Genomic DNA, 287,191 nt, shown 5'->3' on the forward strand with positions numbered 1-287,191 from the left:
TGGAGAATGAATATTAATATTTCCCTAAAAAGGAGAAGTGGTTTGGATGGTTCAACTGCTTAATGAGAGCTGCTTCTTACAATGCTTTTCAAAGAATTGAAACAAAAACTTATCTTCTGCACCAAACTTCAAACTGATGAGCCCGGAAGTGAGCAAGAACTCTAGATAATACAAGTTAATAGGGATAATGTGATTAGCATACTCCTGAGGCTGGACACATGACCCACCTTTCTAATAACAGTCCCATGTAGGTAACAATTTTTTAAAATGTATTTTGAGCCAGATGTGGTAGCTATAATCCCAGTTACTCTAGAGGCTGAGGCAGGAGGACTGCAAGTTCCAGGACAGTCTGGGCAATTTAGCAAGACCATATCTTAAAAAAAGGCCTGAGGATGTAGCTCATTGGTAGAATGTCCCTGAGTTCTATCCCCAGTATCACATTAAAACAAAACATTCTGTGTATTTTCATGGGTCATTTAAAGAAAAACAAAACAGGATATGCAGTTAGACCTCTACTTCATAACAACAGCTGGTAGTTATCCTCCTGGACCACTAATTTCTGGGATCCATCAGTGTCTGTCGGGGGCCACGGTCTTACCTTTCAGAGAATACCTGCCTCCCCAAACCCTACCACAAGCAGCTGGCAGTGATATAGAAGTATTCAGCTGGGAGGAAATACTCAGCCATGGGGCTAAGACCATGTGTTCAACTGGTGCTAAAAAAATCCCACACCTCATTGAGACAAAATGTGTCCTACTTCCAAATATGTCTCCCACTTCCAAAACTGACTTTTCACCAAGTTCTTTTCCATTTTAGACCACCCAAGATGTTTATTTTAACCAGATGGATACATTGGGATTTAGCCAGATTCTCCACTTCCTAAGATAAGGAAAGCTTTGGGTGAAAACAGAAAGGGAACAATTCTGAGTCCCATAAATACCTTTTAGGCAAGGGCTTCCATGCTGGCTGCCAGCTAGGCTTTGTCTACTCCTAGAAAGCTAAGCAGAGAAACAGCTCAGGTTTCAGATGTCTATTTAACCTCTAACTTGCTGTGTGACCTTGTACTGCACTGCAGGATCTAAGTAAGGATCCTTCATACTATAAATTTGTAACTTCCCATGTAAATAAATTTTTTTTTTGTAGTTGTGGATGAACAGAATGCCTTTATTTTATTTGATTATTTTTATGTGGTGCTGAGGATCAAACCCAGTACCTCAGGTATGCCAGGCAAGTGCTCTGCCACTGAACTACAGCCCAAGCCCATAAATAAAAATTTAATTTAAAAATCAATCTCAGTGGGGCTGGGGTTGTGGCTCAGCAGTAGAGCGCTCTCCTCAAACGTGCGAGACCCTGGGTTGGATCCTCAGCACCACACAAAAATAAACAAGTGAAATAAAGGTGTTGTGTCCAACTACAACTAAAAAAATAAATAAATAAAAAGCAATCTCAGAGGTTAAAGTCAGACTTAACAATATAGCATTAAAAAGACAGAATAAATATCACACAAAAAGAATGTGTTTTGTTTTGTTTTTCCTGTATAAATTCTCTATTTTCAAAGATGATGTGATCTTACATGTAGAAAACTCTAAAGATTCCACCTAACAACTGTTGGAACTAATAAATAAATTCAGCAAAGTTGCAGAATAGAGTGAACACACAAAAATTGGTTGTGTTTCCCTGGGTATGGTGGTGCACACCTGTAATCCCAGCAATTTGGGAGGCTAAGGTAGGAGGATTACAAATCCAAAACCAGCTTCAGCAATTTAGTGATGCCCTAAGCAATTTAGCAAGTCCCTGTCTCAAAATAAAAAATAAAAAGGACTGGGGATGTGACTTAGTGGTAAAGCACTTCTGGGTTCAATCTCCAAAACCTCACCTCAAAAAAGTTGTTTCTAGACATTAACAATGAATAATCTGAAAAGCAAATTAAGAAAATAATTTCATTTACAATAGCATAGAAAATAATAAAACATTTAGAAATTAATCAAGTTGCCAACTGGAAACTAAAATAAAAATAATTGAAAGAAATTAAAGATGATCAAATAAATGGAAAGATATCCTGAGTTTATGGATTAAAATATTTCTAATACTGAGAGACGGAGACACACCATACTTATCTGAGGTAAAATCTGGTTGTCAAAGGTGCCAAAAATATACATTGGAGAAAAGATAGCCTCTTCAACAAATGGTGCTGGGGAAACTGGAAATCCATATGCAACAAAATGAAATTAAACCCCTGTCTCTCACCATGCACAAAATTCAACTTAAAGTGGATCAAGGACCTAGGAATTAAACCAGAGACACTGCGCCTATTAAAAGAAAAAGTAGGCCCAAATCTTCATCATATTGGATTAGGCACCAACTTCCTTAATAAGACTCCTATAGTGCAAGAATTAAAAACAAGAATCCATAAATTGGATGAATTCAAACTAAAAAGCTTCTTCTCAGCAAAAAAAACCAATCAGATGAATAGAGAGCCTGCAGAATGGGAGCAAATTTTTACCACACACATATCAGATAGAGCATTAATCTCTACTATATATAAAGAACTCAAATATATATATATATATATTTTTTTTTGTAACGGGGATTAAACTCAGGGGTACTCAGTCACTGAGCCACATCCCCAGCCCTTTTTTGTATTCCTTTTAGAGACAGGGTCTCACTGAGTTGCTTAGTGCCTCACCGTTGTTGAGGCTGGCTTTGAATTCATGATTCTCTTGTCTCAGCCTCTTGAGCTGCTGGGATTATAGGTGTACACCACCATACCCGCTCAAGAATTCAAAAATGTTAACACCAAAAAAAACCCAAATAACCTAATCAATAAATGGGCCAAGGAACTGAAAAGACACTTCTTAGCAGATGATATACAGTCAATCAAAAAATATATGAAAAAATACTCATCATCTCTAGCAATTACAGAAATGCAAATCAAAACTACTCTAAGATTTCATCTCACTCCAGTCAGAATAGCAGCTATGAAGAATACAAACAACAATAAGTGTTGGTGAGGATGTGAGGGAAAAGGCACACTCATACATTGCTGGGGGAACTGCAAATTGGTGCAGCCAATATATAAAGCAGTATGGAGAATCCTTGGAAAACTGGGAATGGAACCACCATTTAACCCAGCTATCCCATTCCTCAGTCTATATCCAAAGGACTTAAAAACAGCATAATATAGGGACACAGCCACATCAATGTTTATAACCACACAATTCACAATAGCTAAATTGTGGAACCAACCTAGATGTTCTTCAGTAGATGAATGGGTAAAAAAAATGTGGTATATATACACAATGGAATAATTACTCAGCATTAAAGGAGAATAAAATCATGGCATTTGCAGGTAAATGGATGGAGTTGGAGATTATAATGCTAAGTGAAATTAGCCAATCCCCCCAAACCAAATGTTGAATGTTTTCTCTGATATAAAGAGACTGATTTGGGGCTGGGGATGTGGCTCAAGCGGTAGCGCGCTCGCCTGGAATGCGTCAGGCCTGGGTTCGATCCTCAGCACCATATACAAAGAAAGATGTGTTCGCCGAAAACTAAAAAATAAATATTAAAAATAAATAAATAAAGAGACTAATTCATAGTAGGGTTGGGAGGCGGAGCATGGGAGGATTAGATGAACTCTAGATAGGGCAAAGGGGTGAGGGGGGGAAAGGAGTGGATACCAGGGAAGGAAAGACTGGGGAATAAGATGAATATCATTACCCTACGTAGGTATGAAGACACGAATGGTGTGACTCTATTTTGTGTACAACCAGAGATATGAAAAAGTATGCTCTATATGTGTAATGTGAATTGTAATGCATTCTGCTGTCATATATAACAAATTAAAAATTTAAAAATCTGGTTGTCAAATTCATAGAAAGCAGAATGATGACAGTTAAGGGCTAGAGAAAGGAGAGTCATTGTTTAATGAATATGAAGTGTTGGTTTCACAAGATGAGAAAGTTCTGAAATGAATGGTGGTGATGGCTGCACAACAAAGAAATGTACTTCTATTATTTATTTATTGACATTGAGAATTGAACCCAGGGGTGCTTTACCATTGAGATCTATCCTCAGCCCTTTAAACTGTTTTTGAAATTTTATTTTGAGATAGGATCTTCCTAAATTGCTTACAGCCTCACTAAGTTTCTGAGACTGTAATCCTCAAACTTGTAATTCTCCTGCCTCAGCCTCCTGAGTGGCTGAGACTATAGGTGTGCACCACCATGACTGTCTTTTTTTTTTTTTTCGGTACTGGGGTCAACTCAGGGGCACTCTTTTTATTTTTATTTTGAAACAGAGTTTCACTGTGTTGCTGAAGCAGGTCTTGAATTTGAGATACTCCTGCCTCAGCTGCCCCAGTACCTGGGAACACGGGTGTGGTGTACCACAACACCCAACTGAAATAAATGTACTCAATGTCATTGAAATGTACATTTAAAAATTGTTAAAATTATATATATATATATATATATATATATATATATATAGTTATGTATATTTCATACAATTTAAATTTTTTAAATTTATAAGTTTTTTTTTTCCTTCAGTACGGGGGAATCAAACCCTCAGGCATGCTGTATAAGCCGCTGAGCTACATTTTCCTCAGCTCCAAAGAACTATTTCTTTTTTCAAGTACTGAGGATTGAACCGAGGGTATTGCAAATGCTAGGCAAGTGCTCTACCACTGAGCTATACTACCAGTCCTTTTTATTCTATTTTGCGATAGGGCATCATGAAGTTGCCCAGGCTGATTTCAAACTTGTGGTGCTCCTGCCTCAGCCTCCTGAGTAGCTGGCATTACAGCCATCTCACCTGGCTTTTTTTTGCAGATCTGGGGATTGAAGCCAGGAGCTTGGTATGCTAGGCAAATGCCGAACCACTTAAGTACTTGTGCCTGGTCCTCCACCCTTTTTTTAAACAGAGTCTCATAAGTTGCTGAGGCTGACCTGGAACTCTTGGTCCTCTTGTCTCAGCCTCCCAAGTAGCTGGAATTACAGGTATGGGCTACCACACGCAGCAAAAAAAATCCTTTTTAGTACAATTTTGTCCATCTTCAGGGTCCTAGAAACTCTCACCTAATGATTTTAATTGCCTCTTAAAGGAGTCTCCCACTCTGATCCAGTCCCTCAAATAGCAGCCAGATGATCTTTTTCTTTTTTTGCTTTACTTGGGAACGAACCCTGGGCTTTACACATGCTAGGAAAGCACTCTTACACTGAGCTACATACTCAGACCCACAGTGATCTTTCTACATTGCAAACCTGATCACTTCCCCTGTTCAAATCCTTTCTTTGGCTTCCTCAACCCTTGGGATAAAACCAAATTCTTCTACATGAGTCTTCCTGCTCTTTTTCCTACTTGTGGTTTCATTCCTTACCATTAGCCTACATGGTTTCATCTCCCTGAGTGTACTCCTCCCTCTTGCTTCACAGCTGTCTTCCCTAATCTCCCACAGATCGGATTCCACATTACATATCTTCACTTTTAGACTAAATAGGGTGAAAACTTACCTTCTGGTCATGGGCTAGGTTTTCTTTCAACTTTCTATGATAGAGTAATCAGTTTGTTGCCAGAACTACATGCTACCAGGGAGTCTGTAAAAAGAGGTTTATACCAATGATACTCTTCCAAACTAGAGCAAGTTGGTTAGGCTATACTTTGCATATGAGAGGGGAATTGATTCAGAAAAGGAAGGGCTGTAAAGAACAAGATTCATGTGAAAACTAGTACTAAGTTTGTACATTCATATCAAGGTAAGGCCCTTCCATCCGTTCTAGACAGTAAAGATTGTTAGTGTGTATCACCTTTGGGGGCCAGCCTCACTCAATCTTGGGAGTAGGACTGGAATGGAAAATATCAAATAAGGTATTGGGAAAAGCTCTGTAGGAGATTCTGTTGTTCACCTAAAGTGAAGACCTAACTACAGATGAATGTTGACAGGTATGCAAAGGCTTTTTTTTTTTTTTTTTTGGTACTGGGAATTGAACCTAGGGGTGCTTGAACACTGCCACATCCCCAATCCTTTTTTTGTATTTTATTTAGAGACAGGGTCTCCCTGAGTTGTTAGGGCCTCTCTAAATTGTTGAGGCTGGCTTTGAACTTGTGATCCTCCTACCTCAGCCTCCTGAGCCACTGGTATTACAGGTGTCTGCCACTGTACTGGGCAGCAAAGGCAAAGGCTTTTCTGACCTTATTCATTTTAAGTCTTTTTTTTTTTTTAGTACCAGGAATTGAACTAGGGGGCACTCAACCACTGAGCCCCATCTCCAGCCCTATTTTGTGTTTTATTTAGAGTCAGGGTCTGAGTTGCTTAGTGCCTCGCCTTTGCTGAGACTGGCTTTGAACTCATGATCCTCCTGTCTCAGCCTCCTGAGCCATTGGGATTACAGGCGTGGGCCACCTTAACTCTTTAAGAGTTGAGGAGGGTTGCGGCTATACCTTGGTGGTAGAGCGCTTGCCTAGCAAGTGTGAGGCCTTGAGTTCAATCCTCAGTACCACATAAAAAATAAATTAATTAAATAAAGGCACTGTGTCCAACTACACCTAAAAAAACTTTTAAAAAATAAATAGATAAATAGAGCTATTGTGTCCACCTATCAAAAAAAAAAAAAAAAAAAAGAGTTATAAGGAGCTGGACACCTCACCTGTAATCCCAGCCACTCAGGAGGCTGAGGCAGGAAGATTGCAAATTCAAATCCAGCCTCAGCAATGTAGCAAGGCCCTAAGCAACTTAGCGAGACCTTGTCTCTAATAAAATATAGAAAAGGGGTCTGGAGTTGTAGCTCAGTGGTAGAGGGCTTGCCTAGCACTTGTGAGGCACTGGTTCAATTCTCAGCACAGTATATAAACAAAAATAAAGGTCCATCGACAACTTAAAAAAAAAAATTTTTTTTAATAAACCTTCCCTTCTCTTTTTTTTTTTTAATATTTATTTTTTTTTTTTAGTTTTAGGCAGACACAACATCTTTGTTTGAATGTGGTGCTGAGGATCGAACCCAGGCCGTACGCATGCCAGGCGAGCGCGCTACCGCTTGAGCCACATCCCCAGCCCCTAAAAAAAAAATTTAAAAATTTTTAAAAAAATATAAAAAAGGGCTGGAGTTAAGCGCCCTGGGTTCAATCCCTGGTACAAAAAAAAAAAAAAAAAAAGAGTTAAGAGGGCAGATTTTAATCAGATCCAACGACTAAGAGAGATTCCAGGCAAGTTACTTGGCCTCTATAAACCCACTGCACAGAAGTGATGTGTCTTGATCTCTCAATTCACTTCATCGCACACTGTGCGTGGCACCACCTGCAGGGCTTGTTAAAACACCGATACTTTTGATAAGGGACCCATTCCCAGAATTTCTGATTGAGTAGGTCTAGGGTGAGCAGACGCAGCTGCTGCTGGTCAGAAATACACTTTGTGAAGTAGCACGTAGAGAGGGCACAATAGATGAACAGTCAGATATCCTGATACCTAATAAAGTGTCTTCTCCGTCCTATATCCCCGAAGAGATCTCAGCTTGTTCCAATTTGCCTTAGAAATTATTTCCTCTCTTGGGGTCTGAGGGTTCACATTTGCCAACAGAAGGTGCCGGGCAAGTTAAGACGCTAAGCTGTCACAAATAAGAGTTAACATCTTGAACAAGGTCCTGCAGAACTTGCAGGTTCAGGGAAGAATGATCCCGAGGGCAGCGTGGGACTCCCAGGGGGGTAAGATCTCGGTTCTGCAGGCGGGAGGGTGGCAAGGCCGCCTCAAGAAAGACAGGGCCGTTCCAGCCGGTGGCTCAAGAGACTAGCTGTAACTGACAGGGCGACGCTCATGTCCAACATATGCTCTCTCCTCTGTTGCGGTTCCTCAATCTCCACAGCGAGTCCGCGCGCTCGTGACGCCTCCCCGCAAGTGTTGTCCCTTCCCTCTCACCCTATCGCGCGTCGGACGGAAGCTTACCGTCACTTCCGCCTCGCGCAGTGCGCCTGCGCCGAGGCGATGGCCGTTCTTTCGCTCGGACAACTGCGTGCTTCCCGATTGGCTGCGTGGGCACGTCGACGGGAGCGCATGAAGCGCGGCGCTGCCCCTCCCTCCGCGGCGCCTGCTCGGTGGAGCTAGCAAAGCCCGGCAGCTTGGCTAAGTGAGAGGACTCGCAGCGAGCTGTGGGACCGGACCGCTGGGCTGCCGCCGCCGCACCGCGCGCCGTGACTCGCGACATCAGACTCCGACTACCTTTGGCTCGGCCCGCGCGCCCCAGGCCCGACCCGGGCGGCGCGACTGGAGGATGAGCGGCGGGCGGCGGAAGGAGGAGCCGCCTCAGCCGCAGCTGGCCAACGGGGCCCTCAAAGTCTCGGTCTGGAGCAAAGTGCTGCGGAGCGACGCGGCCTGGGAGGACAAGGTGCGGGGGGGGGGGGTGCTGGCGAAGGCGCAGGTTCGAGGAGTCGGCTGGGGCTGAGGGGACGGCATGGTGGGCCTGGGCCTGTCCCCGCCCAGGCGCGATAGAGTGGGATGGTAGGGCCGGTGCCCCAAGGCTGCCGGGGCGAACTTGGCGGGCATGGGCTTGACAGCAGGGCTCGCTTCTGGATGAAGCCGCCTGGTCACATGGGAGTTGTGAAATGGGGGCAGAAGAATTGTCATCTGCCGGCAGGGCAAGTGCCCGCTTGGCGTGAGTGAGCTTCGATTAAGCCTCCGCCTTTTACTCCCAGTTCAGTCTTGAGAAAGTTAGGACAGACAGTAACGGTACCAGACTAGTCCTCAATACTACCTGTGCCAGGTACTCTCCATGCATAATCCCCCAGTACTCAATCAGTCACTGAAGTGGGTCGTGCCACGATGCATCAAAGTTTAGAACGTACTGAGGCGCGCTTAATGGTGAGCTGCTATGGCTTAGTTGTTGAGTGAGAAATACTGAATACCTTAATGAGTATGAGTCTGCGATCACTTTTTGGGGTTAGTGTGTAAGAGGAAAGTAGAGCGCTTGCCTAGCAAGCCTGAGCACTGGGTTCGGTCACCAAGACATAAATAGATAGTATTGTGTCCATTTACAATTATATATATATATATATATATTGGGGGCTGGGATTGTGGCTCAGCGGTAGAGCTCTCGCCTAGCATGGGTGGGACCCGGGTTCGATCCTCAGCACCACATAGAAATAAAGGCATTGGGTCGTGTCCATCTACACCTAAAAAACAAATGTTTAAAAAAATTATTTTTTTTAAAAAAGGAATTAATACCAGATATGTGTAATAAATGGTTAGGGCTTCAGGATGTTCTTCCTGGTCACATACAGAGAAGCTGAATGGATGTTTCCTAACTCTGCTCCATGATATATCTGGAGGGGCTATCACAAACAACTTGATTCCAGGTAGTCTGAAAAAAATGTTATATTTGCAGTCTTTTCATTGTTTTTTTCTGGACTGTTGAAGTTAGGTTTTCCTTCCTTGAGTTCCGGTAAGGGGGGATGGTAGGCACTTCCCGAAGGTGCCCTTGTCCTGCCCCCAGCCCTGCCCAGCTTTTGCAAAATCTGCTGTCTCTTGATGATCTGCTGTGTCATTTCTGTCTTTCTTGGTATAAGGACTGGTTTTTGAAATCTAGGGCAATTCAGAAACCTGAGTCTTTTGTTTCCTTCTGTGGAATTTAGACATACTGTCACCTGCCTCCAACAATTTTATTTCCGATCTTTTCTTCTGTGACTTACTCAAAAATCCCATGTATAAAAAGGTGGTACTTACTAGGTTAATAGCTCTTCTACCCAAGGACTATGTAGGTCTTCCCAGTCAGCTAAGAGTTACATGTGGCCAGTAGCACAATTATTATTAAAGCCATGTCGTTACAAGTTATTTTATTTATACAGCTTTAAAAAAAAAAAAAGGAAAAAAAAAAAGCAAATGACCTTTAGAATTTTAATGTAGAGCACAGGCTCTGGAAGTAATCACTTAAGATGTCTATATTGTTTCCTGCCACATTTTAGTGTACATAAGAGGTGATGCAGGAATTACATACCATTCCCTGAAAGATGTGTTTAGCAGAAAGTTGGTTTTTGTTTGTTTGTTTGTTTCCCCACTTATAGCTATGGCACCACTTCAGATAATGGATGCATTATTTGTTTTTTCTACAGGATGAATTTTTAGATGTGATCTATTGGTTCCGACAGATCATCGCTGTGGTGCTGGGTGTCATTTGGGGAGTTTTACCATTGAGAGGTTTCTTGGGAATCGCAGGGTAAGTCTTACATTTTTAAAAAATATTTAATTTTTAGGTGTATTTGGACACAATACCTTTAAAAAATTTATTTTTATGTGGTGCTGAGGATTGAACCAGAGCCTTGCATGTGCTAGGTCAGCGCACTACCTCTGAGCCACAACCCCAGCCCAAGTCTTGCATTTTTATGGTTTGTTCCCCACCACCACCCTCTTTCATACTGGGGATTAAACCCAGGAGCACTTTACCACTGAACCAACTGCATTCCTAGCAGCACCAGCAGCAGCACAGCTCTTCCCCACACTTTTTTATTTTTTTAAGACAGGGTCTTCCTGAGTTCCAAGGTTAGCCTTACACTTGCAGTCCTCTTGCCCCAGCCTCCTCTGAGTAGCCAGGATTACAAGTGTATGCCATCCAGCTTGGTTACATTTCCTTATTTATTTATTTATTTATTGGTATTGGAGATTGAACTTAGGGGACGTCTCTTACCTTTGAGCTACATCCCCAGTCCTTTTTATTTTTTTATTTTGAACTTGTGATCCTTCTGCATCAACCTCTTGCATAACTGGTTGTACAGGTGTGCACCACTGCACCCTACACCTTACAGGTTTTGTGCTCCTCTGGCCAGTGGCAGCACACTTGACATACTTGCTAAGTTGTCACAGCTGGCCTGGCACTTGAAGTCCTCCTGCATCAACCTCCTGAGGTCCTGGGATTAAAGGTATATGCTACTGTGCCTGGCTATATTTCTATTTAAATAGAGGTTTTGTTTCCTTTTATAGAAAGGGCCATTGCTACTTGGGAATGTGTGTGTGTGTGTGTGTGTGTGTGTTACTTCAGATCAAACCCAGGACCTTGCTCTTCTGAGGCAAGCATCTATCACTGGAGCTATATCCCCAACCTTTTTTATTTTTTTTATTTTGAGACAGGGTTTCGATAAGTTGTCCAGGCTGGCCTTGAACTTTGATCCTTCTGCATCAACCTCTTGCATAACTGGTTGTACAGGTGTGCACCATTGCACCCTGCACCTTACAGGTTTTGTGCTCCTCTGGCCAGTGGCAGCACACTTGACACCGGCCCCTTGTCATGGCTCGGTTTGTTAACAAGCTAATAAAAGTAAGTCTATGTGCTCAGATTGAATTAAAAAGTAGTTGTCTTAAGATATGAATCATAGGGGGTTCAGGGATGTAGCACAGAGATAGAACACTTTCCAGCATAAGCAAGGCCCTAAATTTGATCCCAAGCACCTTAAAAAAAAGAAAGAAAGAGAGAGAGAGGAAGGAAGGAAGGGAGGGAGGGAGGGAAGGAGGGAAGGAAGGAAGGAAGGACCAGTATGAATCCTGGGAATTCTATTGTTGAAATGGAGGATCTTACCTTTTTTTCTTTTCATACAGGCAATGTAAGTGTCCTGTTCCCATGGAAAACCACATTGGTTGTTTCAGGGTAGTCCTATTTCTTATGATTCCTTTTCTTTGGGGTATAAGGGATGAAATACATTTCAAACATTCAAATAGAAATATAGGGCTGGGGATGTGGCTCAAGCTGTAGCGCACTCGCCTGGCATGCGTGCGGCCCAGGTTCGATCCTCAGCACCACATACAAACAAAGATGTTGTGTCTGCCGAAAACTGAAAAATAAATACTGAAATTCTCTCTCTCTCTCTCTAAAAAAAAAAAAAAAAAACTTGCAGCTGAGTGGCACCTGATCCCCCAGTCTAAAGGTTCAGCTGCAAGTTTCTTTTTTTTTTAATATTTATTTATTTTTTTTAGTTTTCGGCGGACACAACATCTTTGTTTGAATGTGGTGCTGAAGATCGAACCCGGGCCGCACGCATGCCAGGCGAGCGCACTGCCGCTTGAGCCACATCCCCAGCCCTGCAAGTTTCTTTAAAAAAAAAATAGAAATATAGCCAGGCACAGTGGCATATGCCTTTAATCCCATTTCTGTTTTCTCAGAAAATAACCCCAAAGAGCCAGGCGTGTTGGTGCATGCTGTAATCTCAGCAGTTTGGGAGGTTGAGGCTGGAGGATCACAAGTTCAAAGCCAGCCTCAGCAACTTAGCAAGGCCCTGAGCAACTCTGTGAGACCCTGTCTCTAAATAAAATACAAAAAAGGACTGAGGATATGGCTCAGTGGTTAAGTTCCCTGGGTTCAGTTCCTGGTACTGAAAAAGATAATCCAAAAGAAATGTACAATAGTCCCCCTTATCCAGATGGGATATATTTCAAGACCTCCAGTAGATGCCTGAAACTATGAAAAGCACTGAATGCTATGTATATTGTTTTTTCCTATACTTATATATTTATGATGATGTTTATAAATTAGGCAGAATGAGAAATTAACAACTAAAAATAAAACAACAAATTATAACAATATGTTGTATTAAAAGTTATGTGAATGTGGTCTCTTCCTCTCTCTTTCAAAATATCTTATTGTAATATATTCATTATCTTCCAGTGATAATGTTAGATTATGTTTAAAGAAAGCACTTTATGGCTTCTCTTTGGCATGTCCAAATTGCCAGCATCACTGTTTCTTCATTTTGGGGGCCATTAGTAAGTAAAATTATGGTTACTTGAATACAAGCACTGCCATACTGCCACAGTCAATCTGATAACCAAGATGCCTACTGAGTGAGTGCCTGAGTGTGATAGGTAGCATATACTGTGTGGATATGGTAAACAAAGGGATGTTTCGTGTCCTAGACAGGATGGATTAGGACAACATGAGATTCCATCACACTATCTGGAGCAGCATGTAGTTTAAGGCTTACAAATTGTTCTAAGTTCTAGGTCTGCCGCTTTCATAATACATAATCCTCTTCAGTAAAAGGAAGGCAATAAGAGAGATAAATAATAAATAAATGAGATTATGCAAGTGAATTGCTAAATGTCATGTTTGGGTACATCACAGGCACTCCATGACTATTTCAGTGCCACTGGTACATGACTAGCTTCAAGAAGAGTGGTAAAACATGACCTGAATCGGCTATAGTGTTACACGCCTGAAATCCCAGCAGGTCAGAAGGCTGAGGCAGGAGGGTCATGAGTTCAAAGCAAGCCTTAGCAGCTCAGCAAGGCCCTAAACAACCTGGGGAGACCTTGGTATTTAAAAAAAAGAAAGAAGAGAGAGAGAAAGGAAGGAGGGAAGGAAGAAAAGAAACATCTGTTGAGAGAACAGGAAACAAGATGCATGGGAGTGGCTCACCATAGTGCATGGTGCCACTCTTCCAGGACTGCCTGTTTTCTGGGATTCAGTCCCACTCTGTTTACCCAGAGCCAGTTTCTCTCACCCCAGACAAATCTCTTCCCTCTTTTTGGTTGACAACTTTCCCCCTGCTCATTGAAAGAGCCAAGTACTTTGATTTTTTTTTTTCTCTATTTGTTTGACCCAGCTGCTTTGGTTTAGGGCAGGATGGCCCTGTTGCTCATTTCTGGTGACCTTCTCCCCTTCCTGCTTAACTGCCCTCTGTCCAGACCCCAGCTTGCTGCTCTTCATTTTATTCTGTTGTAGCCTCCAGTTAGAGCCAGTTAATATAAAACCATTTCCTTGGTCTCCTTATTTATAATTTGCCTGAGAGGTAACAGTTTTGCTTTGCCTGCTGAGGTTTTGCATTATCAGAGAGAAATAGTGCCCATTGCCTCCTACCTCTGGGTCTCTCTTAGAGCTTGGCATATGAGAATAGATGCTCAGTGAATGCTTCTTCAAAAAAAATTCTTTTCCCTCCTACTACTGGGATTCAAACCCAGGGGTCCTCTATCACTGAGCTACATCATCAGCCCTTTTTATTGTTTACAGTGTCATACTAAGTTGCTGAGGCTGGCCTTGAACTTGTGATCCTCCTTCCTCTGCCTCCTTAGTAGCTGGAGTTATAGGAATTCCATTGACTCTTTTTTTTTTTTTTTTTTTTTGGTACTGGGGATTGAACTCAGGGGCACTGAACCACATCCTCAGCCCTATTTTGTATTATATTTAGAGATAGGGTCTCACTGAGTTGCCTAGCGTCTCGCCTTTGCTGAGGCTGGCTTTGAACTCACAATCCTCCTGCCTCAGCCCCCCTCCCCCCTCCCCAGCTTCTGGGATTATAGGTGTGCGACACACTGTGCCCAGCCAAGGGTAGACTTTTAATCTTACTTTTTACATTTGTTTTCACACTGTTGGGAATCCAATTTAGGGCTTCACACAAGCTAGGCAAGCGCTCTGCCATGGAGCTACACCCCCAGCCCTAGGATAGAATTTTTTTTTTAAATGTGAAAGTTTTTTTCATGTTCTTTTTTCAGCCCCTATCTGATACATTAATTTCTTTGTCTTCACAGTTGTTTTGCAACTCTCCTTCATTTATAAAACAAATTATACTCATCCTTAAAGCTTAGTATGGGTCCTTTTAGTCCTTTTTCTTTTGGTACTGGGGATTGAACTCAGGAGCTCTATATCCCGGCCCTTTTTGATTAATTAATTAATTAATTAATTAATTACTTTGTGGTGCTGGGTATTGAATCGGGGCCTTGTGCATGCAAGGCAAGCACTTTACCCACTGAGCTATATCCCTAGTCCTTTTTATTTTGTGGCAGAGTCTCATTAAGTTACCCAGACAGGCCTTAAACTTTTGACCTTTCTTACTCTTCTCCCTTGACCACCAAATATTGGATTTAAGTGTCTTTATTTCTGTGACTTCAATTTCTATTTAGTATGTAATCCCAGGAGGGCAGGGCCTGTCAGCCTTTTTCTCTCTCTCGCTATCCTTGCTCCTTGGCTCCACAGTTCTTCTCCAGACCAGCTTTTGTCTGAACCTGAACTTCTATCTGTAGTCTCCAACTAGAACCACTTAGTCAGTCTGTCCAAAATGAAGCTATCAAAGGAAAGTAAACAGATTTGGCTGGGTCTCAAGATTTCTGGCAGGTGATAAGTATGTGTCCACAACATGGCCAAGGCAACAACTATATTTTGAAGTCCAAGAAAAACCTCTGTTCCTCCTGACTCCCTGGTGATGTTATTGAAACCATTGTACTCCCCAGGCCTTTAGGCTTAAAGCCTTTGGCCCTTTTTACCTCCTCATTCAGCTAACTGCACAGACCCTGTCCTCAAACTGTATTTGCCCTCCTGTCCTGAAATCTGAGTACATGCCTACACCAGTCTTTCCCACCCCTGTTCCTTTCACTCAGGAAAAAGCCCATATTCTCACTATTCAAACTAGACTCTTGAATCTGCACACCCTACCTACCCATCGTTGCTCAGCCTCAGGGTCTCCTCACCCTTCATTAGCCAGTTTACACTTGTCAGGCACCATTGTACTGCCTTATACCAGTGCACACTTCATCCCTTGGGAGGAACCAGTTCTCTCTGCTTGCTTTTTTTTTTTTTTTTTTTGTACCTGGGATTGAACTCAGGGCCTCTTGACCACTGGGCCACATCCCCAGCCCTATTTTGTATTTTACTTAGAGACAGGGCTTCACTGAGTTGCTGAGGCTGGCTTTGAACTTGCAGTTCTTTCTCAGCCTCTTGAGCTGTTGGGATTACAGGCATATGTGCACCACAGAACCTGGCTTCTGCTTTTTTCTTTTGGCTCTGGGGATGGAACCTGGGGCCTTGCACATGCTAAATACTTGTTTTACCACTGAGCTACACCCCAACCATTGCATTTTTTATCTCTGTCTTCAGAAGGGATGTGACTTGAGGCACATGATCCCCCATTAAATTCGATTAAGTAACTTAAAGATCACAAGAAAGGTAGAACAACTTTGTGAAAACAAGAGATGAAGCCAGGCACGATGGAACCGCCTGCCATCCCAGGCCAGCCTGGGCATCTTAGACTCTGTCTCATATAAAAGATAAAAAGGGTTGAGAATGTAGCTCAGTGGTAGAGTACTCCTGGGTTCAATCCCCGGTACTGGGTTGGGAGAAGAAAACAAGAGATAAGAACGGTCATATTTTTTCTGCTCACTTCATTCTAATTCCTGTATTGGTGAAATATATTTTGTGGGTCAGAGACTTTCTTGGGGTTGTTAACAAACCACTGGTTTCAGCTCCACTCTAGTTGCTGTTCTTAGGCCCCTAATAGAGCAAGAGCTGCTGTAATCACCTGTGCATCAAAACCAGCAGCAGATGGTAGACATCCCAAATATCTGCCCTAGGGAACAGTGCAGGGGACATGTGCTGCTCCTTGTGCAGTGAGGACATGAAGCAGCAGCTTACCATTTATCCCATAGCCACCCCTCATCTGGAGTCATGTGAAGGCCCACATCTGGTATAAGTCATTATGTTTTGCTTTGGGAGGAGGAGGAGGCTTGGAAAACTTCTGTATACTTTGAATTTTTGTTGTTTTGCAGTGTCGGGGATCAAACGCAAGGCTTCATGCCTACTAGATAAGTACTCTACCACTTAGCTACATTCCCAACCCCTACTTTAAATTTTTTAAATTTTTGTGTTTTCTGGGCAACTAAAAATAGTCTTTTTTTACATCTCTAGCCCAGTCAGGTGGGCAGCTCTACTGAGGGTCTAGGCATTTTAAAGTAGTATTTTTTCCCTGCCACATACTTTTCAGCATCCCCATTTTACAGATATTAAGAGCCTTACACAGCTCTCATAACAATGAAGGAAAACGTGTTGAACTGGTTTTCCTGAGCCCAAAACTTGTTTCTGTCCAGGTCATCCCTGCCTGGTGGTAAGAGACACAAACACGAGCTGTGGAACACAGTGAGTGCTCTAGCAGCTGAACATTGCTGGTGGGAGCTTTGAGTCTTCTAAGCTTAAGCTTGTGTTTGGTGCCTGTCTTCCCTCATTCCAGATTCTGCCTGATCAATGCAGGAGTCCTGTACCTCTACTTCAGCAACTATCTACAGATCGATGAAGAAGAATATGGTGGCACCTGGGAGCTAACAAAAGAAGGATTTATGACATCTTTTGCCTTGTTCATGGTATGTAGCTGGAAGTTTTAGAGCAGGTTCTATTCATTTCCTGAGATACCATTCTTATAGAGCCAGCCAGTTAAGTTGTACTACGGTTGGGGGGCCATCTTTTTTTTTCCCCTGAAGTACTAGGGCACTCTACCACTGGCTACATCCCCAGTTCCCCAGCCTTTTTTTTTTTTTAAGAGAGAGGGAGAGAACTTTTTTAATATTTATTTTTCAGTTTTCAGTGGACACAACATCTTTATTTTTTTATTTTATGTGGTGCTGAGGATCGAACCCAGCACCCTGCGCATGCCAGGCGAGCGCATTACCGCTTGAGCCACATCCCCAGCCCCCCCAACCTTTTTTATTTTTCTTTTGAGACAGGACATCACTATATTGCCAAAATTAGCCTTGAACTTATAATCCTGTCTCAGCCTCCCAAGAACAAGCATTATAGGTGTATGCCACTGTGCGCAACTAAGGTGCCATTTTTCAAGATTCCTGAAGTTGGAGGACATGTTTGAGCCAGGTTGTCCCTGTGATGTGATGTGGATGCTGTACAGTCTCCCGGAAAGTGTAAATCTAGGACCCATTGTCTACTTCTGCATCTGATTCTCAACCTTGGCTACATATGAGAAACTGGGAAACATTTAAAAATATATATGACATTATTATTTAGAACATTCATAACAGCTAAAACATGCAGAATGTTAATTCGACCATGAAATGGAAATAAGTCCTGATGTGTACTACACATCATGGATGAGTCTTAAAAACAAAGCTAAGTGGAAGAATCCGGACAGAAGACCATATTTATTGTATGATACCATTTATGTGACTTGTCCAAAATAGGCAAGTCCATAGAGACAGAAAATAGATTAGTGGTTGCCAGAGGCTGAGGTGAGCGAGAAATAGGAAGTAATAACTAATCATGGGAACAGGCTCTTTTTGGAGAGTTATTTTTGGATCAGTTAGTGAGGATGTCTGCACAACTTCATGAATATACTAAAAACCTCTGAACTATATGCTTTAAAAAAAAAAAAAAAAAGAGTAAACTTCCTGGAATGTGAATTATATATTCAAAGGTTTTTTTTGTTTTGTTTTGGTTTTTTTTTAAATACACCTATCCTGTGTCCAGACCCTGGTCCAAACCAATAAAATCTCTTGGGGGCTGGGGATGTGGCTCAAGTGGTAGCGCGCTCGCCTAGCATACGTGAGGCACTGGATTCGATTCTCAGCACCACATAAAAACAAAATAAAGATATTGTGTCCACCTGGAACTAAAAAATAAACATTAAAAAAAAAAATCTCTTAGGAGGTGGCATCAGGAAATCCTGTTTTTCTTAAAGGTTCCGAGAGATTGAAAGGGTAGCTAGGTTTAAGAACCTCTGCTTTGGGCTGTGGTGGGGGCTCAGTGGCAGAGCACTTGCCTAGCATGTGGCACTGGGTTTGATCCTCAGCACCACATAAAAATAAATAAAGGTATCGTGTCCATCTACAAAACGTAAAATAAAATATAATAATCTCTGTTTTGATGGAAAGCTAAAAGTATGAAGGCTATTTTTACACTTGTTAGTAAATTGAGCACCTGCTAGCAGTCCAGCTCTACTTGTATCAATTCCACCTGTATACCCCACAGTACTCTCTGGGGCTCAGGGCGCTGTTTGGTGAGGGGAGGGGGGTATTCAGAGGGTCCCTTTTGGAGCATAAGGGAGCGGTCCTGTGATCTGAGACAGCCGATTTTGATGAAATAACTTAGGTCTCCTGCAGGTTATGCATTGGGTAGCCCCTGGGGAGTGCCCTGTGCACATTCTTATCTGACATTGTTATTTTGTGGACTTATAGGCCTCTGTAGATCCAGGTGCCACATCAACATTGTTTGTCTTCCCTGTAGGTCATTTGGATCATCTTTTACACTGCCATTCACTATGACTGAAGATGTACAGTTCCCACCTGCTCCCTGTCCAGTCCAAAGGACCCTCTTAATTACAGCAGAAACATCATCATTGGGACACCCCAGCCACATGGAACCTGGAAGACCCGCGTTTCCTGGACTGAGAATCAGTGTGTTGGGCGTCAGTGTTTTCTGCAAGGGTCATGACCTGAAACTTTTTAAAGAATCATCTGCCTTTGGGGGAAGCATTTCTGAATTTGTCCATCACCAACTTTCTTCTTGGATACCATCATGTAACAGCTGTTTGCTGAGTGGAGCTGTCATTTAATTTGATGCACCTCTGGATCGGGATGAAACATTAAATTGTCTTCCTTGGTTCTCCATCAGGTGTACAGTTTTTAACTATCAGTGGCATTTCAAGTCTTCTGAAAACAGTATGGCAGTATGTATGCGGTCATTAGCACAGTACAAGCAGCATCTGATAACAGTTTGCATTGTAGAATGTTTTCAGATACTTGAATAAATAAATCTTTAACTGAGAACCTGTCGATGATACCTGGTAAAGCCTTTCCTACCCACCTGTAGCCTCTGAACCAAGTAGAAGTACCAGAGGTGCCGCCTCCGCCTGTCCCCCCTTCCCCGGTCTGCTAGCTTCAGCCAAGTGTCTTTCTCTTTAGGGAACAGGCATGGCCTTGGTCTTGGGGTTGTGGAAAGAGTGATTACCACTTCTGATGCCCCTGCCCAGCACTGAGAAAGGGCCTGGCCCACAGTGTGTTATGCCCCAAAATGTCATTTTGTATTTGATCACAAGATGGCAAGATCGGGGTGGTTGGGAAAGCTTGGCTAGGTTTGAATGATAAGCTACAAAACTAAGGAGAGCTGAGGCTGTGCAAAGAAGTGCTGGCAGGGGTGGTGGGGGCAAGGAGGGTGCTTCATGACCTGGATTATCAGCAGTCCTTCTCTTTGCTCTGGGAGTCAAATGGAGGCTAGACGACCCAGGATCTGCTGCTGTGGTAAGCCGTCAGCCCCTCTGCTCTCCTTTCCCTCATGAGCCACTGTCCCTCCCCAAGGTGTCGCAGTATTCTGATCAAGACTTGTACGGTTCTTTATTTTATTTATTTATTTATTTGGTAGTTGGACACAATACCTTTGCTTGATTTATTTGTTTTTATATGATGCTGAGGATCGAACACAACACCTTGAGCGCCTTACCGCTGAGCCACAACCCCAGACCTTTTATTTGTTCTTGTACAGTTTCTTTAAATGATTTGCTTCTCCTTGGTGCTAGTAGTGGTTTCTACCTTGTAGGTGAGGCTGGTTAGCAGGGAGGTAGAGTGACTTGGTAGGCAGTAGATTGGGTGGTACTGGAAATCCCAAATTTGGGAACTGACTGGGTGTTTGCTTTGTGTGTGTGCAGTACTGGGGACTGAACCCAGGACCTTGCATATGGTTAAGCACCACGTGTGCTCTGCTGCTGAGCTACATCCATGGCCCTTTTTGAAATGTTTTATTTTGGGACAGTGTCTCACTCAGTTGCTCAGGCTGGCCTTGAACTCTAGATCCTCCTGCTTCAGGGCCCCAAGTAGCTGGGATTACAGGCATGTGCCACTGCACCTGGCTGTTTACTTTCTTTGGAGCTCTGGCTCTGTTCTCAACTGCCCTCCACTTGAACTAGAGGTCATAGATAGAGTCATTGCCTGAGAGGAAGTAAATGACTTCTTGGAGCCAAGTGAGGGAGGAGCAAAGGCTCAAGGTGGAGCTGGATGCTTTGCCCCCCGGGATGCCCATGATGAGCTGAGTTGGGGTTCTAAGTGCCACAGACTTGGTTTCCTTTTCGACCTTTGCTTTTAATCTTGCCGTTGTCCAAAGAGGTGTCCTCAGTCAGGCTGATGTAGGAGCTGAGGGATTCCCGGAGCCCTTCACTAAAAAGAGATGCTTCCCCTGTGGCAGGTGCTTCCGAAAACAAGAGGGAGCTGTGGATGGGGAAAGCCAGGTGAGGGAGCTGCCTCCTCCCTGCACTCACCACATGGTCCACTGCTCTCAGAATAGCTCCATGTCACTCTTACTGACAAACTCAAGTACCTGCTCCCTATCAAACCCCATCTGAACCTCTGCAGTCAGAACTCTGCTCCCTCACCTCCTCCTACTTTCCTTCCACCCTAAATGCCTTGAGGTCCATGCTGGCTTTCTCCTTCCTAACAATCTTCACCCCAACATACCCGCCAAGCCTGGAGGTAGAGCTCTCTGACTCCCAGGTGTCCCTGAGCATGACAGACCCATTCTGGGTTATGGGTTCCTAAGAGTGAGTCCTTCTAATGCTTCTCTGTTCTGCTTTCATGTTTCCAGTGGTCTCCTCACCTGTCCAGCTCTTTCCAATTGATTGATGTCCTCTGCACAGTCACTGGTAGGGGGATATCCTTGCCAGGAATTGGGCCAGGCCTCTGTAGTGCACAGGGCTCCTTGAGGAGGCAGCAGATGTCCTCTGCTAGCTCTGAGGAAGAGACCCACACCCTTGACATTGCTGACACCAGCCCTACTTACCCCACCACCACCTGCCCTAACTTGGGAGGGGATATGGTTACCAAAGAGCAGTAGGACCTGAGCCCCAAGCTGTTGGTCTCATGGAGACTTGAGGTGCAGTTACAAGTTATTGTGGGCTGTTTTGGGAGACTTAACTTAATCCACTGAAATTTTGGGTAAATTAATAGACTTCTTTGGGCCCTAACTAATAGTTAGGATCATGTTTTAGGAAGAACAAGCCAAGGGGTGCTCATTTCTATTTACAGCACTGACAGTATCTATTGTGTGGAACTATCCTGCTTAGAAAACTGCTGATCGGTGTTACTAAGATCATCTTCCCTTCTGCCCTGACTCTGACCTGGTTTCTTATTTTCCAGTGCTTTTTGTAAGACAGGCACCAGAAAATGCTGAGAGTCAGAACTGCATTGCACACAAGAACAGCTCAGCCTACTTCCTTTGAGGGGAGCCCTGTCTGCTGTGGGGGGCTTTGGCTGAGGTACCAGCCAAGCTCATATTTGACCTGTAGCTTCTTTATCAGCTTGGGATAAAGACAGTATCTCTGCAGCTACTGGCAGGAAGATGGGGAGGCTCCTCTTGTGTCTGGATATTCTCCAGCTATGAAGTGTCCACAGGCAAACACTCTACCCCCTAGACCCTTATCCAGTGTATTAGGAAAGAAAACAGAAAAGCCATACCAGAGTAATGGTCCACCAGGGCCTGCAGTGAGGGGAAGGTGAGGCGTGGTGAGATGTACAGCCAGCCGTTGTCAAGGCGCTGGATCCTATAGTGTCTGATCCGGTCCCAAGATGCAGGGCGACTGAGTCGGACAGACAGGGAATAACAGCCTGCAGAGAAAGGGGTTCAGGGGTGTTACTGAGGCCCTGCTGGGACCCTGCCTAGCTTGGAAGAAGAAAGAAGCTATGGCCACAGGGCCCAGGCTTTAGGGAATTGTGTAGGGCAGAGACAGGCCACAGACTTGCTTTCTTGGTCATAAGTGACATGTGTATAATAGATGGGGTCTTGTGAGGAAGAGTTGCATCATGCACAGAGCCCCGACCGTACAGGGTCAGTACTGTGTAAAGGAACATATTAAATGTTGGCAGAAGTGTTGTAAGGTGAATATGTGTCCAGTAGATGTCAGCAAGGAAGCAGAGAAACTCCCTTACCTGCTGGTGAAAAGAGAAACTAGTACAAACCACTCTGGAAACAGTTTGGCATTAAGCAGTTGAATTATACGTTCACATACCTTAAAACCCAGCAGTTTCATCCTAGGCATGTTACCTTAGAAATACATGAATATTCATAGCAGCATCATTTGTGAAAACAACCAAAACTGCTAACAGTTCATATGTGCTCAATAGTAGAAAAAGGGGTGGGGTAGAGTGCTTGCCTAGCACTGGGTTCGATTCTCAGCACCACATATAAACAAATAAATGAATAAAGGTTCATCAACAACTAATAAAAAATTAAAAAAAAAAAAAAGGCTGGGGATGGGGCTGGGTTTGTGGCTCAGTGATAGAGCGCTTGCCTAGCATGGGTGAGGCACTGGGTTCAATTCTCAGCACCACATATAAATAAGTAAAATAAAGTCCATTGACAACTAAAAAGAACAGCTGGGGATGTGGTTCAGTGGTTAAGCGCCCCTGGGTTTAATCCCTAGTATGAGAAAAAAAAAAAAAAGGAAAAATAGAGAAAAAAAATGATATGTACACGCATATAATACATAGGATCCCAACAGCAGTTTTTAACAAATTAGGACATAAATGAAAGTACTTTATGAACTTAAGGTAGAACCATTTTTTTTTCTTTTTTTTTTCCTTTTGAATTGCTGCAGATCAACCCCAGAGCCTCACATATGATAAGCACCTTATTTGACCACTAAGCTACTTCCTCAGCCCAGATTCATTTCTTATACCTTTATTTTTGTTGTTACTAGAGATTGAACCCAGGTCTTTGCACATGCTAAGCAAGTGCTCTACCACCAAAGCCACATCCTCAGCCCTTTTTAAGTTTTATTTTGAGACAGGGTCTTGCTAAGTGGCCCAGGCTGGCCTCCAACTTGCCTGCCTCACTCTCTCGAGTTGCTGGGAGTATAGGCATGTGCCAGTACACCCTGGCCCAGATTCATTATCTTAAGTCAAATGGGAGGACAGTACTGAGTGAAATAATAGCAAGAAATTATCAAACTCTATAAAGAGGAAACAACTAATGATAAATACACTTCAAATATTAAAGGGCTAGTCAGGTGCAGTGGCACCCATTTGTAGTCCCAGTGATTTAGGATACTGAGGCAGAAGGATCACGTTTGAGACCAACCTGAATAGTTTGGCAAGACCATGTCTCAAAAAACAAAAAGGGTTGGGAATGCAGCTCAGGGTAGAGCACCCTCGAATTCAATCCCCAGTATTAGGGGGAAAAAAAGACATTTTTTCAAAAAGACAGGTTTATGGGGCTGGGGTTGTGGTTCAGTGGTAGAACGCATGCCTATCATATATGAGGCACTGGGTTTGATCCTCAGCACCACATAAAAATAAATAAAATAAAAAATATTGTGTCTGGGGCTGGGGATGTGGCTCAAGCGGTAGCGCGCTCTCCTGGCATGCATGCAGCACGGGTTCGATTCTCAGTACCACATACAAACAAAGATGTTGTGTCCGCCGAAAACTAAAAAATAAATATTAAAAAAAAATTGTGTCTGTCTACAACTAAAAAAAAAAAAGACAGGTTTAGAGTAAAAAGACTTACCACAAAATAGGAAAGTTGGAGGGGCTACATTAATATTAGACAGACAAGGGCTGGGGTTGTGGCTTAGTGGCAGAGCGCTCGCCTAGCATGCATGAGGACTGGGCTCGATCCTCAGCACCACATAGAAATAAATAAAGATATTGTTGCCACCTAAAATTAAAAAATAAATATAAAAAAATATATTAGACAAAATTCAAGACAGAATTCAAGACCAAGAATATTATCAAAGATAAAGAGAGACACATCAAGAAGGCAAAAATCAAGCCAGTCCTGGTGGTGCATGCCTGTAATCCCAGCGGCTCAGGAAGCTGAAGCTGGAGGATTGTGAATTCAAAGCCAGCCTCAGCAACTTGGCAAGATCCTAAGTAACTTAGCAAGATCTTGTCTCAAAATAAAAACCAAAAAGGGCTGTGGGGCTGGGGTTGTGGCTCAATGGTAGAGCACTCGTCTGGCATGTGTGAGGCACTGGATTCGATCCTCAGCACTATAAAAATAAATAAAATAAAGGTATTGTGTTCATCTACAATTTAAAAAGTTTTTTTTTTCTTTTAAAAAGGGCTGGGGATGTGGCTCCATGATTAAGCACCCCTGGGTTCAATCCCTGATACAAAAAAAGACAAAAATTGGCCAGGTGCAGTGGCTTGGGAGGCTGAGGCCAAAGGACCATAAATTCCAGGCCAGCCTCAGCAACCTAGTGAAATTCTGTCTCAAAAAAAAAAAAAAAAAGTGGGGCTGGGAATATAGTCTAGTGCTTGCCTGATTGCCTGATATTTGTGAGTTCGAAGCTTTTGGTTCCAGTACTTAAAAAAATGAAAAAAATATTTTTTGTTTTGTGAAACAGGGTCTTACTAAGTTGCTGAGGGCCTCACTAAATTGCTGAGGCTTTCCTCGAACTTGGAATCCTCACACCTCAGCCTCCCAAGTTTCCAAAATTACAGGTATGCACCACTGCACCCAGCAGAAAGAAAAATCTTAAATCTGTATGCATGCAATTACAGATACTCAAATACATAAGAAACAAAACTAGCTGGGTGTGGTGGCACATACCTGTAATCCCAACGACTCAGGAGGCTGAGGCAGGAGGATCCCGAGTTCAAAGCCAGCCTCAGCAATGGTGAGGGGCTTAGCAACTCAGTGAGACCCTGTCTCTAAATAAAATACAAAATAGGGCTGGGAATATGGCTCAATGATTGCGTGCCCCTGCATTCAATCCCTGGTATCAAAAAAAAAAAAAAAAACTAACACAATTGACCGGAGAAATCATAATTTGAGATCATAATTATAATTAAGGATTTTAACACTCATCTCATAGTAATTGATAGGAAACAAAATCAGTCAGGATATAGAAGACTTGAACAATATGGTACAATCAACCAATTTGACAATTGAAAGCCTACACCCAATAACAAAACATTTTCTTTCAAATACACTTGGAATATTCAAAATAACCATTAGTCTGGGTCATCAAAACAAAAACTTAAAAGGATTTAAATCATTAAAAGTATGTTCTTTGTGTGGACAAGCTGGTGCATGCCTGTAATCCCAGCAACTCGGGAAGCTGAGGAAGGAGGATCAAAGTTTTAGGCCATATTGGGATGTGTAGCTCAATGGTAGAGCACTTGCCTTGCACAGGGACCTGAGTTCAATCCTCAGCACTGAAAAAAAAAAAAAAAAAAGTTACAATAAAAAGTATGTTCTCTAACCTAACAAAAAAATTAGAAATTAATAATAAAAAAGATACTTGGTCCATTGGGGGTGTGGCCTCAGCCGTAAGACGGTATGTTTATCATGTGCAAAGCCTTGGGTTCCAGTGCCAGTGCCACAAAATAAAAGCCAGGATATGGTGACACATGCCTGTAATCCTAGTGACTCAGGAGGCTGAGGCAAGAGAACTGCATTCAAGGTGAGCTTTGGCAGCTCATCGAGGCTTAAGCAATTTATGAGAATCTGTCTCAAAATTTTAAAAAGGGTTAATTGAAAGAAGGGGCGGGGGCTGAGGTTGTAGTTCAGTGGTGGAGTGCTTGCCTAGCATGTGTGAGGGGTTCTATTCTCAGCACTGCATATAAATAAAAATAAAGGTCCTCCAATTACTGACAAAATATTTAAAAAATAAAAGGGGGTGGGCCAGGCATGGTGGCACTCACCGGTGATCCCAGTATCTTGAAGGCTGAGGCAGGAGGATCCCAAGTTCAAGGCCAGCCTTAGCAATTTAGTGAGACCCTGTCTCAAAAAAACAAAAAGGGCTGGGGATGTAGCTCAGTCGTAAAGCATCTCTGGGTTCAAACTCCAGTACCAAAAAATTAAAAGCCAGGTGTAGTGGCGCCCACCTGTAAGCCTGTATCCCAGCTACATGGGAGGCTAAGTGAAAATTTTTAAAAGGGCTGAGGAAGCCAGGTGTGGTGTCATACACCTGTAATTCCAGCAGCTTGGGAGGCTGAAGCAGGAGGATCAAAATTTCCAGGTTACCCTGGGCATTTCAGTGAGACCCTGTCTCAAAATAAAAAATAATGTAACATTCAGTGGTAGAGTGCCCCTGGGTTCAATTCCTGACACACACACACATATACACACACTTTTGCAGGCTGCAGCAGAATCAGTACTTAAAGGGACACTAGCTTTAAATACTTACTTTAGAAGAAAAATATAAAACTATTTAAGCTTCCATCTTAAGCTAGAAATAGAAGAATAAATTTATGTAGGAAGAAATGAAAAAAATAAATGATACAGAAAATAGAAAAGAATCAATGAAACCAAATATTGATTCTTTGAAAAGGTACATCAAATTGATAAAGCTCCAGCTAGGCTGAGCAAAATAGAAAAAAGAACACAATTTACCTATATCAGGAATGAAGAGGGATGTCATTAAATCTCAAAGACATTCAAAGAGTAATAAGAGTATATTATGAACAATTTTATGCCCGTAAATTCCACCAAGTGGACAAATGGACAAATTCCTTAAAGGATACAAATTGCAAACACTGAATAGGAAATAGAAAATCTGAATATTCTATATATATTGCAGAAATTGAATTCATAATTTTAAAACCTCCCACAAAGAAAACTCTGGCACTAGAACTGGGCACAGTAATCCCAAACACAAGAGAGGCTGAGGCAGGAGGATAGCAAGTTCAAGACCAGCCTGGGCACATGTCTCAAATTTTAAAAAAATGGTTGGGGAGATGTAGTTCAGAAATAGAGCACTCTGGGTTCAATACCCAATGTGAAAGCAAGGAATGGAAGAAGGGAAGGACAGGAAAGGGAAGGAAAGAAGGAAGGAAGGGAGGGAGGGAGGGAGGGAGGGAGGGAGGGAATAAATAAGTTAGTTCTATTAAACATTTGAAGATGAAGCAGGGGGCTGGGGATGTGGCTCAAGAGGTAGCGCGCTCGCCTGGCATGCGTGCGGCCCGGGTCTGATCCTCAGTACCACATACAAACAAAGATGTTGTGTCTGCCAAAAACTGAAAAATAAGTATTAAAAATTAAAAAAAAGAAGAAGCAGGTTGTGGTGGTGATGTCTGCCTTGTAATACCAGCTACTCAGGAGGCTGGGACAGGAGGATCTCAAGTTCAAGGCCAGCTTCTGCAATTTAGTGAGACTTTACCTCAGAATAAAAAATAAAAGGGGCTCAATAAAGCTGAGTGGTAAAGAAGCACTCCAGGGGGCCTTGGAGTTGTGGCTCAGTGGTAGAGCACTTGCTTAGCATGTGTGAGGCACTGGGTTTAATTCTCAGCACCACATATAAATAAATGAATAAAATAAAGGTTCATCAACATATAAAAAGAAGAAGAAGAAGGAGGAAGAAGAGAAGAAGAAGAAGAAAAAGAAGAACTACTACTCTAGGTTAAATCCTAAGTACAAAAAAATAATAATAAAGAAAGAATTAATAGCAGTTCTACGTAAACTCTAAGAGGAGGGACCACTTGCCAACTCGTAAAGCTACCATTGCCTTGATATTAAAACCAAGCAAAAACATCACAAGGAAACTATAGGCTAATATCCCTCATATATACTTGACAAAAATTCTTAAAGTGTTAGCAAATTGAATCAGCAACATATGATCCTCCTGAGTAGCTGGGACTATAGGTACATGGCATCACACCCAGCTCCCAAACTGACTATATCCCAGGAATGCAAGGTTGATCTAAAAATTGAACATAGCTGGACACAGTGGTGCATGCTTGTAATACCAGCAATTTAGGAGGATAAGAGAGGAGGATCACAAGATCCAGACCAGTGAAGTACCTGAACATAGGCTCCGAAGGCTAATTAACCCACCTGAATTAGTCACTAAGACCTCACACCCTTGGGCAACTGGTTGAGACCCTGTCTCAAAACAGAAAATAAAAAGGGTTGGGGATGTGACTTGGGAGTAGAATGCCTCTGGATTCAATTCCCAGTTACACACACAAAAAAAATTGAACATAAATGTAATTACGAGGTTGATTCAATAAAAGAGAAAAAAGATGATCACCTGAAAGAATGCAGAAAAAATGTTTTAATAGAATTAAATAACCAGCATGAACAAAAACTGAATATAAAGTATATTATTTTGGCTGGGTATGATGGCACATGCCTATAATTCCAGCAGCTTGGGCGGCTGAGACAGGAGGATCATGAGTTCAAAGCCAGCCTCAGCAACAGTGAGATGCTAAGCAACTCAATGAGACCCTGTCTCAAAAAAAAAAAAGTTCAATCCTCAGTACCAAAAAAATAAAATAAAATAATAAAGCATATTAGTTGGGCTACTCAGGAGCCTGAGACTGGAGGACCTCAAGTTTGAGGCCAGCCTCAGCAATATACTGAGACCCTAAAAGAGTTAGGGATGGACTGAGGTTGTGGCTCAGTAGTAGAACACTTGCCTGGCACGTGTGAGGCACTGGGTTGAATCCTCAGCACCACATAAAAATAACTAAAAGTCATTGTGTCCATCTACAACTAAAAAAAAAAGAAAGAGGGATGTAATTCAGTGATAAAGCACCCATGGATGGGTTCAATCTCCAGTACCAAGGATAAAGAAAAAAGGGAAGAAAATGTATCAGTGGTGGTGTGGCTCACGGGTAGAGTACTTGTCTAGTATATGTGAGGCCCTGGGTTTCTTTCTCAGCATTAAAAAAAAGTATTAGTATATAAGTTTCCTATTGCTGCTGTAACGTACTACCATAAATCTGGGCATGGTGATACATGCCTGTTATCCCAGTGACTTGGGAGGCTGAGGCAGGAAGATCTCAATTTTGAGGCCAGTCTCAACAATTTCCTGAAACAACTTATTGAGACCCTGTCTCAAGATAATAAATAATGCCAAGTGTGGCAGCACATGCCTGTAATCCCAGCATCTTAGGAGGCTGCAGCAGAAAGATCACAATTTCAAAGCCATCCTTAGCATCTTAGAGAGGCCCTAAGCAACTTGGCAAGACCCTGTCTCAAAAAGTGGGGGGCGGTGGCTGAGGATGTTGCTTAGTGGTTAAACATCCCTGGGTTCAATCCCTGGTCTTAATTAATTAATTAATTAATTAAATTAAGGTGTCAGCATGAGTTATGATCCTTCTGCATGCTCTAGAGGAGAACTCATTCCCTTGCCTTTTCCAGTTTTTAGAAGCCACCTGCATTCCTTCATTCAGAGCCTCTTCTTCCATCTTCCAAGCCAGTGACACCTTCCAATCTCTAATTCTGACTCTCCTGCCTTTCTCTTGTAAGGATCCTTGTGATTACATTGGGTACATCTGGATAATCCAAGACCATCTTCCCACCTCAAAATCCTTAACTTGGTACTGGGGATGTAGCTCAGAGGTAGGACACTTGCCAAGCATGTGCAAGGTCCTGGGCTTGATCCCCAGAACCTAGGGGTGGGGGTGGTTCATAAAACAATAATTTTAACTTAATCACATGTGCAAAGGCTGGCTGGGGATGTAGCTCAGTGGTAGAGTGCTTGCCAAGCAGGTGTGAGGCTCTAGGTTCAATCCCCAGTGTCATAAAACAATTGCATAAACTATCTTTTGCAAATAAAGTAACATGTTCACAGGTTCTTGGGATTAAGACTTGGACATTTCGGTGTGTGGGGGGGACCATGGACATTTCTGATACTTCCTCTCAACCTTATACAGAACATCTGAGAAAAACCTACGTCATACTGAATGAGAAAGACTAAAATTTTCCTTTTGAGATTGGAAACAAAGCAATAATGTTCTCATCACTTCTAAATAATATTGTTAGAGATCCTAGCAAGTGCAACTAGGCAAGAAAATAAAAGACATATGGAAAAGAATTTCCTTTTCTTTTTTTAGCACTGGGAATTGAACGCAGGAGTGCTCTACCACTGTGCTGCAAAACCAAGTTTTTTTTTTTTTTTTTTTTTTTTTTGAGACAGGATCTTGGTAAAGTGCTAAGATTGGCCTCATACTTGTGATCCTCCTGCCTCAGCCTCCCAAATCCTTTGGATTATAGGTATGCAACACCACTCTTGGCTTGGAAAATAAATAGTAAAAATGTTTTTGCTTCCAGATAAGACGATCCTATATAGAAGAAAATTCTAAGGAATCTACCAAAAAAAAAAAAAAAAAAAAAAAAAAGCTATTAGAACTGCAAAGTGAATTTAAAAGGTGAACAAAGCTGGACACAGTGGGCACATCTGTAATCTCAGTGACTCAGGAGACTGAGGCAGGAGGATCACAAGTTCCAAGCCAGACTGGGCTAACTTAGTGAGACCCTGTCTCAACAACAACAACAAAAAAGGGTGTTGGAGATGTAGCTTAGTGGTAGAGAGTCCCTGAGTTCAATCCCCAGTACCACAAAATAAGAATAAATGATGACCTGAAGTCAATATACTTTAAGAAGTATGTATTAAGGGGTCTCCTTTTCTTAGTGAATTCTCTTTGACTCTGGGAGTGCCTGGAACTCTGTACCTTTAAGAAGAGTCTCTTCTGGGCTGGGGTTGTGGCAAGGCCCTGGGTTCGATCCTCAGCACCACATAAAAATAAAGGTATTGTGTAGAACTACAACTAAAAAATAAATATTTTTTTAAAAAGAAGAAGAGGAGTCTCTTCTGGAGCTATGCTGTGACCCTGGAAAAGCTGTGCAATTGAGAAAGGGCGAAGTACCTGAACATGGGCCCCGAAGGCTAACTAATCCACCCGAATTAGTCACCAAGACCTCACACCCTTGGCATGGTTCTTCAGCCATGACTCTGATCAGAGTCACCACAGTTAATAGAACCAGAATGGGGCAGGAGAGGTGGCGCTTGCCTACAATCCCAGTTACTCAGATACTGAGGCAGGAGGATCACATTGGAGGCCAGTCTGGGCAAATTAGTGACACACTGTTTCAACAACAACAAATTTAAAAATTAAAAGGGCTAGGATGTGGGGCTCAGTCCCCAGTGCTGGTGGCGTGAGCAGAAAGGGTGATAGATACACTGCAGATCTGGCTGGTGGGCTCAGGATAAAAGGCCAGCTCTGCCCAACCCTCTGTGGGAACAGCTTACCTATCAAGGCTATTTGTGACTGGCCCTGCCACCCCACCTGCCTGGTATCCCACTGTCCTTCCTGTGTGATGCATGCTCCCAGCCAGTGCCAAATACCTGCTTCTCTCTTCCAGCCCCAGGACATCTGCTTTATAACCCAGACCCCCTGGACTCAAATTCACGTATTGTAATACCCCTGCTGGGGCTGGGGGTGTAGCCCAATGGCACAGTGCTTACCCAGCATGCATGAGGCCGTGTGTTTGAGACCTAGCACTGGGGGAAAATATATAACTATATATATGAACTGTGCTGCCCATGCTCACTACTGTGTCTCCAAGGCATACCATCCTTTCAGATATTTTTTTGGTATGGGGAAGTGAACCCAGGGGCACTTACTCACTGAGCCACATCCTCAGCCCTAATTTGTATTTTATTTAGAGGCAGGGTCTCACTGAGTTGCTTAGCACCTCGCTGTTGCTGAGGCTGGCTTTGAACTCAGGATCCTCCTGCCTCAGCCTCTGGAGCTGCTGGGATTTTAGGTGTACACCACTGTGTCTGATGGGATCTTGCTTTTTATACTGCTGAATCCCTGCCCTTTGGAATAGCGCCTGGCAGAGAGTCAATGTGCAATATCTGCTTGTTGAATGAATGTTTCTCCATTAATCACACAGACAGAGCCATGGCTACAAGTAGTTTTAAGGACCCCTTGTCACCATTTACACTCCTATTGCTATTTATAAGCACAGATGGTATTGGGAATGATTTTTTTAAATTAATTAATTTATTTATTTATATTGCAATACTGGGAATAGAACTCAGAGCCTTGCCCATGTTAGGCAAATGCTCTATTACTGAACTATATTTATAGCCTTTTTAAAATTTGGATCCAGGCATTTACAACTGTAATCCCAGTGGCTCGGGAGGCTGGGGCAGGGGAATCGCGAGTTCAAAGCCAGCATCAGAAACTTAGCGAGGACCTAAGCAACACTGTGGGACCCTGTCTCTAAATAAAATGCAGAATAGGGCCAGGAATGTGGCTCAGTGTTTGAGTGCCTGAGTTCAATCCCTGGTAATCCCCCCAATTTAGTAAGACAGGGTCTTACTAAATTGCCCAGGTTGGCCTAGATCATCCTGCCTCAGTCTCTCGAGTTGCTGAGATTGTAGGTGTGCACCCTCTTGCACAGATGGGACTGGTCCTTGAAGGCTTATTATCATTTCATTGTTTGGAGCAAAAACACATGGTGCATTTCCTGGATCTGCTAGCCCTGGGTACAGAAGGCCTCTTGGGACCAGACCCTACTGAGACAGCATACTGGGAACACACAGGCCCACGTGCTGGGTGTGCTGGGGGGCAACTGTGGTTTTGTCCTTGGCAGTCTGATGCTTTAAACGACCTGGACCTTCCCAGTTGGGGTGCAGTCTACCCCAGCTCTCCATCCTGTCTGCATATATAGGTATGCTCACCTACTGACTCATTTATTCAGTAAACATCTTTTGAGCACTTACTATATGCTGGACACTGCACCAGGCCCAGACACAGGTATGATGAAATCATCATCCTCTGGGGAAATAAGAGCTGTCTTGCCAGCATATCCCACATCCAGGGTTTTCTTTAACGGTCCTCATTTCTTTCTTGTATTTATTTATTTATTTATTTTCAGTACTGGGGATTAAACCTAGGGGCACTCTACCTCTGAGCTGTATGCCCAGCCCTTTTTATTTATTTTGAGACAGGGTCTCACTAAGTTGCTAAGGCTAGTCTCAAACTTGTGATCCTCCTTCCTGAGTACCCCGAGTCACCGGGATTGCAGGTGTGTGCCATCTCACTCCACTAGTAGTCCTTGCTTTGGATATTTAGTTCCTGTGTCTTTCTCATCAGATAATATACTCAGATTTTAAGAAATAAATTTACTATAGCTACAGAAGAGGTCTTTGTAGGATGCTACGGGAGAGCAAAGTGTGACAAACAGCATCTGGAGGTGACTTGGAATGTGTTATGAAGGACAAGTGTGTGTTTGCAAGGGAAGCAATGGAGGAGAGGCTTTTCAGGCTGGGAGAGGACACTGTGTCAGGAGGAAGCAGAGGAAAGAACCAGTACTCACAGCACACCCGGTGGGCAGAGGGCACCGTGGAAGCCATGCGGGGCCTAGAAAGGGACCCACCAGGAAAAAAGGGAACGTGTAAGGTCCCAGATTCCGGAAAGCTTTGGGGGCTTAGGCAAAGTCATATCCAGGACCTCTGGGATCAGCTGTTCCAGTGACGCTGGGAGGAGGTGTGAAGGATCAGATCAGGAGCCGTGTGTAACAAGTAGGTCTATCACCTGCCTGAACTTTCCCTGCTGAGATGTCCAAGAAGCTGATGGTCTCAAGGATACTGACCTTCAGACCTCCCTGTCTGCTGCCTGAGGACCTGAGTCCTGACTTAGCAAGCCTAATGCAGAGGAGAGGCTCAGGAAGTGCTTCCCACCTCACCTTCCTGATGTCCCTGCCTGTTCTACGTCTATAAAGGAGACTGATGAGCCCCCCAGGGGGCAGAAACCATCAGTCTCCCTTAAAGTACCCAACACAGAACAGGCATAAGGACAGCAGGAAGGCGAAGTGAGGGGTGCTGTTGGGACCTGTCCCTAACCCCGGCACTGACCTCTGGCACAGTCCTGAGATCTCCACAAAGTTGCTTAATAACCGAGGTCTTGGGCCCTACTTGAGCCTAGAATAAGGCTCTCCATAGGCCTAGAGCAAGACTAGGTGAGTCCGAGGACTCTGGGGAGATGCAGGACCTCTCCTCGTCCTCAGGCCTGATTGCTGCTCCTGGGAGCTCAGGGTCCCAGACCCTCCACCTTGGTCTACATAGACTACAGCCCCTGCAGAGTACCCTTCCAGTCTTTGGACTTTGGCCCCAGGAAAGCTAATTCTGCTGTCACTGACTCAGTCAACAGTTAATTCTCATTGTATAAACACAAGATGCATAAGGTGAGAGTAAAAGACATTGTCTAAGCCTAGCAGGAGCTTTCACAGAGCCACGCCCCCAGCCTGACGTTGTCTCCTTATTTCCTTCTGAATTCCCTAGATTAGAACTATTTTTTCATACTTAAGAGAACAGCAGAACCATCCAGAGAGCTTAAAAAGGAAGCATATTTCTGGCCTCTGTCCCCAGCAGCCTGAATCAGTAGGTGGGTGGCAAGGCCCAAGAACTGATGTTGCTGACCAGTTCCCTGATGTCTCCTATACGCTGGGATCTGAGAACCACCATCTCATGATGTTGCCTGGGCCCCTAGAACTTTGCTTTCAAAAACTTTTTTTTTTTTTTTTAAACCACAAACCACTGAATAACATTTTACACTGTGACCCAGGACACATTTACTTATAAATAAATACCTCAAACAAAAGTTGCCTGCAGCGGTGTTTGCAGCGGGTTTGCCCAGCCTGGCCTGCACTGCCAGTTTCTAAATCCTGCCCTGCTCTCTCTCACTGATGCTGGCTGTACCTCAGAGTCCCCTAGGGGTGGGGGCACACTTTCATTTTCCAAAGCCCAGGATGAATTCCTGAGTAATTTAAATCAGAAATTAAACAGATGGCTTGCAGGCATCCAGAGTTTCTAAATCTTCCCCTGGTGATTCCACCCTGCAGCCAAGGTCCCCTCTGGGTGAGGGGACCCAGCTGTTATTATTTTATCATTATTATGTATCTATCTAGATAGATATCTATAGATATATATAGGTGGAGGTTCTGGGGATTGAACCCAGGGCCTTGTGCATTCGAGGCAAGCACTCTACCAACTGAGCCATATCCACAGCCCCTATATGTCTCCCTTTTTGATGAGAGCTGCACACTGAGGCATCCCCTTTTGCAGTTGCCTACGGGGACCTTAATCCCAGCAATTATGTGGATCCTTGAAGATCTTTATGGATTCCTGTGGGCTTTCTCCTTTACAGTTGACCATTTTTCTCTTGTATATGTGTCTTCTTTGGAAAGGGCAGAGTGACCACAAGGGCCAGTCACCTGATTCTTGGGGCTGAACCAGGCCAGAGAAAGGGTAGGGTAACTGAGCACAGAGCACTTCCTGTGGCTTCTCCAGCTGGCTCACCCTGTTGGTCTGCAGGGCCGGTCCCCATCAGCACCACTGCTGTGGTTTCCTGTTCCCAGCGGCTGCACAGGGGCCATCCTCCTGCCCCAGCCAGCTTATGGGGGCGGGGGTGGGGTTGCTGTTGTGGCCAAGATATTAGCAGGAGGGGCTGGAAGAGGTCAACCTAGGGAGCTCCCTAGGGAAGGAGAAAAGAGGCAAAGATATATTGGATGGGGCTCCACGGGGAGACTGAGGTAGAGGACTAAGAACCCTGTGACCCTGTCACAGTCAGTTCAAATAAGGGCAGGCCCTGGTCTACCCTCATTCCTGAGTGACTCTTTCCTAGGCTGTTTCTACACAGGAGGGCTGGGGCCTTTCACCCACCTCTCCTGCTCTGACTCTCCCGGATGAGGAAGGCCCCTCCAGGGTTCCCAGGCAACAACAGCAGTTCCTCCGCCTTCTCCCGGCTCAGGCCCTCATACAGCCACCTGGAGGAGGAAGGGCAAGGAGACTGGGGATGGGCCATGAAGATCTTACTGGAACCCTCCACTGCTCTGTGTGACCTTGGTGCAGCCCCCTCTCTCCCTTGCACTCTGGGTCTCACAGTTCTCTCTGCACCATGAAGAACAGGCCTCAGGGACTCAGATCCCCTCCAGTTTGTCCTAGCTATAGGGGCGCAGGAGAACAACCAAGGGGTCAGTTGGTGTTTTTTGCTGCAGGCCTCATTCCCTCTAGGGTGATCCCAGCCTCTCTCCCACCATGGCCCAGTCCCCCAGCACCCCGTATCTCTCCTCTTACCTTTCCAAGTCCTCATCTTCTTAAGAACTGTCCCCATTTTTTTTGCCTCAAGACATTTACAGACTGTGCCCACCTCTCACATATGCCTCTCACACTCTCCACCACTAGATCCTGGATGCTCTCCAGAGCCCCTGACCAGGACACCTCCTCTGGGGGGCCTTCCCCAGCCACCTCCCCAGGCTCCTGTCTCAGGGCCAGTGGTGCTGGGATCTGCTGCTCTCTGCTCCTGCCGAGCAGAGCCTGGGCCTGCTTCTCACTCCCCAGCTTCACTCAGTGTCCGGCTGGGGGTGGCCATGGGGGAGCAGGCTTGTGGGAAGGAGATCCCCGAAGGCAGGCAGGGGTGAGAGTGTGTTCACCTGTGGGAGACCTTGGCCACGTGCATGCTGGGGACACTGTACTCTCTCCCTGAGACTTCTGACAGCACTGTCCACCAGTCTCCATCCCTGAAAGAGAAAGCAGAGAGGGCACCTCTTTCAGAAGGGTCAAGACCCTGGGACTGCTTACTTGGGGTTCACACGGATCCTCTCAGCTGACTCCTGCAGCCACCTGTTTCCACCAGCCAGTCCCGACCCCTCCTGGACAGGGTGGCTAGCAGATGGCATGAGCCAAAACTCCCTGTTCCAAGGCCCCAGCCCCTCTGTCTCTCCCTGCAGGTAGTCAAGCTGCTTAAAACCCCAGACAGGGCCATGATCACCTGCGAGGTTTTCAGAAAAGGCCTCAGGCTTTTTCTGAAGCACCTCTCCCCTTTTAGTGCATCTCCAGGTGCCCAGAGCCCACAGACTTACTCAGACAGGATGGTCAATGGCTCTCCTAGTCTCAGAGATGGCTCAGTCTGGCCGCCTGCCGGGAAACTGCCCAGAGCCACAGCTGTGGCCTTGCTCTTCTCTGGATGGAGAGATAGACAGTCACTCTCCTGGTCAGCATTCCTTCCAGACATCAGGTCTAGTGACATCTGGTCTGGGTCTGGCTCCCTCTTTCACCCTCTCACGGGCATCCTGCAGGAAGGCCACCTGGAGTCTGAAGTTCTTCCAGGGGGCTCTGTTGAGCTTGGGGGTGCCCAGGTAGTTCTTGGGGTCCTCATGGGGGCTTCAAGCTCATGTACCAAGAAGAAGGTTTTGAGTTTCTGAGTTCAAAGAGGAATGGGGCTCCTGGTTATGACTCCTTTTTAAATTTTTTTTTGTAGTTGTTGATAGACCTTTATTTTATGTATTTATATGTGGTGCTGAAAATCAAACCCAGGGCCTCACACGTCCTAGGCAAGGCCTTCACACATGCTGAGCCACAACCCCAGCCCCTATGACTCCTTTTTATATACAACTCTTCACAGAGATTTTTTTAATATACAAGGGATTGAACCAAACAGCACTTAACCACTGAGCCACATCCCTTACCCTTTTTTTTTAATATTTATTTTTTAGTTGTAGTTGGGCACAATACCTTTATTTCACTTTTTTATTTTTTTTATGTGGTGCTGAGGATCAAACCCAGGGTCTTGCATGTGTGAGGCGAACGCTCTACCACTGAGCCACAACCCCAGCCCTCCCCTACCCTTTTTTATTTTGAGACAGGGTCTCACTAAGTTGCTTAGGGCCTCACTAAGTTGTTGAGCCTGGCTTTGAATGTGATCCTCCTGCCTCAGTCTCCCGAGCCACTGGGATTATGGGTAAGGGATGTGGCTCAGTGGTTAAGTGCTGTTTGGTTCAATCCCTTGTATATTAAAATCCCTTGTATATTCACCGTGCCACGCTCTTCACAGAGATTTTGATGAAGTAATTCTGCTGCTCAGAAACTCAAAACCTACGACCCTAGACTGCGGATGCAGCTCAGTGTTAGGGCGCTTGTCTGGCATATAGAGCCCTGGATTTGATCCCCAGCACAAACAAAACAAAAAACAAAAACAAAACTCCTAGAAACCCTAAGCAAGTATGAGTGTGGTCTTAGCTTCTGATGATGCAACAGGTACTATGAGTGCGCATGACCTCTGAAAACTGGGGAAGGAAACTCAGGCCAGGCTAGCAGCTGAGCCTGGGTCCCTGGAGCCCTGGGGCAGGCATGGCCGAGCACCAGCCCTGAGCACTCACTCTTGGGAGACAGGAGAAAAGGACTGGAAAGTGAAAGCCACCTTCCCTTCCACTGTGGGACCCCACTGCTCCCCTCATTCCTGGTCCTGTTGACTTGTTCAGGCTTGTGGAGGGGCCTGTGAGCTGACAGATATGAATAGGCTCTGTAACTCTAGGGTGCTGTGCTGCCCAGGGCAGTAGGAGGAGGTCTATGCTGCCCCCTGAGAGGCCGTTCCAGACCCCTGTTCCAGGCCTAACCCAGAGCAGGTGCCACACTGGAGTTGGGGGCTGCCAAAGTTCTAGGCCTCCTCCCCACTGTCACTCTCTGAGCACCTGTATGTCCAGCCCAGTGAGGGCTTTCAGTCAGCCCTCCTGGATGGTCCTCTCTACTCAACCCCATTGTGCAGGGAGGTCTGGGGCCCTGACAGGCACTCAGAGGAGAAGTGAGAACACAGACTCTACACCACGCCACCCTGGCAGGAGGAGAAGGGCTTGGGTAGAAATGTATCTCTCAGGAGGGGCTCCATCTCCTTAGGAGGCTGAGATCTACACAGGGGAGTTACTGGCCTGGGAATGGTCCTGAGGATGTGGTAGCCAGGAGGCCCAACTTTGAGGCTGAGCCTCAAGCAGCAAGTAGCTCTCTTAGCACATGACTAACATCCCCCACCCACCTCAGGGATCAGCCAATCCAGTCTAACAAGACCCCACTATGTATGCAGGGACTTCTAGGTCTGAAAAACTTGCCTTTAGTGGTTTCTGGAAACTTCTTCATTTGCATCCTACCCTGCTGATCCTTTCTAGGGATGGTCCCTGAAAGACTTGTTAGCACCTAAATGCATTAAGCTATTAAAAGCACAAGGTCAGCAAGAAAAATTCATTGGTCTCCTAGATGTTCCTGGAGGAGTTAAGGTCTGAGGACTCTGAGATGCCTTTGAGATGGAGTTGGTCTAGACAGGGAGAGGCAGACACAGATGGACAGACAAGGACCCAGAGGTTGGGAGGTGGCTGAAGGGTCTCTGCCATGGGTGGCCAAGGGAAGAGTGAGACTGATTTCAGAATGAACATTTTCCCACATGTCCTCAAAGACACCCCCTGAGATAGATCCCTTCGGGGGGGTGGGGGGGGCGCTCCTTAGGAACCAGGTCTCTCTGTCTCTGAGTGCTCTTTGTAGCACAAGCCTAGCCAGCCCATGGTGCAGGGAAATGCCTGCTGCTTGAGTAAACAACACAAGTCTTACAGAGGTCACTCGGCAAGAATGGAACAAAGAGGCCTGGAAGGGCCCCTCCTGTTTCTGGAAGGCCTGACCCTCTTACAATTGTCCCCACTCAGACTGGCTGACTTGCTTTCACCCTTCACCTCCTCAGAAAGCCAGCCCTGACTTGGCCCTCTGCGCACAATCTCAGAGTCTCTCTGAGCATGCAGTTGCCAAATTGAACACAACTGTCATTATTGGTTCACGGTTTGTTTCTGGGGCTCAACTGTCCCTAAAGACAGAGACTATGCCTGCCTGTTCATTGCTGTGACTTCAGGTTTTGGCACAGGACTGGTTTGCAGTTGAGCTTCAGTACGCTTAAGAGGGAGGCTAAGTTGATGGACAGATAGCTCCTGGAGGGAGTGACCCCAAACTCACACTCCGGCTGGGACAGGGGCAGATCTACTGAGAGGTCTTCCTTTCCTTCCTCCCTCCTTCCCTGGAGATACTATGCCAGGGAGAGCTTGGCTCACCTAGGGCCCCACAGGCAAGGAGGGCCCTGTACAACAGGAGTGGTCACCACCCTCAGTAGCCCTGGGCATGTCTCAGAGCAGCCTCAGGACGCTGCCTGTGGCTAGGCTTGGAGGAAGCCAAGGTGGAGGTTTGTGGTTTGCAGGTCTCTTTCTGCAGGGCCTCTCAGTGCAGATGGTAGCTACAAGGAGGCAACTGTTTTCCTGACCCAACAGGAAACCTCTGGGACCTAGGGTGCCAAGGCCTGTGGGCCTGGGAGAGGCAACCATTAGGGAAATAAGGGATTCAGGCAGAGGAGAGGGAAGGAAGCCCTGCACCATAGGGGAATTTTGGGGTTGGAGACAGCTCCTACCCAAACCTTGATACCCAGACATCTTAGCTTTGCAGTCTCTAGTCCAGCTTAATTGCCCACGTCCTTCTAGAAGCACGGCTTGGCTTGGAGTGATCTTGTTATCTGTGAGGTTAATTCTATGGGTCATTGTGGCTTGGCCACAGTACCCAGATAATATTTGGCCAAACACCAGTTTAGATGTTGCTGTGAAGATACTCTTAAAAAAAAATTAAATTGGTAGACTGAGTAAAGTGGATTATCATGGGTGAGCCTCATTCAATCAAGGGCCTTATGAGAGACGCGCAAGGTCCTTTGAGGACATGGATTAGTTCTGCCTGTGGATTGCCATTGGACTCAGGACCATAGCACCGATTCCCCTCGGGTCTGTAGCCTGCTTGGCAGACTTCAGACTTGACAATCCCATACTCACGTGAGCTGATTCCTAACAATGGATATCTCTCCCCCACCATCCTATTGGTTCTCTTTCCTTAATTATTATTATTATTATTTTTTCATGGTACTGGGGATCAAACCCAGGGCCTCATGCTAGGCAGGCGCTCTACCACTGAGCTACAGCCCCTGCCCCTAATACTTTATCCAAACTCCAAATCAGGATGTGATTTGAGAAAGGATTTATGGGATGTTTCAAAGAACAAGAAATAGACCAGAGGCCATGGTTTTGATGTAAAAATACTAAAATTTCTAGGATATTTAAATTGCCCAACTGTTTTAAAAGCTGGTATTTTTAGTCAGAATTGTCTTAGAGAATCATGGTAATAGGCTCAGGATACATACTGCAGGTGCTATTTTATTTTTCCCACCAGTAAGGGAGCCCTGATTTTGCATCAAGTATTTCACAGTTCTTCTGAGGTCCAGGAGAATTTTCTGCAGTGTTGGAAATGTCTTATATTCTGTGCTTTCCAATAAGGTCCATTAGCTCTATGTGGCTACCAAATCCTTGAAATGTGGCTCATGTGACTGAGGAACTGAGTTACTTTTTTTCCAGTGCTGAGGATCTAACCCAGGGCCTTGTGCATGCTAGGCTTGAGCTCTGTCACTGAGCTACGCCCCAGCCCCTCATGTTTTCTCCTTTATCTGGCGGTTCAATGTTTCTACCTCAAAGTAATCTCCATAGGAGCAGGGCCCCCACCTTCATGGCTCACTAAGAAGAACAGTAGGTGCTGGGTCTATACCTAGTGATGTGCAGGTGTTGCCTGTCATGAAGGCACAGAGGTAGTGGAGTGTGGGACTGTGCAGCCTCATGCTGCCTGCCTAGGCCCCACAGCCTACCTGCTTGCATGAGCTCAGGTCCTTGGCCTGGGACAGGAGGGCTGGAACTTGGGCTTGGCAGGGTTTTCCTTCGGCTGGGCAGGCTTCCCATCCTTCCTCAGCAGAACTGTTAGAAGCACACCACCCAGGGAGACCTGAAAGAGAAGCTGCCATGGGGACAGAGCATATGGCTCCTGCTCTGGTCTCAGATACCCATACCCATCTCTCTCCTACTGGGCCCTGCTGATCTCCTGGAGAGCTTAGGGGAATGGCCTTTCCCCAGGACCAGACTCCAGCCTCCTCCTGTAGACCCAAGGCTGCCTGCAAATTGCGAAGCTGCTTTCTCTGCATTCCCTCTCCTTTAGGCTGCAGCCATGCTCAGTTCTTTGCTCCTGGGCCTTCCATGACTGGCCTGCCCTCTCCTCCCCTTTCAGACCTATCTGTATCCTGCCCTTTCCTAGCCAGCTCTTCCTGAATCCTCAGACTTTGCTGATCCTCCCTTGAATTCCCGTGGCCCACTTGGAACCACTTCTCAGACGTGGGCTCGTGTTCTACTACTGTATGGGAAGGGAAAGGGGCCTGACAGTGAGCTCACTCCAGGCACACCAGGAGCCACAGCTAGGGTCAGGGTGGCAAGTGGAGTCAGAGGGTTTGGGGATTAGTGTCAAAACAATCAGAGCTGACATTGGACATGTTGTTGTTGGTGTTACAGGGCAGAGTAAGATGCCAGGGAGGCTGTATGGCAGTGACTTGCAAGGCTCTGGGCAACGGGCTGTCAGACTACTTCCTCTCTTGGTGCCTCCTTTTCCGCATCTGAAAAATGGGGATTACAACACCCAGCATATGGCTCCTAGAGATAATTCCCTGAAAAACCTACCCAGGCCCTACATTTCCTTTCTCTTGTCCTGAATGTCACTTCTCAGAAGCCTCTAACTTCCTGTTGTGTTCCTTACAAAGTTATTTTATTTTTTGTGGTGTTGGGGATCAAACTGCAGCCTCACACATGCCAGGCAAGCTCTCCACCACTGAGCCACATCCCCAGCCTCACACTCAAGTGCTTGATCTGCCATTATCCTACAGTTCCATGCTCCTTTCCCCAGCATCCAGTGAGACCCCCACAGAAGGCACTGGATACCCGTTAACTAAACGAACAGAAATGATTATTTCTTTGGACAGGTGTCTTGTCCTTAGAATAATTCACATTCCCAGGTTCTAGAGTGATGCTGATCTTTCCAAACATTGTGTCAAAATGTTGGGGGCTGGGCTGAGTTCTGTATTTTTTCTTGGATGGTTTTATGCTTTTCAGTAGATTATGCCAGTCTGTTTTCCTTTAGCTGGCGTTCAGAGTTTTTGCTCTTTAGCAAGGGTGGGGAGTTAGAGAGGGGAACTCACAAAATGGTGTGGTGACATGGTGGTCACCTTCCTTGCTTTTGAACCCCACATTGCCTGGATGAAAACCATGCCCATCACGTCTGTGGCCTCCTGGGCCAGTCTTCTCTGAGGAGTAAAGATCCTGCCTTTGAGGATGGAATACTTGTGCCAGGTCCCTGCCCTCTGTTCTCCAGTCCCATGTCATCAATGGGAATCATAATACTTGTCTGCTGCTGCTTCTCCATGCAGAGCTCAGTGTTCAGAGACAGGAGCAAGATGGGCCATCACTTGGCACATTTTCTACTCAGTCTTTTTGGATCTGGCAGCGTTGGAGTGAGATGGTGCTGGGTCCCTAAGCGCTAGGGCACCATTTCAGTTTGGTTCCTCAGAGTCCCTGCTGCCCCAGCCCGTCCTTACCCCTTGGGTATGAGGTACAGGACAAATGCTTCACTTTCCATCTGACCTGGGTAGCATGGGTGACTTATTCAGACTTGCCTGGTCTGAGCTGTGTGTCCTTAGACAAAGCAGGGATCCTAATATTGACTCCACAGGGTTGTGAGGAGAAGGGGAGGAGCTTGGCATGGAGCAGGTGTCAGTAAGGCTTAGTTTCCTTTCCCCTCCTTCAGCAAGACCACAATCATCAACTGCAATCAACTCAGAGAGGACTTCTTTGCAGGTGGGGCTGGGGGATGGGCGCCAGGGCAATAAGGGAGCTGCATGCATGCTGGGTCTGCAGCTTTCTCCACCTGATCTGGTTCAGGCCAGGAAGCCCCTGAGGCAATATGAAGACCAGGTGGCAGCAGGGCAGGCCCAGGAGAAGGAGGTGTGGGCTGCAATATTTATAAGAGGAAATCGAATCATTAACCACACATACTTCAGCAACTTACTGTGTGCTAGGCACTTTCTAGGGGACCTGTGTGAGTGGGTGGCAGGAAAGAGTAAAAGGCAGCTGAGATCAGCACACTGCCCGGCTTTGTTCTGATCATCCCACTTGAGTCTCATTTCAGATGCAAGGACCAGGGCCCCAGAGGATGACCTCGTGCTTGGGCAGCTGGTTAGTGCAGAGCTGGACTACTATCCACTCTTCGGTGCCTGTGAAGATCATTTTTCAGCAGTGGGGGTAAGAATGAGGAATTTGGATTAAGCCAAAGGGGGGCCTCTTGCTCTTTTTCTTTTTGGAGTTGAGAACAGCATCCAGGGCCCCACTGAGGTACACTCCCAAACCCTTTCCTGCTTTTTCAACTGAGAATCTCACTCTTTTGAAAGATCTGGCAGCTGGGGGTGTTTTCAGAGAGGATAATCCACAGCCCTCTTACTCAACTGAATTTGAAAGACTGTGGCCCAGAGAGGGGCCAAAAGTCACACAACAAGTAACTAACCAAGAGGGGTCTAGAACAGGCAATGTACAAAAACAAGCTGGAGAATAAAATAAATCTCTAGGAGGTGGTCAAAGTGGGAGAGGGGATCTTAGTTCCTTCAGGGTCCCAGAAACCACCTCTTACAGTCCCAGTAGAACCACCTCCCCTCCTCCTGGAACATTTGCTTCCTAACTGTAAATAAAGCCCACTCCCAGCCTTGGAGGGCATCACTCTTCCTCATCTATGCTGAGCCCACCAGGAAACAGAAGCAAGTATACTTACTAGTTTCTTGTCATCAGAGACTTGGGCAGGACATCAGCTAAAACCATGCTTTGGCTGGTCAGCTTAGGGCTTTGGGGGTCCCTTCTGGAAATCTGCCAATGTCCTTGGTCCTAGGCCACCCAGAACTCAGACTCAGAGGAACTTCAGAAGGACTCTTGATATCAGAGTGGGTTAGTTCAGCATCTATCTTGTGATCAGCAGTTTGTACTCCAGGATAGGACAGGGACCCAGGCTCCTTAGGGACCCCAGATTGGGCAATCCTCACCAGCACAGCAGGACAAGGCAGGTGGCCTAGGGATCTGTGACTGTCACAGACACAGGCATGCCTCCTCTGAGCTCTGGCTCCTGTCTGCAGATTGTGGTTCTCACAACCACTCGCTTCCTCTGACGGCATCAGAGACCATCGAGGAGCCACCTTGCCCAAGTTCCTGTTTCTAGGGTAGCAGTGGCTGCCTCTGCATGATCCCAGAGCAGGAGATTCTTCTCTGGCTTTGTGGCTTGGTCCGGGTCTGAGAGAAATGAGCAGGGGTTTCCCATGCTGGCCTGACCATAGTAATCACTGAAGCAACTTAATTTTAGTACTACTGTTTCTGGGATCCTTTCATGCCTTCTGAATTTAGGTTGTCAGAGGAGAAGCCTAGGAATTAAACTTTAAATATTCCAAGAGAATCCTTTGGTAAGTTTGGGAAGCACTGCCTTCCCACACTTTACTTTTTTGTGGTGCTGGGGATGGAACCCAGGACTTCATGCATGCTAGGCAAGCGCTCTACCACTGAGCTGCATCCCCAGCCCTAAACTATAGATTCTGCCTTAGTTGGTCTGAAGTGGGGCTCAAATTTTGGCATTTTTCTTTCTTTTTGTGGTACTGAGTATAGAACTCAGGAATATTCTACCACTAAGTTACATCCCAAGTCCTTTTTATTTTTTGAGGCAGGGCTTCACCAAGTTGCCCAAGCTAGGCTTGAAATTTATATCCTGGTGCTTCAGCTTTCTGAGTAGCTAGGATTGCAGGTGTACAACACTGTGGGCAGCAAGATTTTGCATTTCTTTCTCCCTCCTTCCTTTTTTCTTCTCTCCCCCTTTATCTTCTTTTGTTCTCCATCTCTCTTTCTGCATCTCTTTTCTCTTTATAAGTAATTTAGATGGGCACGGTGGCGCACACCTGTGATCCCAGCGGCTCGGGAGGCTGAGGCAGGAGGATCACAGGTTCAAAGCCAGCCTCAGCAATATTGAGGCACTAAGCAACTCAGTGAGACTCTGTCTCTAAGTAAAATATAACAAAAGGGCTGGAGATGTGGCTCAGTGGTCGAGTGCCCAAGTTCAATTCCCGGTACAAGAAAAAAAAATATTTTTTATTTGGCAGTACTGAGGATTGAACCCAGGGGTGCTCTACCACTGAGCTACACCCCCTGCTCTTTGATCCTTTTTAGTTTTTTGAGACAGGGTCTCACTAATTGGTCCGGGTTGACTCTGAACTTGCAATCCTCCTGCACCAGTCTCCGGAGTACCTGGGATCATAGGATAGGACAGGGATCCATGCTCCTTAGGGAGCCACTGTGCTCACTTGAGATATTGCATTTCTAGCAGGCTTCCAAGACGATATCCATTGTGCTGGTCTGGGAATTACACTTTAAAGAGCAAGATCTGGGAGCTGACGCTATACCTCAGTGGTAGTTCTACCACCAAAGTACTTAACATATTTAAAGTCCTGGGTTTATTCTCCAGCGGGAAAATTCCCCTGGGTTCAATCCCCAGTATTGGGTGGAAATCTCAACAGTATTTCTCAAAGTATGGTATCAGATCAGCAGCCTCAGCATCACCTGGGAATTTGTTAGACATGCAAATCCTCAGTTCCCATCAGATCTACTGAATCAGAAATGCTGAGGTCAGGGCCCAGGAATGTTGCTTTTTTTAAAAAAAATATTTTCATTTGTAGATGGACACAATACCTTTATTTTTATGTGGTACTGAGGATTGAACCCAGTGCCTCACATATGCAAGAGAAGCCTCTTCCACTGAGCCACAACACCACCCTCCCCCTAAGGTTTTCAAAAGTACTTTAGGTGATTCTGATGCATGTCTTAGCTTGAGGATCTGTGGTGTAGGATAAAGGATCTGACAGAACTACACTGCCCACAGCTCATTAAAATTTAATGCAGCCACCTGCTGCCTCCCCCTCAAGGGGCCTGATACTTCTGGAGACAGATGCTCTTTAACACAAAAACTTGCATTGTACTGAAATGCTCTTAATCTAGTTCAGACTCTGCAGCCTTATCTGGTTCCTTGCCAGTAAGAGCTCACTTCTGCTGATCCCTTGCTCCCAGGGAAGGCTGGTTTGATATGTATCTCTGCAGGGACTTGGTAACAGAGCTGAAAGAGTCAGAGGAGAGGAGCATTCTTTGTTTTTGGTAATGGGGACTGAATCCAGTGGTGTTTAACCACTGAACCACATCCCTAGCCCTCTTTATTTTTTTAGACAAGGTCTCAGTAAGTTTCTGAGGCTGGCTTTGAACTCATGAGCCCCCACGCCCCCCACCAAGTCACTAGGATTACAGGTGTGTGCCACCATGCCTGGCTTATCCTTTTTAATAAACTAGTAAACACCTTTCCTGAGTTCTGTGAGCCATCAAAACACATGGCCAAGCCTGAGGAGACAGCTGTGTGAATCAGATTTGTACCCTAGTTGTACAGAAGTGAGAGTAACATGGGATTTACTACTTCCAACTGGCATGTGAAGTGGGGGGTGCTTGTGGGACTAAAGGGTCTGCACTAACTCTAGATAGTGTTCTAATTGAATTGTAAGATACCTAGTTGGTGTCCAAACTGTTGAGAATTAGTTGGTATAGGGAAAAACCCCTCAAATTTGTCACAGAAGTGTTGAATGGAGTAAAGGGAACTTTCCCATATAGTCAATTATTAGTTTCTTGACCATTTGTAAACTAACTCTGGGCCTGTTTCTGTATCCATTTCATTGGGTCAACAGAAGGCAACTTATTGGAAGGTGCTAAGGGCCTTGCCTATTAAAGGTGCTCAATGAAAGGCTGAAGAAAACATAAAAATGCATTGATTCTGGAAGAAGTAGAAACTACTTTTTCAAGCTAGGTGACTTTGGTCAAATCACTCAACTTTTCTGAATTGTTCCTTGTCTGTAAAACAGATGCTCCCACTTTGCAGGGCTGCCATGAGAACTTGATGAAGTATGTGAGCCTTTCTTTCCTTTGTTTGGTGCTGGGTTCAAACACAGGGCCTCACAAATGCTAAGAATGCACTTTACCACAGCACTACACCCCCCAGATCCCCCTTTTCCATCATTCATTCAATTCATTTATTCAGAGACAGGGTCTTGCTAAGTTGCCCAGACTGGTCTTGAACTCGTGATCTTCCTTCCTTCACCCTTCTGAGGAGCGTGACTACATGCAGGCATGCACCACTGAACCTGGCTTGAAATTATTCTTGATGGGTGCAAATTCAGCCATTTATGGAGGGACACAGCCTAGTCTCTTAAAGAACCCCAGAAAAGTGGTTGCAGATTATTACCTGATGGGTGGGATCCAGCAATTCCACACACATGGCAGAGCCAAGATGTGGAATGTCTTTCCCAGACCTCAGCTTCTCCTCCATCAACAACAGCATTGTCAGGTGGACTTGGATTTAGTCTAGGCTGCGCTTACTAGCTGTATGACCTTGGACAAATTATCCTGAAGCTTCATTTCTTCCCTATAAATGGACAGTGTTACTGGGTAGGATAAGTGATCACAAATGTGAAAATGTAGAGCACAGAACCAGCACACAGTATTCAGCCACTCCCTGAGCCCCAGTGAGTGGCTTGAGAAAAATAACACCAGCAATCAGGTAACAATGAGACATATACAGCTTTATTTAATAATTTGTAAAAAGTTGTACTCTGGCAGAGTGATGCATTCCTTATCTTGGCAGAAAGCAAACAATGTGTCTGAAAAGTCTCTTCTCAAGATTCGGAACTGTGTAACCCTGAGCTTGCATCTCCTGCTTCTGAGAGCTGGGATCCTGTTTATGGCATGGATTTCCACAGTTATCTCACCCTCCTCCCAGCAGTGACCCCCTTGCTGACAGCAGATGGAGGCTACAATTTTACCTGGATGTGACTGCCCTTACAGACTGGCCCCTCCCCCCTCTATAAAAAGGGAGTTCATAGGATTAAGAATCTTTCTCAGAAGTGGGTTCTATATCCATTTAGTTTGGCTTCCATGAGTCTGCTTAAATCATGGCTACAGTTACTCAACATGAAATTGTGTTAATGGCCATTGCTCTTGCCCCTTTCATGTCCTCACCATATTTTTCGGCCATACCTCTCCCTTTTTTGGGACTGAGGAATGGAGAACCACTCTCCACCACAGACTTGGGAGGCACTTCTTGTAGATGTGTAGATGTCTGATAAATGGTAACAGATGCTCAGCGACAGCAGAGCGGAGGCCTGGCATTTTGTTTTCCACCTTTCTGTGCTAAGATCTAGTAATTAAGCCACTGCTTTGGAGTAAACTCCCTGTTGTATTAGAACCTCATTGTTCATGGGCTCCTAGTAGGATATATCCCTCCCTTTTCTTTATAGGATGCATATGTGAATCCACTTGGACAAAGGGAGGTGGCTGGCCCCTTTGCCTACCTCTCTATGTGACAGGCAACACTTCTACCATTGGTCACAATCAATCACTGGTACAAACAGTAATTATGCTTTTCCACATTCCTCAGAGCTGCTCTCTTCAGAAATCACTCTGCAAATCTTGTTGACCAATTTGGAACCAGATGAGAATCTAGTGGCTTTCCCCACTTAAATATCTGTTCTGCACGTTTTCCTCAAAAACACCATTGGGAATGCAAAAAAAAAAGTCCCTTTTTCTTTTTTTGCAGAAGCGCCACAAGGAAGCATGTCTAAAATCACAGAACTATGCACACACAAACACAGACATACGTGCTCGCACACACATGGAGTTGGGATAGAAGAATCTTATCAGATACATCGTTAGGGGAACATAGGAAAAAGCTGGCAAGAGAAGATGTGGAGATCAGATCAGCTAAAGATGCTGGAATGTTACAGTAATGGCATGAATGTGGTTCTTGGAAGATACAAAAAAAGGGTAGGTGGGCAGAGAATGATAAATCCAGATTACTAGGAGAGGTTCAGTGGCCATGCATGAGTTAAAGATAGAGGAGGCCAGTTTACGGGATGAAATGTTATATTATGGAGTGTCGTCTGAAGAAGGGTAGACTTGCATGGTCCGGGGAGGAGCAACTGCTTAGCAGGACACCTCCATGGTCTGGTGTCTGTCCAGGGCATCAGGGGACTCACAGGATTCTTGAGTTCCATCTGACTGATTGCTGGTGACAGACCGGCTGAAGGGACTTTCTCCAGAGCCAATGCTACTCGAGGTTGAGTGGGTTCGGGATCGGGCAAGCCGGGTCATGCTGGCAGATGGTACTGTAACAAAGAACCAAGAGGACTAGAAGATGCAGCCCTAGTTAAGCTCAGCTAATTTACATGTTTCACCAAAGGCTTTATGTTTAGCTTTCCCAACCCACTTACAATGACACCCAGGACAAGATATAGCCATCCCCACTCTCTAGTATTGCTCTAGATTAGTGACTGAATGCAAGGCTGCTTTAATTCTCTGGGTTTGGCTGGAATAGCTCTTCTAGTCAGCAGAAGAAAGGGAAGCCCTAAGACCAGAGTAGAGATTCTTAGCTGTGCCCACACAGTTCAGTGATTAGGAGGGAGGCTTTGGGAAAGCCAAAACCTGCAGTACATGCAAGACTAAATCAAAAGAAAAGAAAGACAGACCACACATATATGAAGGTGTTTCACAAACACAGTGCAAGCCCGATACAACGAGACTACCATCCGTGTCCACAGGCTACCCTGGCTGTCTAGAGTGTGTAGAAGGCATGGTGGAGGCCAGGATAGGTGGGGCAGGAACTGATCTCTATACAGATTGCCTCAGAGGAAAGCGCTCTGGGGATGTTTAATTCAGACTCCTGTTCTGCCCTTGCTTTGACCTGAATATTCTTTTATATATATATATATTTGTTTTTTAGTTGTAGTTGGACACAATACCTTTATTTCACTTATTTATTTTTATGTGGTGCTGAGGATTGAACCCAGGATCTCGAACGTGCAAGGTGAGCACTCTACCGCTGAGCCCCAGCTCCAGCCCTGACCTGAATGTTCTTCTATTTTGGCCTGGGACAGGACCTTCCCTGCCTCTCAACCTCAGGCACCAGCCTCCACCCGGCTGTCATTTCAATACTGGAGTCAAAAGATGCCATTACCTGTGCAGTTCTCTTGGCATAGGTACTAACATTTCTACCTAGAGTCAAGGCTACCCCTTCAATTCCCATGTCTGGAGGTTACCTCAAAGATTAGTAGTAGGTGGCGGAAGAGGGGCCCTGCCTATCAAGTTTCAGTTGCTGCTGTGACCCTGGATTTAGAAAGATGAGAGGAGGCCTAGGCATTATAACTGGATCCTTTCTTCCTCCTGGAGCACCAGGACAGGATTAGTAGGCTAAACTCTTGGAGCACAATGAGCCACGTTCTATCAGGCTCTCACTGCACAGAAAAATTGCGGACATGCTGCAGGCAGCCAATGCAGCCAGGAGAGCATGGCGGGGAGCGGGTAGGGCCAGCACAGAGGAAGGTACCTGACTCGGTGCTGAGGTGACTGAGCTGCACATACGGGACTGGAAGCAGGATGGACACAGGAAGAGGAAGGTTAGTGATCTAGAGTGCGAAGTAGCAACCCTGGCTGCCTAGTAGACAGAATACTCTGAGCAAGGGATCAGTTTATTTTATGGTCCCAGAGAAGAGGAGAGGTTGAGTGTCACTTTAGTATCATCTTGGATGTCATTTCTCTCAATTAGACAAACTATTCTCCCCTCCATTCTACATAGTCACCCTACTTTGGATCAGAAATGAGCTACAAGATCAGCTGTTTCTTAGGAATGGATAAGAATGGGTTACTAAGTTAGCCCTCCCAGTGAGCTAGAGGGCCATGGATGTGGGCTCGGTTGGTAGCGACTCACAGATGGGACGACACAGCAACTCTAGACAAGACACACACGGTCTGCCTGGCGGGTACAGGGCTCTACCCAGGTCTAGTTGATCAGAGCAGCTGCCCAGGCAGCTCACGAATGGCCATTTCCACAGATACCAAAGATGGGGGGAAAAAATCACCTGATTGGGTAAAGAGCTCTATATCTGGGTGAAAGGGTTTTATTCTTATGACTCCAAGAAAGGAGCAAGAGTGGATTTTTTTGCAACAAGGCTCAGGTGTCTCATAATACATGAGACCAGGACAGCAGCATATGATATGGACACATCCTTCACTTGCTCTAAGATACTCTGCAAGTTCATCTCTTGTGGTGGAACAGATTTCATTGAGGACACTACCCCTACACCCTTTTCTTCTGGAGTCTCACTTCTGTTTCTCTAGGCCAGTTATTAACCAGCTAAGTTCAAATGCAAATTGTAACTTCTGATTAATGTCTGGGACAGGCTAAGCTTCGGTGGTTAAAAGTGTGGGCTCTGCAGTAAGACTGCCAAGGTCTGAACCATGGCTCTGCAGCTGCACTGTTATGCTGGGAATGTGCTTAGCTTCTTTGATCCTCAGTTTCCTCTTCTATAAAATGGGACTAATAACAGAACTTACCTCTTAGGTTAAGCATATATACTGCCTGACAAATGTACTTAATAAGTGCATTATTATATATGTGCATATATGTATATATATATGCACAAATGAATGTTCCACAAACGTTTCAGTTTCTACTTTAGTCAATGCTGGCTAGCCCAGAGGATGTACCCTAAGAATTATGGCCTCCCAGATGTCAAACTGACCCATCTTACATAAATCTTCACTAGACAGAAAGTTGTGTACTACTCACTGTAGCCCATTCCCTGCAAAAAGTACTTGAAGGCCTCGGTGAGCTTCCCGGGCTGGGGGATAAAACAAAAACACATTATTTTTTTTCATAGGCAAAGAGGTAGAACAGAATGGGTGCTTTTTTTTCTTAAAAAACAAAATTTCTTACCTGAACTACTTGGGGCAGTCCCCCACAGTCTGCCATCTAGAAGAGGAAAAATCTGTAAGTCAGCTGGGACTTACATTTGAGGGAAATGCTCTAAACATCCCAGTCCGTTCAAACAGGACAATATTGAATTTTGGATTCTTCAACTGTTTATAGGTTTACATCTCCTCAATGTACTTTTTTAAAAACATTTTTTAGTTGTCAATGTCTTTAATTTAATTAATTTATTTATATGTGGTGCTAAGAATCAAAAACCCAGGGCCTCACACATTCCAGGCAAGAGCTCTACTGCTGAGCCCCAACCCCAACCTTCAATGTACTCTTTATAAAGATGGAAATGCTAGATAGAAATTGGAAAGAATTACTCAGTCCTTAATTATCCCAAGAAGCTGTATCTGGCTTTCTGGCTCATGGCAGGGTGACAGAATAAGCTACTAAACTTTCAACCCTGTTCTCTCTCTACCTGAAGAATGTTACTTAGGGAGTACTCAAACAGGGTGACCTTGACTTCTCAGTGCTTTGTGATTTTGAAGTCCCCGTTCAACTCTATATACTGTTTTCAGGGGAGTTCCTGATCAAAAGCAGAAGCTGAATCCCACCAATTCATTTGGTGCCACTGTTCTCTCTAGCAGGATATGGTGTGGTTGCTTTTTACTTTATAAGCCTTAACACCAGTTATTCTTATAGGCTGGCTAGTATACATCAGAACTACTTGTTGATTCTTGGGCTGGGGTTGTGGCTCAGCAGTACAGCGCTTGCCTAGCACGTGTGGGGCCCTGGGTTCGATCCTCAGCATCACGTAAAAATAAATAAATAAAGGTATTGTGTCCAACTACAACTAAAAAATAAATATTAAAAAAGCAAATAAACTCTGATTCTTGGGGTTAGGGTATAGCTTAGTAGTAGAATACTTCTTTGCATGTGCATGATCCTGGGTTCAAATCCCAGCACCACTTAAAACAAAAATAAAAGCCCTCAGATTCTTGGGTTTCTACCTTAGAGATTCTGACTGAATAGATCTGGGTAAGGTTCAAGAACCAGCATTTCTAATAAGCTCTTGGAGATGCACAGGGCATAATGGCTACATAGGAGCTTAGGCCTTTCTCTTCCAGTTGTTGTACACTTTCAGACACTGTAGGACATAGGCTGACTGGCCTTTTTTTTTTTTTTTTTTTGGTGGTGTTGGGGATTGAACTCAGGGCCTTGTACATGCGAGGCAAGCACTCTACCAACTGATCTATATCCCCAGCCAACCTTTTTGTTTTTTAAAAGGGACATGAACCCCAGGGTTTAAATGACACATTAAAACTTTCTTAACAAGAAACAAGTCTCCTCAAAATTCCAGGCATAAGATGAGAAACAAACATTCAATTTGACAAATAAATATAAAATAGACCACCAAACTGGCATAAACTAAATTTTCATGAAGTTTTTTTTTTTTTTAAAGAGAGAGAGATGAGAGAGAGAGAGAGAGAGAGAGAGAGAGAGAGAGAGAGAGAAAGAGATTTTTTAAAAGTATTTATTTTTTAGTTCTCGGTGGTCATAACATCTTTGTTTGTATGTGGTGCTGAGGATCAAACCCGGGCCGCACACATGCCAGGCGAGCGAGCGCGCTACTGCTTGAGCCACATCCCCAGCCCCAATTTTCATGAAGTTTAAAAGCTGAAAACTGAACAGAACCATAAAACAGTTCCTATATGCAAGGAGAAGATACTGGATGTAACTATTTCTAAGAGTGATACCCATATCAAACTGCTTGAGAATCAGAGTTCAGTCAGCCATAGGAGCTATCCACTCTGCCCCATGCTGTAGCAGATGGGCATATTTGCCCAGAAATAATCTTATCTTTGGCTATTTCAGAGTTAATTTGGTGCTGTTAAATATTGATTCTAATTTGAAACCACAAACTTTTCATTCATATTTTAGACAAGCCCATCAAGATCTGGAACCAAGAACAGTCTGAGTTTGGTCACTTCAGAGCATTAACCTCATGGTCTGTTTCTAGAAACTATGGGCTACTTCTGGTGACAATGCTTCCCTTTTAAGCACATTTCAAAGACAAACAGAAGAAGGTAAAGATCTTTCAGACTGAAAAATCAGTAAGCAAAGAAGATCAGCATTTAACTCTCCAGTAGTCCAGGTAGGAGGTTAGCTACCTATTAACAGAGGCTTGGGGAAAACTGGTTGAGATAATGCTAGGCTGGAACTCTTAACTGAGATACATTTGAAATGTGGAGAAACTTGATATTGTCCTTAGAAATTTAGTAAGAGTCACTTTCTACTTGTTCTAAGAGAAAGAAAATGCATCCACTCTCACTACTATAAAAATTGTAATTGGAAGCTTCCTTACCTATTCAGCAAGCTTTAGCATGTGTAGAATATTTCCATCTATTACCTTAATTCTCATAACACAATAACGTTTATGAAATTTTTAAGGCATGGGAAAACGTTTATGTCATAAATGTGAAGAAAACAGATATAGGACAACAAACATCCTCTTATTTAAATTTTTTTTTTTTTGTGTGTGTGTGTGCATGGTATAAGGGACTATATCCAGAAGTCCTCTATCACTGAGCCACACCACCAGTCCTTTCTTTTGACACAGGGCCTCACTAAGTTGCCCAGGCTGGCTTTGAACTTGTGATCCTCCTGCTTCAGCCTGGAGTTGCTGGGATTATAGGTGTGTGCATTGTGCCTGGCTCCCCCTGCATCCCCGCCATCAGTATGGGAATGGAACCAGAAGTACTCTGACACCAAGTTATAAACCCAGCTTCCTCCTCTTTCTTGTTTATTTATTTATTTATTTATATTTATTTTTGAGGTCCTTTTGAACTCAGGGGCACCTGACCACTGAACCGCATCCCTAGCCCTATTTTGTATTTTATTTAGAGATAGGGTCTCACTGAGTTGTTTAGCACCTTGCTTTTTGCTGAGGCGGGCTTTTAACTTGCAATCCTCCTGCCTTAGCCTCCTGAATTGCTGGGATTACAGGTTTTTCTTGTTTATTTTGAGACAGGTTCTCACTAAGTTACTAAGGTTGGCCTTAACTTGTGATCCTCCAGCCTCAGCTTCAGAGTAGCTGGGATTATAGGCATGTGCCATTGTGCCTGCTAAATATACTCTGATCTTAATGATAAAAAACATATAGCAAAGAGATACCAATATTTTACCAGAGGCAGTTCCCTGTGGGCAGCAGACTTATGAAAAATTAAAAAAAAAAAATTAGTACTGGGGATTGAACTCAGGGGTACTCTACCACTGAGCTATATATATCCAGTCCTTTTTATTTTGAGACAGAGTCTCATTAAGTCTGGGCTGGTCTTGAATTTGCAATCCTCCTACCTCAGATTCCTGAGTTGCTGGAATTACAGTATGCACCATTGTGCCCAGCTATTTTTTAATTTTCTGCAATGAGAATGTGTATACATGTATATATGTAAGTGTATACAAATATAATTTTTTGAACCCAGGGCCTCATATATGCTAAGCACACAATTTACTACTGAGCTACACTACACCCCGAGCCCCACAACTAGAATATATATTGAGGGAAAAAAAAAAAAAGAAAGAAGAGAGCATCAGAAACTAATAGAAAAAGAAGTTTTACCTCTTTTGGGGCAATGGTTCTAACAAACATACTAAAATTTGAAGCATGTATAATCTACTCACAAGTGGTTGGCAGTGAAGGAAGAAGATATATTACCTTTAGCAAAGTTGTATTTATAGGGTTGAGACGAGAATTGCATTCAACCTAAAAAAAAAGGCAGAGGGGGAGAAAACAATTTTATGAATGGCTTTAAAAAAGAAATAGCTTGGCATGAGAATGATCTTGCAAGACCAATCACTCAGTTTGGCGACTGGAAGATATAAATGATAAATTTCATTTTTTAGATTTTGCAGTGCTGGTTATTGAACCCAGGACCTTGTATGTACTAGGCAAGTGCTCTACCACTGAAATAACATCCTTGGCCCATATGATGTATTTTATGTGATAAATTTTATATCTGAACAGATCTAAAACTCTGGCTAATTTCATTTTCTGAATCTGATACAAGTAGAAACAACTATATACTGAATCTAAAGATTTTTTTTATTGGCTACACAGCCTGAGGGCAGGGTATCTTACTTATTTGTGAACTGGCTCTCTCCTCCTGGGATCTCTTTGATGCCTTCCCAGCAAAACTGGCCATAATGACTGAGCCCTGTGCACCTCCCCTGGTTCTGCTTTTCACTCCTCTGTGGGGCCCTGGTATAGTGGGTCTGCCATTCCTTATAATCTGACTATGGTTCTCTAGTCCAAAGCTCAACTCCTCTGTGATCTTTCTCTTATAGCATTCATTACAATGTAGTATTAAAGCCTGGTATATTTACATGTTTGGCATCTTGTACCCTTATATCCATGAAGCCAAGAACCTAAAAAAAGAAAATGTTTTGGGGAGGAGAGTGTCTCTGGGTTCAGTGATTCTTTTTTTGGTGGGGGAGGGGCGGTTTAGGATTGAACCCAGTGGCTTTGTGTGTGCTAAGCTCAAGCTCCATCATTTAGCTACACATCTCCAGCCCCACAGGTTCAGCAGTGTTTTTCTGGGGGTGTGGCATGTGGGGGTTTTGGGGATCCAACCCAGGGTCCAGCACACGCTAGGCAAGAGCTCTACCACTGAGCTATATACCAGCCCTCAGAAGTGTTTTATGGCTAATTTGATCAACTGAATCTCTCCTTTACATGTCTGCAAAGAATACACACATAAAATCTGTGCTAAGAGTTTAGAATTCAGTGGGGTGAAAAAATACAGTACAAAGCAAAATGAAATCACTTTAAAAAATTTTATAACTTAGTTGAGTGGACAGTGAAAGACAATAAGAATTTCTACAGATAAATAAATAGCAGAAGTTGGTGTCTGAAGGCTTCCACAGTTCCAGAAAGCGTGAATGTACAGAGCCCAAGTGGGTCACAGAGGCAAGTGTGAAGGGAGGATGCCCACTGAAGCAAGGCTGGGAGCAGGCTGGAGCTCTGAAGAAAGCAAGAAGCCACAGGTTTCGAAGGTGACAGGATGTGAGTTGTTTCAAGAGAGTAGCTGTCTATATAACAGACTACAGAGGCAGTTAGCCAGTTAGGGAATTAAAATCACCTAGGCAAGAACCAGTAACTGGATTCAGCTGAACTTTTGATCTGGGGACTGCTGATGGGAAGGTATACAAAACTCTTCTAAAATCAGGGAATGATCTAAATGCCAGGACCACTGAGTCAGAGTTTGCACAAGTTTACTATGAATATGTATTAACTTAGAAGTTAATATTTAGAAACTGAATTCCTAACAGGCACAGTGCTAAGAATATAGTGGATACGCTATAAATATTTTCTGGAAAAATTAACAAGTCTGATTTTAATCTAATAAACCATGTTTTCCTTGGCTCACTAGTTGTAATTTCTATAATATTATAAGATGTCTTAGTATCTGGTAGGTCACTGATCATCTTTTTGTGTGCATGCTAGGGACCGAGCCCATGGCCTCACTCAGGCAAGTGTGGTACTACGAGGCTACAACTCAGCCTCTAATTGTTGGTTGCTGACATGTTTACTCTTCCAACTCCCCAAATACAGAGATTCCACCTTATTGCCTCCATAGCATTGAGCAAATAGGAGGTGCTCAAAAATGATACTGAATGAATAAATGAGCTGGCAAATCCTGCCTAGGTTTTGCAGAGTTTCTCATTGCTTCTTCGTTGGAAATCCCACTACCTGTGGGCTAAAATGCTGTGGCAGGGGAGACAGGTTTAAGTGAATAGAAAAGTTATCTAAGCTGTGCTACAGCAGTGACTCCTGAAGTTCTTCTCTATAGACGCTGGGAAGTGGAAAATCAGAAAGAAGAGATCTTATTTATGTGGCTACTTTATAATCTTGAAAAACAATTGAAAATATTGCAGTTAAGTCCAACTTTTTTTTTTTTGAGACAGGTCTTGCTATGTTACCCAGCCTGACTTTGAACTCTCAATCCTTCTGTTTTGGCCTTCTGAGTAGTAGGAATTACAGGTATGCACTAATGCGTCTGGCTCCACACAATTTTCGAAAGACAAATAACTTCAGATCTAAGATTCATGGAAATACTCCCTCAATACTGATTCTGGGTATTTTCTTTTTCATGGCATGCATCATCATCACCTTTATAGACAGAAAAGCCTGACCTTTACAGAACTACTTTTTGATGAACTGGAATCATTATCATATGTCTGGGGAACTTTTTAGGGGAAAGGTTGGGAGTTGAGGGTTATTGCCTCTATGCACAAGCTATTTTATACCAGACACAGAAAGTTTTGCAGAGAAGTTGAGAGAAGGAAACATATTGTATTTTCATATCTATCTAACCCTACAAACACTACCCTACCCCCAAACCTTCTCTCCATGTCTATACTTTTTTCCTGTGGGGGATGGGAGGGGTGGTACTGGGTATTGAACACAGGGGCACTTAACCACTGAGCCACATCCCCAGCCCATTTTATTTTTTTATTTTGAGACAGGGTCTCACTGAGTTGCTTAGAGCCTCGCTAAGTTGCTAAGGCTGGCTGTGAACTTCCGATCTTCCTGCCTCAGCCTCCCGAGCCTATAGGATTACAAACATGCACCACCATGCCTGGCTCTTGTGCTACTAATCATCAGACTCCATTTCCAAAGAGCCTTACTCTTTAACACTTTGTCCTAGATACAGAAGAAGTGAAGAATGCCAAAGAAAATCAACTAATTTCACATAGGTACTTGGTTAAGTTAAACAAGGAAAAGATATAATGGTTATAAAAAACTGTCAACTTTATTTGTAAATAAACAAACGCAAATTAAACAGTGAGATGTCATTTTTAAAAAATATTTATTTTTTAGTGTTGTACACAATACCTTTATTTTGTTTATTTATTTTCATGTGGTGCTTAGGATGGAACCCAGGGCCTCGCACGTGCTAGGCGAGTGCTCTACCACTGAGCCACAACCCCAGCCAAGAGATGCCATTTTTAACCGATCAAATCAACAACATATATATATATAAAAATCAGTGGTGGGCAGTGTAGTGAAACAGGCTGGTGGCAATAAATTGGAGCAATTCTTTTTTGGAAAGGAATCTGACAAAATATATTTAAAAACTTATAAATGTTTATAATTTTTTTAATATTTATTTTTTAGTTGTAGATGGACACAATATCTTTATTTTATTTTACTTATTTCTTATTTGGTGCTGAGGATCAAACCCAGGGCCTTGCACGTGCTAGGCGAGTACTCTACCGCTGAGCCACAACCTCAGCCCAAATGTTTATAATTTTTGACACATTAATTCCACTTCTGAAAATCTATCCCAAGGAAATAACCAAAGATTCAAAGATTTTATAAGCAACATTTCAACTGCAACATTAACTGTGATGTAAAGTCAGAAATAATCAATAGGAGAATAAAGTTAAATAAATAATGTACTTTAACAAGACAGAATGTTATACAAACATACTGACTTTATAATATGGAAAAATGTTACCAACAGTGTTAAGTAGCCAGGCATGGTGGTACACTCCTCTAGTGCCAGCTACTCAGGAGGCTGAGTCAGGAGGAATCCAAGTTTGAGGCTAGTCTGGGCAACTTACCAAAACCCTGTCTCAAAATAAAATAAAAAGGGCTGTGGGGTAGCTCAGTGGTAGAGCACTTGCCTAGTAAGCACAAGGCCCTGGATTCAATCTGTAGTACCTCAAAAAAGAAAAAAAAAGTTGTCAAGTAGTTAGGTTCTAAATCTCATATATTGAATATAGTTCGGGTCTATGTTAAAGACAAAGATAACCATTTGTGTAATGGGATCATGATTTTCCCCATTCTATTTAAAAATTTTTAAATATTTTCTATAATAAGTATATATCACTATTATCAGTATACTATGTGCTCGACAGAAGGTAGAAAAAAAGCACACAGGCTCTTGGCAGCCTTCCAGCCTGTTGGATTTTTGGTGGTAATCTATTGCAGATGCAAAGCTGAGGTTGCCAGAAATCTGACAACAAATAAATGGTGTTTCATTGTACTATTTGCCACAAGGTGAAATGCACCACACAAAGCAATCGAGGGCAACAATGATCCCATCTGATGAAACCTAGTGAGTGATGAGGAATTACTTTTCCAAAATGTCTAACAAAGAGCAAACCCTGATATGTGCAACCAGAAAATAACATAAGCTAATCGTTATCAATTTTTCTGGTATGCAATAAACATTTTATTACATTTGAATATCATCTTCCTCACAACATCAAGACACACTTACCACAGCCTCAACAGCAGGTGAATTGTCTCCTACCACCAATAAAGTAGAACACCTAGGTACAGAAGGAGAGAGCAAATAAGCACATACACTGCACTGAACACTGAATTAAACATAATAGGCAAAGATGCTAAGCAATTCAATGGGGAAACTGAGGGACTTACTTTAATGTTTTTAATCTGTTATCATTTTGGCCCAGTATGGGTCTTTCAATCTCTAGGTCTCTGCGTCTAGAAAAACAAAACAGGATCAGTGCATTTTTGAGGTAAAAATCATGACAACTCAGGTTATTTTGTAGTCATGAAAATCAAAGCATTATCAAGGACTGTGAAAACTCTTTCCTTCACACCTGAGCAGCAGTGGTATCCTGAGTGGCAGCATGAGGAACTTGGTGGGATGCTAAACAGTGACCAAGTCGTAAGTGTTTAATTTTCCAATTAGTTTATAGGAATAAATTTCTTAAGAGAAGGGAATGACTTACACTTTTGTGTGTGGGGGGGATTCTTCTTGTAACACTTTAGCACAGGCCTTTATCTTTCTGATTTCAACTAAAAACAGGGATGTTTTAGATACCAGGTTTAAGACCTGGCTTTGCTCCCTACTGGTTGTGTAACTCTGGGAAAAGCTTTTTCCAGGTTTCCAGAAAGCTAGGAGTTAACACTCACTTTGGAGAAGCTGTTCCCAAGATAAGAACTAGTGCTTTCCCCTCACCCGCCTGTGACCGGGGGAGATGGGACAGTGGATTTTGAAATACACAAACAAGAGAACTGAGTAGCATCTATATGTTACTCCTAATTTACGACAAGACATCAGCCAAGACCAACTAAAAGGTCCAAGTCTTCTCTCCTTTTTCTTCCCTACATGTATTTTCCCGTGCTACTTCACAACATTTGTGTGCTTCTGTCTGTGTACTAACTTAGGTTCCATATACCTCAAAACATCTTGAAACTACAACTGGTATTTGAACATGTCCCAAATGTCTTCCAGTTTAACTCAATGTTCCTCAAAGCTTTTTTCACATCTACCTGAAAGCACTTCCTTTTCTACTGAAACAGCATGGAGTCGACCCCATCACAAAATTATGGGAGAAGTCATTTATTTTTCCTTCCCCCTCTCTTAAAAGTCCATTATCCCTTTAGACCTGTTCTATGATTAAGTGAAGGAATGGGACAACAACTGTACCCATTATAGGAACCCAGGAAGAGCTGTAGGTTTTCTTGGTTGATATCTTGGGCAATATGTAGTCTGTATGTTTGAATCAAGTCCAGGTTGGCCTGCAATTCTTCCTAGAACAAGTGAAAGAAGACACAAGTAACTTTCTGAGCTACAGAACAAGCCCATTTATTTGGTTTGCATTTTCAATAGCAAAAGCCAGCTCTCACTGTGCATAATGAGAATTGGGGTGAGGCCTGGGAACTACTAATACACTGCTAGGACGAATGGCTAAAATCTTTTCATTTGCCTCAGTGTAGTGTGGTGTCATATTCTCTGTCAGAAGGGGGCACCAAAGAACCTATTATGGATTCAAGTGCTAGCTGGGAAACTAGGTCACCTAATCATTCCGAACCCTAATTTCCTTATTTGTGTGTTTATGTTCTGTTGTTTCTCATAAAAAGAAAGCTGGGTACAGTGATGCATGCCAGTAATCCCAGCTACTCAACAGGCTGAGGCAATAAGATGCAAGTTCAAGGTTCATCCAGGCAACTCAGTGAGACCCTGTTTCAAAATTAATAAAAATGGCTGGGAGCCAGGCACAGTGGTGCACACCTATAATTCCAGAGACTCGGAGGCTGAGGCAGGAGGATGGCAAGTTCAGGACCAACCTCAGCAACTTCATGAGACCTGTCTCAAAATAAAAAATAAAAAAGACTGGGGATATGGCAACCCCTGGGTTCAATCCCTAGTACCAAAAAAGTGATGGTGATGTAGCTTGGCTTGCTTAGCCATGTGGGAAACTCTGAGTTTGAACCTGGTACTGCAAAATAAAATAAAACAAAACAAAACATTTATCTAAGTGCTTAGAAATATAAATAATTAGTGAAGGAATGGGACAACAACTGTACCCATTATAGGAACCCAGGAAGAGCTGTAGGTAAAATAAGAAAATGCTTATTTTCTCCCCATCTACCACTTTCTTTCAGATGCATTTAGAATTAGCTATACAGACTGCAATTTAGAGCACATCACCCCTGGTTTTATTGTTCTCTCTCCACTCCAGGCACCTCACAGCTCTATTTTGTTTTTGCTCATTTAGTTCATGACCCCTTCATGGGTCACCTCACTTTTCCCTTTGAAAAGAGGTCTGGGGTCTCCCACTAGCCAGTGACCTCTCTCCCTAACCCAACAATTATGCGCATGATGCTACTTCCTCTGTAGACTTCAGATTCTTCATCATTTCATGGGACTAAACAAAATAATTTCTAAGGTTCTTAGGTTCTTGTAGCAATAATAGTTCATGATTTCTTTCTTTTTGGAAACTTGTGTTTCTATGAAGCCTTTCCCAGACCCTCTCTGCTGGCTCTAAAGATGTTTGGTAAAGCACAGATGTTGTCAAACATTAACAGATGGCATGCTACTTATAGGGGACAGGTGGAGGGAGACACTGTTTTTTCTCATCTCTCCAAATGCTAAGAACCATATTGGTACTGAATTAATGCGTCCCCATAAGACTGGCCTTTGTAGGGCTACATGCATCTCAGACTACCCTGTGTTATCAGCAAGGATAACTTTTAAGGTATCTCTTCTTTCCTGACACATAATTAGGCTTCACATGCAAGCCAATGAACCCAGTTCTGACTGCATAGGCACTTACCTGCCCAAAGTGATGAGCCAAAATAATATCCACAACATTGGTTGTCAAACCTGAGAGCTAAAAAGATTAAAAACTCTGTTAAGGGAATAAGCACATGTAAAAGTTTACCAAGCTGTCCACTTAGGGTTAGTGTATTTTACTGTACATATGTTCATATGTTATCCTCCCTCAATGACAATTCAGTGCATACATTTTAATAAGATGGTGGTTTCAAAGAAACACAAGAAAAAGAAATGAGATAAAAAAAAAAAAAAAAAAACAAACCCAGAAAAAGACCCCCCCCAAAACAACAATAACAACAACAAAAAACAACCTAAGTTTCCCTTCCAGGGTAATAATAGAGCTTGCTTTGAAATGGAGCTGGGGCTGGGTTTGTTGGAGCTAATACCTATTGTTCCAGCTACTTGGGATGCTGAGACAGGTCGATCACTGAGCCAAGGAGTTAAGAGAACAGCCCAGGCAACATAGCCAGACCTCAACTCAAAAGAAAAAGAAATGCAAGAAGGCTGGAAGAAACACTAGCTAGTCCTTCTCTGAAAACTTGAGATCTGGAACTCATGGGTATTTGCTACTTCATTCCTGCCTGAAGTTCTGCATTTACATTGGATTGGTAAAGGACAAGAATCAACTTACAACTACTCCCAAACTATCCAAGAGACAAAAGCGAATTTTTTTCTTCCCTCCAGTTTAGCTATCTTTATTTCAGGGAGTGGGAGGAAATGGGCTAAATTTACAAAATGTTCCTGCATTTTTGAACATTTTCTCCCAATTCTCTCCATTTCAAAATGATGCACCTCATGGCCTAACAAACACAGCAATCTGTGTAAACCTTTAGACTGTTAGTCTATTTTCAGAGAAACTTCCAACTCAAATTATGTTGCTGATTCCCCTTTTCAGCCTTTTTCTTGTTTTTTTTTTTTTTTTTTGGTGAAATTTCTACTATAGTCTTAGATCATCAGTAAACTGATTTGGGGATAGGTGGTAAGGGAGACAGACTAGACAGGTGAACAGGATCACATAGTCCCAGAAAGATTAATAAGTAAGTTCTGAAATCTTCATGTGGGTAATCAGCAATCCACAGATTATAAATTAAAGATAATCAGAATTAGTAACCAATCTTTCTAATTCGTAAGTATTCATAAAAATTAATAAATCTGCAGAGTTTTAACAGGAATTTTGCACTTGTGATTTTCTTTTTTTTAACAGGAATTTTAACAGGTTGACATTGAGAATGTTCAGGTAAGTGCTGATATACCTATATACTTGATAGGAACTATAACAAATTTTTACATAAATCAGGCTGTGAGAAAGAATTTCTCAGCATCATTAATATATTTCATCCAAATCTAGGAAATGCATTGCTTCTCCAGAACTAAAATGTAGGAAGGGATGGTCTGCTGGGAGGTAGAATATTTTTAAATAATTATAAAAGTAATATAGCTTATTATAGAAAATTAGGAAAATAGAGAATATGAAAGAAAATTTATAATATTAACAGCCAAAGATATAAGCACTAGTAACATATTTTCCCTCTTATGCATATATGCATTTAACAAAATTGGAATATTATATGGTTTTATGTCCATTTTTTCATTTAACATGAGAAATTTTCTTAAAAAGCTGAATAACAACATTATTATTATTGTTATTATTATTATTATTATAGGGATTGTACCTAGGGGTGCTTTACCACTACATTCCCAATCCTTTTTATTTTTTGAGTTTATTTTTTAGTTTGAGTTATATTCTGGGGATGTGGCTCAGTGGTTAACCACCACTGGTACCAAAAAAAAAGGACAAGGAAGTGCTCTAGGGAGCTGGTAATCATCTGTATACATTGATTGGTGGCGATTACATATGTAAACTTTAACAAAGTATATACTTTAAATTTCTTGTCTTTAATTGTGTATCTAGCTCAATGAAAAAAAAATTAAGCTGTTTTTAGAAGGTTCCAAGAGATGAGCAGATGGCACTTACTTTGGAAGCTGCCCAGTCAATCCAGCCTTTAGCACATGGGTCAACGTTAATGAGCACAAGGCCTTCTACTAACTCAGGATGATTGAGCTGAAGGGTGACACAAACACAAGAGTATGAAACTTCCACTTTTAAAACATCTGAGACAAAGTTAGCTAATACATTTTTTCTTTTTCTACAGTGGTGGGAACTGAATCCAGGGTTTTGTACAAGATAGGCAAGCGCTCTGCCACTAAGCTATAAATCCAGCTATAGCTGATTTAAATCATGCTATAATGCCTTGTATTTGAAAGTATCACTACAGAGAGGTACTCAGGAAAATACATGGAAAGTAGCTCTTGAAATCTGACTTAGCATCTGGAAACCAGTTTCTAAAAATGCTACTGAATGATCTTTGCCACAATTTATAAGGAACACAGGTGTTCTGTTTTTACAGCAGAGGACAGCACAATGTAGTTATTCAACTCATGGTAGGTTTTCCTTGCTGGGCAAATGCCCTTGAAACTACTTGGTACAGGCTTGGATGGGTTGTTTCATCTAAAATGTGATGAGTTGTTTCCAATAGGGGCTTCTGAAGTTCTTTATGAAATCCCCAGAATAGGTCATGCCATCTCCAAAGACTCCAATGACCAGGAGCCATTTCAGAAAAGTTCCTTAAAAAGGAATACTTCCCTACAAACTCAAAACTCCCCAGCTTACTTTTTCCTTCTGAGTAGGCTCATTGTAGAGTCTGACGAACAAAGAAATTATAAAAAGCAGAAAACAAAATCTTGTATTATTTGCCATACATCAACGCCTGTTAATATTTTGGTAATTTCCTTCCAGTCCTTTCCTCAACTTATGATAAATTTTATGAAACTTTTTTTTTTTTTTGGGGGGTGTGTGTGTGTGTGTGTGTGGTGGTGGTGGTGGTGGTGTGGTGCTAGGGATTAGAACCCAGGGCCTTGTGCATGCAAAGCAAGCACTCTACCAACTGAGCTATATCCCCAGTCCATGTAACTTGTATTCTAACTTTTCTGTAACATTATAGCATATGAAAATCACAGGGTTGGGGATGCTGCTCAGTGGCAGAGCACTTGCCTAGCATGTGTGAGGCACTGTGTTTCACTCCTAGCACCACATAAAAACAAAACAAAACAAAACAAAATAAAGGCATTCTGTCCATCTACAACTACAAAAAAATAAAAAGAAAAAAAGAAAATCACATGTCATTATAAGCTCTTCTTAAACTTGATTTTAATGGCTATAAAAATTTTATCATAAGCTGCTTCTAGGACTTTTTACAGATGAGATACTGCTCTCATTTAGGTTTTTTGATGTTCTACAAGTACAAAGCAAGGCTTTATTCAAAACTGGACTTGGAGATATCATTTACAGAAAAACTAACACAAGACCCAGAACACTGCCTGGTCATTTAACACAGCAGTAATAGCTGTGATCCAGGCATTGTCTCAAGGGCATTGAGACTAATCCTCCATGTACTTACTGCAAATCTGCTGAGGACGTAGGCTCCAGCTCCAACTCCAATCCCAATGATGCTTTTCAGACTGTGAATGGAACAGACGGACAAATGACAAACGGACAGTCAACTTCATTAGCAGGTAGCATTGTGTATGGAAAGAATAATTCTGGATTCATATTTGGGTTCTGATACTGACTATCTGTGAGAATTTGGGCAAAAATTTTCAACTTTTTGAGCCTTAGTTTCCTTTTTAACTTGCGATCCTCTTGCCACAGCTTCCCAAATTGCTGGGATCACAGGTGTGCACCACTGCATCAGGCTCGAGGCTTTTTTTTTTTAGTTTAATAATTATACACAGTTGTTGGATTCCTCCCAACAAACTCATTCATGCATGGAAACTGACTTTAATTCATCATCCCCCACCTTTCCCTCCTCTTTTCCCTGGTCTCCTCCCTCCCCTCTCCCATTCTCCTTTCTCTGCTCTACTAGACTTCCTTTTGCTCATCTATTAATTTATATTTGATTGGTTCCTTAGGTCATCCTTTCTTTTTTTAAAATATTTATTTTTTAGTTGTAGGTGGACACAATATCTTTATTTTACATTTATGTGGTGCTGAGGATCGAACCCAGTGCCTCATGCATGGTAGGAGAGCAGTCTACCACTGAGCCACAACCCCAGCTGCCCCCCACCCCTTTTTAAATATTTGTCAATGGACCTTTTATTTTTATTTATTTATATGTGAGAATCGAACCCACTACCTCACACATGCTAGGCAAGCACTCTAACACTGAGCCACAACCCTAGTCCCCCGATCCCTACCTTTCCTTTATTTTAATCTAGCTTCTGCAGATGAGAGAAAACATTCTAACTTTGAGTGTCTGAGTTTGGTTTATTTTATTTAGCATGATATTCTCCATTTCTATCCATTTATCAGCAAATGCTATAATTTTATTCTTTTTTCTGACTGAGTAAAACTCCATTGTATATATCAACACAATTTCTTAATCCGTTCATTTGCTGTCGGGCAGCTGGCTACTGTGAATTGTACTGCTATAAACATTGAGGTGGTTGTATTGCTGTAGCATGCTGGTTTTAGATCTTCTGGGAAAACAAAAAGTGGGATACGTGGTTCCATCCCTAGTTTTCTGAGGAATCTCCATACTGCTTTCCAGAGTGGTTGTACTAGTCTGCAGTCCCATCAACAATGTACAAAGTGCACCTTTTCTCCACAACCTTGCCGGCATTTATTGTCATTCATATTTCAAGGAAGTTTTTAATGGTTAAGTGAGATATGACTGAACCTTGCACGATATCCTCACTGTCCTATCACCTCAATATCTAACCCATCAGCAAATCCTATGAAGTGCATCCCAAGAATATTTCCATTTATTACTGTCCATTTCAGTCTATCCTCCAACAGCAATTAGTACCAAGCTATCATTCTCTCTTGGCAGAACTACTGTTATAGTCCAAACTATTACAGCAAGAGTAATTGTTTGAAACATTTTTTAAACAGCTTTAATGATGTATATACAATTCACATATCAGGGTGATTACTTTAAAACAGTAAATTGTATATCACTCCTCTGATTAAAATCCTTCAGTTTCTTTGCTTTACACTTAAGAATAAAATTACAAATCCTTACCTGATCTGTTAGACCTATGTAATCTGGCCTTTATCTATTTCTGGAATTTCACTGTATCTTTCTTCCACTTGCTCTTATAATTCTTCTTCTTGTCTGGAATCCTCTTGCTCTGGCACACCATCTAGATAGCTTCTTTTTACTTCTTGGGTTTCAGCTTACATGACTTTTCTTAGATAGGCATTCCCTAACTGGCCTTGTTTATGAGGATCCTACCCTTCTCTTTATCACAATACCTCCACTAGTTTCTATTTGCTGTTGTTTAGGTGCTAGGGATTAAACCCAGGCAGGGCCTTGGGACAGGGTAAGCAAGTGCTCTACCACTGAGCTATAAAAGCTCTATTCATTCCATTTTTATGACACTTTATTAGAATTATCTATTTACATGTTAACTACCCCCCCCACAACTAATCTCCATGAAGATAGGGGGTATTCTGTTTGCTCATCATTGTATTAGCTGAAATAGAAACAAAGTAGAAAGTAAAGACATACAAAAAGAATGTGAAGGGGCTAGGTGTATTGCTCAATGTAGAGCACTTGTCTAACATGCATGAGGGCCTGGGTTCCATCCTTGGCACCACAAAATGAATGAATAAATGGATGAATGAATAGATAAATAAATAAATAGTTAAAGGCTGTATGATGAACCTACCTTAAGTGGGTAAGAACAGGAAGCAGCATTTCAGCCAGCTCATCCATTGTGGGATACTGGTACCTGAAATCCAGAAGGATAACTCCTGAATTAGAAAGCACCCACACAGTTCCCAGTTACTAGAAAAGCAAACATAATGCAGTAGTCTTAGAGAAACACATTTCAAAGGAGGTGAGGTGCCTGGAAATGACTGCAGCATATTGTATAATTCTCTATGACTGCCATGCTAAGAAAAAAATAAAAGAATCCACATGTTAACAGGGCATGGTGGCACACACTTGTAATCCCAGTGACTTGAGAAGCTTATGCAGGAGGATCACAAGTTTGAGGCCAGTATCAGCTACTTATGAGGCCCTATCTCAAAACAAAAATGGGGATATAACTCAGTGTTAGAGTGCCCCAAGTTTCAATCCCTAGTACCAAAAAAAGAATCCACATGTTTCTGGCACTAGAGGAAGCCACATGTAAACAACTGGCAATATAGCCGGGTGTGGTAGCTCATGCCTGTAATCCCAGCAGCTTGGGAAACTGAGACAGGAGGACCACAAGTTCAAAGCCAGCCTCAGCAAAAGTGAGGTGCTAAGCAACTCAGTGATACTCTGTCTCTAAATAAATACAAAGTAGGGCTGGGGGTGTGGCTCTGTGGCCAAGTGCCCCTGAGTGCAATCCCCGATACCAAAGGGAAAAAAACAAAAACAAAAAACCTGGCAATATGGTCTTCTCTTATGATATTATTTTCAAATTCCTAATAATCATTCAATGGGATCTAAGCTCAGTTAACTTCCAGCAGTAAGAGTCAATTCAGGAAGTAGCTCTGAATTTAAGTAGTCATAAAGTGCTGCTTATATTCAGGTCATTAAATGCAAAGGTAAACAAAACTTTTCTGGGTCTAGGCATACAGTTATAAATCTTGGGCTCCTTAGTTATGAGTGTTTGTTTCACTTAGGCATAGAATAACATTAATTGCTTTTCATGATATGAACCATCTGGTCTTAAAATGGTCAGGCAAGTCCAGGAACAGACCCAGAGCAGGTCTCCAAGAAAATTAAGGAGCAAGATACAGAGATGAAAGAGATCTTAAGATAATTTCCAATATGAGATGGGATCTGCTCTTCTGCCTCTGCTTGAATACTCTAAGGGATGATATGTTCTAAAACCATTTGTGCACAAAACAAAAAAAGAGGACTGGATCCAAACCACTGGGTGTCAACAAGATCACTAGCTGGTTTGCATTTGAGATACAAAAGTACTTGGAAACAGTCAATACAGATTCTGGAGCCAGATGGACTGGGTTCAAGTCCTAGCCATGCTAACTCATTTGTTATGCAACCTTAGCCAAGTTACTAATTTTTCTGGGCCCCAGTTTCCTCACCTGTAAAATGGGAATAAAAGTAAAACTATTCCAGAGGGTTGGGAGGATCAAGTGAGTTAATAAACATAAATTATCCAAAGCAGCGTATGGAACACTGGGTTCTACACAAGTGCTAGCGATCAGTTGTTTGCAATGTCTACTTCATGGCAGTCAATGGCCAAAGGCAGTGCTGGAGATGCAGAGAGGGGAAGAATAAGCACTTCACAGTGTGTACTCCCACTCCCTTTCCCAAGGTCCTCCAACTGGGCACGCTGTCAGGGAACACTGTGACCCCACCATACAAAGCAGGCACCTCCATCTGTCAAGGCAGCTCTAAGAGTAACTGGCTACATGGATATCCAATTTCTACCACTAGACAAGGAGCTAAGACTGGGCAAGTGCTCCCAGGGAAGCTCAGAGGGATCTGAGGTTGTACCTGGATAGTTGGGAGTTTCAGGGACAGACACAAAAATGACAAATTTAAAACAGATGAGGAAGGGGACAGATAAACAGTGATAAGTGAGTTTTTCAGACTCTTATGCCTTATGATTATAGGTAAGCAGGTTCCTGCCATGGAGAATTATTCCTGAACATGAGAAAACATGCAGTTTCCCTCAAGAGACTATAAATACAGTTCTTTTAGATCAATGTGAAAAAAACATGAAGACAGTGGGTTAGGAGTATAACCTTAGGCTGTCATAAAATCAATGGGAAAGAAGCATACATTCTGCTCCCACTAGAACTCAGTCATTTGCTTTTCTGAGTGTATGTCTTGCCTATGGCCTTACCCTGTTGGAAAAGAGGGTGCACCTTCCTGCTGGCCTGGGGCATCCACATGACAGACAGCAAAGTGCTGGGTGATCTCTTGCATATCTTCAAAGTTAAAGAACGTGTTGAAACAAGATTTATCTACGAGATAAAAATCCCTGTGAATCACATACTCTTCATTTCTCTCCAATTTTTCTCTCCTCAGTCAATGCTGTATCAGTGTTCTTTTTCATTTTCTTTTAATCACATTCCACTAAAGTGAGGTGTCTGAACAAACCATCTAATTCAAGCTGCCCTAAAGGGTGAACAGGAGACATCTCGATGATTTGAGAACAAGTAATTCTGAAGCCCACACAATATCTACAAAAAGGAGATGTGGAGAGATGCTGGTTTCATGGTGTTGCACCCAATAATCTCATATACACAGTGCTGTTGTTTTTCATGCACCTTATTCCCCTATCTGATAAAGAGACACTGACTATACCCCAAGAGCCTGGCTAAAGTGAGTATCTTGAGCTGCTTACATTTACCATATGGGAGGAGTTAGCTTCTTGCCAAAACTGCTAGGGTGCTAGGGGATGAGTGTTCTGCTGCTTCGATTTCTACCCTCTTAGTATAACAGCTTAAATTATTTCTCATGCTGGTGGCTACAAAAGCCCTACCAGTGGAAGAAGAATGGAAAAAAACCACATTTATATAGATTGTACCTGTGACTAGAGCTGAATCTTATATTACTGGTTGACTATTCCTTATCTAAAATGCTTGGGACCAGAAGTGTTTCAGATTTTAGAATATTTTCACATAAATGTAATAATCTTGGGAGTAGGACCCAAGTATAAACATGAAATTCATTTGTCACTAATAACAAGCTGTAGAAAGAACACATTTATTAATTTGCTGAAATGCCTACAACCAAGTTAAGTTCAGTCTAGATTTTCTAACCTGAAACATGAAAAACATCAAAGTACAGACTTAAAAAATAAATGTTCTTCTTTCATTGCACTCTCTTCAATCCTTAAGCAGCTAGGACACAAAAGCATATATAAAGTATTCTCCAAAAAACATCCCTCTGCACACTTCACAGGAACCTGAACCTCCCATTGATGAATATAACAATACAGAGGGAAGGTTAAGACAGAGGGGGAAAAAAAATCTCTGCTCTATTAGAATATTTTTGTTTATACAATGGTGAAGTATTATGATGAAGAGGAAAGGTATAAAATAAATACATACGGTTCAGCCCAATGTCATGATAGGTCAGGATGACTGGTCTGTTTCCCTTTGGTAAACCTCTTATAGTGACATGGACCATACCATGAGTTGTTTCTATGTCATGTTCCTGTAACAAAAGAACATAAATATAAGGTCTCAGGAAAGGTAAAATGAACTTTCCAGTTTGCACACGTTTCACAATACCTGCTTCCCTGCCATTTCCTATTAGCTGGGGCAGGACACATTAATGAACTATAAGCATACCAGAAAGATACTGTATTATACATGGTATTTGTATTTTCTAATCCTCCAAACAGATAAGCAAACAAATAAGTAGAATACATTTACATTTGCAATTGGTTATGGGAAAGAGATCAGCAAGTTGGAGAAGGAGCCAAGTAAGACTTGGTGGAAGAAAAGTTAAGGAAACACTGATATGAAGAAACTGGTGGATTAAAAAGTCAGAGGCTTCAAAGCTTCTGAACACATGTTCAGCTATGGGTAACTTCAGTAGAGACCTATGGGTGTATCTACCTAGAATCTCTGTCCTTTCTTGGGTGCTGTCCTTCTGTGTCCTCTGCATGTTGAAGGAAGGTTCTTAGATGCCAAGTTTGTAGAACACAACCTTTGGCCATAATTTCTCCTCCCATAGAAATTTGTAATTAGGATTAAGAAATTTCATCCTCAGCTTGGTTCTTTTCTTGAAAAGATAAGTAAATGTGGGAGCTTTTAGAAGGCATTTCCACCATGCTAAATCCTGGTTCTTGCTTCTGTATGTGCTCTGCAATATTGAGGCATCCCTGGATTGCCTCTGGTTTAAGCCAGATTGGATGTTTCCTAGATCCCACAGGATCCTAATCAAGGCAATGAGTAAAGTTTAAGATGTAGCCAGAGCAGAGCTCCAGAACTGAAATAAGCTGGAAAGGGAAGTAATCAGTGCTGCTGGGAAAGGGCGCAGCACTAAGAATAATGGGATAGAGTAGAGCATGGTGGCTCACACCTGTAATCCCGACGACTGACTCATAAGGCTGAGGCAGGGGAATCACAGGTTTGAAGCCAGCCTCAGCAACTTATTGGGATTCTGTCTCAAAATAAAAAGGGCTAGGGATATAGGGCAGTGGTGGAGCAACCCTGGGTTCAATCTCCCATGCTGCTGGGATGGGGGGAGGGGAAGAATGATGGGATGGAAAAGAAAAAGACTATTGAAAAGTTAAGTCATATTTATTCTAGTCTTCTCCAACTTTTATTTCTCAAAAAAAAAAAATAAAATAATAATGCCATGCCTAACCCAGTGAACTTCCACTGATAAAGTCTGCATCTATCTCAGAAAGTTTTATATTAGATAAGATTAACTCTGTCAATAAGAATACCAACAAACGCAAATGGCTTCCAGCTTAATTTCCTATCTAATAATGAACCTCATCAGAGCTTTGGCTTCTTCTCTGATGTGGGAAATGGAAGACAATTTCAGGCTAAGTGGATATCAGGATATCTCAAATCACTGGCCTCAAGCTCAAATAGAAAATAACTCTATCAAATCAAGCCATGTGTGACTTAATATGTCTGTTACTCTGTTACTGATCCCTCCTATTCAAGGCTTGAGTAAGGGAAAAAAATGAAGGACAGAATCATGTACAGTGAACTGGCTAAGCAATAAAGCCTAGGGTTTGGATAGGAGGAATATAAAGACACAAATCCTTGTTTACTGTATGAGTGTCTCTCTTATAGTAATACTAGAGCTATTGAGGGAACCGCTCCAGGTTTATTCATTACTTATTTACTAAACTCCTACTATATGAAAGAACCTGGACTGAGCTCTGAGAATAAAACAGCAAACCAAAGATGTGTGATTCCCGCTTCTACAGAGATTAGGAGGCAGGCAATGAATACACAAATCACCAATCCATAATAATGTCTTGTGATAAGTGCTATGAAAAAAATTTAGACAATTAAGAAAGACATTAAACTTCACTAAGCAGCCAGGAAAGTACAAATTAAATTCAATGAGATGTTGTCAAATACACATACATTCTACACAGAATGTAGAAAAATAACAACTCACATATACATATACATATTGGTAGGTATATACATATTGGTAGGTATGTACACTGGAACAATTACCCTGGAGAACATATCTGGTAATTTCTAATGAAGGTAAGAAGTGCCTACCCTACAGCAATTTTACCTTCAGGTATAAACTAAAGAAATTCTCAAACATGGTCACATACAAAAAGTCATATACAGAGATGTACTTTGCAATCTTGCTTATGTAAAAAAAAATTTGAAAAACAGGTGGGCATGGTGGTACATGCCTATAACCCCATACACTCTTTCTGGGAGGGGGAGGAGGAGGATTGCAATTTTGAGGTCAAGTTGTGCAATTTAGCAAGATCTTGGCTCAGAATAAAAAAATATAAAGGGGGGCTAGGTTTGTGCCTCAGCAATAGAACGCTCCCCTAGCACATGCAAGGCACTGGGTTCGATCCTCAGCACCACATAAATAAATAAAAAATTTTAAAAATAAACAAAGGACTGAGGATGTAGCTGAGTAGTAGAGTGTCCCTGGATTCAATCCTCAGTGACACGGTTGGTGGAGAAGAAAACAGCCCACATATCCATCAACAGGGAAATTGATAAATGAATTATGATATATTTACATAATGAAGTATAAATAAAAATGAATGAACTAATAGTATAAGCATTAACACACAGAAAATCTTTTTTTTTTAAAATATTTTTATTTTTACATTTACGTGGTGCTGAGAATCGAACCCAGTACCTCATGCATGCTAGGCGAGCACTCTACCACTGAGCCACAACCCCAGCCCCAGAAAATCTTGAAAACACATGCCAAGTAAGAGCAAGAGGCAGAGGATGTATATGTATTATATACCAGTTATGCAGGTATTCTGAAAAGCAGAACTATAGATTATATATGTTCACAGACATATAAAGTATAAAATCTTGGAGAAAGAATGGACACTAACTTTAGGACTTCATTTCTTTCTGGAAGGTGATGAATTCTGAAAGTGAACTCAAGACAACTTCTCCGTTTTGTTTCTGAAGGTTTATGCCCAAACCTTCAGTAGAGTCCTGCTTGAATAATTCAGATTGGCCTCAGCTGTGCTACTAACAATTGAGAGAAACACTAATTTATATTTTGGTTTTAAGCAGAGGACCTCCCCAAGGCAAGGGAATTGGTGACAGTGTGTCTCTGTGTGTGGAGTGAAAGGTGAGGTGCCAAAGAAGGCCAGGAAAAGGATGAGGAAAAAGGAGATAAAACAGGTGGGATAAAAGTGAACACTTAAAAAAAAATAGATGAGGGAATAGGGCAAGGTAACTACTTTTCATCATTCATAATTTGGATGAAATTCAGAGTTAAAACTAGCTCCTTAGAAAATCAACCTTCTAGGGAGATCTCAGTCCCTACCTCCACATAATATGGCTTCAAATTATTAAACAACCCAAGTATCAAAGAGCCAAGAAGCTGGGTGTGGTGGCGCACGCTTGTAATCCCAGCGGCTCCTGAGGCTGAGACAGGAGGTTCATGAGTTCAAAGTCAGCCTCAGCAAAAGTGAGGCACTAAGCAACTCCCTCTCTATATATAAAATACAATATAGGGCTGGGGATGTGGCTCAGTGGTAGAGTGCTCGAGTTTAATCCCTGGTGCCCCTGTCGCTGCACCCCCCCCACCAAAAAAAAAAAAAAAGAGCCAAGAGTCCTAAGATCTGCTGTTGCTCTTTCTGGAGCAGTCCTTCATTGCTTCATTGCCAAAGTCTCATAATGTTCCTCTTCATTTTCAAAAGTATGGAAATTAAATGTTCTGAGAAGAATAAAGAATGAAGATAAAGGAGGCACTCACCTCCCCGGGGATTTTTACACTCGTCCTTCTCAAACCTGTTCGTGAACAGCCTGTACAAGATGCCATCTAGAGATGAGGTGCAGAGACCTGGGCTATGAGGCTGATTCAATGGTCGGGCCACTGCAGGGAGTGAGTTGTCGCCACCTTTCTGCTTTAGTCAACTATCATCTGTCTTACAGGCTTTTTCTAGTTACATCATCTCCTGCCCCAGGATTCTAGAGTGTGACCCCCACAATGAGCCTGTACTCAAAGGGCGTAGCCCAAGGTAGCACCTTGCAGGCTCTAGTTACCTTCTCCAAGGCTGTGTGCTTTGTGAATATGATCCCTTTATTCTCCAGGCTAATAAACAACCTGAAATCATATGGGCCCATGACATACATCTCTCTCCTCACTGAAAGATGTAGTCTTTTTTTTCCAGTTGTAGATGGACATAATACCTTTATTTTTTAATTTATTTTATGTGGTGCTGAGGATCAAACCCAGAGCCTCACATGTGGTAGGCAAGCACTCCATCCTTGAGCCACAATCCCTGCCCAGAAAAATGTAATCTTAATCAGTATCCTAAGAATTTAGGAGTTTAGAATTTGGGTGGATATTGCCATTATTTGAGAATATCTAACTTTTCACTTTTTTCTTGAGTTCTCTTCCTTCAGCTAAATGTACTGTTATCAGCATGATACATTTTGACCCGTCATATACCTCAACACTTGGTTAAATGATGATCACTTCATGTCTGTTACAACTTCTTTTCCTGAGCCAGTCTGAAATAATTCAGATAAACTTGTAAGATTTTATCAGTATAAAGTTTTATTCTGTTTCCAATAAGTAGGATCTACAGTTTGAGTCTTAGGTATAGTTTTCATTATTATATGATTTTTTTTTTTTTTTTGGTGTTGGAGATCAAACCCTGGACCTCAATGAATTACAACACTTGCCTGATATATCAATATGAAGGACTTTTTTGATACAATACCCCCACTCCTTTACTCCTGTGTGCAGGTATAAAGTTCATCTGCACAATCTCTTTTAATCTCATGGTAAAATAATCTGCCAATTAACTCAGCCTTCTGCCTATCAGTAGAACACATTTTCCTTTTTCAAGTTTTATAATTCATTCTCCCTGACTCTAGCCTCAACTTTTCTGCCCCTGACTTCTTATACCTTTCAGCCTAGTTCAATCAACACTTTTAGACATCTACTTTTACTTTACAACCACCTACAACTCTCAGGCTTCTCATATATCACACTCTTCATTTGAAAACCTCTTTTGTAATATGTCAATCTAAAATCTGCCTTTTTCTCCATTAAAACCAACTCCTGGTTGGGTATGCGGCTTAGTGATAGAGTATGCCTGGCATATGTAAAACCCTGTTTGATCCCCAGCACCACAAAAACAAAAAGGATAAAACCAAAATAACTCCAAGTCCAGCACAGCAGTGCACTCCTGTAATGCTAACTACTTGGGTGCCCAAGGCAAGAAAATTGAAAGTTTGAGGCCAGCCTCAGCAACTTATTGAGAATCCTGTTCCTCCTGTCTCAGCTACCCAAGCTGTTAGGAATACAAGTATGTGCCACCTATCACACCCAGCCCTCAGGTGCCTTTAAAAGGGATGCCAAGAGACCCTCTGCACTCTTGCCCCTCCCATACTCTCCTTGGGAGTTTTTACTTTCTGAATCTTAACCTCCTCTTTAATCAATTTCTGCTTGCTTATCTTGGTGTTTGCAGTGTTCATTCTTCAACTCCTTGGAACATGGACCCAAACCTGATTCCTACTGGTAACATCTATAGGTAGCAGGGTTATAAGCAACTTTTATTTTCATGCTTTTCTGAATTTTTTAAATTTGTGTTTGATTGTTCTCAAGGTTTTTTTGTTTTGTTTTGTTTTTTTAAGCAATATATCATATTCACAAAGAAGCTACAGCATCAAGGACATACTTAAATGGACAGTGAACAGCCTGTTGATTCACTGTGTCATTCGGCAATAGGCTCTTCTTTCTCATCAATTCTAAGTATGTCACTTTGAGCCATTCTCCTTCCCTCACTACTCATGTCCATATTATAACTAATTTTTTTTTTATCAGAGGAGCTATATAACAACAATACCACTAGGACAATCAAAAAACCAAGAAAAAGGCACACTTTTAATTAAATTATTATTGAAAAAAATTAATGTAGTTGATTAGTAAAGAAAAAAACAGAGGGAGAGACTGGGGATGTAGCTCAGACATAGGTGCTTGCCTAGAATGCACAAGGCCTTGGATTCAATCCTCAGTACCAAACACACACACAGATACACTCACACAAAAACCAGAGGGAAAAAAGGCAGTTTAAATTCAAGTTGTGAGCTTAGTGGTTAACTTCCTATGATAATTTCCTGGGGCCATCATCAAAGATTCCTTAAAAATTTTCCTTAGGCAAGACAAAGACACCAAGTAAGCCCTGGTTAGGATGGCTTCAGTTCACCCAATGACACAGCTGTGCTAGTGGACAACACCAATACCAGGGAAATGTTTTTCCGTTTGGTGATAATGGTGGTTTTATATTTGTTCTGCTTTGTCTCCAAGAATGCCCAAGGATGTCTAGGAAACTCCAGGCAAACTGGGCCATTCTAAACTAGACTTCTCACATCACAGTTCCTATGTCCTTGTTCTTCTATCAGCCTGTTGCTAAACTCTGACCCAACTGCCCCTTGTCTCCAGGACATCCCATAAGCCTTTAACAAGGAGATGGACAAGAACGGCAACAAAAGAACACTCATGAGCACCAGAAGGAGAAAAAGAGAACAGTCTATGGCTTATTTCTTCTTCTTTTTGTACTGGGGTGCTTTGCCACTGAGATACATCTAGTCCTTTTCATTATTTATTTTGAGAGAGGGTCTTGCTAAGTTGTTGAACCTGGCCTCAAACTTGCAATCCTCCTACCTCAGCCTCCTGAATTGGAATTACAGGCACCACCATGCCTGGCTTCTTCTTTATAACCTAAAGAATCTATACATTCATAACTAGTGACAAGACGGTGACAAACACTTGCCATCATTCTATCTGAATAGAAGAACTGAACTAAAAGGTATAATTCACAGAAAGAATTTTTGTCAGGCTATTTTTAGTCCTTAATAGTCAACTCTATTTTACTTATATTTATAATTATGTGTGGAAAAAAAATCTCAAAGGATATAATCAAAATATTATTACATTAACATTTTCTTATTTATTTTGCAGTGAACATATATGATTTTTTTATATTCTTTATTTTTGGAGGAGAGATACTGAATTTAATGAAAAGCAATGCTTCCACACTTTCAGATAGGATTACACATATGTTATTTCTGGATTACCTCATCCTGAATCTTATTGTCATCCTCTCTCAAATGATCTCCTTATAGACAAATTCTATCAAATATCAAACACAATTGATTCAACCTAGGAGTCAACCATAACTGAATTAAAAATTACTAAACCCAAAAACTACTAAACCCAAACCTATTTTTTTTTTTTTTTAGTAAAGAAGCCATTATCTATAAATAATCGCCTAACAGCACTAGACTGATTATGTTATATATACAAAGTCTCAAGTAGTTACACCAAGGGTGTTTGGAACTGGGATTCTGAAATCTACAACAATATTATGAGTATGCCCCTTCCACAATGAATCTCATCTGTCCTACCAAGGAAGCCTAGCTTTAAAGACAATTTAACTCTTAATAACATCTCAGCTAGGGACACACACAGGTGAGAAAGAAAGCTATTGGGTTCAGGAAGAATGATATTTTTCAATTCCAACCACTCAATGGCAAATTATGAACCCTGATTCTCAATTTCCTTACCTTGAAAACAAGGATAATAAAAACTACCTCACAGGGCTGGGGTTGTGGCTCAGTGGTAGAGCTCTTGCCTAGCATGCATGAGGCACTGGGTTCAGCACCACATAAAAATAAAATAATGATACTGTATCCACCTAAAACTAAAAAACAAATATTAAAAAAAAGCCTACCTCATAATATTGCTTTAAGGACTGGAGAAACTATATGTTTAGGAGGTAATCCATAGTAGGTATCCAATAAATTATCTTGTTATAACTGGTTTGCCTATGTAATAGTTATCAGTTCTTCCTTTTCATGCTAACAATATAGAGGTTCTAAGGTACTTAACATAAAATACATACTTGAAAATACTATTTGCCTATGGGTATACAGAATGGGTAGAATACTAGAAGCAAGGAATTTGGTTTCTCAGAACCCTCATTACTACTTTTTCCTTTGAGTCTACTTCATGTCACTACTATGACGTCTATCCCAAAAGTGGGAAGGACAAGCTGCCTAGGCTTACAAGGTTCCCATTTCTATCAGGATCAGTTAACAGATAAAGCAGGTAAATTGGTTCATTTTACTGATTTTCAAATTGGCAATAGAGCTACAGGCAAAAGTAGACTAAGAAGAACTGTATCATAGGAAAATACTAACGAGTCACGTTGAATTCTGCATTTTCAAACACAAAACCAAGAAAAATGTTCATTCTGTACTGATAAAAATTTGCCTTTTTGTTTTAGGAGAAGAATTTGCTGTTGAGAAGCCTCTCCTCCAAACTTGCCCATGCTCTACCTTCTCTGCACTCAGGTGACAACATGCCATCTGCCAGCTGTGACAAATGAGATTTCCAATATCATTCGAGGAAAGGAGATCTTAATCACAAAGAGACAGCTCAATCCACTAACCTACAGTCATAACAAAGCTACCTGGCAGGCAATTTTTGAACATGATAGCAAATCATTTTAAATAAACTTGATCGAAATGACCAAAAGAACATTAAAGAGTCACGATTAGCTATGGGAAGAGATCCACTTCTACAAGACCACCACCACAGGAAGAGAGGCACTGCAGAGATCCTGTACAGAGCCTCTTTGTGCTTGTACAGTCCTTACCTGACAGTCAAAGTCCTGGAAGTTTCGTGTACCATTCTGTCAACAGAAGGCAGAAAACACAGTCAGTTTCCCCATGTGGTTCCCCAAATGTGCAGCAAATTCAGTTCACAGTGAAAGCAGTGCATGTGCAGTTTCCTGGTTGCCATCAACCTAAAATGGTTTTCACTGAAAGCTTCAGAAGCAGGGTGGGTTACTGACTTGCGCTAGTACCAGCTATGTCTTCAGAAGTGAGATTATGCCTTGGTTGGATTACTGTGAAGATAAAGGGAAGCAGAATAGTTTCCCAGCAAAGCTTGGAACTTCATGCCTTCCTACTGAAGGAAGCAGTGAGAATTTGTGGGAAGAGAGTAAAAGATGGATCAGCGTATGACAGCACACCGTCAACACACATGGGAAGTTACCTGGGAAGAAAGGCCTTAGATGCCAACCTTGAGAGGGATGAAGGAGAGCAAGAGCCAAGGTACCCAGGTCTAGGAATTAAAGAAAGGATTAGGAAGAGGACAAGGCCATGAACGGATCAGAAATGGAAGACTTAAAATCTAACAAAGAAGTAAAACAATGTCACTGAAGAAGGGAAAGAAAGAGAATAGGGCTCCTAACACCCTGGCATTTCTACTGCATCCTATGAAACTGGAGATAGGAAAAAAAAAAAAAAAGACAAATCACTGAAACATATAAAAAGCAGAACTTAGACAAAAGATTCAAGGAAAATTCCCCAAATTTCTAAAAAGAGATTATATGATAGTAATATCTGATTGATAGTAATATCTGATTGAGGAAAAGAAATCAAAGGTGATGACTCAGGCATTTCTGCAGCATTTCAGATGCCGAAGTTGCAAGAGTATGACATCAGAGTACAAAAAGGGTAACAAGTAATATATTAGGGAAGAAAAAACCCTTTTACTTGATTTTTTTCATAAAGTATAATCCCCTCCCTGAGAAGCCTCTCATTATTTAGAAATCGTTTTATCATGACATGTTTGTTCTGTCTCTACACCAGCTTCCAGAGGTATGGAACTGCTAATAAGTACCTTTCCAAGAGCTGCCCCTCCAGAGAATCTCTAGATATGTGATTCTGAGAGAATACTAAGTAGTCCCATCCTCTTCCAGAAGCTCCTCATAGAAGCAGTTCTTCCTGATCCTACACTGCTGGCAGGACAAAACAGAGCACAGTGGGTACAAACAACTAAAGAATCTAACTGTCCTCCCCAGGAGAGGAACTCAAAGAACCAGCTGGGATGATCTGGAGTTGCACTATCCAATAAGGTAGCCACCAGCCACATGTACAATTTAAGTTTAAAATTAAAAGTTCGGTTCCCCCTGCATTAGCCACCTGTGGAATTCTCATATAACTAGACAGCACAAATACAGAACTCTTGCATTACTGTGGAAACTTCTATTGAAAAGAACTGATCTAGAGAACAAAAACTTCTAAAGGATTAAGGTTTTTCTTAGGGTAGCAGTAAGTCACTGTAGATCACCAATAACAGAAAGACTGTAAATGTCATTAAGAACAGGCAAAGCAGTGGAAGAGATGGCTAGTCTGAAGTATTATTCTTTTATTTTCTTTTTTGCATTACTGGGGATTGAACCCAGGGCTGAATGCTAGATAGGTACTCTACCACTGAGCTAGATCCGGAGCCCCTAAAGCATTATTCTTGACACAAAACCAGACTCAGAAAGAAAGTCTGATGGTAGTACAGATGGGGCTAGGTAGCACACTCCAAGGAATGATGTTATTGGTGAAAAGAATCATAGTGTTCTACAGCTCCCATTAGTCCCATAAAATGTCTGAGAGCTTCTTCAGAGAAGTCATTGTATTTAATTTCCAGTTTAGATTACGAGAAATAGAAGGAAGGGCCTGCTCATGGACTATGGTAGATTGTTTCAGTATGATATAAATGACTACTAGGTGAGTTTTTGGTTCCTGATTCAACTCGTACCTTCCTCCAAATAAAGTACAAGGCCACTATAAATCAGGTGCCTGATGTAGATTTCTAAAATAAGCCAATATAAAAAAGTAAACATTTTAAAAGATTTTTTATTAAACATTTATTGAGGAATTTTTGTTAAGACTTTGGGTTAAGGGCTGGTGTTACAGCTCAGTGGTAGAGTGCCTGCCTAACATGTGTGAGGCATTGGTTCAATTCTCAGCACCAATTATAAATAAATTAAATAAAGGCCATCAATAATTTAAAAAAATATTAAAAAAAAGACTTTGGGTTAAGAACAAAACAAAACAGGGGCTGGGGTTGTGGCTCAGAGTAAAAGCGCTTGCATAGCATATGTGAGGCACTTAGTTCAATCCTCAACACCACATAAAAACTAAATAAAGGTATTGTGTCCACCTACAACTAAAGAAAAAAAATGTGTGTGTGTGTGTGTGTGTTTTTTAAAGAACAAAACAACTCACTGGGCCTAATGCTGGTGCTGCATGCCTGTAATCTCAACAGCTCAGGAGGCTGAGCCAGGATGATTGCAAGTTTGAAGCCAGCCTCAGCAACTTAGGGACACCCTAAGCAACTCAGCAAGACCCTGTCTCAAAATAAAATATAAAAAGGGCTGAGAATGTGGCTCAGTGGTTAAACGCCCCAAGGTTCAATCCCCAGTACCCTAAAACAAACAAAAAAATTTTACTGCATTCCAGTTTAAGTGAAAAAAAATAGTAGGGTACTAAATGGTCTTTATAATTTGACCTCAACTACATCACATTGTGCATTAAAAAGACTAGAAGAATCCAGGAGTGCTGGGGCAAGCCTAAAATCCCAGCAACTTGGGAGGCTGAAGCAGGAAGAACTCAAGTTCAAGGCTAGCCTAGGCAACATGAAATCCTGTCTCAAAACAAAAAAATAAAGCTGGGCACACAGATACATGCCTGTAATCCCAGCAACTTCGGAGATTGAGGCCGGTGTATCACATGTTTGAAGCCAATTTGGCAATTTAGCAAAACCCTCAGCAATTTTGCAAGACTGTGTCTCAAATAAAAAAATAAAAAGGACTGGAGATGTAGCTCAGTGGTAAAGTGCCCACGGGTTCAATCCCCAGTCCTGGGGACAGGGGGATACTAAAACATTAACAATAGCAACTCTATCTGCAATTGAGAGATTACATTTTTCTACATGACCATGTATTTCCCCTTTTGTAATTAGAAAACTAGAAAAAAATATTAATAGTATGGTTTAAAAATATATTTGCAATTTAGCATTTTATAACATGAGATTTAAAGATTTACTTAATCTTTTGAGGACTAATTTATAATGATGTCCAAACAGATTATATTGGGGCTTCAATCTTACAGGATTCCCAAAGGTTCCTTTAGAGATTATTCAGAAAGATAAAAGAAAATCACTCTAGTCTGAACTGAAATTTTGGTCAGAGAACACAGAGCCACAAATTTTGATGAGCTCTTTGGGAAGCAGCTGGCATTGTATGCATGAATTCCTCTTCTTCACAAACATGTGATCACAGTCATGAGGCATTTTAGTGAGGCAGGAGTCTCTTAGATGAGCACAAAGGGAAATGCCAAAAGCAGAAAAAAGCAATTCCTTCCAGAAACACTAGGTATCTTGTTTGTCAACTACCTGGCAAAAAGAAAAAAAAAATTATGTGACCATAACCTAATGTACACAGCTAGACTCCCAGATAAAAGATACTAATAACTGGGAAAGAAACTAACTCTTGCTTTTTATTTTGCTTGAAAATAAAAAGAAATCAGAATGGCTGGGGATGTGGCTCAGTGATTAAATGCTCCTGGGTTTAATCCCTGGGACAACACCCTCCCCACCAAAAAACAAAACAAAACAAAAATAACAGAATAATTTGGAGGAAAAACAACAACAAAACTATATCAAGAAAAAAGACTGATTATCACTGAAAGTTGCACTCAAGGTAGAGGCCAGTTAAGGGGCACATTTTCTGGTGGAGCCTCAGTGCCAAATGCAGCTCAAGAAGATAAATTAAGAGCTGGGATGGGGGGGCGGGCTCAGTGGTAGAGCGCTCGCCTCTCACGTGTGAGACCTTGGGTTCGATCCTCAGCACCACATAAAAATAAATAAACAAAATAAAGATATTGAAAAAAAAAGAGCTGGGATCACAACTCAGTGGTACTTTATCTCAGCATCACAAAAAGAAAAAAAGCAAAGTAAAAGCAGGTAATTTTCTCAATTACAAGCCTAGAAAGTAAGCAAATGGCAACTAAGACCCAGGTGCACCCCTATAATTCCAGGAACTTGGGAGACCAAGGCAGGAGGATTGCAAATTCAAGGCCAGCCTCAGCAACTGAGTAGGGCCTTAGGTAACTTATTGAGACTTTGTCTCAAAATAAAATAAAAAGGGCTGGGGTGTGGCTCCGTGGCAGTGCACTCATATAATAAGCACAGAACCCTGTTACCCAGCATCCCACACACACGCACAGCATACTGGGCTAATATTATACGTCACTAACCCCTGCATTAAAATTTCCTTGAGCACCTTGCTAGATCATGGCTAAGGCTTAGGCTCTTACCACAGTCTCCTTCTGCCTCTTGAAACGGGTTTTGAGAATCATATGGTCTTGTCACAGAGGCATTACTACTTGCTGAGGAACTAACTTTTGCTCCAGTCCCATTTAGATCATTTCAGACAACAGATATGACAGTTACCCCTCAGCGCATTAAGGGATTCCCGCTCTGTAATCCATACCAAATATAGCACCTCAGGAATATTTTATGATGAAAATGTTGACAAATCTGTTTTTCATTGCAGATACTACTTTTTATTTTTTGGTGGCATTGGGGATTGAGCCCAGGGCCTCATGCATGCTAGGCAAATACTTTGCTACTAAGCTATATGTTTAGCCTCCACTCCTCCTCCTTCTTCTCTTTTTAAAAAAAGTGACCGTGGTACAAATATTTCTTCTGTCTCTACTGCCCAGGAGGTTACAAAAATATTGATCTCAGGGTCCCCCTTCTTTTAATTCTAATATCCTCCTCCTGCAGTAGGATTTACCTTACTTTCTACTGTAATAACCAAAATAGAGTAAATGAGTTGTTTCCATTCTTTCTAGTAGGTATTTATTCCCCTTCCTGATACTTTCTTCACTTCTTCAGAAGACAACTAGGACTTCCTATTTGTTTTTTCATGCCTGACATTTGGCTTTCACCAGGCTCCACAGTATCTACACTAACAGGAGGCAGGAGGAGGCAGGGAAAATGAAGCATGGTCAGCTCTCTTGCTTGTTACAGATCTGCTGGGTGAAGCCTGAACAGCCTGCAACTAAAGGAAGTATGAAAGATGTAGGTTCTAGTTCCAGCTTCACCACCTTAACAGACACTAGCTTTGGACAAATCAAATAACCTCTAGGAGCCCATTTGTAAAATGGAATTAAAAATGCTTCAATACTTACTTCCCAAGAGGTTAGGGTATTAATAGATTAGAAAAATACTCTGAAAATAGTTAAATGCTATTTTTAAAAATTCATTTCACACATCTGAGCCATTTCTGCATACCAAACAATGTAAGTACTGGTAGTTGCTTCTTTTTATCACTGAAACCAAAACAAGCATGGCAAAAATCACCCACTTCTTGACAATTCTGAGCTATAGACAAAATTACAGGCATACTAAAATAAAACGGGAAAAATACCAACAGATGACAAGAGGCAAGTTAACATAATCCTCACTTAAAGCTATTTTGAGAATGCTTCCTTAGTCATCTCAGGACAAATTTCTCCATAATAGGTTGGGTCTAGATTTCCTTTAGCTCCCTGAGCCTGGAAGAATATAGCAATGTCTTTGGCTAAGAGTATTTATAAGCACAGTGGACAGAAAGAAATAATACACATTTCTAGGCTTCTCCTTAAAGAGGGCAAAGCACAAAAGTGATGCCCAAATACCTCCAGGATCAGTACAGTGGGAAGGGCTCAGGTTTCAGAAGAGAAAAGATGGTTTCAGTCCCAGCTCCCCACTTCCTGGCCAGGCAAGGCAGCCTTTTAGTTAGATTTTTCATCTGCTAAGTGAATAATACTGTCTACTTCAAAGGGATACTCTAAGAATTAAGAGAGAGAATGTATATAAAGCACCTGGCACATGAAAAGTGCTTAATTAATAAATGAATAATGGCAGGTTATGCAAAAAACACAAAAAAAAAACCACCACCAGAAAAGAAACAAAACAACAACAACAAAAAACCATTAAGGTATCTACTCCTATTCAATCTGGAGATTTTTCTCCTACACCAGTGGTTCTCAAGCAGATGTTTTTACTCCTTACAGGACATTTTGACAATAACTGCAGACATTTTTGGTTGTCACCATTAGGAGTACGATTGGCATCTTGCGGGGAGGTCAAAGGTACTGCTAAACATCCTCTACTGAAAAGCACAGTTCGTGGCTTTTGGTAGAAAGTAAGGTAAATCCAAGCTGGGCATGGTGGCACATGCCTGTAATCAGAGACTCAGGAGGCTGAAGCAGGAGAATCATGCATTTGAGGTCAGCCTCAGCAATTTAGCAAGACCTTCAGCAACTGAGTAAGACTGTGGCTCAAAATTAAAAACAAAAAGGGACTGGGGGGCTGGGGATACTGCTCGGTTGGTAGAGTGCTTGCCTCATATACACAAGGTCCTGGGTTCAATCCTGAGGAACACACACACACACACACACACACAGGGACTAAAGATGTAGTTCAGCGGTAAAACACCTCTAGGTTCAATCCCCAACCCCCACGCCCAACCAAAAAAACAAGTAAGGTAAACCTTACTGTAATTTCAGGTTTCCTTTCCTACTAATGACTGAATATTTAATCAGTGGGGAAGGAGGAGGATGTTAGAATGGGAAGACAGAACCTTGGGATCAACATTTTTGTTACTCTATTACTTATCATCTGATCCAAAACAACAGAGTCAAGACTGAGAAATCCTGTTACATAGTCAAATGGACAAGAGGCATTTTCCTCATTATACTTTTTATGACATATGCAAAAACACCCACTTGCTGGGCAAAGACAGCAGCATTCATGAGGCAGGCCGGAGGCTAATGGGGGTGGGATTCTTTCTTTGGGCCTTCCAAAGGGGCCTCCTGTCTATCTACCTGCTTAGCAGGAGCAGGGGAGTTCTCATGAATAGTACTGGGACAGGAGAGAGGGGGCAAGATGGAATGTGGGAAGTGGGTAGAAACAGTACAGGGATATAGAAAGGAGCTAAAAGATGTTAGAAATGAAACATTGCTTGGTTTCTATCTACTTTGGGCTGCCATAACAAAATTCCATATACTGGAAGGCTTAACATATCATAAACTTATTTTCTTGAAAATTCAAGAGTAAGGTTCAAGCAAGGTTCTGTTTTCAATGAGGGCTTTTCCTGGTTTACAAACAGCTGCCTTCTCACAGTATCCTCATATAGCAGGGGTTTAGAGGCCACCAAAGCTATCAGATTAGGACTTTATTTAATGTTAATCACTCCTAAAAAGGCACTATCTCCAATAGTTACATGGAGAGGGGGCTGGGGCTTCAACACATAAATTTTGGGGGAACACAATTCAGTCTACAGAATCAAGCAAACATCAGAGGAGGATCAGACATTGATTCAGTGCTTTTCTATAGGTACATCCACTGACCTTTTCCTTTTCCAGTTGTGTTCTCTGTAAGATATTCAAGCAATTTCTGCAATTCTTTCATTTAGGTGCCTCCTTCAGTGTCCTGTAGATTTCCAGGATCAGTGCTGTCCCCTTGTTTTGTGTCCCAGTCCTCAAGTATCTGAGATCCATCAGGTCATGGGGTTTTCAATATTGGCTAATCAGAGTAACTTTAGAACCAGTTCTTAATCTCAAGAGATTTTTGTTTGTTTGTTTTATATTTGGTACTGGGTATTGAACCCAGGGGCATTCTACCACTGAGCCACATCCACAACCCCTTTTATTTTTTGTTTTGAGACAGGGTCTCACTAAGTTGACCAGGATGACTTCAAACTTGTGATCCTCCTGAGTAGGAATACAGGCATGCACTATACCTGGTTATCTCTTGAGAGCTTTTTTAAAAAGCTCAACCAATAGGGAATGGTAATGCACATCTGTAGTCCTACCTACTTGGGAGGCTGAGGCAGAAGGATCACACGTTTGAGGTCAGCTTTAGCAACTCAGTAAGACGCTATCACAAAATAAAAAGAAGTAAAAAGGGCTGGGAATGTGGTTCAGAGCTAGAGAGCCCCTGGATTCAATCCCCAGAGCTTGGGGCGGGGGGAGTAAAAAAGCTCAACCACACCCCACACCCAATCACACCAATCAATCAGGTATCAGTAAGAAGTGAGGACTCAGGAGTTAGTAATTTTTACATCTCCCCAGATAATTCCAATAAGAAGCCAAAGTTGAGAACCACTGACCTTAGAGGAGGTGTGTGTAATCCCCTGTTATTCCCTATTCTCATTTAGTTGATATGGACTGGGACCCAAGAACCCAGGAATCTGTATTTTTAAACAAATCCTCAGCTGATTCTGATGACTAATGAGACTTAGGATAGGTTACTACCTTCCTGAATCTAAACTGCTTATTCTCATCTGCTTTATAAATATTCAGGTCTGTGGCTATGGCTACACAGAAGCTTTACAGATGCAGATTTTATTTCTTTCCTCCAGGGATATTAGAAAGGAGCTAAAAGATGTTAGAAATGAAACATTGCTTGGATTCTATCTACTTTGGGCTGCCATACAAAATCCCATATACTGGAAGGCTTAACACATCATAAACTTATTTTCTTGAAAATTCAAGAGTAAGGTTCAAGCAAGGTTCTGTTTTCAATGAGGGCTTTTCCTGGTTTACAAACAGCTGCCTTCTCACAGTATCCTCATATAGCAGGGGTATATAATTCATATAATTCAGGCACATTGCTTTGGGGACAGCCCTTCACATACACAAAAATATGGTACTTCAAAGAGAGTTTTCTGGAAACAGGAGGGGAATTGGTAGGAGAAGCCAAGGGGGGGGGGGTTAAAAAAATATGCACCTTGCCAAAGGAGAGAGCAAGAAGTTTGGTAAAAGATAAAGGAAAAGGTGGAAGCAGGGACAGAAGAGGTCACAAGGATGAAAGTGGGGCTAGCAGGATTCAATAAAAAATTAGTAAACACATAATAAGTCAGGAGCCCTGGGAGTTTTGAAAGGCTTTGGTCTCAGCAGAAGAAGATAATAAGCAACAGCATCTTCTGGTGGCCCCACACACTTACCCATCTTATCCATATTCTCCATCCATTTTTTTCCTCAAAAGGATGACAAGAAAACATTCACACCATGCTATAAGAGTATTTTAATAGGAGACAATGACAATAAGCCAAAAGAATAGGGTGGAAAAGAAAGAATTTCCAATACACTTTCTGAACAAGAGGGACCAGCCTGTCTGAACTTTTTGGTACCTCATATCACAACATTCCACTTGTTGGGTCCAATGGCTGTCAACTCTGCTGGTCATGATGAAGTTCTCTAACACTAATGTAAAAATGAGGTACATTATTAACATCTATGCATCCTTGATGAAAACTGTGATTTTGACAGAAAGGTCACATCACAGACTTGACAAACTTCAGGAAGAGGACTGCAGCCTGTGTATATCACCAGCCATGCATGTATAATGTTTCTTATAGAAATTGAAAGTCACGGCACTTGGACTCTAAGTCAAACACCACCCGCATGTTTCCTACTTCACTGTATTATTTTTCTCTTGACATCTCTATTTGTAAAATAGGAAAAATCTCAAAGATAACTTGATTGAATTTGACCCATGGACACAAAAATAAGGAAGAAAAGGGAAAGACATTAAAGAGCAGGTTAAGAAATATACTTTAAGAAGCATTCCCTCCAATAAAAGTCAAGTTTAATGTTTAAGTTAGTTACTACTCAAATGATACAGAAAATGAACCAACAGAATAAAAGTCTTATATGTGTTTTAATGAGAACAGAGTTATCTTTACCTTATCATTTAGAAGTGGCTTGATCTCTGTGAGCTGAACATCCTGAAGTTCATCCATGAGGACAGATGAGAGAGAGGCGTCTCAAGAATAAGTCAGTAACCCTGAAACAAGGGAGAAACAAAAAAGGTTTAAGCCAGGAGCTAGAAACACAATGGCCATCCTATAGCATTCATTCAAATATTAGAGCTTACTCTGCATATATCACACATTGCTCAAGGTGCTAAAGACACAGGGAAGGCAGATAAGACTGTGCAATCTCCCTGACTCTTGCTTCCTAGTAGTCACACCCTTGTATAATCCCTTCCATTGAGTGTGGGTGGAATCTATGTCTTGCTTTTAACCAACCAAATATGGGAAAGTGATGGGAATGTACATGAGTACCTGTACACGGCTACATTACATACTTTTTAAAAAATATTTATGTTTTAGTTGTAGTTGGACACAACACCTTCATTCTATCTACTTCTATGTGGTGCTGAAGATCAAACCCAGGGCCTCCCATGCACTAGCGAGTGCTCTACCACTGAGCCACAACCCCAGCCGGCTACATAATATTTTAACATGTGTTTTGCTAAGAGACACTTGTCCTGCTAGCTTTGAAGAAGTAAGCTGACGTGTTCTGAGAACTACATGGCAAGGAACTGAGGGTAGACTCCTGCTGAAAGAGAGCAAGAAACCAAGACCCTCAGTCTAACAATCTGTAAGTCTAACTGGATACTACCAACAACTCTAAGAACCTGGAAATATATCCTTCCTCAGTTGTGCCTCAGATGAGAGACCAGCACTGATTGACACCTTGATGGCAGCCTTGCAGAAGACTCAGCCAACTCGATCCACAGAAAATGGGAGATAATAAATATATATTGGGCTGGGAATGTGGCTCAAGCAGTAGTGCGCTCACCTGGCATACGTGCGGCCCGGGTTCGATCCTCAGCACCACATACAAACAAAGATGTTGTGTCCGCCGAAAACTAAAAAATAAATATTAAAAATTCTCTCTCTCTTTAAAAAAAAAAAAATAAATAAATAAATATTATTTAGACTGCTAAGTTGGTGGTTTTATTTTTATGAAGCAATGGATAATTAATATAGCTTTGCCTTCAGGGAGTGTATATTTTAGTTTTTAAAGAGGGGTAAGTAAGGGAACAACATACTCAGAATTATGCTTCTGGAAACAATATGGAGGATGGATTAAGGGGGGGCCAAAATTTGAAGGTTAATGTTGTAGGATAAGACTGTGAATTAGGAATGGCAATGGGAATGAAGAGGGAAATTAACCAAGGCTGAGCACAATGACCCTTCGGGGAATAACAGCAGTGGATGAAGATTCGGCCTCCCAGATGGCTTCCTATGAGCCCATGATCTTTGACTCCTGATATTTACACTCATTTATAATCTCCCACCCAAATAAATTAGAGATGGCCTGTATAACTAATAGAATATGGTAGAAGCAACAACTGTGACTTTCAAAGCTATATTATGAAGGCATTATAATGTCTTGAGCCACTGTCTCACTGTGACATCCAGCACATTGTGAGGACACTCAAATAGCTGTCTGGAGGTCCCTGTGGAGAAGACCTAACATGTCGGTACCAATCTGCCACCCAGGTGAGTGATCCATTTTGCAAATGGATCCTCCAGTCCCAGTCAAAGAGTTCAGAAGACTATAGCTCCAGAGACATCTGACTGTAACAATATGAGTGACTCTAAGCCAAAACTGCCCTACCAAACCCGTTTCCAAATTCCTGATCATGAGAGATAATAAATAATTTTGTTTTAAAGTGACTTATTATGAATGAATAGATAACCGACACAGAAAGGGAACAGATTAAGGAGTTCAGAAAGAGGAGGAAAGTTAAAGGGAGACATGCAGAATAATCAGCCAGAAATCTTTCCTCCATCTCACTGCAGAGGAAGCTGTGGGGACAGGCTGCAGACACTGGATACTATAGACAGTAATTCCCACACAGACTTCAAAGCTCAAGGCTTCATGTGTTTTGCCTTGGCCCTAAGCCATCAAAAAGGAAAAATGCTAATTCAACATTTATTGAGAACCTACTGCACAGAGCACTATGGAAGATATGAAGAAAGTTCCTGCCTTATTTAGGAGCTTACTAAAGAGTAGAGATAATAGCTATCCATAAAATGATAAAAAGAAAAGACTTAAGAGTTCAAAGGATAACTAATTACTTCTAAATGATGTGAATCAAAAGAGCCTTCAAAAGATATTAGTCTACTATAGATGTTCAACTTATGATGGGGTTATATTCTGATAAACCCACTATAAATTGAAAATAGTATAAGTCAAAAATGCATTTCAGATAGGCATGGTGGTGCATGCCTGTAATCCTCATTTCTCAGGAGGCTGAGACAGGAGGATGCCGAGTTCAAAGCCAGCCTCAAAAAAAGTGAGATGCTAAGCAACTCAGTGAGACCCTGTCTCTAAAAAGACAAAATAGGGCTGGGGATATAGCTCAGTGGTCCAGTGTCCCCGAGTTCAATCCCTGGTACCTGACCCCGCAAGATGCATTTCATACTCCTAGCCTACTAAACACCACATGGTAGCTACGTGGTACAACACGGAGTGTCATCTGTTGACCCTTATGATCACATGGCTGACTAGGAGCTATGGCTTGCTGTCTCTGCCCAGCATGACAAGAGAGTATCACCAGAAAAAGATAAAAATTCAAAACCCACAGGGTATGGCTCAGTGGCAGAGCACCTGCCTAGTATGCGTGAGGCCTTCCCTGGGTTGAATCTCAGGACTGAAATTTAAAATTTGGCCTAACTGGAATCTATTCATTTTGTGCTTATTAATCACAATAAACTGTGTGCTGCTTTACATTTGGATTTCACTACTAATCAATTATTTAAAGTGGCAATTTTAAAGTTCTTTTCCTCTATTTTAAAAGCAATATGCTCTCTTTAGAAAATGTAAAAATCATAGAATAATGAAAAGATGTTTTATTCACAATTCTTCCATCTAAAGACAATCATTTAGTCTATTTCCATTTGTTCTTTTTTTACATATAACATGGTGATCTCCTGAAAATTTTTTTCCAACCCACCTTGCTTTATTCTTTAAAATTTATTCCTGGGAAAACAGGCAACAGAGATGTTTGTTATTCAAATGTAACTCCATAGTGGGTGGGTCTATGAAGGAGCCTCAGGGCCAGAGGAAAGCCTAAGGTGCCTTCAGGTCCAGAGTGAATGACATTCACTTAGTGTTCCCAGCTTTTTAAGATGAAGAATAATGTAATGTTTGTGCCAACAAACACTTAAAGACACAAATTAAATGAGAAGCCTCTCTCTATCAGCTGGGCTCAATGCAGACTAATGCAAGAATTCTGGGTAGGACAGTAAGCTGCTCCAGGGTGACTTAGGAATTGGCAACAGGACAGCAGACATTCACCTTACACATTCTAGGGGACCTAATGCATTCTTCTGGAGAAACAAATTTTCCTCGGCTTTCATTGCCTTAATTCTTTGCCAATGAGCAGTTTTATAACATCTATAAGAAAACTAGATCACATGGTGGAAAACTCCATCTCCAGATCTCTTAGCTGCACAGACTGGTTCCCTCCTGGGGATCTGCGGCCTGCAGTTCTAGCATCTGCATGATAGAATCACTGTCAGGTTCTACCCTGCCATAATGGCTGCTAATATTTTCAAAAGACTAGTAGGGATTTTTTTAAACTATAGTAGACAATAAAATGTTGACCCTCTTTCCTAGTCTCATGAAGAAGAGAGAGAATAGACAAGTAAAAATCCAGCATGCCTAAACTGAAGGAAAGGGGGAAAGGAGGCCACCAACTCTGCTAGGAATTTTCTAGGCATCTCACGTTTAATCCTCATAACAATTCTCTCAGAAAGATATCTTCATTTCTTACTTTATAAATGAGAAATTTAGACTTAGAGAAGTTTTCCAAAATCCTACATGTAAGGAACAGGGCAAGAATTCAAACATCTTTGCTTTCCTCACTGTACCATAATGTCCTGCATGGAAACCTGGATAAGTTCCTTCCGGTCCACCCACACTGTGGCCCCCCCCTTGAAGTAAAGGCAACAGATGTCTAAAGCAATCCTATACATACCAACAATGACTCAGGCCTTGGAAACAGAGGTCTGAGTCATCACACCAGGATAGGAACCCTCACCATCTCATCAGTTAGCTAAGGGCAAGGAGAACATGGAATGAATGAGAAGAGAAAGAGAAAGGAAATTCCAGCTATGACTTGGTAACCAATTTCAGAAGCAAGGGCTGATTCTCACTTCTTAGAACTCAAATGTACAGATAACCTATTAGGGTTCTTACCAGTTTTGAGTGATGAAAGTCTAATATGTGACTTCATTGCAGAGGAGGAGTGGAGATCATCTGAGATGAGGAGATGAAGAACTGAAAGGCTTAATTATTAGCAATCATCTTTAATAGAGATAGTAAGAATGGGGTAGAGAAAATTTCTATTAATTTTTATCCTGCTTTCTTCCAAAAAGAATTTCAGTAAACCACACAGGATTTTAAAAGACTCAACCTTTTAAAAGACAGAAAATATATTGGAAAGACAGAATAGTTAGTACAAACCTAGCTGAAGCTGGGTGTGGTGGCATATGCCCGTAATCCCACTGACTTGGGAGGCCAAGGCAGGAGGATTGCAAATTTGAGGCCAGTCTCAGCAACTTAGTGAGATCGTATCTCAAGACAAAAACGGCTGGGGATGTAGCTCCAGTGGTAAAGTACCCCTGGGTTCAACCCTCAGTACCAAAAAACAACAAAAGGGGGGGAAAAAAAAACAAACCTAGCTATAGGGAACAGGCTACTAGAATTAAAATGTATAAGGAAAGGAAGGGGATGGAAGTGTAGTTCAGTGGTAGAACACCAGCTTCGCATATACAAGGCCCTGGGTTGGATCCCCAGCAACACCAAAACAAACAAACAACAACAACAACACACACAAAGAAAAAAAGAAAGGAGACTAAGGTTGATAAAAACAGTACAAGGTCAGAAAATTTTTAAGTACAACAAGTAGGAGACAAAGAAAAACGTTCAGAGACACTGGAGAAAAGCAGAAAGCTAATGTCAAAGAAGTCAATAGAGAAGAGATTCACAGAAGGGAAGGAAGACTGTCAAATGTTTAAGAGAAAGGAGGATAATAAAGGCTAAGAAGGGACCATTAACTTCATATAGATTTTAATTGTAGGTGGTCATAATACCTTTATTTTATTTTAATGTGGTGCTAAGAATTGAACCCAGTGCATACACATGCCAGGCAACCACTCTACCACTGAGCTACAACCTCAGTCCAGCACCATTAACTTTTGACAATGAAAGTCAATGGTATTAAAACCTAGGGAAGGGGACTGGGTTGTGGCTCAGTGGTAGAGCGCTTACCTGGCATGTGTGAGGCCCTGGGTTTGATCCCTAGCACCACATATAAATAAAGTAAAAGATCCACTGGCAACTAAAAAATATTAAAAAAAACAAAAACCTAGGGAGGGCTGGAGTCATTGCTCAGTAGTAGAGCACTTGCCTGGCATGTGTGAGGCCCTGGGTTCAATCCTCAGCACTGCATATAAATAAATAAATGATCCACTTACAACTTAAAAAAAAAAAAAAAAAAAAGCCTAGGGAAATTGAGAATTACTTCCCCATGCTGAAAAGCCTGTCACCATGTGGATCACCTTTTAGAAATACAGAAACAGGCATTTCTCAACTGAAGTGCAAGTTACTAGGAGAGACACCAGAGGTTTTTGTTTGTGCCTATACTAAGGTTCATCCCAGGGGCATTCTAACTCTGAACTATTTTGTAATTTTGAAATGGGGGTCTTACTAAGTTGCCCAGGCTATTCTCAAACTTGTGATCCTCCTGCATTGACCCTGGAGTAGCTGGGATTACAGATGTATACCACAACAACTAGCCAACACCAGTGTTCTTTGACACATAGAGGGCAATTATGGGAGGACTTTTAAAGATTATCAAGACCAGTGACTTTTAAGTTTTCTACCAAACCTGAAATATACAATAGAAAAAAAAAAAAAAAGATAGGGTCTCTGCTGAAATGGTAGTAAGACCACCAGGCTTTGCAGAAACACTTTAAAGTTTAATGACATGTGGCTAGCAGAATAACTCAGTGGTAAAGAGCATGCCTAACATGTAGGAGATGTGGGTTCAATCCCCTGTACCACAAAAACCAGTCTAATAATATAGAGTATAAGTCTTTGTTCATTCATAGAAAATACATGCCTTGAGACGCATATATTCCTTCAGTTATAGAAAGGGCCCATAAATACATTAGAAAGGAACTCTAGCCCAATATGGGCCCCTACCCAGCTACCTGACACTGGGCAAAGCATTTTCCCTTTCTGAGCATCAGTTTATCTGTAAAGGGAAGAGATTGGGCAAGATGACCATTTTGGGTCATTGTAAGGTTAAAATTCTGTATAACTCAAAAGCTCCCTATAAATGTAGTACTTTACATTCTTCCCCAGGGTGAGCATTCTTCTTTGCCACCTCATATGGCCTTCCACTGAAATCCTACGAGTTCATACAGTTATCAACTTGGTGAAGTTCAATGGCTTGCTGAAGGTCACTTGGCAAATCAGTAAGAGGGTGCATTTGGCCTGACTCCAGGAACATAAAAGTCTCACTCTTCACTGTGTCCGTTTAGGGAAAGCTCACTGAGATAATTAGTGCTTAAAAACATTGCTGTTTTCAAAAAAGAGAAGAATATTAAGAAGGTATTGGCTTTCTAAACTACAAACCATCTTTATAGCTTTCTCCCATGGTGAAGGTAATTTGTTACCTTTGGCTTTTCCAGGATGTTCAGACACCAGGCAACTAGTTTGTATTCTAGGGACAGAGTCAGTCAATTTTGGTTTTGACAAGATGGCAGACAGACTACCCAAATAGAAAAAAGTGCAGCAAACAAGGGAGATACACCAGGGAAGAACAAGCTGAAAGGGGTCAGGTGGAGCCAGTCATGAAGCAATTATGACTTTAAAAAGAGTTATAGGAAGTGGCAGGACACCAGCAAGGCAGACAGTCAGCAAGCAGACTCATGTCCTGCTTTTTTTTTAACCTATCAACATTGGCTAAATAAGTAGCCATTATAGCACTTTACAATTCACAAACACTTTCACATCTAACAGCTCACTGGATTATCACAGTGATACCATGAAAAACACTGGGGCAGCAGTACCATCACCCAAAAAGCTAAGGCTTAATAACTGAAATGGGCCAGGTGCTGTGGCACACACCTGTAATCCCAGAGGCTCAGGAGCCTGAGATAGGAGGATTGTGAGTTAGAGCCAGCCTCAGCAAAAGGAAGGAGCTAAGCAACTCAGTGAGACCCTATCTCTAAATAAAATACAAAATAGGCCTGGGGATGTAGCTCAGTGGTCGAGTGCCCCTGTATTCAATTCCCAGTACCTCCTACCCCCCCCCACACACACACACAAAGAAGTGAAATGGATTGACCAAACACCACAACTCATAAATGGACACAGCCAGAACCAAAACCCAAGTCTTCTGATCTCAAATGTTCACTTTTATATCACACTGCCTCCCCAAAGAGAGCAGTGGATGAAAGGAAGAGAAATTCAACAGACAATCCTGCTACCCATTTGCTATGAGGACCTCTTTATTTCTGGTTCTAAATTACACTGAAAAGCTACCATCAGGCTGTAGGCTCTAAAATTAAATCCCGACACATAGTGAGTAACAAGAAAACACAGATTTGGGCCAGGAGTGGTGGCACGTGCCTGTAGCCCTAGTTATTTGGGAGGATGAGGCAGGATGATCCCTTGAGCTCATGAGTTTAAGACTAGTCTCCACAACATAGTGAGACCCTGTCAGGAAAAAAGAAAGAGAAGAAGGAGAAGGAGAAGAAGAAAAGAAAAAGGGAAAGAAAGAACAAGTGAGCAGCATGAATTTGAAGTTCAACTGAGTAGGGAAGACAGTCTATAAACAAGTCACTACAGTTCACAGTTACACATGAGTCTATGAGTTGGACGAATTTAAAGGCAATTTCTCAGCATCAGCATCACTGCCACCTTAGACCAGATCATTCCCCATAATCTCTTATACTGGGGTTGGACCCAGAGAATTGCACATGCTAGGTAAGCACCGAGCTATACCCCTACCCCATTTTCGAATTTTATTTTGTGATAGTTCTTACCAAGTTTACCCAGGTAGGCCCTGAACTTGTGAACCTTCCTCCTCAATCTCTTGAGTAGCTGTGATTCCAGGTGTGCACCACCGTGTCCAACCAGATCACTCTTTGTTGGGGGTGAGGAAAAGCTGTCTTGTATGCTGCAGAATGTTTAGCAGCATCCTTGGCCACCACAACTAGAGGTCAATAGCACCTTCCCCCAACAGCAGTCTCACCTGAAAATGTCTCCAAACAATGCCAAATGTATTCTGTGGGCACAATGACCCCACAGTGCTCTAAGGCTTACTGAGGTTTAGGATAAAGATCAGTCAATGCAGGCTGTGGGTGCTGAAAGTTTCATGGAAGAGGTAATACTTGAACTGTACCTTAAAGGACAGATTAAAATCCCTATTGGCGAAGATAAGAGAAGAATAAAAAAAGGAATTCTGCTAAATGCAATGGTGCATCATGCCTGCACTTCCAGTGACATGGGAAGCTAAGGCAGGAGGATTGCAAGTTCAAATCCAGCCTCATCAACTTAGCAAGGCCCTGAGCAACTGAGACTTTGTCTCTAAAAAAAAAAAAGAAGAAGAAGAAGAAGAAGAAGAAGGAATCCAAGGAATAGAGGATAACTTAAAGCATAAGATCTGCTGGAAAATATTCCATTTCGGCAAGAACAGAGGAAATAGAAGATAAAGCTAAAAATGACAATTTGAGGTAGCTCAAAAATACCTATCCAGGGCTGGGGATGTGGCTCAAGCGGTAACGCTTTTGCCTGGCATGCGCGGGGCGCTGGGTTCGATCCTCAGCACCATATAAAAATAAAGATGCTGTGTCCACCGAAAACTGAAAAATAAATATTAAAAAATACCTATCCATCTGCTAATTTACAAAATATACACACATAATGAGATAGATAACAATATGAGATGCCTCACAGATGTTTAAGAGTACTCACATCACACTAGTGGCATTTCCATATATTCTACCTTCCCAAGAAGACAGAAAGCTGACAGAGTCACATTATGTCTTAAACTGCGTTCAGTGCTTAGAACATATTCTGAGGTAAATGAAGCTTGGACCCAGTGCAGAGGAAAAATGGAGAACCAAGGGATGGTCAGGAGGTTTAAAACAAAGGTGAGAATGAAGAAAGGGTATGTTTTAAATAGCTGGAAGGGAGAATAGGACATTCCAACTAAGGATACTGGGGCTGGGAAAGAAATATACATAACATATTGAGACAACACCAAGAACAATGTAGTTGGAAGAGAAAACAAGCTGCAAAAGTAGGCTGGGTTAGACTGGGTTAGGCTGGGCATGGTGGCACACGCCTGTAAATCCCAGCAGCTCAGGAGTCTGAGGCAGGAGGATCACAAATTCAAAGACAGCCTTAGCAAAAGTGAGGTGCTAAGCAACTCAGTGAGACCCTGTCTCTAAATAAAACACAAAATAGGGTTGGGGATGTGGCTCAGTGGCTGAGTGCCCCTGAGCTCAATCCCCAGTACCCACCCTCCCAAAAAAAGTAGGTTGGGTCAGAACACAGGGCACGTGAATCAGACTTTACTGGGCAGACAACTACTTATGGTGTCTTAAAGTTATCTTAGCAACACTCAGAAAGTATACATTGGTCTACTGTTTCATCCTCTGATGAGGAAAAGAGACCCATCACCTTTAAGCCATTTTCCTAAATTTATATAGTGTGCTAGCATTTGGACTCCCAGCTTGGGCTCTGAAAGATATTCCAGAGTACTGGGCTAGATTCCATTCTCCAGTCTATAAGAATCACAATATTGATGACCTAGCTCTTAAGCTTTGTCAAGGTTAAAGTCTGAATTAATCTAATCATATATCTATTGACTTAAGCATCCCTTCAAGTGTCTAGGGTAATGGATGTTGGTTCCATTGCTGTCTCCTGGGGGCCCTTAGGAAAGCAAACCACCTCAGGAGACTCCCAGGAAGTTGCATAAACAAAACAAAACATGCAGCTCCATGGAAGAAACAATGACTTTTAAAAATACAAATTCACTCAGATTTTTGACTGAATAAAGGAACGTCTTGGTTCCTCTTTAACAGAAGAAATACTCTCAGAGACTCTATGCCCTACCTACCTAAACAAAGGTGAGGAAATGGTCAAAGGCAGCTGCTAAAACATGCCCACAGAGCCCATTATAACAGGAAACAGCCCTGTTCCTCCTCAGGCTTGATAAAGACCATCCATGACCCATACTACAGGCCCACCTCCCTGCTTTGTCATGCCAAGGTTCCAGAAAGGCAGTAAATGGGTGGTCTGCAGAATCTGAATCAGTGAGAACAAAGCAACGCCCATCAAGGGGCCTTCTCGTTAATCCCAGACAACTAAAGCTTTAACACTCGGGTCTTATGTAAGTACCTTTAGCAGTAGAAGCTCAATTTTCTGCCTTCTGCCCTTGAAGGATACAGCTCAGGACACTAGGAAAGCTACTGCTGGCAAGACCCTGGCACAGGCTTTTGGATGGGCTCCGGGTTCCCACAAGCTATAGGGCATAATCCCTGGAAACAATTTGTTCTTTAAGACAGTCTGAATGAGGTAAAGGACAAACAAGAGCCCTAAAATGCAATACTTAATACTCATACTAGCCAAGGTTATTGAGTGCACACACTTTGTGAGGTACCATAAGCACTTTATCTGTTCATTATTTCACTTTATTTCCCAACACTCTTATCAATGAGGTACTATAATCCTCCCCATTTTACAGAAAAGGAAATTGAGGCTTGGAAAGGTTTTGTTATTTGCCAGCTAGCAAGCAACAAAGCAATATCTGAACATGCAGTCTGCACTCATACCTTAGACAGTCCTCTAATAAACAATTCTTCCCACTTGATGCCAGCTGATCAAATAAATACTTCTTGTACTTATTTTTTTTTTTTCCAGATTTGGTTTCTGAACTTTACCAGAATCTTAAAGATTAAAGAATTTTAAAAATTGGGGCCTGGGCTGTGGCTCAATGGTAGAGTGCTTGCCGAGCATGCATGAGGTACTGGGTTCAATCCCTGGCACCACATAAAAATAAACAAATAAAATAAAGGTATTGTGTCCATTTACAACTAAAAAAAAATTAAAAAAAAAAAAAGAATTTTGAAAATTGAAAAGCACCAAAGTTTGGGTAATATTATTATTACTTTAGTACCAGAGATGAGGACCTATCTGGAGGTATGAAAAAAGCAACCTACCCTGTGACTGACTATCTGATCACCCAAAATTAGATTTTAGTCAATACTCTGGTAAAACCATCCCAACATAGTGACTTAAAAGAAGCAACATCTTCAAAAGTTGAAGAATGGCAGAAAGAGCCCTGCTCCCATAGTTTTCTGACTGCAGGGATAGAGACAAAAGCTTGTTCTTTCTCTTCTCTCTGTCCAGTATTATAATTTCATGGGCTGGGGCTAGGGCTCAGCAGAAGCGCACTTGCTTGGCATGTGTGAGGCACTGGGTTCAATTCTCAGCACCACATATTAATAAATAAAATAAAGGTTTATCAACAACTAAAAAAATGTAAAAAAAAATAATTTAGGGGCTGGGGATGTGGCTCAAGCGGTAGCACACTCGCCTGGCATGCGTGCAGCCCGGGTTCGATCCTCAGCACCACATACAAACAAAGATGTTGTGTCCGCCGAAAACTAAAAAATAAATATTAAAATTCTCTCTCTCTAAAAAAAAAAAATAATAATTTAGGTTTAATGTACTGTGGCTCTGGAGCTAATATCTCACTGTTTTAAAAAGCATTAAACTAGCCGGTCGAGGTGGCACAAATCCGTAATCCCAGTGGCTCCAGGGGCTGAGGCACTAAGCAACTCAGTGAGAACCTGTATCTAAATAAAATACAAACGAGGGCTGGGGGTGTGACTCAGTGGTCGAGTGACCCTGAGGAAAAAAAAAAGAAAAAAGAAAAAGGCATTCAACTTTCTTTTCTTTCTTTCTTGGTGTTGCTGGAGATTGAATCCCAGGGTCTTAAGCATGCTAGGCAAAAGCCTGACCACTGGACTATATTCCAGCCCCATTCAACTTTTATCCATGAGTTGAAAGTTCAGACTTAAAGACAGAAGCATGGTAAGGATAAAAGTGTCATTTTTAATAAACTGTGTCTGTTTTCAAAGCAAATGACATTTCTGGAAAGACTACCACATGTCAATTGTGAATTAAAGGAAAAGTGTGACATAATTTCAAACCTTATTATCTTTAGAAATACAAAGCAACTTCATACTGTGTTGGATTTATGAGTTTGTAGGCCATCAATCACACTAATAGCACCCTAAAAATGATTGCTATTACCCCAAAATTTGAGATAGTATCATCTTCTTTTTCTTTTTTCCTTTACCTGGGATTGAACCCAGGATCTTGTGCATGCTATGCAAGTGTTCTACTAAGTGTTCTATTAAACTATAAGATTATATATATATACTACTAAGCTATATATATATATATGTGTACACACACAGACAAATATTTTAGTTGTAGATGGACACAATACTTTTTCTTTATTTATTTTTATGTGGTGCTGAGGATCAAACCCAGTGCCTCATACTTGCTAGGCAAGCGCTCTATCACTAAGCCACAATTCCAGTCCCTAAGCTATATATTTTGAGACAGGGTTTCACTGAGTTGCCAAGGCTGACCTCAAACTTGTGATCCTCCTGTGCCACTAAAATAGCATTTTTTAAAAATATATACTGCAAAACATTAAAAAAAAAAAAAAACCCTAACAAGTAATAAAATCAAGTATGAAAAGGGAATTTATTCTTTATCAACTGAAAAGTACAGACTGCAGACTATGGGTAAGAGGATTATACGAATATGAATATAGCCCAAACCTGGGGAAAGCCATCCCCTATTTAGAAAATTAATCTTCATTTACTATATAAAGTCTCTGGGGAAGACAGTAAGTAGCACCTCCACACAAAAAGCTAGGGATAATAATGGCTTCATCTCATGTTCTCCCCATATCCAGGGAAAGCACAGACTCCATATTACATGGCTCCACATAAAGTTAAACAGCATGGCCTGTTTGGTACTGTAATTAGAGTTTATACAGAATTAAATGCAGCATGCAAAGAAGTCGTATTTCCTCTAAAGTGCACTCCCTTCAGCCATAACAATAAATATTTATTTAGAGCTAATAATATGTCAAACTCAGTCAAGTAATGTTGGAAATATTATAGAATTTTGAGTCAACTATATCCAGAACTTTACATGTGCTAAGCACACACTCTACCACTGAGTTATTCTCCAGGTCAAGACCACTTTTTTTTTTTTTGGTACCAGGCCATAGCCCCAGCCCTACTTTGTATTTTATTTAGAGATAGGGTCTCATTGAGTTGTTCAGAGTTTTATTTTTGCTGAGGCTGGCTTTGAACTCACAATCCTCCTGCCTCAGCTTCCTGAGCCACTGGGATTACAGGCATGCACCAATATGCCAGCAAGACCACTCATTTTTATATAAGCATTTAAAATATCTTTTATATATCAATTAACTTCACATGAATAAATAAGAGAAAAAACTAGTGGAAAAATTATAAATATTATGACTACAATATAATTAGTACTGTAATTAAAAACAAAAAATTTCCTTTACCTAAGAAAGCCCTGAAACCTGGCAAATACTTATACTCAATTGAGGTAAAATTTTCAAACAATCTTTTAAGTGGGGGGTGGGGCTGTGGTCTAAGCCTGTCTTTCTGAATAGATAACTCAACCTCCTGTTCTGCATTAAACCTAAAATATTATTAATCTTTGGACTTCAGAATCCTTCTTGACACACCTCTTCCTTTCATCATGTCTGTTTTTTTTTGTTTTTTAATTTCAAAATCTTCCATCTTTCCTATTATCCTCAGTTCTTGTCTGGATTTGCTCATTCATTCATCACTTACCTTACCAAGTGCCTATTATCGGCCAAATGTCCATTATCAGAGAGCTAGACACTGGTCCTTGCTCTTAGGAAGCTCAACTAAAGTTGCAATCTGTGATCTTAATCACCAGACTGCAAGCTTTAGCAAAGGCTTTGTATTTCCAGAAGCTAGCAGCATCTGGCATATAGCACTCTAAAAATGCTTGTTGTATGACTAGATTACTTTAGCAAGCTCTTTTTATAATCCATAAATATTTTAGTATGTATCCTCAAAATGGACTCTTATTTTTCTTTCCTTTTTAAAACACAAGTGCAATATGTGCACACAATGCAAAAATAACACAGAAAGGTATAAGGTAAAAAGTGAATTTCCCAATTTCCTAAATTCTGTTTCCAGAACTGACTACTATCTTATGTATCTTTTCAGAATGCTCCCATGTTAGTATAACACACACACACACACACACACACACATACACACACACTTTTGAAACAAGTTCTTTGACAGTTTCTGACTATAGTTTTTCAACCTTCTAATCCAGTAGTTCTCGAAGTTTGGTCCTTGGATCATTAGCATCATCTGGGAACCTGTGTGAACTGCACATTCTCAGGTCCCACTCCAGAGCTGTTGAATCAGAAACTCTGGGGGAGGAGTTGTCCAGATTTCTGATGCACACTGACACTGCTCTAATACAGTTATGCCAATTTTTTTGAACTGTCCTACATATGGCAGGCATTGCTATCTTGTCTGTTTATCACTCCTGATTCCAAATGCTTTCCTCCTCTTTTTGACTGAATCTGGACCTATCAATCTATCAAGCCCAGAAAGTCTTGGTTCTTTTCCAAAATGGTCACTATCACAGCTCACACTAATCCTTCTTGGCCCCTTCCCTAAACTATCATGACACACATAGTGCCTCACCATACAATTTAACAATTAGCTTTATATCTTTGATGTCAGAGAACAGTTCTTTACTCTTCTCCAACAGACCATAAGCTCCTTGAAGACATGAACCGTATCTTTGTATCTCTTTCCCTACCTCTGAACTGAAGACAAAATGAATTCTTTTTTTGATGTGTGTGATACTCAGGATTCAATATAGGACCTTGTTCGTGCGAGGCAAGTGCTCTATCACTGAGCTATAGCCCCACCACTCAAAATTTTATTTTGAGAAGGGTCTTGCTTAGTTGTTCAGGTGGGCCTTGAACTTAAAATCCTCCTGTCTCAGCTGAGTAGTTGGTATTACAGATATGTGCCACCATGCCTGACACATAAATGGAATTTTAATAGACCTGCTGGTTAATGAATTCCCCAAGATAAGAAATGCTGGTAAATCTTTTTTTTGTTTGTTTGTGGTGCTTAGGATCAAATCCAGGGCCTCATGCATGTTAGTCAAGTGCACTATCACTGAACTACATTGGTAAATTTTTAATAAATAAAAATTATGGAATTTTAAGCTGTAGTCCCAGTTCTATAGCATTGGATAAATTCAGTTCTCAGGATGATGTCTATGAAAGTGTCAGGGTTGGACTCAATACTTATTTTCAGTTTGAATAATATATGATTTTATAAAATGTCTCATGTAGGAATACCTTAATCTATTATTCTCTCATAATGCTTTGCTTAGAATACTAACAGGACAATTTTTAGATGTGACTTGTTAGATGCAGTTAGACAGTTAGATGCAGTGTTTCCCAGTTGGCTAATAAACTCTTTCAATAGGAAAAATATTTTATTCAACTGAAACTAGCACCATACATAATATTAGCTTAAGGCCTGGTCTGGTAGCACATACCAGTAATCCCAGCAGCACCATGTCTCAAAATTAAAGAAGGGCTCAGGGAGTAGCTTGCCTAACACACGTGAGGCAAACCCCAAAACCACAAAATAAACAAACAAAAAACAGCTCAGTATATCTGCAGAAAATTATATGAAAAAAATCTTTAAGCTTCATTTTAGTAGAGAACCTATACATATATCTGCTGCCTCCCAAAGGGTCCTTCTGAATATTTATTACACATACCATGCACTGATATACAGTAAAAAACTGCTTTTATTCTGATATCACCAGGGTTAGTCAGTCACATAAGGCAAAAGAATGTGACAAATGTATATCACACATACTAAGTAAGTAATAAACTGAAAAGGCAGTAAGCCTTAGACCATCCTACTGCAACATGTAAATAAAAATGGCTCTGTAGGCTTAAGCAACATATACCAACTCAAACTATTGGGCATAAACAGGCTTCCTGATACAAGACCCTTATTTGCAAATTTTCAGAAACATCGGGGTGGACTGAGGCCTTTGAGAGGTGAGTGATGATGAGAAGTTGAATCTAACAGGAGACACAGCAAAGAGAAACTGAAGGGCAAGATGAAGAACAGAAGGGCAACAAGAGACCTTCACCCTTTGAGTGATGAAAAGAAGCAATGGAAATACACTGATTTTACCACTAGTCCACTATAAGCCAGGCATCTGGGGTTGCAAAGACAATTCCTGACCTCAAGGAGCTAATAGTCCTAAGGGTAAGACCTGGCATATATCGTACTGTGTGTGCTTAATTCTAATTGGGAAAATCAAGCAGGTAAGGCTTCACAAAGAAGGGAGTGATTTAGTGTAGTCTTTGAAATGTGGACGAGGATTTGCTAAGGGAGAAAAAGGCAGTTTGAGCTAGTTATTTTGGGGGCAAAACATTCACATATTTTTATAGCTGTTCATTTGGGACTTCAAATCAAGGGCTTCTTAGATGCGGCACCACTGTCAGTGATCTTTCTCCCCTTCACATTATCTTAAATACTGAAATGTTAAAGCCCAACGTTGGAGCAGAACCAGAAGTCCCAGAGTGAGGTGACCGCTCGCCAAATCTGCTCTGTCACCTCCAAGGCCAGCTAGCCCAGCTAGCCCATTCCTGCTTTCCTGGCAGCTAGGAAAAGAAGGCTAATTATACTCACTAGAAGAGATAGGCTGAGGGAAAAATCTGGATGCAGGCAAGCAAGGAATACCCTGTTCTGCCACTAAGCCACCATAGGAGAGCTTTCCTACCTCCCAAGTCATGAGGAACCTAGTTTACCTGTGACAATGTGGCCAGCCATGCAGCGGGTGGGGAAGGAGAGATTTCATGAAAAGAAAGGGGGAAGCACGGTATTAGGAAGTGCTGAGGTATTAAGTGAGATGATCTTAATAAAATGCTTAGCAAGATCCCTGACACACAGCAAGTACTGGATGAATGTCAGCTCTTATTAATATCACATTTTATTACAGTAACACCTTAACTGTACTCCGACAATAAGATATTCTTCCTGCAGCCCACTTTATGACGTTTAAGAGCAACTCCGCTAAACACATGACAAGTGTTTTTTCAAAAATATTTAAAGGTTTGAGATCAAATTCCATCTCCACTGGCCTTAACAGCCCAAGCACCTGAGTTCGACAACCATCCCTGCCACTGGTCAGCCCCGTGACCTTGGGCACAGCACTTCACCAATCGGTGCCTCAGTTTCCTCGGCTGTGAAGTGTGGCTAAGGAGCCCTCTCCCAGCAGGGCGGTCGTGGGGTCCCAGCAGTGGCCACCCCCTGCTGCTTCGGGGCAGCACAGGGCAGGGCGAGCCAGGCCCCTCTTCCGTGCCCCCCTGCTCTAGGGCGGCCAGAGCAGATGGATGCCCAGTCCGGGGAGACTGCCGAGCTCTGCCGCCTGCAGAACGCGAGCATGAAATGGGGTGGCCCTGCAGGGGTCCCTGGGACTGTAGGTGTCGGAAGAAGGCTCGACCCGAGTCGTTCACACGCCGTCGCCCGTGGGCAGGGCGCGGGGAGCCGCGGCGGGAGGGCGGGCTGACCCGGGGAGGGGCGGAGAGTAGGGGGCCGGAGTTGGTCGGCTGGCATTGCGGACCCCGGGCCCTGTCGACGGCGAAAACACGGAGCCGAGGGCAGGGAGAAGGAGCGACGTCCCCGCACGCCGCGCCGCGCGCCGCGGGCGGGTAGGGCTGAGGCGCTCACTCACCTGAGGCGCGGACGCCGCGGTCAGTGCAGCAGTAAGCAGCAGCGGCAGCGGTGAAGGGTGGGAGGAGGAGGAGCGCGGCGGGCGCGCAGGCGCACTGAGGATGCCAGGGCTGCGCAGGCGTACTACGCTCGCCTGCCTCGGGAACTACCAAGGAGATGGCGACTGAGGCGGGAGGGGCTGGCGGCGCCATATTGGGTGTAGTTTTTCTTGCTGCGGAGTCTCCTCCGAGAAATCTGAGGGGCCGAGAGGGAGGGGTGTGGAATGCTGTGTCTCCACAACCTCCTCCCCTTCCTCTGAGTCACATCCTTATGAAATCCCTAAGATCCACGCGTGCCTCTTTTAAGAAGGCTTGAGGCCGTACCCAAGGTCACAAGGCCCCCAGCACAGTGCGTGGCACCTGGAAGGGGCTTGGTAAATTTTTGTGAATGAACACAGTATCTTCAAAACTAGAATTCGAGACTCGCGGCTCCTAATTCCCAATCCTCTTTTACATCCCCTCTAGAACTACCAGTCACACTATTTGTTTTTTTGAGTGCAACATGAGAGATGGATTTTTTTGTTTTCCAGAATCACTGCACACATTAAACTTAATAACCCAACAATTTAAATAACACTAAAATGCACAGGACATAATCCCTCTCCCTTAGGAGTTTTATTCGTTGATCTATTATTTCTTTTAATGTTATGTATCTGGGACTAGAGACTATTCTCTGAACTAAATGAGAGCAAATGGAATAAAAACAATCAAATCTTTCAGAGGCAGTGATATTGTTATTCATCACGCACAATTCCTGAACCAAATTTGGATAAAGGAAAAACTGATTTTTGAGCACAACTCTTTATTATACACTTAAGTTTGTTCATTAACATTTACTGAGTGCCAAATTGGCTGTATTTCGCCCTCCACTGTCCATATGTCTATGGTTATATTATTAAACCATGCCTAAGTTCATTTATAATGACAAAAAAAAAATAGAAACCACCTCATAAATTTATAAGGACTGGTCCTTAGTGCTCAATAAGTATTATTTTTCTGTGTTTTATTTAGCTGTTGAAGATAAAAATCACACTTTCCAATCCTTCAGTTTGAACAAGTACTCATAACAAAATACACAATATAATAAGTAAACTAGAGGAGGTGTGATTACCTTTGGAAGTGATCTATCCTCATTTTATAGGTGAGGACGTTTAGGATAAGAGATGAGGATTCACTTCAAGCTCTGCATTCTTTCCATTATACTACTGTGCTTCTGCAGGAGTGGGTAATCAGCACCATTCTTTTCATTGTGAAGTTAGCTTTCCTTGAGGTTTATTTCTCTTCTTGTTCTACTATGGACAACTTAATCCATTCTTAAATCTTCAATAACTAGACATCTCTCTCAAGTTTTCTCTCTATTCCAGACATCTCTACTCAATTTTCCCCCTTTATGTCTGACAAGACTAGTTGAATTCTCCATTTGGTATCCCAAATTGAACTATTAGGTTTTCCATCTCATGCTCTACCCACTTGTTCAAGCCTTCATCCTCAGGAGCAAACTGATAACCAGTGTTCTAAATCTGTTACTTAATCTAATCCTTACAGTATCCCTATAATATAGATTCTGTCCTTCTCCTGACCTTACAGGTAAGAGGTTAAATAGCTTTTTCCCAATAAGATAGGAAGTGGCAGAGTTGGGTTTTAACACAAAGGCTCCATGTCTGACATGTTCCAGACACCATAAGCTGCAGACAGTTCTGCCCCATTCATTCACTGTCAACACCCAACACAAGCTGTTCTCACCTCTACTACTTCAGTAGCTTAAGTGATCTTTCATATCCACACCTTGCTTGCTTCTATTATTAGTTCTGGCCTGGCTCAGTGGTACACACCTATAATTCCAGCAACTTGGGAGGCTCCTACTTTTTTTTTTTTTTTTAATTATTATTATTATTTTGCTTTTATTTTTATTTTTTTTTTTAGTTGTAGTTGAACACAATCTCTTTATTTTATTTATTTATTTTTATGTGGTGCTGAGGATTGAACCCGGGTCCCGCCCCTGTTAGGCGAGCCCTCTACCACTGAGCCACAATCCCAGCCCGAGGCTCCTACTTTCTTGAGACATTGAGGCAGAAAGATCAGATCACAAGTCTGAGGCCAGCCTGCATAGTTTAGTGAGACCCTGTCTCAAAATAAAATTAAAAAGGCTAAGGATCTAACTTGGTGATAGAATGTTTATGTAGCATGCGCAAGGCACTAGGTTCAATTCTCAATACCATAGAAAAGAAAAAAATGCTGCTTTTGCCTAGAATACTTGCCCAGTTTAATGTCTTTAACCTTTCCAAGGTAGCTATATCATCTCTCTGTGTTCCTGGACTGGGGACATAGGTTGGTAGAGTGCTTGCCTTGTATGCACAAGGCCCTGGGTTCAATCCCCAGCACCACACACCCCCCCCCCCCAAAAAAAAAAAACCAAAAAAACACCACTCTGTGTTCCTTGTTTCCAGTACAATGCGCATGAAGGAATTTCCCTATGTTCTTTGTACTCTCCCCAGTGCCTAGAAGTGTTTAAGAAACAAACATAGGGCAAGGTGAGGAGATATCACCTCTCCCCAATGGGTGTTCAATATCTAATATTTTGACTGAATGTCTAAATGTATAGGTTTTGTCCCATTAGTGTGATGAAAATTTAAAAAAAAAATTAAAAATAAATTAGCTATTTTATTGGTAGTAAGTTCTGAGGCATATTTTCATACTACTGCTCACTTCACTTTGATAAAGAATCTTATTTTCTGGGCTGGGGTTGTGGCTCAGTGGTAGAGCACTTACCAAGCATGTTTGAGGCACTGGGTTCAATTCTCAGCACTGCATATAAATAAATAAAATAAAGGTCCATCAGTAACTAAAATATATTTTTTAAAAAATCTTATTTTCTATTAAGCATTCTTTGCCTTTAATCATTTTTAGAGACTGGGGCATAGCTCCATAGTGGAGCACACTGTTAGCATGCACAAAGCCCGTGGGCATAATGCTCAGCACTACAAAAACAATACTTTAAAAATACACTCAAAACATATATAAAGATAGGAAATTTTAAAATTATTTATAATTTTATAGTTTATTCATAAATACAAAGAACTACTGGGAAACAGGGGGTGCAGCTTGGTGGTAAAGCACACTTGCCTAGCATGCTGAGTTTGATCCCCAGCACAGAAAAAAAAAAAAAAAATTAAAAGTAGCACTTAGTTCCTCTTGCCATGAATTCAATGCTTAGTATATCAACTCAATGTTAAAAACTAAAGTGCACTCAAGACATAAAAAATGAGTAGTATTTTCTTTAAATTGGACATTTTGTGAAGTGATGTATGTATCCCCATGATGGAAACAATGCTCAATGCTCTTCTATCTAAAATCCCCTTCATAGCCACATCTTGAAAACCAACCTGACCCCTTTATGACCAGAACCCAACTTGGTCTCTAAAATGTTTCATTAAACTTGGTCCTAAAAGACTTTGGTTTCAAAAGCTGAAATCTTCATACTATGAAGGATATTCAAAAGAATGGGCCACTGGTTTTGAAGGCCATTTCAAAAAGGAAGTTTCAAACATTTTGCATATTCCTGGAAAAAAATGTGTTTCTAATTTTCTTTTGGATGCATGAATTCTATCATTCAGAAAAAAGTCAAAGTTCTCTACAGTCAGCTAGCCAGTTATCCTCCATAGCAACAGAGCTGTCCAGCTCAGGCTGCTGTGCAGCTGCCACATGCTGGGGCACTCTTCCCAATCCTCTCCTTTGAGTGTCTTCTGGCAAAAAAGCTGGGCAAGATCACTGACAAGATCCAGAGCAATGTGTGGTAGATGGTTTCTGTAGGTGAAGTTTAAGCAGTTTTCGAGCAGGTGAAGTATCTAACTGTTGCATGCTTCTCTTCTCTGCAGAGGAAATGAGACAAAACTAAATTCAATTGAATTTACATAAAGTTTATTGAAGAACTAAGGGTGTAGTTCAGTGGTGGAATACTGGCCTAGTACTCGTGAGGCCCTGGGTTTAATCCCCAGTATTGCAAAAAAAAAAAAAACCCCAAACAAACAAAAAACCAAACAAGCAAAAAAAAGTGTGAACACTGTTAGATAGTGAATGACATTACAATGACAAGGCAGTTCATGGGGATTTAATTCTCAGTCTACTGTTCTTCTGTGGAATTTACATCTAGAAATTTCCCATCAACAACCAGGTACAGGAGCACACACCTATAATCCCAACTACTGTTGAAATATGAAAGGCTGAGGAGGAGGATTGTAAGTTCAAGGATAGCCTCAACATAGTAAGGCTCAAACATAAAAAGCCAGAGGACGTGGCTGTAGCTCAGTGGCAGAGCTCTTGCCTAGCATGTGTGAGCCAGTGGGTTTGATCCTCAGCACCACATAGCAATAAATAAATAAAATAAAAGTATTGTGTCCATCTACAACTAAAAAAATAAAAAGTTGGGGGCTGGGGCTGAGTGATAGAGCGCTCGCTTGACATGCCTGAGGCACTGGGTTGGATCCTCAGCACCACATAAAAATAAAAAATAAAGGTATTGTGTCTACCTACAACTTTAAAAAAAAGTTGGGCACAGTAGTGCATGCCTATAATTCCAAGTGACTCAGGAGGTTGAGGCAGGAGAATTCAAGGCCAACCTCAGGAAATTAGCAAGACACTGTCTGGAAACAAAAATAAAAGGACTTGGGGAGTCTGTGGTTGGAGCTCAGTGGTAGAGCACTTGCTTAGCATGTGTGTGGCACTGTGTTTGATCCTCAGCACCACATAAAACTAACTAACTAAATAAAAGGTATTGTGTCCATCTACAACTAGGAAGAAATAAAAATTCAGTGTGGTGGCTCACACCTGTAATCCCAGAGGCTTGGGAGGCTAAGGCAGGGGGATTACAAGTTCAAAGCCAGCCTCAGCAATTTAGCAAGTCCCTAAGCAACTGAGTGAGAACTTGTCTCTAAATAATATATTAAAAGGGCTAAAGATAGGGCTCAGTGGTAAAGCACCCTGGGTTCAATCCCTAGTACCTAAATTTTAAAGGGTGGTGGGGGTGGTGTAGCTCAGTGGTAGAGTACCCTGGTTAAATCCCCAGTATAACCAAAAAAAGAAAGAAAGAAAGAAAGAAATTTCCCATCAACATATTATTTATTGTGGGGAGAAAAACAAATCCCCTGATATAGGTCATACCTCAGGACCACATGCTTTGTAGGGCAGTTTGCATCCTAAAGGCCATCAGATATAGAAGAACCTAAGCTCCAGTCCCCTGGAGACACTTACCAAGCTGTGCTGACACCTTCTGGAGGCACTGGGTACTTTCGTCCATAAACGTTTGCAGCTGTTTTACTGATCCTTGCAGCTCATCCATCTGCAGACAAAAGACAAGACAGAGCTGCAGAGCTCCATGGCTTCTCTGATATTCCTCCAACCTCCCTGGGAGGCTCCTGCTCAGCTTTGAGCTGCTAGTCTTTCAGCCTGGAATGCTTATGCTAGACAGTTTCTATTGACGCTTCCTGAGCCATTCCCTACTTTTCTCCAGCCTGCTCTGTGCCTTCCCAGGCTGACCCCTATGACCACTACCAACAGGTCTGAGGCTGACACCTATGATCTCTACCAAAAGGTGCCACATCCTCTAGTTTCTGGTTGGGTATAGTTAGTTATAAGGGAGCCCTAGTAGGAGGGAGCTCAATGAAGCCAGGGTATTTATTACCCAGGATTGTTCCCAGAAAGGTCATCTTGAGTTGGCTGAATCCCTCCAGCCTTGAGGTCATAGCTCTCTCAAAGTATGTGTTGTCCTCTCCTCAGATGCCACAGTAACTGTTCCTCCCTTCAGGCCAATAGGTAGGATGAGCTCAGCTACCTCTAAGCTACAGGTTACTCCACTAACCCTTGTGGTTCTGTGGTACCCACATCTTTATCCATAGTTGCACTGAAATAAGGTTTTGGAAATTCCTCAAACTACCTTATTTCAAATGCCCATCTGCTTCCTGTTGATACTAGGACTGAAAAAACACTGTTCTCCCAAATGTCCTCATGGCTCACTTTCTCATTCCTTCAAGTTTCTGTTAAACTGGCACCTTGGTGGGGCCTTTGATAAGTGCTTTATGTAAAAAACAACCTGAAACCCTTTCTGTACTCTCTATCACCCTTACCCTGCTTTATTAGCACTTACCCATATATTTACTTTTTATTATTATTTTTTTAAATTGTCTATGGTGCTAGGGATGGAACCCAGGGCCTTGTGTCTACAAGGCAAGCACTCTACCAACTGAACTATATCCCCAGCCCTCTATATTTATTTCCAAGGATGATGCTATAGTTGGATTTTGAATGTCCCCCAAAGGCTCATATGTTAAAGCCTTGGTCACCAGCTTGTGGTGCTACTGGGAGATAGTGGACGTAGGGGAGGGAGCTTGAAGGGATACTGGGTGTGTGCCCTTGAAGGGTTACTGGGACCCAGGCCCCTTCCTCTTTCACTTCCCAGCCACCACAATGTAAGCAGCCTTCTCTGTCATGTGTTCCACCACGGTGTACTGTGCCACAACAGGCCCAAAACAATAGGGCCATGCAACCATGGCCTGAAATGTTCAAAACTGAGTCAAACTAAATCTTTCCTTCTTGTAAGTTGATTATTTTCAGGGATTTTGTCACAGCGATGGAAAGCAAAGCTGGAAAGCTCAACCAAGTAAGACTGAGCCAACTCACCACCAGCTCCATATGATCAAATACTTTGTTTTGGTTCTGTAATATTTTCTGATAGTCAGGTTTTGTGTTAAGAACTTCACTCTGAGAAGACCCAAGATATGTTGTAGGTTCTACTTTGACTTCAGTAATTTTGGTTTCAGCTGATTCTCTAAAACAACAAAAAAAGAAAAGATTTTCAAGGAATTTTATAGTCACTTTCTGGAAAAGATATCAAAGATTATTTCTGAAAAAACCTCCCACAAGGTCAAATCAATATTTTTCTACCCTACTCTAGGTATGGGATCTCTCTCTCTCTCTTTTTTTGGTAGTAGCAACTGAACCCAGAGGCATTCTACCCCTGCGCTACATCCCAGTCCATTCATTCATTCATTTATTGTTTTGAGGGTCTCACTAAGTTATTTAGGCTGGCTTCAAACTTGTTATTCTCTTGCCTCAGGCTCCTGAACAGCTAGGAGTACAAGTGTGTGCCACCATGCCCAGATCTCCTTTTTCTTTTGCAGTAGTGGGATCAAACCCAGGGCCTTGCACACGGTTAGCCAAATACTCCACACTGAGCTCCACTGCCAGCTTCTGGTACAGGCTATCTTCACAAGGGGCTCTGAAACAACTGTCCTGTATTAAAGTTTTTATACCACTAGACTCTGAGAAATGCTAAAAGTTTTAGGTCGGTTAACTCCACTGAACAGTAAGTATGTACATGAACAAAAAGGGCTATCATTGGAGTAAAGGGAAGCCAAAGTCTGCTACCCTAAAGTCAATGTTTATAACATTTACCAAAAAAAAAAAATGCTGATCTACCTTGAGTTCATGAAAACTGATGGAAACCTTTTCAAAACTATCACTACAATTTACTCAATGCTTTGTAGGTGCCAAATGTTGCTAGTCACTTTCCATTTAACATAACAACCCAATGAGAGGTAATATCCCTGTTTTCAAATGAGGAACCACAGACTCCAAGAGAATGATCTGCCTGAGGTCACAAAATTAAGTAGTCAGACTGCTTCTAGAAGCATTTCTCTTAAACTATAAACTTTGCCACAAAAGTTTTTATTCTGAAACTGCCATCTTATATAGAGTCTATCCTCAGAAATAGAATAGGTTTGGGGTAAATAAAGTAACTGATAACCCCCACTCCTTGGATTATAAAAGTTTTTCAAACCATTTTCCTCAAAGCCCCTCTCTACTGAGAGGCCACTTTTGCAATTATAGAGTCTTGGCTAACATTTTATAATTGGCTTTCTAGCTAACACTACTGGAGGGGGGAAAAAAAAAAGCTTAAACTTACTTGTTTAGATGCTCAATTAAATAAAAATTCAGCACTTTCCCACTTTCAAGATCCAGACAAAGATCTGGATCTTTCTTTCCTCCTCTATCACTCCCCTTGCATGTTTCTGTGTCTCCATGAAAGCCCTTCAGGATGCATACCTGCATCTCAAAGTCCATGTGCTCACTCAGGTCTCTTGACTACTGTACTTGGCCCAGACCCAGGTGGACAGGTGCAAAGCAGAGATGTGCCTGTCTCCCTAAGGATGTGAAACCACAGCCAAAGGCACAGGACAGAGGCAATTCTGATCTGAGACTAAAAATAGTGATGCCAACTTTTCCTTCCTTCTCTGCCACACTCTGCTTATGTCAGAGAGTACTAATACACACTTTTACAGAGTTTTGATGTGTTCACTGAACTGTGAGAAAGGATTCACCATTCAATTTGTGCTAAAAGAACTGAAATAAATGCAAATCAAATTCCACAAGGTAAAAAGATAGCTTCCTGTTTACAGATCTAACCTGGACATGGCTTCTGGTAGTACTGCTTTCTGGTAGTGCAGCAAAAGCTGATCCCAAGTCTGACTTTCTAAAGAAAATCTACAGAATCGGGGAGAAAAAAAAATCTGTTAATTTTGATCATCTCATTCATAATCACTCAGGGCAACAATAAGTACCTTAGGAATATAATCTGGTTATAAAATGTGAATAAAAAAGTCATTAAAGGATTAGAAAGCTAAACTGATCAGAGGATATTAATTTAATCAAATAAAACAAGAGTTCTTAAAATGAAATTAACATCCTTATATTCCCCAGACTCCTTCCTATGAAATTAGCCATCAGTAGAGCCATAAACTTTTCAATATGCAGCCTTTTAATTTTTATTGTTGATATATTAGTACTGAGCACCATGTTTACAATTCATTTTCCCCAGGTTTATATTCCCCAGATGAAGAATTAATTTAGACTTTCCTAAATAAGGTTCACTCATTTTCACTTACTTTGTTATATACTCCTTCATCTCAGCCACTGACTTCTCCAGAGACAAATCTGATGCTTTTCTGGAATACAGATAGGATTATGAGATTAACATGAATCTTTCAAGAAATACTTGTTTTTAATATGATGTCCTATATAATTTCTTTGCAGTGCTGGGGATTGAACACAGGGCTTTACACTTGCTAGGCAAGCACTCTACCCCTAAGCTACATCCCCAGTCCCTACATAATTTTAGTGGCATAAAAACATTCCTAACTTTTTATCTTTCACCAAATATTTGTTTTTGGACTTATATCTCACTGGTGTGTGTGTGTGTGTGTGTGTGTGTTTACGGTACTGGGATTGAACCTGGGGGCTTTCTACCATGAGCTTCATCCCTAGTCCCTTTTTAAACTTTTTTATGAGACAGGATCTCACTAAATTGCCAAAGCTGGCCTGAAACTTGCAATCCTTTTGCCTTAGCTTCTGAGTTGCTGGGATTATAGGCATGCACCACCATGCCTGGATCTGTCTCACTTTTGTCTCTTTATATTCCATTTTTCTCATCCATTCCAATTCACACCATGGCCAAATTAACTTTTCTAAAAATAGTCCTTTAATTTTTTTGCCTTGCTTAAAAACTCTGTGATTAGCTGGGTTCAGACGTAACTACAGGCGGCATATATCTGTTTTTGTTTATTAATTTTTATGTTGTGCTGAGGATCGAACCTAGTGCCTCACATGTGGAAATCAAGTGCTCTGCCACTGAGCCACAACCCTAGCCCCAGGTTTAGCCACAACCCTAGCCCCAGACTATAGGTGGCATATACCTATAATCCCAACAACTTGGTAGGCCGAGGCAGGAGGATCACAAATTTCAGGCGAGCCTAGGCTTAATCCCCAGTATCATATTTGAACCTCTGTGACTACACAGCTTACAGAAGAAAAGCCTGAACTCTTGAAATTGGCACTTAGGGTTATCTATGTTTTGGCTCCACCCAATTCATCAATTTTGATTCCTACTGTTATTCAATGGCTCAGCTCAGTTGATTAATTCTAACAGAAAGAAAGCAGGCACTAAAAATGCCAAAATATTGTAGGTGCTCTTGGTACTCTGCCTGGCAAAGACAATTAGTAGTACCACCATTCCTGTGTTTCTACCTAGGCCTGGGAAACTGATGAGATGCAGTAGCCTGTGCTTAAATATATTAAAAGAGATGCTGTGTTGAGCTAAAATATCTTTCATTTCCTGATTAGAAATGTCAATCCTAAGGACCTATGGAAAAGTAGACCTTCATGAAATCCAAACTTAAAGTTCATGATGTAAGTCTAAGTGTTTGGCTTGTTGCAGAGCACAGTTAGCAGGTTGGGGATAACCTTGAACCTGAAGAACTACCAATTTTGGAGGTGGAATTTTTAAATTTATGCTAATATTCTTGCTTGTCAAGATCCAAAGAACATGATTTTCTTTCATCTCACCTGACTAGCAAAGATCTGAATTGAGCTTTTTTCATCTTTCCATGGCTGGTTCCTACTCATCATTCAGTCTTACATGTTTTAGTCCAGAGGTCAAATCATTAGAGAATTTCTCTGAACATTCTACCTTAAGTTGCTCACATCCTAAAGTCATATATTTTTTAATTTTCTTTTTTTTATATTTATTTTTTAGTTGTAATTGGACACAATACACTTATTTTATTTATTTATTTTTATGTGGTGCTGAGGATTGAACCCAGGGCCTTGCACATGCTAGGCGAGCGCTCTACTGCTGAGCCACAACCCCAGCCCCAATATTTTTTAACTTTCTTGATCATCACTATCTGAAATCACATTTTCTCTGTATTTGACTGTCTCCTTTATTACCATGTATGATTAAAAGATTATTGTTAGGCTTATTTATCATTGTATCCCCAATACTTGAAAGATCCTGATACATACGAAAATGCTATATAAATGTTTGTTGAAAGAATAAACAACTGTTTAATAATAATGAAAAGTCCTAATTCAGTTATAATTTAGGACAGAGGGGAATTGCTCTTACTCTTTTGAATCTTCAAAACATTTTTGTAGAGTTCCATCACTTTCCAGTCTGTCTGCAAAATGTTTCAACTCCTCAGAAAGAGAAGATGCTAGAGAGAGTAAAATAATGTCATAAAATAGAAAGAATATAAATTTTCACAATGAGCTAACAAAGATACTTAAGGTGTTCTTAGGTCTAGAAAACACCTTCTAGTGTTCTGTTACATTCTGGCCCTCTCATTCACTCAAAAAAGTGGTCCAAGTATGCAGAAAAATGTTGTTTATTTTCTCTACTATATATAGAAAAAATGGAAGATAACTTCTTCATGTCATTTTTAAGTGGTTTTATACTTGACTAGTGAAAAAGGAGTTAAACAGGTATATAAGTACTGATAACTTCATTTTTTTCAAGAGAAATGAACTCCTGGCACTAGAAGGAAAAGCATTACAGAAGTCAGGAAATAGGCAAGAGTGTAATGAGAGATAATGATGGCAAATAAAAAAATACATGCACACAGGGAGAGGTGGCACATGCTTATCTACAATCCCAATGACTTGAAAGGCTAAGGCAGGAAGATCCCAAATTTGAGGCCCTCCCAACAACTTAGTGAGACCCTGTCTCAAAATAAAAAATAAAAAGGGTTGGAGATATGGCTCAGTGGTTAAGCTACCCTGGGTTCAATCCAAAAAAAACAAACAAACAAAAAAAATGTGCTCAAGGTAAAAACAGGTCTCTGCTAGACTTGAAAGAGCCTACTGTAACACTCAGGTGAAGAATGTGAAAGGGAAATGTTAATTATCCATCAAGCTAACCCAGATGTGTCTGCTCTAATTATGGTACAATTCTGAGATAAACAATCTCTGCTGACAAGTAAATCTGAGTATTTTCTAGGTCTTTTTAAAAATGAAGTACCAGGTTCAAAGCTCACTCATCTATTCTTAGTAACTTACCTTTTGCTCTAAAACTTTCAAGACTGAAGCCTTTAGTGTTCCTTAGGAAAGGTTCAAGTTTCTGTACCGAGAACTAAAAAAGAAAAGTTTTTTTCAGTACAACAACAAAAAAATTTCCAGGCCAGTCCTATAGCTTTGTAATGTTTAATAAATATAAATTAAATATGATTTAATTTTTTTTCACCTAAGACTTTTCATATAAACAGAATAAATCAGGAATAAAACACTTTGTTGCTCAGACTACACATTTTAACTCAGAAAAAAAAAATGTCATTTAATTCACACAAATTATTTGCTTCTCTAAACTGCCATAAGCACCAGTGAGCCATAGCATAAACAATATAATTAGGGGCTGAGGTTGTGGCTCAGAGGAAGAGTGCTCGCTTAGCATGCTTGAGGCACTGGGTTCAATCCTCAGCACCACATAAAAATAAAATAAAGGTATTATGTCCACCTACAACTAAAAAATAAATATTAACTATATGACATATATCATATATTGGTTTAGCATGTAATCATACCTCCAATGTTTGTAATGAAACTTCAATTTTTACCTCTACCCACTTTAAATTCCCATCACTTGCGGTCAATGGGCAAAAGATACTGTACTGGGGAAATCTGTTAGCTGCTCAGTTAGTACAGCAGCAACAATGAGACTAGTAGAGAATTTGGTCCAAAAAGAACATGCTGCTGGGGTTAAATCTGGCTTTTACATTAATCTCAACCTGAAGAAAACATCTTTTAATCAGTTCATCGAGTACTAATATCTCTGAAGTTGGAACAATAACAGTTGAAACAACAAAAAAGTTGAAAGCATTTCCCAATCCCAAGAATCTCACCTGAAAACTTGAAAGCAGGAGAGCACCAAGCCGTTTGCTTTCTGCTAAGTCAACACTGATGGACCTGCTGAGCTCTAAGATAAAATATCACCACATTTAAGGAAATGCATACTTACACAGCCAGCAAAGTAAACAAAATAAAATTTTCCTCCCTTGATGCAATCCAACTTAAAGCAAGAAGGAGCCTTCTCTGATTAAAGGGAGAATTCTAATTCTTCCAGAATCCCAGAGGAAAATCCAAATTTCCTATTTGTATATCCAAACTTAAAAAAAGTTATAAGAATCTTTCTTAGGTATTACATTAAACTTTTATTTTGTTAAACAAGGTAGATATAAAATAACTTTTTATAATTCATATTACCAAAGAAAGCAGATGAGAACCTTTGAGCATTTTTATATGACAGGCACTGCAAGGTGCTTTAAAGACATTAAGAGTCTTCTTATAAATTCCACAAGCTCTCCATTTTAGAAATGGGGAAACTGAAGTGATTTGTCTGAAATCAGAGACTGGAGGAGTCATGATTCAAACCCAAATCTATCACCAAAATCAGTGTTTTACCTACTAAATACCATGCTGCCTCCCTAAAATGACCTACTCAACATGAAGAGCTAACACCTACTGAACACTTGCTATATAAAAAACATTTTATTAAATGCTATGTACACCTCATTAAACTTAGAGGCAAGTATCTTATCAATTCCATCTAATGAAAGATAATGCTAAGGAACAAAGCTGGGTAACAGATAATTTACTCAAGGTCACATAGTGAGTTATGAGACCACACTGACTGGACACTTTCCATAATTATGCCATTGATTCCTCAACTGCAAAATATAGATATTGTTAATTTTAATTATTTCCATTTAAAAATAATTATATAGAGCTGGGGATATAGCTCAGTTGGTAGAGTGCTTGCCTTGCATGTATAAGGCCCTGGGTTCAATCCCCAGCACCACACACACACACAAAAAAAATCAAAACAATTATATAGCTGAGTGTGGTGGTGCACACCTGTAATCCCAGTGATTCAGGAGGCTGAGGCAGGAGGATTGAAAGTTGAAGGCCAGCCTCAGCAACTTAGCAGGACCCTGTCTCAAAATTTAAAAAAAACACTGAGGATGTAGCCCAGTGGTAAAGTGCCCCTGGGTTCAAGTCCCAGTACAAAAATAAAACAAAACAATTTATATAGCCAAGGATGTCTGCTTTGAGAATTATGAGAGCTACATGTCTTTTTGCCCTCCAGCTTTAGCTTGCCATTTTTTAAAATTCTCAAGACTCCTCTCTTGATTCTTACTGTTGTTAGTCAAGAAAAATAGGATTCTTTCTGCCTGTAACCAAGGAAACCTGGCAGGTGGCCAGGAACAACCAGAAAATAAGCAATTTTATTACATTGGTGATTTCCTGTTACACAGAGTTTTAAGTCTAAAAATGCTCTGGAATTAAATGAAGTTAGGGGTAATCCTAAGGAACTACTAATGTTTTCTTGGCACATCTAGGGAATAAAGTACATGGGCATTGAATTGGCAGCAATTTTCTGATGTGTTAAATGGCTGTTTTTATCCAGTTTCCTTCTATACATCAGACCACTTGGATGGTAGTTATCTTTATTTATTTATTTATTTTTTTGCTGTACTGGGAATTGAACCCAGGATGCTCTACCACTTAGCTACATTCCTACCCTTTACTTATTATTTTGAGACAGAGTTTCACTAAGTTGCCAAGGATGGCCTCAAACTTGCCATCCTCCTGCCTTGGCTGAGATTTTAAGTGTGCCACCACGCCTGGCTGGATGGTGATATCTTAAAGTAATTATAATAGCTTAACATTTGAGATATTACTCCGTTCCAAGTACATGTGTACTATGTTATACATCAACTCATTTAGTTTTCATACAGCCCTGTAAGATAGGTATTATTTCACTCCCAGTTTACTGGCAAGGACCTTAAGGCAAAGGAGGTTAAGTAATTTGCTCAATTCCATACTAGATTTTCCATATTATATTCTATATTTTGATGCTCAGATATAAATTCACACAAAACAACATTCAAATATGGTATTCTTAAGAACTACATTTTCATTCATTCTTTTCTTTTTTGGTGTAGGGGATTGAGCCCAACACCTCATGCTCCTTAGCGAACACTTCACCACTGAGCTACACCTCAGTCCAGTCTAGATATTTTTATGTGTATCTTCACTTTTGAGTTTTTTCCTAGTTATAAAGGCTAAAATCAGGTATTAACCCATCCAACTTCTGTTCCACTTTAGGTATGAGGCGAAAGCTACTGGAAAACCTCTTTAATGTCTATCATCTGAGCAGGGGATAAGTGTTGAATAATTAGCAATCAATCAGAATATGTACATGATGGCTCATATGACATAAACATCAATAATACTGAATATTTAATAGGTCTGACATCAGAATTTATAAACATAGAACATCCTTACACAGTAGGTATTATTGTTTCCATTTTATAGGTGAGGAACTGAGGCTCAAAAAGGTGAAGTGATTTGCTCAAAGTCACATAGCTAAAAAGAAGCAAAGTCAAGTCTATTCTGTTATACTTTGTCATTCCTGTCCTTCCTCACTGCCTCTTATCTGAGCTGGAACCTGTTTTATGTACATAGCACCCCACCTGTGATGCCCTGATGGAAGGGAGGCAGTGACTTCCGTCGGTTTATTTCATTCATACTTGCTCGACGCCAGGACTGTCTCCTGTCTCCATGATGGACAGACTGTTCTTGAGTGGACAAATGAAGGGACCTCAACTGAAGTCCTTCCTGGTGGCTGACATCAGAACTTTCCCCTTTTTCTGGGCTAGAGCCAAGGTGAATTCTTTCCTTTGCTTGAGTCATCTCCAAGGAGACAGATGATTTAGTAAACACTTCCACAGGGTTGAAACTTGATTGCAATTGATGATCATGTATCTTAGACGTCACTGGATTCTCTTCTAGCATTTGTTATAAAAAAGTCAAAATACAAAATCAAACCCACCACAACTAAGTATATGAGCAAAAAGATGGAAAAAGAAAACCTGCCCCTACACAGAGGCATACGCCTGTGGTCCCAACTATTTGAGCAGCTATTTGGGAGCCTGAGGCAGGAGGATCAACTGAGCCCAGGAGTTTGGGCCAGCCTGAGCACAGCAAGATGCAAGAAGATGAAAGAAGAGGGAAGAGGGAGGAGGAGGAAGAGAAAAAGGAGAAGAAGGGGGTGTGTGTGGAGAAAAGAGAAGGAGGAAAATGCACTCAGATCATGGAAACACTGAGGAAGCATTTCTGCAAATACATGAATGTGACAATAAATCAACCACTATCCAGGAAACAATTAGGTAATAGCTCAGAAGCCTGAACTCAAGGCAAGAGGCCTTGGACTTTCGCAATACTCACCTTTTATGATGTCTGATTCAGTCACTGAAGTCATCCTAGGTAGAAAACTCTGAAAACAGGAAAACAAAGTGATCTGTTCCTTTACATTTCAGGTCTAGTGTCACTGGAGCTTTTCTACCCTAGAATAGACCTGTGCTTCCCATCCTCTCTGAATTGCCTTCACCCACCTCCTATACAGAGTATAAAGAATAGGTCATTGCTCTCTGTTCTGAACTTCTACAGAATTTATTGCTAGAAATACACATATTTCCCTATCTTCCACTAGCTAAAACTTTGTTTAAGTAGTCCCTAATTCCTTAATTCAGTTGATGGCATTAGGACCTACTTGGTCTTCCAAACTAGAAAAACCACATTATCCTTTATTCCTTACTCTTAGCTTTCCAAAAGGCATATCAGTTCTACCAGGTCTCTAAATCTTTCCTCCATTGCCACCATTACTAGTTTAGTTTTTCAAAAATTTTTAGTTGTAGATGGACACAATATCCTTTTTAAAATATATTTTTTATTTGTAGGTGGACACAATACCTTTATCTTACGTGGTACTGAGGATCAAACCCAGTACTTCACATGTGCTAGGCAAGCGATCTACTACTGATCCACAATCCCAGCCCCACAACATCTTTTTTATTTATTTTTATGTGGTGCTGAAGATCAAACCCATATGCTAGGCAAGTGCTCTACCACTGAGCAACAACCCCAGTCCCTACTAGTTTAAGTCTCACAATTTCTGCTCTCTCGCCGCCTCATTATCAGTTTCTTCACTGTTTTTTTCTGCATTCAACACTGCTCCAGTGCAATCCATTCTTTAAAAACAACTGCAGAAAATTTTCCCACCTTGCATTCAATAACTTTCAATAAGCTAGTCTCAGCTTAACCAGTTGGGATCTCTGTGATACCCTTTCCCTGTAGCACTTTTGAATCTTTGCACATATCCGTCCTTTCTGTATAACATTCATCCTTCCCAACCTCACTTAAATATAAAGCCACTTCTACTGTGAGATTTGGTAGCCACATCCCCTGGTCTCTAGTCCTGGCTGTAAAGTTTGTTAACATATCTGTCTCCCCGGTGTCTGTCACAGACAACTGACTTAAAAAGAGGGCAGGGATACAGCTGAGAGAACATCTCTTCATCGTTCATGCTACTAGCAGCCATCTGGATGTGGAGGTGCTTGGTAAAGAGAAATGAACAGATGCCGAGAGACAACGTGGGAAAGGCAACACAATAAAGAAGGGTCCTTCAAAATCGAAATCCTCACCCTCCTTATGACTTATCACACAGACCAAGCTAGGACAATAGCACCAATTTGTCACCTAAGCGCTTCCGATCCGTTAGGACCTGTGCCATGTAAGCGCTTTACTCACTTCATGGTCCCGCTTCATCCCTTCCCCAACTTTCGGTGCTAGTACACACTCCACTTTGGAGAGTGGGGAACGAAGGTTCGGAGGGGGCGGAAAGCCTGCCCCAGCTCGTCCCGCAGCCAGCCCCTGCGCGCCCCCCGGTCTCCTTTTTTATGTGTATCTTCACTTTTGAGTCCATATTTCAGGACTCTAGGCCTCGGCCCTGCCCGAGCGGGAGGCGCACCCGCCCTCGGGTTTCTTTACTTCCAGAGAAGGTCGCCGCGCCCGGAGGCTCCCAGTCTCGAGCAGCGACAGCGGTGGGCTGGCTGCACACAGAGGCTGGGAAGGGGATAAGCAGGGGAGAGGTGTGCGACTTCCTGACCTCGGTGCGACGCCCATGCAGCTCGGAGCCTCCGTTCCTGAAACACCGGCCACGGGTTACTCAGTCCGCGGCCCTCTCTCAGCCCTGGACCCCCGAGCCACTGAGGCGGGTCTTCTCAGGTGCACCTCCGCGCGCGGTCCGCAGTCAACGTCACGGCTACCACTTCCGAAGCTCCCGCCAACCAACGGCGCATGCGCGGCCGACAGGCTCTCGCGCGCAGGGAACGCCCTTCTGCGGCTTAGCGCATGCGTGCTGCGGCGTCGACGTTGTTGCCCGCCCGCCCTGTCCAAGTCCTTCCTTTCTGTTCCGACTGCTTACGTCACCACATCACCATCTCTCCAGGTGACACGCTCTGGAGTTCCCTCGTAGACGTTCCAGTTTAAGGTGTCCTTTTTGCGTCCGACCGTCCCAGAACCCTTCTTTGATGGGGAAACAGGTCCAGATAGATACTTGAGGAAGGCAGGCAGCGCATGAGAGAGCATCAGTTGTCATGTGCTCGTCGCTAGGCCATGGTCTCCCCTCCTTTTTTTTTTTTTTTTTTTTAAAGCATTCTTTTTTTTTTAACCTTTATTTTATGTATTTTTGTGTGGTGCTGAGAGTCTAACCCAGTGCCTCACACCACTGAGCCACAACCCCCCCAATCCCCCCTCTCTTTATCCCCTATCTCCAAAAGCTCTCTCTCCAGGGAGAATTGGAGCTCTGAGCTTGGTTTGCCCCAGCCTATCCCGCTCCTGTTCTTGGGGCCCCTTCAAGTACTTGGCAAAGTTGGAGAACTCTTCTTTTCACCCCCATCCCAGGCTACCCCTCCCCAAACCCCTTCCAACTCTTCTGCCCACCTGGTGAGATGTCTTCTTTGTTCAAGCTGTGCTTTTTGTGTTGGAAGCCATTCCTTGCTCTTCCTAGCAAAATTCCCCAATTTTAAGCCTCTAAAGAACCATCTCTCTCAGAGCCTTCTCTGTGCTCCAGATGTCCCTTCTGCGCTCCAGGATCCCAACCAGTGTCTGCTCCACTATCCCTGTTGGTCTGGGAGGCTCCAGAAAGCAGGCTGCTTCCTCAGCACCCAATGTAGTGCCATCAAAATGTCCCCTTTGATGAATGCAGTCCTTTCTTTTAGCTCTAAAACCTGCAAATGTTGAATTAAGAGCAGTTCACAAGGCCTGAAAAAGGAGTGGGTAAAGGCAACAGTAGCATAACTGGCCATCCTTCCATAGCAGGTGTGGCCATTAGTCAATGGTCTAAGAACAGAACTCAGTGGAACCAACCAGGACAGGCCATCCTGGGACATACTGAGAATACTGCCTCATGGAATCCAGAGCCAGAACATCCTCTATGTCTTTTCTCTGCTCAGAATTCTCCCATGGCTCCCTTCTGTCCACAGGATGTATAAAAATCCTTTCTCTATAAAGGCACTGTGTGATCTGACGCAGCCTCTTCTTTCATCATTCCCCATTCCATAGACACCAAGCTTGTTTAATTTCTCTAGTTCTTCTCTGCTTTCTTTTCTTTCTTTCTTTTATTTTATTTGGCCGGGGGGTAGTACTGGGGATTGAACTCAGTGGCACTCAGCCACTGAGCCACATCCCCAGTGTTATTTTGTATTTTATTTAGAGACTCACTAAGTTGCTTAGTGCCTCGAAGTTGCTGAGGCTGGCTTTGAACTCAGCCTCAGCCTCCCAAGCTGCTGGGATTACAGGTGTGTGCCACCACTCCTGGCACTGCTCTGCTTTCTTTTGCAGGACTGGGGATTGAAGTTGGGGCCTCATACTGATGAACCCAACCTAATTCCATCTTAAGGTTGGGAGTCATCTCATCTTGTCACAAAGTTATGAAAAGCTCATTTCTGTTTTACCATAAAATACTAAGATTTCTATTTGACCATAAAATACTAAGATTTCTATTTGGCCTGACAACCTGATGTTTAAACTTGTTTGAAATTCCTGTGTGTACTCTGAACTCACTCATGCCTGGCTCTCCTTGACCAGATAACAACCCTCCTAAAACCTCAGCAGCACCTCATAAATTCTAATGTTGGAATCTCAATGTACTCCCTACCTTGAAATGTTAAGCTACGTAGATCATTAACCTGCTATCTGCCTTTGTATTTTGCTTGCCAGATCCTGTTAACTGTAAGTTCCCAAGACACCCCCCTTTGTAACTCTTTGTGCTATAAAACCTTTTACCGGGGCTGAGGATGTGGCTCAAGCAGTAGCACGCCCGCCTGGCATACATGCAGCCCGGGTTCGATCCTCAGCACCACATACAAACAAAGATGTTATGTCCGCTGAAAACTAAAAAAAATAAATAAATAAATAGAAAACAAAAATAAAAAAATAAAACCTTTTACCTGGAGATCTGGGGGTTGATCTCTAGCCCGTCTTTGGGAGAGACAGTCGCTGGCCAGCTTTTGTGAACACAATCCAAGCTTGCTTTAATTTGATTTAAAATTGGAGTCAGTGGTCTTTTGTTTGCATTGTAGTTCAACAATACATGCTTGGCAAAGTACTACTGAGCTACATTCTTAGCACTTTTAAATTTTTAGCTTGAGATAAGGTCTTGCAAATTTGCTCAGGCTGGCTCAAACATGTGATCCTTTGCCTCAGTCTCTTGAGTAGTTGTCTGCTCTTTATACTGGGCTTTCATACACGCTGTTCCTCCCTCTGTACCATCTCCCCTTAGTCTTTTGCTTGTATTGTAGTCCAACACCATCCCCTTCATCTGGTCAGCATCTCAACCTTAGTGTCAGTTCAGATTTCCCTTCCTTTGTGAAGACTTTCCTGGTTCCCCTGGGCTCCCCAACCCCTTGACATTAGATATCGTGTTTTCTAGACCCATCTATTGTGTCCTCAGTACCTGGTACAGGCCTGGCTGTTATTAACCCCTTATAAAAGAAGAGATCTCTCAAATATTATGTGATATTCAGCTTCCAAGATGGCCTCAGTGATTCACTTCCTGGTGTTTATGCCCTTGTACTGTCCCTTCCCACACTGAAATGATATGGTTTGTATAGCCCCTGCGGCTCTCAACAATATTGTAGAAGCTGGGCATAGTGCCACATACCTATAGTCCCAAACATCCTGTTTCAAGATAAACTGAAAAGGGTTGGGGATGTAGCTGAGTGAAGCTAGTTGCCATGTTGTGACTATACACCAGCAGGTCTATGGAGAGGTCTGCCTGTTGAGGACCTGAGGCCTCTTGCCCATAGCCAGCACTGACTTGTCAGGTATGTGAATTAGCCACCTTTCAAATCGCCCTTGTAGCCCTTGTCAGGCATTCAGACAACTGCAGCCAGGGTTGGATGGTGTGAATCGTGGTACAGTGTTTGTTAGCATGTGTGAGGTTCCATCGCCAGCATCAAAATAAATAAAGTGTGAATAACTGCAGCCTAATTGACATCTGACTGCAGCCTCCAGAGACCCTGAAGCAGGACAACCCAGCTCCCAAATTCTTGACCTACAGCATCTGTGAGAGGTAAAAGATGTTTAGAGATAATTAATTTCAGGACAATGTCTTAATTGTCCTTTTTTTTTTTTTTAACCATAATAAATTCTTTTAAGTCTTTTGCAGAAAAGCTTAATCCTGTTTTTCTTCTTGAATGCTCTGCATTTCTTACTGGTCATAACGCACCTCCTGGGAGACACTGAATCAGCCATGTAAGCAGCTTGAACTCCTGGTGGTCCCTCCCAAGTGACACTACCAGCTAGTATTCCCGTCTTCCCAGGCAAATGCAGGTGGGGTGGAGTCAAGTTTCAAACCTGCTGCCCCACCCCCACCCTGCGAGAGAAATCAGAGAGGAAGCCAAGTCATAGCAACTATTCATATGACATACTTTATTTCCAATCTACAACCATTAAAAACGTTTTGTAAGTTTACACTGTACAATTATTCTCATGTCTGAAATAAGACACAGGGGGGGCAGGGAGAGCTGGTGGATTGGACTGCAGTTGTCCTAGCACCCAATCCATCCTGGGAAGGAGCCTTTTGAAGACAAAAGAGAGGAGGAGAGAGCAGTGGAAAGGACAGGTGGACAGTTGGCCCAAGGATGCCCTTGGTCCCTTCCCTCCCCGGGGGCCTTTCCCTGGGGGTCTCCCAGGACCCACAGCTGCAGGACCCTCACCAGGCTGAGTAGGAAGGGGGCTTCACAGTATTGGCAGGAGCTGGGGAGGGACCAGGATAAAGAGGAAGGACAGCTTCTGGCTCTCTTCCCCAGGTGTCGGGGATTTGGAGCTTTTTTGGCACTATCTATAATAAGGTCTTCCTAGGGTTGGGAGGAAGAGGAGGAGCTGGAGACTTAGGATTTTTTTCTTGTAGAGTTAGGATTCTTTCCACCTGGAGAGAGACCATCTGGCCTATGATGAGGTTCCCAAGGGACAAACTAACAGGGTCCTTTGCCTCTTGTCTCTCCAGGACTCCCACCCTTGCCTGCTGCCACTGCCCAGACAGCCTTTTGTAAAACCCAGACAAATGGGAGAGGGTGAGCAGGGCTGGCACTGAGCCAGGGACAGGAAAGGGAAAACTGCATGTCCTCCCCAGCCCACCAGCTTCCTGGAAGCAGATACACCAATGGTTGTTTTTATTGTTGTAGTTTTACGGGGGGCAGGGGCCCCCGTTCTTTGCCAGCTCCAGTCCATTCCAGCCTGCACTCACTGCTAGCCTGGGCCAGCAGTTGGCCAGCTTGTGCATGTGGGAATGACCTGGAAAACTCTTTCAAATCCCAACTTGCTGTTACCTGCCTGGGAAGTTCTAATTCAGTATGCCCCCCCCCCGGGGGGGGGCAAAATTTGCACTTCTGCAAAGTTCCCTGGTGATGCTCCTGCTACTGGGACACAATTTGAGAGCTAGTGGTCTGGAATGGTGCCCCAGTCACCTTATCCTTGGCCTTGGCAACCTGGTACCTCCAGGCAGGGCCATGGCAGGCAAGGTCCAGCCGTAGTAGAGGCACCAAAGGGTCTGGAAAGATACTGGGAATGGACTTTTGGTGAGCCCCCCTGTGCAGAGAAGTAAACTAAGGCACAGAGATCAGGGGCGGAGCTTTGGAGGGTGCTCTGGGGCCCATAGGGTCATCCTAATGCTCATCAGAAGACCGTTTAAGATTGAGAAGGTCAGAGAAATTAAGAAATCAGCCCAGGTTTAGGCTAGGTTTCCAGACGGCTAGCTGAGATCCTTCTTCATGGGAGTGGTTTAGGTGGCTTCAGAATGGAGTGTTAACAAGGCAGCCAGGTTCAGACTGCCTCACCCTTTCAGGAGAGTTAGAGGAAACCAAAGTTCCTTCCCTATGGGTCTGGAGTCCAGAGAGCTGGTGAAGGGCAGGGAGTGCAGGGAGCAGGGCCAGTGGGATAGCCAAGGGGGAGAGAAGGGTCTCAGGATGGGGAGGAAGGAGTGGGCAGGGCAGGTGGTGGAGAAGCCTTGAAGAGGGACTCAGGCCTGGCATTATGTCCTCGGTCGCCTTTGGATCTTGGGTCTATGGATTCTGCACATTGGGAGTGTAATCTATAGGTTCTTCCAGGGTAAACTATTCTGGAGGTGACGATACGCAGGGTTAGAAAAAAATGGTTAGACAGACAGATGTACAGAGAGAGGGAAAGAAGAACCCGAGTCAGACTGAATCTGTCTTACAACCAGGGCCATCCAGGAGGGGGATCCAAGTCCACATCCACCATAGCCCCCCAGTGGAAAGTGCCGGGAGGCTGCAGAGAGAGAGAGAAGATAGTGTGGCTCAAGGGGGAGACTGGGGGTTATCCTTCTGGACTTTGGGGTTGCTGAGGTGGGGTGAACCCAATGGGAAGGGCTGGCAGGGCTGGTGCTGCCTGATACATGAGGGCAAGGGGACCCTCTGGGGTGAGGAAACAAAACAAGCATGGAATGCAGGACACCAGATCTGAGAGCAAATATTGAAGTTGGGAGATGACAGGGGCACTCCCCTGATAGGAGGGCAGGGAGGCTTCATTGAGGTTGTAAGAAATCTGTAGGAGGAACAGTGCTGGGGCGGGGATGTCCCGGGAGGGCTGAGAGCTGGTACGGCAGTAAACCTGGGGCCCAGAGGAGGAAAACCTGGCCATGGGCCAAAGACTCTCCATCTGCTGGAAGGAATCAGCTTGGGGGGGAGTGGGGGGAGGCGGGCAGGCAGGGGTCTTTGGAAGATGAGAAATGAGAGGATGAGTGAGAGGATGGAAGCAAGTACACCAAGCCCAGAGAAAGGGGCTCAGCCAAGATCATGAAAGGCAGAGAGGTGCCTCATCAGGGGTACAGGGCCTGCTGGCAGTCAGCCCAGGACCTGGTTTTGGCTCTGCCTCTGGTTTGCTGTGAGGCCCGGGGTGAGCTACTCCCTTCTCTGGGCCTGATTTCCTCACCTAAAAATCAAAAAGGCTAAGACAAAGGACTGATGTGGTAGGATTCCACCTCCATGAGGTTCTGAGAGTAGGCTGACCCAAGGAGGAAGAAAGGAGACTAGAGGATGCCAGGGGCTGGGGGCAGCAGGGAGGATGGGGAACTAGTGTTTAGAGGATACAGAGTTATAGTTTGGGATGATGAAAAAGTTCTGAAATGGCTGGGAGTGAGGATTACACAACACTGTGTGCATACTAAAAGCCACTAAAAATAAAGTGAAAGTAGCCAATTACAATATGTATATTTTGCCACAATTAAAAAAATAAGTGAGGAGGTTGGTACAGATTCACATGTAGTCTCCTTTTTATTTATTAAAACCAACAAACAGATGAGGCAGTGTCATCCCCAGCACCAGGGCACTGAGGGGCTGACCTGGGAACAATGAGTGTGGTCAAACCATTTACATTAGTATAGAACCTCGCACTTTTCCAGGTAGACCTGCAGGCACAGTGTTGTATTTGGTCCTCACGACAGCCACAAGAGGTAGGCCATTATCCCCACTTTATAGCTGGGGAAACTGAGGCATAGGCTAGCCACATGATTGAGCCAAGGTCATTCAAGTTGGTGGCAGTTTTTTTTTTGTTTTTTTTTTTTAACAATAGTCTCCTGGAAAACATCCTTGCATCTCAGCTTAACTTGTAAAAACACTAAGTGGCTCCAGGCCTTTGAAGAGAGGACATATATATATTAAATTAGTAGCAGAAGAATTGCTTGCTTGCCATGATTGCATGATGAAAGTTATAAAATCATATGATTTTTTTTTTTCCTTTTTGCTATGGCTGTGAAGAAACACAAGAGTAACATTTATGGGAATTAAATCAGGCAGATATGAAGAATACATTATCTTGCCTTTTGATTTTCTATTTTTTGCTGTCTCATTAAATGTGTATGATTAAGGGGCTGGGGTTGTGGCTCAGTGGTAGAGCACTTGCCAAGCATGTGTGCTGGGTTCGATCCTCAGCACCACTTATAAATAAATAAAGTTCTATCAACAAGTTAAAAAATTATTAAAAAATGTATAAGATTGTTCATTGTTTCTGAATTTTTTGGAAATCTTCAGGGTAATTAGACCAAAGCAGAGTTTGGTGAAGGACCAGGTTCTGTAAGGCCCAGCTTGGCGCTCAGTACTCTTTTTAAGAATACAGTGTTGCAGGCTGGACATGGTGGTGCTTGCCTGTCATCCCAGCAGCTCAGGATGCTGAGGCAGGAGGATCACAAGTTTGGGGCCAGGCTTAGAAACTTAGCAAGATGCTGCCTCAAAATTTAATAAATAAATAAATAAATAAAAAAGAGCTGGGGAGGTGGCTAGGTGGTGGAGGGCCCTTAGGTTCACTCCCCATTACTGCAAAAATAAAATAAAATAATATAACATTGTAATTACTGATGAAAAGAATGATGGCCTAATGGTCAGGCTGTGAACACAAATGCTGTGGCCAGGAGTGCTTGGGATCCCCTGGGGAATGGCTAAGCATGCAGATTCTTGTCTCAGAAGGCTGAAGTGGAGTTCAGGAATTTGCATCTTGCACAGGCCCTCAAAGGATTCCAATGCAGGGGTCCTCAGAACACCCTCTGGAACACATGTCCAGTGATGGGGTGGGTAGACTTGTTGGTGGCATTTTGGTGAACATGCATGGCATGTTCTGGGTGTCCTAAACCTTGCCAGTGCTCCCAGTGACACAGTGGGTTTGCATAGCAATCGGGACAGAGTAGGGCTAGGGGATCCACTAGACCAAAGTTCTTGTCTAAACTTGCTGGCTTCCCAGGTGGGTGCTCTGGGATGCGGCCTGTACCTGTTTCTGTCCTCCGGAAAGTTGTCTTTGAGAGACCTAAAGGAGATGGGGAAGAGGAAAGTGATCTCCAAATAGTAAAGTGCTCATGGTGGGATGTATAGGGGATTGTTGTCATTATTAGCGAAGAGGTAGAGGGACTTGGTGGCTGATAAGGCTGGAGCAGGGAGACACCCTAGATGGGCAGGGAGAGGGAGGAAGAGCGTTGACATTATCCGGGCAAAAGAGGCTGGGTGATAAATCCATGAAAAGTACCTGAGAGCAGGTATGATGGCTCCTTACCAGCATCAGGGTGTAAGAGGATCAAGTCTATGGGCCCTCAGCTTTGTCACCTGGAGGCCAGAAAATAGAAGAGCATTCCTTTGGGGGTCAAGCGATAGGGCTCTTTTTTTTGTGGTCATAGACAGCAAGACCTCTTGGAGGCCAGCTTTTGGTGAGGAAAGACTGGGAGAAAGGGTTGGTAGGACTGGGAACTGAATTTTGATGACTTGTGCGTGATCCAGGCCTTAGAGCCAATGCACCAAAGTGGTTTGATTTATTTTCATTTCATGTACAGTCACCGCTGCCTCCAGGACAGTCTAATTTGGCTCTGGGAAGAGGTCAGACACAGGAAATGTAAAGTCACCCAGTTTTGGGTCAGTCATGGAGTTGGTCCCACACCTCCCCCAACCAACTGATGTCAACCCATGCACCCACATCAGGCAGTCTGTAGGAGATTAGGACCCCAGGGTTCCTTGGGACTTTGGTTGAAAAAAGAGGAAATGGGGCAAAGGAGGAAGAAAGCTAAGGGAGGAGGAAAAGGAAAAAGCAGGTAGGAGTAAAGGGTAGATGGGAACAGGAAGGGGAAGAAAGGGAAGAAGGGCAGCATTCCTTCCTGGCACCCCAATCCTCCAGGGGAGCCCCCACTTGTGGGTCAGGCAGTTTTCTGCTTTGGGAATGTTACCAAGACATAAAAAAGGCATTTGAAGAAACAAACTTAGAAATTACATTCCAAAAGAGTAGAGAGTTTTTACAAACCAACCCTCCCACCCCCAAAAAGAAAACAACCAGTTACCAAGTAAAATGCTAAAAATGAAACCAAACCAGTATTTACACATAACACTTTAACCCCACCAAGCCCCATGTCCAGAGGCTTCTGAGGAACAGTGACGAGTGGCCTTGCACAGTGGCATGCAAGGAGTGGAAACTGGGACTTCACTGAAAACCAAGACCTGGAGCCTCCAACACCCGCTGGGGGCTGGGGGGGGCTAGATGCCCAGACAACGAAGATGGCACGACAATCTCAGATGAGGACGATGGTAAGGCTGAGCGGCCCGTGGGCCCTGGGGTGAATTCAGGTCTCATGGGGATTTTTCCCCAAGGCTGAGAGCGCAGCCTCCCTGGCCCTCTTCAGCTCGGGAGGTGGCAAAAGGCCTCTGGTGGCTTGTGGCCTGGTGTGAATCCTCTCACTGCAGATAACCTTAGAGGGGCCTCCTGACCTCTTGAGTGGGAGGGTTGGCATCTCAGGGGGGAAAAGCCCACGGCTCCATGGCCTGCCAGCTATGCCCACACAAGTCACTGGGGCACAAGGAAGCAGCTGGAAGGACAGGCGTGCCCCTGATGTGCTGCCAATAGGGAATGGGTGAAGAACTAAGTGGTCCAGATGACCCTGAAAGGGTAGGCTGGGAACCAGCAGGAGGGAGTACAGAGGCATCTGCTGAGTCCAGGGTCGGGGGAAAACTTGCAAGGCTGTTGGCTTTTCTGATGGGGAATTGTGTAGACAAGCCAATCCATCCTGTGATGTAACTCTGGGTCCCCAGTCAGTGACAGTGGGGCTGCACATCTGTGTGTGTAGGGGGTGGGCATGTGCACAACCAAAATGGGTTCACTGGCACCAAGGGAGAGGCCACATGAGACCTTCCTCACGGTACTGCAATGAGCTACGTTCAGTCCATCTGACAGCGCGGGCAGCTGCCATGGGCATGGGAAAGGGCAGGCGGTGGATCCAAGGCTGGGAGAAGAGCCGTGAGAGGCCATAAGGCTGAGGAGACAGGCTGGTGAAAAGGCTGGCAGGTTGGTGAGAACTGAGGCAGGCGGGCAGACACTCTCAGATCCATGTGCAAAACGGCAGTAAACAACATTCTTGAAGTCCATCCTGTTTTCCTGCGAGTTCTCACTTAGGGAACTTGGAGGGATTTCTGTGCTCTTAATAGAGCTGTCGTAATCCATGTTTGACTCATTACAGAAGGTTTCAGAGACGGGAGGGAAAGGGAGAATGCCGGGGTAGTGGTGACAACAGTCTGGCCCACCACCCCATCCAGAGCATTTACAGACTGACCTCTGGGGGCTGGGCAAGGACCAGGTGCTGGAAAGTAGTGCTCTGGGCTAAAGGGTCAGCGGTGTTGGGGGAGCAAGCTACAGGGCACCAGGTCTGGTGAGGGGCCCTCCTAAACTGACCAGGAGACCAGAGCGTGGCTGCTGAGCCATCTGGTCCACACTGGGGACCCCATGCCTATCCATGGTGTTACAAGTCCCACATTGTCCCAGTGGCAAGAACACGTGTCGATCTCCAATAAATTACCTTAAGGACTTTGGGGTCAATTAAATTATTAAAATAAAGTAAACCACCTTAAATATTTATAGTACGAAAAATTCAAATAAACAATCTAGGCAAGAAATGTGTTTCTGGGCTCCAGTCTACTGTGAATTCTCCTTGGCCTGATGTGACCAATTGGGAGTCTCCTGCTGGGAGTCTCTTTGCCCTCCACCAGCTGCAGGATGTAAACACAGAGGAGGTGTAGTCTCCTCCAGGGTGCTGGGGAAAGAGGCCCCAGGTCAAGGCATGGGCATGTAGGCATTTTTTTTTTTTTTTTATGCACCAGTTCTTAAGACTGACTCTACCTATTTCTGTCTTCACGGAGTCTCCCAAAAGGTTCCCCCCGCCCCCATCACTTTGACAAGGGAGGAAATTCCAATGGCTCCCTGACTTGAGCCCTACTCATTCCCACTGTCTCCCAGTTCTTACTGCTCCAGGTATGAGCAAGGAGATCCAAGGCTCCAGGACTCTGAGCATATTCTTGGCCCTGGTTACGGCCCTATCATACCCCCTAGAATCCCAGCAATCCAGAGCAGCAGGGCCAGGAGGAGGGGATGGTGGCTAGCCCAGCTCTGCCAGAAACCCAAGGTGGGCCCTAGAGCAGAGCTCATTTTCTCGGTGGTATCTCCTCCCCGTGAAGGGTTACGTGGTCAACAGGGAACATCTCTGTGAGTCCCCTTCCATGAAGCATGACCAGAGGTGCATCTCTTCCTGGGCTCTTCTGAGAAGTGGGTATGGGTGGATCCAGGCAAGGGTCTCCTTTAGGACTCAGGGGTTGGTCCCAATGGAGCTCTCTGCGGATGCTTCTAAGGCCCAGTTTTGGTCTATCTCCCACTCAGTGCCTTCCCTTGGGAGTCAGAGATCACCACCCACTGGTCAGCAGGAGACCCGCTTTACCTTGATGTGAAAGCTCTTCTCTGGCAGTGGTATAGCTGCTGTCCCTCCAGGGTATGGCCCCTTGCCTCCTCTCCACCTCCCAGGAACTGGGCTGGTCGAGGAAGGGAGCCGGGCTGCTCTGTCACTCACTGGCAGGGGCCACCCTTTCCTCCATGCCCCAGCCAGACTCAGAGGGATGCAGCCTGCACTTGGAAGGAGAGTGGCGGATAGCAGAGCGGGACGGCCTGGCAAAGCAGGAGGCAAGAGACTGGGCACTGCAGTCACAGACAGCGTCCTAAGAGGAGGGAAAGAAGAGGTCAGGAGTCAGGAAGTATGGACAGCTACCACTGGGTGACCAGCCAGGCATGGAATTGGACTCAGCCATGCCCACAGACCAGTTCCCAGGGGCTGCATCCCCTCTCTGGAGCCATTTTTCCGTTTTCCTCCCTTTTGGACAGTAATGGATATTCATTCTAATGTGGTCCAGAAGACACAGAGAAAAAAGTGAATGTTGTCAAAGTCCTGCAACGTCAAAAATAAATTCTCAACATACTGCATATACATATTGACTTCATCACCTACATCCTATTTTGCAATTGCAAAACATGAACATTTTTTTTGCCACTATGTATGTCCTAGATCTCTTTTAATAGCTGTATACTATTCTGTATTTTTTTTTTTTTTTTTTTGGTGCTGGGGATTGAACCCAGGGCCTTTGCATGAGAGGCAAGCACTCTTCCAACTGAGCTATATCCCTAGCCCCAGCTGTACACTATTCTGCTAAATAGAAATAATTTTTTAAAAATGTTTTAGTTGCCAATGGACCTTTATTTATTTACTTACATACAGTGTGAGAATCGAACCCAGTGCCTCACAGAGGCCAGGCAAGTTCTCTATCACTGAGCTTTAATCCAGCCCTGAATAGAAATAATTTATATATTCAATTCACTTTTTTCTTTGGTGATGCTGGGGGTTGAACCCAGGGCTTTGGGCATTCTAGGCAAATGAACAAGTTCCCCAGCCCTAATTTTTTTTGGGGATGGGGTGGGCGTAGATAACAGGGATTAAACTCAGGGGCACTCCATCACTGATCCACATCCCCAGCCTTTTTTTGACTTTTTTTTTTTTTTGGTGCTGGGGATTGAACCCAGGGCTTTGTGCATGCAAGGCAAGCACTCTACCAACTGAGCTACTTCCCCAGCCACCTCCTTGTGCTCTATTTTTGTAATTTATTTAGAGGCGGAATCTCACTGAGTTGCTTAGTGCATCACCATTGCTGAGGCTGGCTTTGAACTCATGATCCTCCAGTCTCAGCCTCCCAAGCTATCGCTCCTGGCTTCCCTAGCCCTTTTTATTTTGAGATAGGGTCTCACTAAGTTGTTGAGGTTGTGTTCGAACTTGTTATCCTCTTGCTTCAACCTCCCAAGTCGCTGGGCTTACAGGCATGCACACCATGCCTGGCCCCAATTTACTTTTGATGTTTGTTTGGGTAGTTTCTGATTTTTTATTATTATCAACACACAGAAAAATGCACCTGTAGAACAAGATTGCTTGGCTCAAATCCCAGTTATCACTTACTGTATGGCCTTGGGCAATTACCTCTCAGAGGCTTGATTTCCCCCATAAGATGAGACACATGATACCTTTTTCAAAGTTGTAAGGGTCAAATCAGATATGATATGTAAAAGCCCTAGGCAAAGGACCTATTAGACATTTAACACGGGTCAACAATTTTTATTAATAATGCAACACATTTATTTTTATTTTTTTTCCTGAGGTGCTGGGAAGGGAACCCAGGGCCTTGTGTGTGCCAGCACTTTACCACTGAGCCACAACCCCAGCCTGCAACGTAGTCTTTTATGCAAGCTTCATCTTCCACCTCTGTGATTATTTCCACAGACTACATTCCTAACAAGAGAACTACTGGGTCAACAGGTCACCGGCACATTAACATACTGAAAAATATGTATATCAACTTTAAAATCAACATTTAAAAGCCAGTTAGCTGTGTACTGTTGTTTCTTGGTGTGGTGCTGGTTTTATGGATGTGATAATTAATTTTATTTGTCAATGTGACTCAGCCACAGGCTGCCCAGACATTAGGTTTGAACATTATTCTAGGGATTTCTGTGAGGGTGTTTTTGGATGAGATTAATTGGCAGAATGAGTAGAGCAGATCCCCCTCCCTAACGTGGGTAGGCTTCATCCAATCAAGTAAAGGTTCGAATAGAACAAAAATGCTGACTCTCCCCCAAGTACGTCAATTCTTCACACCTGACAGCCTTTGGACTGTCACATTAGATTTTCTTCTATTTTCAGACCATGGGCACTTCCTGGGTCATGTGACTGCCAGGCCTCAGTCTGAAATGAAATCATTAACTTAACCAATTCTCAGGCCTTTGTGACTCATCATACAGATCTTGGGACTTGCCAGCCTCTATGACCATGTGGGCCCAATCCTTAAGATAGATATCTGTCAATCTCCCCCACACACTATTGGTTCTGTTTCTCTGGAAAATGTTAATGCAATGGCTGTGTTTGACTATATTCAGACGTATTCTTATGATATGCTCAGCATGAACATTAAAGTTAAAAAATAGAAATAAATTAGTTAAAAATTAAGTTAAAAGTTTAAAAAATATAAATAAATAAGAGATTTTTAAAAATTACAGCCAGTGTAATCCCAGAGGCTCAGGAGGCTGAGACAAGAGAATCACTAGTTCAAAGCCAGCCTCAGCAATTCAGTGAGGCCCTAAGCAACTCAGAGAGACCCTATCTCTAAATAAAATACAAAAAAAAAAGCTGGAGATGTGGCTCAGTGGTTAAGCACCCCTGGGTGCAATCCCTGGTACCAAACAACAAAAACAAGACAGCCAGCTGAGTAGATGTGTGGAGAAGAAATGCACTCCCCCTGCACTACCGAGGCTGTAAAACTGGACAATCTCTCTCTCTCTCTCTCTCCCTCTCTCTCTCTGTCACTCTCTAGTGCTGAGGACTGAACCCAGAGCTTGTGCATGTGAGGCAAGCGCTACCACTGAGCTATACTCCCAGTTCAGCAAAAAACCTTTTTTAAAAAATTTTTTAGTTGTTGATGGACCTTTATTTTCTTCATTTATATATATGCGGTGCTGAGACTTGAACCCAGTGAGTGACTCACACATGTGAGGCAAGCACTCTACCACTGAGCCACAACCACAGCCCCTCCAGACAAACTTTTTTTTTTAATGTTTTAGATGTTGATGAACCTTTATTTTATTCATTTATTTATATGTGGTGCTGAGAATCGAACCCAGTGCCTCACACATGCTAGGCAAGCGCTCTACCACTGAGCCACAACCCCAGCCCCCAGACAAACTTTTTTGAAAGACAATTTGGCAACATTTATCAAATACCTTACACATTTTTATATCCTTTCATGCTATAATCCCATTTCTGCAACTGAAACCTAAGGAAATAATCTGAAATGTAAAAAAAAAAAAAAAATTTTTTTTTTGCACCAAGATATTCACCACAGCACCATTTACATTAGGGAAAAACTAGAAACCACCTAAATATACAATAATAGGGAAGCTGACCTTTTGGGCCAATCCCAGCTATCTCACACAGTGTTCTGTGTCCCTATCTCCTCTGAGCCCAGAGCAGACCCCGTGGACCCCTGGCCACAGCTGACTGGACCTGACCCATGCTGGACCAATCAGAGGTTCTTCCTCCTGGAAATGTGGAATTGGTATAAGAGGCTCGAATCAGTATCTCTTAGGTGCTTGAACTGAAAGATGTGGTATATCAAGAGCTGAAAGAGCTCACATGGTCCTTGTGCAAATACAACAAAAAGAACGAGAAGGAGGAAGAGGACATAGGAGCAAATAAGGCTCAAAATATAGGAGAGGGAGACAGGGAGAAGCTGCTAGCCCTTCAGTCTCTGCTCTTGGGTTCCATGCAGTAAGTACTCCATCATTCTTCAGAGAGGTTTCCTTCTCCTCTGCAATGCTAACTTACATGCCTCCTTTGCTAATAGTCAAGTAATCCCTGACTTATCAAAACTGATATCAGGAGGGGGGCATCCAGAAAAAATTCACAGAGACAATATGAGCACCTAGGTGTGAAGTCTTGCTGGGCTGGTAGGCAGGTTAATGTTTTGTTTTATTTTGTCGCGGCACTGAGAATTAAACCCAGGGGCACTTTACCCCTGAGCTACATCCCTCACCCCTTTTTATTTTTTGAGACAGGGTCTCACTAAGTTGCCCTGACTAGCCTTGAACTTGCAATCCTGTGGCCTCAATTTCCTAAAAATCTGGGATCACAGGATTGTGCCATAGCACCTGGCTCAGGCAAATATGTATATCCTCAGCCCTTTTCAATTTTAATATTGAGACAGAGTCTTGCTAAATTGCTTAGGGCCTCTCTAAGTTGCTGAGGCTGGCCTCAAACTTGCAATTCTCTTGCCTCAGCCTCCCAAGTCACTGGGATTATAGGCATGCCTAGGCAGGCTAATTAATATTTAATAACACTTACAATTGGCTCTCCCGAGCCTAACAAGTCACACAGCATACTAGTGAGGGCAAGAGAGCTGCGGGCACACCCTTTCCCTGGAGGATGCTGGAGGTCTCTGCTGTGTAGTAGTCAAACCCCTGCTTAAGCCACTTACTAGTCTCTTGGCATTCAGACCATGTGGTCTCCAGGTTTGTGTTGTTCCAGGTCTGGGACATTCATCCCCATGTCATACCAGCATAAGAACTATTTGAGACATACGACTATATTTCTTGAATTAAAAAAAAAACAAACGAGCTAGGCACTGTGGTGCAGCTACTTGGGAGGCTAAGGCAGGAAGATCAAAAATTTGAAGCCAGGCTTGGCAACATAGCAAGACCCTGTCTCAAAATAAAAAGTAAAAAGAGGCAAGGATGTAGCTCAGGGGTGCAGCACCCCTGGTTCAAGCTCCAGTATCCAATAATTTAAAGGGTTGGGCATGTAGCTCAGTGGGGGAGTGCTTGCGTAGCACATGTGAGCCTCTGGGTTTAATCCCCAGCACTACCAAATAATAAAAAATAAATAAAAACAAAAATGAATAGAGCTGGGTGCTGGGTGCAAGCCTGTAATCCCAGAGACTCGGGAGGCTGAGGCAGTAGGATCATGAGTTCAAAGCCAGCCTTGGTAACTAGGCAAGGCCCCAAGCAACTTTGGGAGACTGTCTCAAAATAAAATATGAAAAGGTTTGGGGATGTGCTTCAGTAGTATAGGACCCATGGATTCAATTTTCAGTACACACACACACACACACACACACACACACCAAAAAAAAAAAAAAATCCACGTGAGGTTGGACCCTGGAAGCCAATCCCCGCTCCCAAGAAAAAGGGCAAACTCCACCCACCTACCTCATTGGGAAGAACGGAGATGCCATCGCCCTCCCGGGGCACACCGTCCTTCCCCACCTGGGGAAGCAGGGTGGCTCTGGCCTCCTCGCTGCTGCCTGACTTGGTGGCCTTCTTGCTCAGGATCCTGGCCACGCCCTCCTGCTGATGGTAACTGGCCGGGGAGAGGGGCTCGGGCTTCTTGGCGCCTTCCTCTCCCGCAGCCGCGGTGGGGCTCGGGGCGCGGCCACACACGTTGCGGAAGAACTCCTGCACGATGCCGTACTTGGGAGGCTCGGGCTTGGCCCGGGTCTCGGACATGCCCAGCTTCCACACAGATTCCGTACTCCCTGAGTGCTCCACCACACTGAAGAGGCTGGACAGCCCGTCGTTGATGTTCCTCAGCACCGGGCTGTCCCGCGTGGTGGTGGAGCGAGCCCAGGCCGAGCCATTCTGCTTGCCCTGGTGCAGGTTCCAGAGACTGCGGTCCTTGGTGCTGTCCAGCTTGGACACCGAGCGCCTCTGGAGCTTTGGCGAGCCATACTTGGGCGAGCAGCAGGGCCGCTCGATGCGGGAATGGACCTTGTCCAGGGAGGAGGAGATCTGCTTGCTGCGCACGGACACCAGCGACGAGCTGCGGGGTGACCAGCTCTTGCTGTGGAGGCTGCTGCGGGGCGGGTCAGTCTGCAGGCCCACGCTGACCGTGCGGATTGTCTGTGTGCCCACGCTGGCCAGGCCCACCGTCTGGCTGGACGTGCTTTTCACTTTCCTCTCCAGCGAGCCGGAGCGCATGGCCTGTCGCACGCAGTTGGTGATCTCCTTCATGTCATCGCTCATGTTGCCTGACATCTCAAAGTCATGCAGGGCCGCGGGGAAGGCGGGCCCGGCTGCCGAGGCGCTGCCCGCTGAGCCCCCATCCAGGCGCTGGCGAGAGAAGTTGCACAGCCACCGACTGTAGGAGCTCTCGGCCAGCCCGTCGGCCTCAGCTGATTCTTTGGGCTTGGCTGTGGTGAAGAGGAAGCCAGGCTCAATAAGGATTTTGCCCTCCTTGTCATGGACCACAGGGACACCCAGGCGCCGGGCCACTGGGGGACTGTAGTAGACTCGGATGCCCGTCTTGTCTGGAGCGGTGTAGCTGCGCTGCATGTGCCTCCCTGTAGAGTCCTGGCAGCCCAGCGCACCCAGGCGGTTGGAGTCCTGAGGCGTGAGCCCTGCCTTTTCCTTGGTATCTTTCTCTGGATCCACGGTCTCAGTACTCACAAAGGTAAAGGCAGGGTTGTTGGGCAGTTTCTTGCCTCGGGCATCTCCACCAGCAAGGTAGGGGGAACAGTCAAGCAAACTTTCAAACTCAGACATGGAGGAAACAGATTTGGTCCTAGGAAGAACAGAGGAGGAAAAACGGTGTTAGAGGGAAATAACCCAGACTGCGCACACCCTGGCCTACTTCCCTGGTGGGTGGGAACTGCTTTAACTGGCTGCTTTCCTCTTCCTGTCTTACTTTCAGGTATTTCCTGGAATCTTCTCCCAAATAAATATTTTCATATAAACCCTCATCTCAGGGGTTGCTTCTGGGGGAACCCAAACTTAGATGCCATTAAATCTTCAACACAAACAGAAGCACAGACGAAATAAAGTAGCATAGAGAATCCAGAAATGAGTCCACACATCTTTAGTCAACTGATTGTCAACTAAGGTGCCCAAAACATCATTAGAGAAAGGACAGTCTGTTCAGCAAATATTGCTAGGAAAATGGAAGATCCATAAGTAGAAGATCAAACCTTGATCCTATTTCTCATCCTGGACAAAAAAATCAACTCAAAATGGATCAAAGACCTTAAAGTAAGACCTGAAACTCTGAAACTACTAGAGGAAAACACAGGGGAAACACTTCAAGATATTGGCACAAGCCATGATTTCCTGGATAGGGCTCTAAAAGCACAGGAAACAAAAGCAAGAATTGACGAATGGAATTACATTGAATTTAAAAGCTTGTGCAACAGCAAAGAAAATAATACACAACCCAGAGTGGGAGAGAATCCTTGTAGGCTACTCATTTGACAAGGATTAATATCAAAAATATGTAAAAAAACAAATAAAATAAAATAACAGAACAAGTAATCCACTGAAAAAAGGGGCAAATGATCTGAATAGACACTTCTTGTAAGAAATGACTAATAAATATGTGGAAAAATGCTCAATAACATTAACCATCAGGCAAATCAAAACTACAATGAGATCCACCTCATTCCAGTTAGAATGGCTATTATAAAAAAAAATCAATAAATGCTGCTGGGAATATAGGGAAAAAGGAACCCTTATACATTGTTGATAGGAACCTAATTAAACAGTCACTATGGAAAACAATAATAGAAGATACTCAGGAAAACTAAAAATAGAACTACCATGGCTGGGGTATAGGTAGCTTAACTCAATAGCACTTGCTTAGCATGCCCCAGGCCCTGGATTTAGTTGCCAGCAATACGCACTGGTGCACACATACACTCAGGCACGTGCATGCCCACGTGCTTCTAAAAATAGAACTACCATATGATCCAGCTATCCCACTCCTGAGTATACAGCCAAAGGAAATGAAGCCAGAATATAAAGAGATACCTGCAGACCCACATTCACTGAAGCACCATTCACCACGGCTAAGATAAGGACCAGCCTAGGTGTCCATCAACAGATGAGTGGATAAAGAAAATTATGGTATATATACACCACGGAGTATTAATCAGTCATAAGGAAAAATAAAATCCTGTCATTTGCAGGAAAATGGATGGAATTGGAGGATATCATGTTAAGTGAAACAAGTCAGACACAGAAAAACAAAGATTGCATATTTTCTCTCTTATGTGGAAACTAAAAAGAAGAAGAAGAAAAAAAAAACCCGCCTGAAAGTAGACAAGGGCTTACTAGGGATTGGGAAGGGAGCCACGGGTAAGAGATAGAGAGGAGTGGGAGGAGGAGAGGTAGAAGAAGGGTAGATGGACGTGATCAACACATATTTCTACAATTAACATGTTAATACACGTTTTTAAAATATAATATTTTAAAAATCCCAGCACAGACCGGGCACATGTTACCTGGAGGCCAGAAGTACCAGTCATGTGTTAATACATCACACAAACTGGACGACTCAGACAGCTCTAGAGGCAGCTGTTGAGACAGTGGAAGAGACAGAGGGAAAGAGTGGGCAGGGAGGAGCTGCCCAAGGTCATAGACTAGAAGCCACACAGCTGGAATGCAAAGCCAGCCTCTGGCTCCAGTGCCCACCTCCCACCCTGGGGCCTCCTTGCTTCTGGGCTACTTTGTGTGGCTCCTGTGAGGTTCCATTTCCCTCACTCATGTGTTTCCTAATGGTAGAGACAAAGTCCTACTAGTCTAGGGGGGTCTCCTTGGTCACAGCATGTGGCTGGCCCAATGGATGCTGCTCATAGCCCCAGGAATGGATGTCCATGGTGACTCTCCTAACCCAGAGACAGAAAACAGAACCCCAAAGAACCTAGTTTCTCTGCCAGCTAGGATGCACTGGGGCCCTGGTATTCCAAAGAAACACACGTCAAGCTGCAATCTGGAATCCCCCTGGCCCCGGGCTTTCCAGCTCCTGAGTGATTTGGGTTATGTAGAAACCACATCCTGCTGCTCTCCCAATTCTGATGGGGCACAGGGGTGGGCACAGGGGGCAGGAGAGGAGAGGGACAAAGGGGCGGGCAGGATGGGGCTGCCAGCACCTCTTTAAGCCGGTTCCCCCCAGCTCAGCTTCGGAAACCGTCTCCTTGTCGTGGATCTTCTCACTGCGCGTCTGTCAAAGAAGAGACAGGAAGGGTCAACTCTGGCCACCAGCATGCAGAAGGAAGGTGACTAGAGGCCCTCCACACTTGACTTCTCATCTGAAGAGCAGCAATGATGTCAGCAACGATCCAGAACAATTATTGGTCAAGTTTCTGGCGGCTCTGCATGTAACTCCCCCACCATAAGAATGTGCTAACTGTACTGTCAACAGTGACCCCCCCGCCAAAAAAAAAAAAAAAACAAGAAAGACTACTCATGATGACAGCAATGACCATGCAGCTACTGCCTGGGCTTGTCCATTCTGGTTCTAGAGGCACAATTCCCAGCACCTGCACCAGTTATCACAGCTGCCTTCCTTGGCTGCCAGCCCTGGGTGAGTCCCCCTTGAGACCCTCCCCCTCAGTTCCCCAGAATCAGTGTTCATTGTTTGCAATCAAGCCTCCTAAATGGCACCCCACTTCCTCTGGTGGTCATGAACTAGGGTAATGCAAATAGCCGTACACTGCCTTTGGTTACTCAGCAAGCTGCTCTCTGACAGTGCACCTGAGCCTTAAGTGCAGACTTCACCAATGTGATCTTACTGATCTCCACGCCTACGGAAGGTCTGCTTTCCACAGATGCACAGGTGAAAGCAAGAGAGGCTGGGGGTTTCTCCCAGCTTGGAATCACAACCCTGACAGAGGACACTTCCCAAGTCCCAAACCATGGGGAGGACCCATGAGGCATAGGGGCCCCAGGGCCTGAGGTGCCTGAGGTGCAAGGCTGTGTGACCTGTGGGATAGGGTTAACATCCTCCTATCACATCCCCACAAGCAAGGAATTTATGGCCCAGCCAGGAGCCCAGACAACACGGGTGACCCTCACCTCTTTCCAGCTGTTGTCCTGCTTCTCGAGGTCTGAGTGCTTCAGGACCCAGGGGTCGGCAGCCTTCTGCAGCTGAGCAAGGGCAAAGAGCACGCATCAGTGACGGGCATGAGTGAGCAGAGGCCCAGAGCAGGACCACATCCTGGGCTCTGCCCTGCAGCTGGGAGGAGCATCATGGGCCAGGAGCCAGAGGGTTCCTTCTAGAGGGTAGCAGTTCTGAGCTACCTGAGTTGGATTGGAAAATGATAATAAGAGCAATTTCTTGCAGGCATTCTGATGGATGTCATTGTATCTAATATAGTAACCATTATTGCTGTTAATTCATGCTGCAGTTCATGGATCAGCTAGCTGAGTAGCACCTTGGTATGCCTGGCCTGTGGGCCGATATGCTTCCCCAGGTATGTTATGGAACTTATCTCATAATTTTAAAATCATTTAAAATATCCTATTGTTAATATAATAAAAAGAAACTACTTTCCTATAGACAGGAATTTCGTTTGATGGTGCAAATGGATGCATCTGATCTGCTTTCCACATGGTACATGGAATGTTCTGGAACTCATGTTAGCGTGCCATCCTCCACTCACCATGCACAAGCTCCTTAGTAGGTATGACCCTCAGGGGATCTCTATCTCTGCAGGGAAGGAGTCAGGGCCCAGGAGTGGAACTTGCCAGATGTGAGAGTTCTGCTAGATTCCAGGCCTGTCTCTTACTCACTTTATGACCTTGGACATATCACTCTGCCTCAGTTTCCTCATCTGAAAAAGGGGGTTAGTGACTGTGACCTTGCAGGGCTGCTGGAGGATTAGAGACAGCAGTAAGAGAGGAAATGCAAATGATCATAATGATGCAGGCCCTCATTAGGAATCAGAGAAAGGCAAATTAAAACAGTAAGACAGCATTGTACACCTGGAGATAAACAGATGTTTCAAAATGGCAAAGATAAAGCAAAACAGGCCCTTCTCACTGTGCTCCCGGTGGAGTGCAACTGGGTGAAGCCTTTCTGGAGGGCTGGCTGGGCAGTTCCCATCAACTATAAATGCACATGCCCTTGAACACAGCAATTTCACCTCTAGTGATCTATCCTATTGAAATGTTCATGCATGTGTGGAAAAATGTGCATTGGAGTTATTCACTGGGGCACTACTTTAAATAGAGAAAAACTGGAAACAATCTAGATCTTGTCGATATGGAATACTAAATTCTGGTGTCCCCATGCTTGGAAGGTCAAGCAGCAGTCAGACAAGATGAGGCCTCCTCTAGCCTGTTGTGAACAGCTCTCCATGAAAGAGGCAAAGTGCAAATAACATGTGCATTATGATTCAATTAATCAAAAATGGAAATAAAACTCTGAATATAAATTGTTTAAATAGCAAGAAAGGGAGAGAATAGGCTTTTGTAATATTTGGCCCTTTTCCCCTTTTCTTCTAGGTATTAGGGATTGAACCCAGAACCTCATGCCTGCTAAATAAAGCATTCTACCTCTAAGCTACATCCACAACTTCCTCCCCCTGTTTTTTTTTTTTTCTGGTACGAGAGATTGAACCCAGGGGCTCTTGACCACTGAGCCATATCCCCAGCCCTATTTTGTATTTTATTTAGAGACAGAGTCTCAATGAGTTGCTTAGTGCCTCGCCCTTGCAGAGGCTGTCTTTGAAGTCACAAACCTCCTGTCTCAGCCTCCCAAGTAGCTGGGATACAGGGCTAGGACACCATTCTGGGCAATATTCTTATATGAAGATGAAGTACTGAGTGCTGTAATTAAAATTTAAAAAAAAAATAGAAGAAAAGAAAAAAGTCAAAACAAACACTACACAGGATGACAGGTGTGCCGGGCACGTGACACGAAGCATAGAGCAGCTTACTGCTCACTGGCTGTTTTTCATCCCCCCACCCCACCTCTCCACCCACCATTTTAGTCTAAGGACTACAATTTCCCCATGGGAATCACTCTACTCCTTCCTCTTGGTCCCTTGGTTTGGGGCACATGATTCACACCTGGCCAATCAGAAACTTGTGGGAAAGAAACCTTTCCAATTGTGATTGCTAAACTGTAAGTTACGTGCATAAAACTGAGAGTGGTCATATTTGGAAATAGCTTGCTTAAGAGTAAAGTGTATACAAGCTGGACACAGTGGCCTATGCCTGTAATTCCAGCTACCAGAGGCTGAGGCAGGAGACGTAAACAAGTCTGAGGTCAGCCTTGGCGACCTAGCCAGACTGTGTTTCAAAGTAAAATTTAAGAAAAGAGTAAAGCGGCTGGGTGTGGTGGCACATGCCTGCAATCCCAGCAGTTTGGGAGGTTGAGGCAGGAAGATTGCAAGTTTGACGCCAGCCTCAGCAACTTAGTGAGACTCTAACTTAGCAAGACCCTGTCTCAAAATAAAATAAAATAAACAAAACCCCCAAAAAGCAGTCTGAGGATGTGACTCAAAGGTTAAGTACCACTGGGTTCAATTCCTGTTACCAAACAAAACAAAACCAGAGTAAAGCTAACAAGAGGGCTGCGATTGTGGCTCAGTGGTAGAGCGCTCACCTAGCAGAGGCGGGACCAGGGTTCAATCCTCAGCACCACATAAAAATAAAGGCATTGTGTTGTGTCCATCTACTCTAAAAAATAAATATTAAAAAAAAAAAAAAAGCTAACAAGAGGAAAGCAGTCCTGAAAGATTGAGGCAGAGAGAGACCTAGTCCTTACTGCAATCTCTAAACACAAGGTTCCAGCTATATCTGAAAGAGATTCTAGACTTCACTGTCTGAGCACCTGGATCCAGCTATACCTGAAGGAGATGCTACCCATGAACTTATCCTACAGTGACTCTCCCTTGTGGCTCAAATCAGCCTAAGCTGGGGCCAGCCTCACCTGGCTCAGGCGGTTCTGCAGCTCCTTCACCTGCTGCTCCACCTGCTGCTTCTCACCCTGCAGCCGCTCCACCAGCTGCAGCTTCTCCTGGCTCCAGTTGCGCTCGCTGATTTGCAGTTGCCGTGTCAACTCCATGACTGCGCTGTAGGACTCGGCCAGGAGGTGCTGCTGCTCCTCTCGCTCCCTCTGCAGGGCCGCCTTCCACTCGGGCCCTGCCCGCTCCCCGGGCCCCTTCCCAGCCTTCAGCTCCATCTGTGGGTGGGAGCAGTCTGGGCAGCTGGCACCTCGGGCCCCTCTACTCTCCTTCCTCCCTTCTTGGGCACCAGCAGGGGAAGGGGAGAGAGGCTCCTTGGGGGCCGTCCCCTGGGAAGCCTTCGGTGACCTCCCCCTCACAACCAGCCCTCCTCGGTGTGGAGCTCTTCCCACCAGCCAAGCTGCACTGTGGGGTTTTCGGTCATTTTCTCTGCAATTTAACTACCACTTTGTGTTTTTCAGAGGAAGAGGTTCTAAGGGGGTCAAGTCAGTTTTGTCCCAGGTCACGTAGCGGGTTCTAGTTATCGCTTGTCACGGTATTTATCTACTCTTAGGTACAGTGCAGGTTCTGGTTAATGGGGTTGTGTTTTAGCTCCACTCCTGGAAAGCTGAACCCCACGTTGTCCCTCATGGGCCTTGCATGGGGACATGCACACACATGCACATATGCAGAAATCACTCTGCACGATGCCTTTCTTGGCCGCAGACCTCAGGGTGGCAGGATGATGCACACCTATATCCAGCTCATGATTCAATGCCTCCCACCTGCCAGGCTATGGTCAGGGAGTCGAGCCCTGGAATGGCTGAGCTTGGGGCACAGCAGAGCAAAGGACACTGGAATATGCAGATGAGCAGCAGCTGGGAGGTCTGCAGGAGGCCTAGGAGGGATCGGAGGGCCCAGGAAGAAGTCAGGAGTCGGAGTGCAAGGTAAGGTCTGCCCTGGGTGACACAAGACAGGGACTCAACCTCTCTGTGCCTGTTTTGTCATGTGTCCTGCAGAGACCATCTGAGTACTACCTCCCAGAGGTGGCAATGCCCAGGAAGTCGGCCTGCAGCAGGGACAGGGTGGAGGAAGAGGGAGCCCAGCCCCACACTGTGGAGTCAGAGCATTCTCTCCAGGTGGGAGGCCCAGCCTTCTCATTTTTCAGACCAGAGTAGGGCAGCAACTTGTCCCCACACACAAAGCAGATACCCAAATCCCAGGGATCCTATTTAAGTTTCTTTGGTCCAGCTGGGCTGTTGTAGGGGAGACTCCCACTTTGAGTGGAGGGAGCAAACCACAGCCAGGTATCAGGGGTCCCCTCAGATAGGAGGCAGCAAATAAGGACAGCAGCAATGAGAGACCAGGCATCGCAGGGACGGCACTGGGTACAAATCAGGCATGTCACCGGGAAGCAGAGGGGCAGAGGTGCCTGCCAATTCTCCATCTTCCTTCCCTGGCCCACTGACTCCTGAACCCCACTATCTTGGTCCCCGTGCTGGATGATTCTAGGCAAGCCTCTGTCCTCTCTGGGTGACAAGGTGAAGGGAGGGGCTCCTGTCCCTCCAGGAGGTGGCTTGGGCATCCTGTTCCAGACCTGACAGCTGTGGGCTTGGCTGAGGACAAGAGGCAGAAGACGTGTCTGGGGAGGGCTCACCTGGGTGGCGTGGCCCTTGAGCTCCGCCCGCTCTGTCTCCCAGGTGGCCTTGGCCTTGGCGAACTGCTGCTGAAGCTCCGTGAGACCCCGGCGCTCATCGCGGAGCAGCCAGCACAGCTCCTTCAGCGTCACCTTCATGTCGGCCAGGGTCTTGATGTACTCGTTGGGCTGCAGAGAGGAAAGGCCTGGGTCAGCAGCGTGGGAGGTGGGAAGGAACCCAGCTCGGGGCTCCCTGGGCCTCCAGCAGGTCCCCTCCAGGATGAGCCCAGCCCTGGCTCCCTCCTGGGCAGACGTGAGTCCCAGCCTCACACGAACAAAGACTCCCGCAGTCACAGTAGTAACTATTCCACCTAAATTGAGCCGAATAATCTGGCCTCCTCAAGGTTTTCTGCAGCCTCTAGCCTGTCTCTCTGACCCACTGGAGGCCTCCAAGGAGCCTCCCTAACTGTGCTGAACCCAATTCCAAATCTTCTTTCCTAGGCCCACGACCCCATTTCCCACCCATACCCAGCTCACTCACTGTGTGTGGCTCTAGAAGTCTGAACCTCCTCTTCTCTCTCATATGTGGCTTGATCAGAGGGTTCTTAGTCCCAGAAAATAAAGGCCCCTCTTTTATTTATTTTATTTTTTTTTTTACACGGGGCTGAAGATCAAACCCAGTGCCTCACAGGTGCTAGGCGAGTGCCCTACCACTGAGCCCCAGCCCCAGCCCCAAGGCCCCTCTTCATAGGAGCCGAGCTTGAGAGCTTTACCCCATTATATACCTCCTAAGCCACAGCCAATTCCAGAACACCTTGCCACACCTCTACACACACAGTTCTATGTGTTTAGAATGACTTGTCTCCGTTCTCTAGTAGGTAAGCTCCTGTTCATTCTTCAAAACCCACCATCCATAACCCCTTTTCTGTCATGATATCCTCTTTTGCTCCAAATAGAACTAATTAGTCTCTTGCTTGTGACCCCATGGTCTACCACCTGGCCTTCTGTCACTGCCCTGGGATGATCTGCGTGCCACAAAGGATAGAGAACAGGGGGACAGTGACCAAGCAAGAACAACCTTTGCAGCTCTAGTGTCCAGTGCAGAGCTGAAGTCAGGGGAAGTGACAGAAAGTGATTAATTTGTTTATTTAGTTGTATGCAGTGCTGAGGTTCACACCCAGTGCCTCACACCCAGTGCCTCACACATGCTGGGCAAGTGCTCTACCACCGAGCCACAGCCGCAGCCCGGAAAGTGATTATTGAATGGGCAAAGGAACACAGCCGGGAAGGGCTGAGAACGCACCGTGTTCTGGGTCCAGCCGTCTCCCGCGCAGGCCTTGTTATCAGAATGCTGGGCGCTGATCTCCTCCTCCTCCACCAGCAGGTACAGCTCCTTCATGCTGTTCACCTGTTGGTCAAAACCACACTCAACCAGGGGTGGGAGGATGTCCTCACTGACTTCCCAGACCGTAACTTTGATCTCTGGGCACCGTCCAGGCCAAGCAGCGTGACCCATAATATCTTTTCTGCACCAAGGACCATGAGGCATCCTGAAGAGTTACTCAGAAATAACCACGGTGACTGGGGCAGCTGGAGCCATGCTGCACAGCTGCAGGGGCACCGTTCACGGGGCATACAAGGGCGTGGCTCCTCCTGGCACCCTCTGAGCACAAGATGCTTGGTGGGAGGGTGTCAAGGAGAAGCAGGGAGACCAGTTAGGAGGCAATGGCCAGAATCCGGGCAGGAAGTGACGATGGCTTGGTCAGAGGGCAGTGGAGGATGGCTCAGACTCTGGAGAGGTGGACAGATTAGACGAGGTGTGAGGGAAAGAGAAGGGCAGAGGATGCTGCCACAGCATTTGTCGGAACAAGAAGAACTGACCCACTGGGCGAGCAGGGCTGGAGGAGGAGCCTGAGTTTGGTTTTGGACATAAGGTTTGCAAAGCCTATCAGACACCCAGTGGATCTGTCCCAGGACAATACACATCTAGGGTCCATGAGCGACACCTGGACAGGACGTATACACTTGGAACTCAATGTCCAAGAAAGGCCAGTGAAGCCTGGATGAGCTGCCCCAAGGCAGTCAGAGCAGGTACAGGAGAAACACAGTCCAAGGACTGAGCCCTGGGGACTGTGAGCTTGCAAGGTGAGGTCAGGTGGGAGGAGCTCAGCGACAGAGAACCTGCATGTGCAAGGCTCTGGATTCAGTGCCCAGGACCACCAAAGAGAAAAATAAAAAGCGAGGTGAGGTCAGGGAAATAAGAAGGAGCCAGAGAGGTAGAAGGAAAACCCAGAGCTTGCTGTCCTAGAAATGAAATGAAGGATATTGCAGTTTGGATATCAAGTTTCCCCACAAACCTCCTGTGTTCCTGCAGGAATATTCAGAGGTGAAATGACTGAATTATGAGGCCTGTGGCCCAGTCAGTCCATCCTAGCTTGGCTGCACTAACCGGCACTGCAGGCAGGTGGGCGTGGCTGGAGGAGGTGGGCACGGGTGGAGAGGGGTGCCCTGGAAGGGTGCATCTTCCCTGCAGTCCCTTCCACCCTTTCTCTTCCCTTTCTTTGCTTCTCAGCTGACGTAAGCTGAGCGGTCGACCTCCGCCACGCCCTTCAGCCACGATGTTCTACCTCACCTTGGGCCCAAAGCAATGGAGTCAGTCATCCATGGACTGAGACCTCTGAAGCCATGAGCCCCAAACAAATTTTCCTTCTTTAAATTGTTACTCTCAGACATTTTGGTCACAGCGAGGGAAAGCTAACTGAAACAAAGGAGGTTTCCAAGTGCCACTTATCTGGGAACATAGTGAGGCTGTGAAGTATGCTGGAGGAGCAAGTCTACAGGGATCAACAGCTCAGTTCCTACACTGGTCACAGGGATCGATACCTAGAGTCTTTTGACGATCTACACGTACACAGGGAACAACCTGTTCTCTGGACTCCTTGGGGCAGGTGTGTGTCTGTTTTTATTTTTCTTCTTTTTTGGTGCTGGGGATGGAACCCAGGGCCTTGCTCGTTCTAAGAGCACACTCTACCACTGGGCTACACCCCAGCCTTCGGGTGTGCTGGGAACTGAGAATGTTTCAGGATCTAGAAAGATAACGTGTCCTACATGTACTATGTCACAGCCCCAGTAGGGACTGGTGCACACTGATTTCCCCTACAAACATGTGAATGTGAATATGAAGTGCTATGTCCCTTGCCTCCCATGTTCCTTTCCCCCTACCTTCCGGAGGCCCAAGCCCAACCATACCTCCAAGAAGTCATCCCCCTCGTTGGGCAAGACCTTGCCCTGCCGCCAGCGCTTCAGGAACCACCTGAGCTTCATGAAGAGCAGCAGGAAGTTGTGCTTGAACTGCTGGGACTCTTGCACCAGCATGTTTTTCTCCTGGCTCCAGAATTTCTGCTCCAGCCGCCTCTGGAGGCTCAGACTCTGCAGCTCAAACTCCCGCCTCAGCAGCGCCCTCTGCTGGTCCTCCTTCAGCTGCCGGGGACAGGAGATTGAGCAAGGTCAGTTCAGGGTCCCAACACTCCCAGCCCACTCCAGGCCCAGGTCAAGGGCAGGGGGAGAACTGGGTGGATCTGTTGGTGATCCCTGCCATAAATTCCACCACAAGCAGCTCATTTTATCCATGGAAGAGTAACTCATAAGAGCAACAGCAACCCAGGGGAAGAGCTGGGATTTAAACCAGCATGGTCCAACTAAAAAACCCTCGTCATCATTCCCTGAGCACCTGTGGAGCGCTGGATGTTTCTCCTGAACTCTCACACTGAACAAGGAATCTGTGGGGGTGTGCGATAATGACAGGGAGGGGTGACCCAGGGAGGGCAAAGGGCATCCTGGGACCCAGGAAGGCTGAGGAATATGAAATACTCATGCTGGGTCGTGGTGAAGAGAGCCAGAGCCCTGGGTTAGAATCCCAGCACCACTTTACCCTGCACATGCCTGGATAAAGCGTTTCCACTCTCTGGGCCCCAGTTTCCCCATAAGTCAAATGGGGGGACACCTTCTGGGGGAAGTCACAGGATTAAAGCACAGAAGGTATGGAAAGTGTGTTCCATGGTCTGGCTACAGTCAGGGCTTCACAAATGCTGTTAACAAACTACCACCCTGATTACCAGCTAGGCCCAAAGCAGGCATTTCCCATTTCACAGATGGGAAAGAGGGCCTGAGAGGAAACAGAACTGGCCCAAGGTCACACAGGCAGCCAACAACACACCCAGGACTCCAGCCCAGCTCAGCTGATGTACAATCACAAGCAGGAATTGCTCTGGCAGGGAACTGGAAGACTTGAGTTTCCTCTGACCATCTCATCTTCTGAGGACCCATGGACTCCCAAAGACCTCGCCTTCAAGTTTGTGGTGCTAGGGATGGAACCCAGGGTCTCACTCATGCTAGGCAAATGATCTACCACTGAGCCATGCCCCAGCCCCTCGGCCTTCAGTGCTGGGAGCAGATGGAGTAGGTGCAGGAAGACTGGGCACCGCCCACCTGGACCATTTTCTGGTTGAAGCTGTCAGCCTCCTCCTTCCGTAGCTGCCGCTCCTGGGAGAGCTGCTCCTGCAAGCCCCGGAGGCTGTCATGGGCCTCGGCCAGCACCAGCTGCAGCTCCTTGATCTAGGATGGGGATGGGACATGGATGAGGAGGGAGAGGACACAGGCTGTGGTCACAGATTAAAGTGGCTGGGGAGCAACTGTAAGCAGGACCTGAATGGTCCTAAAGTACGGATCAAGCACAAGGGCTGTCCCTACCTCAGTGGGTTATCGAGGCAATTAAATGAGACAGTGCAAAGCAAATCTAGTTACCATTAGTTTTAACTTGATACATTTTTACTCTGAAATTTATTTGAAAAAAATAATATATTATGAAAGTTAAGTTTGATTCACGAAGATGTTCACTGTTTCAATGTTTCTTTCTTATTTTTGAGATAGGGTTTCACTCTTGCCCAGGTTGGCCTTGAACTCCTGGGCTCAAGGGATTCTTCTGTCTCAGATTCCCAAGTAGCTGGGACTACACACCACTGTACCCAGCTAGCTCATTGTTTATAATTGCAAAAGTTTAGAAATGACTTAAATCATAAATGCTGGGGATTAAAATGTGTTTAATGGGTATATGTGTATGTATGTGTGTGTGTGTATGTATATATATACACATACACATACACACTTTTCTTTATTATATGTATTTTATTATGTTGTAATAGATAGGTACACACACTCTAAAAGTAAATGGTGGCTCACTACATGATTTTGTAATCCTGACTTTTCTTCTTTATATCTTTATGCATTGCTGCTCAGAGATTTTGTTGTAGTTATTTGTTATTTACAACAACTATGCAATAAGATCTTAAGAAAAAGATGAGATTTTTACATTTTGTGGGGAAATGGTATTTAGAAGTCTTTGCAGCTGAACAGGCAAAACTAGTCTTTTCTTTTAGAAGTCCAGATGGTGAGTAGAAGGGAACACAAGGGGGGAATTTCTGGGGGTGGGTCATGCTCTGTTTATTGATCCCGGTGCTGATTACACAGGAGCGGTCAGTTTGTGGAAATTATCTAAGCTTTTAATATGCGTACTTCTCCTCCCTTCCACCCTCCCTCCCTCCCTCCCCCTCCCCCGGCCTCTTCCTTCCTTCCTTGCAGTGCTGAAAATTAAATCCAGGGCCTTGTGCATGTGAGGCAAGTACTCAACCACGGAGCTACACTCCAACACTCATTTTCTCCCCCTTTTTGCTAGGTTATTAGGAAGCTCAGACCACATCACGAAAAGAGTTTGCTCCTTAGCTTCAAGGGAGCTTCTTCTGTACAGTTGCAGGCAAGCCTTCCTGGACCACAAAGCTGTCTTCCCAAGGATGCTCACAAAAAAGCATGCTCAGGCTGTGCTACACTCCTGAGCATGTGCTAAGTCTCCATGTGCAATAGTCCCAGGGATTCCCAGCCCAGCCCACATGACCTTCTCCTACTTTAGGTTCATTAACAAATGCTGAAGAGGCTTATGTGTAGGATAAGGAGGGGACTCAGGAACACCCAGAGTTCCTCAAGAATCAGAGAATCCTAGCAATTCTTTTTCTTTTTTTTAATAATATTTTTTAGTTGTAGATGGACATCATTTATTTATTTATTTATCTTTATGTGGTGCTGAGGATTGAACCCAGGGCCTCACACATACTAGGCAAGTGTCCTGCCACTGAGCCACAGCCACAGCTCCGACTTAGCAATTCTAACCCTCCTGTATTAGAGGTGGGAAAGCTGAGACTGAGGGTGGGAGTGTGTCCAGGGTCACACAGTCACACTGGCAGAACCAAGACTTGCACTCTGGTCCCTGGATCCCAAGCAGTATATCATCATTCTCATGCTCATCCTCACCCAGGCACCGGCCTTAAATTAAGACTTTTCACATATTTAATCCTTTCAACCACCTATGAGGTTTATAGATGACAGCTCACAATCAGGGAGGTGAAGTGACTTATCCAAGATCTCACAGCTGGTACACGGTGGATCCACAATTTGAATCCAGCCGGATGATGGAGATTGTTGCCTCCCAGCTACATAGATTAGTAGTTCCATCAAATGATACAAATTCCCAGTGGAATTTAGAACAGGAAAAAAAAATTCTTTAGATGTGCTTTTAAACTTCCTTCGACTAGGCCAAGAAAATGGCCCAAATTTCCTTATTTTCCTTTTGCCCTGGCTGCCAGGAAGTTGGAAATTAAGGGAATGTTCAAAACCCGCTTCTTCACTCTCCGAGAATCTCTGCTTGGGGAGGCCCCAGCCACCTCCTCGCACCCGGCCTCCCGCTCCACTAGGCCTAGACCCACCTCAGAGGCATAGGAATCATTGTCTTCAGCTCGATAAGGCCTGAAGCTCCTGGGATCAGGTTTGGAGTCCAAGTCACCCGTGCGGAAGGCCTCTCGGATCCTGGGCTCCCATTCTGGCAGATCCCTGAAGTCAGAGGGCTGCACCAGAGGCACAGGCAGAAGAGAACAAAGACAACCATGGGGAGAGGCCCACGGGGTGCCAGAAACAGCTCCACCCCAGGGCTCTGGGCTCCAGAAGAGGCTATGGCCACCCACAGGAGGGCAGGATCCAGGTATTCACCTTGCCAGCCAGGCCCAGCCGCTGTCACTCAGTGAATGTTTATTAAAAAGATGAATGAGTAGATAAGCGGGAAGTGAAAATACTAATTTGATGGAAGTCTGCTTGGTGCACAAACCTTCTGAAACAGCTCCAACTGTCCTACCACCTGTGTGGTCCCAGCTTACTCCTACTTCAAGAAAAACCAAGAGGGAGACTCAACAGGGAGCCATCTGTTTGCCTTAAAAAGCCAGATCAAGCAGATCGACAGGACATGAGTTACAGAAATCATGGCACAGCATCACTGTATGGTTGTTAGAAAGAGCTGAATCTCACTCAGCCAGGCACACCTGTAATCCCAGAGGCTTGGGAGGCTGAGGCAGGAGGATCGCGAGTTCAAAGGCTGGCTTTAAACTCGCAATCTTCCTGCCTCAGCAATGACGAGGTGCTAAGCAACTCAGTGAGACCTTGTCTCTAAATAAAATACAAAAAAGGGATGGGGATATGGCTCAGTGGTCAAGTGCCCCTGAGTTCAATCCCCAGGAACAAAGGAAAAAAAAAAGATACCAGAAAGAACTGAATCTCTCTGCATGACAAGGAAAGACCCCTACACGGCTCTCAGGATGTGATCTCACCTCCCAACACCCTCTGCAGTCCAGCCCCATTCCTCTTTGCTCAATTTCTTATACCAGGACATACCAGCTCTGGTTTGAGAAGCCCTAAGGGTCTAGGTCAAGTTCCTAGACCACATACCTTCCCTTCAGGTTCCCCTTCTCAGTTTGTTATTTCACATTCACTGTCTTTCTTTCTTTTCTTTTTCTTCTTCTTCTTCTTTTTTTTTTTTGTTGTTGTTGTTATTGTTTGTTTATTTTTTGTTTTGGAATGCTGGAGTGAACTCAGGGCCTCAAACATGCTAGGAAAGTGTTCTACCACTGAGCCACAACCCCAGCCAAGTGTGGCAGAGGCTACCATACTGGACAGCACCCCTTTGGACCTTTAACAGTGGTCTCAGTAGGAAGTGGGAGGCAGGGGAAAGAGGTTTCCATCTTTTTATCTCTGGTGCTTCTGAAACTCTTTGAATGTTTATGTATTACTTTTGCAATAATGCTTTTTTGTTTGTTTGTTTGGACAAAATGCCCTTGCTATTTTAATTTTTCTAAGTAGTATCTTATGGACATGAAGGCTGGAAGCTAGTCACTGTTAGAAAATTAAGTTTCTTGCCTTTGCATGGGAACTGGTCAAAGACTTTAATAACAATACTTGGTTTAAAATACAAAATTATTAAAGAAATAAGAAAAGGCAACCAGAAAAAAAAAGGCCTTAGAATCAATTACTATCCTTAGTAAATGAATGATTTATGTTCTACTCAATCAATGGGCTTATATTTAGTAATAAAAATAAATACAAGTTTCCTCCAAGCAACAATGTGGAGGGAAAGAAGCCAGGCACAGGTGAGTTTGTATTGTGTGATTGAATTTATACACAGTTCAAGGACAGCAGACAAACCTAAATCAAGAGAGGGGTTGGCCTAGTGCCTGGGACTGTAGCTCAGTGGTACAGCACTTGCCTAGTGTGCATGAAGCCCTGGGTTCAATTACCAGTGCCACACACACACACAAAGAGCAGGGGCAGTGACTAGAGGGGGTGAGAAGGGGCTACTGGGGAGCTGGTCACACTCAAGAAGGTGATCATATAAGTGTTCACTGTGGAAAGTTCATAAAGATGCTGCGCTTAATTCTGTACCCTTCTCTCGTGTTATGATTCAGTACAAAACTTCTATGAAATAAGAGTGACAGGACCTATGATTGGCCATCTTACCTGAAAGTCCGAGGCAAGGTCTTTGGCCAGAATGATCTCCTTGGAAGGTCCCTGGGAGCCCAGGGTGGGCAGCGGAGAGAAGGGCTCTGGCTGCTCCTTGCCAGAGCCCCCGAGGACGGCGTCTGCCTTCCGCGTGAAGGCGTTGAGCTCCTGCTGCAGCACGCTCAGCCGCACCAGGATGGCGTGCATGAGCTTGGTGTCCCTGGGGCCCTCGCTATTATCCGGGGCCTCGTGAAGCCTGAAGTCAGCACATTCGTTGTCCAGACAGAGCCGAAGGCCCGCAGAGAAGCCATTGGCATCGGCCACCAGGACGTCGATGGCTTTACTGACCAGGACCGCCTGCTCCCTCAGCCCAGGCAGCGCCTCGGCCTCTCGGGCTCTGCAGAGTCGGGCTGCGTGGGGCTCGTGCGCCTCGCCGAGGGGAGCGGGCACACACTGCGCGGAGTCCCCCGCCTCGGCGTCCGTCTCCAGCATGGGCCGCGTGCTCTGGCAGGAGGCGAGATCGCACCGCTGGAGGTTGGAGAGGAGCACGCGGTTCTCATACTGCAGCTTCTTGACCTTGCCGCTGAGCTCGCCGATCTGCAGCTTGGCGGCCGCCAGCTCCTCCTGGGAGGGCTCGCTCAGCACCGAGCAGCTGTCCTCCGACAGCGTCACGTCCAGCTCGTGCTCCGAGCGGTACTTGGCCAGCTCGCTCAGCAGCAGCTTGTTCTGGTCCTCGAGCTCCGCCGAGGAGCGCCGCAACAGCTCCGCCTCCTCCTCCACAAACTGCAGATGTCGCCGCAGCTCTGCCAGGCTCTCCCCGCACTCGCTGCCGCCCAGGGCCGAGAAGGCCAGCCGAGCCTCCGGCCCCCCGCAGCCGCCACTGTGATCCTTCATGTCGTCCATCTCGGCCCGCAGGCCCCGGTTCTCCACCTCCAGCTCCACGATGCGGCGACTCAGCAGGTTGGCCTCCTCCTCCACCAGTTTCAGGTGCACCTTCAACTCGGTCTCCCGTGAGTGCGGAGCATCCGCCAGCTCCTCAGCCGACAGGGCAGCGTCCAGGTCCCCATAGAGGGAGCGGTACTTGAGCAGCTCCTCCTTCATGCCGTCGTTCTCCTTGGCGAGTTTGGTGAGCTTCTTGCACATGAGGGCCGACTCTTCCTTCGCAAAGTGCAGCTGACACTTCAGATCTGCGCTGTCCTCCTGGGACCGGATGGGCACGGGGACAGACATGACCCAGGAAAATTAGTGTTGGCTAATTACTATCCTTAGTAAATGAGTGATTCATATTCTACTCAATCAATGGGCTAGTACCAATTGATTGTACTAGCCACCGCATTTGGGGGAGCACTGAGTATGTGCTGGGAACACGGGAATGGGTCAGACACAGCCTGAGAGAGAAGGAGCTGGGGGGTCAGAGGAAGCAGAGAGGGGACATTGATGTTGCAGTAAGAATGGAACACCACCCAGTCTGGGAGTCTGGGGGCAAGTGACATTCTGACACCATTCCTACTAGTTTCCCCATGTGTAAAATGGGGCAGTCCCACTCCCCTCCTCCTGCAGCCGTGGAGAGGATTAAATGATAATATGTGACCCTGGCAATCCAGTACCACTAGCAGCTAACAGAATTCTTTCTGTGCCTGGCCTGCACAACAAAGAGCACTTTAAGTCATACAACTAACCCACAGATAGGGACAGATGAGAAAATGGAGGCCAGAAAGTTGAAGCAATCACCCTGACAACATAGGAATCAAGTGGCAGAGTCAAGGTTGAAGGCCTTTGGTTCTGGACCTTTGGATCTGGTCACTGCACTCACTATTGGGTGACTCAGTCTGCTGGGCCTGGGGGAGTCTGAGCATGTAAGAACCATGGGTTTGGAGTGTGGTCTTGGGAAGTAAGGTGGGCCGTGAGGCCAAGAAAGCAAACAAAGGTAGCTCGGGGTAGAAGGTGGAGAGGGCTGGGCACCTCAGAGACTCCCCAGGCCTCTTCAGTTAGGCTCACACCTTCAGACTACAACCTGCCTGTGGGGGCTGCCGGCAGTACCTGAGCCGAAGGCTTCTTGTCTGTCTTCCCCAAGGAGCGGGTTCCTCTTTTCTTCAAGGAATGCTGGAAAGAGAGAAAAAGTAAGAATTAACACCCCCCATGGGTGATGTACATCCAAAGAGCAGTCACAAGGCCAGGGGTCACTTTAAGGGCCTTACCCTAGCCCAGTCACATCCAGGCCTTGACCTGCACCTGCTGCTGAGCCAGAGGGGTCCTCAAGACCATCCAGTAGGCTATAAATGACAGATAGACCAGATATACTCAAGGAGATGACTCTGAACACACTTGCCAGGGCTCCCTCCCCTCTGCCACCCCCACATTGTGATCCAGTTAGCCTGGCCCAAGACCTGGAAATCTGAATTTCTGTTCTTGTCTTTCGCTCATTCATCAGCTATTTCCTAAGCCCCTGTTGTATGCCAGGCCCAGTTAGAAGCACCTACCATGTGCCAGACACAATTAGGTGTAGAGGACACAGCAGTGAACGAGACAGATAAGGTACAGGGAAGATGCTGTGGTGGCCTGCCCAGACCCCCCACTTTAGGACAGAGACATTCATTCCCCCAGATAAGACATCTAAGTTGATGGTCCCTACCGGCAACGACTACTGAGAGCCACCTTGTCCAAGGTCATGTGCCCTCCCTAGCTGAAGCCCACATCCAAAGACTGGTCCATGCCCCTTGCCTCAACTCCAAAGGACCATGCAACCTCCAGAGCGTCCCATGGGGCGCGCTGAGGCTGTGAGTCAACTTCTACCTCTGCCTCACTCCTGCTGGTATAGCCAAGGATTCGTCCCTAAACCTCTGCATGCCCATCTCCACCCCACAGGGAATCCCATCTTCATGGAACTGACATCTTGTGGGAGTTTGAATTCAGAATGAATACTAATAAATTAAATGAATATGGGTGAAAAATTAAAAATTACAAAGCAGACTTAGAAATGATCATGAGAGATTGATAATAAGGATTCAAAACTCCAAGAGCATTTTTTGGGGGGAAAATTGGTATACTTGCCTATACAAGCAAAGTAAGCAAAGTGAAATATAAATGACCAACTGAAAATAAAGATTTGCAGTTGACAACACCAATAAAGGGCTGATATCCTAAATATGAGTTCCATAAACAGTGAACAAAAGACCAACAAACCAGGCTGGGGATATAGCTCAGTTGGTAGAGTGCTTGCCTCACATGCACAAGGCCCTGGGTTCAATCCCCAGCATCACAAAAAGAAAAGAAAAAGACCAAGAAACCTACAGGAAAATGGGTTGGACATATGAGCAAGGGCTCACAGGAAAAGAAAAACAAATGGATGTCAACCATGTGAAAATGCTCATCCCCACCCATGATGGAGAAATGCAAATAAAAACCACATAAGGTGCATTTCTCACCTATCAGACTGGCCAAAATCCAGACCACCTGAGAATACATTTCTATTGGTGAGGCTGCGATGAAAAGAAATGCTCATCTATTGCTGGCAAGAATGCACAGGACACAAGCTCTATCGAGCAGAATTTCAGGAAATGCTACGATCCTCATTACTGAAGTTCCTCACTGTTTAAAAAAAGCCATTCAATGAGATGCATGCTTCCACTGAACACTTCCTCCCAAGAGAGGGGTGATTCATGCTGGCGGTGTTTGAAACCACACTTCAGTTGTTTTGGACTTTTCCAGCCCGGCTGGTATACTGGGTTTCTGAAAATGCTCCCAGGTGATTTGGATACATGCACCCTCACCTCTCACACCTCATCTCTGAATATGGGAGTCACTGGGCTAACCCAAAACTAGTATACTTGACTATACCCCATTTTACTGAAAGCGAGAGGGGGCAGGGACTTGTCCCAGGTCTCACAGCAAATCCATATCCAACCAGGGATCAATTCTTGGCATAGCTCTTGATCAATTTCCAAAGAGAAAACGTGCCTTTAATGAGGGCCAGAGTGGCGCTAACACAGTGGCGGGGGACACATCAGGACTATCTAGGGGACTTACAGACAAATACTGATGCCCTAGATGCCACCCCCAAAGATTCTGATAAAATTGGTCTGGGGTTAAGTCTCAGGCATATTTAAAAGTTGTTTTAAATAACTTTCCAGGTGATTCTTAAGTGCAGGAGGCGCAGGGAGAGGAGCTCTGGAGAGGCTGTTAAGTCTACTTTAAAACCCATCAGATCCTAGAGACCCTTTGGAATGCAAATGAGGCAGGAAGTCAGAGGCTGATCTTCAGATGCAGACTGGTACCAAGAGCAGGGGCCAGCGTGAGAAGAGTTGGCCTGGGCCTTTCAGAAAGGAGAAAAAGAGGGGTCGGGGTTGGCGGTCACAAAAAAAAAAAAATCCTTCCACAAGAGCCAGGGTACCAGGTCATGGGGTCCTAGAGAGGTTCCTCAGAGGGAGACCTGTACAGCATGGGAGGGTGGGGGTTCTGGGTCAGACCTTAGCCATCTAGATCTAGTCCAGTCATCCAAGCTGCTGGAGGGCTGTGGCCTCAGCTGGGAGCTGTTCTGGGAGTCCCACACACTGGAGGAACCCTGTCCTCTCCCTGAAACTCCATTTTCTCATCTATAAAACTGGGCCATGGGTTAGGTGACCACAGCTCACTCAAGCCCTCAAACTCCCGAAGAAAGGAAGAAAAGTGACAGGGAAGTGAGTCGGGGGTTTCCAACCCCACCAGCGGTCCCAGGCATCATATATACATCAGTGAGATAATGTAAAACCATTAAAAAGGACTGAGGGTATTGGGCATGGTGGCACACGTCTTTGATCCCAGCTATTTGAGAAGTTGAGGAAGGATAATCACAATTTAACGAGACAATTCATGAAGAATTTGTTTGTTTGTTTGGTAGTGGGGATTGAGCCCAGGACACTATACCACTGAGCTACATCCCCAGTTTTTTGTTTTCCTTTTTATTTTGAGACAGGGTCTCCCTAAATTGCCAGACAGGCCTTGAACTTAGAATCCTCCTGCCTCAGCCTCTCAAGTTGCTGGGATTTTAGGCATGTGCCACTGTGCCCAGAAAGACCCTGTCTTAAAATAAAACATTAAAAGGTCTGGGGATGTAGCTCAGTGGTAAAGCATCCCTGGATTCAATCACTAGTACCAAAAAAAATAAGTAAATATTTTTTTTTAAACTATGTGTATGGGTATTAGTGTATGCCTAGAGAGACGGTCTGAAGAGTATACAGCAGGCTGTTAACAGAGAGAATACAGGCACCTTGTACTTTTCCCCTCCACTATTTTCTGGTGGGGGAGGATGGAGAACAGTCTTCTGGATTTTTTTTTCCTTTAAAAAAAATATGCTATTTTTAACAAAATCAATTAATATACAAAAATACATCACTGTAAGAAATGCATGCCAAGCACATAAAGCCACAGTGCCCCTTTTCATACCCCCCAGCATGCCTCCCCTCCCTGAGGGCCCCTGCTGGCTGGTCTTGGGGAGCTCCTTTGAGACCTTTGGCTCTGTGTTTAAAGCACTAAAATAGATGGTGCTGTTTTAGACTTTCTTTCTTTCCTACGTTTATTTGATTCTGTGATCTTTGCTTTTTATAATAAGCACATAGGCAGAACAAAACCCCAAAACACCCAGCATTAAAAAAAAAAAGTTCATATCCATGCTACATGATGCTGTATGTTACAGAAAGTATATGCAATATAATCCCATCTTTATTTAAAAAACAAAACAAAAGAGAAATGTGCATTGTCTGAATAGAGAGAAAGAGCTAGAAAGATACTAAGCAAACTGCTAATCCCGGGTTTAGCTGAGGAGTGGAATGGAGGGAGGCGGTTAGGGAGGGCTTCTTTTTATTTCGTGTATTATTTTATTAGTTCTATCATTTTTTGAATAGATGCCACATTCATGGGGCTCAAAATTCAAAGAGTACAAAGAGCAACACAGGGAGCCCAGCCCCCTGTTCTGCCCCCAGGCAGTCAATGTAACCAGAAACTGCTGTAGCTCCCTGAGAGGTGTGCCAGGTATGTGTTAATGTGCTTCCTGACCCGCTGTGCTCCACTGAATTTATATTACTTTTATATAAATAAAAGTATTTTATACATACATATACATTAAGATACGTGAGAATGTATACATAGAAAAACTTATTGGAAGTATATGTGTCTCCCACCCAAATAGAAATGCCCTCTGGATATTGGCTGATGGGTGAATTTTTTTGTCTTATGGCTTATTATATTTTCTAATCTTTGTCTGTTAAGTGCACAGCACTACCAGTGGGGGAAAGGGAAATGTTATAACGTGTTTTTTAAGTGTACTTTGCCCAAGAAATTATTGAACCTCTTTCCAGCAGGCAAAGAAAGGTCCAGGCTTGAACCTGTCCAGAAAGGAGGGAGGAGGCTCAACAGCTGCCATCTCAGGACTAGAGGGGCTCCTGTTTGGAACCCACCTCTCCACCCAACCACGCCACTTGGGCTCCCACACTGCCCTGCGGCTCCGCAGGGAAAACAAGGCAGGCTCAGAGCACACCAAGACCTCCCTCCCCACTGAGGGCAGCAGCTGGCCAGGCACTGGGGGCTGTGCGCCCCTCATGGGAGCCAGGGTCTGTCAGAGCCCCTTTGTGGAGCCCCTGGTGGTGGAACCAGTCCTGCCCAAGAGGCAGATGTTCTGGCCCTGGGCCCTTGGAGGCGGGACAGGACACAAAGGGATTGCAGCCGCAAAGCCCAGGAAAGACACAGCCTGAGGGCACACTCTCTGGCCTGGCAGGCAACAGGCCCTCATCCATGAGCAACTCACAAGGCCGCCTCAGAGCAGCCAGGGTGGCGCCTCCAAGCATCCCTGACCACTCCTAGTAGGAGCCTGAGCTCCTGTCCCCAGGAGTCCCCTTGCAGGCCAGCACAGGGAGCTAACTGAGTGCAGCCCTGGAGGGACCTCTGCTCCAGCTTCCACGCTGCCAAGACTCAAAAGGAAAATCTTCCAAGGGACAGGGTGGAGCACTGCCACCCAAGGGACAGGGTGGAGCACTGCCATCCAAGGGACAGAGTGGAGCCCTGCCACCCAAGGGACAAAGTGGAGCACTGCTACCCAAGGGACAGAGTGTAGCGCTGCCAAGACAGCTGGACAGATGTTCACCAGACATGGGGAGGGGGATGTTCAGAAAGGTCTCCCTGAAAACAGACTTCTGTGTGCACAAAATTTGCTCCAGAGGGACCTGGGGTGGGGAGTTTACCTCAAAGGCTGAGGCATTTTTCTCCAGAATGGTGGAAACAGCCAGGCAGACAGGCTGTGTGGGCCCTGTTAGTGGACAATCATTAGGGGAGAAAACAGAGGTTTAGATTGGAGCCCCAAATCCAGTACCAGCGGGGCAGATAGTGACAACTGCAGGTGATGGTTTGCAGTGTAGCTGCTCTACCGTGGCACCTGGAGCCCCACCGGGAAAGCTCTCCGGAGAGGCAGTGGAAATGTAGGAAATGTATTGATTCAACTAAGGCAAAGGGGTCTCAGGTCCAGAATCAGCACAGTGCTTGCGATGGTGCCGATAATAATGCAGACTTAACAGATTCCACTGTGTGCTAAGCACTTTACCAGCCCTCTCATTTCATCCTCACAAACACCTCTGAGAGTAAGGATTCATGTTCCCATTTTAAAAATAAACAAATTGAGGACTGGGGCATTTATGCGATCTGCCCAAGGTTACAGTTAATCGTAATAAGTGGCAAAGCCAGGATGCAAGCCCAGGCCTGTGTGGTTCCAAGTCCAGGTTTGCCCTGCAGCACACTGCCCAGGCTAGATTGCCTCAGATAGCAGCAGAATCAAGATTCAAACACAAGCAATCTGACGCCATGGTCAGCGCTCTTCCTACCCTATCAGGTGGGAAATCCACAAGAGGAATCTGTGCCAGAGATTTTTAAAGGTTCTGGAAACATAAGTGCATCCTGGGAAAGCCACTGGAGGGGGCTCAGGAGGCATGGGGCATCACCCGAGGAGTCAGTGTGGATTTGGGAGACATACAGGTGGGGGGTTCAAATCCCATCTCTGACTTTCCCCAATCCCATCCAAATACAGCAACTGGACTCCTAGGTATGTACCCAAGAGAATTCAAAAAACATATTTCTAGACACTGGAACATGAATGTTCACACTAGCATTATTTATAATAGCCAAAAAGTGGAAACAATCCAAATGTCCACAAATGATAAATGAACAAATATAATGCTGTCTAGCCATATAATGGATTATTAATCAGCCATAAACAAGAATGATGTCCTGAATCAGGCTTCAACATGGATGGCTAAACCTTGGAAGCCTTATGCTAAGTAAAAGACGCCTGTCACCAAAGATCACATACTGCATGATTCCATTTGAATGAAATGTCCAGAATGGGCAGATCCAGAGGGACAGAAAGTGGATTAGCTGTTGCCAGGGGCCAGAGGGAAGAGCCGGAGTGACTGCTAACAGGTATGGGGCTGTTTTGGAGGGTAATGGAAACCTTCTGGAACTAGGTCATCGTACAATATCGTGAACACATTAAAATGGTGAACTGTATGGTCTGTGGATTAAATCACAACTTAAAAATCGTCAAGAAAAGAGAAGTGCCTATAAAATGGGACAATGCCCTGGGGCTGCGTGGGGAGTGGGGGTGTTAAACGCCGAAGACTCACGTTGGATGCTGGGAGCGGTGCCTGGTACGGGAAGCGCTCAGACACAGCAGCTATGGTCTAACAAATGGCGTCAACACTGATCCTGGCTTTCTGCCTTTGACACAGGGAGGGGGAGTGATACTGAGGCTGCTGTTACGACTCTTGAGCAGCAGCCCAGCTGGGCCACAGTGCCACCGCAGAGCACAGGGAAGGCATGCCACCCTCCCTTCTCTCTCTCCAAGAGCTGTCTCCATGGCAACTGCATCGGCTCAGGCCAGGGGCTCCCCATTCCCAGTCGGGTGACAGCAGCGCCTCAGCAACCTGTCAGGATAGCAAAGGCAGATCTCCATGAGGGGACCACAGCTCCCGCAGAACTGCTAAGGGACCCTCGTCGCCATAGAAACCATGTCAGGAAGGAGAGGGAGGAGGGAGAGGACAAACAGCAAATAAACACAGGCTCCTGCAGGCGATGCTGAGACACCACGGGCACATGCTGACGTCTGCCTCAGAGGCAGAGAACAGTGTTTCCTCAGCCCCTCCTCCGGGCCAGGCTCCATACAGGGCTCTTTATGTTCACAATTTTTAATTCAAATTTCACAAATAATACCCAAGCACATCTGTTCCTCTCTTTCTTCTTCTTTTGTTTGAAACGAGGTTTTGCTATGTGGCCCAGGCTGACCTGCAACTCCTGGTCCCAAGTTATCCTCCTGCCTCAGCGTCCCTTGTACCTGAGACTGCACCTGGCCTAAGTACATCCTTATTATTAGACAAAACAAAACAAAAACCTAACGTGGGCTGGGGTCGCAGCTCAGTGGCTCAGTTTGATCTTCAGCACCCAAAACCCAAACTGTAGAATTAATAGAATAAGCTGGGCACACCTGTGATGCCAGCAGCTTGGGAGATGGGAGCAGGAGAAGAGGGTTCAAATTAATAAAATAGAAAAGGGCTGGAAATGGAGCTTAGTGCCCTGGGTTCAATCCCCAGTACCACCCAAAAAATAAAAATAAAAACAAAATAACAGGATAAAAAGCAGAAGTCAGGTTATCTCTCCTGCGCCCTCCATTTCTCCCTCCTCAGACAAGCCGGTCTTCCTTCCTCCAGACTTTGGCTACACATTCCTACGTAGGTAGGCACGTAGGCTTCAGAACTACTCTGGTGTGTATGGCTTTCCAAAATAACTAGTAGGATCACACAAAATATGCAGTTCTACAACTTTCATTTCCTGCTAATAATATCTCTTGGAGATCTTTCTATATCAGTGTGTGTGTGTGTGTGTGTGTGTGTGTGTGTGTGTGTATATACATATATATACACTTTCTTTTTTATTTTACTGTGGTCAAGGATACATAATACAAAATTTATTATCTTAACCATTTTTTAGTTGTAGATGGACACAATACCTTTTTTTAAATATTTATTTTTTAGTTATAGTTGGACATAATACCTTTATTTTATTTATTTATTTATGTGGTGCTGAGGATCGAACCCAGGACCTCACACATGCTAGGCGAACGCTCTACCGCTGAGCCATAACCCCAGCCCCTACAATACCTTTATTTTTACTTAATTGTTTTTATGCAGTGCTGAGGATCGAACCGAGTGCCTCACGCATGTGAAGCAAGTGCTCTGCCACTGAGCTACAATCCCAGCCCTGAACCATTTTTTTATTTGTGGTAAAATATACATAAATGAAATTTACCATTTAAAAAAAAATTAAAAATGGTAAATTTCATTTCAAAAAAAGGCCTTTTTTATACTGGGAAATCAAACCCAGAGCCTTGTACATTCTAAGCACATACTTAACACTGAGTTGTACTCCTTGGCGTAACCCTTTTTAAAAAATCTTAATAAGGGGCTGGGGCTGTGGCTCAGTGGTAGAATGCTCACCTAGCATGCACAAGGCACCGGGTTCAATCCTCAGCATCACATAAATGTAAAATAAAGACACTGTATCCACCTAAAGCTTAAGAATAAATATTTTTTTTAAATCTTAATAACTACACACTTGACCATTTTTAAGTACACAGCTCAGTAGTATTAAGTACATTCCTATATGCAACCATAATCACTATCCATCTCCAAAACCTTTGCATTATCCCAAACTGCACTGTACCCATTAAATAATAATTCCTCACCTGCCCCCCAGGCCTTGGTAACCTCTATTTACTTTCCATCTCTATGAGTTGGACTACTCAAGGGATCTCGTATAAGTTGAACCATACTATATGTGTTCTTTTATGTCTAGCTTTATTTCACCTAGCATGACGTTTTCAAGGCTTATCCATGTTGTACCACGTGTCAGTACTTCACTTATTCTTTTTTTTTTCCTTTTAGTTGTAGATGGACACAATTATCTTTATTTGTTTATTTATTTTTATGTGGTGCTGAGGATCAAACCCAGGACCTCACACCTGCAAGGCAAGCGCTCTACCACTGAGCTATAGCCACAGACCCACTCTTTCTTTTTTTCAGTTTTTGGTGGACACAACATCTTTGTTTGTATGTGGTGCTGAGGATCGAACCTGGGCCGCACGCACGCCAGGCGAGCGCGCTACCGCTTGAGCCACATCCCCAGCCCCCTCTTTCTTTTTTTTTTAACCAAATATATATTTAGTTGTTGATGGACCTTATTTTATTCATTTATTTATTGGTGCTGAGGATCGAACCCAGGGCCTCATATAAGCTAGGCAAGTGCTCTACCACTGAGCCCCAGCCCCAGCCCCATTCATTCTTCAGGTTGAACAATATTCACTATCTATCAACACACACACACACACACACACACACACACAGAGTTTGCTTATTCATTCGTCTGTTAGTGGGCATTTGGGCTGCATGAGTCTTTTGGCTATTACAAATAATGCTATTATGAACGTGGGATATAAATATCTATTCAAATCCCTGCTTTTAACTCTTTGGTGTACATCCCAGCATTGGAATCACTGGATCATACAATAATTCTACATTTAATTTTCCAAGGCTCTGCCACATTACCTTCTTCTGTGTTACTCAATCTGGGTTTTTTGGGTGCTAGGGATTGAATCCAGGGACTCACACATGCTAAGTACATCGGGGGCGCATGCCTGTAGACTTAGCTACTCAGCAGGCTGAAGGAGGAGGACCATTTGAGCCAGGAGTTCAAGGCCAGCCTGGGCAACAATAAGAGTGCCTATCTAAAAAAAAAAAAGCTTAATAACTATACACTTTACCAGTACCCTCTGGTTACTCAATCTTATTAATGATCCAAAACAAAACAACCTCACAGACTGGGTACTATTATCAACCTGATATTCAAAGGAAGTAAAGGACTTGGAGGGGAAGTAGCTTCTGGTTCGCAGCATGTCTCTGCTAAGGAAAGGCTGAGTGAACTCTGCAAGCAGGTCCTCTGTGGGCCTCAGTTTCCTTACTTGCACAACAGGAACAGACTGAGTTCTAAGGTGTTTTGTGAAACTGTCTCTCTCCCCTTTTCACCATCAAGGCGACAGTAACCAGTGTGAGGATGTTGCCCAGCACCATGGGCCAGGCTATGGAGCGCAGGAGGCTGCAGGAAGGGAGAAGCCTCTCTCTCCCCAGCCCTGATAGCAAATGCCTCCTCTCCACACAGAGAAGGCACTAGAGCATCACACCACTGTAAAGGCAGCTGAAGGTTTGCGTCAATCAGTCCTGAACGGCTGGCATGCTCCGCTCTGGGGAAGCAGGCATGCAGAGCCTACCTGCCCCGGAAGAACGTGCGAGTCTAGGATACCTCCTGGGCAGCCAACCAGCTGAGGCCCAGCTGAACATCTGGGACACAGGCCACCCTGGACGCTGAGCACAGGCCCCTGGAACCAGGATGACTCCTGTCTGAGGGTTCCCCAGGCTGATGGTTTCCTAATGGCGTTCTGCAGAGCCCCCCTGGGCCCTCCCTGCCAGACCTTGAGGACGCCCCTCTCTCAGGAGCTGCTTGTTCATCCTTAAAATGGATCACAACCTTGTTGGTCCTTTACAAAAATGTTGAGATAAACTGTCTGGCATGATGCCTAACACACAGCAGGAGAGGGTCTACCAGGAGGAGGGCCTGCCATGGGCAAAGTTGGAGAGGATGGTACCTAGGATCACATTCAGGAAGCATCTAGTACCCAAAGATAGCGGCCCAAGTCCCAGGCCCAGCACCTACCCCACATCAAACGGCAGCAGCCGGCAGTCCCTAAAAGATCTCCACACCAGCTAACCCAGTTGGCTCACAATGATGAGGGCACCACTGCCCCATTTCACAGATGAGGACACTGAGGCACAAAGCCCAGGTCCCACGCTGGGCATGGTAGCATGTGCTTCCCATGAACCCTACCGGAGGCAGTGGGGTGACCATCTCTCATGTTGTCCTGGGAACTCCTTGAGGACAGAACAGGGTATGTATCTTGTTTACTGTTGTATCATTGGGGTCTAATGCACAGTGCACACAGTAGGTGCTAAGAAAATGCATTCTGGAGGGATGAATGAACAAGCAACCCAGCTAGGGAGGCCGATCCATGCCCGTTTCCCACAATCAGAGAGACACCAGCTAGGTGGGCTGCATGTGCCCGCTGGCCCAGTCAGCACAGCCCTGAGGCAGCACAGCTCACCTCTCTGGGTCGCTCCAGCTCCGTCTGCAGCACCTGCTTGGCCAGCTCGGTCTCGATGAGCCGCTGCCGGAGCTCCTCGTTCTCCTCCTCCAGCCGTGCTCGCTTCTTCTCCACCACCTCGAGCTCCTTGTGCAGCCGCATGGAGATGTCCTTAGAGACCTGGTCCGGGGGTGAGGAGAAGGGTGTGAGCTGGCTCCTGCCCCACACCACTGACAGCTGCAGGCACGTCCCCGTCTCGTCAGTCCCACTTAGCAGATGAGGAAACTGAGGCACCAAGAGGTCAAAAAATTCACCAGGTGTTCTGCATCCAGGAGGCAACAGACTCAAACCTCAAAACCAGATGCCCCCTGCTCCCAATGTGCTGTCCCCAAAGCTGCAACAGTCCCATCTGTTCTTAGGAATGCCTTTCCACTTATGTGGGGGCTTTTTATGCTTCTCAGAACCTCACCAAGCCACCCCTGGCCCGTCCTCTCAAGGGCCTATGGTGGAGCCCAAGCTTATCTTCAGCAGGGAGTAAGCCAGAGTGGAAGCCCAGAGCAAGGTGAGCGACGTGTGGTCCTGGGCAAGGCATTTCCCATCACGGAGACTCAGTCTCCTGCACTATAAATTGGGTACAGCCATAACAGGACCAACCTCATGAGCCCGACAGGAGGAGCATATCAACTACTGCACACGAAGCCTCAGCCCAGGGCTGCCACAGTGAGCGCTGGGTGAGTCGTGGCTGCTGTTCTGAGAAGCTAATGTCCAGAGAGAGGCATGACTTACTGGAGGTCACTGTGACCCCGAGGTCTGTATCCAACTGTCTAGGATACAGAACAAGCCCGAAATGACAAAGGCTAGGCAGAAGTCCAAGTCATCCCTACACAAGGAGCTGAAAGAGCTGCAGTCTCCCACCCCGGCTCCAGGACTCTGTAAGCAATAGCACCCTGTTTCCTAAAAGATGTTCTCTGTCCTGTCCCCTCCACTGGCTGAGTGCGGGAGGGCAGGGAAGGAGGCCTAGGGGGAAGGAGAGTCTTTTGAGCTGGTAAAGTGCATCTCGACTCCATTCCCAGGTGGGCTGGGCACTCCGTTAGTCAAACACCTCCTGGGTGCCAGACTCATTCTCCTCCACCCCAGTCCTGTTGCCATGTTACAGATGAGGAAACTGAAGCTCAGAGTGGAAGTGGCTTGCTCATGGTTCCACGCAGCAGGTGTGGGCCGAGCTGAGCTGGGAGTCTGTTTTGCCTCCGTGCATTGTTAGACAGAGGAGCCAGCGCAGCCAGGGCTCCGCCGGGGATATGAAGGCTTTGCCAGCAGGACCTACTCATGGGGCCAAGAGCCCAGCACCCTATGCCCGCCAGTATCGGAAGTGACCATGACGCCTCTTCCCTGCCGGAAGGGAAGGGGGCCCTCCCTGGCTTCACCCTCTGCCTGGGCCCAAGCCCAGCTCAGCACAGACCCCTTGGCAATGTGCAGGGCAGGCCAGGAAAAACAACAGCCAGAAAGGAAACTGGCACCCCCCCTCCCTCCACTGCCCACTGTCCCCTCTGCCCCTGAAGATCTCCAAGGAAAGGCAGACACTGGCCCTGAGCCTCCCCTACTGACTCTCTGGGTCACCAAACTGCTTGTTCCTGAAACGGGATGAACAATCGGCCCCTCAATATCAGAACAGGACTTTGCAGAGGGGAAAACTAGACCAGAGCCTGCCTCCACACTCTCTGGCCATGTCACCCAGGACAGTTGCTTAACAGCCAAAATCTTGAGTTTGGTCAGCAGTAAAAAGGGTTTGAAATAGTCACCTCATGAGAAATCAATGACGTAAGGCTTGAGTGGTGGCTGGCACATAGGAGGTGCTCAAATAGTTTCTATATTTTATTATTTTTCAACAATTTAGTGCATTTCAAAGATGTGTTTATTTAGCAGTTTCATGAACTTGGTTGACCCATCTTTAAATTGTTTTTAAGAATTATGTAGCCAGGTATGGAGCTACATAATCCCAGCTCCTTGGGAGGCTGAGACAGGAGGATTCAAGTTTGAGGCCAGCCTAGGTAGCTTAGTGAGACTCTGTCTTAAAATAAAATCTGAAAAAATGGGCTGGGGATGTAGCTCAAAAGTAGAGAGAGCTGGGAAAGGTGGCACACACCTGTAACCCAGAGGCTCAGGAGGCTGAGGCAGGAAGATCGAAAGTTTGAGGCCAGCCTCAGCAACTTAGCAAGACTCAGTCTCTAAAAAGTGCTGGGGATTTGGCTCAGTGGTTAAGTATCCCTGGGTTTAATCCTGGTTACAAAGAAAAAAAAAAAAGAATAGAGAGAGCCACCCTGGGTCCAATCCCTTATACTACAAAAAAAAAAAAAGGAATGTCAACAAAAACAAAACAGCTACACAGAGCTGTCGAATGACTACATGTTCAAGGTGACATGATACAAAGATTTTTTTTTGGAAAATTTTTGTAGTTACAACCACAGATGAACAAAATACCTTTATTTTATTTATTTATTTTTGTGTGGTGCTAAGGATCGAACTTGTTGCCTCACATATGCTAGGCAAGTGCTCTGCCACTGAGCTACAGCCCCAGCCCCAATACAAAGATTTTGGATGCTTTACCAAGATGACTGTTTTGCATTGTTTATCCACCTTGACCAAACTCTAGGGTTTTGGCTGGACATGTTCAGCCCCAAGGCTTCTGGCTATAATCCCCATTCTGGCTCTCGGGTCCTCCAGGAAGCCTCTGTCCTGAAGGCTGCTCCATCCACGTTCATCAGCACTGGGGCAGGAGGGGTGGGGCACACAGATGGAGGTCCCAGACCCTGCCTAGACATACACATCTGTGTCCCAGGGTCAGCACAGGGTCTGGCACACGCCAAGTGGCTAATAAATGCTTGATGGATGAACAAACAAATCCCAGGCTCCAACAAGCAGAAAGAGAGGGAGACAAGGAATGAATGACTGAATGTACACTAGGAGCGGCACCTGCCCTGGGAGGTCCCCACCCTCAAGGCTGCTATGTCAATAAAGCCCACTCCAGGTAGCTGCAGGAGTCCAACAGGGAAAAAAAGCTCATAATCCACCAATGGGACCAAAGCGTCTGTGTGACGTCAACGGGCACAAAGAGCATTGCTGCTCACATGCTAAGGTCCTATGGCCCGGGTGTGTGTGTCCCTCCCGTCGTGATCCTCAGTGGTCATACACAGACACTTTTTTTTTTTTCCTTTTTGGTGTGGTACTAGAGAAGAAACCTAGAGCTTTGCACATGCCAAGCAAAGTGCTTTACCACTGAGCTACATCCCCAGGCCAATGTGAGCCCTCCCCCCAAAAGTTTGGCACATTCTTTTAACCCCCTTCTGAGTCTCAGAAAGGAAAGGTCATTTGCCCAAGGTCACAGAATCAGGAATCTACCAGACCAATATAGGAAATTGAACTCAGGTGGGTCAATTCTAAAGTCTTGCTCTCAATCCGGTCTTGATATGGGGGAAAGCTTGAAGACATATTGCATTACTAGCCACAATAAAGTTTTAGCAGGGGATGGCAGTGCCTGCCTGTGATTCCAGCATCTGGGGAGGCTGAGGCAGGAGGCTCACAGTTCAAAGCCAGTTTCAGCAATTTAGCAAGCGCCTAAGCAACTCAGAGAGACCCTGTCTCTAAATAAAATATAAAAAAATGGCTGAAGGATGTAGTCCAGTGGTTAAGCGCCCCTGGGTTCAATCCCCGGTATCAAAAAAAAAGTTCTTTTTTTTTGGTACCGGGGATTGGACTCAGGGGCGCTCAACCACTAAGCCACTTTTGGTTTGTTTTTTGGTGCTGGGGATTGAACCCAGGGCCTTGTGCATGCAAGGCAAGCACTCTACCAACTGAGCTATATCCCCAGCCCCAAAACAAAAAGTTTTAAAAATAAGCCCCAACAGTGGACTCACTGTGTCAGGGCGTCAGGGCTTGAAGGGCCCCACGTGCCTGTCTCATCTGATCTCAGCTTCCCCCAGAGAAGGGAGGCTGAGATAGCACAGGCAGCAGCCGGAAACCAGGGCAAATCCCCAAAGCACAAACAAACGCGCTCAGCCATGAGGTCACTGTTTACAGTGCCAGGGCCTGGCTCCTGCCAAACGCTATTGACAGCCTCCTGTCCCCGGCTCCCTGGAGCATCAGCTTCAGAATGTCCCTGTCACACTGATCTGCAGGAAGAGGGACAGGAACTCTTGCCAAGGGGCCCTCCCTGGCCAGGCAGCATTCTGGGCTGTTGGTGACTCCTCCCCAGAACTCCAGGAGGATGGGAGTGCTACCCCTACTTTACAGTCTACACAGGTCACCCAAAGAATAAACCCAAAGCCAGAACAAATATCTGTGTCTAAGGAAGGGATATTTTACTGATGAGTCCTGGGCCCTCCTACAGGAGCCTCACTTCGGGTGAGAATTTGGATCCTGGAGTCCTTGGACCTGACACTCTTTCATCAGGTCCAAGATCTTTAGAATCAAGGTCTGGGAATCAGCATTGTGAACAAGCCCTGGAGATGATCCTCATCCACCCTGGTCTGCCCATCACCCCCACCTGCCGCCCTCCCCAGCCACCAGTCCCATTAGTACCTGGTCAGTTCTCCTGCTCAATAACAAAACCACAAGCCACCCATGCTCAGGGGCTGGGTGAGCACTGCACTGTGTCAGACCTTGTGCTCAGCACTCTGCACTTGAACGATTTCATTTAATATTCATAGAGGTCTCTGCAGGAGGGAACTAGTCTTCTCTATTTTACACATGGGGAAACAGGCTCAGAGATGTGAAGAAGTTTACCCAAGGCCACACAGTAAGGAAGTAGCAGAGGAAGGCTCTGCCCTCCTGTTGCTGGGCAGTGAGGCCACTCAGGTTCTGTAGGTCCTGTCAACTGCATGACCCAGCAGAGTGAGAGAAGCTGGAGGTGGGGTAGGGGAAACCAAGCCTGAGGTTTCATTCATGACACCCTCCCCAACAATCCACCAGCCCAGGAAAACCACTAGAACCCCAAACCTGAGGATTCAGCTAGTCTAAGCCCTTATTAACACATGGGGAGGCTGGGACAGAGTTCTCTGGTAGAGCTCTTGCCTAGCATGTCCCAAGGCCCTGGGTTCGATATCTAGCACCACAAAAACAAGATAAGGGGAGGCTGAGGCATCTCAAGTGGTGGGATCAGTCAGGGCCGGGTCCAAGGACCTGACTGAGCAAGTCAGGAGAGTCCCCAGGGATACCCTGCTAGGGCTCCACTTGGGCCCATCAAGCCCTCTTAGGCGATGGCCGGGAAGTCAACATACTGAGGATTTCCAAAATTGCCCCGGGACATCCCCTGCACACTGGCGTGGGGGGGTGGGGCGGCCAGAGGCGGCCAACTCAGGCGAGGCCAGCGGACGGATGAGCTCAGCCCTGCAGCTGCAAGGGTGGATCGAGGAGGGGAGGGGGCAAGGTCGACGCTGATTGGCTAGTTCAAATCCCAACTGAAGGGGGCTCCGCTGCGCCCCGCCTCCGGGAAGCCTCCCCCTCACACCCAGCCGCTGCTGCGGCCCCGCCCCCCAGGCGCCCGCGCCACCCCGCAGCCCCGCAGCCCCGGCCCCGTCGGCCTTCCACCCCTTCCTCTCCCTCTCCGTCTGTTTGTATGTTCCTTCCAGAAATCCTCGATGCCCTGCGTCCAAACGTGGCCTCGCAGCCCGGCTGAGCTTCCCCAGCTCGCTCCCCACCACCCACTCTTCACCCCACTCCGGAACTAGGCGCGTTTTATTTTTGAAAGGGGGCGGGTGGGGAGCCGGTGTCCCCCCGTGTTGCCCGGGCTGGCCAGGACCTCTGGGCTCAGGTGATCCTCCACAGCCTCCGAGGCCGGCCGTGCTTGGAATGGGACTATTTGTGTAGCCACTAAGCCCAGGAGCTGCCCCCCAGGGTAGAGGTGCCAAAAGCCGCTGTTGTGAGATCAGTTTCCTCCTGTCCCACTGCGCAATCGCCTGGGGGAGCTGGCAGCCTCTGTTGACACTCGCGGGCCCTGCAGACCTCTGAAATCACTTCTTGCTGTCCTTCAGTATTGTTTTCTTTGGTATTCCACTCGTGGCTCGTGGCTCGAATTTGCCAGTGCCTTCTAGCAGAAAGGGTGTAAGGGGGAGGTTCTCTCTGGGTATGTGTGTGACTAATCCCGAACCTACCAGCTCCCTGGGCCCTTTCAGGAGCCCTCTCCCTGGAGTGCTGCTCCAGCACCCTCCCTGGGACATACCCACTTCTCCCTAGGACCCCTCAGACTGTGCCAAGTGACTCCATCCCCAGCTTCTTCATCATCCCCCTGATCATACTGGGCTGAGTTCAGAGAGCAAGACCCCCAAGGAGTTCCCCACCCCTAGATCAGGGCTTACACAGGCAAGGGTGGGCTTCTCTCCAGGGGGCCCCACCTGCGTGCCCCTCTCCTCCCCACTCTCCCCCATGTTCCCCCCCCTTTCTCAGGTGGAGAGCAGCAACCAGACATTGAGGCTTGGGAGGCACATGAGCCTGTGCTCTGCCACCTACACACAGAGGAGGCCTGTGACCTTGGACAGGAACTTCCTTTCTGTGGAGCCTTTGATGCCTCATTCAGAAAATGGAAATAATAATAGCTAACATTTTTTGGGTTTTATGGTCATTTTATCTACATTACCTAATTTAATTCTCATAGGACTCTGTGAGAGAGACGCTATTCTTTTTTTTTTTTTTTTTTTTTGAACTTAAGAACCAAGGAGTTTATCTGGGTAACCTGGTGGGGGGGGGGGGGGTTGCTGAACCTAGAAGAAGGGTTGGGCCTCTTGGTGGTGAAGCGTGGCTTGTCTGGCGACACAGGACCTGAGAGAGAAGCTATTCTTACACCCATTTTACAGATTAGGAAACTGAAATGCAGGTGACTTACTCAAAATCACAAAATCCAGACATACTGGATCCAAGATCTGAACAAGTGCTGCCCAACTCATTAGCATGAAGAAACCTCCATGGAACCAAGGAGGGACTACTCAGAGCCCCAAACCAGGTCTGTAACTGATGCTCAATAAACAGCTATTTGTAGAATTAATATTATTATATCACTTTGGGGTACCCCTGGCAGAAGGCCTGTTGGTTCACTAGGGGTGACCACTTTGCAGATAGGGAAACAGATTGAGGGTATTGCATAGCCAAGGACACACAGGAGTGAGTCACAGGACTGACCTAGACCCCACTAGGGCTCATGGCCTGAACCCCCATCAAGGGCACCTGTGAGGGTCGGGGAAGCCCCAGGGCTGACCTTGACATCTTGCTCCAGACCTCGGATGAGCTCTCCGTCCACCTGGCCAGTCTGGGCAGCACGAAGGCTGCGGCGCTCAGCTTTGCGCAGCCTGTACTGCAGGATACGGCAGGTCTTGCTGGCCTGGTCCAGCTGCTGTCGCAGCTCCTGCAGTTGGTACACATCTTCCTCCATGTAGACATCCCGCATCTCCAGCATCTCTGCCCGCAGCTCCTCAATCTCATCCTGCAAGAGGAAGGAGCGATCAGAACCTTGGGCTCCAGGGCCGTGGCCAGGGTGCTGGGTGCGCTTTGCAGAGGAAAGAGGGGGCCGTGAGCCGAGGAATGCAGGCAGCCCCTAGAAGCTGCCAAGGGCAAGTGAAAAAGATTCTCCCCTAGAGCCTCCTGGGGACCCAGCCCTCTGTCACCTTGATTTTCAGACTTCTGACCTCCAGAATTAGAAGATAATCTTCCAAAGTGGCTTCTTGGAAGATAATCCACGGTGATGTCTATATCTTAAATATACCTCAAAGGCCATGTGTTAAAGGCTTGTCACCAGCCTGCAGCACTACTGGAAGGTGGTGGAACCTTTAGGGCATGGGACCTAATGAAAGGATATTATTAGATCATTGGGGCTTTCTCCCCCCCCCACCTCTCTCTCTTTCTACTTCCTGGCTATTGCCAAAGGTGAGCAGTCTTCTTTGCTATGCACTCCCCGCCACGATGGGCCTCACCAAGGCCCAAAGTGATGAAGCCAAGCAACCTTTGAAACATCTGAAACTGTGAACCAAAATAAGCCTTTCCTCTTTTTAAGTTGATTATCTCAGGTATTTTGTCACAACAACAGAAAGCTGACTAACACAGTTACTAAATTGTGGTGATTTGATATAGCAGCAACAGAAAACTAATACACTGGGGAACACCCAACCAACACTTATGAGTGCCAACTCTGTGTGAGGCCCTGTAGTGAGCACAGGGGCAGGGAGGGATGGTAGTGACCAGTTCCTTCAGGATCTTTTGCCCCAAGTCTCATTAGGAAAACACACAGTAAACAAAAATATTTTAAAATTCATATACTGTTAAGTGCTATGGAAGCAAAACAAAATTAAAAACATAGCAATGCGTGTAATATAATAGAGTGGTTGGTGAAGGTGATACATGGTCAGGGAGGTCATCTTTAAAAGGACATTAAGCTGAGGCAAGAAGGGAAGACATACAAGAGTGCCAGGGAGAGACTATTCCAGGCAGAGGGAACAGTGTATGCAAAGGCTCAGAGGCAGGAAAGAACTCAGTGCATTCAAGACACAGCAAGAAACACAGGGCAGCTACGGGGTAATTTAAGACTGGGTAACAGACGCAGATCAGCCTTAATAGGTCCCTCAGGGGCCGAGAAAAGAGTCTGGGTTTGAGTTTTAAGTGGAAGGGATTGAGAGGTGACCTCACTTCCTCAGGGCAGCTCCTGCCACCTCTGTCATCAGCTCCCAGCTGTCCCTCACTTCTCCTTTGTAATCATTGGCACATCTGCTATACTCTGTGGAACAGTTTGCGACCCAGCAACTGTGAGAGCCTGGAAGGCCACCCCACCCGCAGTATCCCCACGCCCAGCGCGCAGCTCAGCATCTTACAGGCTCCTGACCAACACACCGCAGGAACACACCAGTGCAGGTCCAGGTGTGGAAAACAGGACAGGTGTACGATGCGAAATGCTGAGTGAGGCAGTGTGCGGGGACTGGCAGCAGAGGTGCATGACTAGTCTGTCCCGTGACACAGGTGAAAACTGAGTCACACAGGGGATAATGACATCTGCTTTTAGTGTGACTGACTCCTTAAATAACACTGCACATTAAAAAGAGAAACGGAGTCGTAAGGGATCGGACTTGCCCGAGAAGGCCCCCGAGGCTGGCGCTGATGGAAGCAGGGGGCAGCGGGGTGGAGGGGTCCCAGGAGGAGACGGGACACTCCAGAGAGAGGACCAGATCTGGAGAGCTGGAGGCCCCAGCCCTCAGAGCCCCCCTTCCCCAAAGAACAAGGGAAGGAAGGGCCTGGGATGTGGGGCCTCAGCTGACTGGAGTCCAGGGGAGGAGCAAGCACACAGGGGACCAAGGCAGCCTGTGCCATGGGGCGGCTCCCTATGGGGACCGGAGAACAGCCTGGGGTTTAATTCCAGGAGAGTTGGCAGGGATCCTCCAAGCGGCTCTTAGAGGTCTCCCATCATCTGATGCCCGGGACTGTTTCTCAGCGGTTCTGAACCCCAGAGAGGATGGCAGTGGCGACAGGTAACATCTGCATCCCCACAGATGCTGGCTCACTCTGCTGTCCCCTGAGGGGCTCAATCCCCACTTGCCCCAGGGCCTCTGTTCTGGGTGTGTGTTCAGCAGCACCCGCTAAAGTGGATGGCCCTCCCCTCACCAGGGCACCCCGCGCCAAAGCACTCAGACTCACCACCCACCACCGCGCCAAGCAGACGGGACAGAAGTGGGAAAGGAGGAAGTGGGACAGTCAATGATCACACCAGTGAGAGAAAAGAGGAAGTGAGGGGTCCCGGGCCCATTCAGTTGGCGGAGTAAGGAAGCGCAAGGGGACCGGCACTCAGGAAGTGCGAGCAGACGCTGCTGAATCCAGACTAAGCTCAGCCTCTTGGGCCAGAATTCAAATCCTCGCTATGCCATTCCTAGCGCCTCACTTATCCAACTTGTTAGTGGGGAGCATGTGGGGGTCTGAGTGGACACTCAAGTTTGGATTGAGACAAGGAGCAGTAACCTGTAAGCTCGTGACGCTGGGCTATATTACCAGGTGTATAGCATTTAGATCGTGGAAGGTGACATCTTCCCGCATAGGCCCATACCCAGAACACTGTAGTCATTTTTGAGACCCGCATATTTAACTTTTAAGTAACTGCTTTTGCTATAAAAGCAAAACAATCATAGAAACACAAAAATACACAAAACACAAACCATGCCTACTTCCTCCACCTGGCCTTGAACCACAGTGGCTCTCAAAAGTGTGGTGCCTGACTCAGCACTGGCACCACGGGGAGCTGGTTAGGAATTCTCCCTGGCACCCAGGCCTGCTGAAGAAGAAACACTAGCAATTCCATGTTCCTTCCAGTCTTTTTTCCCTAAAAGGGCAAGAGTCCCACCTCTCCACACAAGTCCCCGCCCAGAGCCTGACCCAGGATAGGTCTCAGTAAGCCGAAGGGCTCTCCACTGCAGAAGTGAAGGCGAGAACATTCTTCCTCCATGAGCAGCTGCCTCCCCGCCCGCCCGGCACGGCCGTCTGTTTGTGACTGTGCAGGCCACTCACTCCTGCCAGCTTCGTCTCTTCCCGTGGGGACCCAGGGGACCAGGCCTCTCAGGGACTTGTCCCAGCTGCAGGCAGGATGCTGGTCAGCCCCTTCTGGCGGAGCCCAGCGTGAGAGGGTGGCTTCACAAAGGCTGGCCTGTGGCTGGGGCTGTCTGCTGGGCTGTGGGTAGTGGCTGGTGACGGCAGGACACAGGCAAGGGCTCTGAGCTTCCAGGACCTGAGGTGGGGGCTGGGAAAGGGGCTGCTGGGCACTGTGGGGGCTCCCAGAGGGTAGGACCCTGTTCGACTGCAGAGGCTGGGTCCACACTGAGGCCGGGAATCTTCTGGGCCGTCAGTCCTGCAGCTTCACCCCAGGGAAGCTCTCCAGTGACAAGTCCAACCAAGGGGTGCCTGTGGGGAAGGCAGTGGGGAGCTCCGACTTCCCAGCCACTCCCCAGACAGCCCAGGGGCCTGCAGAGCCACACCCCTCCCAGACGCCCTCTGCAACAGGAGTGGGAAGGGCCAGACCCCCCAGGACTCAGCAGGCCTTGTGGCTACACCAGGTTGTTGGAGTCTCCCTGCTCCCTACATGGGGGGACCACAAAGCTCATCCTCCACTGCAGACACAGTAGGTCACATCGCCTGGCAGTGCCATCTCAGAGCTTTGAGAGCCCAGTTCTCAATCCCAGAGTCCAAAGGCTGCCTTGAAGGAAAGAGGGGCAGCCCAGGAACAGCCTGCCAGCCTCCCTTGGTCAGCTCTGGTACAAGCTGCCTTTGTCCCTGTGAGGGCTACCCTTGAACATACCCTCACCATCTAACCCAGACTGCCACCAGAGAGCAGAAGAGGAGGACGGGGACAGAGACAAGGCACCCACACTGCAGCCAGGGCAGTCAGCACTTCCCTTTCTCGAGGTTTCTTTGGCCCTGAGGAGCAGGCAAGAGCTGCTTATTGGAGGAAGTCGGAAAAAAGGGGTTTTCTGTCTCCTCCACTTTTCTCCTCGCTTCTGCATCTGGACCCCGAGCCAATTCCAGGTCCCCTGCCTACTGTCTCATTCCTGCCCCCAGCACCCACATATACTATGAGTAAAAATATGGCCATCGACTCTCAGGAGGCTCAAAACACCAGGCCCAGCCCAGGTGCACAGAGGCATGACTGATAGTTTAATCCTCTCACCAACCCTGTGAGGTGGCTGCTGAAAATGTTTCCATTTTGCAGTTAACGAAACTGAGGCTCAGAAATTTCCCAGAGCTGCTATGGCAAGGGCGGAGCAGAGCTGGAATCCACACAAGGCCTGTGACCCCAGGCCTATGCATGGTAACTGTGTCTTCTTCCAGGTTCACTCGGGCTACTACCCATGCTAGAACGGCCTTCACCAGGCTCGCTCCTAACTATCTCATCCTTCCAGAACATTCCCTCCTCCCCTAATCTGATTCAGAACCCATACTCTTAACTCCCTGGTCCTTTGTGCCAATAACTTTGGGTTGTATTTGTCTATTTTCAAGTCTTTATCTTTCCCAGAAGCTGTGGGAAGGGCTGGGCTGGATCTGATCCATGTCTGTTCCCCAGCATCGCTCAGGGCAGCAGATGGGCAGGTGAATAAGTAAGTCTTAGTAAATCTTCCTGACCCCAGCTTCAGGCCAACTACAAAGGGACAGGGGAAGTCTGCGCAGATCCAGAGCTGAGCTGATCTCAGACCCCCACGCCACCCAAGGAGAGGGGTTAAGTCCGTCTGCTCCCCATTCACTCCCTGCCCACAAAGTGCCTTTCCACCCAGCCCTGGTGACCCATGAGGGCAGCCTGCAGGAAGCAGCCTCTCAGAGGCAGAACTGGTTCCCAGGAGTCCTGGGGGACTGGCCAGGAAGAGTCTCTTGGTCCAGGCTGGGCCAGAGGGCCCAATATGAGCTCACGCTGCTGCTAATAATAGGAGACCACAGTTTACAAAGACATTCCATCTGGATCATCTCATGGGTCCTTGCAGAAAACCTCGGGTCCGGTGAGCCAGAGCTCATCCCTCTTCTACAGATCAAGAGCCACAGAGAAGCAGAGGATGGGCTGTGGCCAGGCCTAACTCGGCCAGCGAAGAGAACTCCAAGCAGGACACAGACCTCTGCCCTAGGGATCCCTCCTCTGTATCACAATTCAGGGAGCCCATGAAGTTGAAAAACCCTATCTTTGATTTCAATAATCTCTAACTAAAAATCAAAATTTTCTTCTATTCTGAACTCCCTGAACACATCAGGCTTGTGTTAGCAGCACCTGTGCCTTTGCCGCCAAAAGAGATCACATAAGTTTTCATAGCCTGTAACGGTTGTTGCAGAAATGTCAAAATATTGCTTATGCTCATCAGTAACTTTCTTTAAAATATTTTTTTCAGTTGTAGATGGACACAATTTATTTACTATTTATTTACTATTATTTTTTAATGTGGTGCTAAGGATGGAACCTAGGGCCTCACGCGTGCAAGGCAAGCGCTCTACCACTGAGCCACAATCCCAGCCTCATCAGTAACTTTATAACTCAGGAGCTTGGTGACAGGCCTGTGAACTACTATAATTCCAAAGTTATCAATACATTCTGTTTACTTTGATTTTTTTTTTTTTTTTTTTTTTTGTGTGTGTGTGTGTGGTGCTGGGGATCAAACCCAGGGCCTTGTACTTGCAGGGCAAGCCCTCTACCAACTGAGCTGTATCCCCAGCCCCTCCTTTGCATTTTAGAAGATTACCCTGAGGCTTATTCTTAGCAGGGAATTTAAAGGGGCCCATAACTTGAAATAAGGAGAAGCCTGTTTCCTCACCTGTGGGATACGGGTCACGGTCCCAGGCCCTTCCCTCCACCATCAAGGCATATATGGGGTAAGCAGGGCTCTACTTTCAAACCACATTTTAAATGTTCTAAGGATTCCTTTCTGCAAAAAATCTACACAGATACAAGATGATGAATCTTTGTCTAATGAAGATGGCGGGGAAGTTTAGATTCGGGGTTCTCGGGAATCTTCCCCCGTGACCATATGTGCATGAGCACAACGCAGACTGGGCTACGGGAGAAGACAGTGACCAACACTAGCCCCTCTGCAGAAACACAGCAAGTGGCAACGGATGATGCAAACCCAGCAACAGTCCACAGCTGGCCCTGAGGGGACAGTGAGAAAACCAAGAAGACACAAGGTTCCTGAAGGCAGAAGGCTGGCTCTTACCAGCCACCAAGAAGAGACTGCAGGAGTGGAGTCCCCCAGCTACCCCCACCCAGAGTCAGCTCCCTGCACTGAGGGATCTCTACATTCTGGACTATTGGGACAGAAAACAGGTAAGTGGTTCTCAGGGTCTAAGGAAGAGGAAGGGAATGACCTCAAAGAAAATTTGGGAGGGCCATGGGAATATTGTTTCATTTTGAGGTGCTAGGGGTAGAAACCAGGGCTCTGCCACTGCTGAGCTGCACTGCCAGCCCTGTTTTGGAACTGAGGACTGAACCCAGGGGTGCTTTTCCACTGAGCCACATCCCCAGTCCTTTTTATTTTGAGACAGGTTCTCGCTAAATTGCCGAGGCTGGCCTCAAATCTGGGATCCTCCTGCCTCAGCCTCCTGAATTGCTAGGATTGTAGGTGTGTGCCACAGTACCTGACTGAGTTCTATATCTTAACTGGGGTGATGATTACAAGACTGGGTTGTCAAAACTCATTTTACCATATGTAAATTACACCTTAATACACTACCTGACTGAAAACGAAAAGCAAAAGAAAGCAAAATCTCCACCCGTGCTGGTAGACTCATCACCACACTCAAAATGAAACCCAGTTGCACAGCCCCCCCACACACACACACCTCTCCCGTTCATCTCCCCAGCTCTACCTCACACTGGCCACACTCCAGCCACTGGAGGCCACACCTGGCCTGTCCCACCTGCCCTTGCCTTGCCCTCAGGGCTGTCCCCCTTTCCTGCCAGAGGTGCCCATTGCAAGGCCACCTCCGGAGACCTTCCAGACCCATGAGCCCATTTGTCTGGCTTAACCCTTTCTTTCTCTCACAGTAAGTATCACAGGCTTAGGTGGGACTGGAATGTCCCTTCAAGGGCTGGGATGAGTGGCCAGAACCATGGCAGGAGACAAATGGCCCAGAGCCAGGGTGGCAGATGGACAGGCAGCCTGGGCCTTGGCCTGAGGGAGAGACCGTGGTAGCCGGTGGTGTGTTGGAAATGAGTGTTTGGGACACTCATTTACTTTTCTGTTTGCTCATGGAAGGTCGGTCAGCCTCTAGGCTCCGAGGGTCAGGAAAGCGGAACCTAGGCCGGTGCCCAGGACACGCATAAAGTAAACGGCTGCCGAGTCATAAAGGGGCCTCAGAGTGCGAGCTGACTACCCCATCACACCCCTGCAGAGAACTCCTTCCAGTTGGGCTGCTATGTGAATCCATTTCTTTGACTCTGTGAGGCTAATGTCCGCGGTGGCTTCAGACACCAGGCCATTGACACCCAGGCCCCAGGCCTGCCAGATTCCAGACCTTACCCAGATCTGTCACCTCATCCCAGGTCCCAGGCAGACCTAGGCAGGACGACAGAGCCCCGACTCTGCAGGATGGCAGCCGTGCCATGGAGAACAGGAGCCCCTGCTCGGCCTGCCTCTTCCCACATGCAGCCTGGCCACCATGGTCTCTCCCTCTGACCAAGGCCGGGCTGCCTGTCCATCTGTCTCCCTGGCTCTGCGATACTTGTTTCCTGCTCTGGTCCCCACCACTCACTCCAGCCCCAGAAGGGCTGACCAGCAGGGTGGGCCAGCAGTGGCCACAGGGGCACATGCCAACCCCACCCAAGGGGCCAAGGCTGCCATCTGCTATCCCTTCTGCCAGTCCCCAGGGGTCTGTCAAGGTTCCAGATGAGATCATCACACTTGAATCCAAAGGAGGGGACGGCAAAAGCCTCCACGTCCCTTTCACTTCATATGCACTCTGCACAGCAGCAGGCGGAGGGGAACCCAAAGACCCCATCCCTCACAGAGGACACTGAGGCCTAGAGATGGACAGGAGACCATCCCATGGTTCCCTAGGAGGCCCAGAGCTGAAGAGGGAGGGATTCTGAGCTCCCGTCTCCCAGCCCAGAGTGCAATGCAACTTAGCCTCCTTGGGTGAAAGCAGGGCTCTTGTTTGGGGGAGTCAGGGTCAAAGGTCCTGGAGGAGGGTCAGCCAGACAGCACTGTGCCACTCAATGTCCCTGCAGGCTGCCTGGTCTTGGAGACCTCCAGGATCCCACTTCTCTTGGGAGCAATAAAGAGGGAAGTACCCGGCTCAGTTCTGTCCTGGTATCCTGAGCAGTCCCAATGGGTAGGGACCTGGGGTCAGAGAGACCACACATGTTGCCCAAGGTCACACACTAAGTGGCACAGCCAGCATCCTGTTTGAGCTCTCATAAACTAAACTAGAGGGTCTCTATTATGGGGTGACAGAAATACAGGCTGACATTTTCAAGGACTTGGCGTGTGCCTAACACCAGGCAGAGAGACTGGACATCTCTTGCTCAGTGATGATCCTTTCAAAGCAGGCACTGTCCAATCTCCTGTCACTTCATAGATGAGCAATGAGGGCCGCATAGCCAGTCAGGAACCAGCCTCTCAGACCTGTGCACAGAGCTGTGTGCGTGTGAGTATGGCATGCATGTGCATGTTGGTGGTGGAAGAGCCCTGGAGACGGCTGACCTGCACACAGGCAGAACGGGCAGCCCCTGCTGCCTCTGACAGTGTCCCTCCGATCCTTTCCTTGTGAACAGGAAGGAAGTCAGCTTCGGATCTGGATATGTGGAAAACATCCCCCAAATTGCCCCTGGGCTTAACCAAGAGAGAGCAGGGAGCTGAGGTCTTTGGAGATGGAAAGGAGGCTCCAAGTCAAGAGAGTGGCTCAGGGCCACACAGCCTGACCTCTGGCACCCTGGAGCATTTCACACCCGCATCTCAGCTCCTGCCAAGCCCCTGCCTGGCATTCCAAAATGTGCACCACAAGATCCTCATCCTTGTGTCACTTAAATGCTGTGTGACCTCTGGCAAGCATGCAACCTCTCTGGAGATAAGTATCCAGGATGGTCCCTGATCCATGCAGAGAAAGGGGGAGGGGCTGATGGGAAACCTGTAATTACCTGATTAGTAATCTAATCACTGTCTGGTGAATTCCCCAAAGGAGCCTCCAAGAAGCTCCAAGGTGTGTCTGACACAGGAGCCTGGCCTGGAGCAACCCTGAGGAGAAGCTGCCAGACTCACAGGGGGAAGGGAAAGCGGGAGAAAGAGCAGGGAACTGCAAGGGCAAAGGCCCTGGGAGGGAAGAGCCCAGGGACAGGGTCGGGGGTGTGTCCCAAAACAGCCTGGAACCTGGGTGGAGCAGGGCTGGGAGGTGTGACCACACAGGCATCTGGGGCCCGGCCAGGGAGGAGCGGGCAGGGAGAGGCTGGTGCAATCAGCCAGGGCCCAGAGAGCCAAGCAGGCCGGCAATGGGAGACTGATCTACAGACAGTTCCCCCAGAACCCAGACTTTCCCCGGGAGCCCTCGCTTCTCTTTATGGCCCTGGCAATGGGAGACAATTCACCTCCATTTAACAGTGGGGACCCCAAGGCCGACCTCCATCAGGCCCAATAGGTTCTGTGTCTGAGGCTCTGACTTTCGAGGGAAAGAGTGTCTGGGGTGCTCACCAGCTCAGCTCCACACACCCCTCCCAGTCTAGAACTGAAGAGGCACACCCAGAGCCAGGCATGGCCCCTGCCACCAAGGACCCAAGCTCGATGGGAGACCACTGCCAAGTCATGACGAAGGGTTAAGGCTGAGCCTGTAGGAGTGACAGTGACATCAGGGCTGATGCCGACATACATGCTTTCTCCTGTTTAATCCTCACAGCACCTTGCAGAGCAAGTACCATCCATACCCTGTTTTACAGATGAGGAGACTGAGGCTCAGAAAGGGATAGGTCAGAGCTGGGCATGGTGGTGACGTGGTGGGATTATGCCTGTAATCCCAGTGGCTTGGGGGGCTGAGGCAGAGGGATCGTGAGTTCAAAGCCAGCCTCAGCAACAGCAAGGCACTAAGCAACTCAGTGAGCCCCTGTCTCTAAATAAAATACAGAATAGGGCTGGGGATGGGGCTCAGTGGTCGAGTGCCCCTGAGTTCAATCGCCGGTAACCCTCCCCCTGCCCGCTAAAGAAAAAAAGAAAGGGACGTGTCAGAAAGGAAAAGGCAGAGGCAGGATCCAAGCACAAGTCTTTGGGGTCCAGAAGGCAATGCTCTTAAATCCCCCAGGCTCTGGAGAAGGGAGGGCTGTCCTGCTGCTCCTGCCTCCTCGCCTGCCTCAGGGCGGCCAGCAGACGCAGAGTGGTGCTGACCTCCGGCGCACCTGGGGCAGCCAGCCCGTCCAGAACACTTCACGGTCTCAGGCTCTTTCCCCAACCCAGCTCCAAGTTCCTCCCAGTAGCAAAGCAGTGTGACCACAGGTAAGGTCATACACAGGAGGATGGGGGAACTGTCTGTAGATCAGGCCCTTGCGCTGGAATTCACCATGCCCCTCCCCGGGGTCTCCTCTGCCCCAGAGGCTGTACAGGATGGTGCTGGGCGCGACACATACCTGACCACTAATCCTCCCAAATGCCAGCAGGAAAGGGTCGCAATTCCCATTGCACAGATAGGAAGACCGAGGCTTGATGAGGGACCTGGCACAGGGAGATTTCGCACAGGGAGGAGGCAGCAAAGTGAGATTTGGCCCCAGACCCGATCCCAAAGATGGAGTTTGTCCATGAGATTTCTGAGTCTTCCTTCCCTCCCTCTCCAGGACCCTGACACAGACCAGGCCTTGTGCCCCGTGCTTCAGACACGTGGGGGAAGCAGCCCTGCCTTGCCACAGGACCCCTCTCTTAGCAAGGTGTCGACAGTGCCCAGCTGGGTCCACTCCCCTTCCAGACTCTGCCCCATCCGCCATGCCCTCCAGTTATGGCTCTCAGCACTCCAGCTCTTCTTGCAGGCCTGCAGCCCAGCCCCAGAGCCGGCCACTGCCTTTCATCCCCTCACACACACCTCTATCTATTGAGCCCCTCCAATGTGCCAGGCACAGTTCCAGGCACTGTTCCTCAAGCACAGAGGCAGTCTCTCAAAGGCTGACTCCCCAGCTGCCATGCCGCCTCCAGGAAACCTGCCAGCCCCTCCTGAGGGCCTACGTCTCCCCGGGCTCCTCCACCATCTCCAGCCCAGAACTGGGCACACTTTACAAATGGGGACGGCGTGGCCCTCTGTAGCCCCCAGCAAATGAGAAGCAGGGAGGAAAGATGGGCCAGCAGGAAATTCCGAAGAGATTAGAAGGGAGTCACCCGGGGGCAGTGTTCCTCCTGCAGCCTGCAACTGTCATCCCCACGGGGCCCAGGTCCAAGGGCCTGGCCTCAGAGGCCTGGGTGCAACTTCTGACCCGGAGATGCGAAGGCCCTACCCACCACCTCCCTGCCCAGCTAAGCTCCTTGGACCTCACATCCAGAAAGTTACAGAGCCAAGGCCCTGACCCTGGCCGTGCCCTCACTGTTCCCATCTGCCCTGTGAAAGGAAGCCTTGCGGAGGAGCTGAACACAGGAGGAGTTTGTACACACTAGCTCCAGGGAAACGCTGACCAGGATTTCCTGTTTCTGTGTGGGAGTGACACACACATGTCACTGTGTCTGTGTCTGGGTACACTTGTTTGGCAAATGCTGCATCCCTGACATTTGCATGATCTGCACTTGTGTCTGTGCCTGTGGGTACAGGATCTCATGTCACATCTATGTGAATGTTTATATCTCAGTGTGGATCCTCTCGAGCCTGCCCGAGGGATGCTTCTGGAAGGGAATGGCTTCAGTGTGTCACAGGATGTGTCTGTGAGGTCAGTGTGAGTGGCTTTGGTCTCTGAGATTGAGCTATAATGTTTGTACATAAATTTGTGTGGACAAGAATAGATGTGGCCGGGGGTGGTGGCACACGCCTGTAATCCCAGCAGCTCTGGAGACTAAGACAGGAGGATCTAGAGCTCAAAGCCAGCCTCAGCAACCCAGCGAGGCCCTGTCTCTAAAAAAAATACAAAAAAGGGCAGAGGATGTGGCTCGGTGGTTAGTTAAGTGCCCCTGGGTTCGAAACATAAAAGTTGGGGGAGAGAGGATGTGCCTGGACACAGGCCCAGCCCCTCCACAAGGAAAGCTGGCAGTCCTGGGTGTTCAGAAGTCCCCCCAGGGCACAGCAGCCTCTGCTCACATTTTCCATCTTTCAGGAGCTGTCCCCTCTCCGCTGACAGGCAAGTGCTAAGAATTCTTAAAGCCCCAGGTCTCAGAGCAGCCTCCTCCAGGCTACCTTTCAGGATGGGACTCCAGGTAGGGACCAGCTGGGCTTTGTTGACCAAGGTGACCATTCCTCTCCTCTCCCCACTGACAGACTGGAGCCCTCCCCCTATCCAGGAGCTGAGAAGAGCTACATACAGTGACCTGCTGTGTGGACTGGCACCACCCAGGAGGCACTCAGAAAACATGTGCTGATGGATGGATGGGCGATGGATGCCTGCAGGAGAGCATTAGGGAAGGTGACGGTGGGTCAGGCACTAGAGATGACTGAGCACTTCACCTTCACCTTACAGTGGAGGGCCCCCACGACCCTGGACAGCATGCCTGTCCTCCACTTTAGAGAAGGATCGGTCCCACACACAGGGACACCCGTGTCCACCACCCCCATGTGCAGGCTCCGGGTCTCCAGCCTGTTTTGTCCACCACTTGCCCTATACGCTTAGCCTAGAGCCTGGCCTGTGACAGGATTCCCCTCAGTCCAGGCTCACTATTAGCAACAAATGCTCAGCTCTGGTCACACTGCAGGAAGAACAGGACCCCTAGCTGGGAGCAGTCAGGAACCCTTGCCATCCCAGAGGCTGACGCAGGAGGATGGCAAGTTCAAAGTCAGCCTGGGCAACTTAGTGAGACCCCTTCTCAAAATTTAAAAAGAAATAATAAAAAGGGTGGAGATGTGGCTGAGTGGTAAAGTATCCCTGAGTTCAAAATACAAAATAAAGATGGAGAGAGCAGAAGGAGGAAGGAGAGGAGGACTTCTTCTTCAAGAAGGAGATGGAGAAGAAAAGAAAGAACAGGACCCCGGGTTAGACCAACAGGTGTTGGAGTCATGGCTGCAAGACCTGGAGCCTGCATTGATCCATCTGTATAAGGGCAACTGGGGTCAATGGGGTGCTTCCTGAGCAAACACCTAGACACAGTTAGAGCCTCCAAGGAGGCCTCCAGAGCCCACAGAGCAGCAGGGAATGCATCCTACCTTCCGGCCCTCCCTGGAGTAGCTCCTGCTCTATTAACATTTTAAAGCTAAGGAAATCCACCCTCCAGTCTTCTTCCAGTTCTTCTAGAAGGAACACATGGACATCCTCTCTGCTCATTGGCTAACAATAATAACAGTTCCCCATACGTTGTGGGATTTCACTTTCTGCAAAATGTTTTCTTGTCTATTCATACCTCCAGGATTGATGAAAACAATCCTTTGAGGTTGCCCTGGCCGGCTCCAGAGTCTTCATCATACAGATGAGAAAAAAGCAGCTCGGAGAGGCCAAGTGACCTGCCCATGGCCAAACAGAAAATAGTAAAAACAGGTCTCCAAGCCAGGTCTTCCGGCTCAAGCTCTCTGATTCTTCCATCCACACCCAGTGGGTTCCTAGCCTGTCCTCGCCACGTGGGACATGGTAACTGTTAGTGGTCATGGTTGACCTCAGACCACTGGGGCTTTGAAGGTCAAACATAGTTGACGTGTCTATTCTGCAATGATAGTTCCATCTCTGGATTCTAGAACTTTGGCAGTTAATAACCTTCAGACTTCCTTAGCTAGAAGGGACTCAAGGTCAGGCAGCTCAACTGTAGCCACCACATAAATCTCCCCAGGAACGTTCCTCAGGAAATCACAACCACCAATGTTTTGGACCACTTACAAGCTGCTTTCCACAAACTCTATCTATATCCAAGCATGGAGTTCTTTTTGAATAATTCAAGGGGCAGCAAGCTTAGGACCTCTTCTGTAGAAAGTCCTTCTAGCTTTTCTTAGGGAGAGAGTTATCCCATTAACGCTTCCCTGGATGGGCCCCCGGACAGGTTCTCCCTAAATGGGAAATCCAGGAGATCTACAGTCATCTGATAGCCCTTCCCCCTGCTGACAGTCCCCAGTGTCCCCTCAGCAGCTGGGAGGTGAAACTGAACCAGGCCACCTGCTGGACTCAGGGGCACTCCCCTCAACCTGAACAGTCAGTCTGCAACAGACACACTGGGGTGTGAGTCTTTTCCCTCATTATCTAGGCTGCACCTCAGTAGCAAAGTGACCCAAAGAGGTAAGAAAAACATCAGTCTTGCCTGTTCCCACTCCCAGCCCTGGCTGCTCTGAGACCTGGCTCTGGGACCTGCAGCCAGTCCCTCCCCTGCTCTGGCCACAGTTTACCCATCTGCAGAATGAAAACACCCACCATCACCACAACAAAACACCCTGTCATAAGTCCTATATTTACGGCCACATGCACCGTGTCCAGGGTCCCCCTGCCTCTGTGAGACTGGCAGCTGAGGTTAACAAACCTCAGAGAAGTGATGCGAGGTCCCACCGCACACGGCAAGAATCGGCACTGTCAGGTCTCACTCACTGCTCTCTCCAATCCTCTCAAACTCAACAAGCCTTTACCCACCTATCCTTAGCCTAGAGCGTTCTTACTACAGCTCCTCAGTCTACTGGTTCCATGCCATCCTTCAGGTCTTGGCCTCCCTGAGCCCCAGCCCCCATCCTCACGTGCTCCTGGCACCCTTACACTTTCCACACATCCCCGTGATCCACAATGTGCTTTAGAGTATGACTCCTATTGTACGGGTCTCCCCAAGGTTCCTGGAAAGCAGACACTTTGGCCTGTTCACAGTGGTATCCCCACCCTCCATCTGTGTTAGTACACAGGCAAAAGACCCTGGTTAGTTGGTGAATGAATGAATGAATGAATGAAAGGCCGGAGAAAGCCCAGCCTGCTCCAGGTGGGGAGGAGGATCTATGTTGCACCCACAGAATCCACAAGAGACCCAGAGAAGTACACATGGAAACCTGTCCAAAATCGCTTGGGAAGAGACATGATCTCAGCTACTGAGATTTACTATACACCATCTGAGATTTACTACACACCAGGCTCTCTAATGGTCTTTGCACACATTATCTCATTTAATCTTTTAAGAGTGAAATGTGGGGCTGGGGTCCTGGCTTAGTGGTAGTGCACTTGCCTAGCATACGTGAGGTTCTGGGTTCAACTCTCAGCACCACATACAAATAAATAAAATAAAGGTCCATCAACAACTAAAAAATATTTTTTAAAAAGAGCAAAAGGTGTAATTATCCTATTTTTACAAATGAAAAAAAAAAAAAAACTGAATACCAGAGACATTAAATAACTTGCCCAAAATCACAGTCAGGAAGCTATAGACCCCAGACCCAACAGCGCCTGAGGCTTGTGCATGAAGCCTGAAATTCAGGTAGAAATTAAAACTCAGGTGGAAACTAAGGTGCAGGCCTGTCCCAAGCACTGCCATGTCCCCAGCTGGGCCTGGGTGGACAGGAGCAGGTGCATGAGACTAGAAGCAAAGCACTGTGAGCCCTCCTCCTCTGCAAGTGAGCAGTGGGGGTGAGGGGTGAGGGGCTCAGGATCCAGCTTTGGGGCAGCTCAGGCAGGCAGTGTGGAAAGCAGCCCAAAGCCTCCAGAAGACAAGCGCAAAAGGTCCTCTTTCGGCCTGTCATTGTAGTCTCCCTCCTCCTCCTTCCTCCACTTGCCTGCTCCCTCCCACTGGCTTCAGCACACAATAAGGCCTGAGGAACCCCTGATTGTCACTGGGGTCTTTGGGAAGACTCACCCTCCTATTAACAGTTAAATGGGAAGGGCTGGGCACTGAAGGGCTAGGTCGTCTGAGACGCTGTCCTATTCCACAAGCCCAACAAGTCCCCAGGAAAACAGGGGAGCAAGAGACACAGCTGGAAAGACCCCAACACTCTAATGAGTGAGAAACCCCTTTAGAAGAAGGCAAAGTTAAGTGCCACAGGGCAGACATAACTCAGCAGAGTGCTGTTAACTCCGTGGCTCTTGGCCAGGGATACTCTGGGTGCTATGCCAGGCCATCAACAGACAAGTGCAAGCAACATTTCAGTCTCTTCCAAAACCATGCCCAGTCTGTAAAGCCCATGACGAGTCCGGCCTCCCAGGCCAAGGTCAACACCCCAGAGCCAGGCTGCTCCTCTGGCAGCCATGGAACTAGGCGACTGGCAGAGGGAGCCTGGCCTGCATCCAGGAGGTACTCATGTCCACTGAATGGGCCAAGGCAAAGCCTGCTCTCCCCAAAAAGCTCTCAGGTCCCCACATGCCCAGAGGGAGAGTCCCTTTCAGGCAGCAGTTTCCCCCCTCCCACTGGGAGTATGGGAAGGACATGGGCAATGGCCATGACTGGCCGGGCCAGGGCCGTTGTATACAAGGCCTGTTGCCCAGAAGGCAGAAGACAATATCCCGGGATCTAGGGAGCTGCCTCTGAACCGGTTCTCCCACAATATCATCCTCCCAGGCTGTGGGACCGTTACACTGGGCGGAAGTGGACTCCAGCCAAGGGGATGTTCCCAGATGTCATGCTTTCAAAGTGGACCCGCCCTAAAAGGCAGGCGGGGACAGGCCTGTGCCTGGGGAAGCCCTGGGTAAAGACTCAGGATTCTGTTCCAGCCTGTCCTTGGCAAGGAATGGCCACAGGTTTCCCCGGAGGCGGAGCACACTAATGGCCCCAGAAAGGAGAGTCACGGAAGGCCTGCAAGTCTGGGGCAGGTTTTGAGCCGCTGAAAGCAGAGGTCCAGCCCCTCATTGACTACACACCCCACCACAGAGCACCCTTCAGAGCAATTTTCTCAAGGCCCCTGGCCCCAAATCAGGGTCCTTTGATCAGTGTCCTATCCAAGTTTCTCCTCCGAAGAGGGCTTCCCAAATAAAGTGAGAAGAGGGAATGTGAGGGCCCCCTAGATCGATCTCAGAGTGGTCCCCAGAGGGTTTGGGCCCCTTTCCCCAGCTTGTTCAGTGGGAAAGAGGCCCTCGGGACCGTGTCAGCACGCGTAAGGCTGCCTCCCTTTCCCCCTGGGCGCCCCCACCTTGAGATAGTCGTTCTCGGAGCGCAGCTCCTCCAGCTCGCGCACGAAGCCGCCGGGCCCGCAGTCCAGCATCTCCTCGGTGAGGTCAGAGAAGGCGAGCGAGGCACTGAGAGGCAGACGGCTGCTGCCCACCGACGACGCGGCCATCGATGGCTCATCGGGGGAAGCGGGCGGCCGCGGAGGCTGGTGCGCGGACGGCGCGGGCTGAGGCTGCTGCCCGGTGCGGGCCCCCGCCGGCCCCCCGGCCGCCGACTCGGCGTCGCTGCTCAGCGCCAGCTCCAGGCCCAGCAGGCGCGCCTCCTCCGACGCGCAGTCGGACACCTCGGAGCTGCTGTCGGTGAGGCTGGGCGGCGGAGGCGGAGGTCGCTGCCCGGCACCCGGGCGCGGGCGGCCCTTGGCGCGGACTCCGGTGCGAACCCCGGCCACACGCGTCCCCGCGCCTCGTGCCCCTGGCGCCACTGCGCGCCCCTTCTTGTCTGACCGCGCTGAGGACGCGGCGCTACAGGCTGCAGCGGCGCCCGGGCCTGGGCCGCGGCGGCCCTTGGCTAACGACCAGCCGGCTACGTCCTTGGGCCGGGCCGGCGACGGCGCGCGGTGGCTCTTCTTCCTCTCCAGGACCGGCGCGGGCGGGGGAACGCAGCCCCGCGCCGGGGGCTCGCCCGCCGGCGCCTCCATCGCGGCCTCACTCGGCCTCAGCGAGCAGCGCGCATGGCCGGGGCACGCCCGGCCTCGGCGTCCCTGGGGAGGGTCCCGGTGCAGCTCCGGCCGCTCGAGGTGCGGATCCTCTCGGCCCACCACAGCTTGGGGGCTGCGCTCCGGACCCGACCCCCGCCGCACAGTCTCTCCACTGCTCTGAGCTTTGAGAGAGCGGCCCGATCGCCTCCAAGCGCCACGGCTCCGGCTCCGGCTCCGCCCGGCGCCCGCCCCCTCGGCCTCGCCGCGCCCCCGGAGCGCGCCGGGGCCTCGGCCGCCCGCACGCCGATCGCTGCCTCGGGCTCCGAGTCCGGCTGCGGCCAGGACTCCGGCTCCGCCCGGCGCGGCCCGCCCCCCGCGCAGCCCCGCCAGCTCCGCGCCCCGCCGCCTCGGCTCGGGGGCGCGCGGCTCCGCGAACAAAAGGCGGACGCGGCGGGAGCGGCGGGGAGGGACGCAGGCTGGAAGCGAGGGAGGAATCTGCGAGGCAACAGCGACCCCCTCGAGGGTCAGGCGGGCCCGGGCAGCCGCGGCCCCGGCTCCCTCCTCCTCCGCTCTGCCGCCTCCCCCTCCCCTGCGGGCCAACGGATCGCACCCCGGGGAAGCACCCCGCTGCCCAGTGTCCTGGATCTGGCAGCGTGAGCGGCAGGAGGGGGGATTCCCCGGCCGAGGTCCGCCGGACCTCAGCACACTGGAGCCAGCATCCATGCACACCCGGCGCCTCGCCCCTCGCCCCTCGCCTTGTGCTGAGCGTGCGCGAACTCCGCCCCCTTTAACCTTGCCAAACAACACCAACGATCCCATCGTACAGATGCGTAAACTGAAGCCTTTGGGGGACTAGCGATCCGCTCACGGTCAACGGCAGAGCCGGGAAGGACTCAAAACTCACGCCTCCAGGACGTGCTCCGGCTCCTTCTGCCTCAGTTTCCCTCCCGCTGCCCTAAAGACTGTGCAGTGCTGGTGCACGCCCACTCTGCACACCTAGAGCGCCTGCGGTCCTAGGCATTGTCCCCTCTCCCCTACCTCGGTTTCAGACTCTGTACAGCAAAAATGGAAACGACACGTTACTTAGTGTCACACCAGTGGATGCTTTAGGAGTAGTTTTTGGCCCCGGTGGGAGCTGGAATGGGCTGGAGAAGGTCTGATTTCTCCACCACCACCACCACCACCCCCCCCCCAAAAAAAAAAAAAAAAAAAACAGGAGCAGCTCCGGAAGGCCCTGGAGCCCCGGCTCTCGTGGTTGTGATTTCTTTCCCTCTGGGACTGTCTCCCGGGCTCCTCTCCGCTTTGTGGATTTTCCCGAGTCCATTACAACTTCCTCACCCCTGCCCGGCGCCTTGCTGCCACTGCCCACCCTAAAGCACCGCAAGGCAGAGGCAGATTAAGTTTGTCTGTTGGCCCAGGGCGGTCCCTCACCCTCAGGGTGGGCTCCCTTGCCCCTGGAGGGCAGAGCTGTGTTAACCCCTCTGCAGCCTCCTCTTCCTCCCGTTATTCCCTCCTCCCATTTTTTTTCTCCTCCTTTTCCATGCTTTTCTTTTCTTTCCCCTTTTCCTCCTCCTGCTCCTTTTTCTTCTTCCTCTTCTTCCTCCACCTTTTCCCGTGCCCTGACACACGACACAGCTAGCACCAACTCCACTTCCATGAATACATTCCCCACGAATACACTCCTGGAGAGGCCCCTCTCACCTAAGGCATGACTTCATCGGGACCCAGGTGTGTGAGCGCCCCTGCACCCTCAGACCCTGCGGGTGCCCCCATGGAGAGAGAAGGGCTATTCAACAGGTTCTTGGCAAACACTGCTTCAGGGACATGCCCATCGGCTCCTACACACACACACACACACACACACACACACACACACACGCCCCTCCTCCCCAGCGCCCTCTGCTGAGCGTGTGGGGACTTCTTTCCCTTTCACTTTGCAAAGGGAGGCCAAGGATCCCATCCCATTGTACAGATGCATAAACTGAAACCTAGCAGGAACATGTGATCCATTCATGGTAAACCGCAGAGCCAGGACACAACCCACACCTCACCCACTCAATCCTGTTAGCACAGAGAAGTCACTGAAGACACTGGTGGGCTTGCCAGTGCCTGGACTCATGGAGCACACAGTATAGAGGGAGATGGACCAAAAATCATAGAGCAAGACTACTAAGCAGTGAAGAGGTACCCTTGGGCTAGTGACCCACCGTAGGCCTTCCTACTTCTGGGCCTCAGAGTCCCCACCTGGCCTGGTCTAATGTTCCAGATGACTGAGTTCTTCCAGCTCTGACACCCCTGGTCTTGTAGACTGGTCCTGGTGTGGGACATAGAGATGCTACGTAGCCCTTGGAAATTGTTGCCTTTCTCTCTGCTTCCCTTGCTCCTACATGGAACTTGGAGGTATTAGCTGGTGTGAATCCACACAGGGGACATACCACCATATCAGATCAGGCTCAGCCACCCCTGACACACTCTTGGCCACACAGGTGATCCTGAAACTAGAGTGACCTGCACCTCCCCTCCTGGATAGGATCTGAGTCCTGACTCTATCACTTATCTTTTCTGGGTCCCAACACCCCTGGCTGAGCAAAGAACTGAGGGTCCTTCCTGCGCTGAGATTTTTTTAGATTTGGGGAGATAAGACTCTGCTGCAGCTCTAGGGGAGCACCTCTACCACTCACCCTGAGAATCCAGCCCCAAGTGGGAAGGAAGCCCAGGCCTCATGGAGTAGCCACATGAAGGGGCTCCAGCCAGCAACTCCAACTCTGGTCCCCACTGACCACCAGACATATGCGAGCCTGAAGGTACAGATGATCCAGCCCCTCCCTCAGTCCCCACCTTGCGGCCACCCCAGCTAACACAGAACCTACCCAAACAGCAAAGCAAGTTTTTTGACACAGCATTGGGAAACTAGAATGCATGACCAAGGTCATACAGCTTGGAAGTGGCAGGACTGGGGTTGATTTGAATGCAGGACTACCCAATTCCAGAGCCTGCTGGATCACACGATTGGCTGCAAACTGTCCAGCTCAGCATCAGCACCCAGTGTGTGTTATATAAAGAAGGAATGAAGAGGGGCTGAGGTTGTGGCTCAGAGGTGGAGTGCTTGCCTAGCAGGTGAGGCACCACATATTTTTTTAAAAAAAGGTTAAATTCTTGGGGCTGGGATTGTGGCTCAGCGGTAGAGCGCTCGCCTAGCACAGCGGGACCCAGGTTCAATCCTCAGCACCACATAGAAAAATAAAGGCATTGTGTTGTGTCCATCTACACCTAAAAGATAAATATATTTTTTTTAAATAAAAAGGTTAAATTCTTAAAAAGAAGAAGAATGAAGGGGCAGGATGTATCTCAGTGATAAAATGCCATGGTATTCAATCCCCAGTACAAAAAAAAAAAGAGGGAATGAAGGAGGGAAAGAGAAAGTACTAGGGATTGAAACAGCAAACTATGTTATTGACATTCATGGATGTGTCAAAATGAACCCCCACTGTCCTACATAACAATAATGCACTAATAAAAAAAGAAGGAATGATGTATTAAATGATTGTAAGGATTATATAGCAGATTGTAAGCAAGGAAGGCGATGATTACCCAAGTGGAAAAATGGTTTTATTTCTCCCATTCAACCTGTTATGTTGACCAACGTGACAGAAACCAAATAGGGGCTCACTCCTGTGGTTTTTGTAACTAAAGTAAAAGTTGTTTCTTATGCAAATCATGAAAGAAACAAGCTCCTGACTGAAGGATTATAGGGAAACCTGCTTAAAATAGAGTAATTGGGGGAACCTCTGGTCTTTAAACTTGGTTATTCAAGGAGCCAGGGAAAGAGGGAAGAGCAGGAGTAAAGGCCTGAAGGAGGAACAGGTCGGGTAGATGTTGGAGGAAGTGAGAAGGTCAATACAGAGAACCCATTAGGTAAAGGAGAAGATAGAGGTGGGGTGGGGAGCAGGAATGAGGGCAAACCATAGGCAGAGGATTTATTCTTGACGCAGTGACAAGTCATTAGAGATGCAAGCCAGGGAGTAATACAATCTAATTTAGGTTTTAAAATAGATTACTTTGCTGCTGGCGAGAATGGATGAGAAGATGGGTCAAGGGGCTACTGAAGCAGACAGTGGCTTGGATGAGACTGGAAGCAGTGGAGAGGGAAGAAAGGTTTTGGCTCTTGTTTTGTTTTGCTTTTGCAGTGCCAGGATACAACTCAGGAGCATTCTATCACTGAGCTACATCCCCGGCCCCTTTCATTTTTAATTTTTTTTAGTTTTAGGTGGACACAATATCTTTATTTTACATTTACGTGGTGCTGAGGATTGGACCCAGTGCCTCGTGCTGCTAGGCGACCACTCTACCACTGAGCTACAACCCCGCCCTCATTTTTAATTTTGAAATGGGGTCTCGCTAAATCGCTGAGACTGGCCTCAAAATTGTGGTACTCGGGCTGGGGCTGGGGCTCAGGGACAGAGCGCTTGCCTAGAATGTGTGAGGCACTGGGTTCGATCCTTAGCACTACGTAAAAAGAAATACATAAAATGATTTTTTTTTAATTGTGATCTTCCTGCTTCAGTCTCCCAAATTTCTGGGATTATAGGCAAAGATGGGTTCTTAAGATGTGTTCTGGAGCTTTGAAGAGTCAGACACCCTTGGCTGGGAGTGAGGACCCAGAGAAACAAAATCAAGTTCCACTCCCTGGTTTCTGGCTTCAGCTAGGGAGCGAATGGTGGCACTATTGACTATGTCAGGAAAGACAGGCTTGGAGGTAGTCAGGGACAAGAGCACTACATTAGGAGGGGGAAATGAAGAGTTCTTTTTGGTCATGTTCAGTTTGAAGTATCTATGGAGGCATCCAATGGAAAACTCAGGCAAGGGACATAGGAGCATAGAGCCCCGCCTAGCAGTTAGGTCTGCGCCATGAGAGTCACTGACATTTAGGTAACTGTCAAATCCGTGAGACCCGCTGAGGTCAGGGGGGGGGGGGGGGTGTCTGTAGGATGAAAATCTGGTCCTAGAATCAGGGAGGTAGGAATTCCTGGTTCTAGAAAGTGGGTCAAAGAGGAGAAACCAGCCTCAAAAGACAGGGAGCCGAAGCCAAGGAGCACAGAAGCAAGGAAGGGGCTGCCAGGACCTTGAAAAGAGCCAGGGTTTGGGGACAGAAGCCACAGGGAGTAGACTGAAGAGTGAACAGGAGGTCGGGGCAGAGTGTAGGGAGAGGGCCGGTGGGGCCAGCAGGGAGGAAAAAGAGGGACAGGAGAGATGAGCTAGGTCTGCAGAAGCAGACACATCCAGGGCTGGGACTGGCTTTGGAAAGTCGCAGGGATCTGTCTTCCATTGCTCTGGAGGGAAGACAGAAGACACAGGTAAGATGCAGGTGGAGGTGGAGGGTGGGCGTGGCCGACATTCACGCAACAGGAATGAAGTGGCTAGCTGAGGGCAGCAGGGAGTGCGAGCCTGTGAGAATGACCTCAGAGAGTGGAAATCTGACCTCTGGGGACACATGAGGGAGGATGTCAGGCCATCATGTCAGGCACCTGTTTAACACTTGAAGTGAAACCAGCCCCAGTCACCCCAGGGAACAAGGGGCGTAGCAGCTTCTCATTTTCTCTTGGTCTTTTCAAGTTTCTTTTGTGTGGCTGAAATTGTCCCGCAGGTGCCGTTCTATATCTTTCTTTCTTTCTTTTCTTTTCTTTTTTTCCTTTTTTCTTACCAGGAGAGTGGAAACATTTCCCATTCACACCTAAACTCTCTGCCAATGTCACTGAGGCGCTGAGTGGATGCTCCATGCCTGGGTCACTCACCTTTCTCCCTTTAATGGGACACTCCAGCTGTTTCCTGGAGATGACTACGCAGTTTGAGTGGGAGGTGGCACGCAGTCTGCAGAGGAGAAAGGAGGCCGGCTGTAGGGCAGAGTGGGGGTGGTAGGGCAGAGTGGGGGTGGCAGGCCCCCTGGCACCCGATGCCCACTACTTCCCCTTTCTGGGGGCTGTTACCTGACAGGTGTGTTGCTGCCAGGTCACACTCTGAATTTTCCTGGATTTGCAGACAAAGAATGGGAGAGCTCGGCAACCCTCCCTGACTTCTCAGAGTGTCCAATGGTCGGGCGTGGAGCATGGAGGAAACGGGGATAAGAGGGATACCCAGGCAGGGGCGGCAGGAAGTGCCAGGCATGTGACCCTGGGCCGTTTACAGCTTAAACACACATTGCAACAGCCATGTTTGAAGTGGCAACAGGACTCTTCACTTGGCTGTTTTCCCCAAAATAGAAGTCCTTTGGCATCCCCCGATTCCTGGAGGAAGTATTGCCCCCAGGACACCTGGTCTTAGGCAGAGTACGAGGGACCCAAGTCCTCTCCACCAAGGCCAGAGGGACAGGGTCTCTTTTAGATGGGTAAAGAGGAGGCCGCCTGTGAGACATGTGTTCACCCACCCAACAGAGGCTGATCAGAGCTACCCACCTGGGGGCCAGCTGAAGTCCTTCTGGCTCTGACTTTTATGACTGAACAACACAGCAGTCACCAAGGTCCTATTGGGAGCCAGGGAGAGAGAATGCCCACCGACAGTGTCTTCTGGGCCACACTGGGCTGTGCACGACCTCCCTGACTGTACCCAAGGCTAATGAGGAAAGTCCTCACACCATCTGAGGGGGAGCCCGCAGGGCAAAGCCCGGCCGCAGGCTTCCCCACAGCACAGCGTTGACAGAGAGCGCCCCGCATTGCTCTTTCCCATAGCATTTGCATATCACAGATTTTACCCTTAAGGAAAGGGTCCTCAGTAGTGGGCATCAGACACCAGGTGGCCCCTGGGAGCTCCTGGTAAGAGCCAAGGAGCCCAGTGTCCCCCACCTTTGAGATTTTGGGGACAGAGCCGGGGCAGAGGCCTGCTGAGGTTTTGTTTGTGTGTGTTTGTGGATCTGAGTTCTGATGTAGGATAATCACCAACAGGTTGTCCCGGCTGGAACCGGAGCTGGCGCAGGGCCAGGGCCTGCCACCTTCTGGGTGAATATAAGAGCCGCCTGGGGCAGAGGTGCCAGCCACCTGCTGGGGGACAGGAGTTCGGAGCCAAAACTGCTGCTGTCAGGTGGGCAGGGTCGGGTGTTGATGTGGCCAGTTGTCCTCAGGATCAAGGATGGACACTAAGGAAACTGTCGACCAGAAAGCCAGAAGCAACTAGGTGTCCAGGGCCTGGCAGGGTGAGTCCCTGCCTCCAGGGTTCTCACCTTTCCCTCCCCACGTCGAGCTTCTCACCTTGTGAGGGACCGAAGGACTGAGTCCCAGAGGCCCCCCGGGTGGGAAGCTGGCCTCTTGTTGGGGAGTCGGGCCTGGATTTCTAGAGGTAATGTGGGGTCAGTAGTAAGCACTGCGATTACCCAGCACACTGGGGTTATCTTATGGAATCAAGGATGTGAGGATGGAGGCCTGGCTAAGGATCTTAATTCAGGCACTGCCTTTATTTATTGTTATTTTTTAATTTTATTGTTGTTGATGGACCTTTATTTATTTATATGTGGTGCTGAGAATCGAACCCAGTGCCTCACACATGCTAGGCAAGCGCTCTACCACTGAGCCACAACCCCAGCCCCACTTTAATTTATTCTTACGACAGTCTCCTGAGATAGCTATTAGTGTTTCACAGAAATGCAGACCGAAGCACAGAGATGTTAAATAGCTTGCCCAAGGTCACACAGCCAAGTAAGTGTTTAATATTGGAACCTTGACACCGCAGCCATGCCCCCCACTTCCCACTTTCTTTCTGGTGCTAGGGATCAAACTCAGGGCCTTGTACACTTTCTCACGAGTGTTCTACCACTGAGCTACACTCCTAGCTCAAAAAATTTTTAAAGGACCTGCTCCTTTGCAAATGGGCTTATCATGGTCAAGCAGGGAGTCAGAGGCCCTGGGCCCCCAGCCTGGGCTTCAGGCATCCCTGGAAGAGCCGTGGTCCCTAGGCCAGGCTGTCAGAAGGGCGAGGAGGAGGAAGGGAATCACGGCTAGAATCTGTTCCATGTGACTGATGTATCGATGCTGTCATTGCGGCCTGGAGTGCCCAGTTGCTCCCAGATCCACCCAGGAGACACCAGGGGGTGACAGGTGAGAGGAGGGAGCAAAGGGCAGCTGGGTGGCACGGAGCCAGCGAGGTGTGCCCAGGCGCCTCCCTCCTGTCTCCAGGCCTGTCATAGCACTTCCTCCCTGGACAGGGCTGGGGACTGGCTCCCGGCGCAGGGCTGCGACAGAAGAATGCAAGGTCTCCGCTGGCGTTACACGAGGCTGGTAAGGGTCCAGCTCGGGCTGTGGGTGAGGTTGGGACGGAGTGAGATCTCGGCCAGGGAGGGGCCTGGGCTGGGGTTGGAGGCAGGTGGGTGCTTTGTTCCCCTCTCAAGTCCCTTCCTGGCTGTCTAGGGGTTTAGAGCAGGGCCTGTGGCCCGTGTTCCCCGCCCCGTGGTCCTCAGATGGAGCTGTGTCCAGAGGCCCCCACACAGTGAGGGGCCCCTTATTCAGCCTGGGGACAGGGGCAAGCAGGAGCCCTGGGCATTTCTGTCCTTTTTTTAAAAAAATTTTTTTAGTTGTAGATGGATGCAAAATTTTTATGTGGTGCTGAGGATCGAATTCACACATGCGAGGCAGGTGCTCTACCACTGGAATTTCTTATTCTCTAAGGGGTCTCTCCTTCCTAAAAGCCTGAAATCATTTTGTGTAGGTCTGCATGCATGCATAAGTGTCCATGCATGTGGGGACACACACACACACACACACACACACACTTACACACCAAGTACCCTGGTACAGAGCGGAAGCTCAAGGTAGTGAATGATATACCAGCACACACCCCATCCACACACCCACACCTTTACACACTCCCAGCTTGCCCTCAGAACACAGTGACATGTAACACGCCATGTAACACACTCACCTACACTGGACACCTTCTCACACTGAGAAGCCAGAACAAAATTCACATGGAGAAACACATTTTATAACCACCTATAAAAACACTGTCTCACCTGTGACTACACACATGGTTCCACTGGCTGACAGGGAGAAATTAGAAGCACATTCTTCGGATTCTGGATGAGATACAGAGAGCTCAAGCATGGCGAGCACACAGCACCGTCCAGCCCAGCATGAGCCGTGCCAATGTCAGCCCTTGTCATTACCACTAGTGCTGTTGTGGTCCTTAATTCAGGCACTAACACCAATGGCTGCATCTCATAGGATGGGCTGCCACCTGCCCTTCTCCCCTGCCCCACACGGAACTCAAAAGCCAGCGTCCACTCTGGGTTCAGCGGAAACAGGTGGACAGGTGCAGGGCCACGGCTCCACTGGCAGCACTGTGCCCTGGGGTGTGTGACCCTGCATCTTCACTGGTGGCAGCCAGGAAGGAAGCAGGCTGGAGGCAGGGCAGAGTCCTGTCTGTCACGGGCACCTCCCGGCTCTCCTGGGCTGGGCTGCAGGGACCTGGGCAGGGGGTGGGCAGTCAGCCTGAGGCTTCTGGGCTGGGAAAACAGTGCAAGTTGGTCCCTCAACCCATTGGCGACTTTGTGTCTTCACAGCCCAGCCAGATGGAGGACACCATGTCTGGGGAGGAGGGGGAGGAGGAGGAAGAGGAGGAGGAGACAGCCCCAGCCCCAGCTCCTGCCCCTGCCCCTGAAGACCCCGTGGAGCCCCAGCTGACAGAAGCCAGCCAGGTTCTCGGTGCCTCGGAGATCAGGCAGGTTCGGACACTGCCCTTCCCAGGACTTCAGCCCTGGAACTCTTCCCCACACCTGCCACTCCCAGGGACACTGGGGTCACAGATCTCTGTCTCTAGCTCTCTGTGTCACCTTGGGCGAATCGAGTCTTCTCTCTGGGCTTCCCTTTCCTTTCTAGTAAAAAACCAGTAACATTTCCAGCAGCCTCTGCACGCGGCTGAGAGGCTGAGAACCCAGGAAAAGATGTTAATTCCAAGATGGAATCAGTCTTGGGAACTGAAGCCAATCTGGGGTGTAGGTGGGACAGGAGATGGGGGACAGGGAGGAAGGATGCAGCATCCGTGTATTCTCTGGCCTCTTGAGGACAAAGTGACCCAGGGGAGTGAAACCCTGCCTGGGTTTGGCTCCTGGCTCTGCCATTTACTCTCCTGCGGGTTTGGGGCTGGTTGCCCCACCTTGCTGAGGCTCAGTTTCCTTATCTATAAAATGGGAAGAAAAACTCCTCTGTCTCCAAGGGCTGTTGCCAAGAGGCACGAAGTCCTGGAAACAGTGAGGCACCGTGCCCGTCATGGGTGCTGAGCCCAGTCCTCTGGGTCCTGAGGTTATGATGGAAGGAGGACAGTGGGAGAGGACCCCCTCACTCACCTCCAGCCCTGCCCCCAGCTTAGCCTCCACCTTCCCGCACGAGTCACCGGCCACCCCTGGAGTCTCGTTTTCTGTACGTCGAGGGACGGCTTTAGTCTGCGGAGCCTGTACCGGCAGATGGAAGGCCACAGTGGGCCAGTGCTCCTGCTCCTGAGGGACCAGGATGGGCAGGTGAGTTGGGCTGGGGTTCTGGGGGACAGAGCCGGACATCAGTGGGTCCAGCCCATGACAGCCTTAGGGACAAGAGGCAGAGGTGATAAACCAAGCCACCTCTAACAGACCCTGCTGATGGCGTGGAGGCCTACCCCGCTCAGAGCCAGCCCAGGACACATGATCCTAAGCTCCTTCTACATCCAGACTAGATGGATTCACCCCAGAAAGGTCCCGGCCCTCTTGGAGCTAATAGTTTAATGGGGGGAGGGCTCAGGCCTTAAGCAAATAATCATTTGACCATAAAACAAAACTGCATTGTTAGCCTCAAAGCACAAGAAACTATGGAGGGATTTTAAGCAGGTGATCTACAGCTTAAATATCAGTGTATTTTTTTTCTAATGGACAGAATGCCTTTATTTTATTTATGTGGTGCTGAGGATCAAACCCAGTACCTCACACGTGCTAGGCAAGCACTCTGCCACTGAGCTACAGCCTCAGCCTGTGTTCTTTTTTTTTTTTTTTTTTGAGTCTTTCTTTTGGTGCGGGGACTTGAACTCCTGACCTTGTGCATGCTAGGTAAGCATTCTACCCCTGAGCTCTACCCCCAGCCTAAGGCCATTGCTTGTTCGGAAATCACCCCTAACTGGTAGGAGAAGGATGAGTTGGAGGAGCTGAGAAGGGAAGCAGGTCCGAAGAGGCAGCTGACTCCTACATTTTATAAGAGGAGGCTTGAGGTAGCTATGCCTGACGTCCATGTGGTCTTTCCAATGGTGGATTTCCAAGAAGGCTCTCCATATAAAAGGAGGGGTGGAACTGGTAGCTCATTTCAAATGATGATCTCCTGTGGAAGGAACATACTAGAGCTGGGAGAGGTCTCAGGGATTCCAGAGGATACACCCCTCCACTTGGGCCAGAGTGCCTGTCTCCAAATGCTGATGGAAGGAATCCCTGCCTGAGGGCCAGGAAGCTCACTCTCTTCAGAAGCAGCCCCTTGTGTGGCAGAAACCATTGACTATGAGGAAGTTCCTCCTAATATTAAGCCCCCAACCCAGCTGTTTCCAGTGATCCTACCTCTGCCACCCAGCGTCATTTATAATGGTGACAATCCACAGCCCACCTACCTATCCCACCAGAGGATGATGGCTAAGTCAATGCAAATCCCTCCACAGAGTGAATGAGGTTTCACTCCATATAGTGAAATACCAGGCAAGCAAGAAACATGATGTAAAGCATACCTATTAAGTGTGTTAAGTTTTTGTTTTTTTTTTTAAGCGTGATATTAAAGGCATTCTTGGGACAACTGGAAAAAATGGAATAGGAAGTAGCTACTAGATGACATTATGGGATTATTGTTAATTCTCTTAGGGGGGATGATAGTACTGTGGTTATGTAAGAGAAAGTCTCCATTCATAGGAGATGAACTATTTGGTATGGTCATAGTATCTGCTGCTTAATTTCAAGTGGGACAGAGAAATATATAAATGAAGAGGGAGAGGGAGCGGGGGGGAGAGAGAGAGACAAATATAGCAAACAACTTCATGATTTTGAGTCTAGTGGGGGGATCTGTACTGTGTTTTGAAGTTTTTTATGTTTGAAATTGTTAAAGAAAAGTGAGGATAACAACTTTAAGGATTTTCAATTTGAAATGATGCAAGGGCACACTCCTGTAGTCTCAGCTTCTCAGGAGGCTGAGGTAGGAGGATCAGCAATTTAGCAAGATCCTAAGCAACTTGATGAGACCCTGTCACAAAATAAAAACTAAAAAGGGCTGGGGATGTGGCCGGTGGTAAAGCGCCCCTGAGTTCAATCCCAGTGTAAAAAGGGCGGGGGAATAGAAGTGAGGGGAGCAGTGCCCCAGACCAGCCCATTATATGGAACCTTGCTTTCGTGTGGAAGTGTGCACACCGGCATCAACCTGAGACTAGAGGAAACACACCAAAAATATCATGAAAAATTACCCTGGGGAGCCCGAAGGGGATCTGGGAGGGTCCTGTTTTGTCTTTGCTTGTCTGTGACCTCCAGTGTTTCTGGAAGTACTTGTGTAAAGTAAGTGGGTTTGAGAAGCAGCGGGAGGGCGCTGACACTGAGAGGCCCCACGGGCTCTCCTGGGGATTGGCAGGGAAGGGGTGCAGGTAGAGACCAGGGGGCTCCCCACCCGCTCTGCCCCTGGCTCCCCTGGGGCCTTGAGGACAAGCCTGCCTCATGGAGTCTGCAGGACGGGGTTGCCAGAGACCCCAACTCCCTCCCAGTGTCAGACCCCTGTCCTCTGCCTTCCAGATGTTTGGCGCCTTCTCCTCCTCAGCCCTTCGACTCAGCAAGGGCTTCTACGGCACAGGCGAGACATTCCTCTTCTCCTTCTCCCCACAGCTGAAGGTGAGGGTCCTCATTTCCTATGGGGCGGGGGGCTCTATGGCAGGCCACAGTTCCCAGGGTCCCAGTGGCCCCCAGCTCCAACCTCCATGCTGGGCTGCTTGGTGTCCCTCTCTCCACCCAGGGGAACGCAGCAGGGCAACGAAGAGCAGAGCATCCCCTTGGCCTGTCCATCTTTAAAAAAGAAAATGCTCTGTAGGTCTTGAGTGACCACTGACGGGCTGAGGGGAGGGGTGCCGCTCTCCAGGCACAAGCTGGAAAGGCAGCAGGGGCCCAAGAGCAGATGGTTCTGAGGTGTGGTGGCAGGAGGATGTGGCCAATGGCTTCTTGGGAAGCACAGGTGAGGTCCTCAGCTAAAAGTGAGGATGGAGGAGGGGCATGAAGGAGAGGGAGGGAGTCACACAGGATCCGCAGCGTGGGGAGGGGGCCCTAGAGGAGACTGTGGGACAGGACCGCCAGGCTGTGGCGGGTGGAGGTTTGGAACTGTGAGTTTCCAGGCGGGACAACCCCTCAGCAGTGTCCATCACCTCTGCCAGGCCTGGAGAAAGGTGGATGGGAGGGTCCTCCAGGATTGGGGTTTTGCCAAGTTGGTTGAGCCGAGGCAGGAAGGGAGCCGGGCATGGTGGCACACACCTGTCATCTGGGCAACTCGGGAGGCTGAGGCAGGAGGAGTGCAAGTTTGAGGCCAGCCTCAGCAACTTAGCGAGTCCCTATCTCAAAATAAAATAAATAAAAAAATAAAAAGTGCTGGGGATGTAATTCATGGTAGAGCACTTGCCTAAGCAGAACTCTGGGGCACATCCCATCTCCCTGCCCTCAACCCCCCCAACACACACAGGCAGAGAGGGAAGAGCAGGTTGAAGGAGAGAAAATAACAAAACGCACCACATGGGGCTGGGGTGTGGCTCAGTGGTAATGCCCTGGGTTCGATTCTCAGAATCACATACAAATAAATAAAGAATCGAACCCAGGGCGTTACCACTGAGCCACTGAGTTTTTATATATATATATAAACCCAAAATGCATCACAGAATCTAGGCTGTAAAGAGGCAAGGGAAGCCACCAGAAACTGAGGGATACTGGGACAAAATTGGCCTCAGTAGAGGACAGGTCTCCCTGAGGAGCAGGGAACAGTGTGTTGACCTGATGGATATGGCATTCAAGGGACATTTGAGCTAGACTGTGGACTTGTCCCTGATGAGGACAAGTCCCCCGAGGTGACCGAGGAAGACAGTAGCTGAGAACCCTCTGGAGGTTAAGAGAAAAAGACTGTAGGCGGGGACAGGGACAGAAGTTCACCCAGGAATCAGGAAAGAGGAGGGGATGGTGAGTGATGGGGGTGAAGAGACCCGTGACCGATGGCCACAGGTGGCTGACATCTCAGGTGGCACCATCTACCAAGGAGCTGGGACTCTTTCCTTATTTTTGTTTTTTGGTACCAGGGATTGGATCTGGGGTGCTTAGCCACTGAGCCACACCCCAGCCCTTTTTATTATTTTATTTAAAAAAATATTTTTAGTTGTAGATGGACACAATGACTGTTTATGTTTTTTTATGAGCAAGCCTCTACCACTGAGCCACATCCCCAGCCCCCTTTTATTTTTTCTTTAGAGACAGTAAGTTGCTGAGGCTGGTGTGTGAGCCTCCTGCCTCAGCCTCCTGAGTCGCTACGATGGAGCTGAGGCTCTTGAAGGAGGGAGAAGCTGTCAGAAAGACCAGGTGGTCTAAGGTGACAAACTCAGCTCTTGCTTCCCGCCATGGGGTTTCTGAAGGACAATGATAATAGTCCCAAACATCTCCCATCCCAAACGTCTTCCATCCAACAATTTTCTGCCTCTGGGTCCCTTATTGAAGGAAGCCACTGAGCTCTGCTTGCATGGCAGGGAGCATCCTACTTTTAGCATGAATCAACATGACGGCTGCTGGTGGGTCACCTTCCCGCCTCCACACACCAGCACCATCCTCACATCAGTCCCCGGAGGACTGTGCCATTATCATCCCCATGCTACAGAGGAGGAAACTGAGGCAGAGAGAAGTTGAATGATGGGCCCCAGTTAACTCAGTTGCTGGAGGTGAGGACGGGACAGGAGTCTGAATGCAGCCGCAGCACAGCACGACCTCTCTGAACTGCAGAGGGTCCCCGGCTTAGGATGCTCCTGTGCTGGGGAAGGAAAGCTGAACACTAAACTGAGTAAGAAGGGCTCCGGAAGAAGCACAGAGGCACCCGTGTCTGGTGGGGAGGGTGATCAGGGAGGCTTCCTGGAGGAGGAGCTTCTGGAGATGGATCTTGATAGACAAACCCAAGATGAGCAGGCGGCTGAGGGGGTCAGAGGAGTTCTCAGAGCTGTGCTTGGGGGAACGAAAGCACATTCAGGCATCCATAGAGACAGGGTGGAGCAGGGAGTATATGGCTGGGCACTGTCATCAAGAAATACTGATTCACGTTTTCTTCTATGGGTGGAGAATTAGTTCCAGGGGCTTCGGTTTGCTCTGAGCTCTTCTAATAAGTGCAGACCACCTTGCCAAAGGCTGTCTGTCTAGCCTCCACCAGCCAGAGCCTCCTCCAGTCTTCCTGGGAGACGGGCGCCAGTTGCGCACGGTCAGGATGCTGGTCATCACCACTGCCCCTCCAGTGTCCACATACTAGAGTTCTAGAACCTTCCTCCTACTGCAGGCCAACTCCTTGTCTGCCTCTTGCTGGCTCCCTCTCTTCCTCCAACCCTCTTACTGTCAGGGATCAGTTCTGGGTTCTCAGCTCTTCTCTGCCGACCCTCATTTCCTCTGTGGTTTCGTCCACCCTCACAGGTTTCCATGCCAACCACATGCTGATGACCTCTTCCCTGGACTCCAGACTCACACAGCCAACTGTTGCCCAGCACCTCTGCTTGGTTCTCCAACATGACATGTCAAGCTTAACCTGTCTGAAACTGAGCTCCTGTCTTTGCTCCATGAAATCTGCTCCTCTCCCTGTTTTCCCTCACCAGAGATAATGGTACCTCCATCTTCTCTGCCACTGTGACCAAAAAATCTTGGAGAGCTCCCTTTTCCTCTCACACCCGCATCTGGGCTAACAGCTGCCTCCGCCTATGTTCAGAATCCTCCACGTCTAGACGCATGCTTAGCTGTCACCCTGGTTCAAGCCTTCTTTGTTCCTGCTGCAGTATCCTAATGGGTCTCCCTGGTTCTACCTGCAGTCCTAACAGTTAGCTGGAATGATCCTTTTGAAAAGGAAGTCACAGCATGTTGCTTTTTGGCTTCCTTTTTCACTTGGAGAAAAGCCAAAGTCTGTACAAAGACCAATGACCTGGCCTGTCTCTGATATTGTTTCTTACCACTTTCCTTCCCCTCACTTTGCTCCAACCACACTGGCCTGAACTGGCACTTGGACATAGGTCTACTCTGCCTCAGGGCCTTTGTACATGCTGTTCTGCCCAGAATGCCCTTCTCTTAGGTCTCCACATGGCTCCATCCCACAGGACTTTGTCTTAATGTTGCCATTTCAGTGACTACCCTGCCTAGGTTATTTAAAATTATCACCCCCCCCTATTCCCTGAAAACCTTTATTGCCCTTCTCAGTGTCATTTCTCTCCCTAGCATTTTCACCTTCTAACATGCTATTTCTTACTTTTTTATTTGCTTCCTTCCACTAGAATGTGAATCCTTTGAGGCACAGATTTTAACCTACTGTGTTAACCATTGTACCTAGTACTTAAACCGTGCCTGGTGCATAAATGCTAAAAAAATTACTGAAATGAATGATTTTTTCTTCAGGGGGACACTGTCTTCCCTGCCTATGGTTATGGAATCCTGTCTCTTAAAAAATTGGTTAATTCTTTACTGTCTTTGGTCTTCGGGCATTTCTGTGTCCTTCATAAATTCCCAATGCTTCATCCTTTAATTGCTATTCTAAGCAGCACCATGAACTTCATCTTAATTTTTTTCTGTAGCAATATTTATCTTATGGTTTCAAGTCTGAAGGTCATGTCTTTGAAGGAAGTTGAGGAAGTGTTCAATAGTTCTTTTTAATTTTTTATTTTTGATACTGGGGATTGAATTGCGGGGGTGGGGAGGGGCTTAACCACTGAGCCACATCCCTGACCTTTTTATTTTTTAAGACAGGGTCTCACTAAGTTTCTTACAGCCTTGCTAATTTGCTGATGCTGAAGCTGGCTTTGAACTTGTGATCCTCCTGCCTCAGCCTCCTGGGTGGCTGGATTACAGGCGTGTGTCACTGTGCTTGGCAACAGTTCTGTTTTCCTGTGGTTACTTGCTAATATTATCTCATCCCTTCTGAGCCAGGACTTTTCTTTTAATTAGTCCTTTTTAGGTTTTGTTTTTACAACTAATTGCTGGCAATAATATACCTTTGTGGCCCTTTAGAAGTCCTTTTATTGCCTAATTTGATTCTTAAATAATGTATTTATTTAACAAATGAATTCAGCCACAGCACTCCACTGTGCCGGGGACCAAGCTGCCCTCTGGACCGTACATTTCAGTGGGCGGATAAAGGCACACAGACGCCGCCGAATGAGTGCTCTCCGAGGGTAAACGCCAAGGAGGACAAGACAGGGCTGGAGGAAGAACGGCCTTAATAGGGATGTCCAGGAACGTTTCTGGGATGACCCTTAAGCTGAAAGAGAAGAGGGTCCTAGTAGACCTGGGGGAAGAGCCCTCTGGGCAGCAGGACCGGGGAGCACAGAGGTCTAAGCAGGAATGAGCTTTGGATGTTCCAGGGACAGCAAGGCCAGAGTAGCTCATGGGCAGTCAACAGGGGAGAAGAGATCAGAGAGAAAATCAGGGTGCAGGCAGCTGCGCCAGGGGCTCTAGTAAGGAGACGGATTTCCTCCATTACAGATTCCAAATAGAACACTCAGGTCACAGTGTGGAGATGGGCTGGGGCAGGAGCTGGTGGGACAAAAACATTGGGAGGCTGTGGCCAGGGCACGGGGGAGGAGGCAAGTTGTTGGGGACAGGCAGGCTTGGTGTGACCTGAAGTGAGAGATGCATGTTCGTGGTAGAATCAGCCCCTGCTCCACTTCTTTCCTGCTTTGGAAGCAGGAAGCCTCAGAGGTTTCTGTTCTATTCCTAGAGCGAAGGCGCTTCTAGGCTGTGGAAACTCAAACTACAGGGTGTGAGAGGTGATCAACTAGGAGAAGAAAAATCTCAGGAGCCTGGGGCCCAGAGTTCCTGCAGCTTGGTTGGGCCCTGGAGGCTTTATTCCCTCCACGACGCTGCCATCTAGTGGCTTGGAGTCAGACTGCACAACCAGGACTCACCAGTAACCCTGAGCTTTGCCTGTCACCCCAGGTCTTTAAGTGGACAGGAAGCAACTCTTTCTTTGTGAAAGGAGACTTGGATTCCCTGATGATGGGCAGTGGCAGGTGAGTGTCGCCATCCTCCCGAGTCTTGGGGTGGAGTCTGTGTTTGGACCCTTTCTCTCTCCATAACTGCAGGCTGTAACTGCTCCAGATGAAGTGGGGAGGCTGGGGGTTCACTTTCTCCTTCAGTCACTGTCCACCCCCTGGGCCAACCTCTCAACCTCACAGAAGCCAAGGAGCGAGCAAGAAGATGCACAAACTCCCCCACCAGTTTATACAGCTGAGTCCGAATTCATGTGACTTTGGGTACAATGACATGGTTGGATGAGGCTGGAGTCCAGAGATGGCAAGACTAAGATTTGCCAGTCAGCCCAGTGATCCTAGGGGACCTAACTTTAATTAGAGGAAGGCTACATCTGCCCTCCTCTAATAACCCGGGCTTCTGTATATGTGTCTGGGAGATGGAGAGAGTTAGGAAAAAGGAGGCTGGTCTCACTCTTGGTGTGACCTTCAAATGCAGGCACATTAATGAGTTTTACCCTGAGGGCAGAGATGAAAGCATTGCTTGATTAGTACCAAATTCTTTTGCTTTCCCAGCTGCCTGAAAAGCCTCCTTTGAGAGGCAGCTTGGCACAAACACATCAGCCATTGCTGATTTGCAGTAATTCACTTCTTGGCTCCAGCCTAGGTTTTCTGTGAAATGTGGGGATCAGAATGTTCCAAGTGTCTGGGCTGTGGGGATGGCTGTACCACTGTATGTATTTATGAATATCCTTGAATTGTCTTTAAAAGTGCTTTAAGCCCCACAGGGAACAACATGCTGAATCCCCCCGAAAAGTCAGGATAAGTTGGTCTAAGGAACAATGAGGAGCAAACTGGGCAGCTGTGATGGCATGGCTAAGGCTGGCGGTGGTGGATTCTGAGGCCCGACATACAGGGCTGAGTCATGCCAACATCTTCTTCTTCTTTCTAGCGGCCAGTTTGGGCTATGGTTAGACGGAGACCTGTATCACGGGGGAAGCCACCCCTGTGCGACCTTCAACAATGAGGTGCTGGCCCGGCGCGAGCAGTTCTGCATCAAGGAGCTGGAGGCCTGGGTTCTGAGCTGATGCCCTGTGCCAGCAGCTTCCTGGGCCACAGGGACTCAGACCTGCTCATGGATGCTGTCCAGGTCTTCCTCATATGGGGCAGCCCCTTCTGAAACTAGGATGACATACTCATGTTGACTCTGGCTGTTGGACAGCCTCCTTGTGGCTTGAGGACAGACAGGTATGGGGGCAGACACTGTTCTGCGTAAGTGATCTGAATATGTGAAAGACACACCTTACCCAAGAAGCAAAGAGTACCTCATGAAAATTACTGTTATAGGAATTCAACAGTGAATACATGTTTATTGTAGAAAACCCAGAAGACACAGAAAAAATTTTAAATTTCCAGGTGTGGTGGGACACAGCTACTTGAGAGGCTGAGGCAGGAGGTAATCAAGTTCAAGGCCAGCCTAAGTAACTTAGCAAGATCCCATCTCAAAATAAAATAAATTATATATGTGTAATAAGAATTGTAGGGGCTGGGGCTCAGCGGTAGCGCTATTGCCTTGCATGTGTGAGGTACTGGGTTAGATCCTCAGCACTGCATACAAATAAAAAAAAGTCTATCAACAACTAAAAAAAAAAAATATATATATATATATAAAGAATTGTAATTAGAAAAAAACAAAGTACATGTATAAAGACATGAATTGGCATGAACATACTTTATATATAAAGATATGAAAAAAACTGTGCTGTATATGTGTAATAAGAATTGTAATGCATTCTGCTGTCGTGTATTAAAAATAAAATCAATTAAAAAAAAAGGATTGGGATTGGCTCAGCAGTACAGCACTTGCTGGAGGCCCTGGGTTCAACACCTGGACACAAAAATGATGAATGAATGAATGAACGAATAAATGAATGAATGAATAAATAAATAAATAAAACTGTCTAAAATGCAAACTCCCCAAACAGTAATGTTTTCATGTATATCTTTCAAAACAATTTTCTATGGAGATACATGTATATATATTTTTTCTTACAAAAACAGCATTCTTGTCATGTATAACTAATTAGAAGAAAACAAACAAACAAACAAAAACCTGTATTCTCTTACATGGGTGGTGTTGTACCTTGTATGTTTTAAGAATTACTTTAAAGAACGCTGTCAAACCTCAGAAACCTGGGCTCAGCCCGAGGAACTAACAAAGACTCTAGCAGCAGTATTCCTTCTCTTGTCCCGTGACTATTCTAGAACTCTGGGGGTCCTGCATGCCACCAAGGTACAATGAAGATATGAAAGCAGCAAATGAACAGTATGCTTATTTGGGCAAAGATGCTGAACCTCTGTGGATGGAACTTGAAGGAGATGAGAAGAGAGAAAGGAGTGTTTTCTGGTGCAACAGGAGGTCTGCAAACTAAGAACACTCCTTAGTCCTCTCCTTCCCACGCCAGGGCCTGCCTTCTGCTAGAGGGAAAGATGCTATTCCTTGCCCTTGCTGCACGAGGAGAGCTCCCTGCCAGGGACCTTGTTACTGCCATGCCTCTCACTGACCCCACGGTGTGGAAGGACTAAGCAACATCAGAGTCCTGCATGGCCTGCATTCATGTGCACAGCAGGGTCAGACTGGGCACACACCAGGGTAAGGAGAAAGTGGCTCAAGAGCACACGTCCACACTGGAGACACATTCGTGAAGCTTTATTGCAGCCATTTCCCTCACCCAGCTGAAGGAACCAGTCGGTTCTATTCACAGTCTCAAGGTGACAATGTTCAGGAACTCTAGAGACTAAGCTGTAAAAATCCCTTTTTATACAGAGTCAAGATGTTTCATAAGAAAAATTTAGCCTTGTTAATGGCACATGGTTCTCATAATAAAAACAGTTGCAAACAGCATAAAGTGCAGCTGCCTTACATGTAAGGAAAGAGGCAAAAACAACAACAAACAGATTCAAGTCGTTTCTCAGTCAGCACAATGATACAATATTAGGATTACAAAACTGCAGAGTAAACCACAATGATTTAAAAATAAAAGTGGCAGGAAAAATAAATCTTAGCACAAAAATATTACATTCTTGACGTTGAGGCTGGGCATAGGAGCTGAGACCTCCAGCCGTTTCCCCTGCAGGTTTTACAGGCACCTCGGCTGAGCAGATCCAACCTGGAACCTCCCCTGTGCTTTCAGGAGCCCATGTGTGAACTGTCCCCACCAGGGCACCGTGGTAGGGGTGATGCTGCCACTTTCCACTGTAACCAGGGCATTTGGAACAGCTGGGACCCTGGGCTGTCACCACTTTCCATCCCTCAGTAGGGAATCAAGGGTTGACTATCACTCCCAGGAGAACAGTGGAAAGTGACAGCACAGGTACTTCCTGGCCTGTAGCCTGAGCTCCCCACTCACTCTGGCTGCCCACTGCCACCTTGCTCCAGGCTGCCAGGGAGCATCAGTGCGTAAGAATTCTCTCTGTTCACCGCCCACTTTGGCCCCAACCCCAGACTTTGTTCTTGGTGAACTTCTACACCCTGGGGTAGGGGATCTCCTGGGCACAGGAGCACTGCCTGACCATGATGGTACCCTCTCTACTGTTGGGAACATCAAGTCACAAAGGGGAAGCTGGGACCCACTTGGTAGTCACCAACCTCAGGAAAGGCAGTCTGGTCTGCTCTGAAACCTGTAAAATGCCTGGAGCAAAATGCGAAAACAAAGTTCCAGGTGAGAATAGCCCCAAGGACAGACCCTGTGACGACCTCTGAGCAGCTCAAAAGGCAGATGAGGAGACAGGCTAGAGGGAGGCCTCTCCAGGCTGGGCAGTGGTGAGGCCCTAGGAGATGGACGGTGAGAATTCAAAGAAAAACAAGCTGCCGGGTCTGAAGCCACAGCAGACTCCAGCGACCTGGCTGGAAGGATCCTCTGCCTCTGCAGATTCCTGAAAGGGGTTTTTATGCTCCACTGAAGAGGAGGACGGAGTGTGGCTCAGTGGCAGAGTGTATACCTAGCTGCAAGAGGTTCTGGGTTCAATTCCCAGCACCACCAAAAAAAAAAAAAAAAAAAAAAAAGGAAAGACAAAGAGGCCGGAGCCCCAGGTCTGCTCACCAGAGCTGGAGCCGACTCCTGGCCCTGGCCCTGACTCCTGGCCCTGGTCTACTGTTTACCACAGCCGTGCAGCTTGTAGGGGCTACCAGAGTGAGGGCAATGTCTTTCACTGGTAAGTTTAGGTATCATTTGAGAAGCTATCCTCAGTAGAGAAATTTTGGGTTTGAGAGACATCTCTCAGGGGACGGAGATTTTATTTATTTTTAATCATGTCTATTCATGACACTTTCAACTTCAAAGTTGTGCACTTGTCTGATTTCTAAATTAAAAACAAAAAACAATTACCTGTCATAGGAGTTCAGAGTAGATAGAGTTGTTATTCTAAGAAAATAGACTACTAAAGGAGAAAGTTAATGTTAAAAATAGGCAAAGTAATGCTTTTCATAGCACGTATAGGAAGATTTGCCCAACAGCATTTTTTTTTTTAATAAAAATTACTTACCTTTAGTATGTGTATATATTCAAAATACAGAATAAAAGCACTAGTTACTAAATTTGTGAAACTATGTGATTAAATCCCCTAAATTGTTTGGGGGAGGGCTTTTTGTAAGTGTCTGATTACAGATTTCATGCCAAGTCATCTTTAAAATTTAAGGCGTTTGGCTGCTCCTGGGAAGTGGGCTGGACTGTGGGCTGAATCCCTGTAATTCCACTCCGGTTTTCGAGGTGTAATAAGTGGGGCTACAACATCACCATCCTATCAGGAAGAGAGAACTGGAATTAAAGAAAATCCAAAGCCTGGTGTAGTGGGGTACACTTGTAATCCCAGTGGCTCAGAAGGCTGAGGCAGGAGAATCGCAAATTCAAAGCCAGCCCCAGCAACTTACCAAGGACCTAAGCAACTTAGTGACAACCTGTCTCAAAATAAAAACACAAATAGGACTGGGGATGTGGCTCAGTGGTTAAGGGCCCTGAGTTCAATCCCTGGCACTAAATAGGGCTGGGGACATAGCTCAGTGATGAAGAGGGGAAGGAAGGAAGGAAGGAAAGAAAGAAAAGCCAGTTTCCATCATTTCATTTCTAAATCTTAGGCATACATATGTCCTTAATGTCCTTGGCTTGCAGGTAGATTGCTTCTGGATATATTTTTTCTTGGGAAATTCCAAATTATATATGCCCTGTGCTTGGTCAACTTGAAACACTACAGTCCTAAGCAGATAAGGGCCTTCATGGAAAAAAGCCACCAGACCTCTTTTCAAAGATGGGTGGAGGCAGCACACTGCTGCCTGGGTCCAGGCACATCTCCTCTGCACACTTCCACGAAACACAAACTCTATCCTGTTTCCAGGGGAATGAGCAGTTGCACTGGTTTCTTGCTTTTCTCTTGCCTGGTCCCTTCTGAAATAAATGACCTAGGTCTACAAAATGGCAAAAAAAAAAAAAAAAGAGGAAGGACAGTATGTACCTGAACTTGAATTTTTCTCTGCAATCAAAGTTTTTAGCTGGGTGTGGTGGCTACTCAGAAAGCTGAGACAGCAGGATCCCAAGTTGGAGGCCAGCCTGGGCAACACAGCAAGGGCCCATCTCAAAATAAAAGCAAAACACTCCCACCCCCCACCAAAAAATAATAACACCAACAAAAAACCCTCTAAATCTGGCATAGACTCCAATCAAATGAACCCTTCACTCAAAATGAGGTTGGTCTCAAAGTAACACCATGGCCTGAATGCAGACAGCATAAGCAAGGCCCTCCAAACCAACTGTCTTCATCTGTTCTAGAATGTGTGGGTGGATTCTCTTTGGTTATAGGAAGGTGTACAATCTTTGCGAGTCTCTAGTACACTAGGGACAGGATGCTTGAAGCAGGACACCTGCTCCTCCTCTACTGATCTGCTCTCAGATTCTCTTCTCCTTCCTCCACTCTGCCTTCATCTAGGGGCTCTCGTGCTGAGCACCTTCCAGCCTAGGTTTGACCAATGGGAGACTCAGTGGGAGACAGGAGGTGAGAGGACAGCAGAGGCGAGCCATTCCCCCTCTTCTTTCTGGCATGGCAGCAGTGGCCATGACCCATCTAAGCTTCTAGCTTCTGCCAGGGCCCCAGTTCCTGGACCTTCCTGCTTGCTCTCTGGGTCTTTCCTAGGAGGGGAGCAACTTCCGCTGTAGCATCCCTGTCCTCAGCTCATTCTTTTATCTCTGCCAAAACTTTTGAATTTTATCTTCCACGTTAAATTCCCTCTGTTGAAACTATAATGGATCTGACTTGACAAGAGACTTTAATTGACTTGACAGCCATTTAATTGCCATAATGTCACATAGGAAGACCTATCTCGAAATTGGCATTATTTATCTTCAAACTCCCCTTTACTACTTCCATCACACTTCCTTTTTCTAACCATCCTGATTTCAACTCTAGTGAATTTTATAAATGCAAATTTAGAGATGTCACTCTCCCTGATTTGATGGCTCCTGGTTGTTCTGGCTCACAGGACTGCAGAAAGCTCCAGACACCTCACACTTGATCCTCCTCCTCTGGTGCTTTGAGACATGCTCTCTCCCCTCTTCTGGCCCATCCCCATGCTGCCTCTGCCCCCAGCCTTTCCAGAGCAGAATCTTCTCACTCACCCTTCAGATCTCAGTTTCTAAGCCTTTTTTTTTTTTTTTAACATTTTTTTTTTTTAAGATATAGATGGATATAATGCCTTTATTTTGTTTTTTTATTTTTATGTGGTGCTGAGGACCAAAACCAGTGCCTCACGCTTCTTAGGCAAGTGCTTTGCTACTAAGCTATAGCTCAGCCCTCTAAGCCCTTCTTTTCTTTTTAATTTTTATTTATTTATTTTTTTAGTTTTAGGTGGACACAATATCTTTTATTTTATTTTTAATGTGGTGTTGAGGATTGAACCCAGTGCTCCGTGCATGTCAGGTGAGCACGCTACTGCTTGAACCACCTCCCCAGCCCTAAGCCCTTCTTTATTCAGTTTTTTCCAGACCAATGAATTATGGCTAAATCCTCCTCCTTTTTTGTGCTGAGGATCTGCACCAGCCCATGCTGAAGCACTTCCCATGGTACTGCAATTGTTATCTACCTGGATATTGTTATTCCCAAGAGTAAGACCTGTGGGACTAAGTAACTATGTCTGTCTTAGGTACTTGTTATGGTTTGGATATGAGGTGTACCCTGAAAGCTCATGTGTGACACAATGCAGGAGGTAAAATGATCAGTTTTTGAAAGCCATAATCTAACCAGATGATTAATGCATTTGATTAATAATTTGAATGGATTATTGGATAGTAACTGTAGGCAGGTGGGGTGTGGCTGGAGGAAGTGGTCACTGGGGGCATGCACCAAGGATCATATATTTTCCCTTGCTCTTCTCTCTCTCTGCTTTACCTCAGATCCAGAGCAATGGAACTGACCGATCATGGACTAAGAGAACTGTGAAACCATGAGCCCAACGAAACTTTTCCTCTTCTAAGGTGTTCTGGTCAGGTATTTTGGTCATAGCAACAAAAAATTGACTGACATGGTGCTGTTCCACCCCTGGTACCTACCAGGGCCTGCCCCCCCCCCCAAAAAAAAAAAAAAGTACTCACACTGAGTGAATGAATGTACCTAGATTTAGGGGAGTTATCACCACATAACCACCCTTTCATAGTCCCTTGTCTCTCTGCTTCCAAGTTCTAATCCATCTTTGGCTAGAATTTTCAGTGGTTTAAGTTTTCTTAGCTGCTAGAGTACCTGAGATGGACTGACTTCCTTATTCCCTGGGGCCTTGCTCTACAACCACATAAGATAACAAACACACAAGTAAATAATTCCAGGAACAAGATGGGTCTTGAATACTCTCAATGATTCCATCCCCACTGCACACAGGGAAAAGTCCTCAGCCTATCAAGGGTGCTCCATAATCTAGTCTGTTTTCCTACTTAATCTTGCGCTACTGAACAGTAAGAATCTTCTGCTCTGGTCAGAGGGGTCTCCTTATGCTTCTCTTGGACTGCCAGACACATCCTGCCTGCTACAGCCTAACACATCCAGCTCTGGGGTTGACCGGCTCCTCCCTTCTTCACAGGCTTCCCTGCAGCTCACCTTACCCTTGGAATCTTGGCTGGATGAACTGGTATCATGCCTCTGGCACTAGACAAACTGCTGGCTTACTGAGCTAATCCTCCATGTGGGACCCTGTGTTCTGCTCCTTTAAGCATCCAACACAGGGCAAAAAGACCAACGCTGGTTCTGTGAGGGAGAGAACTAGTCCAGGAAGTAGAGTGCTACTGTCCACCTGCCCACCTAGAGGAGCACAGAAGTGTGCTGGGTGGGCAGGGTTAAGGGCCCCTCCAGGAGTTTACAAACAGAGTGGACAGTACAGGACCATTATGCCACTGGAGCCTGAAGACAGGCACTGGAAAGCTGAGCTAGTCCCTGAGGTGAAGCTGCAAGTAATCAACACCCTGAATGGACGAATGCCCTAGTATATATGGACTCAAAGACCCACTTCTTTGAAATCTCTAGCCTATGGTCTTCAAGGCCACCTATCTCTCCTCTAATCTTATCATACAAACCCTAGACAACAGACCGGTAGGCAACCCTTCTCTTGGGGATCCCTCCTGCTGCAGGACCTCTGTTTTCTTTTTATTACTTTAATGAATCCTGTTTCTTTGCTTTCATCTTTCGTGTCCATGGATCTCATTCTTTGAATTTGTGACACAAAGAACCACACTGACCCTTGCATCTCACTACCAATTACATTCAGTCAGTCAACATACACGGAGTGACCACTCTCTCTGTGCTGGTCGCCTCCTCCATGTCAGTCAATTTTAACAACATTCTCTATAGGGTTGGCAACTGTACCTTGGTTCTTCCATCTCTCTATTCTCATTCTAGAAAATATAAAAAGTTTATTGGCATACCAAATTAACCACATTGGGAACCCTGAGCTTGAAATAGCAAGTTAAAAAACCTGTTATTGAGCAAGGGGTAGAGCTTAGAAATAGAATTCTTGCCAAGTACACTTGAGGCTCTGGGTTTGGTCCCCAGTATTGTCAAAAAAACAATAAAACAAGTTATCAATTTTATGTGGCCTTAAACAAGTTAACTACTCAGCTGTAGAAACCTTTAAAAGATGGGGACACTATGACTCATCTGCCAGGGTCATTGGGAGGCCTGGATAAGACAACTAGTGAGACTATTATATAGCACTATTCACAGGGCTGGGGATGTAGCTTGGAGGTAAAGTGCCCCTAAGTTCAAGTCCCAGTACGAAAAAAAAAGCCCCCAACTTTTCAGTAGATGGAAAAGATTCCTATGACTTTCCTTAAAAATTAAAGAATGTAAAAAAAAATAAAAGTAAAAATTTAAAGAATATGCCAAGTATGTCAATAAGGTCATGTACCTTTGGCTTGCTGAAGTTGTTGATTAAACACCAATGAACGAAAAGTTGTCGTGCAGCAAACAAACTCTTTTCATCTTTCTTCTTACAATACACCCGAATCACCTGCTCTGCAAATTTCTCTGGTAGAAGCTGTGAAACCTATTTAAGAGAGAAAAGATTTCACTGTCACCTTGAACTCATAAATTAGATGTGTCAGCTGTTCCCCAGGTGCTTGAGCATCCCCCCGCAACATCCCCCACACTGGGGACTGAACTCGTGGCCTTGTGCGTGCCAGACAGGTACTCTGCCACTCAGCTATACCCCCAGCCCTTTTTATTTTGAGACAGGGTCTCACTAAACTGCTCAGGCTAGTCTCAAATTTGTGATCCTTCTGCCCCAACATCCCAAGACTGGGATTATAGGTATATACCACCATCTCTGGCCTGAGCACTGTTTTTGAGGTTTATTAAAAGTACTATATATTGGGGCTGGGGATGTGGCTCAAGAGGTAGCATGCTCGCCTGGCATGCACAGGGCGCTGGGTTCAATCCTCAGCACCACATAAAAGTAAAATAAAGATGCTGTGTCCACCTAGAACTAAAAAATAAATATAAAAAAGTACTATATCACTTTGCAGTTTTATCCCAGTTGTAATCCAAAGAAAAATTTAAGCTGAGACTCCAACCTTGCAGCATCCATCTCCCACCAGAATCATCACTTGACCTTTAAACAAAACACTGCATTATCACTGATGTTTAGCAAAAGGGAAAAGCTATTGTTAAGATGGTCTCATCTAGATATGCTTTTAAAAAAAAAATAGTTTTAGTTGCTGATGGACTCAATACCTTTATTTTATTTACTTACATGTGGTGCTGAGGATTGAACCCAGTGCCTCACACATGCTGGATGAGTGCTCTACCACTGAGCTACGACCCTAGCCCTAAAGATAGACTTTAATAATAAAGATAAACTAGGCTGGGGTTGTGGCTCAGTGGTAGAACATTTGCCTAACATGCATGAGGCACTGGGTTCAATCCTCAGCACCACATAAAAATAAAATAAAGATATTGTGTCCACCTAAAAACTAAAGAATAAATATTTAGCATGGACTTTAGAATCTTACCTGCACGTAAAATGCAATTTTACTATAAAGGTTTGCCAACTGTGTACCACTATAATGGTATTTATTTTACATAAGTAGTTACCTGACTTTTATCTATACTGACGGTTCTGCTGAGGTCACTCTTACAATAGAAGCGAACATGATCAATTGGATTCTTGTCTTTCATCCCATAATCCATGTTGATAACCTTAAAGCAATAAGTAATCACATAATCATAAGAATTGAATTTACGATCATTGTAAGAAATAGATCAGAGTCCTCTGGGGGTTCAGAAGTAAGAATACTAGTAAGTTGCCATAGGGTAGAATAAAAATAACTTTAGTGCATGACCAGCTACAGGAACTTGGTTTAAAAACTTGGGGGAAGGAGGAAATATATCTGCATGTTCAACATATTATAAAGTTATTCTACTATGTGATAAGACACTGGTAGACACTAGATATATCACATTTTTTATACAATCCCAGCCACCACAGACCATGTGGCCTAGACTGAAATTGAACAAACAATTAAAAAGTTACAAAGCAACCACATCTGTTATATGAGCTACCAAGAAAAGCAAAGGATGCTTTGAATCTTTCTAACAGTAGACCTAAGGTATAAGGTAGCCTGGATGCTACCAAATGACTGGAAATGTTTTCCTGGGAAAGTGGCTTTACTCAGAGGGCAGTATTGAACCAGGCCTACCATGGTAGGAAGATATTTCTAGGAAGAACAAACAACTCCAAAGCTGCAGGGCCAGAAACTTCCTGATGGATTTAGCACCAAAGTTATTGTTGATCTTGGCAAGAGTAGTTGTAGTATAATAATGGCGACAGAAGAAAGATTTAGGAATAAGTGAGAAAATAAAAAATAAATGAAGACAACTCTTAGATGTCTGGCTGTTAAACAGAGCCAAAAAATACAGGTTGAGCACCCCTAATTGGAAAACCCAAAATCTGAAACTTTTTGAGTACTGACACGAAATTCACATTTTTGGATTTTGAAACATTTTGAAATTCAGATTTTTGGATTAGAATGCTAATAAATGCAGTAAACGCTTTGCAAATATTTCCAAATCTGAAAAATTTTGAAACCTGAAACACTTCAGGTTTTCAAGAATTTTAAATAAAGAGTATTCAACCTGCACCTGGAAAAGGATTTGGGACCCTCAGAAAGGTAAGGAGAGGGGGCTGGGGTTGTGGCTCAGCAGTAGAGTGCTTGCCTAGCACAGGTGAGGCTCTGGGTTCGATCCTCAGCACCACATAAAAAAAAATACATAAATTAAAGATATTGTACCAACTACAACTAAAAAATAAATATAAAAGAAAGAAAGAAAGAAAGAAAAAGGTAAGGAGAGACAACTTTCAAGAATTTTACCCTGAAGGGCAGGAGAGGGATTAAAAGGAGTGTGGTATTTGGAATTTTCTTAAGATCAAAGACTGTCTAACTTCTGATGGGAAAGTCCAAAGGAGGCAAGAGAGAAGTGAATAGGTTCCACAAGAAGTGATGCACTGTGGAGGCTCTCCAGCTGCTCTGCTGGATGTGGTGGCACCAGCCCCATGAGGTTCCTAGATTTTCATTTTTAATTTATACAAGGTCTCACTATGTTCCCTAGCCTGGCCTCAAACTTCTGAGCTCAAGTGATCCTACTGCATCTTGAGTAGCTGGGACTACAGACACAAACCACCACACCCCATAAGACTTTTAACAATTTAAAGTCAATTAACATTGAATACGATAAAAAATTTAGTTTTTCAGTTGCAGCAGCCATACTTTTAAGGGCTCAATAGCCAGCAGAGACAGGAAGCAGAGATGCAGAACACTTCTGTCATTACATGAAGTTCTGTTGGGCAGTGCTACTCTAGAACTAAGTAGAAAGCTTACCTCCTAAATCACTAATAAGGAAGACATTTCCACACTGTAATAGAGGTAAAGCTAAATAGAACTGCAGGTGGAAGCAGGCTTGCTTATTTAGTAATGCAAGATGAGGGAGCTCTGACTAAATGGCTTATATGTACTTTCTCTGAAATAAGGATCAAGGTTGGGTTATACACTAAGGGTGAATACACTTGGGATTGGGGAGCATGGGTGGAACTCTGAGAGGAGTAAAGACCATTTGAAATAGTCATTATGGAGACTACAGACTGCACTAAGCCTGCAAAAAGTACAGAGGTTGTGACCTTGCACTTACAGCAATGTAGTGAATGTCTCCAGCAGCATGTGTGTGCCAGGTACAGGTAGGGAGAAATTTAGATTCAATTCAGGTTGTTAGGCTATTACGTTATTCAGCCTTTTGCTAGGTAAAGAAGTTGAAGGAGACTGTAGAAATCAACCAACTTAACAAATCACAAAATCCAAGTTACACTGGAGGAAAAAGAGAGAAAACTGACAAGCTGTCAGTACAAGATGAGAGGAGGCCCTGATGAGCGAAGAATAAGCAAATGGAGAGGAAAGGGGTTTGTGGGCAAAACACAGGATGTTTAAATTAGTGATTTTATAGAGAGGGTAGTTTTGGTGAAGTGTTGGTGAAGTTCAAAATATAATCTGCTAGAAGTGAAGTAGGTGAGGTCTCTGAGGACAAAATGGAGAGACCGAAGAGCTGGCTCCACGCAGAGCAGGAGGCCGCCCAGGACAGTGGCAGAGACGCAGGAGAGGAAGACCCTGAGCTGCGCCAACAGTGTCAACTGAGGAGAAAACAGATGGCTGGTGCAAGAGGATCACACCTTTAGGACGGATTCCTGGAGTGGGATTTCTGGGTCAATTCTAATACCAGAAAGGCTTTCCGACTTGGTGTTTTGTACCAGTTTACCCTTCTACATTCACATACTTCTATTATCCCAGAATTTTTTATCACTTTTTGTTTTCACAAGTCTGAAGTTAAAAAATAAATGTTCACTGCTGCATCAACTTATTTGATTATTGGTAAGGTTAAGTCTAACAGCCATGTGTACATCTTCTCCTATGTGTGGGCCCTTTAAGTATCTCTGGTCCTACATCCATCTGGACACCGCACTTTGAGAGAAAAACCAGATGGGAAGTTGAGGGACGATGAGGATTGCCCACTGCACTAAGGACAAGACAGTCCCTCGAGGAAAGCAGTGAGGGCAGGGCAGGCAGGCAAGAGCCCAGGGAAGACGTTCTGGCAAGTGAAGTCTTTCAGAGTCTGAGGAAGTCAAAATAAGAGATCCCTTTATTTCTAGTGGAACTTCCTCTAGATAAACAGGAAACTGCAGCTTGACCTAAAGATCCCAGGCACTTCACTATGAGCCAGTGGGCTCATGGACCACTCATTTACTCATCTTATCCTTTGCCAAAAAGAATGACATGGATAGACTGCCCTTCACTCAAGGATTTGCCAGCAGGAAAGTAACAGAGGAGAGGCTTAGGGAAAAATAAATAAAGGAAACACTGTCCTCGAATTTCAGAGGAGCAGAACTTTAAAAAGCATTTCCTATAGAAAAAATAACATAAGAAAGCTATTTGGCCTTCTCATCAGATACAAGAAGATACTGTGGCCTCTATGAAAATAAGAATTAAAAAAACTAAACTTTTTCCTTTGCATATTTATGTAGGCAATTTCAAAAACTAATTGGCATGTTGTACTTCTGTGATCAAAGATATTTTTTAAATCAATATACAGTGTTCTATTAATCACATGACAATTATATTAAAAATACTGATAAAACAGCACAAAGAAAATTTTAAAACCAGTAAATAATGTTGGTTCTGAGACCACAGGTGATTCTCTTCCTTCCTTCTTTCTGTATTTTTCCAAGTTTTTACAACGAACATGTACTAATTTTATAATGTGGGGGAATTGTGCCTTTAAAAAAAAATTCTTCATTTAGACTATTTGGCCAATTACTTACATCCACTATGAAATCTTCAGCCTTCATTTCAGCCTCCAGGAATATACCATCAGGTTTAGCATCAGCAACCTTTTTTGGAAGGTGTTCATAGTCTTTCTAGAAAAGATGAGATTACCATGTTAGAAATCCAGTTTTGCATCATTTAGTACTTGTGCCACAAACAAGTTCCTTTTCTCTGGGTGCAATGGTGCAAGCCTGTAATCCAAGCAACTCAAGAGGCTGAGGCAGGAGGATGACAAGTTCAAGGCCAGCTCAGCAAATTAGTGAGGCACTAGGGAATTTAGCAAGACCCTGTCTCAAAATAAAAAATAAAAAGGGCTGAGAATGTAGCTCAGTGGTAAAACATCCTGGATTCAATCCCCGGTACCAAAGCAAACAAGCAAACAAATAAACAAGGTTCCCTCTCTAAAAATGACATTCCATACCAAGTGTAGGGGCACATGTCTATAATCCCAGTGACTGGAGAAGTTGAGACAAGAGGATCACAAGTTTGAGGTCTAGTCTAGGCAACTTGGTAAGACTTGATCTTAAAATGAAAAAATAAGGCCGGACACAATGGTGCATGCCTGTAATCCCAGCGGCTTGGGAGGCTGAGGCAGGAGGATCACGAGTTCAAAGCCAGCCTCAGCAATGGCGAGGTGCTAAGCAACTAAGTGAGACCCTGGCTCTAAATAAAATACAAAATAGGGCTGGGGATGTGGCTCAGTGGTCCAATGCCCCTGAGTTCAATCCCCGGTTACCCTCCACCCCTAGGAAGAAAAAAAAAAAAAAAAAAAGGCTAAGGATCTAGCTCAGTGGTAGAGTGCCCCTGGGTTCAATCCCCAGTACTGAAAGGGGAAAATAGCAACAAAAAGTTACTTCATTAAGAAAAATGTTTAGAGTTGGGCAGGGTTCATGCCTGTAATCCCAGTAGTTCAGGAGACTGAGGCAGGAGGATTGCCAAATTCAAAGGCCAGCCTCAAGCAATTTAACAAGGACCTAAGCAACTTAGTGGGATGCTGTCTCTAAATAAATAAATAAAGGGCTGAAGATAGGGCCCTGATTTTAATCTCTGGTACCAAAAAAAAAAAAAAAAAAGTTAGTGCTATCCCTAACAATTATAGAATTATAGCTCTTACCAATGCTGTCCTATTAAAAAAATAGAACAATTTTCATAACAAAACTTCACATTTAAAAAAAAAAATATGACACTAACCTCTTAGTCAAACAAGGGGAAATAAAATCTAACCCAAGAAATGACTATGAGGTAGGGCATGGTTATCAGTTGACTCATGTATGGCTTTCTGGCAAACAAACAAACAAAAAAACCTTACTAAACTGGAGGTGAAAACAGACATTTGAACTAAAGGAGAAGGCGAGAGCAATTACCTCTCTCCAGGAAACTGCTTACTGAAGTAAAAAATATGACCTCTCCAAGTTCACTGTTTATGTTATCAGTAAAGTCAACAGCAGGCTATTATTAGTAATTAAGTTTTTTTTAAAGTTGTAGATGGACACAATAGCTTTACTTTATTAATTGATCAATTTATTTATTTATGCAGTGCTGAGGAGCGAACCCAGTGCCTCATGCATGCAAGGCAAGCTCTCAACCACTGAGCTACAACCCCAGACCAGTAATTAAGTTTTGTAGGGAGACAAAAATCATAAAAAAATTTTTGACTGATGGACGTTAATACCCCCCAGCCCTGGCACTGTTTTAAGGGTCAATGATAGTTAAAACAGATCCTCAGAGACTCAATGACACTCATACAGGTACATTATTTTGAGGGTCCTTAGATATATTCCCTTATGTTCATTTTTCTGTGCTTGGATCTACTCAAAATCTGAGGACCCCCGTCTTCCTGGATGAGAGAGAGAAGGTTTGCAGTCAGGCCTGGCTTTGAATCCTTGTTGACTGGTGCACATGAGCCAGTTATTAACCTTAGCCAAGACTCAGTTTCCCATACAGGACAAAGGCCTAAGAATACTGTGTTGCTGTGAAGACTAAATGAGAATAAATACAAAGAGTTTAGTACCGAGCACGGGTATTTTTTTATTTTTAAAAAATATTTATTTGAGGCTGGGGTTGTGGCTCAGTGGTATAATACTCGCTTTGCATGTGTGAGACCTTGAGTTTGATCCTCAGCACCACATAAAGATAAATAAATAAATTGTGTCCATCTACAACTAAAAAAAAAAAAATTATTTTTCAGTTGTAGATGGACACAAGACCTTTATTTATTTATTTTTATGTGGTGCTGAGGATCAAACCCAGGGCCTCACATGTGCTAGACGAGTGCTCTATCGCTAAGCCACAACCCAGCACCTTCCTGCGGCACTGGTATTTTGACTGATTAATGGTTTCCTCTTGGAGGACTGAGAGTGCAATAACTTTTCACCAACGGGAAGATGCTTGATAATTCAACTTACCCTTTCAATCTTCCTTGCTTCTCCTGGCTGGGTCTCACCCACATACTTGTATAGATTACGGTATTCAATATTTTTTAAAACCTTTTGTGCTGCATCCAATTTGGGATCAGAAGAGTATAAAATCTCCAGAAAAACGTTATCTGCAAATGTGATGAAACTGCAGTCATATTAAAATGAAAGAGCAAGGGCTGGGGATGTGGCTCAAGCGGTAGCGCGCTCGCCTGGCATTCGTGCGGCCCAGGTTCCATCCTCAGCACCACATACAAACAAAGATGTTGTGTCTGCTGAAAACTAAAAAATAAATATTAAAATTCTCTCTTTAAAAAATAAATAAAATAAAATGAAAGAGCAAGATTTAAAGACATGTCTACCGCTCTACTCCTGAAATGGTTTCAAGAAGCAATTCACAAATGTAGGCACATTAGGACTCTAGCAATGTACTTAAAAAAAAAAGAAAAGAAAAATGTTCCAGTTCGTGTTTTCTCTCATAGGATGGGAACTAGAGAGAAAAAAAAGGTGTGTGTGTGTGTGTGTGTGTGTGTGTGTGTGTAAATCCCATAAAAATAGAAGGGAGGCCAGTAGAGAGAGAGTGTTGGGGGGAGAAGAACTGGGGAATGAAATTGACCAAATTATAGTTATAATGTGCACATGTGTGGATTTGAATCCTAATGTTACATATAATTATAATGTACCAATAAAACCTGTAAAAAAATGTTCCAGTTGAAGACTTGGATTTACTTCAAGGTGATCCAGTGCATGGGAAGGAGAGAGATAAAATAAGATGGCACTAGAGTTGACTGATGCCTGTCAAGCTTGGGAATGGGTACACAAAGTAGATTGATTTATTGTTGTTAGGCTTATTTACAAAAGATAATTATCCCTATATATACACAAATAAAATTACATCTAGGATCTGCTTCAAAATAGTCTCATAATTTTTATGGGAGTGGGTAGATATGGTGGATAAAAGTAAAATTGTTATGTTGATAACTGTTGAGGCTAAGTGATGAATACACAGAATTTTGAAAATTTCCTTCATTAAAAGTTTTTTAAAAAAATATGGACACAATATATTTACTTTTTTATTTCCTTTATTTTTATGTGGTGCTGAGGATCGAATCCAGTGCCTCACACATTCGAGGCAAGTGCTCTGCTGCTGAGCTATAACCCCAGCCCTGCTTTTTTTTTTATATATATAATGGAGAATTTTAAAAAAAATATTTATTTTTTAGTTGTAATTGGACACAATATCTTTATTGTATTTATTTTATTTTATTTTTTATATGGTGCTAAGGATCAAACCCAGGGCCTCACACATTCTAGAAGAGCGATCCACCACTGAGCCACAATCCCAGTCCCCATTAAAAGTTTTTAGCCAGGCTGAGTGCAGTGGTGCATGCCTATAATACCAGTGGCTTGGAAGGTTGAGGCAGGAGGATTGCCAAGTTCAAAGCCAGCCTCAACAACTGAGTGAGGTCCTGAGCAACTTAGCAAGACCCTGTCTTAAAATAAAAAATATAAAGGGCTCAGGATGTAGCTCAGTGGTAATGCATCCCTAGGTTCAGTCCACAATACTATACACACACACACACACACACACACACTCAGAACAAGAAACTCAATACTGATATAAAAGCATTATCTAACATATAATCTACATTTAAATTTGTTTACTTGTCTCAGTAATTTAACTTAAGGATTTTTGTTGGATAGAGAAATCAATCAAGTATAAGGATAATATTAGGGGGTCATGCTTTTTATGGATTCTCTTAATCTGGAACTAGATTTGTTTATCAAAATGTTGACATTTAGAAAAGTTCAGGTAGTTGTATTATAAAGTATTCTGTTACCATGAATGGTTATGCTAAATTTTATCAGTCAGTAAACAGTAGTAATCTTCAGATTTTTCTAGTAATTTCTTCTTCTTCCCTCCCTCCCTCCCCCTTCCTTTCTCTCTCTTTTTTTTAGGGTGCTGGGATTGAAGCCAGGGCCTCTAATGTGCTATGCAAGTGCTCTACTAAGTTACACCCCAAGCCCCAGTAATTCATTTTTACCATATTTTACAGAAAGTATCAATCTACAAGGGGTTAGAAACTTTAAAAGTTGGTTCTTCAAAGACAGTTTGAGAAGATCTGGTTCAGTTTTGTTCTGGTGGTGGGCTGCAAACAGAATCTATGCATGTTGGAACAGTAGGACCTTGGGAAGCACCTGGACAAGCAGCAGCTTTTGTTTTGTTTTGTTTGTTTTCCTATTTTGGTGCTGGGGATTGAACCCAGGGATGTTCTACCATTGAGCTACATCCCAACCCTTTTTATTTTTAATTTTGAGACAGGGTCTTACTGAGTTGCCAAGGTTGGCCTCAAACTTGTGATCCTCCTGCCTTAGCCTCCTTAGTGGCTGGGATTAGAGGCAAAAGCCATATCTGCTTCTTAGGCCACTTGGCTTCTGTTGTTTTTGTCCATTTTCAGAAATTCTCATCTTTCTACTGATTCTACTGATGGCTTTCTAGTTGTATTTTTAGTTGAACAGAGTCAATTTTGTGACTTGCAACCAAGAACTCTAGATTGAGACAGGAGGACCGCAACTTCAAAGCTAGCCTTGACAACTTAGTGAGGCCTACTTTTTTGCTTTATTGATCTTTATTTCCCAATCTACACTTTCCAAGCTTAAAAAACTAGCTGCCACATCTTCACCTATTTTCTCTCACCCTAAGCTGCAGATATTGTTTCTGCCAAAGTATGGAGAGATATTCCTATCATCCCATGTTTTAGAATGAAAATGATGTTGAAAGTTTTTTAGTAGTCTAGTTTTGTTATAAACTAAATAATAATGAATTTTGAATACTTACTTTCCAAGTATATATTAGGAACTCTGCCTCATTAAAGCATCACTACAGAACTATATGCTAGATAGATAATATATATCCCCGCTTCATATTCAAGATTGAACCCAGTGCCTTATGCATGCTAGGCAAGCACTCTACCATTGAGTTACATCCCCAGCTGTATACTTTCTTTTTATACATGAGGAAACTAAGGTTCAGAGAGGTTAAATCACTTTACTGTGGTTGCCTTGTTACTAAAAGGCAGAGATAAAACTCAAATCTAAGAATATATAATCATATAGGAGGGCAAAATATATTTGAACATTTGGAAAATAACCCATTTGCAACCCAGGGACAGCTTACACTATCTAGGAGATGGGCCATCTATGTTATCTTCTAGTTCTTACCTGTTAGCTTAGTGAAGGCTTCCATGTCATCAATTGCTGTAGAAATGTGGTATTTTTTTCCTTGAGCACCTGTAATCTCTATGTAGGGGTCAGCTTTGAGGAGAGCATCTGTAATCCTAAAGTAGATTGTGTGAAAATTACTTAGAAAGCTTTGAATACTTACTTTATGCCTCACTGAAGGTTATCTTTCTACTTTAGAAAAATAAAATCTTGAAGTACAATGTTCTAAAGATACCTGGTTCTTTTTTGTTGTTTAATAACTTTATTTGTTTATTCTTTTTTTTAGGTAGTGCTGAGGATCAAACCCAGGGCCTCACACGTGCTAGGCAAGTGCTCTACCACTGAGCCACAATCCCAGCCCCAACAACTGGTTCTTGATTAGGGTTTTGGATACCACTATCTTATTTAACTTTTCTAATAAAAAGACAGGCATAATCAGCGCCAATTTTACAGACACAGAAATAATGTAATTTTCCTTTAAGCAAGCCAGGAAGAAGCAGTGCCAGGCTTTGAACTCAGATCTCTCAGGCTCTCTTGATTAAAAAACAAACTTTTATTTAAGTATCAATCACACTAACATGATAAAGAATATGTAAAAAACAGAGGTAAAGATAAATTTCTATGGGTTAAAACACTCAATTTTTTTTGTGCTGGGGATTAGAACCAGGGCCTTGTACATGCTAGGCAAGCACTCTATCAACTGAACTATACCCCAGCCCCCAATTTTTGATTGGGGTCAGAACTCACGGGCGAGTCATGTACAGACTTTGCTATGGTTTTGAGTGAATCAGGGAAAAAGAGATGAAATTCCTATTGGTTTTACTATATGTATTAATTAAAAAAAAAAATTTTTTTTTTAGTTGTCAACGGACCTTTATTTTTATTTATTTATATGTGGTGCTGAGAATTGAACCCAGTGCCTCACATATGCTAGGCAAGTGCTCTACCACTGAGTCCCAACCCCAGCCCAATATGCTATTAATTTTGATAAATGTTTGACAGCACAAGGACAGACATCACTCTTACTTCTTCTTTTTTTTTTTTTTTAAAGAGAAAGAGAGAAAGACTTTTTTTTTAATATTTATTTTTTAGTTTTGGCGGACACAACACCTTTATTTGTATGTGGTACTGAGGATCGAACCCAGTGCCGCACGCATGACAGGCGAGCATGCTACTGCCTGAGCCACATCCCCAGCCCCCACTCTTACTTCTTAAAATTAACTTTTGTTATTAATCTCACAATAATGTCAGTTGTTCATGTCCTGCTTCCTATTACCTTGGTGACTAAACCTCGTGTGTAAATTAATGGGGCAGAGGTCCAATGCAGCACTGCCTCTTCATGTCTAGCCTGGGCCAGCTCTACTTTCCTTCCTCCATCTACACCCCATACACATTTTTCTACTCTTCCTCCAACTAAGTTTACGCTAGATTTTGTTTGTTTAAGGAAATCACTTCAGATTTACTCACTTAAAAATTCACTTGATTTTATCTGGAAATCTCAACTGGCAAAGCACCATGGAGAATTTTGTAGGGAAGTAACAATTAAATTTCTTACATTGTATCAATGATGTTGCTAACTTTGTGTTGATAGGCTTTGTGGTGTAACCGATTCCGTGTGTGGAACATATCATATAGATTCCCAGCCTCCTGCAGGAAAACACAAAACAAATATTAGTGTAGAATCAGATTATGTTAATCTTGTTAGTAGGTAAGTATATAAGACAGGGAAATAGGATGATGCTAGACAAGAACATGTGTGCAGCTATTTCATCAAAATCCCCAAGTCCAGTTAAAAAAAAGGGGGGGGGGGGTAAAAAAGCAGATGCAGTGGTGCACATCTGTAGTCTCAGCAAATTTGGAGGCTGAGGAAGGAGGACTGCAAGTTAAAAACCAGCCTCAGCAACTTAATAGACCCTGTCTCAAAATAAAAATAAAAAGGACTAGGGAATGGATGGATGTATGTAGCTCAGTGATAAAAATGTCCTTGGGTTCAACCCCCAGTATCAAAAGCTATTTATTGGTATGTAATTTTCATTCATTTTTAAAAAATTTTTGCTTTTAGTTGTAAAGTGAATCCAATACCTTTATTTTATTTTTTATGTGAAGCTGAGGATCGAACACAGTGCCTCACATGTGCCAGGCGAGTGCTCTACCACTGAGCCACAGACCCAGCCCTGAAACTTTCATTCCTAGTAAATAAAAATATATTGTGAGTTCTAATTCTGTGACAGGTTCTGTTTTTTTATTTTGGTTTGGTACTGGGGATTCAACCCAGGGCCTCATCATGCTAAGCACATTCTTTACCACTAAGCTACACCTCCAGCCCACAGGTTGTTCTAGACATTTTAAGTATATGCTTTAATCCTAATAACTCTAGGAAATAGGTATTAATATTCTTAAGTTCTTCATTTTTTTTTGGGGGGGGGTGGTACCAGGGATTGAACTCAGGGCACTCAGCCACTAAGCCACATCCCCAGCCCTATTTTGTATTTTATTTTGGGACAGGATCTCACTGAGTTGCTTAGCACCTTGCTGTTGCTGAGGCTGGCTTTGAACTCACGATCCTCCTGTCTCAGCCTCCCAAGCCACTGGGATAACAGATGTGTGCCACTGTGCCTGGCTAAGTTCTTAAAACCTTTCTGTCATACCATACCACTCTTTTGTTACAAGACTGTCATCTAGCAGGGACCCAATGGGGTTGAAATGCCAGTTTGACCACTTATTAATGTATTCCTTCTCAGTGCCTCAATTTGCTACTTGTTAAGTGATGGTATGGTTTAATATGGGTTGTTCCCACCAAAATTCATGCTAAAAGTATGCCCCAAGTAACAGTGTTATGAGGTAGTGGGACCTTTAAGAGGTAACTAGGTTACGGGGGCTCCACACTCATGAAAGGATGATTATTGTAGTTTCTGTGAGAGTGGGTTAGGAGAATGGTGATTACAAAGTGAGCCTGGCACTTCCTCTCACTCTCTTTAGCACATACCTGCCTGTCCTGGTTTTCTACCATGCCTGGAGCAGCACATAATCCTTAACAGAAACTGAAAAGATGCCAGTGCCATGTTCTTAGTCCGCCAGAACTGTGAACTAAATAAACCTCTTTTCTTTATAAAATAGCTAGCCTCATGTATTTTGTTATAGCAACAAAAAAGAGACTAAAGCCAGGCACAGTGGTGCACACCTGCAATCCCACTTGGGAGCCTGAGGCAAGAAGATCAAAAGTTCAAAGTCAGCCTCTGCAATTTAGCGAGGCCCTAAGCAATATAGTGTGACCCTGTCTCAAATTAAAAAATGAAAAAGACTGGGGTTGTGACTCGTGGTTAAGCATCCCTGGTTTAATCCTCAGTACCAAAAAATAAATAAAGAAAAGAAAGAAGAGACTAAAACAAATGGGATAATAATAACATCTTTCTCTTAGGCTTCTTAAGGACTGAGCTGATCATCTAAAGCACTTGAAACAGTGCTTTAAGCCAACACAGGTACATCAAGTGCTGAAATTAACTTTATCATTATTATCTACCAATTATTTTTTTAAAATATTTATTCTTTAGTTGTAGGTGGACACAATACCTTTATTTAATTTTTATATGGTGCTGGGGATCGAACTCAGTGCCTCAACATGCTAGGCGAGCGCTTTTCCTCTGAGCCACAAACCCAGCCCCGTCTAACAATTATTTTAAAAGTAAAAAGAGCCTCTGGGTATTTGCAAATGTTAAACATTTAGTAAAGAGATTGATGGTTTACCAATTATTCCAAATTGTTGAGTAGTTATTTTTAGATTTCAGACCAGGAACTACATTTTTCTTGTTTCCCGGGTCATAGCTTACCTTATCTCTAATACAAATACACTTCTCGTTACCTTCTTCACAGACACGAGCAAACATAATAAAGCGGTTGTAATCAAAATTATTTGGGATTCCAAGATGATGGCAGTCCCTAGAAAGATTCCAAAGCAAAGAGATGAAATTTTTCAACTAAGAAACTACTTTAAATAAATACTAATGCTAAATCTGCAAAAAGACTTTAACCAATTTTTCTAAAGTATTCAGTGCATACCTGGCAAAATAATCCCATTTATCCACATCAATGCCATTTCTTTTATTAGACACTATCTCATAAAGAAAGCTTTTCTCTTTAGGACGTCCTTTATATGGCCACTGGAAGAAAAGAAAAATTTTAGATTGGCAACAAATCTATTTATAAAACAAAGCAATTGTATTAATTTGCAAATTATAAATAGATATTGATTGAGAATAATAGATAAGTTAGAAGGTTCTACTCTTTTTTCCTTCCACTAGTTTCTTATACAAGTAGAAAAGGAAAAGAAATGCTAAGGCATATATCCTATTAATACTAAAACTTCAGGCTGGGGATGTAGTTCAGTGGTAGAAAGTGTGCTTATCATATGTGAAGACCTGGGTTCAATCCCCAACACTACACACACACACACACGCACACACACACACACACACACTATGTATATATTATAGTCTATGAACATGATATATATCTATAAATATGATATCTATCTACATATACACATATATTACATATAAATGAAATGCTAAGACTATTGAAAGGGTTTTAACATCATTATATTTTCTAAAACCAGCAACTTTCTTATTTTCTTTGTTTAAAAGCTTTTTAAAAATATAACATTTAGGTTGGGGATGTGGCTCAGTGGTAGAGCGCTTGCCTAGAGTGCATGAGAGCCTGGGTTCAACCTCTGGAACCTCCCCCCTCACCAAAAAAAAAAAAAAAAAAGATTTAATTATGAGCTAGAAATAATATTCCTTAGATAATAATGCTCAAATTTATTATTTAAAATAGCATTATTTGGGGCTGGGGTTGCAGCTCAGTGGTAGAGCACTTGCCTAGCATGTACAAGGCACTGGGTTCAATACCCAGCAGTAAATAAAAAATAAATAAACAAAATAAAATTATTTTAAAAATAGCAGTATTTTTCAAAGTAGTTATAATCTAGACTAAATGATATGTCTGTTCAAAGCATTTTTGGAGCTCCATTTTTTTTTTGGGGGGGGGCTAAGATATTTGCTGAAAAGTTCAATTCCTTCAAGTAGATTTGCATGTACTTTGAGGTTAAAAAAAAAAAACCTAAAAAATCTTAATTATCTCCTTATTTTCCAACTTCTTTTTTATTAGGAAAAATACAAAAGATCAAAGAGGAAACCAAACTGATTTCCCCCTGAATCAGTTCAACTTTTTTCTAGGTCTTTGTATACTTTCTAGGTCTTTATATACTTAATATTTTAAAATATGGTACACAGGCACACTTTTATATTTCCAAACAAAGTTACTTAAGGTTTCTATATAAAATATTGCATATACATTCATTAAAAATGAATGTATAGCCAGGCATGGTGGTGCATGCCTATAATACCAGCAGCTTGGGAGGCTGAGGCAGGAGGATCATGAGTTCAAAGCCACCCTCAGCATAAGCAAGGTGCTAAACAACTAAGTGAGACCTTGTCTCTGATAAAATATAAAATAGGGCTGGGGATGTGGCTTGTGGCTCAGTGGTCGAGTGCCCCTAAGTTCAATCCCTGGTACCAAAAATAAGGATGCCTATATATATATATGCATATGTATATATTTAAATTTAAATTGTATTGAATTTGTATGCAATATTTTATATAGAAACCTTAAGTAACTTTGTTTGGAAATATAAAAGTGTGCCTGTGTCACCATATTTAAAAATATTTAAGTATATAAAGACATAGAAAAAAGTTGAACTGGTTCAGGGGGAAATCAGTTTGGTTTCCTCTTTGATCTTTTGTATTTTTCCTAATAAAAAAGAAGTTGGAAAATAAGGAGAAAATTAAGATTTTTTAGGTTTTGTTTTTAACCTCAAAATACATGCAAATCTACTATTTTATTGAACTACAATTTTTTTATAAACCATGTTCATTATTTCATAAATATATTACAGATATTTTATGAGAACTCAGTTAAGAGATGGAAAACACACAAATGTCATTTTTTGTATTAAAGGGTAGAAATATGCAACATATTTTGCCATTTAGTTCTTCTACAATAGGCAAATGTGTAGCTCTGAAGGAATCAAGAATAGCCTTGATAAAAAGTACCAGTCAGTTCAAATCAAGTTGAATACAAACTTACCACAGAATCTTTTACTGGTGTTTCAAGTGGTCCTATAATTTGTTCCTTGATAAAGCAAATATCTTCCTCAGGGATAAGACCATACTGTTCCATGATAGGTCTGAGTCCATTAGAATTTACTAGATGCTCAAACATTTGAACTGAGCCCTGTTCATGCTAGAAAAAAATCAGGATAACATGGCTTGTTATAGACTCTAGCCAATTAGGGGCCCTAATTATACAAATTATTCTTGATTCCAGGTAATTCTAAGTTAAGATTCTACTGCATGTCAATAATGCAGTTTCCAACCATAGTCTTGCAGGTTTTATCAATATTGTAAATATTTTATAGAACTACAGAATTTTTATAAACCATGTTCATTATTTCATAAATATATTACAGATATTTTATGAGACATAATCATTTGTGATATGTTGAAGAATATTACCAAGTTTTACAGGAGAATCCTACTTTAAGGACGATCATAAAATTCAGTTCTGTTTTTCATCAGTATTGGAACAGGTGAAGTAAAAAGCTGTTAGTACTTCCATCTAGTGGTGAAAAAGAATAAGAGCAACCTCATGGGTAAAATTAAGCGTCTTAGATCTCTGAAGTCAAGATCTGGGTCCCCCTCAGTTGGCTCATGACTCTGCTCACTCATTCTTAATCAATGTAAAGAGCAAATGATTCCCTGGAGACATCTGCCCTATTTCACACCTTACAAGATAAAAACCAAAACCTGAATGAGCCCGTAACTTTGTGTGTGTGTGCCGGGGACTGACCCATAACTCTTCTTAAAATTAAATCAAGACATATATTAATTACAAAAGGAGGGAAACCTGTAACTGTACAGTAGAAAAATGTGGCGGACACTGCTTTACCCAAGTTAAGTTAGTATCACTAGTAAAATAGATTTTATGTGCCTCCTGAAGTGACACATTAAGAAGAATATATTGCTTCTCTGGCATTCTGCCAGAAATACATAGCCTGACTACATGAAAACAGACTAAATGAAAGTTAAATTGACATTCCACAAAAAAGCTCACCTGCCCTTAAGAAAATGACAAAGTCATGAAAGATAAATACTAAAGAATTAGCCAAAGCATGGTGGTGCATGGCTGTGGTAATCCCAGCAGCTTCAGAGGCTGAGGTAGGAGGATCTAGAGTTCAAAGCCAGCCTTAGCAATTTGGCAAAGCCCTAAGGAACTTGGCAAGACCTTGTCTCAAAATACAAAAAAAGGAATGGGAATATGGCTTAATGGTAAAGCGTCCCTGGGTTCAATCCCCAGTACCATTAAAAAAAAAAAAAAAAATCCTGTTGAACTGTTCAAGATTCAAAGAAATTAAAGAGAAATGGCAACTAAGTGCAAGATTATTTGGTGTTTTTTGGTGTTTTTTTTTTTTTTTGGCAGGGATTGAACCCAGGGGTGTGTCGGGAGCCATTCGTGGACTATGTGTGGACCAAACTGGCATGGAAGCCCACTGAATGGGAAAATCTGGTATTTGGTAACTTCCAGCGGCAATCCTGCTGGTAAGATCGCTCAGATACATGAGTCCTATTCAGCTCTGCCAGGTTCCACGTAGCACCAGAGATGGGGTGACCTGCTGTGGCTACACAGCCTCTCAGAGATGGGTGTAGCCTGCCAAGATGCCAATCAACCTCTTGACTGCAAGACATGATGAAGCAAGACTCCCCCCAGAAACCTTTTCCCTTACTTTGATGTACCCCCTTAAATAAATCATCAGAGCCATTTTCTAATTGTTCAGTTCTAGCTCCTGTGTGGGCTGGACTTATCAGACACTCTGCTTTTAAAACCTATTATTTGACTCTGCCCCTTATTTCTTCACTAACTATTTCAGACTATATTCTCAGATGGCTTATCCTCTCCTGAGCAGGAAAAATTACCCTGGCAAAGCGCTGGCTGCCTCTTGATAGGGGTGTTTAATTGCTGAGTCACATCCCCAGTCCTTTTTATTTTTTATCTAGAGACAGAGTCTCACTAGGTTGTTTACAGTCCTGCTAAATTGCTGAGGCTGGGTTTGAACCTGTGCTCCGTTGCTGGGATTACAGGTGTGTGCCAAATGCAAAATTATTCTGTATTCTGAACAAAGAAAAAAATTTCCCCTTTATCTATATGCATAATTGGTGAAATATGAAGGTAAATCTATAAATCAGATGATATTTCTACATTAATACTAATTTCCTGACTTTGGATAACTGTGCCAAGGTTATATTCTTGCTTTTAGAAATGCCCACTGAAGTACTTGGGAGTGAAAAGTTATGTCCAGGGCTGGAGGTTGTAGCTCAGGCAGAGTTTACTTGGCATGCACAGGCACTGGGTTGGATCCTCAGTACTGCAAAAACACAAAAGAGCTGGGACTGGTGGCATATGCCTGTAATTCCAGCAGCTCAGGAGGATCACAAGTTCAAAGCCAGCCTGAGCAATTTAGCAAGGCCCTAAGCAACTCAGTGAGACCCTGTCTTGAAATAAAATACTAAAAAGGGTTGGGGATGTGACTCAGTGATTAAGTACCCCTGAGTTCAATCCCCAGTACCAAAAACAAAACAAACAAAAAAAAAACCCCAAAAACGATGGGCTAGGATTGTGGCTTGGGCTGGGATTGTGGCTCAGGGGTAGAACGGTCGCCTAGAACGGGTGGGACCCGGGTTCGATCCTCAGCACCACATAAAAATAAAGGCATTGTGTTGAGTCTATCTACACCTAAAAAATAAATATTAAAAAAAAAAAAAACCCACAAAACAACAAGGTATGTCTAGCCAGATATGGTGGTGTGTGCCTGAAGTTCCATCTACTTGGGAGGTTGTGGCAAGAGGATCACTTAAGCCTCAGAATTTCAGACGAGCTTGGGCAATAGAACAGTGAGGCCCTCTCTTTAAAATAAAAACAAAACAAAACAAAGCAAAAAAACAAGTATGTCTACAACTTATTTTCAAATGATTCAGAAAAGCATTTGTGTACAAAAGATAGCATGTTAAAAAATACAGCAAAACATTAACATTTGGCAAATCTCAGAAAACATTTCAAGTTTTCTGTGTAAAATTATGTAAAAATTAAATGTTAAAAAAAAATTCAATGTGTGGCTGGGGTTATGGCTCAGCAGTAGAGCGCTTGCCTATCATGTGCGGGGCACTGGGTTTGATTCTCGACACCATATAAAAATAAAATAAAGGTATTGTGTCCAACTACAACTAAAACAGAATATTAAAAAAAAATTCAATCAGGAGGCTGGGGTTGTCACTCAGTGGGAGAGTGCTTGCTTAGCACGTGTGAGGCAGTGGGTTCGATCCTTAGCACCTCATAAAGATAAACAAATAAATAAAGGCATGCTGTCCATCCACAACTAAATTTTTTTTTAAAAATTCAATCAGTAATTATAAAAGCATTTCCCCTAAAATCAGTAATAAAAAATAGTTGTCTAGGTCTGGGCTGTAGCTCAGTGGTAAAACACTTGCCTAGCACGTGTTAGGTACTGGGTTCGATCCTCAGCACCACATAAAAATAAATAAATAAAATAAAGGCATTGTATCCATCTACAACTAAAAAAATGTTTAAAAATATATATAATTGGGGCTGGGGATGTGGCTCAAGCACTAGCACGCTTGCCTGGCATGCGCAGGGCGCTGGGTTCAAACCTCAGCACCACATAAAAATAAAGATGTTGTTCCCACCGAAAACTAAAAAATAAATATTAAAAAAAATTCTCTCTTTAAAAAAAAAAAAAAAAAAATATATATATATATATATATATATATATATATATATATATACATACATATATATATAGTTGTCCAATATTATGTCTTCTATTTAATATTTTATTGGAAGTCTAAGAAGAATGGTAAAGGAATAAATAAAGCAATTATCCATATTAAATGGAAAAAATTAGATTTCTACTATTTGTTAACTAATATAATGAGCAGTAGAATGTAAACCAATAACACAGCAGGGTCCTGGGGTTTCTTTAAATTGTCTTTAAGACTAATGAGTAATTGAGTAACTTGTGGGTCAGGATACGAAGGATGTCAGGTGTGGTGGCACACACTTATAATCCCAGTGACTCAGGAAGCTGAGGCAGGAGAATTACAAGCTCAAAGCCAAGTGCAGCAACTTAGTGAGAATCTGTCTCAAAGTAAAAAATAAAAAAGGCTGGGAATGTGGCTCAGTGGTTAAAAGCCCCTGGGTTAAAACTCTGGTACCAAAGGTGGGGCAGAGAAAGAGAAAGGAAAACAACAGGTGTGCTAACCCTAAGAATAAACAGGTGGAAACAAAGGGAACCAATTAATAAATACCTCAAGAGAAAGATCCATGGGGCTAACTCCTGTTAGGGAGTACTGGGATCATTATATACACTTAGGATTTATGGCCATAGGCTTCTCAGTGTATCAGAAGAGAAATTTCTTTAGTAGGGCAGGCCTAGGAAGATGAAATTTGTCCTGACACTGACCACATCACTTGCATTAACATAGGGCTGACTCATAGATGAAGCACCTGCTAAATGAGATGGTCATCATGACAACTCCAGAAAGAACCAACTAAGGTTAAAAAAAAAAAAAAAAAAAAACCCACCCAAGGTGGAGGAGGAGTCATACACGGGATTAATGAAGACTGCAGAAGGTGGACCCAGCTCCTTTGGCAAACATAAATCAGTAATAAATTTGGAAGTAGCATCAAGTTTCCTTGTCATTCTCTGCTCTGAGACGACTGGCTCTCCTTTCTTTTCCTTTAATAATTTTTTAGCTGTAAATGGACTTTATTTTTATTTATTTATATGCGGTGCTGAGAATAGAACACAGTGCCCTTCACACATACCAGGCAAGTGCTCTACCACTGAGCCACAACCAGGCCCTCCTTTCTTGAGAGTGTATTTTGCTTGACTTTTTGTGTCTGCCTTGAAATGTTCTCTTATTAGGACACAAGAACCAAGGTTAGGAGTTTTGGCTCCCCATTCACCTATGACACCATTACATACATAATTAATTCTATATAAGCTAATAAGTCTTAAATGGGGAAGGCAAATACAAAGAAAAGGACTTAGTAATGGCTGACCCACCGTGCTGGAAAAAACAACCAAACTCTGGACAAGTAACTCCCTGAAGGTCTGGGTAATGACCAAAAGCAAGCAGATGTTAGTGGAGAGTCAACACTCGGATGAAAAAGACACTAGGCAATATTTCAATATTATGCTTTTATCATGAGGGCATGCCCCAAGGCAGCAAAACTAGTGAGAAACTATCCATTTTACTGGCTTGAAGAACCAGAGGACTTCATAAAAATTGAAAACTTGTTTTCAAAAGGCACCATTAAAAAATAAATTGATATGGGGACGGCTGTGGCTCAGTGGCAGAGCACTTGCCTAGCATGTGTGAGGCACTGGGTGCGATCCCCCACACCACATAAAAATAAACAAATAAAATAAAGGTATTGTGTCCATCTACGACTAAAAAAAATTAATAAATAAATAAATTGACAAGCCAGACATTAGGAAAAATTCACAATATATATATCTAATAGCACATATTAAAAAAAATTCCTGCTGTGGAGGCATATGCCTATAATCCCAACAACTTCGGAGGCTGAGGCAGGAGGAAAGTTCAAGGCCAGCCTAAGCAATTTAGTGAGGCCCTAAGCAACTCAGAGAGTCCTTATTTCAAAATAAAAAATAAAATAGACTGGGGATGTGGCTTAGTGGTCAAGTGTCCCTGAGTTCAATCCCTAGTACCAAAAAAATAAAAATAAAAAATTCCTACAAATCAATAATAAAAGGTAAACAATAAAATTACTTTCTTTCCTCTCTCTCCCCTTTTTTTTTTTTTGCAAGCTCAGAATCTTACCCATGTTGGCAAACAATCTGCCAATGAGTCATACTTCCCAGCACTCAAATCAAAATTTTTAAATGGGTAAAATACTGAATTAACTCTTCAAAAAAAAAAAAAGAGAGAGAAAAAGATGTAGAATAACAAAGTGCCAAATACAAGTTACAGGTAATGGTATTCAACATATATTAGAAAATGCAAATTAAACCAGTAAGCTACCATTTGACATTCAGAAAGTCTAATCTGAAACATTAAATGTTGGGGTAGGGGTTGGGGTATAGCCAAGTGCTAGAATGCATGCCAAGCATGTACATGGCCCTAGATTCCATATGCAGCACCATAAAATAAATAAATAAAACAAAAAAATGAAAAGTTAGTGAGGCTGAAAAACAACTGCAACTTTCACACATTGCTGATGGGAATGTACAACCAGGTTGGAAAACTTTGGTAGTTTCTTATAAAGTTAAACATGCAACTCCTATTTGGACCAGTTTCTACTCGTAAGTATTCACTTAAGAGAAATGAAAACGTATGTCCACAAAATTCTTGTACAATAACATGCACAATAATCTTATATGTAATAGCCAAAACCTACAAACAATCCAAATTCCATCAAAAGGAGAAAGCAGAAACAAATTGTGACTTGTTCATATACTGGGATAACGACTCAGCAATAAAGAGATCAACTACTGATCTCAAAAACCATTTTTTAAAAAAATTTTTTAGTTGTAGGACTGGGGATGAGGCTCAAGCGGTAATGAGCTCGCCTGGCATGCGTGGGGTGCTGGGTTCGATCCTCAGCACCACATAAAATAAAGATGTTGTGTCCACTGAAAAATAAATATTAAAAAAAAATTTTTTTTAGTTGCAGATGGACACATGCCTTTATTTTGTTTATTTATTTTTATGTGGTGCTGAGGATTAAACCCAGTGCCTCTCACATGCTAGGCAAGTGCTCTACCGCTGAGCCACAACCCCAGCCCCTCAAAACCATTTTGTTCAATAAATAAGACAAAAAAGAGTACCTACTATCTGATTCTACTTATATCAAATCTAAGAACAGACAAAACTAATCTGTTTATGAACATCAGAAGATGACAATGGGGAAAGAAGTGAGAATTGATTTTAAAAAGGAACAAAGGAAAAGCTAAGAGTAGAGTATGTGCTTAGCATGTGTAAGGCCCTAGGTTCAATCTCCAGCACCACCACTAAAAAAAAAAAACACTAGGGTGGGAGAGTAAGAAATTTTCCTAAAAAATGAAAAAGTATACACTGGTCAAAAATCACTTAAAATCTATACATATTATTATATGTGAATTATGCTTCAAAGAGAGAAAGAAAAAAAGAGAAGAAAAAAGTGGTTGACATGTAATAAGCTTTCAATTTATAACAATATCCTTATTTACTCCAGGTTCCAGAAATATAGTATAATAGGACCTGTGGGGGCCAACCTAACTTGACTGCTCAAAAACTGATTCCAGTAGCTCAGTGGCAGAGCACTACTTGCCTAGCACGTATGAGGCATTGACTTTGATCCTTTGATCCTCAGCACTTCATAAAAATAAACAGATAAAATAAAAGTATTCTGTCCATTAAAAGAAAAAAAAAAGATTCCAAAAATATACATCAGCCTCCAGCAAATGCCTAATTATAAAATGGTTCATTTAAAGTATTTTTTGAAACTTGTTGGTAGCATTACTTTAGGGTCATACAAAATGAACAAAAAATGGAGTTAGCCTATTTTGTTTTATAGTAGGTCAACAGAATAGAAAGAACATCAAACTGACAACTAGGAAACCTGGTTTTTCCAGTGCTGGCTCCACCTTTCACTCATAATGTTGTGAATTTTGGCACATGAATAGGACTCTAAGAGCCTCAAGTTTCTTCACTGGGTAAAAAAGGAAGATAACAATTCCTTCTTTGCCGACTAAGAACCAAGAGAGCACGTACAAACGTGCATGGAAACACCCTTAAAACTAGAGTGAGGAAGGGGGCTGGGGATGTGGCTCAAGCGGCAGCGCGCTCGCCTGGCATGCATGCGGCCCGGGTTCGATCCTCAGCACCACATACAAACAAAGATGTTGTGTCCGCCAATAACTAAAAAAATAAAATATTAAAAATTAAAAAAAAAAAAAAACTAGAGTGAGGAAGGATATTACAACCAAGCAGGAAAAACCAAGCAGAGAATCTCGCTAAACAGCCCATTTAAACAGTCTTGGTATCAACTACTGACTATATGAATACATACCGTCCATTTCACTCCTGGGCGAGCAAGTGGAATAAATCTCCCATCAAACATATGAGAAAATGGCCCATGACCTTAAAAACAAAAGCAGCCTTAGAACAAGAAAAATGTTTGTAAATTGGTAAAAAGTGAATTCTTTTAAAAATTGTTTCAGTTTAACTTAAGTATCAACAGACACTAATAATCTATAAATAAAATGTTCTAAAACAACAGAATAAGAAGCAAAAATTAGGGGCTGGGGTTGGGGCTCAGCGGTAGAGTGCTTGCCTCACACATGTGAGGCCCTGGGTTCAATCTTCAGCACTACATTAAAAATAAATAAATAAGGGCTGGGGATGTGGCTAAAGCGGTAGTGTCCTCGCCTGGCATGCGTGCGGCCTGGGTTCGATCCTCAGCACCACATAACAAACAAAGATGTTGTGTTGTGTCTGCCGAAAACTAAAAAATAAAATATTAAAATTCTCTCTCTCTTAAAAAAAAAAATAAGAGAGTTGAAGACATGTTAAAAAAAAAAAAGAATTTGTCAGTTAATGTAGCATAATGAACAAATGATATAAAAAAAATAAGTAAAATAAAGGTATTGTGTCCAACTACAACTAAAAAATAGATATCAAAAAAAAAAAAAAAAAAAAAAGGAAGCAAAAACTAGCCGGGCGCAGTGGCACAGGGCTGTAATCCTGGCGGCTCCGGAGGCTGAGACAGGAGGATTGAAAGTTCAAACCCAGCCTCAGCAATTTTCAAGGCACTAAGCAACTCAGTGAGACCCTGTCTTGAAATAAAATTCAAAATAGGGCTGGGGATGTGGCTCAGTGGTCGAGTGCCTCTGAGTTCAATTCCCAGTACCCATCCCTTCCCCCCAAATAGCAGCAAAAACAACATAAGAAAGTAAACTCTCCACAGAGAGGTTTCTAGTTGCCAGAGCTTACATAAATCTGATGAAAAGATAATTATGTGTTACCTAAAAGGAATGATGAAGGCTTATATTATTTTTTCAATAAAATACAAGTTTATTTATTTAGGGCTGGGGATGTTAGCTCAGTGGCAGAGGGCATTCTCTGCTTGAATGGGTTCCATCTCTGGCACCAAAAAAGAAAAAGAAAAAGAAAAAAAAAATTTAATTGGCATGCAAATCAATGCAAATCATGGGTATTTTACAAGCAAGTTTTTTGTGTATGAAATGACAAACTGAAAGTCATATTCCTTTTTTCTTTGGTAATGTAACAATCCTAAAAGTATATTATTTTGAAATATCTGATTTACAGAAAATTTGAAAATTCAAAGATGTTTTCCTCTAAACCATCTCAAGTATAATTTTTCTATTACCTTAAATATATTAAATATATTAGTATGTACTTTACACATATAAGGACATTCTTATAGAATAAAAGCATCAAAAAAAGGAAATTAATAACGATGTATTATTACCACCTAAATATCATACCCTATTCAAGTTTTGCCAGGTTCTCCAATAATGTCCTAAAAGGAATGTTAATTCCAAAATTTTTGGAATCTTCAGATTGCGTATTTATAGATTAAGAAAGTAGTTTTAAGGCAATCCAAGGGGTGCCACCGAAAAAAATATTAGAATTTTATTACTCTCAAAGTTTAAAACATCTATCTTCATGTAAATTGTATAATATATATTTTACAACAAACATACAAATACTGGGGCTGTATTTTGGCATTTTTACTGGTGATATGCATGTCATAAGTAGAGACCACTAGTTTCTTACTCATAAGTGTGAATGTGTTTTGTTTTGTTTTGCAGTGCTGCAGATCAAATCCAGGGCCTTATAAAAGCTAGGCAATTATACTACTGAGCTACATCATGGGTCTTCAAATGATTAAATGTTGTGAAACTTTAAAAACACTTACGGAGTTGGGGTGTAACTCAGTGGCAGAGAACTTGCTTATTATGTGCAAGGCCCTGGGTTCAGTCCCCAGCATTGCCTAAAAAAAAATTGAAACTTTGACATTGTTCGAATTTTTTCAGAAATGAGTTTTTTGGCTGCAGAGGGAGATAACCTAACCCAGTCCTAAGCCATTGCATGTCACAGTCTACACAAAAAGACTCATTTAGTACCGGGCTCAGGCTCCTGGGGACTGGCAAAGTTTTCATATTGATTGTCTCTAAATATCAAGAGTCCGGGCCCCCCAGCTCAAATGTAGAGTGCTCATCTAGCATGCACGAGGCACTGGGTTTGATCTTTAGCACCACATAAAAAAATAAAATAAAAATATTGTTTTCACATATAACTAAAAAATAAATATTAAAAAAAAATATCCAGAATCCATTGAATTTTATCATCTCAGGGGCTGAGAGTATAGCTTAGTGGTAGAGTCTGTGCTTATCATGTATAAAAGCCCTGGATTCAATCCCTAGCACCAAAAACTAAAAAATAAAAAAAATAAAAATATAGTAAGGAGACAGAGTGCTCTAGCCCCTTTAAATATCTGATGACTGAAACACAGCACACCCAAACTCTCCTGTGATTAAAAATGTCAGGGACAAGGCTGGGGTTGTAGCTCAGTGGTAGAGTGCTTGCCTAGTACATGTAAGGCACTAGGTTCAATCTTCAGCAACACATAAAAATAAATAAATAAAATAAAGATATGTGTCCATCTACAACTAAAAAATAAATAAAAATAAAAATAAATAAATAAAAGTGTCAGGGACAGATCCTTTTCTCTTTTCTTTGTTAAAGGAAAAGAATGATATTCTTCTACTTGGATTTAAGTGGCCCAAAAATCTAATCTGAATCAGGGAACAAAAGGAGATCTCCAAATCTGTTTTAGGTATTGAAGGAATAAACTTGACAAAGTAACTAAAGAGAAAAAAAAAAAAAAGTGCTGGGAATGTGGCTCAGTGGTTAAGTATCCCTGGGTTCAATACTGGGTACAAAAAAAAGAAAGCCCTTTCATGTAACGTGTAGCAAAGATATTTTACACAGGAAACTCATTAAAGACTACAAGAAAATAGAAGAGCAATGTTCTGCACTTACATGTCCTTCCAGAAAGAAGCAAAATTCCATTTTATATTAGTGTCAACTGAAGAGCCAAAACAAAACTTCCACATTTCTCTTGGTTAGTCTGATTTCTAAGTCACACAGAGAGGTGACCTATGTTATAATTCTACATAATAACTTTGGCTGTCTGTATTGCTTACCGAGATCATGACAAAGCCCAGCAATCTGAACACAGAGTACATCTCGATTACTGATCTGCAGCTCTGGCTGTTTTTCACGCAGTGAGCGGACCAGACATCCTCCTAAGTACGCCACCCTGTTGAGTAAAAACCAAGAGCCTTTATTTTGTTTGAAAGATGAACAACACTTCTGGAACTCAAGAGCTTCAATACATTTCCTGAACTAATATGTATTTGGGTAACTTTACAGAACATAGTCGATTTTAGAATACGCACAAACAAGAATCTCAAAGCAGGCCCTCTGCCTCAACATCATTAATCATGAGGAAAATGCACAGCAAAACCATAATGAGACACCATTCTTACCACAGCTGTTAGGATGGCTACTATCATAAAGATAGAAAATAACAAGTTTTGGCTATGTGAAGAAATTGGGAAACTTTGGACAAGCTTATGTGAATGCATAACGGTGTACTTACTATGGAAAACAGTACAGTGGGGCTGGGATTGTGGCTCTGAGGTAGAGCGCTCGCCTAGCATGCATGGGGCACTGGGTTCGATCCTCAGCACCACATAAATATAAAATAAAGACATTGTGTCCACCTATAACTAAAAAAATTATATATATATATATATATATATATATATATATATATATATATATATATATATATAAAATAAAGAAAACAGTATGGTATTGCCTCAAAAAATACAGAAATAAAAAATACAATTGTCATATGATCTAGTAATTCTACTCTGGGTATATATCCCAAAGAAGTGAGAGTAGTGTCTTAAAGAGATGTTTGCACACCCACATTCACAGGAGTACTATATTCACAATAGCCAAAAGATGGAAGCAACCCAAGTGTCCATCAAGGAATGAATGGATAAACAAACAATGGAATATTATTCAGCCTTAAAAAGGAAGGCAGCGTGTTCCTATAGTCCTAGTACTTGGGAAGTTGAAGCACGAGGATCTGTTGAGAACATGAGTTTGAGATCAACTCGGACAACATAGCAAGATTCCATCAAAAAAAAAAAAAAAAAAAGAAAAAGAACACAAGGGCTGGGGCTCAGTGGTAGAGTGCTTGCCTCGAATGTGTGAGGCACTGGGTTCGGTCCTCAGCACCACATAAAAATAAATAAATAAAGTTATTAAAAATATATATATTATAAAAAAAGCAAAACAACAACAAAAAAGAAATCTGACACATACTATGATATGGATAAGCCTTAAGGACATAATGTTAAGTGAATAAAGCCACTCACAAGAACAGAAATATTGTATGATTTCACTAAGATGATATACCTAGAGTAGTCAAATTCATAGACAGAAAGCACAATAGTTACCAGAGGCTGGGAAACAAAAGGGAGTAAAGGGGAATTATTGTTTATTGGCAAATAGTTTGTTTTGCAAGATAAACAGTCTGGCAATCGATTGCACAAAAATGTGAAAGTACTTAACTTTACTGAAGTGCACACTTAAAAATGACTACTGTGGGGCTGGGGCTATGGCTCAGTGGTAGCGCACTTCCCTTTATATGTGAGGCACTGTGTTCGATTCTCAGCACCACATATAACCAACTGAGCTGTATCCCCAGCCCTATTTTATACATTTTTTAAAAAGGCAGTAATCTCTGGCTTTGAATGTTTACCACACAGATTGAAGATGAGATGTTTAACAGGGCTGAGGATGTGGCTCAGCAGTTCATTGTTTGTCTAGCATGTTTGAGGCTATGGGTTTGAGCTCCGGCACACCCCCCCCCACACACACACAGTGCTTAACAAATATTAAATGTACTTTTACTACTTCCCTCTAAAAGCAATTTCTAGAAGAATACAATCTTTTCTTTCTCCTGAACTTTGAGCTTCAGGAGGAGCAAAATAATTTCTATCTTGTTTGTGATTTGTTGAAAATTGATTATAAATACATGTGTTCTGATTAATTAAAAATGCTATGGAATAGACAGACATACAGAGTAATACACTGTGAGTATAGCATGAATCTGGACAACTGTCCATTTTTTCTCTCCCCAAGTCCTTTTGGCTGTACATAATGGAAAAGCAGACCAAAGATTCAACTTCACTGTACATAACACAGGGGGCACCTTCTGCAAACTTACAAATGTTTTTCTGACTTACAAATTTCCTGATAAGTAAGAAAATTATCTAGTTTCAAAGAGTAAATTTATACAAGACTAAGTAGGGACTAAAGGAAAATAATCAAGTTTACAGAGTTAAAAAAAAAAAAAGTAAAACCCATTAATACATAATTAGTTCTACTGGAAACCAACCTTATTAACTTTTAAACAGTATTTAAATACAAACATTTAATCCAACACACCTATCAATAAACACTTTCATTACCTTTTCAGGAAGGATATGAGACAGCTTAACCATACACAAAATAAACAAATTATAGCAGGGTAAATCAAAAGTCTCAATTTTATCTTCAATAAAATAAGGATATTACTACCATTTTGTAAAATTATTTATTCTCTAAGAGATGAGACAGAGGAGGTAATTAAAAGCTGCAAGTTCCCCACCTTCTTTCCCTTCTTACCCTAGACTATGCTCAAATCGATTATGTGAAGCTCCTGGAAAAACATAGTAACCGCCTCCCAACTGTTTGATGTATCGAAGACGCTGAAACTGAGGAGTGTCAATGATCCGGATAAGAAGAGGGTGGAACTCAATGTGGCCATGGACAGGATCATTGATCACCTGGAAAATTATGTTTAAATTAGTAACATAATTAGCAACATAACTCCATCTAAAATTTTTGTGTAGCCTTTCCTAACTATAGTACAAAGAGTTATTTAACTGTTCAAGCAAGAATAATATTAAAGAGCTAGGTACACTGGCACATGCCTGTAATCCCAGCAGCTCGTGAGGGCTGAGGATATGGTTCAGTGGTCGAGTGCCCCCGAGTTCAATCCCTAGTAAACACGCCCCCCCCCCAAAACCCCACAAGAATAATATTAAAGAAAATGACAATATATTATATTACCTTAGATACCAGACAGATCTAGTATATTAGATTTGGGTATACTTTACTTTTTCCTAATGGATTCTAACAATGGAAAGATAGAATTTTCATTTTTGGATTAGGTATGTAATTTCAACTAAACATATTCAATTAAACATACTCACTGGACTGGAGGTGTAGCTCAGTGGTAAAGTACTTGTCTAACACGTACAAGACCCTGAGTTTGATCCTAAGCACCACAAAAACAACTCCACACATCTAACATACTCATCTAGATATAAACATATTCATTCAGATCATGTGAACCATGCTGCTATGGCCACTGTGACTACATTTTTTTCTGACTGTACCTACATCACTAAAATCCTTAGAAAGAAATATAAATAGAAAAAAAAAAAGAAAAAGATAGACAGGAAATACCCAGGAAAACAATTATTCATTTCTCTAAGCTAAAACAGGGGCTTTAAATATAGGAAAAGACTTACTCCTACATGCATCTTTAAATAAAGATAGAATTCAGTGGGCATATAGTTCAGTGGTAGAATGCTTGCCTATTATATGAGACCAAAGGATTGATCCCCAGCACTGCAAAAAACAAACAAACAAACAAACAAAAAACTTTATCTGTCCATAATAACTGCCTCCGACACACCTTTTTTGTGTGTGCTGGGGATTGGACCCAGGGCTTTACACATGCTAAGCAAAAACCACTGAACTGCACTCTCAGCTAAATAACTGCTTTCAAAAACAAGTCTATAGAATAAATAATCTGAAAAGCTATCTAAGTCATGACCTTCAAACTATTTCATAAAGTTTCTTAAAAGGGCACAGAGGGCTGGGCATGATGGTGCATTGGGAGGTTAAGACAAGAGGATCGAGAGTTCAAAGCCAGCCACAGCAAAAGCAAGGCGCTAAACAACTCAGTGAGATCCTATCTCTAAATAAAATACAAAATAGGGCTGAGGATGTGGCACAGTGGTTGAGTGCTCCTGAGTTCAATCCCCAGTAACCCTCTGCCCCGCAAAAAAGTGCACAGAAGATCTGAGGGTATAGCTCAATGATAGACTGAGTACTTAGATGTGTAAGGACCTGGGTTTGATCTCTAGCACCAAAAGGGAAAAAAAAAAAATAGTATATGGAGTTCTAGGAGATGAAGAACTCTAGCTGTCTTGTTTAACTAATACACACACTATATTGCCTGACAGTCACTAGAAACTCAAACATGCTTTGAACAACTGCTGCCGAGCTGTTACTGAAATGTAATATATGTTAACATGCTGAATTATTACAGTTAAAGAGTACCATGCCAGGTTGGGGAAGTAGGTCAGAGGTAGAGTACTTTGCATAAATGAGGCTGTGGTTTCCATCCCTGACATCTCTGTCTCTCACATGTACATGTACACACACAGATGGTAAACTATGTTAATTAATAACAGAAATATATGGAAATATTAATTACAAAAACTCAATGCTGTATTTAAAAAAAAAAAAAAGCTTAAAGAGATCACCAGGCTCCACATTTGAATATACTACTGATAAGAAATTCATTTCCTGTAAAATTAGCTCAAGTCAATTTGGGTGCTGCCAGCTTCAATCAAGGACTATTATTTCCAACTTTATGAGACTGGTTGATGTTTGTTGAGAAACCATAATCGATAAATATTTGAAAATCACATACTGGTCTATTCTTTCCTCCTAAACCAAGATCAATGTATCCACTATAAATGAGAATCTATTTATTCTTAAAGATTATAAAAGAAAAATTTTATAATCTATTTTTTTTTTAAATATTTATTTCTTTTTTAGTTCTCGGCAGACACAACATCTTTGTTTGTATGTGGTGCTGAGGATCGAACCCGGGCCGCACGCATGCCAGGAGAGCGCGCTACCGCTTGAGCCACATCCCCAGCCCCTATAATCTATTTTTAATTCACATAAAGGCCTAAAAGTCTTTACCATCAATTTTTCAGATTTAATAATCAGTCTTCAAATATTCATTTCACTCAACATTAAAACAAAATAAATTTAAGCTACTTACAAAAAATCAGTAAAAAGTATGTAACTTGGTTAATATACATATATTTTCATGTCAAAACGCATAGGGGAAAAAATGCATAGGGAATGCTTTTTCATGCTTTTATATATTTTTTGTTCCAGATAGGTTCTTTTGCTAAATTGCCAGACTGGCCTTGAATTTGTGATCTTCGGCTTCAAACCTCCTGAATAGCTAGAATTACAGGTATGCATCACTGTGTCCAGCTCCCACTCTTAATAATTATTATTTTAGCTGGGCGAAGTGGTTTATACCAATAATCAGCTACTCAAGAGATGAGGCAGGGTTGGGGTTATGGCTCAGTGGTAGAGTGCTCGCCTAGCATGTGCGAGGCCCTGGGTTTGATCCTCAACACCACATAAGAATAAAGAAAACAAAGGTATTGTGTCCAACTACAACTAAAAAATAAATAAATAAACAAACAAACAAATAAATAAATAAATATAAAAAGAGAGAGATGAGGCAGGAGAGTCACAAATTTGAGGTCAGCCAGGCAACTTAGCAAGACCCAGTCTCAAAATAAAAAAAAAAAAAAAGAGCTGATGTTATAGCTCAATGAAGGGTGTCCCTAGGTTTAGTCTCATTATGGGGGTGTGGGTCGGGGAACACTAGGACAGTATGAACTCAGATTCACCTTACCTTAGTTGTCTCAACCTGAGTTTTACTCAATCGTTGGATACAATGAAGCAGCTTATTCCTCTCCCTGAAGGAACTAAAATTACAAGATAAGTAAATTTATCATCATTTGCTTAATAATAACCCCAGGAGTATATAGTATATAATCAACTCTAGATTAGCTATATTGACAGATTAGATAGGAAGGAACCAGCAATAACTCCTAGGAACTCCCTTCTTCCTTTGCTTTTTAACTAAGAGCAATTAAGTTCCTACTGACTCAGGGGAGGCCTGCCCTAGGGTTCTGCCTTGATCCCCACCCCTCTTGGCAAACTCAGACTTTAGCATCTCTATAGAAGTCATCTTCACAATCCTGTACTGGTTTATGAGCATCAGGTATGACCCAAATATTATGAAGGCTTTAGCTTTATTTATATCCATCTTTCATTGTCTTTAATCCATCATAACACTTCAGTTTCTAGAAATAATTCAATAGGAATTAAATTTGAATAGCCCCAAATCTTGTTATGCCCTGCTTTATTTACAACTATTCATGATCCAGGTATACTGGCCTAACTCCTGGCTAAGTGTCAACAAAACAGCAGGCAAGGGTCTACTCAGCTGTTACTGATCTACAGATTAAAAAAAAAGAAACTTTTGCTAAAAGTCCTAGATTGACATAAGTCAGAAACACTACATTGGCCTCCATGCTATATACCCTGAGACCCGTAACAATACTGAATTTGAGAATGACTTTATTAGCTGGGCTCAAGTGGTGCATGCCTGTTATCCCTGGTACTTGGGAGGATGAGGCAGACGGATAACAATTTTGAGGTCAGCCTGGGCAATTAAGCAAAAATAAAATAAAAATTAAAAAGGACTGATATGTAACTCAGTGACAGAACATTTGCCTAGCAAGTGCAAGCCCTGATTCAATCCCCCATGCTGCAAAACTGGAAAAATAATAATAATAATGATTTTCTTGGGATGTGTAGAGGCATTATCATAGATTATAAATGACTGAAGCAGGGGGGCTGAGATTGTGGCTCAGTGGTAAAGTGCTCGCCTAGCACGTGCGAGGCCCTGGGTTCGATCCTCAGCACCACCTAAAAGTAAAATAAAGATATTGTGTCCAACTACAATTAAAAAATAAATATTTTTTTTTAAAAATGATTGAAGCAGCACACTGTGTTTTACTTTTTTTTTTTTTTTTACTATTCCCCTTTCCTCCTCATCATTTTGACATAGTAAGTTCAGCACAAAGCCAGGCTTCAGGAAGTATTTACAAATGGGCTAAAACTGACAAGTTGAGGGTTATCACTTAGTTGACAAATACCAAACCTAAACTAACCTCACTTCTGCCCAATATTTTCCTGAACTGTTACTCAGTATTCATCACTTAATTAAAACCCAAAAAGAAACTAATTACAAGGAAACCACTGATTTAAAAAAAAAATAGAGGGAAATAACCATGAAAAACTGGAGTATGCTTTTATTTAGCAAGGATATGGCATTAAATAAAAATTTAAAGTAGTCATAAGCTATGATACTTAGACTAAAATAAGATTTTCTGTTTCACAATATTTCTGCAATCTAATGCTTCTTACAACTATGTACATTTAATGTAACAAGGTTTATTTCCTAGAAAAGCCTTCATAAGTCAATAATCATAAAATTGAGAGAATACTAGAGTTATTTATCTAAACTGGATTCCCTCTATAATGAAGAGTCCAGGATGAGAACTTTCATACAGGTAATTTATTTTGAGGTACACACCCTGGAATAGGAACAGGGGAACTAGGAAGGGTAAAAGGAGATAGGAGAGAAAAACAGTACGAGGGTACAAGCTGGTGGCACTAGTATTACTGTGAGCAACCACGGCTATTAGAACTGTCATCCTGCAAGGTCCAGCAGAACTTTCTGAAGTGATGGAAATGTTCTGTATGTGCTCTGTCCAACACAGTAGCCAAGTGGCTACTGAGCACCTGAAATATAGCTACTGTTACAGAGGAATTGATTTTTCTTTTTTATTTATTTTTTTTAGTTTTCGGTGGACACAACATCTTTGTTTGTATGTGGTGCTAAGGATTGAACCCGGGCCGCACGCATGCCAGGCGAGCGCGCTACCGCTTGAGCCACATCCCCAGCGCTGAGGAATTTATTTTTTAAAATCTGATTTAATTAATTAAGCCTGTAGCTAGTGGCTACCATACAGGACAAGACAGCTCTAAGGAGTCCTGCAGAACCTCAGAGTCATAGATGTGCCTTCTGGAATTCTGGCCCATAGTAAGCCTGCCATTAAATATTTGCTGCATGAATCAATAGTATTTGGGCTCACAGAAAATAATATAGTTCCTTTGAAAAAAAATACATCATTAGAACAATTACATTTAGTTCAAATGGTAAACAAGTATTATACACAAGAAATAGCAAGGGAGAGCCAGGAGCAGCGGTGCAACACCTGTAATCTCAGTGACTCAGGAGGCTGAGGTAGGAGGATGCACGTTTGAGCTCAGTGGTAAAGTGCCCCTAGGTTCAAACCCCAGTACAAAAAAAAAAAAAAAAAAACCTAAAAAACAAAACAGTAAGAGAGACTTTGAGAACTGAGGTAGTCGAAATGTGGTTATAAAACAGCGAAGATGAGGTCCCTGAAGATTCTGAGTCAAAGGACGATTACTGAAAGTGCTGCATAATCATTTTTTCACAATCTACTTCCATTAACAAATTCTAAGCAATAGTGCATGAAGTAATTCAGTATAATCCTTTGTTTTGCTTCTTTGGTTACTGTTACCACAAACAACATTTAACTAAGTGAAATTCTACAAGAGACCATATTTCATCACTGTTGCCAATTTCCTAATAGAAACAAAATCCATTTTGAGGAATTTGTAAGTGGCTGGATTCTGAACTGAGATCTTTAAAGTGTTCCCACTCTAATCCAGACCCTGGAACCTTGAGCCATACTTAAAATATCTATGTATGTGTGTACAATTTATTAAGGCCTAATCATGTACTTCAACATTTTTTATACAATGGATACATCAAATCTTAAGATAGGTTTAGGAAGACCTAAGATATGTTAGGTCTTGTTCAAGATAGAGTTTTTTTTACTTGCCAGTATTTTTTCTTCCTATTGGTTCCTAAATATTTTCTGGTATGCATAATTCAATAATTTTGAACTTGAAGGCAAAACATTAGCCACAAACTTCAAGAAAGCCAGTCAACAAAATTCTTTAAAGTAGGAATCATCAGTAATATTAAAAACAAGATTTGCACACCAGAACAATAGCAAGGGATACTGCTCTAAAACACTTCATAGATTTAAAATGAGAACAGTTAATATCAGAGATATTGGGCTTTGTCCCTCAAAGGTGAATAAAATGTTTGGTTCCAATGTGAACTTTATCATTCTTACCTAACTCCAAGATTTTCAAGAAGTGATTCATCAAGAAAGGGCAGCAATGAACCTGTGATTTTATTGTCTATGGAAGAAAGAGGAAGAAAAACAAATTCAATATTTACAACATAAGTTTTTTTAATTTCTTTCAACTTGAATCCATCAGAATTTACTCAGACCAATGTTTACTGAGGACCCACTATAGGCAATGGACCGTGCCAGATATAGTTGGTCCTCTATCCATGGGTTCTATATCTGGTGTGATTGGAAAATACTGCATCTTGTACTGAACATGTACAGACTTCTATTTCTTGTCATTATTCCCTATGCACTACCACATAACTATACATGTAGCATTTATATTGTATTAGGTAGAGAGTAAACCAGAATGAAATGAAATATTTGAATGGAGATGCACACAGGTTATCTGCAAATATGACAGCATTTTATATAAGGGACTTGAGCATCCACAGATTTTGGTCATCTGCTGGCATCCTGGAACCAAACCCCTTTGGGCCCTAGGGCACAATGGTATCATTTTTTTTTTTCTACTTGTAAAGTCTTAAACTTCATAACTAAGCCAAGAAGCATTTTTCTGATAAATCAAGTAAAAATTTATATAGTATTCATACAAATTGTTTGCAAGAAAAGCCAGTAGCAAAAAGTGAAGTGAAACCTGATTATTTGTTGAGGTTTTACCAGGTCAGTGGCTTCCTGGTTTTTAAACAGGTAGATTTGGGGGGTGGAGGTAGGGAAGGAAACAAGCCTATTTTTTAAATGACAAGGTTAAAATTATTTGCTGAGGAGCACTCAAAGTGTTGAATTATTTCTAAAACCTCCTGGTAAAGCACATAATATTTTTTGTTTTGAAAGAATATAGAATGACAGCTTAAATTCTCCTGATTGATAATGACTACTAACATTTTGGATAATACATTTATCTATACATTTTGTAATTTTACATAAATTAAACTGTCTTATAACCTATTTTCCTCACCCAATGTGGTAAACATCTTTCTTGTCAATTATTAAAACTCCCACATCATCATTTTTAATAGTTATTTTGAATTAAACAGTGTAAATGGATCATAATACACTTAACCCTTTTTTCCCTAGGCCTTATTCTCCTTCCCTCTAAAATGGATATAAATGGATCCATATCACCAACTTGTAAAGATTTTTTTTAAAAAACTACATTTTTATTATTAGTTGACACATAGTAATTATACTTATTTAAGGGGGACATTGTGACATTTTAATACATGTATACAACATGTAATGATCAAATCAGGGAAATCAACATATCTCTCACCTCAGACATTTGTCATTTCTTTGTGTTGGGAACATTCAAACACCTAAGGCCAGGTGTGGTGTCATACAAGAGACCAAGGCAGGAGGATCACAAGTTCAAGGTCAGCCTCAGCAACTTAATGGAACCCTTACTGCTTTATCTACTGATAACGTGTGTTTCTCGGCCACTATATAAAATATATTTTGTTCTGAGTCACAGTTTAAAAAGTTTGAGACCATTCTCCTGAAGTCACATTGCTTGTAGGTTGCAGACAAAAACTTCATCAGGATACCAGGTGTGCCCATTTTCTCAGCCCATGCTCTCCTTTCTTGGCATCTGAATTCTTTCAGGTGTCCCCCCAACTTGTAAAGATTTTATAAGATAAAACATGTAGGGGCTGGGGACATAGGTCAGTGGTAGAATATGTGCTTAGCATGCACAGAGCCCTGGCTTCCATCCCTTGCATCACAAAAACAAACAAAAAAGAACTATATAAAGTGCAAAGTGCATAGAACAGTACTTCACACAAAGTAAACACTCAATATTTTTTATTATTATGGCTGGATATTTGGATCATTTTTACTTTTTCTTTTTTGCTATCTATAACCAATGGTTAGTTGGTTAGTTCTACTGAAGTGTTTTTTTTTTTCTTTTAATTTTATTGTTTTGAGACAGGTTCTTGCTAAGTTGTCAGGCTGGCTTGAATTTTCAATCCTCCTGCCTCAGCCTCCAGAATTGCTGAGATTACAGGTGTGTTCCCTCCCCATCCCCAACCTCCAGTGGTTTCCTCCACTTGTTAAGGGATAGTTGGCAAAATCCAGGTGAGGTGGCACATAGATGTAATCCCAGAGGCTTGGGAGTCTGAGGCAGGAAGATCACAAATTCCAAGCCAACCTCAGCCTCAGTAAATAAAAAATAGAAAGGGATGGGGCTATAGGTCAGTGGTAGAGCAACCTCGGTTCAATCCCCAACACCACAAAAATAAATAAATAAATACCCAGCTCTTTGTTTTTCCTAGTGGTGTGACCTTTGTAAAGATACTTAACATCTCTGGGCCTCACAAACAGCATCTTTAAAAAGTGTGAATTATAGCATCTAATTTCAGAGTTCTTTTGAGTCTATATTCCATGAGGAAAAGAAATCAGTACCTGGTGCTTGGTTTTGTATAAAAACAAATCTAGATACAGATACGTTTTAACTAGAAAGAAATACTACTGCAAATAGGCAGAAAACTCCAATCTCAGAAATCTGCAAATGGTTCAAAATCAAACAGAAAAGGCTTTTCTTTTATAGGATAAAGGAAGGACAAGCAAAAATAGCAAAACCTTTGGAGGGAGCTGGATAAGCAAGAGGAAATGACCAGTGGGGTCTTATAGAACAGTGTCCCACATTGTTCAGCAGGGTTCCCAGGAGAAGCTGATGGGGGGGGGGGGCATGTTCCACATCCTTAGTACTTAGATCTGGGGACATGCAAGAGTTCAGGGGCCTGTAAAGCAAGAGAGAAACTTGACTAATGTTTATTCAAGACAAAGCAGCCAATAAGATATGAGCAAGAGGGGATACTTGGTCAGTTTCAACCAACTGAAAGTACATAGTGTTTTCTGCTAGCCTTAGACTGTGGGTTCAAGAGAACACAAATCATTCTGGAGGCTGATGAATTAATTGACAGAACACCACTGAAACAAGAGAGCCACAGCATTGCCAATCCCCTTTTAGAGATAGAAAATATAAAACTAGAGTGGGGCGAGGTGGTGCTCGCCTGTAATCCCAGCAGCTTGGGAGGTTGAGGCAGGAGGATAGCAAGTTCAAAGCCAGCCTCAGCAATTTAGGGAGGGCTTAAGCAACTCAGCAAGAACGTGTCTTCAATAAAATACAAAAAGGAGCTGGAGATGTGGCTCAATGGTTAAGTGCCCCTGGGTTCAATCCCCAATACCAAAAAGAAAATATAAAACTACTTCATCCCACCTGTTGCTCATCAAAGAAAAAGCCAATCCCTGTAGTGGAGAAAAACAAAAGGGGGAAAGGGAAAAAGAGAAACATGGGGGCTGGGATTGTGGCTCAGCGGGACCGGGGTTTGATCCTCAGCACCACATAAAAATAAAGGCATTGTGTTGTGTCCATCTACACCTAAAAAATAAGTATTAAGAAAGAAAAGAAAAAGAGAAGCATAATTCCCTTTAGGTCCTGAACCATTGAAGTTCTTATCAACCCAGTCTTCAACCTAAGCAAACCAGGCTCCACCCCACAAATACAAAAAAATTACTGAATTTGCAAGCCACCTTCCTAAGAACACCTCAGAGAATGAGGCAGGGATTAAGCTTCACACCACCACAAAAAGCTGAGCAGATTTCAAGTGGATAATGGATACCTGAACATGAACTAGCAGACCCAAACTGTGTGGCCATGTGGGATCCTGGGGTTTGGTGGTCAACAACCCCAGTGTTCAGATTTAGGAAGGGAAACTGCTAACAAAAAGTAAAACATGCAGGGCATGGTGGTGCATGTCTGTAATCTGAGCAGTTTGGGAGGCTGAGACAGGAGGATCACGAATTCAAAGCCAGCCTCAACCAACAGCAAGGTGCTAGGCAACTCAGTGAGATCCTGTCTCTAAATAAAATGCAAAATAGGGCTGGGGATGTGACTCAGTGGCTGAGTGCCCCAGAGTTCAATCCTGGTCCCCCCCCCCCAAAAAAAAAGAGTAAAATATAATCATTACCCAGCTTTGCAAATCTAATCAAACGTTGAGCCCCACTGGGTTGAGACAGTAGTCAGGGGGGAATTCAGAGATTCACAAACCAAGTTCCTTCCCCTTAGGAAAACCCCAAATTCGGGAGGGGCAATGTGGGAACAGAAACATAAAAGCATCAAAACCTCTCATGTGGCAAGTGTTCAAGGAGCTGCGGTTACACAGCGGGGGTCCCCTGAGCCTGGTAAGACTGAATGACAGCAAGCCTCCCATCAAGGTCTGGGGAGAGACGTCTTCTACCTAAAAGGGGGAGCCGGGCACGGCGAGCCAGCAAGTAATCCCAGCTACTCGGGAGGCTGTGGCAGGAGGATCGCCAGGCTGGAGGCCAGCCTCAGCAATTTTGGGAGACCCTGTCTCAAAACTTAAAAAGGGCTGTGGGGGGGGGGGGTAGCTCCATGGTAGGGTGTCCCTGGGTTTAATTCCCAGTACCAAGAATAGGAAAAAAAAAAAAAAAATCCTGCAATGAGTACCTCATATGTGCTGGGAACATAAAACTCAGTCAGGCTGAGTCCCTGTCTTCAGAGAGTGTCCAGTCTAGAAGAAAAGCTAGAGGTGATTAAAATCTCGTTCTGATGATGTTCTGACAAAGAAGCTGAGACAGGATGATCTATCTCAAGTTCAAGGTCAGCCTCAGCAACTTTGAGATACCTGGTTTCAAGATAAAAAATAAAAAGGGCTGGAATGTGGCTCAGAGATAGAACGCCGCTGGATTCAGTAAAATCAAACCAAAAAAAGTATTGGCGGGTAGCAAGTCTCCCCCGTCCAGCTCTTGGGTGGCAAGTTCCTGAAGAAGGTCATCAGAGTAAGATCCAAATCCACATTTGTCCCTCCCAGGCTCACAACCCCCAACCCCGGAGCTCCCGGCCACAGGTCCACCCTCTGGGTGGCTCCCGGTCGCGTCCCCCTTCCCCGCCTCGGGCCCCTTCTGCGAGGGCCTCCCGCCCCCTGACGTCCCTTCCCCCGAACCCCCGCCTCAGGTCCACCCCTCTGGCGCCTCCCGGGTCAGCCTCCCCGTCTCAGCTGCGGGTCCTCTTGTGAGGCCCAGTCTCTCAGGGGGCGTCTCCTCAGGCCAGGCCGCCCCCCGCCTCGGGTCCCCATCCCTCGCCCCTCAGCCCGGCTACCTCGGAAGTTTTCCAGCAGTTTGGGCTCCTGGAAGCCACTGCGCGCTAGGAAGGCGCACACCTGCTCCGGGCCCCAGGTCTGGTGGTCCGGGTGGAGTTCCGGGGTCCTGCCCGCCGCTGCGGAAGGAGTGTTTGGTGGGGTTCTCGGGCTGCCATCGCATCTGGGCCGCTTTGAGAGCTGCTCAGGATCGGATCTCCGCATGGCTACACCCGGCGCCGGGCGAAGCCCAGTTAAGAACCGCGGCGAGCAGCCCGCGCGCAGGCGCACTGACCGCAGAGTGCCGGCTGCGAGTCCACTCAGCGTGCCAATCTAGGGGCCTCCGGCGCAGGCGCACTGGCAGATAGCGCTTGAGCCAGACGGCCCTGCGGCTCTAGCCCCAGGCTCGACGCGCAGGCGCAAAGACGGTCCGGTCGTCAGTTTCGCTCGGGTGTTTACGGGAAAAGGCGGAGCTAGAAGCCAACGGGTTGTGCTGGGGTTGTGAGGAGATGCTAGCAAATACAGCGCTGGAGGGGAGCGTGGCTGGGTCCAAAACAAATCTGGTCACACTCTGGATTAGGGGTTCTTCTGGTGGATGGAGAGTACCCTCCTCCAAATGTGTACTAGGTTTCCCCTTGGCGTTTAAGACACCCCAAAACCTCTAAAAGACCGCGCGAACCTGCCAGTAGCTTCCCAACACAGACAAAAATGGGTAGGGGGAACCATTGGAAGACTCCCAAAATTATTTCAAACCTCATGCGAGAGGGTCTTTTTGCATTTCACAAATTCTACAATCTTGCTGGGTAGCAAGAGGACCCTGGAGATGCTGTTTTCAGGTTGCTATGCAGGGCAGACTTAAAATGTTCCAAATGGAGATGGATTCCCGGAAAGAAGAATCCTTGACCCTCTCGGTCCTAAATCCCCAGATAAAGGGAAGTGGTCAATCTGATTACCTAAAATTTCCCCACCAGGACTTAGTTACTAACTGGTAGTAACAGCATTTCCCCTTCATTTTAGCCACTTCGGGGCATGGCCCAACTCCCTCTTTAAATCCTAGTCCATGCATTATTGGTAAAAAGACTACAACTACCACTAATAGTGACGCCAACACACCTTTCCAGCAATCAAACCATAGATTCATCTACCGCATGAAGAACGAATGAGGCGGATTAGCTTATCATTAGCAGTATGAATTAGTGGTTAGCCAAAGGGCTTGGGCATAGCTCAGTGATACAGCACAAGTGCAAGGGAGGCTCTGGGTTCAATTCCCAGTACCAAAACAAAACAAAAATTGACAAGCTGAAATATTGTTAGCCGAAAGCTCTACTGTGTACCAGTCGCTATTCTGAAGGCTTTATAAATACTGATTCATTCAGTTATCACAATAACCTTGGAATGTAGGAAATTGAGATACAAAGACAGGGTTGGAACTCTTGGTAGAGCGCCTGCTTTGCATTAGAGAGGCCCTGAGTTCAATCCCCTCCACCAAAGAGAGAGGGAAGAAAAGAAAGGAAAAAGTAATTTGCCTGAGATCTCACAGCTAGGAAATGAGAAACCTAGATTCAAACCCAGAAAATGGAGCCGGCCATGCTTTTAATAACTAGCCAACCATTGCTTGTCAATGAGAGTTTTGGTGTAAACTTGTTTTCTATTAGCTAGCCCAACTTTTTAGGTTGCTTGCTGTTCCCACAGACCCTTGGGGGAAAGTATAGGGAGGGTTCCATTTTCACAGAAGACCAGGCCCCAAAAAGCATGCCCTAACCAGCTAGAACACTGTGGAAACTACCCAGCAGTTGCCAAGACTTATGAAACTGAAACAAGAAGGTAAAAGAGAAAACAAATAGCATTTGTCTGAGTGAGATATTATAAGTCAGAAATAATTTATTTGGAAAACTGTTTATAAGACTTGTGGGGAAATCTTCCCCCACAGAAGGTTTCCTAGGCAATAAAGATAATATAAACAGGGTTTTTAGTTTAATCACTTGAACTTGTTCAGTTGCTTTTCAGAATTTTTACTAGGTTTTTGTTTGTTCAAAAGCACAATTTCTGTCAGGCACTGTATTCCATGCCTATAATCCCAGCTATTCAGGAGGCTGACATAGGAGGATTCCAAGTTCAGGGTCAGCCTTGGTACTTTAGGGAGAAACCATCTCAAAAAATAAAAGGTGGGGTTACAGCACTTACCTAGTATGTGGAAGGCCCTGGCCTCAATCCCTAGTAGCATTGAAAAAAAAAAGTGTAATTTAAGCCATGTTTATTATTTCTTCCCATCTTCTATTTCTCAGGGGCCCCTGATATTATAAAAGATGCTTGATTACTTGCTCCAGGTCACAGGGCTGGTAAATGACAGAGTGTAAGCAACAGTTGAGATTCTAAGGCAGTGCTAACTCCAAATCTTAAGTTCTTTCCAGTTTGACACTTCACTTAACTCCACTTGCAGTCCTGTGATTCTGTTGCATCCGGGCATTCTACACAATGACAGGAACCCCTGGGAACAATGACAGGAATCCCTGCCCACGCTCTCCTTTTCTCAAGTTAAGTTTGCCATCCTCAGTCCTAGAAAAGACAATATGATCGGGCTGGGGATGTGGCTCAAGCCGCATGCGTGCGGCCTGGGTTTGATCCTCAGCACCATATACAAAGATGTTGTGTCTGCCGAAAACTAAAAAAAAAATAAATAAATAAATATTTTTTTAAAAAAAGATTCTCTCTCTCTCCCTCTCCCTCCTCTCTCTCTCTCTTAAAAAAAAGAAAGAAAGAAAAGACAATATGATCAACTATTTTGAGGCCCACTGCCTAGTGACCTTGAATACTCCCAGCAATTCTTCCCTGATGTCCAACTAGCTGTCACCCAACTAGCCAAATTGTGCAGTTTTATCCTGGGAGCATTAACCTTGTGGTTTTACATCTCTCCACAACTTCCTCTGCAACCAGTCCTGCTGGTTCTCACCTCCAGCTAACATCACTCTCCGGTTTTTATTTTCACTTCCTTTTCTCGTTTTATTGAGCTAGGCCTCCTCAAACATTCTTTTCCCCAGCTGTGCAAATCTCAAAGCCAAGCCAAAATCCTTTAAAAATAAAAAAGTAAAAGTACTGTGCTGGTGGTGTAGCTCAGTGGTAGAGGACTTACCTGGCATACATGAAACCCTGGGTTTGATTCCCACACGGAAAAAAAAAAAATACTGATTTCTGATGTGATTAAAAAAGCACTCAAGAGGCTGGGGTTGTGGCTCAGCGGTAAAGCACTCACCTAGCATGTGTGGGGCCCTGGGTTCGATCCTCAGCATCACATAAAAATAAATAGGGGCTGGGATTGTGGCTCAGAGGTAGAGCATTTGCCTAGTATACGTGGGGCATTGGGTTCGATCCTCAGCACCAATAAAAATAAAATAAACATATTGTATACACCTATAACTAAAAAAATATTAAAATAAATAAATAAAATAAAGGTATTGTGTCCAACTACAACTAAAAAACAAAAATGCTCAAGAAGGAAAACCTGTGAAGTAAAATGTGTACATACATAGAACATCTCCTCAGATGTTCTCAGAAATTCCACTTTTGCCTTACTTTATAATTTATAATCTTCATAACAATCTCCATGAATAGATATTATAGTGTTAGGTTCCTAGGGTTACAAATACGCTAGTCAGCAGGGTGCAGTGGTCCACCCCTGTAATCCCAACAATTTAGGAGGCTGAGATAGGAGGATTGCACGTTCAAGATCAGGCCTCAACAATTTAGCGAGGCCCTAAGCAACTTAGCAAAACCCTGCCTCAAAATTTAAAAACAAACCAGGTGCCATGGCGCATGCCTGTAATCCCAGAAGCTTGAAAGGCTGAGACAGGAGGATCGCAAATTCAAAGCCAGCCTCAGCAAAAGCAAGGCACTAAGCAACTCAATGAGATCCTGTCTCTAAATAAAATACAAACGAGGGCTGGGGAGTGGCTCAGTTGTCAAGTGCCCCTGAGTTCAATCCCTGGTACCAAGAAATAAAAATAAAAAATAAAAGGACTGGGGCTGTAGTTCAGTGGTAAAGCACCCCTAGGTTCAATCTCTAGTACTAAAAGAATGCAAACAAACCAAAAAACCCAAATGCACTCATTAATTCACCCATCAAATATGAACATTTACTGGGTACTTCCTATTTGCCTGGCATTGCTCTAGACTCCTGGGACACATCCATGGACAAAACAAAACAGACAGAGACTCCTTACCTAGTAAAACTTATATTCTAGTGGGAAGATGCTGGTAACAAGTGATGATATAATTAGCAATGATAAACTGATAGTCAGGAGTTGGCACTGTGGGAAAAATGTAGAGCAGGGTAAGAGACTAAGAGCAGAGGGAGTTAGGTCCCCATTTTGCAAGGGGGTGGTCAGGACTGGTCTTTGGAAGAGGGGACATTTGAGCAGAAACTTGAAGGAGATGGAGTAAGCTATGCAGGTGGAGGAAAAGAATTCCAGAGAGAGTGAACAGTAAATTTACTGAAGTAGAAACATATGTGGAGTGAGAAATAGCAAGGAGGCCATTGTGGCGGGTGCAGAATGAGTCAAAGTGGGAGCAGTAAGAGATGAGGTCAAATAAGGTGTATAATGTGGGAGCCACAGGCGCTGGGAGGGTCTCATCCTTAGGGCTCCATATCCAGACGTGAGAGAGAGAGGCTCTACTCCTCCAGGCCCAATAGAAAATTGTAATAGGATGACTTCAACAAGCCTGGGTTGCATCCCTTCCTGAACTAATCCCTGTGGACAAGGTTATAAAAAAGATTGACCCAGTCAAGTCACATGTTTACCCTTTGGGCAAAGGTGAAGTTCTAGTTCCATGAGGAAGAGAATTAGTTTCGGGCAAAGACGCTAATGTTATCATAGCCATTTAATAGATGCAAAGCTCAGAGAGCTGAAGAGACTCGCCCAGTGTTACATACAGGTCCTAAGTGTTCTGGGCTTGGCATCTGGTTAGGCCTTGAAAATCACTATTCTCTTTCTTTCTTTTCTTCCTTCCTTCCTTCCCTTCTTCCTTCATTTCTTATAATGTCTATTTTATTCTGCTGTCCTTCCTTTCCCCCCTTCCCCTCCCCTCCCATCACTTCTCTCTACCCAATCTAATGTGACACACTTTTTTTTTTTTTTTAATCTTTCTGCAACTTGAGAGGACCTTAAAAAGTCTATTGCTTTTAAGCTCTTGCAGAGACAGGGCATCTTATCCTATGGAGTATAGAATAACTCCCTGTGACACAGTGTCTGGGGTAGGAGTAGCCATGTATTTGGAGGTTGGGATGCTCAAACATATAAAAAGTGAGCAGACTTCCCTTAGTGGGGTGGGGCATCTCCAGGTTAAAAAACAAAAACAAAACAAAACAAAACAAAAAAACTCATAGATCTTTTTATTTTATTTTTTTCTTTTCCTTGTTCAATACTAGGGATTGAACCCAAGGTCTCTTGCTAGGCAAGTGCTGTACCATTGAGCTGCAACCCTAGCCCACTCATAGACTCTTTTAAAACTCATTGCTAAGCTGGGCGTGATAGCACATATCTGCAATCCCAGTGACTCAGGAGGATGAGGCAGGGGGATTGCAAATTCAAAGCCAGCCTCAGCAACTTTGCAAGACCCTGTCTTAAAATAAAATAAATAAAAAGGGGTGGGGATGTGGCTCAGTGGTTAAGTGACCCTGGGTTCAATCCTCAGTACAAAAACAAAGAAGCAAAAACCAAAAAAAACCTTATGCCTAAAAGTCAATCATACTTATATTTTAAACAAGGCATTGGCTCCTAAAAATTAAAAATGGTAGTTGCATTAGTTGATCTTAATTCAGTGTAGATTTGCTTGGTAGCCCTGAATCTACAACAGAAGAGGGTTTTGCAATTGCTATAGTTAGCTAGCTCCAAACTATTGAAGAGGGGCTGAGGCTGTAGTTCAGTGATAAAGTGCTTGCCTCACATGTGTGAGGCACCGGCTCAGCACCACATAAAAATTCATGAAGATACTGTGTGTTCATCTACTCCACAGATCCAGTATCATATGGCTGGTTTTTCCCTTGTAGTGACTCTCATATCCCATCCAATCTAGTCTGATTCCTCATCCTCTCATGCAATGCCTTCTCCAGTGCATGCCACTCTTAGCCAGTCAAGTTCACAAAGATCCTTTTCTCTAAGAAATTCCTTGCTGCTCAGTGAGGGAACCCATGGTATTGAGAAACTAATGAGACTCCATTTTTGAGAAACCAGCCTGTACCTCAGAGCAAAGCCTGTCCAAGGAAGGGAGCGTGACCCTTGTCCTTGGAAAAACCCACAGAGCACTCCTAGGCACATACCCACCCTGCCGAGTTGTTTGTAAATAACAGGGGAGGTCTGCGGCACCAGGTGTCCCTGACTCAGTTAAGCTAGGTGAGGACCCATAGCAACCCCCCTAGCAACCTCCAATCAGCATGAGACAGGGAAAATACCTGGGATGCCAGATGACCCCCGAGTAGTTTATGGTGGTTGATAACATGTTGGGAAACCATGTAGTTTATGTTGGTAAAGATGCAGTCCAGAGTGCTTCTCTTCCGGGAGCTCAGGAATGTTGGTAAAGATGGTGCCTGAAGCGCTTCTCTTCCGGGAGCTCAGGTCCATGACCGCACTGAATGGCACGGGAACCATCACCTCCAATCCCTGTGAATGGCGTGAACTTTGAATGGCGCATCTCCAATCCCTGAAGTGGTGCAAACTCTCGGCCAATGAAGAAGTAACAGCCCACTTGCCTTGCTCCTCCTCATCCTGTGTTGACCCATAAATATCAACACCCTGTTCGTGCCCTCTCTTACTCTCCCCTTCTCTTCTCTTTCTCTCTTCCCCCTTTCCTCTCTCTCTCTTCCCCCTCTCCTTTCTCTCTCTCCCTCCCCCTCTCTCTCCCCCTCTCCCCCCCTTCTCTTTTGTGACTGACCGCTAGGGTCCTGCTAATAAAATCTCGGACAGGTAAATGGTTGTTTTGGCTTGTTGAGTTTACGGAGCTTTTCCATTGTTCCTTTCATTGGTGCTGAAACCTGGGACAGGGATCCCCGTCGCTCAAGGTGGAACCCCGTTCCCAAACTCCGAGCCCAACCGTTCCTGTTGAAGTCCACTCCTCCGATCACCTGCCTGACATCCACCACCAGCCTGCAGATTGGTGAGTTCCCCCATCCCATGAGCACCTGCACCCTAACTCGCCAGAACAAGGGAATTGGCCGTTGAGTGTCCGGCAATCCCTCCAGGTGTTTTAGGGGGGAATGCACCCCACCCAGACCCATCAGGGTCACGGTGGACCCCGGGCTCTCTAGGACACCCCTGGGAATCAACCGCCTGGGACGTAGGATTAATTCTCTCTTTCTAACTCCTCCATCTCCCTTCACTCTTATCTCCTGTGGAAGGGTTAGCATAATTGCTACAGCCCGTCTCACCCGAGTCCGGAACTCCATTCCTCCCATTCCTGACTCTTTCGTTCCAGTTGAAAAACTTTCCTGATGTCAGGTTGCCCACGGCCCCAGCCCTATTTGGGTCTCACAGATCGCACTTCACTGGTGATGACCGGGTAGTGCCCTCTGTATTTCCCTGTGGCGGTTGGTCATTTTGGGGACGCCCACTTGAACCTCCGTTCGCTCCGGAGCTTACAGGAAGCTCTTTCCGGCCTGGGTTCTCTCTCTCTCTCTCACTCTCACTCTTTCTCTGACTCCCATCTTGCCCTTCCAGCATGGGAAATTCCTCGTCCCTCCCAGCCGATTCTCCTTTGCGGTGCCTCTTAGATAATTTGAAAACCCTGAGCCTGGCCCCTGATATTAAACCGAAAAGGCTCATAAAATTCTGTATCCAGGACTGGCCTACATACCCCTTAGACAACCAAAATGTTTGGCTCACGTGTGGGTCTCTGGATCCCAATTTACTCCGGGATCTTTTTAATTACTGTGAGCGATCAAAGAAGTGGAACGAGATTCCCTATGTGGAGGCTGTTTCCTTACTTCGATCTCATCCAAATCTCTGCACCCAATGCAAGCCTCAACAGCTACTCCTTGCTCTCAAACTTCCTTCCTCTTCTTCTCCACCCTCTGCCTCCACACCTTCTCCTCCTCTTTCCTCTTCTCTGCTCTCCGCCTCCACTTTCGATCCGGCCGATGAACCGCCTCCATACTGCTCTTCCCCGCCCTCAGCCCCGCTTTCCCCATTTTCACCTCCTCCCAATTCCCCATCTTCTACATCTGTGGCTTCTTCTTCAGACACTTCTCCTCTTCCTCTGACACTTCCGAACAAACTTCTCCCACTTCCGTTCCTTCCGCCTGGGTCCCTCCACCTCAGTTTAGTCCACCCGCCACCCATTCAGCCACCCGTTCACACACTAATACAGCACCTAACCCCCAAGTCACCACATCTTGTCACCTGACTCAAATTTCACATGTTGTGGCCCCCCTTTGAGAGGTCGCTGGGCGGGACGGGATTTTAAGGGTTTATGTTCCTTTTTCTATGATTGACCTTTCTCAAGTAGAAAAAAAATTGGGATCTTACACTGCAAACTCTGCCTCTTATATTAAAGAGTTTCAATACTTAACTCAAGCCTATAGCCTCACCTTTCATGATCTCTATAGGATTCTGTCCAGTACTCTCCTCCCTGAGGAAAGGAGAAGGGTCTGGGACCAGGCTAGGACCTATGCAGACCAGGTTCATCAGACTAATGCCCACCATCCCTTAGGGGCCCAGGCGGATCCAGACCAAGACCCCCATTGGGATTATAATGACCCCCAAGACCTGGGACGTAGGGACCACCTTATTACCTGTCTGATAGCTGGCCTAAAGGCGGCAGCACAAAAGGGTATTAACTTTGATAAACTCCTGGAAGTCATCCAGGAGAAGAATGAAAACCCCTCAGCCTTCCTAGACTGACTAACAAAGGCTCTCCTTCAGTACACTAATTTGGACCCTGAATCCCCGGATGGGAGGCAACTTCTTATGACCGATTTTTTTCTCACAAAGCTACCCCAACATCCAGGCAAAGCTAAAAAATTAGAGAGGGGGCCCTTGACTCCTTAGACCAAGGTGTTGGCCACGGCCTTCAGGGTCTACCACAACAGAGATGAAAGAGCAAAATGCCAAAAATGCCAGATGTTGGCCCAGGTGTTACAGGGCTGCTTCCAACCTATGGAAAGGGGGAGTCAACAACCCCCACAATGAGGACCCCCTGGGCCCTGTTTCCAACCTATGGAAAGGGGGAGACAACAACCCCCACAATGAGGATCCCCTGGGCCCTGTTTTAAGTGTGATGATGAAGGACATTGGGCTAGGGCTTGCCCTAACCCCAGGGCACCACCCAGACCATGCCCCAAATGCCACCGTCCTGGCCACTGGGGATCGGACTGCCCCAATTCCTGGAGGGGAGATGAGGTCAGTCACCCAGCCAGTGACATGCTGGGCCTAGCAGCGAGGATTGATGGGGCCCTGGGTCTTCTGTCCCTACCTATTCAATCACCAAGCAGGAACCCAGGGTGGTTATCTGAGTGGATGGGCGTCCCATAAACTTTTTGGTAGACACAGGGACTACATTCTCGGCTCTGAGAGAGTGTGGGGGAACTACCTATCCCTCCAAATCTCCTATTGTCGGGATAGGAGGTCAAACCATTATCCATCTTGAAGGCCTCCATAACCTTACCTTTATTGTCCTCCCCTACTTATATCTTCATCATGGCTTTACTCCCCGATGAAAAAGAGACTTTACCCCTTTGTGTCTGGTGTGGAGACCCCAACGACCACCAGAACACACATTTTCCCTTCCTTTGTAAAATGGTAGATCCAATTGTATGGGACACTGAAACCCCGTGCTCTGCAAATTGCTCTCCCGTGGAAGTGCATCTTAAAGACGCTAACCACTTCCCAAACCAGGCCCAGTACCCACTGCCAACTGCCAGTCTTAAGGGCCTAAAGCCAATCATTCAGAGCTTACTAAGAAAGGGGTTCCTCTGTCTCACACACTCTCCATTCAATACCCCAATTTTAGCAGTAAAAAAGCCTAATGAAATATACTGTTTCGTGCAGGACTTAAGGTTAATAAATTCTTCAACCAGGCCCATACATCCCCTGGTTCCAAACCCTTCTACTATCCTTTCCTCCATTTCTGCAAACTCCACCTGTTTTTTAGTTATTGATCTGAAAGTTGCCTTCTTTTCAATTCCACTATCTGTCTCTTCCCAAGACATATTTGCCTTCACCTGGACTGATCCAGAAACTAGACATTCCCGACAGTTAACCTGAACTGTCCTGCCCCAGGGGTTTTGAGACAGCCCACATATTTTTGGACAAGTCCTCGCTGGAGATCTTGAGGATTTTTTTTCCCTCTATGCCCCGACTCAACCCTCTTATAATATGTTGATGACCTCCTCCTCTGTAGTCCCTCATTAGAAACCTCAAAGTCAGACACAGTCACCCTCCTGAATTTTCTTGCTCACCGAGGATATAGGGTTTCTCTGCAAAAGGTGTAGCTCTCTCTCTCTCTCTCTCTCTCTGAGGTTGTTTACTTAGGGTTCCACATTTTCCCAGGGAAGAAAGCTATCACAACCGATAGAAAAGGCCTTATTGAAAGCCTCCCAGTACCAAAAACTAACGAGGAGATTCTCTCGTTCCTAGGTCTGGCAGGCTATTTTAGGGCACGGGTACCAAATTACTCATTACTTGCCAGACCATTATATGATCTAGCAAAGGGGAACAAGCATGAACCCTTGTTACTTTCAGCTGCACCACATTTCAGAACCTTCCAGAAGGCCCTCTTACAAGCACCGGCTCTACACCTGCCAGATGTTAATAGGCCTTTTATTCTCTATGTTCATGAAAACAAAGGGCAAGGCTTGGGGGTGCTGGGACAAATGTATGGGCCCACTTTCGCTCCGGTGGCATACCTTTCGAAATAGTTAGATCCAACTGTCCGGGGATGGGCTCCTTGTCTCTGCGCCCTAGTGGCCTTCTATGTTTTATTAAAGGAACCGCAAAAGCTTACTTTGGAGCCCAAATCACTGTCACCTCTCCTCATCACCTCAAGGACTTGCTAACATACAAAGGACTGCAAACCCTCCCTCCCTGTCGAATTCTCTCTCTCTTGGTCTCTTTCCTTTACGAGTCCTCCATGTCCTTCCAAACCTGCGCCCCTCTCAACCCGGCAACTCTGTTACCCATTCAGGCTCAAGGTCAAACACAGTCCCCAATACATAAATGAAGGAAAATTCTAGAAAACTTCCTCCCATGCCCAATTAATATCACTGAGGGACCTCTAGACCAACCTGATTACACCTGGTTCACTGATGGCAGCTCCTTTATGCATGCGGGGATCAGAAAAGCTGGATATGCCATAATGTCCCTATCACGAGTAATAGAAGCCAATCCCCTGCCTGCAAATACCACCAACCAACAGGCTGAGCTCGTAGCTGCAACGCGAGCCTGCGAATTGGCAGCGGGGAAAAAAATCTCATGCTTTACACTGATTCCAAATATGTTTTCCACATTCTCTTATCTCATGCAGCAATTTGGAAGGAGAGAGGTCTCCTGAACTCAAAGGGCACCTCTAACCAACTCCACATACATCACCCAGCTACTACAAGCCTCCCAGCTTCCTAAAAAATTTGGAGTTGTCCATTGCAGATCACACCAAAATGACTCATCCCCCATCACACAGGGGGATTCAAAGGCAGATCAGGCAGCCAGGTCAGCCGTTCTTTCATACCCCACGGGATCTCTCATTGCCAGTACTCTCCATCATTACCCAATAATGGAGACTCACCTAAACACGCCCTCTTTACTTACCTCCACTCCATTTTCCACACCAGTCCGCAGACCCTCAAAGCCTTTCTCCACTCTTTCTTTACTCTGACTCCTCAAGATAAAGAAGTGATACTGCAAATCACAGCCTCATGCCAGATATGCAAAAGAGTGAATTCCAATACATCTTTAAAACCCGGAACCTTCCCTTCTCAACTGTATGGGGCCATATTCCCGGGGCAGATTGGCAAATCGACTTTACCAACATGCCCAGAGTAAAAAACTTCAAATACATACTAGTTTTAATAGACATATTCTCTACTGGGTAGAGGCCTTCCCCACTTCAAATAAGCAGGCTACCACAGTTGCTAACATCCTCCTAACTGAAGTAATCCCTCGGTTTGGGATGCCCGCTTCAATCCAATCTGACAATGGGCCTGAGTTTGTCTCAAGTAACCCAGAATGTGGCAAAGACATTGTCCATCCCATGGCACTTTCATTGTCCCTATCACCCCTAAGCCTCAGGTAAGGTTGAGCGAGCTAACCACACAATGAAAGACATCATAACGAAACTATCTTTAGAGACTCATTTAGATTGGGTTAAACTCCTCTCTCTTGCCCTACTACGCATGAGGGCTTTACCAAAAAAGCCATCCCTTGACTTCCCCTTTGAGATAATGTATGGTCATCCCCTTCTCCCCCCCCCAATCTCACCAGAGCCTTGGCCCCTCCCCGACCAATATGCTCTTCTCCTCTTCTTCCTTATACACTCTGAGCTATGGAAGCAACAAGATTTGTTGCTTCCGGATCCAAAGAACTCAGTTGCCTCCTTTCCACTCAAACCAGGAGAATGGGTCTACTTTTCTTCCCCAGGGGAAAGATCCCCCGAACCCCAAAATGGGAAGGGCCATTACAGGTAGTCCTGTGTACACCCAATCTGCAAAACTCCAACAGGAAGGAAAGAAACTAACCCCCTGGATTCATATTTCTAGGTTAAAACCAGCGACAAGCCCTCCAGAGGACAATCCCACCACAGCTCCCAACCTTGAAGGACCCCCACAATCACCCAGATTTACCTGTGAGATACCCCCAGATAACCTTCTCAAGCTCAGTTTTTCACAATCACGCACCACCCTTCATCCCATTCCGGAGAAGAACATACATAAGAATGGACCTCCTGATAGGATCTAGGAACCCACAGCAACACAGTACACCCACACCCTTTTTAGAAATCAGCAATTGGCACAACAATCCTATTGGGACCTCTTCACAAACCCCATCAGCCGCTGGATTCTCCCGATACTGGGACCTCTAGTTGGTCTTTTTATTCTGTGCCTTCCTTCCTTGCATTTTAAAAATTCCTTCAAGGACAAATTAACAAAATCTCTAACCAAACTTTCTTTTTTTAAATTTATTTTTCAGTTTTCGGCAGACACAACATCTTTATTTTTTATTTTATGTGGTGCTGAGGATCGAACCCAGTGCCCCGCACATGCCAGGCGAGTGCGTTACTGCTTGAGCCACACCCCCAGCCCTCTAACCAAACTTTCAATCAGCTCCTCCTCAGGGATTATCAGCTACTTGCCAACACATCCACTCACATCCACTCATCCCAAGAAACCTCCACCAAGTACTGAAAGATGAAGATACCAAATGACAGCTCCACCAAAGGGCCATCTCTACCTCACCATGCCAAAAAAATAAGCCCTTGGTTTTCAGCTTTATATATTCTAATCTGCCTTCTCCTGGGCATAGGCTTTTTCTACCAGCCCTACAGACTGGACAACATGGCAGAAATTAATGCTGTTTCTTTTCATAGTTGCAGGGCACGTTCATGGACTTCTCCCCGGAGGGAATCCATGCCTTCAGTGCATGGATATGGGGCCTCCTGGCCCTTCTTCTCCAACCAACTGACCTACCTCCCTCCCTCTAAATGATGCCCCTACTCAGCAGGAAGTAGCCACATTGAGTACGACGCCCCCAAACCAAAACAAAGGGAGGTATGTTGGTAATGATAGAGCCTGGAGTGCTTCTCTTCCAGGAGCTCAGGAGTATTGGTAAAGATGGCGCCCAAAGCGCTTCTCTTTCGGGAGCTCAGGTCCATGACGCACTGAATGGCACGCGAACCATCACCTCCAATCCCTATGAATGGTGTGAACTTTGAATGTCACACCTCCAATCCCTGAAGTGGCGTGAACTCTCAGCCAATGAAGAAGTATCAACCCACTGGCCTTGCTCCTCCTCATCCTGCGTTGAGCCCATAAATATCAACACCCTGTTCGTACTTGCTCTCTTACTCTCTCCCTCTCCCCTCTCCCTCTCCCCTCTCCCTCTCCCCTCTCTTACTCTCCCCTCTCTTCTCTCTCTCTCTTCCCCCTCTCCTCTCTCTCTCTTCCCCCTCTCCTCTCTCTCATCTCTCTCTCTCTCTCTCTCTCCCTCTGTCTCTCTCTCAACCTCCTCCTCTTCTGCGACTGGCCACTATGGTCCTGCTAATAAAATCTCAGACAGGTAAACGGTTGTTTTGGCTTGTTGAGTTTATGGAGCTTTTCCACCATTCCTTACAGTTTAGCATGTACACCCCTCATGGCCTAAACTAATCAGTTCAAAGGAAACCCCCTCTTGTACTAACCAATCACCCCTACCAACTTGTTCCCGCCAGTGAATGTGCTAATCAATGTTAAGAGTTGTTGTTTGATTTTCCAGCGGTATGGAATGATTTGCTGTGTGATGTTGTGACGCATAGAATATCCCCCCAAAACCTATAAAATCTCACTGAACAAAAGACTGGGACTCACTCCCTGGGACTGCTGCGTTGGGAATGGTTGTGAGTCCAGGCTCAAGCTTGCAGTAAAGACTCTTGTGTGATTGCATTGGATTCGGCTCCTGGAGGTCTATTGGGGTCCCACGAATCTGGCATAACAGTATAACTGAGTTGCATCCCCTCCAGATTTCATCTGTTGAAGCTCCAGATTCCAGCGTGACTGTATTTGAAAATCATTTCTTTAAAGAGGTAATTAAGGTTAAATGAAGTCATATGAGATAGGTGAACCCTTGGGGAGAGAGAAAGAAAGTACATGAAAACCCTGATTTATGTGCGTGACCCAGCCATGGTAGCCTCTTTAGTTAGATGAGCAAAACCTGTGCATGCTTGTACCAGATCAACTAGGAAGAAAAACATCAATTACTTTAAACACCCCCAGATTCAATGTGCTCACAACTGATTTATGGTTAGACTGCTTAACCAAAAGGAAACATTCTGAGCACCAAGTATCAAATGATTGAAATGGGATTTGATTTTCAAAGGAAGCTTCCCTGTGAACCTGTCCGTTTCTGCCCAGGAAAATCATGTATAATCAGAGGGCTCAACCCTGGGTACATGTATCACTTGCCTTCTCTAAGAGGTGAGAGATGCCTGCAGGCTGCCTTCAGGGTGTGTATACCTTTGCTGTCCTTTAATAATCTTTGCTTGTACCTTGCTTCTGATGCATCCTGGGGTTAGTAACCCACAGGGCCAAGTTAAGGACCCATGGCTCTTGGAACTCCTTAGATTGCTGTCCAGTGACAATAAGGATAGGACACGAATCTGCCAGAGGATGGGTATCCTTATAAGAGACACCAGAAATCTTTCTCTTTCCACTCACACAAGGTCATGGGAAGGGTCATGGGAGTACACAGTGAGAAGGCAACTATCTGCAAGCCAGGCAGGGAGGCCTCATCAGAGCTGAGTGTGGTGGCACACGCCTGGAATCCCAGCTACCAGGGAGACCAAGGCAAGAGGATCACAAGTTCAAGGCTAGCCTCAGCAACTTAGGGAGACCCTGTCTCAAAATAAAATAAAAAGGGTTGGGGATTTATCTTGGTGGTAGAGTGCTTGCCTAGCATGCAAGAGTTCCTGAGTTTGATCCCCAGGATCCAGGAGAGAGAGAGAGAAATCTGAAATCTGAGAGGCATGCCTCACCTGAAACAAAATTACTGGCATTTTTTGGTGGGGGTGGGGGTTTGCTGGGGATGGAACCCAGAGCCTTGTGCAAGCTAGGCAACTGCTCTGTCACTGAGCTACACCCCTACTTGCTGGCATGTTAACCTTGGAATTCCAGCAAAATAAAGTATCACATATACAGGTCTGTTTCTCTAAGTACTCTGTTATTCACACAACACTTATTGATTCAAATGCATGGGGGTGGTCAGGACTGGTCTTTGAAAAGGTGACATTTGAGCAGAAACTTGAAGGAGATGGAGTCAGCTATGCAGGTGGAGGTAAAAAGTTACATATTTGTTTGAATTTTGGTCCTTCTCTTTACCCTTATCTCAAGGAGAAGGTCTTGAAGGCATTTCTGTGCTTTGGGAATGTCTTAATCACTGTGATTCAGAAAGTAACGGAAATAGTTTCAGAATTTCTACAGTTCCTTTCT

The 287,191-nt window shown here is 44.6% G+C and overlaps 7 protein-coding genes, 2 long non-coding RNA genes and 1 other non-coding gene across 18 annotated transcripts; 5 read left to right on the forward strand and 5 right to left on the reverse strand.

The window, feature by feature from the left end:
- The first annotated feature begins 8,060 nt into the window (after positions 1 to 8,060).
- Rab5if (RAB5 interacting factor) lies at positions 8,061 to 19,504 on the forward strand. Its single transcript, XM_027945172.3, has 4 exons — positions 8,061 to 8,375; positions 10,096 to 10,199; positions 16,963 to 17,092; positions 18,963 to 19,504. Exons 1-4 carry the CDS (start codon positions 8,262 to 8,264, stop codon positions 19,002 to 19,004), a joined length of 390 nt encoding a protein of 129 aa, XP_027800973.1. The 5' UTR covers positions 8,061 to 8,261; the 3' UTR covers positions 19,005 to 19,504.
- Positions 19,505 to 20,064: 560 nt separating this feature from the next.
- On the reverse strand, positions 20,065 to 45,277 carry Sla2 (Src like adaptor 2). 3 transcript variants are annotated; one of them, XM_027945102.3, is made up of 8 exons: positions 44,938 to 45,277; positions 41,948 to 42,081; positions 37,329 to 37,428; positions 36,900 to 36,986; positions 36,130 to 36,233; positions 22,178 to 22,327; positions 21,321 to 21,453; positions 20,065 to 20,935 (listed from the first exon to the last, which is right to left on the reverse strand). In XM_027945102.3, the coding sequence occupies exons 2-8, from the start codon at positions 42,036 to 42,038 to the stop codon at positions 20,770 to 20,772; spliced, it is 831 nt and encodes a 276-aa protein (XP_027800903.1). In that variant the 5' UTR covers positions 42,039 to 42,081; positions 44,938 to 45,277; the 3' UTR covers positions 20,065 to 20,769. The 3 variants fall into 3 exon arrangements, with proteins under 3 accessions (XP_027800903.1, XP_027800904.1, XP_027800906.1); XM_027945103.3 differs by having other exon boundaries at positions 41,948 to 42,093; XM_027945105.2 differs by lacking the exon at positions 44,938 to 45,277 and having other exon boundaries at positions 37,329 to 37,538; positions 41,948 to 42,014.
- On the forward strand, positions 43,793 to 81,808 carry LOC114100407 (uncharacterized). 2 transcript variants are annotated; one of them, XR_003584070.2, is made up of 4 exons: positions 43,793 to 43,973; positions 44,305 to 44,417; positions 58,948 to 59,023; positions 59,509 to 59,783. It is a non-coding gene; the product is annotated as an uncharacterized lncRNA (long non-coding RNA). The 2 variants fall into 2 exon arrangements; XR_003584069.1 differs by lacking the exons at positions 58,948 to 59,023; positions 59,509 to 59,783 and adding an exon at positions 81,555 to 81,808.
- On the reverse strand, positions 48,791 to 109,949 carry Ndrg3 (NDRG family member 3). Of its 4 annotated transcripts, XM_071608910.1 has the most exons (17): positions 109,882 to 109,897; positions 92,755 to 92,824; positions 91,854 to 91,954; positions 81,927 to 81,962; positions 73,165 to 73,270; positions 71,952 to 72,072; positions 69,813 to 69,875; positions 67,541 to 67,601; positions 66,058 to 66,144; positions 64,081 to 64,137; positions 62,451 to 62,554; positions 61,433 to 61,498; positions 61,272 to 61,323; positions 56,699 to 56,746; positions 52,999 to 53,034; positions 52,852 to 52,903; positions 48,791 to 50,392 (listed from the first exon to the last, which is right to left on the reverse strand). In XM_071608910.1, the coding sequence occupies exons 3-17, from the start codon at positions 91,908 to 91,910 to the stop codon at positions 50,211 to 50,213; spliced, it is 1,128 nt and encodes a 375-aa protein (XP_071465011.1). In that variant the 5' UTR covers positions 91,911 to 91,954; positions 92,755 to 92,824; positions 109,882 to 109,897; the 3' UTR covers positions 48,791 to 50,210. The 4 variants fall into 4 exon arrangements, with proteins under 4 accessions (XP_071465011.1, XP_027800899.2, XP_027800902.2 ...); XM_027945098.2 differs by lacking the exon at positions 92,755 to 92,824 and having other exon boundaries at positions 109,882 to 109,949; XM_071608911.1 differs by lacking the exons at positions 48,791 to 50,392; positions 92,755 to 92,824 and adding an exon at positions 50,399 to 51,648 and having other exon boundaries at positions 109,882 to 109,949.
- A 3,008-nt stretch (positions 109,950 to 112,957) lies between these two features.
- On the reverse strand, positions 112,958 to 127,938 carry Dsn1 (DSN1 component of MIS12 kinetochore complex). Of its 2 annotated transcripts, none has more exons than XM_027945238.2 (11): positions 127,749 to 127,938; positions 126,029 to 126,077; positions 125,275 to 125,494; positions 122,641 to 122,714; positions 121,802 to 121,874; positions 120,873 to 120,960; positions 118,855 to 118,914; positions 118,376 to 118,453; positions 116,591 to 116,738; positions 115,166 to 115,253; positions 112,958 to 113,787 (listed from the first exon to the last, which is right to left on the reverse strand). In XM_027945238.2, the coding sequence occupies exons 3-11, from the start codon at positions 125,492 to 125,494 to the stop codon at positions 113,684 to 113,686; spliced, it is 933 nt and encodes a 310-aa protein (XP_027801039.1). In that variant the 5' UTR covers positions 126,029 to 126,077; positions 127,749 to 127,938; the 3' UTR covers positions 112,958 to 113,683. The 2 variants fall into 2 exon arrangements, with proteins under 2 accessions (XP_027801039.1, XP_027801038.1); XM_027945237.2 differs by having other exon boundaries at positions 125,275 to 125,589.
- A 3,610-nt stretch (positions 127,939 to 131,548) lies between these two features.
- Mtcl2 (microtubule crosslinking factor 2) lies at positions 131,549 to 201,451 on the reverse strand. Its single transcript, XM_027945369.2, has 15 exons — positions 200,610 to 201,451; positions 183,205 to 183,429; positions 175,983 to 176,141; positions 164,801 to 164,863; positions 162,779 to 163,960; positions 160,705 to 160,842; positions 158,381 to 158,506; positions 157,142 to 157,372; positions 155,196 to 155,300; positions 153,914 to 154,081; positions 152,244 to 152,495; positions 149,381 to 149,452; positions 148,456 to 148,526; positions 144,746 to 146,096; positions 131,549 to 139,665 (listed from the first exon to the last, which is right to left on the reverse strand). Exons 1-15 carry the CDS (start codon positions 201,282 to 201,284, stop codon positions 139,513 to 139,515), a joined length of 4,971 nt encoding a protein of 1,656 aa, XP_027801170.2. The 5' UTR covers positions 201,285 to 201,451; the 3' UTR covers positions 131,549 to 139,512.
- On the forward strand, positions 148,801 to 154,872 carry LOC114100585 (uncharacterized). 2 transcript variants are annotated; one of them, XR_003584096.2, is made up of 5 exons: positions 148,801 to 148,889; positions 149,713 to 149,778; positions 149,865 to 149,988; positions 153,276 to 153,395; positions 153,957 to 154,872. It is a non-coding gene; the product is annotated as an uncharacterized lncRNA (long non-coding RNA). The 2 variants fall into 2 exon arrangements; XR_003584097.2 differs by lacking the exons at positions 153,276 to 153,395; positions 153,957 to 154,872 and adding an exon at positions 150,812 to 150,866.
- On the forward strand, positions 165,949 to 166,022 carry Trnav-cac (transfer RNA valine (anticodon CAC)). Its single transcript has one exon. It is a non-coding gene; the product is annotated as a tRNA-Val (tRNA).
- Positions 201,452 to 210,788: 9,337 nt separating the features above from the next.
- Positions 210,789 to 220,890, forward strand: Tldc2 (TBC/LysM-associated domain containing 2). Its single transcript, XM_027945284.3, has 5 exons — positions 210,789 to 210,987; positions 211,627 to 211,779; positions 214,039 to 214,134; positions 219,439 to 219,512; positions 220,423 to 220,890. Exons 1-5 carry the CDS (start codon positions 210,835 to 210,837, stop codon positions 220,556 to 220,558), a joined length of 612 nt encoding a protein of 203 aa, XP_027801085.1. The 5' UTR covers positions 210,789 to 210,834; the 3' UTR covers positions 220,559 to 220,890.
- A 1,275-nt stretch (positions 220,891 to 222,165) lies between these two features.
- Positions 222,166 to 271,392, reverse strand: Samhd1 (SAM and HD domain containing deoxynucleoside triphosphate triphosphohydrolase 1). Its single transcript, XM_027945281.3, is given in 17 exon segments — positions 222,166 to 224,162; positions 224,164 to 224,270; positions 228,907 to 229,044; positions 230,091 to 230,195; positions 233,860 to 233,955; positions 236,269 to 236,408; positions 239,500 to 239,615; positions 241,055 to 241,146; positions 243,327 to 243,435; positions 243,556 to 243,656; positions 245,641 to 245,796; positions 253,705 to 253,775; positions 256,868 to 256,983; positions 259,410 to 259,570; positions 262,528 to 262,600; positions 265,919 to 265,985; positions 271,059 to 271,392. Coding segments are annotated over 17 exon segments (1,872 nt in total). The 5' UTR covers positions 271,261 to 271,392; the 3' UTR covers positions 222,166 to 224,140.
- Between the last annotated feature and the right edge of the window lie 15,799 nt (positions 271,393 to 287,191).

This window comes from Marmota flaviventris, chromosome 2 (assembly GCF_047511675.1).
Source record: "Marmota flaviventris isolate mMarFla1 chromosome 2, mMarFla1.hap1, whole genome shotgun sequence".
In the NCBI taxonomy this organism is placed as follows: Eukaryota; Metazoa; Chordata; class Mammalia; order Rodentia; family Sciuridae; genus Marmota; species Marmota flaviventris.

Excerpts from the sequence above, each read along its gene's own strand:
- Rab5if (XM_027945172.3), top strand. The coding sequence starts at position 8,262 with ATGAGCGGCGGGCGGCGGAAGGAGGAGCCGCCTCAGCCGCAGCTGGCC. Across the intron at positions 10,200-16,962 it reads GGTTTCTTGGGAATCGCAGG|ATTCTGCCTGATCAATGCAG; the intron begins GTAAGTCTTACA and ends CCCTCATTCCAG. Across the intron at positions 17,093-18,962 it reads CATCTTTTGCCTTGTTCATG|GTCATTTGGATCATCTTTTA; the intron begins GTATGTAGCTGG and ends TCTTCCCTGTAG.
- Sla2 (XM_027945102.3), bottom strand. The coding sequence starts at position 42,038 with ATGGGAAGCCTGCCCAGCCGAAGGAAAACCCTGCCAAGCCCAAGTTCC. Across the intron at positions 22,328-36,129 it reads GGAGAGTCAGAGCAGGAGAG|GCTGTTATTCCCTGTCTGTC; the intron begins GTGGGTGAAAGG and ends CTTTCTCTGCAG. Across the intron at positions 21,454-22,177 it reads CCTGGTGGACCATTACTCTG|AGCTAGCAGAGGACATCTGC; the intron begins GTATGGCTTTTC and ends TCTCTTCCTCAG.
- Ndrg3 (XM_027945098.2), bottom strand. The coding sequence starts at position 91,910 with ATGGATGAACTTCAGGATGTTCAGCTCACAGAGATCAAGCCACTTCTA. Across the intron at positions 66,145-67,540 it reads ACGTCCTCAGCAGATTTGCA|CTCAATCATCCTGAGTTAGT; the intron begins GTAAGTACATGG and ends GTCACCCTTCAG. Across the intron at positions 56,747-61,271 it reads CACCTGCTGTTGAGGCTGTG|GTTGAATGCAATTCTCGTCT; the intron begins GTAAGTGTGTCT and ends CTTTTTTTTTAG.
- Dsn1 (XM_027945237.2), bottom strand. The coding sequence starts at position 126,062 with ATGACTTCAGTGACTGAATCAGACATCATAAAAG. Across the intron at positions 120,961-121,801 it reads TGAAAGTTTTAGAGCAAAAG|CATCTTCTCTTTCTGAGGAG; the intron begins GTAAGTTACTAA and ends TACTCTCTCTAG. Across the intron at positions 113,788-115,165 it reads GAAGGTGTCAGCACAGCTTG|AGAAGAGAAGCATGCAACAG; the intron begins GTAAGTGTCTCC and ends TTTCCTCTGCAG.
- Mtcl2 (XM_027945369.2), bottom strand. The coding sequence starts at position 201,284 with ATGGAGGCGCCGGCGGGCGAGCCCCCGGCGCGGGGCTGCGTTCCCCCG. Across the intron at positions 160,843-162,778 it reads ACCTTGCCTCGGACTTTCAG|CCCTCTGACTTCAGGGATCT; the intron begins GTAAGATGGCCA and ends CCTCTGGTGCAG. Across the intron at positions 148,527-149,380 it reads AGGACAACAGCTGGAAAGAG|ACGCGCAGTGAGAAGATCCA; the intron begins GTGAGGGTCACC and ends CTTCTTTGACAG.
- Tldc2 (XM_027945284.3), top strand. The coding sequence starts at position 210,835 with ATGGAGGACACCATGTCTGGGGAGGAGGGGGAGGAGGAGGAAGAGGAG. Across the intron at positions 214,135-219,438 it reads CCTTCTCCCCACAGCTGAAG|GTCTTTAAGTGGACAGGAAG; the intron begins GTGAGGGTCCTC and ends CTGTCACCCCAG. Across the intron at positions 219,513-220,422 it reads CTGATGATGGGCAGTGGCAG|CGGCCAGTTTGGGCTATGGT; the intron begins GTGAGTGTCGCC and ends TCTTCTTTCTAG.